This window comes from Accipiter gentilis, chromosome 20 (assembly GCF_929443795.1).
Source record: "Accipiter gentilis chromosome 20, bAccGen1.1, whole genome shotgun sequence".
Lineage (NCBI taxonomy): Eukaryota > Metazoa > Chordata > Aves > Accipitriformes > Accipitridae > Astur > Astur gentilis.
In genome coordinates this window covers 18,102,004-18,390,361 of record NC_064899.1, presented here as the reverse complement: position 1 = coordinate 18,390,361, position 288,358 = coordinate 18,102,004, and the positions used below count along the sequence as shown (strand labels likewise).

Genomic DNA, 288,358 nt, shown 5'->3' with positions numbered 1-288,358 from the left:
AATCAGGACAAAAGAGTTGCACATCCTAATTAGCCTGGCTGATTTTTACTCGGTCTGGAGAGCCTTAAAACCTGAAAAGACATTGAATATCAACAGTGTGGCACTTTATCCAACAGGGGAATATTTGTTTTCATAGGTGAGCTACCCAGTACCAGCAGTGCTGACCTGTCTGGCCACAGGGTGAATTGAGCTGGAAGAAACTACTCTACTTTCCCAAGAACAAGCACAGGTTATCTTTTCTTTAACCTTCCAGTTTGTTTCCCCTACTTGTTTGTTTGTGTTGTTTAACCTCCACCCATTTGAGGTGTGTTTCTGGTTCAATGCCCCTCTAAAGGCCAGAGGAATTAGCACTGTTGAAAGAAATCCAGTACTGAATTGCCCTTGTGTTGTCCGGACTTTGTTATGGCTTCAGTTCATTAAAACCAAGAGACGGACAGCTGGAAGAGAGAGACCAGCTAGAGGGGGGCACTCGGCACTGGACTGTGGTAAGTCTTCTTTAGGGGCCAGACCTGTTTTCTTTTGAAAAGACCACGATGAAAAAGTCACAGCTGTGAAATGGCAGGCTGAGTAGGAAATGGCATATTCCAGGCAAGCTGGAGAAAGAGTGATAGATGCTCCATGCCCTACTTTTCCTAAGTGTCTCATCTCCGGTTCCCATCGGTGCTGCAACTCAATCCGCAGATGGGTACGTTGCATCCCTGCCTCACTTCTCCAGTTCTCTGAGCTCTGTTGATTTATTCTTCCACACACGTCCCAGTCCTCTGATGTTGCTGAAAAGTGACCTCAGCAGGTCCCATTGCTGGTGTGTTGGGCTGCCAGTTCTGGGCATCCCTGAGGGCCTGTGGGCAAGAGCGTTTCTCAAGGCGGAATCCAGCTGTCATGCAGTCGCTGCCTCTATCCCAAACAGATGGACAAGGCATAGGATGAAGACTGCAGCAGGGGAGAGACGGTACCCTCCCAAAGACTGCGAGAGAGAGATACAGCCAGCTGAGAAAAAAGGGGAGGCAAGACTGAACCCTTAGTTTGTCTCATTTTCTCAGAAAACTGAGATCTTCAGAAAGCTGAATTTTGCATAGCTGTTCCAAATCAAACTTCCCAGGTCTCTCTGGTCTACTTAGGCAAAATTATCAAGGCGACCTAAAATAGGAGTAGTGTCCTTGAGGCATGGTAGCAATAGAGTGACTTTTTCCTATCAGTTCTCTAAAAGCCTGCTGTTGCTACACGCGTAACTGCAACGAGGGAGAGATGATCATTGCAACAGACTGGCCTATTTTTAACAACAAATCAGGGCTGAAACTTTTCTCCCTTCTCTATTCTCAACTGTTATTCCTCTTTGCTTTCCCTCTGCCCACAGTTAACCACTTCATTGCTGAAAAAGCAGGAAATAGTAGCAAAAGAATATAGAGGAAACAAATGGCAGAGGGGAAGCTACTGAAAGAAAAAGGCTTGTTTCTTCCATTTCATCAAAAAATCCAAAAAAGTTTTGAAAACCAAACTTCGGTGCATCTTTTTTAGTTCCCAAAGAATCCAGTGCCTAATAAAAACTATTTTGTTTGAAAATCATGCACCAACTCTGTCAAATAAACCACCGAAAATAAGTTCTGTACCTTGTAAATCTGTGGGTATCTGCTAAACAACATACATTATGAATAACTCAATGTGACTGAATACTCCTGTATTTGGAGGGAAACATACATCAAAATTCTTTTGAAGTTATTTCTGTTTAGTGTGTCAGAGTTTACTAAGCTGTTTCCTAGGCTCTTTGTCAAAGAACAGCAGAAACCATATAAAATATAATTTAAAAATAGCTACTTATTAGGAAGAACAGATGGTGCATTCACATACCACAAAATTGCAAAATTTTAGCAACCTTGAATATCAGGTTCTTGAGTTGTAACTCATTTGCACTGGAAACTTAGTTAGCAAGTCAGAAAAAACACATTCAGAATACTGCAGAGCTATAAAAGAAGCAAGTGCTGACAAATTAAATAAAATGCGTCTATTTTTATGTCAAGTCCTGATAACAGTACATTTTTTCATTTTCAAATATAAAGAGAAAAAGAATTCAGATCTTCCCAGACTTGGCCAAGGCACCTGATTCACAGTGGAAAATATTTTTATGCCTTATGTCAGCATTACTTTCTTCCATGTTAAGGGCTGTGGTACTTTCTCTTCTGATAGCATCCATTTCTCACCAGTTCTCTCTTTCCTGTAATAGCATCGCGTGCTGGAGATACAATACGGAAGCATTTCAGTTCACTCAGCTTAGCACATCAGTTCTCATCTGTGCCTAAATGCAAAATTATGTAATGAAATGTATCTTTTGTGACTCATCGCAGTGAAACCCTGGAGGAAGAATGTGAGCTTGAAACCAAATTTCTCCCCAAAGTTAGTCTGAATCAGACTTTTTAACTGAAATACTACCGGGAAAATGGTTATGTATATGTAAGGTGTCACTGCAAGCATTTAAGGGCCAAGGCTGAAGACTCAAGTCTCCCTGACAATTTAACTGACTATCCCTGTCACTACTTAATATATGGCACTGAATGGCAAACTCTTATGAATGTGTTAGCAAAATCAAGTTCTTGGAAGATAGATCAATAAACCGGGAATTACTGGCATTACTCGGACAAGTATGGAAGCGTTGGTTTCAGCAGCTGGAAAAGAGTGACATAAATTCTTAGCAATTGTGCACTTGACTGGGAGCTATAAATGGTGGGGCTCAGTCTATCTAGCTCTCCCCATGACTTTGCACCCCCGTTCAATGAATTTCTGAAACCCCTATGAAAAGTCATCTTTGATACTTTTTGGCACAGGCCAAAGTCAATGTGACTTGAAGAGTACACCAGGAGCAGGGCTTGCTTAAGACACTGCAGACTTTGCACCTCCGGCTTTCAGCTAATTTTTTATTGTCTGCCACAGGGTTAGGACCAGGCATTACTCTGAACCTCAAAAGAAATCTGCTTCCTGCAAGATTTCCAGACTGATATATTTTCTGGGTAATGTGATGCTTTAGTCCCATTATTTACAGCCAGCATGTATCTCTAATACCTTGGACTTCTAATAATACCTCTGGTATCCTAGTGTGTAACTCCCATGCCACCCCGTCTACCTTTCTCTTCTGGTCTTTCCTATAGTCGTAAACATTTTGGAAATTGGGTTGGTTGGACAGGAATACTGACCGTGTTTTTTAACCCTCTAACCACCGTCTGTTGCTTTTAGTGTTAATGCCACCACCACTAACCTGGGAGGTACTAGAAGACGATGCCTGACTGGAAAACTCACTTCTAGCAAGTGCCATCCTTACTGTTATTCTTCATTCAAGTCTACGGGCATTGCCTCAACATTTTCAACAACAGCCACCAACGAGTAACACAGTTCCCTGTACCTCAGCAGAGCTCTTTGTGTCATTGCAATGCTGCAAAACACAAACACGAGTTCCTGTGAACTTGAGAGCAGCATCTCTGCCAGGTAAACTGCTCATTAAGCAAAGAGGAGATAAGCTAAGCTTGCTCCATCTTTGCAGCTGTATGCAGGTCTCTGGATTAGGCAACGAGTCAACAAAAGTTTATGTGCCCTTGTTCATAAGAGTGCAAGAGAGAGACTATTGTCCTCTCCCTTGTTTTCATCTGCAGTGAAAGATCAAGATCAGCTTAGAAGTTATCTGTATCTTGATCATCTCACCCAGTGAAGCAAAAAACATTTCAGCTTATCGAAAGTAATAGTAGACACACATCTCACACGTGATTGGCTGTGAATAATAGAGACCTGAGGAGAACAATTTTTTGCCATTACAATAGTTTTTTGCAGCAACTCGCAGTACTCTCTTCTGTCAAACATTAATGAGAAATCGATTCAAATTAAGGTGGCCCCATCTCACAACATTGCTCTTTATCTTCAGCACAGAAAGTCACTTCATCAGGTTTCACTGACTACCTACCTGGCTCGAAGCTAGCATAACTGTTTACTGATGTCACCTAAATATTTCAGGGCAGAACGTGGTGGGCCTGGGCCTACTCGGTCCTCATGTTTGATAACACTCTGGAAACTTCAGCTGACCCATCCTGCCTTTGACTTTCTCAACAGCCAAATTCACATTGAGAAATAGGGCTCAAACTGGCTCTGTCAAGGAATGCCAGTGCTGTCTAAATGATCTAAATGACTTTCTGGTTGTAGTCACATATGGCATGCATTCACAAGGTTTCTTCAAACTGGGAATGAGTACTGTGAGAACTGATCTTCAGTGAGATCCTGGCATGTACTCCCATGCTGTTGAGAGCAACAACTTCAGTGCTGCTTCTACACCCTTTCTAACCACACTGAAATTACCACTTCCCCCAAATTTTACTTTTTAGCTGCGTCCTTTAATTATTTTACCCTTCCCTTTTTTTCAGGACAGAAGATTTCCCTATGAAAGATTGTCCTGGAAATGTATGATATAAATAATATTTCCTGGGTGTGACAGGCTCTCCAAATAGCTGACTAAGCCAGAAAACAACATGAAGAAAAAAATTTTTTTTCTCAGTGTGATAATCAAAACTAGTCATCTCTTCCTCTTGAGTCAGCCCAGCTATGTGAGGGTGGTAGGCCAGGCTGCAGGAGCTAGCCTCATTCAACATTTCACGGGAATCAAATTCTCTTCAGCCTAGCTTCTCTCTTGCTTCTTCCCTCTGTTCTGTTGCCTCGTCCTGATGTCCTAGAGTTAATTCACAGTAATTAAGCCTGTCCTAGAAACCCAGCTTAAGAAGATGAGTTTCTCCTGCCAAGAGCTTCCTTTCTGCTATTTTCTTCACCACACCTTCAGTTTATTGCATAGCTGTTATACAGTGCATCTTGCTCTTCCTTACCCCTTGGAATGTATTGGAAGATTATTATTTATCTATGGGAAAAAAATTGATAAATAGCTGGCCTGCTCTTCTTCCGTGGGAAATTCATATTTCCCATATGAAAACTAGATACTGAACAGAGTGGGCCCCAAAACATTTCCATCTGTTTGATACAGTTTCATCCCTCAAAGGCTACTTGACGAAGGTAAGGTGGATGTGGTCCTAACTTCATCCCTGTGACTGCCATCCCTCCATAGGCTCCTTCACAAGGTCAAGGGAGAAAGCCAGATGCCTCCAGAGGAAAACTCCGCTCAGTTCAGGTGCATCAGTCAGCTATGTAAATTAGGTAGGATTGAACTAGGCAGTTTTTTCCCCACTGTTCCTCCACATTACCAGTAGATCTTTCCTGCACGTTTACCCCACTGTCCTATTTCTGTCCTCACCATATCAACCTGTCCTCCTGGCCCATACCCACCGCTTTTATCATATACACATGGCATGATGTCTTGGGAGCAATCTCATTTCCTTGGAGAAGATCCCCTAGATTCTCTGCACTTAACCATTTCTCTTAAAATTAGGCTGACTGTACCTCTCCTTTGCTCTACCCTCATTGCTTGCTTAGTGGATGCTAACTAATCTGAAAATGTGTCTGCTTCTAAACCCTTTACTCAGTTGGGAAGCATACTGGTACTTCAGGATGAATAGCATCCTGAGAATAAATTGCTCGGTATTGAATTGCCACGAAATCAATACCAGGCTGAGGCCTTTGGGCTGATCACCCTTGCTCTGCTCATCTTGGTGCATTCCTGTTGCCTTCATGTTTTGGAAGGCAGCTCCTCGTTGGGAGTTTCATAGGACCCTTAGGGTCAGAAAGTATCTTGCAATAAGAGGCTGTACAGACTGAGTCTCTTTGGTCTCATTTTGCTCTTGCATTATTCCTACCTCTGCCTCGCTGCCTCTTTAAGATGTAGCTCCCTAGAATGCACAATGATTAAGGCTGTCCTCCAGACCTAGTTTCAGAAACCATATTTTTGAGGTAGATTCCTCTTTTCCTCTGTGGCTGTCAACTTACACAAGCTTCCTGTCAGTTTACTACACAAACTGATGATGCAAAGTCATCCCCAACCCCTTTTTCACTTTACAAAAAGTTTCAGTTCTCCCTCCAGTGGAAGACTGCATGTTGCATCTAACTTCATTCAGCGTTAATTAAGGAACTTTTTCATGCTTATTTCCAGCCCTAAGGCCTTCTTGTGGCCTGAAGAAAAATCTCCCTATGGATCACGTGTGCACTACCCAGGCTGAAGGTCTGGAGAACTTCCAAGGTTGGTAAGACAGTGAAGAACTAGGCTGGACAAGAGCAAGGTCTCACTGTATAAGCAATGTGCATGTGCCTTTTCCTTCACTCAGTTCGTAACAGGTAGTTACAGTTAATAACATCTCGTTCATTTCTTTCTGTAACAGATGCTGTGATTCAGTCCAAGTGTTCCTCAGTCTGGAGGACACCAGAGGGGAATTTCACTCTTGGGGAGCAGCACCTCTTTTGCTTGTGGTGAGGACAAGCCTTGGTGGCCAGACCCCAGACAGCTTTGGAGTAACCACATTGAACCGCTTACAAAACCTCACATTTGCGTACAAGCTTTCAGGGGAAAACAGAAAGTGAAGCATCAGTCAGCACCTCCTATTGTTCCAGCCTCATGCATGCACTTGGGTTGTGGTGTTTCATTTTTCTAGCGAGGGCTCTCTCATCAGAATAATCAGGCACGGGAAAAGAGATTGTACTGAAAGGCAGGAGTGTGTGCAAATAAGGTTTCCAGATACAAGGCAGACTCAGGGCTTCTAGGCTGTGTTTTCAAAAATTGGTGAGTGGCAAAGACGCTGGGTCCAAGCCTGAAAACTTTGTTCCCAAGAGTAAGCCAGGCCCTGTTGGAGTGCTCCCATTTTGCTATCACAACTGCAAAATGAGCAAACGCCAGCAAGAACAGGCCAAGGACTTTCCTTCAAATCCAAGCGCAATTATTGCACTATTCTGCTAAGTTGTCCTTCGCTTCCAATGGCCCAAGGAAAATGGGGTCCCAGATGACCCCGGTGGTGGTGCTGACGCTCCCTGCGAGCTGGGCTGCTGGAAGCCAAGTGCTCGTAATCCTGGGCACTGACAGTAAGCACCATCCTTTCTGTCTCCTGTTCAAAAAGGACAGGCATTGCTGTGAAGGGGCCCATCAATTTAGAATTCAGCTAGATTTTCCTTCCAGTGGAAACAAAGCATTGCCCCTCTCTCTGCACGGCCACTGCTGGTGATGGCCATTGTCCCTCTGACACCTGCAGGTCTCGGAGGAGCCCCCTGCTCAGGGAAGGCATGTTGGGTGGCAGGACCATTTCTGCAGCTTAAGCAAGCTTCTATCGTCAATGCTATGCTGACTTGTGAGAGCTGAGGACACAGTTCTCCTAGGTCTCCTCTTCATTTAAGTATCCTTCTATACTTAGGTATAATTTTTGCACAGCAAAAAAGAGAAAATGGAAGCCGTCAAGTGACTGTGTAGGAGAAACATGACTTCTGCAGTATCCTGACCGCTCTGAAAAGGGGTCTGTTGTAAAAGAGCTAGCAACCTGCTCAAAGAGCCCGAGGATGAGGTTTGATCAGGTTCTTCATCATCTGGCGGTCACGATATGCTCTTGCAATACAGGCCTAGGACCAAATTCTGCACGTGAGATCCCACCCCCAGGGACTCTAATTGGCCAAATATTGACTTGTTCCTTCAGATCAGTGAAGCCAGATTAGCACTCAACAAAACCAGAAAGTACAGTCATTGCTGGGTAGGGTGAACTCTGGCCACTTAAAGCCATATGCAGACGAGGCCATAGCAGAATTCTGTACCCCAGCTCTTGGTGCTCTGCTGTGCTGTAACCAGATGGCCGCAGGGGAAGGAGACGTGTGCCAGCAGACCGCCAGGAGCTCTGCTGCTGGGAGAGGCAGCACACCCCTGGGAACAGACCGGCTGGGCTCCCTCGTAGAGTCTGGACACTGGGAGCCATAAATGAGATTTCTGTTCCACTGCCACCCTGCAGATGCTGCCATTCCCCATGATGCTGCTTATCATCCAAAATTTTCCTACCTTGCCTTCCTGCCCTTGTTTTTGACAATTTTCTCTTCCCGGAGACACCATCCCAAGTGGCTGAGAGTAAGATCTGGAGACCGTCCTGCTTCCTACTCAATGTTCATCTGGACTGGTCTGCTTATCAGATGCTCTCTCTCTTCCCCTACCAAGCCACAGTCCTGCAGCAATGCCTGACTTTTTCTGGGCAGGGTGCTGGAAAGAGACGGAAATGAGCATTTGCAGACACTTTGAACTGTCTCCTGAATAAATGGGAGAAAACTAAAGGATGCCCAGACCACAGGGATTATTGATTTTATAACTATTTCAACAGCTCCATCAGTGGTGGCATGTAAAAGGAGCTCATCATTTATAAATTGACTCTTCCAGGGATCAAAGGCTTGTCAGGGCAACAATTAGTTCTGGTAATTTATCAGCTGTTTGAGCTTGTCAGGTGGAGAGAGAAGGGCAGTTCTGCATCAGCTCCCCTGCAAAGTTGTTACTGTAGCCAGAGCCAGGTAGGATGTGCAGGTCAGTCATTTGCTAAATATTTCATGTCGTCCGATGTTTTGTCAGTCTTTCCGATACCCGATCCAATTTGGTTAGGCTGTCAGGTGAAAAGGAGGCATCTCTTAGCACACTAAAGTCACCCAAGCCAGAGGTTCTTTGTCTCCTTAACAATGCGCCTGTCAAATCCCTGCTGAGCAGCTAAACAAATTGGAATGCAGCAAAAAGAAGGAAAAAAACCCCAACCAAAACCTGTGGTCTGTTTTTAATTAGCCTGTAAACCATTCAGAGCTCTCCAACTGTGCTGTCCAGAGACGGAAAACTGAGGGCAAATATACTCTTTCCTTGTAGACCTCATAGTAAAAAAATCCATGTAAACAACATGAGCTTATTTGGACAGACTAGAAGACTGGGCAAAAGCAACTGTTCTGTATCACAGTGCCTGGGCAGGGTGCTATGAACAGCAGCACCCTTTGCAAAGCATCCTTTGCAAGGGCACCTACGGAATTTGGCTATTCTGACCAGAGCTCTGCTAGATTAAAACTGGGATAAAAAAGACAGACATTGAGGCAGAGAGCCCCTTGAGTCTGGAGTTTTCTGACAGTGGGAGGTGGATCCAAAATGTGTTGTACAACATCAGAAAGACCTTTGTTACATTATATTACATTACATTACATTACATGTGCGCACATTTCCATGCTTAAACGTACATATGCAGAGTTGGTAAAAGCTTCAAGTTTTCCACGATGTACCCTGTTGCACACACACTTTGCAGTACCTGATAATGTAGTTATACAATCACATACTTTTTTAGCAGAATGGTATCTTTCATATTTTCTATGTGGCTGGACTCAATTCTGCACTTTCCTATGCTGAAAACTTCATTTTGCAACTTTTTTCCAAACCTTCTTTCCATGTATAAATACAGGTTTAATTAACTTGTAGTGTAGACCACCAGCAAATTTCCAATGGAAGTGCAAACTGTTCCAGGAATTTCATGTATGCAGATTGTTGTAACACACATATGAACTTGCATCCCTTAATCATGTTTCATGACTCTTCATATGTTCATGGATGACAGGCTGAAAAAATAGCTATGATCACAGCTTCATACAGAAGCAGCTCACAAAAGCTGTGTTTGGTCACAGGGACAGCACAGAAATGCTTGAGAGAAGAAAAATAAAGAGATGGGGTAGGAAAGGCTGTAGTTTTCTTAGAAAGTTGACCCCTGTGCATGTACAGACATTTATAGAAATGTTTGCAGAGAAAAATGATTACTCAGCAGAAAGTGGTTAGTTCAAAGGATAAATTTTTACTATAGAATAATATCCAGGCAACTTTCTGACTTGCCTAAAGGGTCAACACCGGAACCAGCAATCCATAATCCATTGCCAATTCAGGGCAAAGGACGGCACTCACAGGCACTTCGGTTTTCAGCCAGGTGAAAGACGTCCTTGTGCTTATGATGAAGGACACTCAGGGTGAGGTAAAATTAAATTAACCACCTTAATGCACATTGTTTGGAAGCCACTGGAAAGCACATCGCTGCAAAACATCCAGCTGGATGAGTACCAAGAATGATGTAATGATTTAGCTGAGACCCAGGAGGAAAAGCAGGAGGCCAAGTCCTCAGGAAAAGCTGTAAGATTTTAGAAAGATAGGGGAGTAAAATTTCAGGAAAAATTATGAAAAGTTTCTTCTTATGAATAAGTGGAAGAAACGTGGACCTCTGTAGAGGTATGTGTGGATTTCACAGTTGTATGCTATTGCTGCATGACTGATCTACCGCAAAACCTCTGGGCTGGTGAAATCAGTGGTGTTCCTCTGATTCCTGAATGATGCCAGTTTAGTCCGTCCATAGGGAAGCTGGGATGAGTGGACAGCCCTCCCGACTGAGATGATTTCTCACAAAAATCTGCGATAAGATACTGTCAAAACCTGTGGGGTCACTTTGAGACGATACGTATCAAAAAAGCAGCTGCCATTGCACGGCAGCCTGCATGGCATTACCCAGGGCGAACGCGCAGCCACGTGGGAAGGGTGGTTTACTTTTCCAGGGGACTGAGCAGGGCTGCTGGTGTGACTTGTGACTTGCAGCCACCCTCTCTCCGGTCCCCTGAGGAGCATCATGCAGGGTAGCCCAGCAACGATCACTCATTTCAGCAGCATGGGTTCTTTGATCCCTGCTTGCCTTGCCGGATAATGAAGTCAGCTACCTGAGAGATGTGCTGGGCAGTCCACGTGTGAGGAAAGAGATGTCTCCCCGAGGTTAAACGACACTACAGTCATGAGGGAAGAACCCAGAGGGCACTCTCAAGGCACCTCTCCTGCAGATAATATCATGGTTCTTGTTTTGTGCTCACTTATGCTACTCGAGGGATGCTCACCGAAGAAGCATCTCACTTATGAGAAAGTGCAGGAGAAGTCCTTACTTCCTTAAGGAGGGATTTTGGTCCTGCAAAGCATCTAGCACCTTGGATCCTTCCAAGCTCCCAGGCAGTCTGTGCACATTCACATGATTGCTGTTTTGTGAGCAGCTGATGGCCACAGAGTTTAACTCTTTGCAGGGCTGAGCCTTGTCGTTGGTTAAATCACTTGTAAGAGGTCTTGGCTACTTGGAAATCCTTCCACAGGCAAATACACAACTTAAAGGCCTGCACATTTCTGATAAGAATACAGCAGGCACCATTTGCTCAGTTTTTCTGTCCACTTTCGTTTGCTGTTTAGTTTGTGAATATCACTGCTTTATATTCCTTTTAGAAATAAGAGAAGACAAAAATAAGAAGCAAAAGAAAAACAGATCTCTTGCAACAATAGGACTGAAATGAAGACAAAAAAGATGACAAGAGGAGAAGCTCTGGTCCGTCAAAACATTCAATGCATGGGGCTACCTTTGCACAAGAAGTCCTTAGGGCATTGGCTAATTTTTCATGACTGACACTTCACCAAGTGCTTGGCTGAATTTTGTCTGTGAAAGGAGATGGAGAAAGCACAGGAAAATGTACATCCAACATACATGACCAAAATACAGTGCTGCTTTCTTCTTGCCAGACTAGAGGTTGGATTTGTTTCTAGTGACTGGCACATACATACATTTTTCCTTTAGCTAGAAAAAAGTTAGGTTTAGGGTTGGTTTGGGTTTTTTTCAGTTTCCTTGGGGGGGAAAAAACACAACAACAGTGTAGGCTTGAGTTACAGTTGGTGAACTCAAATCATTTCTGCAGCCCCCAAAATAGTTGGAGAGGTCAATGAAACCACAAACTCCATGGGGCTCATCCATTTCTGAATGCAGCTTTCCTAAGCCAGAGGCAAACCGCCCCATTGCTTACCAAAGTGATATTTATCTAATTTGTTACTAGCAAATGCTTGCGGGGAGAAAAAAAAACGACAAAAAACCTCCAAACCCAGACCAAGAGCAGCAAGAGCCACGGGAGCCCTGTGCTAGCATCTGCAAACCAGTGTTCATTTGCCCCCATCATGGTCATATCAGAAAGAACGAAGCCTTTCTGGGTCAAATTCTGCTCTCGTTTTCACTGGCATAAACGATGTCTCTAAAGCTGAGGGAATTGTTGGCTGACCGACTGACCTGGTGGACTTCAGGCAGAATTCAGGTCTCCTTGACCTGATCAGAGCAGAGGAACTTGTCCCAGGCACACCGCTAAGACATACCAACTGATTGTTTAACCATATTGAGAAATAGCAAAATAGGTTTCCCTATCATTTTTCACCTAGCTCAGATTTGATCAGAGATATAAAATAAAGAAAGACACGAACACCCATTCTGGCTAAGTTTCCAAAATGTCGTTTGCACGATGTTTACCTCAGGAAAAACGATCCTGCCGCTATCTTCGTACTTTATCTGCGGCTCTCTCTGTTCGCATACTTACACTCAAGCTTCATACTTACATCGCAGCTTCCAAGCATTCTCCTCTAATTAATCAAAAACGCCATCCTTTTGTTTCCTAGGTCACAAAGGAAGAACAGTAAATTAAATAAAGTTATCGGCTGAGCATGGAAGCTGGATTTCTACCCAAGGAACCTAATAATAGCACCATGATGCAGGCGAAGTCAAAATTGATATGGTTTTATATACACAGAGGCAAACAGTTGAGTGTGAAGAAAGTAAACATTAGATAGCATTCAAACAGCGGTTTATCCAGCTCACTCTGTGTTTGTAAATACAGAAGTGTGTTGTGGTGGCTAAATTTGTCCTAATGTAAGGAAACATGAACAAAGAGGCTGGTATTTGGTAACTTCTATAGGCAACATTAGGACATCCTGCATGAATTATTTCGGGGCAGTTCATGATAACGTGGTACAGATTAGAGTTGCCATTTCTGGAAAAATTAGGTCAGAATTATGTAGATAAGATGGAAAGAATTTCAGTAGCATTGTAGTATTTTCCTGACCTGAAGCCTGAATCACAGGTCGAAGCTTTGTTTTATTGTATACCTCGTTTTGGTATATAGTCAAAACAGTCTTTATCCAGTGAAAATAAAAATAAACCAGCTGAGCAAGAAAGAATTACACACAGCATTGAATAAAAATAAGTACAGCAAGATTGATTTTGGAGAGAAATAGTTGTCTCTTCCTGTGAAACTTTTTGCAATTTCAGAAATGGCCATGCCAAAGCCAGGAAAAATCAGAGAAGGGAGATAAAGCTTGGTAACAGCTTGGGAATGGAGCCTGTCATTGCTCTTGATCTGAGGTGGAATTTCACCCATACGTCAGGTGTATTTTGGGACCATTAGAGTATGGCCATGCTGGAAAGTGGTGGACCCTCTTCTCTATAAGCTTGCCTTCATCCTTCTCAAATTTCATCCTGGATTAGAAGAACCTCTCACTTAAAAAGGAGACAGATCATGGCCATGAAAGGTTTACTTTTTAAGAGAAGTGAGATTAGTTCTTTTTAGAAGGATGAGAACCCTGACTCTGCAGCCTTGCCTCTGCAGTCAGCACAATGTTTCCATTGGCTTCAGGTAGAAAATTTTTCGCTCAGGTCGTTTATTATAAGTAAGAATGTACTTTTACACTGCTCTGTGTTCAGTGCCATAAATACCAGCACATACCATGCCTCTCATTTTTCACCGGGGGTTCTGGCCTGAGTTATTGAATCTCCTTCTGCCACGGAGCTCACTTTGAGAAGGAGCAAACATCTGGGACAGACCCTGGTACTTGTATGTGAGCCAGCCCCAAGGTAAAATTCTTCATATTCCCTTTCGCTTATTCAGCGAGACAACCAGACTGTTAAATTCTGGTTTTCGGTCTAGCTCATTAATACAAACCAGGGTAAGCTGCAGTCCATGCTCCTATGCCAGAAGGCAAATAGCACGGGGGCAGGGGCAGGGGCGCATCCCCTTCTGCCCCCGCCGCACGCCAGCTGGCCCCCGGAGCGGGCTGGGCAGCACGGAGCGGCTTCTGCGGCTTTTCCCAAAGCCTGCAAGCCCCCGGCATCAGGGCATCTCACCCTCCTTGGGCTCTTTGCATCGCCGCTCGGGCTCGGTGCTGTGCGGGGCTCTTACTCCACCTCGCACGGCGCCGGGGACCGTGCCTTTCCCAAAAGGCTGGTGGGTGCCCATGGCTACACAAAGCTGCAGCGTGGGCAAGCAGCGGGGTCAGCGTGGGGGGCAAGGAAAGGAGGATGAAAGCCAGCTTTCGAGTCCAGGCATGAGCAGAGTAAACCCTAGGAACAGGTTTATTTTTAGGATGGTCTCTCAAGAATCCCTTAAGCAGCTGGCCAGGAATTTGGGCTACTAAAGCCCACCCACAGCACCATTTAGCCTGGCCACCTACGAAATCCAGATAGCCAGCCTTAATAACAGCACAGGGGCTGCTCCTCCGCTCCCAGAATCGCTCCTCTGCTCCCACTCTCTCCTGGGAGAGGAAAACGGGAGCAACCGGGACCGGGACACCGATGGGCAGCCCCTTCCCTAGCAGGGGCACCCCACAGCACCCGCTCGCCTGCTGCTTCGGCTGGGTGAGAGGCAGCACCGCGACTACTTGCTTTGTTTATTTTCCTTGCCAAAGGCAACCACCAGTATGGGAAGAAATGGAAAACCAGGGAGCATTAGCGAGGTCTCTTCACACCTGACAGAGGTCACCGATCCATGCGCATCCCGAGCAGTTAGCACGGGGATGCAGAGATCAAAGAGCCGCTCCGGGGGCCGCATCCTGCCCTGCAGAGGTGCGGGGGCCCCTGGTTCCTTCCTGCTGCCTGGGCCAGGCTCTCGTGTCAGACCCCGGGCTGCCAGCACTGCCATCTCTCCACTGAATTAACTGCCCAAAAATGTAGCAGAACAGCGTGAAGGAAACTTGATATGGGCTTTATTCAGCCTTTTTGTGTTTGGGTGTGAAAAATGCTGCAAACAAATGAATATTGACAAGAAATCCAGCACAATTTCAGAAATTTTTCATGGTGACTGCTGTCAGTAAGTGTTTGTAATGCAATACACTTTGTATTGTATTTGTTTGTAAAAGTTTGTTTTTTAAAAACACCAAAACAGTCAGTTTTATCTGTGGACTAACGCTTGTGCTTTTTTTTTTTTCCTATAGGATCAGAGATTATTAAATGCATTCATTTGCTTTAAGCATCTTTCCAGCTATAACCACTCCGGGCCAATGTTTGGAGACATGCAAAGTTTGACGATTGCTCTAGCTCCTTCCCGGCTCCATTGACGTCTCCATCTTTAACTTGCACGGGCTGGGTGAGACTTTTAGGATAGCATGATAAGTAACATAACACGGCCTAGTCCAGTACAGCCCACAAAGCATCTAGTGTGTGCATTTTCTCCTCTAGTTCATCTATATCCAACCCTTTATTAGCCATATTTTAACGGTACAGTAAATCCAATATTAGAATTTGTACCGTTGGATGAAGAAGACATCAGCCGTGTGAGAATGCTGCTGCAGGATAAATTCATTTGGCCAATTCAAATTTCACTGTGAAGTTTTGACAAGCAAGCTTGAAGCTAGAACGACCATTAGCCGTTGTCTCACATCTGGCACAAACTTTCTGTGTTGTAATCTGGCTAGCCTGACAGAAAGGCAATAGTGTGCACGCACTTCATCTAGGTCAGCTTTGTACGTGGGGCAATCTACCTCCATGATCATGGAGCCACAACCTACAGAAAAGCAGGGCATATGAAAAACAGGGCAATACAGTAATTAAAAATATTTATTTCTGAAGATATTTACCTTGATAGGCATAAAGCATTTCCCAATTTCATACAGAAATACATAAAACATGCATAGACCAATATGGCCTACTTCAATGTGTATTCAACATGGTAAATATAATGAAGAACTTGTGTGAATATAAATACAGAACACAAAAAAAAAAAGCACATAAGATTCAACTGTCAGCAAATTCAACAATGTGAACAAATTCACTGCTATAAATGTTCACCCAATATTAGCCTTTTGACATAATTCAAAACAACCCTTTGTCTCAATGCATTTCCACCAAACAAGGCACTGAATAAATCTCACAACAGCCTCTGGTACATCCCCACTTCAGTGCATTTTTGGTGGCATGTAAGACACAACAATCTCTATTATTAGAACTTCAGTTAGCCAAATATCCTTGTTATGGGACACCTAGTAGTGTCGTCTAACTTTTATTTTATGTTGAAGAGTCCTTTGGTATCCAAAACCCAAAGGACTTTGACTATGCAAACAACCACAGTGTCTAACCCACATTCAGATAACTCTGGTTGTAAAAGTAAACTAGACTTCTGAAAAAAGGCAAAGGGTTGCAGCTGATTAGCAAAGGCAATAACAAGGTGTAAAAATACTCTAGCAGGAGTGCAACAAACAGTATGCGAGGTAGACATGTATATATGCAGTAAGTTCTGATTAAAGTAGCACTGTGGCTTTCATTTTTGCATTTTAATCAAAAGGTCGAGTTTTTTGCTTTGAAGTTTGTCCCCTCAGATCTTGCTTTCTGTCCTTCCTAAGCACATCTGTGAGGTCTTTCTTGCAAGATGCTTTTGATGCAGGCCCTGAAAGCTGCCCAACTGATGGGTAACATTCCAGAAGCAATATTCAAACATTTCTTCAGAAGGATGGCTTTTCATGTATGTTACTGCAGATTCCCCTTCACCCCCTCTACCCATCCACCTGAATTCCAAAATGATGAAATCCTTTGCTTTTATACCTCCAAATACAGGACTTCCTTAGTGTTTTGCTCTGCTGCGCAAACACTTGGACAGAGAGGCCCTTCGCCATCGTGGAATGTTAGAAGTCAAGAGAGTTTTGGTGATGCTTTTTCAGCAAGTGTGATGGAGAAAGATTCAGGTGATCTTCCCACTAGGATGCTTTCAGGCTTTCCCAGATGCTTTGCCTTTTGTTCGCCCTGTTGTGTTTCAGCTTCCACCCTTTCTGGAGCTCAGCCTTCAGCTTTGCGATACTGAAGGAGGCTTTGATACTGTTACCAATGGCTTCCAGCCTGCAAAAATAAGAAAAATACATTTATTGTAACAATAATGAAGATGCCTCTCCAGAGTACAGACATTCAGTTTTTGATTAAATAAGCCTCAGTCTAGATTTCTACCATGGGATCCTCTGTAACTGCTTATTGCTATACCTCTGTCAGAATTACACTGACTTAAGCCACTTGAAATACTGGATTCAGGATTTAAATGCAAACATTAAAATAAGTTAAAATACTCATTCAAATATAGATGCCCGAGAGTTCCTTAAATGGCACATATCCAGTCAAGAGCTCTTCAGTGTTATTCTTTTTGGCTGTTTTGTTTCTTCCAGGTAAACCTGATTCTGATTCCAATGAATGGGTGCATTTTTCAAGTAAGTGAGTAAGCAAGCCCCATTTTCAAAAATGATATAAGACTTCCAGGGCCTAAGTCTTATTCAAAATCATCAGGCTGCCTGCTCCCTTAAATCCTGTTCTGCTTTTGAAAGTAGCACTAGAGTGTCTTCTTTTGTATGGGCAAACTTCTGTATGCCATACTTTTACACAGGCATATGGCTGAACCGTGGACGCCGGGGCTGATGTAGCTGTACTAACACTCAGCTTCAAAGCTGACTTCACCTCTGTGGGGTCCGTAGCTGCATCAAGTCCAATGCACGTGTCTCTGAACCGGACTGTGGAGTGATATTGCCGCCTACTGCCACTCAACTTATTATGCATGGACCTCAAAGGGCAGTCCTGAAACTTACTCCTAATCTCAAATATTAAACTGGGCTCAAATATTAATTTAGTCTTCATTTCCCTTTTTCTCAACCTTTTTGCAGTCATTTCCATCACTAACATCCTGTACTCATTTTACACGGGTTTATTGGACAATGTAAAAGATAAGGCAGGTAGAAATCCACCTCCTGCATTCTAAAAAGCCAGCCACACCAGCCAAGAGAAACGATACATTCAAAATCTGGATAGATCTTTTTTTTTTTTTTTCCCCTCCAGTAAAATGGAGTAAAGTATCTACGAAAAAGCATTCTGATTCAATAGCATATTACAGTAGTTGGGACGTATTTTTAAGTAGTTAAAATAGTGCATGAACATGCTAAAATGACAGGCTCTATTTATTTCTGTCAGTATTTCATGATTTCACACTCTTCAGAAGTTTGGTGTATCATCAGGCTTACAACTAGGCCTGCTTCCCCTACGCAAATGGAGGATGCTAGGCAGGGCTCAGCACCCATGTCTTCAGAAGCTAAAACCCCACTGAACTAAGAAAAGCCCTCAAGACATCCTCACTGATTCCTCTGTAACCCTCCAGCTGAAATCACCAGCTAAGCCCACGCTGGTCCGAAGGCAGGTGAACTGTGCTCTCTATTGCTACTCCGGGGAACTACAACAGGATGAGAAGAAACTCACCGCTTCATTTTCTTGCTGTCAACACGTGGTCGGTTCATGCATTTGGGTCCAATGCAACTGCCAGCTTTGTTGCGGTGACGCGAGGTTTTCTCCACTGTGGACTGAGCCCTGTGAAAAGTGAAAAGGCGCTGCTGTTAAAAATAAAAGCAAGCGTGCAGTCCACAAGGTGAGGCATCTCATCAACAACCACTTCTCTAGGCATGTAATAAGCGATTTTTCTGGGCCAAACCATGGTATGTATCACAGCGGCATGAGCACTCAGGTAGGAGGTAAGGCTTTGGGGAGACTATTCGCTCAGCAAGTGCCAAAATGAGCGAGTCTACCACAATGCATCCCTTTTACACGCACTGCCTTTTAAAGAGTAGCAACAATAGACGCACCAGAGATCTTTTCCTGTCTGGCAGAAGTTCAGACATTTCTTGTCCTTCTGGTTGGCACATCGGCATCTGCTGCTAGGTTCAGCGAGCATCTCTGGCACCGTGTCCTTCAGCGATCTTCTGGATCGAGAAGGACCTCCAAGACCATACGGGACAGTCTTCCTATGATCAAAGAGACCACATGAAAGTCATTCAAATAATTCTGTGGCTTCAGAACAGTGGGGTATTTTGGGGAACCTTGTCAATGGGATTGGGAATGCCTCACTGGTCATCATTTCCATGCAAATGCTTCTGATGATCCTGAAGCATATTCATTAGCATGGCTACTGACAAGGCTAATGGCCTTTTAATTGTGATTTCATAAGGCTGCTGTGCCTCCCTGAGCGATAGAAAGCAATAAAACCTCATCTCTTTGAACTTTGGTAACTGCCAACACTGAAAGAAGCAATAAAAGCGAGGAACAGATCCTCTGCGCTCAGGGGAATCACGAGAGTCAGTGTTTGCAGCATTAGGTGAGGCTCTGGCTCACTGCTTTTTGGTGAGGAAAGCGTAGAAACGGACACCGTACGTAACGCTATTAACGCGTGGGATGAGTTAATTTGGAGCAGAGAGCAGCAAGAGGCGGCGAGGAGCCACCCCGTGTCAAAGTAAGCCTTCCAGCCTCCTAACTTGTCAGAAAGGAAAACGGTCAAATTCAGGCGGGCAAAATCATCCTGTTGGCATTTTGTCGGCTTCTGATTCATAGCGAAAAGCATCCCGCAGCCTTTGCTGAGCAGCACCCAAAGGAAACGCTCCTGCCCAGATTTTAGGAACGCAGGTGCGTTAGGGCTGTTGGGAGCTACCTGCTCCATCTAGGTGGTCAAATCCCGCTTGCTTTCCCCCAGTGAACGGTCTCGCTGCTAAACTCGGCAGAAAAGCGGGAGAGGAGGGGGAAAAGCGCCCCGAGAGACCGTGCGAATGCCTTTTCCTTCCCATTCCTGCAAGGGGGTTTGCGGTTCTTAGTTTTCCCCTTCTCCCTCCCTTTTCCCAACCCCGAGCGGACCCAGCGCGCGGCAACTGCCCCCCCCCCCCGGCTCCCACCCCTCCCGGTCCATCATTCACTCACTCGGGGGTGTTGATCCAGATGATGTCGAGGTGGCAGAAGTAGACGCACTCCTCGTCCAGCAGCGAGGAGCAGGAGCAGCGCCGGGCGCGGCGGTGCCCGCCGGCGGCGGCGGCGGCGGCGGGGGGGGGCGGCGCGGCGTCCGCCTCGGCTCCGGGGGCTGCGGGAAGGAGCGGGAAGGAGCTCAGCACCCGCGGAAACCACGCACCCAGCACCTCCCGCCCAGCATCCCTCGGCCTCCCCGGCGGCGCGGTACGGGACCCCGGTGCGAGCCGGCAGCACCCACCCCCCCCCACACCACCCCCCGGCTGGGGACCGGCACCTACCTGCCGGCAGCAGCCCCGGGCAGAGCACGAAGAGCAGCGAGACGATCATCTGGGAATAATCCATAGCGGGCGGCGGAGAGCGGACGGGAAAAGTGGGGGGGGGAAAGGGGAAAAAAAAAAAAAAAATCTAATAAAAGAGGAAAAAGGGGGGAAAGTGTCTCCCAGCGCGGGGATGGAGAGCCGTGTCCCGTCCCCGTCGGGGCGCGGCGAGGGGGCAGGCAGCGGCTCGGTGCGCCCCGGCGCGTCTGGCTGGCGCGGCGGTCCCCGGCGCCCTTTTATAGCGAACCCCCATGGAGCGGGTAAACAGCCCCGGCGCTATTTTATCCCGAGACAATGTTATTCTGCTATTAGTCACCGCGCGGCAACGTGCGGGCCGAGATAAGGCCGGGCTGGAAAGGAAATCGCCTGCGAACTTCAGAGCGGCGGGCGGCCGGGGGAAGGGGGGGGAAAGGGGGACCCGGGGGGGGGCGACGACCCGGGGGCGGGGCGGGGAGGGGGGCGCGCCGCGGGCCGCGCCGAGGGCGGGCCGCCAGGGGGCGCCCTGCCGCGCCGCGCCTCGCACCTGAGGGGCGGGCCGGCCGCCTCAGCCGCCTGGCGGGGAGAGGCCGGGCAGCATCGCCCTCGCCGTTAACAACAGTAATTATTGCGATTATCGCCAGCGTCGCCGTTGTTGTTGTTGTTGTTACAACAGCGAGGTGGGCCGCGCCGGGCGGGATGCCGGGGGTTGCCGGCTGGGGCCGTACGGGCAGAGCCGGGGCGGGGGGGGGGGGGGGGGGTGAGGGAGGGGTGGCTGCGGCCTGCTCCCCGCAGGCCCTGCCGGAGCGGGGGGCTGTGGGGTCTCGGGCGGTTTGGGGTTGGCAGCAGCGGTGAGACTTTGGGGTATAACCCCTCCGTTTTCTGCCCTGGCGAGGCAGGGCGACGTGCCACTGCGGTTTTTCGGGTCCGGGCCGCGCGTGTAAAGGCGGGGATGTGAGGTGAGGAGGAGGAGAGGCCCGTGCCTTGGCTTTGGCTCCTACCGCTAACTCTGGCGAGGTCAGGGCGAGGGGTTTTTCCGGCATTTGCTGCCTTGTGTCGAGGGGCAGGAGCTGTCAGCGTGGAAGCTGGACACTCGAGAACTGTTCGCAGTATGTCATCGCAAATACGTACATGCATGAAATCCACTGAGCTCTTGACTGAGAAGGCCAGCGTCTGAATATAATAAACTCGAGTGAACTCAAATGCCTGTGATCTGATGTGGAGCCGTCGTGCTGCAAAGCGTGCCAATTTCACCTATGATAAATAGATAAGACTCTCTTGGTATTTGTGGTATTTCCGTGCACTGTGCTGTAATAATAGAAATGACCTTGGATATCACAAAGACCAAGGCTGTTAACTGCAAGTTGCATTGTGATCTCCCAGGTGAATGGCCATTTTTTTAAAGTATCAAATTAGACTGTGCTGCTGTATCGTAGCGGACAGACCGTCCACGACTGTGCTGAGTCAGACTAAAGGTCCATTTAGCTGGTATCCATTCTCCCACAATGGCTGTTAGGGGATGGTATGAGGAAGAGTACAAGAAAGGAATGCAAGTGGAGACTAATCCTTTCCTCCATATAACCTCCCTGCTTATAACAGGATGAAGTGTAGGGGCTTTCCGAGCAATAGTGAGCATTTAGACCATTACACTGAATAAACACCAGTGGCCCCATCCTGAGATGATCATACCTTTTCCTCAAAGGTTCTTTAAAAAACCTGCCCTATAAAACATCTGCAAGTGGAGAAAGCTGGGTTATACAATGGGGTTTTTTCACACCTTTTCAGCCTGGGAGTCTATTTTGCAGAACAGGGATTGTATCTTTTTGTCTATTATGTCTTCTTGTGTATGTAGGGCAGCGCTTACCAGAATACCAATGTATCTGTACCTGTGTGTGTGAATTATTGCAGTTATGATAAGAATCTACCAGCAGAGGTCACCTAGCTACATATAAAAAGTAACCGTAGCCCACTGGAGTAATAAACTTTATCAGTATCCAAAAGTTGGGAAAGAAATTAGATTTTTTTTTTTTTTTTTTGGCTTCTTGGTGTCTTAAAAAAAGAAAAAGAAAAAAACACAAAGCAATTGTGTGGGTTGAAAGATGGCTATCGTTCTGTATAGAATACAAATATGCATAGCCTTTCCATCCAGGCTGGTCACTTAAAGGCCATATTTCATGCTAGCACTTACTTAAAAGAGGGGTTTTTTTCTGAGATTCCTTTTTCTAAGATGTGCACTTGAAGCCAAAATGACTCACATTGGTGTAAGATATTTTCAGTTTTGTCAAAATGCCTTGTTAGAAAGTATTTTGTTAGCTGGCAAAAATGGCACGCATGTTTCCTTTGAGTAACAAAGCACAAACATATCGCAGGGACCTCTGAAGGTGCTTTTTTTTTTTTTTTCTGAAAAAACAAAAACATCTTCAGCAATTTTTGGTAAGAATTCATAAATATTATTGTTGTCAGAGATCCATATCCTCTGATTCAGCGATTTCTGATAGCTCTGCTTTCAGATCTTGAGGCTAACCAGAATCAAGCTATTCCTGTTGCTCATTCGAGTAATGCAAAAACAAATTTATATTCGGTTGTCAGTGGCCCGAGTGGCTCATTTCAGGCCGCGGGGATTGCCAGGCCAGGAGGAGGGTTTCCCCAGGAAGGAGTAACCCCCTGACCTTTCCTTGGACACTGGGAGGTACGGGGCAGGTCTGTGCCACGCAGAATCACCCCTTGAGAGTTTTGCCAAAGAAGGAAGGTTCGCTCACTCTATAGCTGTTTATAGTAGGAGTCTGTAACAGTATGGGTCACAGTAGGGGTCTTATAAAATAAGCAGAAGAGGACTAAACTTTGGCTGGCAGTCAGTGTTTGCAGAATGGAAATACAAAGTCACGCGCGATCGTACAAAGTCATGTACTCAACAAGTCGTTGCAGTGCACGCCAAGTCAGCTTGCCTCAAGGGCCGGGAAGTGTGTGCCCTATTTGCACTGCTACCTGTTTGGGCAAGGGTGGAAGCAGGAGTTGAACCTGACTGCTCCTGCAGCAGGTTTTTTTCCCTTTCTAGCTGGAGTACCTTGGCCAGCCACAGCTGAGACACTGTGTTATGGGGTGAAAACTTAGCTGGCCAGCCAGGCTCTGGTTTTGATGTTCCAGCTGGAAAAGGCCATGGCACTGACTGAGTTTTCTAAAGGACATTTTGTATAGTGTCAGAAATGTGAAATGCCTGCTTATCAGCAAAACAATAAAAGGAGATTGTAAAACTGTGCCTTTCTGTCTAGGGAACAAGGGGAGCAACATGCTGTTTTCTGCAGATTTGAAATACAGTTCTCAATTAAGTGAAAGTTGCATAACTTGTCCCTTTACTTCACTCGCTGCCCTTCTTGCACCTTACTTTCCTCTGAGGCGCCGTCCAGTCCCCCTGCACCCCTTCTTACACAAGAGGGCGGGGGACATTCCCCCTCCTCCTTTACATAACATGCAAATTAAAGAGCTAACTAATTTAGGCTTCTTGGAAATTACCTTATTCTCATCTGTCACTACCCAGCCTACAATGGATTTAATTCCCCTTACAGATATGAGGGTCCTTGGGCAGAAGCATAGTTTCTCGGAAACCAACTTTCTGCATTTCTCCCCATCTCCAGTTAATGATCTTTAACAAAGGACATAGGCGCCTGCCTCACACTACACTTGTGGACCTCTCAAAGCGCTGTGGAGAGGAGGAAGGTCAGCCGCTAATCCAGCAACCTCAGCCCCTCATCCAGCAACCTCAGCCCCTCCTCTTTGTAGCACACGGCTGGATCCTCTCCCCATACCACCAATGGTCATTTTCCTTCCAAAATTTACTCCACATACAAAACCCTATTTAAACTAGGGAGGAAGGTAGCAGCTATATGGTGCTTGGCACAGAAGAGCCATCATCAGATGAGAAAAAAAAGCTCTTCCAGACCATGCACGTCCTGCACCAGGTGGCAGTGACTAGATACCATTTGAAACACAGAAATCAAACCCAGCTTAGAGCTCAAATAGAGGAGAAAATCAACTTTACTGAGCAAAGTTCACAGTTTCTCCCAGGGCTAAAATTGTTATTACCAGCAACACAAAAAGGATGGTTTGCAAAGATTCGGGTTTCAGAGGTACTGTTGTGAAACCTTCCTCCTACTTATACTTTCCACAACAAAGAACTGGAAGCATCAGGGAAATGCTTTGCTGGAAGCCAAGCCAATTTTTAAACGAGGGGAAACATCAGGTGGGAAAAGGCTTAAATAGTCTGGGAATAAAGAATCCACGTAACTTTTAGGTGAGAGTTAACAGGAACTTTCCCCCTACTTCTACTGCCCATCTCGTCCTGGATGTCGTGGGAGAAGGAGCGTCCACTCCCCATTGAGGCAAGCCACAGGGGTGCTGGAGAGGCGCTTGGCCGTCCCCCGTCCCAGCAAGCTGTAGGAGCTCCTCCTGTTTCCATATTTTACTCTGTGTTTGCTCCTGTGCAGGAGCAGCCAGCAGAATATCAGGAGCGAGGCAAAAGGTTAAGCTCTGTGAGCGTAACACGGGGGAGGCGACCAGAGCCCTCTCTCCCAGGCCTTGCGTGGGTGACAGGGTTGACCTGCACTGCCGAGGGAGTGTCCTGCGTGGTGCCAGGATGGCACCCTCACCCACGGGCTCGGGTGGGTTGTTATTTCTGCTGTGGTAACTCAGGAACCTGCACACAGAAGCCCCGAAGGATTTCAATCCCTAGCCCTTTGGCGTTATGAGCAATTTCTATTGCGGTGCTTAACTTGGATTTCATTTTTTAATAGACCTGAGGTTTTCTCATGTCACTGACAGTATTAGTAGAAGTTATAAGGCAAAGACCTCACTTCTGGCCCAGAAAATCACAAATTGTTGAAGCCTAGGGAAATACTCTCGAGAAGGAGGTCTATGTCTTATCCCTGTGCTCGTGCAGACGTGCCCACCATCAGCCACGTCAAACACAAAATGCTGGGCTGGATAGTCTGATCCCATGGGACTGTGATATATTCTCATAGCTATGCTTGGACTCCAAGTTTGTTTTGGGGGAAAAAAAAAGTATTTCTGCAGGGTCTTCAGCTCCATTCCATCAGTCGAGTTCAAAGTACAAGCAGTATGAATTAACATCTTCTAGAAGTGTGAAAAGATGGTAAAAGGTTACATGTGTCAATAATCAGCCTCTTAAGAATGGGTTACGCAAATAGGAGTTTAACTATAATAAAGATTATCATCAATAAATACAAGAGATTAGTGCAAAGACTGCAACAGAAGGGTTTAGCGAAGAAAAGGAAAATACAGAAGAGAAAGTGTCACTTGTAGAAAACCAGATCTGATACAACCTCATCTATGAATACAGCAGCATATGACAGAACACTTATTTGCAAATAACAGTTAGTGGAAAATGTGCTTTATCAGGTTTGTTTACTTGCTTCTTGGCAAGTCTGGCTTGTGAGGAAGTCAAGCCCAACACATCCAATTAGAAAATCTCCCTATCCGAATCACTAAGAGCAGTGCACAGCGCTCTGATCATCTTGCTCCTATCAACAGTGCATTTCAGAATTTCATGTTCTTTAATAAATGCCACTTTCCCATAGTCTTGGCAAAGAATCAGTGATGCCATCCCGGTGTCCAGAGTTGGGAATTGAAGCAAGGAGGCCAGTACTCATCCAGTCCAACAGTAGCTACTCTGCTATGGTTTCTGTATTAGACATGCATCTTAGCTCACCTGGTGTCTGAATTGCCCTCTAGACTATGGAAAGGGCTCTAAGGTGCTGACTGTCCTAAATTTAGGCCTCTTAATGTCTAGAGTTAGCTGGGGATGAATCCAAGCCGGTGACTTGCCCAGGGTCCCATGAGAAATTGCTGGGGGCAGGGAGAAATGAGCTGAGTTCCTCAAACCTGCGTTCCTGTATCCTGCCCGCTACATTATCAGCCCTCTCCAGTACACAGAGGTTTGCTTATCAAAACTGACTTTTCAGCTGTTTCAATTTGTCCATCTCTTGGACTTTATGTTGCTTTACTCAGAAAAGGTACTTGCGAGATCTTCATTTCATGCAGCTTGCTCCGAGACACTTCTTTGAATTAATGAATTTAATTGACTTTTCATGCCTAGTTTTTTCACCTATCATGTGGCTTGCTCCACCTTTGAATGAGACTGTCTCTGAAGACTCAAATTAGTAGATTTCTGAGAGCTAGCTGGCTCTACCCTTTCCTGAGTGCATAAAAGCCTTGCTGAACTGAAGGTAATTAGCAAACACATTGTTCCAAGAATGGTGTTGAACTTTCTTTACAGCACAGCCCTTTTGCTACCACATGTAGCCCCCCTGAGACTGTTTTGCCACCCGAGGTTAGATGAGCAGGCTTGCCAGTTCCACTGTTTTCTTTGTGAGAGAAACAAGTATGTGCTAGGAAACAGCAGGGGTTTAGGTGTGGCCTGAGCCATAGGTATGGGTTTGTTTTCCTTTGGTCACTTGTTCCCGATACTTGCTTTGCTCCCAAATCCATTAGCACTACGCTTCCATGCATTGTTGCCTGGAAGGTGGATAGGAAAGTAGCCTCATACAAACCAGTGTTCCGAGCATTAAAGATCTAATCGTTGTCCATTTGGGCAGATGCTTGTGTCTTTCTTTTTTTGACCAGGGTGTACTTTACCTGTAAAAGAAATGCTGACCCTCTCTCTCCAGCTGCAGTTCCTAGTCTTTATCTGCCCATGTTTCTCCCAGAAGGCGGCAGCTTTGTGAGGAAACATTGCATTAAACACACTCCAGCTGTTTCTTGCACCAGTCTCAGCTTGAACAAGTTAAACCAAAAGCTGTCAGAGGAGAGAAGCTGTAGATAAACTACAATAAACAAAAAAGAAAATTCAGAAGCTCTCCTTATTTTTAAAGGGACAATAAGAGGGACACCCTCTTATTTTTCAAGGGACATATATGTGTCAAAACATCTACTCTGTGTCTGAGGTAAAATATGGACCACACAGATCCAGGGGTTGTTATGGGGATTACTCACTGGTGACACTGACAAGAAGGAGATTTTGTTATTTGTCAGGGCCAGGAAAACGGGAACAGCAGCTTAAGGATTGCTGATGCCCCAGCACTGAGCTAAGATCACCTTACATCTGCCACCCCCTGCCTTCAGTTGCAAGAACGAGCCTGGGGTCAAGCGTGCATGCAGACTGCAGCATGGGCACTGCCACCAGCACACAACGAAGAAAATTTCCCATGCCTGGGAAATGTGCGCGGGTCAGAAACCACTGGAAGGGAGGGGGCTATGTATGACTCTAGGTTCCTGTGAGCAGCTAAAACACCAAGATGCCTAACAGGGCTATATGTCGATATTTGCCATATATGACATAGAGCATACAGGAATGAGGTCAGTTTTTCTGGCTGCTTTCACTAAATACCCTTGAGGCATGTCTGTATTAGGAATTTTTCACCGTTTCACCCGTTTCCATTTTGTCTACTCAGCAGAATCTGAGTTCCACTGGGAACCTCTCTGCAGCCAGACCTTTCTGGCAAGACAGAAGTTCTTGCTATTCCAAGCAGATTTACTTGCTATGGCAAAAAAAAGGCAATGCAAATTCCTCCGTTTCCTATATGTATTCAGCATTATAGTTGTAGGCATTCAGTTGAAGTGGTGGAAGCCACAGTAGGAGAGGTATCATGTGGGACATTTGCTCTGATGGTCTGGTATAGCACAGTGCAGAGCAAATGCAGGGCTGTGCTTTGACAAATATAGTACATGGATGATGAAGACTTTTCCCACCGTTACTACCAGTACTATACATGCAGAAAACCACTCATTGTCCTTTGATTAATCCTGTTCAGATTAGCTAACTCTGAGTTGTAGTTACCCTGTTGCCATTAGTGTAACTGTATGTGAGCAGCTATTGCCTTAAGAATTGCTTCCTAGTGTCATTTCCCCCCAACATTTATCATGTCTTCACAATTTTTAATGACATCTTCTTCTTATTTAAAGACAAACATATTCCACCTTTCCTAACAGGATTATGCTGTAAAACTGTAGTATTGGTTTCAATTTCAACAGACACTGCCAGGAACAGCTGTTTCTTACACTGGGTTTAGGATGAGTCTTGTGAAAATAGGAACTGTATATATCACACAGTAGAGTTGAAGCTATCAATCAGCTGACACAGCAGACCAGCTTTCCTCAAATACTTGCAGATATATTTCTTTTTTCCGGTGAGAAGACTCTTTCTGAAAAGCAAAGCTAGTTTCACACCAGCTGAAACTGAGCAGAAGTGGTTTAATTTTGGTTCAGGAGGGCGGAATAGTAAGGAGGGTCCAAACCTGACTGAAACAAAGTTTAGCACTGTGTTTTCAGTACATTTCAGCAGTGAGTTATCCATATAGTTTTGTTCCTAGTTTTTAAAATGCCTTTAAAATCACACTTTTCTCTAGAACAATGAAACGTAATTAAGAGAAAGTCCAGGCCAAACACAAGGAACAGCAAGGGCATGATTCAAAGGCCTCATTTCTCGAGAGCTCTTCTCCTGAAACCAAATTTTTTAACCTTTCTCCAGCCACCAGTGACCAGAACTGTATCTTTTCCCAGAAGAGCTGGCAGTAAATTTGAAAATGTTTTATTTTGCATAATGGGAAAAAGAAACAAAACGCTTTGCTTCCTTTGTGGATATTTGCTCTTTGAATGGGGCCATATGACACAGCTTAAAGCTTTGTTTATTTGCAGCTTTCTTGCTTCCCTGGCGAAATGAAAGTCACAAGCAACAGGGCAATGTGTCCCTCTCAAAACCAGGTTTCACAGGAAACTGGTTCAGGATCAGGCAAACCAGAAATCCCCACTTCCTTTTTCAAGAGAAATTACACTATCTGTTAATTAGCAGATGCCTGTTTCATTTTCTTCCACCGCCCCTGTTATAAGAAAAGGAGGAGGCAGGGCATCTAAGGGCACCTACCTTTTGCTGCAGTTACTATTCACGGTTTTTCCATCCTGTCACTTCTCTCCCCATAAATACCAGTTGTGATACTTGAATGAAAATATCATCTTGTTTTCCTTGCAGCTTGTTCAGGATTGTGTAAGATACTCCTTACAATGAGCAGGTGGGATTTCCAACACTGGCAGGAAAGAGAGATTTTTACTGGAAACAATCATCTTCAGCTAAGAGCTCACTTGCTATTCATGTGCCACCGTAGGCACATGTGCTGTATGGAAAATACACCAGTGGAAACTCAGCTGGAGTAAACCAGCTGACTTCTCAGACCTTGCAAATGGCACTGCGCTACGAGAAATTCTGGGAAATAAGCAACCGGGGCCAGCATTGCCCATCTCCAAAGCTGCTGCTGGGAGGGCAGTCAAGCCATTGCCATGAAGGGTCGCAGTGCAAGGCCTCCCCAAAAGAGGCCAGCGGTGCAAGGCGTTCAGCAGAGCCCTTGGAGCCGGTGCTCCGTCTCCCTGTCCTCCTCCTTGAAGAACAGTTACGGTAAACTGCTGCTTTGAGATAGGGAACCTGCCGTGCATTTCCCTGTAGCAAAGTACACTGTAGCTAAAGAAGGTGCTGATTAGTTGCATGCAATCTAAATTGCTGTTCTGTAAAAGTAAAAAGCCCCTTTATTTTTTTTTCTTTTTCTTTGGTCTTATCACCAAGGGCATGGTTTTCTCAAAGGTTATTTGACAGCCCGGAGTCTTGAAGCAGACGTGTTGGCCCACTGCATGAGAAATCGAGTTAAGCAATGAAGCAACTACAAAGTGCTGCATCCTCTATGCAATGTAACATTGACATTTAACTTAGTCCCAGAGCACCACAAACCATGAGAGAGGCATGAAAGATGAAAATCTCGGGGTCAAGACTAAAACAGGGCACGAGGAAGAAATATGCATTTGGGGGGGGCCACACAAGAGAGACAGTTCCAACAGAAGATCCATGCAGCTGCTGAGATGCAAGGTCTCTGCTGCTAGGCTCATTTGAACACATAACCTGTGTCAGGGGTGTTAACTGCATGACCAGTTCCACTGACTTTGAGAATATCTTGAAGCACCTGCTCGAGTGTTTGCAGAATGACGGTCAGATGTGTTTCCTTTTGTGGGGTGCCAGTACATGGCAGAGTGCAGGTGATTGAAGTATTTCAAACATCTCTAGAGGTATTGCCTCCTTGTGAATAGTAAGAAAGGAAATTCATGTTTCTGGGCTCACAGGTGCATACAGTCACCCTGCTGTGGTCACCGTCACCTACCACTTGTGGAGTGTGCCCCTGGCATATGAAATCCAAAGCTTAGGAGTTTCATTGAGCAGAGGACATTTCCCTTTTTTAGAAGGTTTGATCTTAGTCTAAGGGGCTTCAGGGAATATATTCTCCCCCCATTCAGCTCTGTCAGAGGTGTGGTTCTCTCACCACAAGGATTTAGTGATGCTTTCCACATGTCTGAGGATATTAGAAATATTACACAGGCTGCTATTCTGGATCTTTTGCTGACATTTCTTTGAAAGTTTCTTCCAGGACAGGGAGACCAAGTGTAGGGAGATACCAGCTTGGAGGCACAGATAGATCCAGGGCTAGTCTTCAGTTGTGATACAGTTACTGTTATGGCGAGCTACTTCATTATAATAACAGACTTAAGTGATGCAATAAACTTCATGACGCCTACCTTATGGCATCAAACAAACAAAACCAACTCTGCCTTCATAGACCTGGCAATTATTTTTTAAGATCTGACTTGGGAGATGTCAGCAACAGGTTTATAGTGGAAAAAGAGGGTGCAAAAAGGAAAAGGACAACCTGGAAAGAAGAAAATGAGAGGGTGGTAGAAAGTAAAGGCATATGGATCTGTTTCCTGAATAAACTTGTTCCCCAGGTTCTGGAGAGTGGATCTGAATGCAAGGAGAGGAGCCCAAGTGGTTCAGCTGAGGGAATCAATACCTCAACTCCTCATCAAGGTCCCAAAGGAAATGACTTTGGAGGAGAAGAGAGAAATAGCCCTTTCCATTCTGGCCTGGAGAGGCTGCTCAACTACTTAAGACTAAAAACCTGTGATATTGTGGATGATGACAACAAGCAATTGCAAAAAACCTCTATTATTTGTTTAATAGCTAAAAAGTGAGGCTGGGGCTTTCACACACACACACACACACAAAAAGCTTAAGACGAGTTACTTAGTAAGCTGAGCACATCTTGCCTGAATTATGGAGATACCATAATTAAAGCATCCCACTGGACTCTTTTTGCTGTTGGCTGATTTTCCCTTCCCAGACCATCTGACCACAGCTTGCTCTCTCGGAGGGCTTCCAGGTTTGCATTTATTTTTCAAACGAACCAACTCGTTCTGATAAAATAAGGAAGAGGAAAATAGGAATGCTGAAGCTTTTGGTTTCTGACACGCGTCGCACTACACTGTCACGGTCACCGAAAAGAGCTGGAGCCCGGCCGTGCTCGCCTCCTCCAGCCTTACTACAGCTCGCAAGCCTCTAGGTGGTGCTTCGCTCTTAAGTTTAATGCCAGGAGCTGGGTGGGGAGCAGCAGCCTCAGGCTGGGTTTTGCCCAGCAAGGGATGCCAGCAGGCACAGCACCCACCGTCCCCTTCCCGGGGTGGCAGAGGGAGCAAAGCAGGCAGTCCTGCGGAGCTCTGGTCACCGAAGTATTGCTAGAAAAGTGTATTTGCTTTAGGCAAAGGAGCCACAGCTGGAACCAGAGGGATCCCCCACAGCAGCAGACACCTCTGCAGTTCATCCAGACCCTGCATAGTGACTTCATCCAGAGCTGACTGAGACACCTTCATTTAAAGCCGCCCTGAGTCAGCCCCCCGATCCCAAAGAAAACCATCAGTTTCTTTGCTTTGAGGCTGCTGAAAAGCCCTGTCATCTAGAGAGCTGGTATCTATAAGGAGATGTAGCTGAGTTTATACCCTTCAGACTGATGCGTTAGAAGAGAAAAATGAAATGGGCAGGCTCGTGGGTCATCAGTGGGAGTGGGTGCCTATTTCTTTCCTGCTCTGCAGCATATTTTGCTAACCTGGGCTGCGTGAAAAGTCTCTGTGTGAGGCAGGAGCAACTCTTGGAAACACCTGTGGAGCAAAGGATGCCCGTAGATGGTATAAAGCTGTTCCCTATCTTCGACTGTGAGGAAGGGCAGTATTAGGGATTGGAATTGGAAAGATACACTGCGTTTGTTAGGTGTGGAGAAAGTGGTTCTTGGTATTTCTCGTTATATCTTTGAGGGAGGGACATCCACCAGGGAGGTTCACAGCCTTGGGATGAGCACAGCACAACTCTTCATCGTGTGTCCTCCTTTTCCACTATGGAACTAGGAAGCAGAACACACCTTCTGTTTTGAAGCAAACTATTTGGTACGCATAGCCATGCAAAGTCCAAATCAGCCCTGACACGGCTGAGACACCCCAACTCCCACCTATTCACGGTACATTCATGTATGTCCTCCTCATGCTGAATAACACAGCTCCCTGACTCCTACTTGGGAAAACAGGAGCTGTTTTGGAAGGCTCGCTATTTTCTTTCCCGCTATACCCTCCTCTTGAGAGGAATGACAGTGCCCTGTATTTGGTATGGGGAGGAAGAATTTGCCCTTGGGCTTCCTCCTTGCCCCTACAGGTTTCCATGTACTTATATTTAAGGAGGGAGCAAACCTGGGACAAAGGAGGAGGTGGTGTCAAAGCTGGAGGCACAGACATCTGAGGAGGGTCATCAGGCGAGTTCATCCCTGAAGCAGGACGTGCCCAGCGGGAGGAGGGGGAACATCTCTGACATGCAGTGCTCTCCTAAACAGGCTAAAGGATTAGCCCTTGGATTTGTTTTTCAGATGATCCCATGCTAACAGCTTTGGGTGGATTTGGGCTGACTTCTCCACATCGGGCCCTTTGACCCTTTAATCCTTCTGAAATAACCTATTTCCCCCCCCAACTCCCAATCCCACCAGATAGCCTTTTGTTGGTTTTCTACTCGGACATGTTTTGAGAGCTTGCAGCAGCTTTTCTGGTGGGCTGGGTTATTAGCTGGCAGCTCTGGCTCCTTCATCCCAGTGGGCTGTACCTGGGGCTGTGCTTATTTCAGGGTGCTGCTCGATGAGAGTGTGAAACTTGCAATTTGAAAGTTTTTCATAGATAAATCAAAACTTAGGCTTTTATGATAAACAATAAGGAATATCACTGACTTCTTTTCCCTTATTTTAACTTCTTCATCCCTCACCACAGCTGGCAGACCCACAGGGTTATGCAGTTCTAAAAGAGGAAGAAAAGAAACCTGGAAAAAAAGAAAATTACAGCTGGTAAGTGAGGCCAGATATAGCTGTGGTGTGGATGGGACAGGGAGGAAAAGCAGCAAGCTGGAGAGGGCCCTGGGGAGGAGATGGCTGTGGAGGTGATCACATAACTGAGACAAAATATCTTAAGGACCTGCAGTGTGAGGGAGATGCAGAACCTCCTAAAACCACTGCAAGTATGGTCGCTAAAAGCTGCGTGAGGATGCCTTTTATAGGCCCTGATTCAGCTCACACAATTTTGAGGCTCTGAAGGAAGCGACCCAACTAATGGCACATCCATGGAGAGGTTCAGTCAGTTTTAGCCAGAGCATGAGCACATGCTGTGATTTTTTCCCAAAGATGGGTAACACGGTCTGTCTCCAGCCAGCTCCCGCTGTCTCCTTGGCTTCCTCTGCCATCAGTGGCTGAAATAAGAGGATTGTAAGTGGCCCTTTAAAAGCATTTCATACTGGTGCAGGAGAGGAATAATTAGTCCATACTTATTCTTCTGGGCTTAGGTCTTTACGCAGACAGATCGATACGCTTCCTTCTGCAGTTCATCTTCAAACTCGTGTGTGGAGGAAATGCAGGGACTACTCAGAAAATTGTGTGGTGCCTTGCTTAAATTCATGCAAGGCTTATAGTTATCCAAGGTCCTTGGGAATTAACGTTGCCTTTAAAGTTAAGATATATACTCAAGTTTTTCTCTCAAGAAAGACGGCTTAAGCATATTGGAATTGAAAAAGTCCTTTTCCCCCATCACTCTTGATTGCTGTATACAAAACCGAGTGACTTCATGGTAGGCTGACTACTAGATGGCAAAATATACGGAGGTGTTTCCTTGGCTCTAGACAAGAAAAGGGTGGCACTCTGGCAGCATTTTGGGTACTGTCAGCTTTCTCCCATTCTCCTCTAGAGAAAGTTTGTTGGAGAGGCAACGTGCAGAAAGAAAGTTGGAAAGCTAAGGACAGCAGCTGCACAGCTCAGTGTGTGATGGTGCAAGAGCTGACCACGGAGGAGGAGGAAGGCAATGCCCGATCCAACCCTAACCAGGGACATCCACCCAAGGGAACAGAGAGGAGCAGAATTATCTCAGTAGCTCATCCCACATCCCTGCACAAGGACACCACTGCTGAACTTGAAAAGGCATGGATGTTTCCCTACACAGCCCAGAAAATTTGTCCACTTTCCTTCTACAAATAAAACTCTGCTAGGGTCACAGTTTCTGAACAGATTATGCTCTCACACAGTCGTTTTCTATGTGAGCAAAGGCAGTAGCCAGTTCTCACACTCCTTTGCTTATCTGTGAAGGAAAATGGCACAGATCTGTGGCAATTATACTGCAGACCTGCTGTAAGACCAAGGTTTTAGGCTTAATCACATGTGATACACAGGGAAATAAATTCCATCTGAATGTACAATGTAAAGGAAACAGCCTTTTCACATCTGTCATGCTGTCCAGTGACTTTTCTAATTGAAAAACAAAAGAAAGTACAACATGGAAAAATCTTCACAAAAAGGGCCTAGGACAGGATGCTTTTTGCTCTTTCCAGGCAGTAGGGGAAATAGCCTGATTAATTCTTAAGGCTGATGTGTATGAAAAAAGCCATCTACAGTCTCTGCACAAAATACAGTTAAATTATGCATGGTAAATATAATCCTGAGCACTGTTTGTATTTAAAAAAAAAACACAAAAAACACCGAAATTTTGGCAAGTCTTTGAAGCTTGTATATTGAAGTCAAAGCCCAAGAAGGGCTGAGCTGCCATGGGGGTCCTCAGTGGGATCCTGGAGAGTTTGCATCAACCAGCAGTCAGGAAACCAAAAAGGCACATGAGATTTTGGGTCGTCTCCTGCCCCAAAGGGTTGTCTCACCTTGTTCACCCTCTCCCAAGGTCCAGGTGCTACACGGCATCCCCTTCAAATCCCTTGTGAATCCTGTTCTGGCCTGGATTTTTTGTTATGGGAAGGGTGTCCTGCTGCCACACTCCCTTTCCACATACAGGGACAGCTGTGCTGGGTCAGACCAAAAGCCTCCAACATCAGCCCAAGGCAGATTCCTAGGAAAGAGTCTAAGAACAGGGAAAGTAATAGCTTGAGACACCCCCATGAGTCTGTGACTCCAAGGCTTCCTGAGCCAGAGGTGGTGCTTTTGAATATGGCCCTCCATGGAACCCTATTCCACTGAGTTATCTAGTTTTCTGAAAACAGGGGAGCTTTAGTGTTGACAACATCTCATGGCCAATTTCTATTGCTTACTTATATTTGGTGCGAAGAAAATATATCCTTTAGTTCATTTCAAATCTGCTACTTGGTCATTGCTTTATGATCCTTAGTTCCTGTCATGGAGGACCCTTATGTATCTTCTTCCTGAGACGCAGAGCTTTATAGACTCCTGCCATACTGGGACTGGTTTTCCTTTCTCCTGTGCTGGTGTTAGTCAGAAGTAACACGGTGAAGTCTACAGAAGCTGTACAGGAAGCACAGAAGAGAATATGGCTATGCAGTTTCTTAATGCAAGCTCTGGCGCAGTCCTGCAATTTGGCCCTAAATCTAACACAACAGATTTCCTTATGTTACATCTAAAGTTATTTGGTGCTGTTAGTAACAGAGCAATAAACCAGTGATCTCTTCTCTCCAGAGGGAAAGGAAAACAGGGACCTGAATGCTAAATTCAGTTTTCAACTTCATCAGGATATTGTTTCTGCTTTGGATGTTTTCTGAGCTTCAGTTTTAGAAGTGTTCAAATTTATATCCCAAATGTCCATGCTCACCCAGAAATTCAATGAATTCAGGGGAAACAACTGGTCTCTGAACAGCTGTTAGTTTGGTTTTGAGTGCTTCAGAGGATCTTATTAAAATAATAAATTTCCATAGGAACTGCTACTGCAGCACTTTTATTTTTTAAATTTTTTTTCAAGAGGGAAGTTATGCAAGGCCTGCTGGATGATATCAGCACATCTGGACAGCTCGGAGACTGGGGAGTTTTGAGGAAAGAGCAGACAAACAGAAAACAAACTCGGGGTTTTCTCAGCTTGGGGCAGGTAGTGGGATCCCGGAGAGAGAACTACAAACTCCGCCAGCCCCAGGAGGGCCCTCCCTGGCTCTCTGGTTCCAAAAGGTCACTGAATTTGGCAGCCATCACAGATAGCAAATAGCTGCTGATTGCCGCAGTGGGAAGTGCAAGGCCAAGCAAATTTGTTCGTGAGTCCAGCACTAAATGCTTACTCCATAGCTACGGTTTGTATTTATGCTCTCGGGGATCTGTGGAGGGAGGGGTTTTTCCCCCTCTTGCCTAAGTAACAAGTATTGCACAACAGGCAGGTGCTGGATGCCGTGGAGCAACTTCTGCTCACTCCTGCCGATAGGAAAGCCGTGGGATGCAGCGTGCAGGCAGAGCGGAGCCTGCTGCGGCTGTTGCACCTCACAGCTACCACTTTGCAATTGCATCCTTTCGGTGCCTCCAGATGCAAGCCGGGGCAGCAGCTCTGGCCGCCTGGTAAAAGCAGATCTGCTCATTCAAGCAAAGGTTCCTGAAAGAGCTGCAGAGGGAAAAAAACTGAATTGCTTTGGTTTAAGCTTCTGCACACATCTTCATGATATAACTGTTTTTCAATAGAGCCGCCTCTTAAAAACATAATTAGAGGTCAAATATTAATGGGCAATCCATGTCTTCAAATGTAATTAAAAGCACCGATACAAAACTGCTTCTGTCCAGAAAGTTCCCGTGCTTGGTTAAACTTTGAGGGGCTGGCCATTACTCTCAGCCATAGAGTTGCTTAAATCATGTTGATTCATAATCCTCTGCAAGAGAAAAATCAATGCTGGAGTGCTTTGCTTGTGTAACAACTTACATTAGTAAGCCTGGAGTGCCTCTTCAATGAGATAATACCGAGCAGTTAAAATATGTAGAGAGAGCCTCCTGAATTCATTATGAATCGATTTTCATCCTTTTAATATTCTTGCTTACAAAGAAATTCCTGTATAACACACTGGCCTTTTTCTCTGCCAGTTCACCTCCCTCTCGGTCTTTGGGCTGGTCCCTTGGTGCTCTCCCAGTGCAAGCTGGTGGAGGGAATTACAGCAGGAACAGCCAGTTGATCAGCTCTACATAAACTGAGTTGTATAAACTCAACATTAAGGTATCCACAGTTAGAGAGAAGAAGAAAGCAGAAGGAAATGGCTAATATCCCTTACAACGATGAAAAGAAGAACTTGTTACCAGTACTAGCAGTGTGACGACAATTTGCCCCTTCTTTCTCTGGTAGCTTTTGCTGGCCTGGCCTGAGCAAACGGGAGCTGGTTTCTCCTCTACCTGTGGACATGCCTGTTACATTTCTTCCATGGTTTTTCTAGACAGCTTTCTGGGGATAAACTGATTTGGCAGGATTTAGTAAAACAAACAATTTCACTCACTACCTTACGAGAGATAAGGAGTTTAAGGGTGAATGAGGGTGAGTCATGGTGTCTCTTTAAAGGGTTAACTGCATAACTTGGGCCATGTCTGTGTGTGCTAGGTCTGCTCAGTCTGTACTATCATCTCTGGAAAAGACTTTTAGCAGAGACACAATTATTTTTTTGCCGGTATAACTTATCTCAGCAGAATAACCTGTACCTGTAGGCTGTAGCCCATGCTCTACGGCTATGTCTACCCCAGGTAATTTTTCTAGTGTAGCTGCATCGGTCAACAGCCATGTCTCCTTGCAAACTGTCCTTCACAACTCCATCAGGAAAAATATATAATATAGTCCTGATCTCCTGTTCTGCGTTTCATAGGCCATTGTAACTGTACTCTGCCTCAGTCTGATTTCCTACTAACTAGTGCTTAGGAAGCTTATTCTGCTCAATTTTTTTGACAAATCAAGTGTGTGCTGAAAATTAGTACCTGATGTATGCATGGCTTGCGTGTATACTATAGTACTGGGTCTTAGTTTGCTTATTTATAGATGGTTAAATACAAAAATAGACTAAAGCATTTGTTAGCAACAAAATATGTTTTGGATGGGACTGATAAGCATCTTTTCATGTGTTACTTTAATACCAGCAAATATCTAGGGATTGCATAAACCAAGGTTTCCAGTGGAAAATGTTTCAACAACAGATGACGAATCCTGCTAAAACAGTTTTTATGCTTAAAATCGTAGTTAAAATTATTTTAGGCAAAGCTGCTAATATACTGGCAAAGCCACTATCCTTCTCCGAGACTGCCAGATGTTTTACTGTTACTTGAACTGCAATGTAGTGTGAAGACTGTATCTGTTATTTTGATGTTATTTGTTGCATTTTCTTCTATTGTCCCATCTCCCTCTTTACGTCCAGCCATATCCTCCCTCTCCTTGACCTGGGCTATCAGCTTGTAGCTTTACATTCAGACCATGGCTGGACAGAAACACTCCCTGTTCTGAGTGGTCTTGCTGAGAGTTCTACCAAAGAAGTGAACCACCGCAGAGGCATGCATCCATCAATGTGCTTTAATAAGCAATGGTGTTCGTTAGATAAAGTTTCCAGCTGGAGGGGGAGGAATGCTGCTTTTCCCACCAGAAAATGCCTGCTCACCCCAGGAGCTAAGTTGTGTCTAAAGCCCATTTCTGCTGACATTTTCTAACAAACATACCAGCGCTCTCCCAGGACACAGGCGGAGGAAGCGTCTCGAGGCTTGGGTCTCTCCTACACTCACAAGCAATTCTTGGAAAAGCCCCAAAACCTTGGAAATTATACATGTGCTCCTCAAAACATGAGGTTTGATCCAGCATCAGTTACTTGCACAGGAAACTGTTCTTCTCTGCAGTTACCAGTAAGTGAAAGTTGTTACTCATGCAGACCTCTCCTTTCCTCAGTTTAATGCAGCAGAAGCGATGACAACTTATGCAAGCAGTCTTCCTGGTACATGGGATTTTTTCTAAATAAGATATAGAGATGCATCATTTTGGGCCTCTGTTCTTTGGAAACTGCTCATGTACTCCATTCTTAATGAGCAGGCTAGGGAGTTTTTCCCCACCTCTATCTTAATATAAAGAAAGTGTTTAAGACAGCTTTTTCCTTTTCAGTGATCCATAAAGCAGCGTATTTGCAAATTCATGCCCACGTCAGATTATTTTTATCATTACAATTGGTCTCCCCGTGGAATTTGTTAACATGTTGCTGGCTATTTTCATCCTTCACATGAAAATGAATCTACTGGGTATCACAGAGCTCAGTTATTATGAGTTTTTTTTGATGAAAGACTTAAATTGCATCTGAGAAATACGAATTACAGGGCCTAATGTCCCCCCAGAGATTTTAATTTAATACACAAAAGGAGCCGCTCACTCCCTACTGAGGTCATTACATGAAAATATTTTTTCTAGCAAACAGAGTAATTGGGACCACTGGAGCTTGTTTCCCCCACCCCCCTCAAGTTTTTCTTGATGGGTCAATTTTGGCTGCCTTTGAAGGTTTATAAGTTTTGTGAGTGAACACGCCTAAGATAAATTTTGTTGTTGTTTCTATACAGAACAAAGAACTCGTGAGAGCCCCTGTTGACGCCACAGGCGTTGCTTGGGGTAGCAGCCTCTCCTTTCACCATTACAACATGGCACTGGAGGAAACCACTGAAGTCCAGGTGCCCATAAACCCAAGTACCCAACCCTTGGTGCCAGACTCCCCTGCCTGCACCACAAAACCCCTTCAGAAGGCAAAAAACCCCTCAGAAAATGTAGTGGGTTAGTGAGAAAGAGGGTGCTGTCCCAGGAGGTTGCCCGAGTCATAGGTGCCTGAAGGGGTTCATGGCCAAGGTACTTGGCTGCCGTTGGACAAAATCAGGGAGCCGATCCCACCCATCTGCTTTTCCCTGGTGACTGCTCTGCGGAGATCTGAACTTTAGGGCTGGGCAGTCTAAGGCAGATCCAGCAAAGTCCCCATATACTCATTTAACTCCAGGATAAACAAACATGTGCTGAGGTCACCCCCAAGTTATGGCAGCGCGGAGTCAGAGGGATGTCAGCAGGTCAGGCCGTGGGGTCAGGGAAGATGATCCCACCGCAGTCCCCGCTACAGTCCCATTAACCTCAGCAACGCAGCTCCTATGCATGGTTAAAATTTAAACACTTGCATAAGTGGTTTGCTGAACCGGTGCCAGAAAGATCAGTGTTTTGCAGGACTGAGCCCATTAATTCTTGCTCTCTGAGAAGTAGGAGGGGGGGGGAACAGGCAAGCCAGAAAACTAAGCAGCTTCGGACTGTTTGATCCAATGAGAAGGGCAAATTCCAAAGTTGAGGAACCCTCACGTGCTTTGTAAAAAAAAAGACAAAGGGAGTTCAGGGTTTCCATGCCACAACCATGCTTGAGGCTGTGGTAACCATAACTTTGCATAGAGATGCAGGATATTTTTGCACAGCAGAGCGGGCCAAGACATTATTCATCATGCTGGTTTGTAGGCACAGATTATGTGTATCATGTGTGAAATTCAGCCTCTTATTTCTAACTTGGGAAAAACTTTCCAAATACTCATTTTTTTCTCAGTCTCCTGTTGAAGAACAAAGCACTCAGGAGAACAGGCATGTTCGTTCCCCGAACGAACTAAACTTCTTTAACAGAAACAGATGATAACAAGTATACTAAAAACAAGAATAAAAATATGCCTCAAACAAAAGCAATATACTTCCAAAACAAGGCTCTCAGCCGCACAGGTTTCCCCCAGTGGGGAGAGGCTGGGAGAACAAACAGACGACACTTGTTAGTCACGTCACTTAACTGCACGCCTGGAAAGCACTCGGATCTGATGGTGATAGTGATGACACCTAAGACCCTATGCAGAACATAAATGCTGTGCTGCAATAAAGACTTTCACAATGGCATAGATGGAACCATTATTTTCCCCCAGGGTTTTAGGCACTGAATTCTTTCAGGAGCCATTTAATTATTTTGTTTTATTTCTGCTCAATCTGTATAGGAAGGCTTAGTAAAAGGACTGTTCATTTTGACAAGGCTCCTCAGGGAAACCTCGAGACAAAATAGCAGTAATTTCTTCCCCATATAACTCACCAAGAAAAATAGCTGAGGAAATAAAGGGGTAATAACAGAAAGGGGAAGATTATCTTTTAAAAGCAATTGCTTGATACCAATACACAGTGAATGTATTTAATGTCATAAACATAGGTTTACTTAGGGAAGACATGAGGAAATGTCAGGAGCAAAGAGACTGTTATAGCTAAAATGAAATCAAGACTGGCAAGTGTAAGAGGAGAGGGGAGGGAGGGGGAAGAGAATCCCATTAAGGATGGTCTCACGGTCCTGACGAAGACTTAATATTTGGATCCCAGCCGTATGTTTCTTGCAGACGTTGGGCTGCCAAAGCACTTGCTAATCCGGGGGCCTGACTGGCTTTCTTCCTCCTTAGAGGGAGACAGTTGAGGCAGAGACCTGTATATATAAATACACGTATGACTCTGGTGTGACCTTGCTTACGGAGAGGAGACAGGTTATAAAGTCCTGCTTCCCTGCACACGAGGGCTTTATTGCCTTCGCTCTGAAATGTCCAGGCTTGCTGACCCCCAAGCTCTTGAGCCAAGCGGTCCCCATTTCTTCCCATCCTCTGGCCAAACTCCCGGCTCTGCTGACACCTCCCTTCTTCCAGGCACAAGGATGCCGGGACTTCAGGCCTCTGCCTGCCACCGGTGGTCCCCTCCTCACAGGGCTGTCCCCGTGCCCCAGCTGAGAGCTTCGCCTTGCTGCCTGGGGGAACTCAGCCAGGGCTCCTGCCAAACCTGGGAGATACAACCTTCCACTAGTGAAGAGGAAACCCCATCCAGCAGTTATCAGTATTTTTTCTCACAATAGATCTTCCTTTACATCTCCAGCATCAAGGTATAATCTATGTTTTTAAACTGGTTAAGAAACCATAGTGCCCACGATTGCAGAACAGGGCTCAACAATATTTTCTTGTCTATACTTATTCTGAGCCTTCTGGGCCCTGAAACTTCAAAGACTGACTCATGTTGCTGAATTTTAGACTTAACAGCAACGAATTGTCCCTTTGACTTGGTATACACCTGATTTTATGGTTTGTGATTGACTTGGTGACGGTTCCCCCAGTCTCTCAGTGGCACTACTTGTAGAGTGTCAAGTACATAAATCACGGCAGGTTTCAGGCTTGGACTTTAGGATAGAAACTCTGCGCTAGAAAACGTGTTGAAAATACTCAGCTGAGTCCAGCTCTCAGCTGAGAATACTGGTGACAGATTGAGTGCCTTGAGAGCAGTAATGGCTCAGTGTCCAACACATGCCTTCAGGTGATACGTCCTTCCACCACTGCCAGGCAACCAGCCAGAGACTGGGATCTTAAAAGTAAACTCCAGTCCCATAAATTCAATATGCTCATAAATTTTACAGCCACGGGGATCATTAGGACTCTACTCTCTCTTTTGTTTAATACAGGCCAAAGAGTCTCATTCAACAAATTCTGCATCAAGTTCAGAAGTTCTGATTGAGCCATGGAGAAAGTTATCCAAGTACTGACATAAGACTGAAAGGAATGGGGAACATCCCATATTAAACTGTTCTCATATTGGCTGTGTATCCTCATTTGCCTTCTATCTTTGTAACAAAGCACATGTCTCACTTAAGCTTCCAGCTTTTGCTCTTTGCTTCTTCTTTGTTCTTTGCCAGATTGAAGAGCCCTTTCCTCCCTTGCGCCCTGCGCTCCACACCAATCCTTCATTTGGGCTCTTCCTTTAAAAGCTTGGTTTTCCAAAGTACCAACAGCTATACTTCTCTGTAGTCTTCCTTGAGCAGGCTACTGTTTTGTTACCGAAACCTGATTTATTTTCTATTTCTTACTATTTTGTTTTACTTGTAAGAAGCCTGGAGGGCTGAAAAAGAGCCTTTTGAAGGAGAGACAGCAGCCATTTAGACTGTATGGGAATTTTTGTGATGGTTGTTCCTACAGATAAGCCTAGCACAGCAGATACGCATGTAGACGCTTAGCTTGACCACTGATCTTCAGCTGAGGCGCTGGTGCTCAGCCCCACCTGCACTGGTTGCAGCTGTGCTCCTGCCTGGCCATGGACGATTCCGACCCTGACCCCAACCCCTGGGCTCATGTCTTGGTTTGGACTTGGAGCTGTCTGGCTGCTGTGGACTTGTCCAGTGATCTGGACCCGAGCTGCCCTCCTGGGCCTGCCCTGTTCTGCATGCTTGGGGCTGTGGCACTGCACCTCTTGCCCAACCTTGAAGCCCCGGCCCCACTGGCCCTGATGCCACTCTTGCCTTGTTGTTCCACGACACAGTTGAAAGGAAAATCTTTAGAGCAGGAGGCATCTGGTTTTACGTAGAGCATATGTGTGGAGCAACAAAGAGAAAGTGTAAGTGCGTGCATTATGGGCACAGTGCTGAGACACTGCCACTGCTAAAGAAACAAAGTAAAAACAAAAAAAGCACTTAACTCTTTAAATAGACACTCTGATCCCTAATTCTTCAACATGAAATAAATGTTTCTTTGCTTTGTTTATACTAATCCCAATCCTCCATGCAGAATGGTACATGTGCTCTGTTATTCACTGTCTAAAGAGACAAAAAAAATGTTCAGTGCTGTTGGCCATGAAAAACGAGGATTTGAACACGAAGGCAGCATTTTTCTCTGGCATCTTCTTTCATCTTTATGGAGAATTGTATTTTAGAGGGTGACAGGATACATAAACCTTGATTAAAAATGCCTTTTAGTCAACATTTACGGTCCAAAGAGGAAGAGAAAGAAGGTGGCAATGAAACTGTTAAAGCAATAGATGCCACATTTCTCTTGGGTTGCTTATGGCTCATCCTGTGTGTTCTTGACATTCTGACAGATCTGTTCAAAAGAGTAGAGGCACCCCAAAAAATCAAGGCCAGGGTTTTGTTATTACAATTGCTGCCTTTGAAGAATTAAAATACAGAGGTGGAATTACTCAGAGGAAATGCTGATCCCGGAGTCATACTGTGCTGACTGGACTACGGGAGCTGTGTTTGAGCATTCAGGCCTGAGGTCATCCCTATTTGATATTAATTCTCTGCATAGGATGGTTCTCTCTAATATTTTACAAGGTAGAACTCTTTGGGAAGGAGAAAGAGAAAGCAATTATGAGAGGCATATACCATATAGAAAGGAACAGAAGAAAAGCCTGGGGCATGATTGCCTTTACAACAGGCAGCTGCAGGATCCTACACATAGGCAATAGCAGTATGAAACTCCCCTCCCTGTGGTGCAGCAGATGTGGCCAGCAAAGACTTTGAGGAAGACTCAGCAACCTGGTAGGTATCAAACAGCCCTGGAGATGTTCTTTTACAATTGTTCTGACCATCTTCCTCAGGCTTATGCTGGATCAAGTATGCACAAATTTCTGCTGGACAGAAGAGGTACAAGCACAAGGAAAGAGAGAAACCAGGCAAAGCTTGCCTTTCCCTGTTGTACAAACACTGCACGAGAGAGACCTATTTCAGAAGGATAGGAAAAGGGATAGTATTAGGAAATGGGAACAAGGAGGTAGGAAATAGCACTCTATTAGCAGGAGCAGTGCTCCATGAGCTCTGGCTGAGCAGACAAAAGGCAGCAGAGAGTCTTCAACTAACTAAATTCAAATCAGGCAACCTCCAGCTCCCAAAACAGCTGCAATCCTGGACCTGTCTCTCATCAGTTTGCCCCAAATCTTCCCCCAGGCATGGACAACTTAGCTCTCCATGAACCCAAACTGAACTGGATTGATAGCTGCACTTCTAGAGCTCCAATCACTAGAACAAGAATTAGAGATCTGACTTGATGTTAATAAATAGATCTTAAACGTGAAGCTAAGCATAAAGCAAGCAGCTGAAGTCAGGCTGAGCGCAAGGACTCTTGCTACATGTGGTGGCAAAAATCTGCTCATCTGTGTAAGCCTCTGTCCTGCTCGTTCCTCTGAGAGAGCACTGTGCTAATGAAAGTTTACTCCGTCCAGAGCAGGCTGCTTTCCTGCTCCCCTCTCTCCCTCCCATACTCTGCCTCTCTGCTTAATAGCTCATCTCACAACCGACAGAGTTCCTGGCCTCTGAGCCCAGTTTATATCCAATTTCCAGTCTGTCAGTGTTGTCACACTGATGGGCATCTGCTCCAGGCTTCTTGCCTTTCCCAGGCCCCCACCCCACCAAACACTGGGGCAGTTCCTCACCACACTGTTCACACCTCCTACAAGTAACTGCAAACTCCTCTCGGAGACCAGGTGACAAGCGTGTCCTCCTCCCCTCCCCGTTATCCTCCCCCTCCCCTTGCTTCTTTCCTGACATAACTAACTCCACATGGTGCTTCTCGAACTGGAATTCTGGTCTCTTTGGGGTCTGAGATTATCCCTAAAATGACTGGAGGAGAGGAAGCCTGTACAGACTCCTTTTCGCTTGCATAAACCGAAAGGACAGCCTTCTCCTCTTCCTCCTGCTGATTTTTAAAATAGAGCTATCACTTTTCCATATCGTCATCCTGCCCGACTTAATGAGCCATTCTCTTCAAATACTTCACATTAACATGTTTAGATATTTGTTTGCCTGGCTGGGTTCTTTAATAAGTGTGCCTTTGGTTCAGGTGCTCCCAGCAGACCACTGCTCTGCCAGGCTGCAGGAAGCCCTCCATTCATTGCAGCTGCGGCCCCAAATTACGCTCTGCGACTGATTGCTTTTGGGGCAATTGCTCAACTGTAATAAGCAGGAACTTAGATAAATTGGACGTTTTTCTACAGAACCCATTAACACCGTGCCTCGGAGAGGCTGGAATCGGTTTCATTCTTAGCAGTTTTGTTTCTGCAGTATTAGCTGAAGATCATCCCAGCAGGAGGATTATTTAAGTGTAGCGGCTAGACGAAGATATCCTGCTAACCTAGGATGTGGCTAGGAAGGCTGATGTTAGAGATGCAGGGGGCACTGACAGGTTTGGGGGATAGCCCTAAAAGAAGGGGTGGACGGTAAGCTGATTTTATACAGTTTTCATTTTAAACAAGGGCTCCTGGCAAGGCAACCCCATCCTTGCCAGAAAAGGGATGTCCGAGCTGGCTTATAGACTCTTTGATGAAGTCTTTTTCCAATGTCGGGCTCATTTCTGTGACTGCTGCTAGAAGATCTGCACCTGCAGGGCTTTTCTTCTCTCTTTCGCCCCTGTGCTGGGTAAACTTGAGTTTCAACTGAGGTAGCAGCCGCAAGTACGCTGGCAGTGCAAGTAAGCCTATCATCTACTGTACCTACGTTGCTGAAAGCTTCCTGTGAAATTGGATTAGCACTTAAATGTTGTGTGACGAAGCTTCATGTTCCAGGTTTTGTAAATGCTCTCAAAGAAAAAAAATCACTTGTCAAACTCTTTCTGTATCGATTGGGGACAATTATAATATCACCAGATTAATTACAGTGTTTCTACAATGCTCTCCTCTGATTCTACTATTAAAACGCAGCAGAAATCAGAGTCTGTTTTGACCTTTATTCAGAGCCTCCTGTTAAAGTGACTTTCACAACAGAACCCAATTTGTCACATTTTATTTGTACTTTAATTTTATTATTAACAGATTAATGAAGCTGGTAATGGGTTTCCCGATGCTCCCTTTGGAAACGTGAACTATGTCCCTTCCTTACATCAATCTGCTGTCAGCCCACGAAGTGCCTTTGCAAAATGCTATTAACTGTTACCAGAAGCAATTAGTCAAAATAGCAAGTCAGCTTCAAAAGGAAAGACTCCAGATTCCCTCAGTGCGTTAGGAAAAGCGCATTAGTAGGATTTAGTCTTGCCAGCAGACACAAGCTTTAGGCCCTGCAGTAGGTGTCTGAGTTAATGACACGTAGAAATGCAAATGTATCAGACTTTAATTTGCTTGAAGGAGCAATGCCAGGTTAAAAAAAAAAAAAAGAAAAAAAAAAAAGAAAAATCACTTTCTGGTGTCATTAACAGCAATCCCCATTGTGCCAGAAATACCCACGCTCTATTGTAAGACATTCTCCATGCTCCAGCCTTAAAAATCCGTGAGTGAAATCCTGGCCCTCCTGAAGGCAGTAGGAGACTGCTCGTGACAACACTGAGGCCAGGCTTTGTCTTAATTTTCTGGCCCAAACAATTATTTTAAAATTATTCTCCCTCACCCTCCAAAGCATCAAAGTCCAACCCCTTCCCAGGAAGACAGCTCCCTTTTTTATGCCCGTGCCAGAAACTCACAAGATAATTTCTAGAGGGACACGCGCGAACCTAGCTCGAGCATAATTTCCCCCATTTGGCACCATCATTACGCAGACAGCTTTATTGGCCGGTCAGCACTCCAGCGTGGGGCTAACAAAATTACATTATCATACACATACAATACACAAAATGTGCTCAATAAATGGTCCCTAATAGGATGAAGTAGGAGTTTAAACCCTTTCAAGGCACTAGCTAGCACCTAGTTAAAAAGCCAGCAGTCCTCAGCCCCCTCACCGCTGCCCTGGATGAATTGACAGGGAGGAATCTGGGGGAGGTGAAGCATCAGGTATAATATCCTACATGCCCAAGTGAAGTTTCAAGCATATGCTCTGGCATGCCTACCTGGCACCTACAGGCTGCTTTCCAGATTGGACAGACCAACAATTGCCCCCTCCTCGTTCGCTCAAATGTTGGAAGATGATGTTATCAGTCGTTTTTTCCAGTGCATTGCTAATTACATGTGTATTGCATACATGGGTCCAATTAAAGGGGGAAGGTCACGAAAACAACAGAAATACCACAGATTATGAAAACGCGAAAGATTAGCCATTTGTCCTCAGGACTGGACAATGGGGTTTCTGTGTCTGTGCAGAAGGCGAATCTTTTTCATGTTTTTTGGCCCTCGTTTCTTCAAACCCAGTCCTACCTCCCTTGAACAGTTGTGGTGAAGCTGCGGCGAGGGGCAAACTTTGGGCTCACTTCACATGCCTCACAACCATGCTGCATGCTGATACTCCCACATCAGGGTTTTCTTGGAGGCAGAGAAAACTCAGCATCAGACCTTGCTGACATTTTTCCTCAAAGAAAACATAAATATCTGAACCCCACCCAGGGACTTGGACAAACTATAGTCTGGATAAAAAACCACCCTTAATTCTGCCAAAACCTCATTGATTAAGAATATGCAGACCTAATGATTTTGCTCAGTATTTGCAGAGCATATTCCTGCTGGATATCCTTTCCTCCATTGCCTTCAAGCCAGTGTTCACAGTGCATAAGGTTAAAAGTGTTTCTTTTCCCTTCCAAGTGCAGAAGGCTAATAGAAGGGTTGGAAGTCTAGGACTAAAAGCCTGATACAGTCCACTCTAAGAAGTAAGAGCAGCACATTTTATCTTCTTTTTATATGAGCTTAATGTCAGAAAAAGGACAGTCCTTTGGTCCTTCATTCAGCTATTTCCATTGACTGAAGGAGCCACTTCTTGAAAAAACACAATATATTGTTCAAACACTCCTATAAAAATGGTCTAACTATCCAAACACATTGCCCATTGTCTTAGATCAAACACGACTCTTATTCTTAAACATAAGGATTAAAAGGCACCCATTAAAAGGAGAGTTTAAAATTCTATTTTTTAAAAAAGTTCAGAATCTTAAAAGACTAATTATTTGTGCAATCTTCAAGATCAAAGACTGCTGAAATAAAGACTTTTACTGCTTTATCAGATAAAACCTGTGTTCAAAGATTGCAAGGGGAGAAGAGACTATTAAGATAATCTAGTTTGACCTCATGACCTTAGGTTTTGACATTTCACCGGTGCAGAATCTTTTCAGTTGTTCATATAGCTAAATGGAAAAATGAATAAAACCATCAAGAACACAACAGACTGCATAAACTTGAAAAAACCCCCACGTGTTTTCATGTTCCTTTAATTTGTGTGTTTGTAGGCGAGGCTCAAGACTTAAGTGGGTAGTACCAAGTCCTCCGCTGATGCAGTTGGTGCAGCTCTTGCTAAAAAAGCTTAGGGATGTCATTTTCCATCAGATGAGGATCTAGTCTGAAGTTTCCAACTGCAAAGGAGAACTAAGTACAAAAGTGCAAATACTTAGAAAGGCTAACTTGTAGAAGACTCTGGGTAAACTAAACTTCCAAAGTCTCTCTCCTCTTTTCTTCTTTTTGTCTTTCTACTGTTTCTTTTATAACAAGTGCTTAGGATTGTGTTCACCATGCCAATTTTCAGCAGACAGGAGGGAGAAGCTGGGATGCATTTCTTTGTGTGTGTCTTTTCTAATCTGTTTGAGCTGTCTGATGTCTTCATATCTAATACATTCTGGATCTTTGAACTGAGTTGGAGGATGTCTCAAGGAGGAACAATGATTCACAGGAAAACAGGATATCCACAGGGGAGCCAGTTACCCAGTCCAGCAGAATTAATCAGCATTAGGTGTGTGAGCTCTTGCTCTGAAACACTGTAAATAAGAAAGAGTCACAGATGATTACAGGTATGGGAATAAACAAAGAAAGAGAGAAACACAATTAAACCCTTAAGCATCCAGATGAAAACATGACTTCTGTTTTGCAGAGAGGCACGGTTTCAACGTTTGCTTCTGTTCTGGCTCCCAGACTGTTTTTGCAAACCAGGGACACACCTAACACTGGCTAACAGGTCTGAAATACAGGACGCTGCCTTCCTGTGCCCGAACAACCCAACAGCCTGGCTGCAGCGCAGCGCTCTCCCTGCCTTGCTCTGTCTTGCAGCCTGGTTCCTTTCTCTCCTGCAGCTGGCCTAGGCTAGAGCATGGGAGCTTGGTGCAGCCTCCTGGGAAAAAGGCATAACTAACGAAGGTGCCCACTTACCGGGGAGCCGAGGGGCATCACCTCCCTTGCTACGTAGTCCCTGGCCGATGAGGAGAGAGCTGGTGGAGCACTAGTCGAGAGGATGGTGACTACATCCTTCCTTGTACCCCTCGGGCTGAGTGGCAGAAGGTGCCACCGCTGCAGTATTGGTGGGCGAGTGTATAAGAAGTGGACATCACGATCTCCTTTTCCTCGCGCCCACGTTTTCAGCGTGAAGCCCTTGTGATTGCATTGTATAAAGGATACGATCCCCCTGCACGCAGCGCGCCTGTGGCACGGAGAGCCTCGCAGAAGCAAACTACCTTGTTGCTAGATCCTGTGGAGGAGAGCTGGGTGCCAGAAGGGCAGCAGCTCAGGCTGGGGAGTTTTTGAGTATTAGCAGGAACAGATCTGTAGCAATTTTCTGTTCAAACAGGGTGTTCTGACTTCATGTCAAAATCCCCTCCGATTTGTCAAAAATTTCTGTCAAAAGGTGCCTTTTAATCCTTCATTTTGACTTGATATGCCTTGTTCATAAGGGATGGGAAGGGGGGACTCTCAAGATAGTGGCTTTCCACTTAAGCCGCTTCAGGCCTGGGTAGGTCCTGTTGACGGTGCCCAGCTCCTTTTTCAAACCCTGCACCTGGCCAAGGCCTGGCACTGAGCAAAATCCCTGCTGGTGCGCGGTGGCCCTGTGCTCCTGGGACACGGGTGGATGTTGGCGGTGATGCTCCCTCCGTGCTGGTCCCTCACTGCACGTGCACGTCCAGTGATCGCTCCTGCCTCGTGCAAGCGTCCTGAGGAAAGCCCCTCATGGAAGCAGGGCCGCTGCTGCAATGGGGAACGACTCTTAACGGTCAATGACTTTATTAAGAGAGCTGCTGAATTTGAGATGCAATGGTCACCTATGTCAAAAATATTTTGTTTCTCAGGAGGAGGAATCCAACCGTAAGGTATTTGGGTGCCAACACCAAAGCACCTTAGACCTGAAGGACCTGCAAATGGAACTTCTGAAGCCCAAAGGGATGTTGTAACCACCTTAACTTAACAAAAAGAGGAAATGCTAGGGGTATTTGATTTTACAAACAGCCTCCAGTTGGCCTGTTTCCAGCACAAATGCCTCATGCATGGTAATGGACTTCAAATACACTAAACAGTGTAGCCACAAAACCAAACAGGCCTTAACATTTGACCTTATTGGGGAAAACAAGCCTACTATTACCAAAGAAAACTAAGCATGCCTAGCTAATTGACTCATCTTAGGACAAGTTTTGTTTCCATGACTGAACCGTAGGAATGTAAAGCCTTGCCATCTTTCGGCCAGCATGGTTTCCTTAGATCTCACATGGAGTATCTGAAAATCACCAGCCACCTCCTAACATTTTGAGTAGGCTGGCCAGTATAGAGAGGAGAAGTGGAGGGGCAAACATAATGCTAGCAACACCTTTGCCATAAGGTGGTGTTTGTTGTTTTTTTTTTTTTTTGATTCACCATTTCTGGAACAAAACACGAACATCAATTAATTACATGCTGTTACATCCTTGTTGCTCTTTGCTCATCCACCCACAGACATTCCACATGAAATTACCTAATAATCAATCTGAAGTATTTTAAAGTAGCTTGTTTTTATCCTAAGCCAGCAATAGATTTAGCAATCCAGTGTCTAGACCTAAGACAGTGGTCTCACCCTCAAAGACATAAGCCATAAATGGTTTCTGTGTGGTCTAAGTCTCTGGTATTTTATGTATCATTAAAAATGGCCACCTGTAGGTGCTGAGAGCCCTTACAAGCAAAGGAAAATTCCTCAAGACATGGAAAGACAATTCTAGCCACGTTTTTTTTTTTTAAGACATAATTTAACTTTCACAACTGGAGTCACCTAAGATGGATGACACCTATTGTTCATATTATAAATATGCAAGCAAGGTAAGGATTCCCTGCTATGAGATGTAACTGGTCTCGGAGGATCTTTCAAAAGCAACAGCAGTGGCCTGGCAGATAAATCAGCTGAAGGCTATCTTGAACAAGAACTCTTACTTGTAGATTGTCTGGTTTCCCTGGCTTTTGGCAAGTCACTCATGCTAAAACTGAGCATTTTTTATTCTGTTTTGATGAAACCATCCCCATGTTAAACACACGTTTGAAAGGCAGTTTACAGGTTTAAGCTAAAGTGTTTATAAAACCTTAGTGAGGATTATCTTGCAAAAAATGAGGACTTCTGGAATAAGCTGTATAGTGACAAATTCATTTTATATTCTGTTTAACATACATGTCAGTAAACTCAAGGCGAGATAAATCTGTTAATTAAGAAGCCATACAGAATGTTTAGCTAAGTGTAAAGCATGGTGTGTCTGTTTTATGATGTATCTTTGGTTTTGGGGTGGGCCAGACTGTGTTCAGCCTAAGTATGTTGTCTGAGATGAAACGCATGTGATGTGCATTTGAATTTGCTTGTATGCAAAACACTGCTGTCAGACTTTCTGGCAGGGGACTGGCTGATGTGGACCAACTGTGGGCTGCTCTAGCCTCAAGGCATAATTTACAGCAACCTGAAGCTACAGCAAGTTACTTGAGAAGTGAAAGGAGCAAAAGTGGGACCAGCAGCAGTAATCAATGCAGGGCAGGGCATCCCCGAACCTAGTAAGTTTGTTTTATTTCGGCTATGGCCTGGAAGTTGGGAGTTGCGTCTGGGGATGTAACGCTACAGATCAAGAGATGTGAGGCTAGTTTGAGCAAAAGTGGCTGTCTCTGGTTTAGGCCTTGTCCCAAGAAGTGACAGGTAGGTCAGCTATAGCTTATTAAAGCCCAAATGGGGAACGAAGACACATTTAATAGAGTCCACATTCCCAAACTAATATTGTTATATGGACAGCAGGGGAACATGCCACCTTCAAAATCAGGTACACACATCACCAGCAAGCATCACGTATTTCAATGAGAAATCAATTGAAGTCCGAGTTGAAAGAACTACAGGCTACGGGTTGATTCTTTTTATAGTGAGGGCTTTTAGCAGATAACGGGGAAGCCTCTGCATGGTTCTCGCCGAAGTTGGCCATGCCATGTCCTTACTGTAGCTGTATTTGTACCCAGCCTTTAGCTAGCACCTGCTTGCACCCTCTTGCTGAGAACAGGTTTTGTGAAGATGCCAGACTGTGCCCGGGTGCCCTGAGAAGCAACACTTGCCCTGGCCTTTTAATGTTTAAACAGCTGTGCTGGATTTGCCAGAGGGTGTCTGACAGAGCCGTTAAAAATTGATCCCTGAGTAAACAGCACCGGTGCTATTTACTCCAATTCAGCTGTGATAATTTACACCATCTGAAGAGCAGTGTAATCCTGCACTGGCAAATCTCTGAGATACTTGCTACTGACTAACAGAAGGATCCTTGTGGCAAGGGGGGGTGCAATTTCCCCCTCACTAATGACTCTGGACAAGAGAATAAAGATACCACACAATTTAAAATAGAAGGAATTAATTCAGAAAGAAAACATAATGCACCAACACAGTGGTCACAGGCTTGTGCCAATGCCGGACACCCATGTATGCTGACATATGGTATAGATGTTGGTTACGCTCATGATTCAAATGAAACTGCTAGACACTAACAGAGGAGAGGTATGGAGTTTAACCTTCTCTCAGGTCTGGTCACACTCCTACTTTGTTAGTTTTTTTCCTGTTGCACAAGTTGTAGACGCACCTCAAGGAATATCCACTTGGAAACATGCTAGAGAGAAGGGAAACAGTATAATGTTCAGGACCACAAATGTCTCTCTTCTAGAAAAGTGTGATTTCCTCCCAGCTCCATTTGAACAAGGTTAGCTGTATCTCCAACTACCCGCTCATCTTTTCATTATTAGTGGAGATGCTGCTTCAAATATGGCTCATCTGCTTTGCCTGGCTAAGTGTGATGATTGCTCAGTATCTATCGGTACCCATTCTCTTGGTTCTTTCTCTCTATTGTCCTGCTATTAACTTACCAAATGACACACGTCTTAACATTCCTCTTTATGACATATCTGTTGCCTTGTCATTCTTATTCTTCAAGATACTGCTTCTGTGTCTTGACCTTGATGTCTTCAAAACACCTAGAATAGAAAAGAGACACATGTAGATCGCCTGATTCATCAGGTTGAATTTTCTGTTAAATTAGTGACTTCCTGGAATTAATCCTTAGAACATGAGCACACCAGAAATTGCTAGTCAAGTAAAACATTTAAGATGTGTATACACTAAATCTCTGGAGTTTCTAAATGGGTTAGTAAAATCAGGACTTCAGGGCATGTAGAACAGCAATTTCTTACCTACTGCTTCCTTATAAAACTCAGCGAAATGGCAATGCTTGTGATGGCAATTCAGAATTTTGGAGATAGTTTTACATTGCTGTAAACCTATTTGATCCAGTCATCTTTTTTTTTGTCATGCTGCAGACAAATATGCTCAAATTAGTTAGCATAGTTCAAGTTTACTAGGAAGTGTAAGTGTCCATTTTAAAGAAGCTAAAATTGATGCAAAGTTTCTTGAGTTCATTAACTACAAACCTTCACCTGATTCTACTCGCAAAAGTTTCAGGCTCTCAAAGCATAAGTAATGAAGCAACGTTTGTGGTTTTTTTTAAACTTTGGCTGGTTCAGATAATTTCACGTTTGGTATACATGATAATGGTGTAAGACACATTGACATCACTACATGTTTATAAAAAGAACATACAAACACACAGTGACATTTTACACAGTGGTTGCACATAAGACACTCACAAATTTGACGTCTGATGCTGTGTGGTGCCGAGTACTCTTAACTCTCATTAAGTTCAATGTGAGTTGAGAGTGCTTCGTGGTTCAGGTGGTTGGGCCCTCAGTGAGGCTCTGCGCAGTAAGGAATTATACCAACGTTCATATCTGAGCTGAGAGTAATTTCTCCTTTCTAGTACGTGCATTTCTAATTGCTGGATTAGTACAATTGGCTGATAATCACAGTAATAGAAATGATTTGCTGGTACTGAAGTGCTCTTTCTTAAAGTTAATAAAGCTCACTCAACATCGCCTACAGTTTTACAACACACTGTAATGGAATAATGTAATGAGTACAATGTGAGTATAGTACAAAAGCCGATGTTAAAGTTAAAAATGGATCTAGAATAGTGCTGTTCTTGAATACGAGCAGTACAAGGTATGAATTACTTCTTTAAACTGGGTACAGGAGTTAATCTGTGAACAACGCAGCCCAGCTTACATTCAGGTTCACTCCTGATTTTTTTCCCAAGATTTGGTTCCCACCCTTTTCTTCCAGTTGTTTTGGATGTGCTTATCCTTGTCATTTCCATAAAGGTGATCATGCTTTTAATTTACATCTTCCAGATTTCTACTGGAATTTGGTTGTTAAAATGGCTTTATAAACTTCTGTAAGAATGTGATATAAGGACACAGCAGAAAACCAACTCTATTTAAAAATTACAGCATGAATCCCAGGCCAATTTGAAACTTTCAGGAATGTTTAGGCCTGTAACATGTGAGACTTGCCTCCTGCAGAAGTTGAACACCTTAAAAATGTATTGGTGACTTTAAATTGTTTTCACCATCTGCAAACAGAATTTTATTAAACTTCATTATTCTGGGATCCATACATGTCTTGTATGCCCATTAACGACGAGTTTGTTGATGTAACGGCACATTAATTGTACGTGTAAGACCTCTAGTCCCTTGTTTTTCCCTGCATCAATAAGACAAAACCATATTTAGGGAGAAATTGGCTTTGTCTACCTGTAAACGAAGACGACCTGAAATGCAGTCTCCTAAGAAGTTGATGTTAATTGGCAATGCCAAATCCTCATTACAGTAGTGGCATTTTCACCAACTGTATGGCGGATTTTGCAATTAAGAACACACAAAGAATTATTCTTTTCTTGTGTAACATTTTAATGTCAATAAAAAGTGGTTTTATAGTTCCAGATTACAAATAAAAAAATATTTCATCTTGACCCTTTTGCTATTTTCCCTCAGGGAAGTCTTCAAATTTTAGTTAGGAAGTGTTAAAAACACGAGGTGGATGGATGCTCCCTCTACAAAAAGCTGAAGGACTCCCTCCCCATTTTGCCATCCTGGATGTTTTGAAATGGAAGGTTTTGCTCCAAGTAAGCCCGAAGGGTGTACTCTCTCTCTCGTGGCAGGTGAAACCACGGGGGCATACACCACCACCGAATCCTTTCGAGCTGAACGCAGCTGGAAGGGTACTAAAAGGGGCGAGCCAAGCGCCTCTCCAACTACCGGGCTGCATCAAGAAGGCACAACATAAGCAATGGTAAAGTCAGTAAACAAAATTTTACTGTAATATATCATAACACAGATACTGTATTTCTCTTTTAAGTGTAAAGCTACCGTCTTACACAAGAAAGATGGACAGACCCTTTTCCAAGACTAATATGGATACAATAAATATGGAGTTTTACATACTAGATCTGTACACAGAAACTTTGTCCCACAGCCATAAAAATTTACATTTAACAGTGCAACATATAATTTAATCCTTTATTTATCTGACATAGGATGTTTACTTACTAAACACAAGCAACTACCTGGTTTTAATATACATATTTTATATATATATATTTTATATATATATATTCAACAATCTGTACAGGTTTCTAAACATAAAACTCCAAAAAGGCACAATCGTCTATACAACATGTACAAAAATGGCTGGAGCTGACAAGAAACAACAATTATTGGTCAAGAGTTCATGATTGCACGAAGATTAGTAATGGGTTTGTGTCAGAAAAATGTGCTTTAAGGAAAGGGAGGTTTGCAAAGAAACCTGTAAGTGTTATAAAAAAAGCCCCCCCCAAAAATAAAAACACAATGAAAACCAAAACCTAGGTTGCTATTACAAGTCTATCCTCATCGTCACTGCTGCCATCGCTAAACTGCACCGTGTTTTGCCGCCGGGGCAAGGCGGCTGGCCTGTGTACCTGTCTGTCCGGGGAGACAGTTCGGTGGACCGGGGACTTGGTTAACGCGTCGGGATTCGCCTTGGAGCGGGGCTCCGCCGGGGCGGCCCTCTTCGCCTGGAGGGAAGGGACGTCGCGCTTTGGCTTGGCGGGGTTCGTGAGGTCAGTCTTTTCGGGGTCCGCTTTCCCCGGACCGTCGGGTCGCTCGTAGTCGGTCAGCGGGGCGGGCTCGGGATGGCTCTTCCCGCCGTACCGCTGGCCGCCGGCCGCCGCCTGAGGAGAAGCGGCCCCGCCGGCCTGGCCGACCTCGGCCGCGGGGAAGCCAACGGGAGCCGGCTCCGGCTGGGACTCGCAGGCCTTGCCGCCCGAGGCAGGTGCCTCGGAGGCTCCTTGCCCCTCGGCGCCGGCGGGGCTGACGGAGGGGATGAGGGTGGGCAGGGCGATGTTCAGGATCTGCAGGCCGGGAAGGTGGGCCTGCGGGCTGGGGTTGCCCTGCGGGGCCGCGCCGGCGGTCAAAACCTGGAGGCCCACGGCGTTCAGGGTAATTCCCGAAGGGCGCATCTGCGGGGCGATGTTCGTGTTTGCCAGGCCCAAGATGTTCACCGTCTCCACGCCCAGCGGCGGCAGAGGCTGCAGGCTGGGCGTGCCGAGACCCTGGATGCCCGGCACGCTCACCTGGCCGATGGGAATGCACGGCACGACGCTGTTCACCTCGGCGACTCCCACGGGATTCGCGGCGGTGCCGGCGGCCGCGCCGCCCGCATCGCCCAGGGCGCTGGTAGTTCTGTGAATCACGCCGACGGCAGGGATGGTGAGCTGCACCGGCCCCGCCTGGATGGGGACGAAGGCGGAGTAGGCGGCCAGGCCGGCGGGGACCACCTGAATCCCCCCGACCGGCACCGTGCCGTAGGGCGCCTTGGCTTGCCGCTGCGAGTGCAGGGGGAGGTGGCTGAAGAGGTGAGTCTGGGGAGCCCTCAGCTCGGCGGCGTGCTGCGGGCACCCGGCCGGCTTCTCCTCTGGGATTTCGGCATAGGGCGACGGTGCCGTGGTCGGCATGCTGCTGTCCACCAGCGAGGAGGGAGAGCTGACGGAGGGCGTGCTCTGGGAGAGAACAACACAGGCGTGTTAATGCGGCGGCCACCGCTACCCTCGAGTGAAACGAAAACGCGAGGTAGCTGGGAGCGCTTCCCACACTCCCTTTTAAGAAAAAACAACAACAAACTGGTTCACAGTATATACTGCCCAGCTTGAACAATGAACTAATTTCCTTCCTTTCTTTTTCCAGCTCCTTCCTCGCCCACTAATTGAATTTTCCTCTCCTAATTACCCCGGCTAATTTCTCTTGAACGCTAGGACTTGAAAACATTGCTGAATATCCTTTGTCTGTGTTTTTTAAGGAGTGAGAAGGCTTTGGAGAACTGTTTTCTGTGGAAATCACCTCAGGCGAGAAGGTTAAATGAGCACAACCTGGCTTTTTTGATGCACCGGGTTCCTCTAGTGGAGCCGTTACAGCCTCTGGCAGGCAGAGGCAGCATCACGGCATGTTTGTCTGTAGGCACTTATAACGCAGAAGATGGGCGATAAGCAACGACAAGAAATGGATGACAACTACAGCGCCCACAGAAGAGGAGGTGACAGGCAGATACTGGAGTGAGACATAGAACCCACATCCCACTGTTGCCTCAGCTCACCATGATTTGGTGCCTAAACCTGGACCGATAATTGTATTTATATGCTCCCTTTTCTTGTCATATAGCCTGTGCTACTAAGCAAGGCTGACAACTCCTTTCCTAAAAACTCCTAAAACGAGAAGTCTTAAACTGCAATTGCAATCTCGCAGTATCTTTTAGTTTGAGGCATATTCATAACATATAAAGAGTGGTGCAACCTTATTTAGTTTATATAGTCCTAAACAGTAATTCTGTGGTTTTGACCAAGCTTAAGAAATCTCTACAGTAGACACAAAACTGAAACACGAACAGAAATGCTTTTGAAAACTGCTGGTAGGAAATGTATTGGTTAAAGGACAATATGATTTACTGACTACGCAGTGCCGACCAGTCTAAATGGGAAGAAGGGTGTGAGAAGGAAGCCAACATCTTTCTCAGAATTAAGTCCTGTCTGACACCTCTCAAGAAATCCTGATAAACTGGTATGGATGCTTTCAAAGGAATATACAACAGCTTTCCTGAGCTGTCTCGACCCCTTCTCTTGATTGCAAGAAGTGGGATCCAAACCATTCACAATAGGAACAAACTGTAGATTAACCATCAGACACACAGCTGCCACTTCTTTTGATCTGGGAAAGGAGGAGGTAGTCTGGAAAGAATTACTGCCTTGTATTACTTACGTGCCTTTTTTAAAAAAAATATATATTAATGTAGACAATCATTAGAGCTATATTAACGAGGACCTTTCAACATTTTTAATTGTGTGAATATTTTCTTGAGGCTTCATTGTTCTGTGTGATGAGGGAGTAAACTCAGTCAAATGTCTTTCTGGTATCTACTGGCAACAACTGAAACCTCAAATCCAAATATTAAGATCCTACCCCTTTTGTGGCAGGTATATACAGTGATCAGAGACCACTACATTTTATTCTATGTCATACTACAAAATCACTCCAATTTACATTTGCCACATGGACTCACAGTTCTCACAAGCAGGAATGAACCTGTGTCAAACAAGGAAATGCAGCAATAATTTTTACTGTTTCTCCTTGCCAATGGTTCACTATCTTAAATTTTGTTAAAAATCAACCCAGCAGTACAGATTTCCAAAGAAAAAACAAGCCGGTAAGTACTGAAACTAGAATGAAATTTTTACTTACTGTTTAAGATTTTGAAAATTTCCAGCTGCTTTTTTTTTTGTATAACTGCATGCACATACTATTTGTAAAAATTGCATTAATCACAGAGAAGGCAGTAATTACTCCTTTATTTAAACTACATTTTGCATCACAGTTTTCGGAGCATTATTCTGGAAAGCTCTAATGCCTTCACGGTCTGCAGTAAGAATTCAAAACTTTCAAGAGATATCCTTATGGTCAATCACGTCTGTGACTTGTACCGTCCCCATTACAGTCCATTAAAATATTGCTGAATTGTAAAAGGCTTAACACCTGCCAGTTCCCCTCTGTGATTTCCTCAGCAATTTTAAAGACAACAGTCGCCAAAATTACTGAACGCTCCTGCAGCCTCGCACACAGACTGACCTCATCTTTTTGCACACTGCTCTGAAGAGCCATGTGTTTAGAAGAGGCATGGGCAAAACTGATCCTTTTCTGATCAAAATGTTCTTTCAGCTTGGAGGAAAAATGAGAGCACTGGGAACTCAGGTCTCTGTTCTGCGCTTGTCTCTCCTTTTGTTATTGTGCAAGGGCAATCTCCTAGTTTCACTGGAACATCTGGTCTTCTTTCTAATTCTATTATTAAGCATATTTGGAGGAGAGATAAGCAATTGCACAATTTTTTTACAGTGATAAGGCAAAAACCTTTGGGACTAGATTAACTTCCCTTGGGAATTACCAATGATTCTATCGTCATATTTCAGAGAGAAATGACTTCTGAATTCTACCACTTTCCTCTGAAAACTTCATAACCACCACCATATGTTCATTTTACATTTCTGTTATATCCCTTCTTATTTGAAATACAATCTACTAGCTCCAAACTTCAGCTGAAACAACCATGTTACAATTAATCCTTTCAGGGAGAATACAATAAAAACTAAGAATTTGAAAAGCAGTGTTCCTACAACATTGTTGTTTCTAGAGTCCTACACGTTTGCGCTAGGATTATTTTCAACTCTCTTAAAGATGCATCAGCCAACAACTCAAAGAATGAAGGAAAGGGCTAACATTTTGAACTCTGAAAAATTTCCAGAAAGATCTTTAAAAGGAGGATTTAAAGTCCCACTCTCTCCCCCAGAGTCAGATAACTCCTACCTTTGTAAGAGCTGCAGTTGATATTAAGGGGTGGCCCAAGGCTGCTTCTGCATCGGGGTAATCCACAGACATCTGGCGACCTGGAGATGTAGGAGGGACGTCCGCCGGTGCCGCACTAGCACTGCGAGGACCCGCTCCTCTCTCCTGGGCTTTATCCTCATGTGCTTCCTGATGGGTGAATTCTGCTGGTGACCTGGAGGTCCTGCTAACTGACTGCACTGCGCTAAGGACAGTCATCTTCGTCAGCAGTGCTTTTGGCAGACCGTCCATAGAGTCCGTGTGAACCCCAGCAAAACAGTCTGGAAGTCTGATGTCTTCATCAGTGCTGGTGGCATCCTGCAGGCTGTGTCGAGAGGGGTGATGCTGGGGGCTGGCCGTCACCGAGGGGGTCGTGGATAGGACTGACTCAGCCTGGCTGTCTTCATCATCATCTTCATTGTCATTTTCATCTTCATCTGCACCATCAGACTCCTCCACATCATATCCTGTCCGGTCATAGCCAAATCTTTGCTTCTCACCTGCAAAAGTGGGAATTAGAAGGTAAGCCAATGAAGGTCCTGGACTGATTGGAAAGGAGGTGGGAGGGAGTAATTAGAAACACACAAAAAATCACATGGCGCGTGCGTTTTTCAGTCACATCCCACTGCATCAAAGCAACAGGAAAGAATTTAATTTTTGTTTTTATTTCCGGTGTACGTATTTAATTATATAGCTACATAATCTTTCATCTTCTGCTTCCGTGTTGTTTTTAACCTTCTGGGTTTGGCTGTTTTCTTTTAAGCCATTTATAACCATTTGCTCAAAGTCACCCTTCACTCTTTCGCTTGGGGAGATGTGAGCAGATTCCCGGTTCATTAAGTTCCCAGTGACGACATACGAAGCTGGTCTGCCAACCTTAGCGGTGGGATATTCTCTAGCTGGTTCTGACTCATAAGTGGGTGTCCTTGTACCTAATATGAATCACTGCTGCAAAGGTTTTTGAAGGATGCAAACAGAAAGACTGGAGGCTGTTAGTCAGGAATCTGTCTCGTTAACAGGCAAAAGAGACCAAAATTAGACCTTACCAGATTTCTTCACTTTGCTAATGTTTTGAAAGGTGTATTAACAAATCACCCATGATGTCCTAGGAGGCAAGAAAGCCCTAATCCTTTCAAAACTTACCTATGCTGCTCACATTAAGAAGCCCTCCTGACTTCAACTCATAAAGCCAAACTGCTGTCTAGTGGTAAACTTCTCTACAAAATACAGCTCTACTGCAGCTTTTCACCTTCTTTTATATCGTAACTTGGAAAGAAAGAATCATCTTTCGTAAAGAGACAGAAAATCCCATCTGCTGTATCTGATTCCAAGCCAGACTGTCTGGGATCATATTTTATAAAAGACAAAATGCTTTGAATGCACTAATATTTTATATTCGATTAAAGGTCTGTCTGCTGAGCTGTCCAAAAAAAATATCAGCATAAAAATCATTTGGCTCTGCAAAAGCAATGATGGCTGGTTAGTTAAAATCTCAGAGATCCTGCTCTAGAAAGCTACAAAGCAACTGACCATCAAAATGAACGATTCTGAAGAAAATCAGACCCTTAAAAGAATTTGAATGTACTACCAATACTTGAGGCTGCTACGTTACTAAAACCAAAATAAGCACCTTGAACTCCAGGTAAAATAAATGAGTTTAATTGAGCTACCTCTCAATAAGTTACCCACCATTATAAGCCTTTATGGTTTCAAATGAGCAATGCAATTAGGAATGAGACTAATAGCTGCTTTGAAAAAATCCCTCTATAATGACTTTGCCCCTCTTTGCCTACACAGTAATTTGTACATTAAATAAATATGGAAACTATAGATTTTCTACATTTACTACAGCAGGCATGAAACTGAAATGTTATTAAAAATAGCCCAAATCCTCCAGGTCATTGGAATGATGCTAACAAAAATATTTTTTCGAATTTTAAATAGTCTTCACTTATAATTCTCATCTACAGACAAAGCTGTTCAAAAAAGAAAATATATTTTAGTGGAAAAATTAAATCAGTAAGGTCCATTCCAAAAATATGGCAAGTCGGATTGTTAAAAATATTATTAACAAAACCACATGGAGTTATTCAACATTTATTTTCCTCTAGACTTCTGCCATTTCTCTTCTTCACACAAACAGTATTTCTTCATCATTAATTTGCAAAGCAAACACATCTAAAATGTTAGAACCTCTACATATGTTTGATTTCTGAATGAAAATAACTTCCCCCAATGCCTCTGTAACAGATCTTGAAGACTTCTCCATGTTTTACATCTAAAGGGTGACCCATGTGTTTCCTGCAACTCTTTAAATAATGCATGGGGCATTGCAAAGTCTCGGGTTTCAGTCTGTACTCCCTCTTAATTTTGGTCTATTTACCAACACGACATAACTATTCTCTGGGAAACCCTACTGTTTCTTTTCTTTTTTTCTCCCTCTCTCCACACGAATCTCATTTTCTATGAAAGCTGATGTCAATCACGAATGACTGTCTCCACTGGCAAGAGAAACTACCTGAAGTGATTAGACTGACTTGTCACATTTGTAAAGCAAGGAAAACATATGCTCAAACAATGCCCTGATTTATAATAAGAAACTATCTTTTTTCAAATCAACATTGAAAAACACTACAGGATTTACTAGCAAATGCTGCTTACGTAGAAATTTTCTGTGTACATCTCACCTTTCCAGAATAAAACCGTGGAAAGGGAAAGGGGACCCATGTGTGGGACATAGATTCCTTACATGCAGAACTCGGTGGGATATCATTTCCCTCTATTGTGTCCCTGTTTACCTCCACCCATTGGCCAGCTTCTATTTAAGTGTGGTTACCTGGAGCCAGAGCCTGCAGTGTGGGCGAGGTGACGGCGATGAATGTGGTTCCCTTACTCCCACACCGCTTCACAACATCAGATGAAAAAAAACCCCACTCCTGACTTGCTTGCTCTGGCAATGCACAAAGGAATGCTCTGCTCTGGCTTTCATACCCACGTGTATGTTTGCTGAAACAAGAGGTGCCCAAGCTTTTGTAATTAGTGATAGTGAATCCCGTTAAGCATTGCTGTAAATCAGTGGAGTTGCGAGAGGACCCGATACTGGAGTTTTAAGCGGTGGAAGACCCAGGCAGGTTATGGGTCTTCTCTGAATGAGGCATGGAGCTGAGGCTGTGACCGCTCCTTGTGGGGAAAGGCTCTTTTCCAAGCACTGTCTTGTTAACCAAGTAGTATTGGCCCCCATCCATTTTAGTAATGGTACGCTGCCTACTAAAGTTCCCTTGCAGTTTTAATTGGGGAAAAATTAATTCTTCGCTTCCTATCTTAAACTATGCACAATTATAACCATATGCTTATGTAGCTGATATATATAACTAGAACTGACTCAATTTCCAAAGGGAACAAAATGACTTCTGTGTTTCACTTTGTATAAGGTTGTCAAGCAATGTGGGATATTCTAGAATGAAGGATGTGTCATAAATTTAAAGGCCACTAGTATATGGGGAAATGGCTTTTGGCATGAAAGTTCACAGTTGTTTTTTTTAAAAAAAGAAAACAGGAAGAAAGTTTCACACTATTAAGTGAAGTCTTTATGAAAGCTACTTCTCTTTCAAATTTGTAACTCTCACCATTTTAACAGAAAGACTGTTCAAGACTGCCTCAATTTTTTATAACAAGTGTTTCTGGAAGACTAGGGAATGTCTCTCAACCTCTGTCAACTGCTGCAATCTTTTCTTTTAAACCCTTAGCAAGACTATTCTTCTTTCTCAGCTTCACAGAAGAGAGGAACTTTTGGCTACAGACATGAAGTCTGCAAAAATTAGGAACAGCTGGAAATAAAGGTATAATAGAAACGTGGACACAACTACTGATTGGGGATTTTGCTCACATGGCAGATATATTTAATAAAATTCAGTTTTTAATCCTAGGTATTGAAGTAAGTGTACACAAATCATGGGCAAAAATCATCTTAGTCCTTCATTTATTTTGTTGTCGGTCCTCATTTAGTTAATCAGCTCTGTATTGTGTTTGTGGTGTTGATGAGCTTGTTGGCTAAGGCTCTGTTATACTGACATTTTGCCTCAAAGTGGGGAAAGAAAAAGCTTCAAGTTCTTCAGCACAATAGCATTAGCTGGACTTATCAGCATCCTAATATGTCCATTAGTGAAGCGCCTGGGGCTGATAAGTCCATGAACTGCTTTTTCCAGTTGTGATGCTATGGATTAGGTAACTGAAATATGTCTCTCTATGTACTTTAAAGTTCTTCATTTTAAAAGTTTCTCCTAGAAGAATCCTTACTGTATATGGTTTTAACAATGGCCATATAATTATCTTCATACTGCAAAGTACTAAAAGAAAGGTTCTTCAGAATCTCAACTTAACAGCTTTTAATTTTAACTGCGATATTATCATCAATTAGTCCATCACATGACCTGACTTATCAGGCCCTGCTACAGACTTAGCAATTTCTGCACCAAATCTAATGATAAAGTTCAATGGCTTATAACTTAGTCATATTTGGTTACAACTTAATCACATTTAGGCAGATTTTCACATAAAGAGCAAAATGTTAATTTTCTTTCTTTCACTGTCAGAAAGACGAGAAGGAACTGAAAATATAAGTCCAGACTGCTGAAGTTTTACACATTCCCGAGCAAATGGACAGTTATGTAGATAACTATAGGATTGCTATTAGCTCTACTTAACAGATTGAAGACATAGCTTACTAAGTATCTGCTGGTCTGTTCACTATCTATTCCCATCTAAATTTAAATTTACTAAATTCATTGGCTTTTAGCACCTGAGCAATACAAAGCAGTGTCTGTCACCTCAAATTGCGTTAAGTATCTTCAGTTATGGATTAATATCTACAGAAAAACATTTAAAAATAAAGCATCTGTTCCATTTCATATATTCCTGATCAAACTCAAGAAAAAATATATACTATGGCAATAAAGGCAGAAATCGTTTTTAGTATGTCATCATATTATCATAAATTTGAAAGTAAGGTCTGTATGTCATCAATGCACGCTCCTATTTTTCTAAACAATTACAAGCTTAGACTTGCCTTTCACCCATTGCATTAGTCTTGTAACAGACTGTTCCACAACCATGCAAACAAATTATAAAAAAGGTAAAACAAAGTACTGTGGAATAGCACTAGCATCTGTAGCCAAACTTGCTGTCTTCCTGTCTCCCTAAGTCTGTTCATAGGCTTTACTTGACTGATTTCAGTCTTGCTTCAGCTACTGTCCACTGCTCATCACCATCAACCAGGACCCACAGTGACATCTACTGGGTTAAATTCAGACTGGTAATAGCCAGTGCTCCTCAGAAATGTGTCAAAACCCACCCCCCAACCCCCAAACTCTCCCAAAAGCCCAACCCAACCAAACTGTGGGCTTTTGACTTTCACTCCTAAGAGTATGGAAAGTAACAAAGTAAAACTAACCAAAAAAATAAGAGTAACCTCTGTTTAAAGAGGTTATTTACATTTAAGCCTTCCTGAGTAACCTGTATATTGTAAATCAACCCTAGCACTAGGTAGTCTATTCCTAAGCTATAGGTGTAGGGCTCCACCATGCTTAATGTACATCTAGTTGAAGACTAGATACTGATATTAAAAAAAAAAAAAAAAAAGTAAAAAAAAAATCTTTCTTGTAAGCTATACAGAACCAGCCTTCCATTCTATTTGCAAAAGGAGGATATTATTGCAGGATTTTAATTTATTTTCACTCCTTAAATGTAGGTGCAGTGAAAACACAGACTGAGTCATGATTAAGCTAATGAAGAGCCATGGAAACTCACTTAAGATCTACTATAAGTAATATATAGCTAATTAACTTAGAGCCATTGTATCTTTAGAAGGGTTTATTTAATACTGCAGAAAATGAAAGTGGTTTTTTTAAATATATATATATATGTGTGTGTATATATATATAAAAATACATATCTGAAACTTACAATTAGGTATTTTCACTGGTAAAGTAATGAATATTTTGGAATAAAATTTCTCCATAGAGACAATTTAAATATGTTCTGCCCATCTACTGATTTCATTATTAAATAACTATCTTGTGCAAGTTTACTCAGACATACCGTACCACTCATACATTAGCTTACATATGAAATATTACAGCTTTAAAGTTCATAACTGTTTTAATTTGAAGACAAATTATTGTTGTTTTTAAGACTGCACAGCAGTCTTAAAAATCTTGGGTCAACATGGCCAAAGAGGATATCCCCAGTTGCAGTCTGTCACACTAAACAGTTCACCTCGTCTGACAATTTAATTCAGATATTAACATTCCTTACATTTTAACCCTGTATTTTGGTGATAAGAGCATTCCGAAGAGCAGAAGATGAAAGATAAATGGATGAGGGAATGGTTTTGAATACAAAAAGCCAGGCCAGGAAGTATTTACTAATACCCAAATGATGACAAGTCCAAATACAAAGAATGCTATGTTAAAAGCTCTGATCACATATAGTTTCAGAGAGCTAAAGTGCATCTCTTTCTTTTTTTCCCTAGACATTACAGCACAACAAAATTTCTGCTTCTCAGATTACTGGAAAAACAGGCTCTGTGTGTGTGCGCGCGCATGCGTGCCTGCGTTCAGGATTGAGCACAGTTTGCATTCCTTATTCAATTTGCATGCACTATTAATCTGTACTGCTATCAGGTGAAAGCTGATTTCTTATATGAATCTAAAAAATATTACATATTCAAATAATCGTGATTGCCTATGCCTTAAAAAAACTACATAAAAATAGAACCAGCAAATGCCTTAGTAAATAAAAGGTTGGTAGCTTTGTTGAATTTCTGGCTAATTCTCTAATTCAAAGTGTGGTGGAAGACATACAGCTTAGTTATTCTAAGCAAAGGCGCAGACGTTTTTATTGCCATAAGAATAATCAGTATTCCAAATGTTCGGATGACAAATTAGTTAGAGACAGACAGACAGACATTCTACGGGTCAGGAAAGAGGCCAACCTCACATGGCCTACAGTAAGAAGAAGTTTTTTTTCTGAGGTCATAATTATTTCTTATCAGATTCTCTGCACCTTCCTCTAACAGCCTCTCACATTGCCTTCCGAGTGAGGAAAGAGATGGGACTGGGCAGACCACTGTCTGAGAGAGATCATTTTTAACAACCACGCAACTCCTGAAGTAAAAAATATATGCGCTTAGAGACGTTGTTTTTTAAAGCACCAAAACGCTATGTGACACAAACCAGCCAGCAGCACACGTCAGAGGGAGGAGGGGTGAAAGGGCCAAAGATGTGATGCCACAAGTGCGGCTCAACACCCAAGGCCCATCACGTTTTCCTCTGTGAGTGATATACTGCTGGCAGGGCTGTCCCTAGAGCCCAGACCTGGCGCGAGCGGTGCTGGCCCCAAATGCGAGCACTGCTGCACTGCCCCGGGGGAAAGGGCAGCGAAGAGGTGGTTGAAGTCACTTTGGTAACCCAGACTGCCTAGACACCTCAAAAAAAAAAAAAAAAAATTCAATCACATTCAAACATAGCCAAAAAAATCAGCATGTACAGGATTTAGGAGAGGGCATGTATGCAAATACTTCACACTTTTTTTTCCCTTGCTGACTCTTTGCCTTAAAAATGGGCCAACAAGCAAGTTTCTGAATTATCATGAGAAATACCTTCAAGTGTGGCCAGGTGAGCTGAGAGATGAAATCACACTTTTAAAGTGTACAGTTGCTCACTGAATTTACATGGATAATTGAAAATGCCCTGTATTATGCAGCAACTGCAGAGGCTAGACTGGTTTGGCTGCAGCAAACGCATGGTTATCACGGGCTTAATTACTCTGCTTCTTGGATGGGACTTTTGTGCTGAGCTTTGTGATGCACAGCTGGTTTTGCTATGGGTACCTGAGCCAGATCTTTTAGAAAAGGTAGGGATTTTATCACTGAGTTGTTTTTTGGTTTGGGGTTCTTAGTTAAAGAAAGAAGTGCTACTTTCTCTATTCTGAAAAATAAAATAAAAAACCACCAAAACATTGCGGTCTCAAAATTTCTGGAAGAATTTCATAGATTATGTAGCAAATCCTCTTGAATGTTTGTCTTGCTTTTTTCCCAAAATAGAGTATTTATTTTATTAAGTAATTACTGTGCTGAAACAAAGAATGTATTTGAGGGAATATATAATATATTTATACTATGTTTACAGACACCTGTACGAGGTATGTTAAGAAGAGAGTCTCTCTCTCTCTCAACTGAACAGTCTTAGAGCCAAAGAAAAACAATCTTTCAACAAATGTCTGAAATGGCTTACTTCTACCAGCTGTTACTGATAATTCTGCTAACATTTGAAACATTTCCCATTATAACCATAAATGCAGTTTTTAATGTATGCAATTGGGAATATCGATTTATCAATCAATAAAATGTCTTCAGTTCCTATTAAGTGGAAATACCTGTTCAGCTGTAGTTTATAGAACTAAATAAAATGCCAAAAGCTACAGAACACTGCTTAAAAAAAGTTGCGACGATTTTTCTGTCATGTAGAGGCTGAAAATGTTAACAAAAACTGTTCCTCTGTGAGAAAAGGACAGTAATTTGTACTGCCGCTTATCTTCTGTTATTTATTTGGTACCTCAAATTGCAAAGGGGGACATGCTTTTAGCTTACCAAAAAGGAATATATCGAAGAATGCCAAAAAAGGGAAAATGCAGGTTTCTTTGTACCTAGCGCACTACTGAATCATACCAGCTGAGTCATATTCCCAGCATTATTTAGAATTAGATTCAAGCTGATTCGCTTATTCTGCTAGCGGTTGTCATATGGGAGCAAGTGCATTCATCTTTCTTGCCCTTTACTGTTTAAATAAAGATCCCCACTGCTTTCTTTTCTCAAAATTTCATCCACGATCTAATAAACTATTCCACTGAAAGAAGAAAAATACAACAAGGCAAGGCAACACGATTCATGTCCCTGCTGAGAAATGGGAGGAAGGAGAAAACGCTACCACTGCACTGGACATGCTGAGATCCGAAACTGTCCTAATGCACAATCCTGTTCTCCATCTCACTGCATCTGGTGCAGCTACATCTTTCTTATCATGCTGAGCAAAACCCACATGAACCAGTCTGGCCCTCTTTCACTGTCCACGATCTCAGCTCCTCTTCAGGCGAGCCATCGCAGGATGTGGGAAGTGCAGAATTCCAATTATTAGCAAATACATTCATTTTTTATAACACTCTCATCACTAATGAAGAAGTAGAACAGGTCAAGATGAATGAAATTCAGAATTTCTAAATGATCTCTACCTGCTGATTTATGTCCAATTATTTGTGAAGGAGGACAGAACTCTACACTGGAAGATGTTTAGCCTCCTTGCAAAGCACTCAGCAACATATTTGTGATTCGGGTGACATGTTAGTGATGTAGTTTTTATGAAATGAGCATCTCAAAACTTTGACAATATAATGCACAAATATTTTCAAAGAAACACTACATCTGACTATCTTTTTTTCTAGGCAAACAGCTGTTTTTCTGGTATTTTCAGTCCTGTCATATTTATCTGTGAAACTGATAAATTTATCTTTAGCATATGCTTGTCATTTCTTCTGGTGAAAGTTTTTCCAGTATTTCTTGCTCCCTTGGACTAGCTTCTAAGATTTTTATCTATCTTTTCCCTGTACAAGAATTTAAAAGCTTTGGAAAAGAAAGGGTAAGAAACTGGGATGACAAAATAAATACAAAAATGCACTAAAGAAATAAGATTTTAGTTTCTTACCAAATTCTTCTTCTCCATCCTGGTCATCTATTAAGCCTACTGAGACTCCCAAATCCATGCATTTCTTGCTATGTGCCTTTGACTTCATATGTTTTGTTAAATTTCCTTTAAAAAAAAAAAAAAAGAGAGAGAAAAATTAACTGCTCTGTGACTGTACAAACGTATACAAATATACGCTCAAAATGTCTGTATCTTATTCAGCTACATTTATAACCACCTGTATAATTTGATTTCACACTTGACAGAACCTTGCCCCTCAATGCAAGCTGTCAAGGGCTGTAGCAGATTCACCATCCTGAATACTACTAGCTCTCTGGCTACATTTCATAAAGTTCTCTATTGAGATAAAATAGGATGGAAACCCTAGATGATGATGTATTTTGCATTGGTGTAAAAGATCCCTCATTTGTTTGTGGCAAAGTATAAAAAAGGCTGATTCAGCCTTCAAAGTCATGTTGACACAAAACTATCACGTGAAACTAAAGTTCATATCTTGCAGCTCTTTTAGTATTTGATGGATTCTATTTTTAGTGTAATAGTTTGCACTGCTGACCAAAACAAACAGATTAATTTTATTCAAAATCAGAACATGAACATATTTGATCTGAATCTCAAAAGAGAACGCATAACTGCTGAGAAGCCCCACAGGCTGCTCTCCCCTTCTCCTTTGAAAAGAAAATACAGTGAATATCATCAAGAAGAGGTTAAGAGTAGATCAGAGATCTGTAAATGATGACAGTTGTGCAAAGTATGTTATTATAAGTAACTGCTCACTTTATACTTACACTTCCTATTGTCTCTCAAAAAACTGTTTCTTTCAGGTATTTCAGTAGGAGAAATTACAGTGGGTGAAATGAATCTTCTATGTTTATGGAGTGCTTTACTCCTACTTTGAAATGAAGGTAGTAATTCACCCCAAATTCTGAAATAATTGTTATGAAGCTGTATGACTATATTGTCTCACAAATAGCAAATTTCCCAGCTTTCCACCCTGCATGAAGTTACTGGCTACACTGTCCTGTCATGAAGGGTGGTTTACCAAACACCCAACTGTGTGACTGACTCTGCCAGCAGCAATGGCAACAGCCGGGCATAGCAACTGCAGAAGAGGAGCAAATACAAGTGTCTGCTGTAACTGAAACCAGGGAGAATTCCAGATGGGCAGAACTTGGTTACTTGAACTTGGCCAGCGTGCCTACTCTGCAAAACACATAATCGGAATTTTTTGGGTTCACACTGGCATTTCATCTTAAAGGCAACGTGATGACCCAGTGTGTCAGGATGCAGAGAGAGGTTTTGACAAATCTAAAGACTATCCATCCCACTTTCTCAGCACTGGGTTATTTCTTGGAAGTTTTCCACCCAACTGCTGAGTAGTCTCAAACCCACTAAAAATACAAATGTTTCTGAGGTTACAGCTGGGGGGGGATTATTGCTAAATGATGTTCAAAGCCAAGAAAAATTTTACCGCTTAGAATTTTTTCAGTGAAAGTATTTTGGCTGTGAACTTCTCTTGTCTCTTTCACTTATTTTGAGTCCTGGATCTATCACTGTTTAATATACAGCCTGCTTAAACTAGCACGCATTTAAACATCTGATGTAAGTAGGCTTCAAAAAGTAGGGGTCCATCTTTGGGTCTTTGAAAGTCAAGTGCAAAGTGAACCTTGTCCTTCAAGGGTATAAAAAACATTTTAATATAGTAATTTAATACAGGCCAATTTCTTTCCTAGAGCAATTAGTTGAGTGCCAATAGGAGTATGATATATGTCAATGTCATACCTCCTAAAGGTCACCACTAGAACTTAAAATTCTGTGTTCCCATCCCCATCTAGTATGAGCAGCTAACCAGCTCACTTGTCTTCACCTGTCATCATACTCCCATATGATTTCCCTCTTCCACTCTAATTTCTCACCCACTGTGACATGCCATACAGCTCATTCATATAAAGATGCGATTATCTGAATAAACATAAAGAAGAAAAAGGAAAAGAAGGAAATCAGAAACTGCAAATATTTGAAGCATTAGACAATAAAACTTTATAGAGGCAACTTCTTCAGCTTATGAACAGCCAAGTGTGAGAAGAAAAGAATTATACTTTAAAGTAGAAAGAAAAAAGGGTAAAAATGTACACAGAAAAGTACCCCTACCTTTAGTTTTGAAGGAAAAGTTGCAGTAATTGCAGTGGTAAGGACGGACATCTGTATGTGTGCGAATATGCTTCTTCAGCATGCTGGGTTTCTTGCAACGTATTCCACATTCTTCACAGATATACTTCCCTCTCCCTCTCCCTCGAACATACACATAGTCTTCATTTGACTTGTACCTAGTAACAGTGGCATAACAGTAAGGCAATCAGTTGTAATGGGAAAATTATTCTAGTTAGAAACCCTAATCTACCAGAATTTTAAAAATAATATAACAGATGAAAATGACTGACTGACAAAACCAATCATGCTCTTTTTCTGCTCAACTTCTGCATTTATTTGTTAAACTCCTATCTAGATTTTTCACTAGGTAATCATGGACTTGTTTAGGAATAACGGCATATCTTTTTTAATAAAGGTACCGTTTGACACTAAGCATTTAAAGATTTCAAATTTCCTCTTTGCAACACAGGAACATACTTTTTTAAAGTGTCAGTTCTTGGAAGCAGGTTTGGGCACCATGAGGAAGCTCTGAAAGAGCATCTTTGAGGCTCTGCGTTGGATGCAGAAAAGGAACAACATTAGTTACGACAATGTGAAAGTCTTTAAAAATCCCTATCAATGTGCTCTGGACTCAGCCTGCTGGGACTGTCTCTAGGTGGAAAAAGTCAAATCAGATTCAGTTACACCCTTCATATCTCTGCTCAAGGATGCCAAAGGTTGCACTTAGCTTTTTTTGACCTGCTCCCTGCAATGTTTGGATCTGAGCAGAGACACGTAGCAATGTTTTACCTGGGCAGCTGGTAACGGCTTAACTGCTGGCCTAGACTGGATTCAAACTGGGAACTAGTAAATGGAAAGCCCTAGAGCCCACCACCAATTACGAGAATAATAAAATAATGCCCCATTTGTGCACAAAATTTTTGGAAGTGTCATTGGCACTTTTCTGCTAAAAAAATCTGTATTATAAGGATGTTGTACATGGCACGACGCTGTGGCTACAGCAACTGTTATTCATATCAGGCAACCGATTTAAAGTATTACAGTGCATGGATGACGGCTCTCAGTAAATATTTCCATGGCACTTCTCAAATCAGGAGTTCTCCAGCCTGCGTACGCCACAGCGAACTGCCAGACAGAGCCTGTACTGCAGTCTGCTGCTTAGCCCCTGGACTATATCCTCTCCGGCTACAGTTATACAACCTCATTGCAGAATAGGTATTACTTATCATGTAAGAAAAATATAGGAAAAAGAATTTACATCTATGGCTGTATCTAGCTGCCTTTACTGCTGATTAATGTTTGTCCTTTGGAAAAAAAAAAAAGTACTGCACTGCCTACTGTTCTTTATTTCATTACCCCCCTTGTAACTCTCATGGCTCCATGCTTCTGATGACTTTCCATTTTTCTTGGAAACATAAACCAACATCCACAGACCACAGTATGGGAACCGTTATTTAAAATAAATCAAACAGGAAGCAACATCTCTGCAAAGTCTAGAATCAAGGAAAAAATATCTTCCCAACGATATCTAATATATGAAGTTACGACACTTGCCCTCCATCAAATATTTTAACTCTTCTTGGTTCAGTTTTGATAAAGGAATTTTCTTTATCGTGCTCAGTGCTTGATTCAGAGTTTTCCTTATTGCTGAATTCAGTTGCAGCCATTTTTTTTCTATTTAATGCTCGCTGAAAGAAAATGAGATATGCATATCATTAAAATTAGTATCTTTCATATGCCATTCAAACCTGTAAGTTACGATGAATAAAAGCATCAGAAAAGCCACAATTATAGTAACTGATTTTTAAAAAATGTTAAGATACACGAAACAACAAAAATCTTTGCTAAACTTCTTCTCTATTATGCATTGACTATTTGTGGACTGGTAAATCTACATGGAGATTATGGCACTGTAGGAAACCAGGAATGTTTTGAATCTGCAGTAGGAGATGCCTCTTTCTTCTTCTGGGAAGGTGAAGGTGATGTTTTTTAGCTCACAGATAGCCTTCTACAGAGAAAAGATGTTTACAATCAAACCCGACTGCTTCCTGAACGGCTACAGCTTCGTTCCTCTGCCCTTGCCGCGGCAACCAGACCACACAGACGGGGCTCTGCAGCTGCATCACACGCTGTCCCCCCACAACGTGGCAAAAAGGGGGAAACTTCAGCACGCAACCGGTTATCCGTGCTTTCTCCCCACTGCTCAGGTCCTGACTGGTTTCAGTAGCACATCCCCAGCTCCAGCTGCCTGGTGTCTAGCACAGCAGGGCAGAAGGACTCCCCCGACTGACTGCCCTCCCTCCATCCCACAGCTGCGGGTCCCGGGTCTCGCCCCCCGAGCCACGACCTGGCACTGCCTCACGGCTGGTCGGGGCTGCTTTCCAGCGACACAGCAAAGAGGAGAAGGGTGGGAAGGAGGGGGTGTACCGAGGGAAGATACTAACAGGTAACATTCCTGATTGCTAGGATTTTTCAAAAAAATATACCTGTTTTGGTGTGGAAATTGACCGTTCCCCATTTGGCGAGGTTATTAACAGAGGCTCCGGAACACTTCCAAAGCAGGACTCCACACTTAATTCCCACTGCCAGACCAAATTACAATAAAAAGTGTACCAGTTGTCTAGCAGAACAAAAATACATTTCTCCATTTCCCCTGATTATTAATTAAGGAACTTTTTTTTCTTTTTTTTCTTCTTCTTCTTAAAGGAGGATGAGTACCCCTAACATTTGCCAATTAAAATCTACTCCTTCCAAGTCTAGGATATTTATAAAATGTGCAACAATGAAGGAATGATCCAACTAGCCAGCAATTATTACTGCTGTATTTATAAACTGTTCTACCCACGTAGCTGGCACACTTACCACATTTGCTCATATTGATAAGTGAATAAAATGATGAGAGGGAAAAAAAAAAAGTCTGGCCTTATGTTTTCTACTCATTATAAAATTTAATGCTGTAAGCTTGCGAATTCTTGGCAAGAGGAGTAACTTCACCGGCTGACTTAAAATGACTGATGAATTACACTGGTCTACATATATTGAAGGGTGACATAATTCTGGCAGCTGGTCCCTGCCCATAGACCTCCATGCAGTCTCAGCCACCACCTTGACTTCCCACCTGATGCGGAATGTGGCTGATGAGCAATCAATACGGATCAGAGGAAAAGCATCTTCCTATTCAATTCCAAGTCCTATGAATCCACACAGGCGGCAAGTACTACTCCAATCTGCATGCCTTCATGCAGCCCTCTGATTGATTTGGGCTGGATTTTCAAATATCTGAGCAGTTCCACCAAAGCACACAAGACAACTCTGCCTGTGTGTAGGAAGAAAGAAATTTCACCCTGCATGTTTTAACAGCATTTATACAAGGCAAAAGGAGATGTTCTGGATGAGAAATATCAGCAATGGAACCTACCCTAGTTATTGCAACTCAGCCATGTTGTAGTTCCTATACACTACCTGGCACGCAAATTGCTTTTGTTTCCAGTACAAACAAAGAGTAACAAGGTGACATTTGTAATTTAACAAGAAAAGAGTAGTGGAAAATATAGAACAGATACAATAAACCCAATACCACATAAATACTCCTAGCAGCTGGAATAACGCAATCTTTAAGTGCCTGATCTTTCAATCCTAACTACTAAGTGTTTTTTCCAGATTTAATTTTCAAGAATAAAAAGACAAAGGAAAAAGAAAGATTCCAGAAGTATTTGGCCCACGTTGTTACGCGAACTACGGTGAAACAGCATTACAATAAGTTGTATACCCACAAAAGCACCCAGAGTGCAAAAACTAACACAGGCCAAATACCTCTGGATTCTCCCCCCGCCCCGCCCCCCTTTTTTAACACACTTGTTTATGTACAGACATAAAATAGCCTAACATAGGTGTTCAAATTACTATTTACCTCCCACTGATGTACTTTAATTTACTGGCTATATGCTGTTGTAGCAGTTGTTTCAGTGTCTTAAACGTGCAAAATGCTGCTATCACAGAGATGCTCTAACAGAAACACTGAGTTTCTGTCACAGAAATGCTCACTGACAACAAAAAACCCAGTCTTTTTAATTTTCATGAAAAATTCCAAATTGATGCTGAAAAGGACTTGGGTCCTCTGTATATTTTAAAGAGCAGCCAGTCTCTAAGGAACACGGGTTTCTTGCACAGAAATCCTTTAATGTACCTCACCTATAAACCTCTCAACCCTCACACGTACTAGTGGAAAGGGTAGAAGAACGGCAGTGCTGTAAAATGTTCCTCTCCATGATTACTTATGCCTTCCGTTTCTAACACAGTCTTCTCCCTCTTCTCCCATAGAGACAAGGACCATGATTCATTTCTACTTTACTCGTTTTGCTCCAATTTAACTCCACTGTCTTCAATTACTGGTATAAAACTGGAAAAAACCTGCTCTTAGGGCTGCCCAGAGACCACAGTTCAATAGATACTTCTGGTACTTTACAACATCCCTTGGAAAAAAAACATGCTTGCAGCCTGAATCATGAAAGTTATAAATTTCAGATTAGAATATTCATTAAACATTTTTCCCATTGGCACATAGCCACTTGAGGAAAATGTTTTTAATATCTTTAAACTTTTACTAGTTTACACATAAAAATCTTCTGCATTTAACTACTTTCCAGTGGTGAGCTGGACTGTTGTGGCACATCATCCAAGAAAGGAAAGCTTTCCAGTTAGGAGAAACTTTCCATTATTCTTCAGCCTATTCTTGCCTGAAAATCTTCACCCTGGAATACTGCACACATTACTGATTCACTTTAGAGAGGGGAGCCAAGATCAATGCGGGGGCTTGAGAAAGGGCTCCTGATACACCACCGATGACTTCAGGTGAGGAAAACCGGTGAAAAATAATAATAACTAGAACAATATAAAATAAAAACAGCAGGGAGATAAAATAAGCCCTTTCCATGCAGGTGAACCTCCTGTTACATTTTAACGTGCTGTACTCATTCCAGGAGCTTCTTTCACAATAACATTTTATGGTTTGTTCTCTGAATCACTGGAACGTGGCAACTTCACCTATTGCCTCTGAGCAGTGAATTGTGAAGAGCAAACAAAGTCCCAGGGTTCCTTATTGTTTGCATTTTGTTCACATGTCTCTTCATTTCCCATGGCATCTATTGTTGAAAGAATTGCCTTTTCTGTGACAGTGATTAGTAGCGGTTATGCAGCAGCATGAGATCTCTGTAAACACAACTTAGTTCTGGGGGCAAACCCAGGAACAGTTCAGCAAGTCGCTTTATCTCAGTGAGAAGATCAGCAGTTAAAGCCCCACGAGCAGAATATGCCAAATGACTCTGGAAAGGGCTACGACTGTGAGCGAGGAGGTGAGGCATAACAGTGCCGCATTTTTATTATTATTTATAAATTGCTTTATAGTAGCACTTAAAGCTCTCTGTCAGGTCAGGGTTAAAATGTGCAAACCACTTGAGCAAACGTAACCCCCAGAGACTTGCAACCTAAACTGTGGTTCCCGAAAGGAACTCAGGACCCCGCCAAGCTTTTAAGCAGGAAATCAGTCACTTTTTTTTTTTTTGAGAATTATTTGCTAATCTGTTTGTTGGCTTTGTTTTTTTTTTTAATGTAACATTAATTTCCAAAAGGACCCCCAACATTTTCCACCCTCAGGCTCAACCAGAAAAAAAGGTAGAATTACAGGGCCTGAACTGAATGAGAAACTGAATTTAGTTTTTGCTTTCTTTAAACATGGCTTCTGCGAGGAAGCTTCCAAGTTGGCATCAGCTATTCCATTACCAGGTCTAACTGGAGACTGGTAATACAGCAGTATATTGTAACAGCATCATCATCATCCTGGAAAGCAGCTGAAATCCTGCTGCCTGAGTCATAAGAAGGGAAAGCAGACAAACTTTGGAGGTGTTAGGTCACAATACCTATCAGGTCTTTGAAATGTTTAATTTCTGCCATCCTATACCTTGCTCATACAATCTGAGATGCCAGTTAAACTCTAATTGGTGCTTTCTCACTGCACTTTCTTCCTTCATAATGGTTCTGAGTAAACCCTGTAAATCAGCCACAAGCAGAGCTTAAGAACTCTTCATTTTCACCATGCTCCTGTGCTTCATTCAAAACGTCAGCAAGAAAGACTGAAGAAAGATTAAAAACTGTGGTTCTTTTGTGGCAGAAGCACTGTAAATGTACCTGACAGCTGCCTATTACAGCATTTAAGTACTCCTAGAGGGTTTAAAAAGGTGCTGTCAAAATATTTTTCAAAGTATTATTATCCATTATTTATATTCTAAACAGAATTTGTTTATACACAAAATTTGTTCGAGAGGCATGCAGTAGCTTTGTTATCAGAGAATTTCTTCTGATACACTGTTCTTTAAAAATAAAACAATGGCATAACTGATGTGAGACTTGCCTTAGAAAGAATTGCTCAACTATGTACAATGAGAAAAGCTAAATCTTCAAATCCTTTCTTCTTTTTTTTTTTTTTTTAATTTAGCACCATGTAAGAACAACACCTCATGAAGTGTAAAAGGGGGCAGGCTGAAAATGGTAATACTAGTTTAAATGGAGGTAGCACACTAATATGGAACCAACAATTCAATTCCGTTACAGCACTGACACAAACTCAGCAGCCTGTATGTATTTTCTGCGTGAAACTTTACAGATAAAGTTTTGACCTCCAGTATAAATGTTAGCAAAGTCTCCCACTGATTTCAGGAGGACCAGGTTTAACTCTAATGCTCTTTTGGCCTGAGGGGTTTCAGCATATCTTCTTGGCTCCCCCTGTCATTCTGAAACTATTTCTTCCTCTTACAGAGAGTTTCTCATCTTATTGCTCTTTTCCCTACTGAGGACTTTGTATCTTAGCAAAACATTTAGCAAACACAGAAACATCCCAGGGTGACCTCTGACAGCAACAGTCTCTGTCACTCAACATCCACAGAAAGACGTGTATTTTCCCAAGGCTGTCGTATGCCTCCTCTAGAACAACTGCTGGCCCTGCAGACCCCGATTCCCAGCCTGATGCCAAGAAAGTTTTGCTGATGGCAGACTGCAGGATTAGGGCAAGTTATGACTGCTTTTAATTCCCCCAGTAAAAGGTTTCTATGTCCTAGACAGCTGAAGGACTCTGCAGAAAGCGAGGTCCGTGGCTAACGCCCCGTTTTTGACAGCTCCGAGGAGAAGTCTGGCATCAAACACACGGCGTACGCAGGAAAGAGGAAAGAAAGGCGTGAAACCGTGCTGTACGCCGAGGCTGTCTTCAGAAAGCTTTACAGTTTCACAAGATGGCACGATAAAAACTAGTACTGGATGCATTAAATAGACGCAGCCACCTCTTGCCATACTATAGGGCAGAGACGCACCTTTACCCATTCACAGAGGCAGCTCAATTACTAAGGAATGCCAAATCCAGTGCAAACCAGCACAGCTTTGGTCCTGTCCATAACAAAACTGTCCAGTAAGTAAAATCCTGATCACACATGTGCAACCCCAAGGCTGTTAAGGAATTAACAAGTGACTACTTTGCTCTGCCACATGCGACTCCAGAATGACGTAGTATTTTACGTGCGTCACAAACATTGCCCAGAGTATATTTCATTGCACAAGATTTAACGTCATCTTTGGAGCCGTATCGATCCAAGAAGTTGTCAGTGGTTTTATGGCAGCCATAATTTTGTTTTAAACTTTGCTATTTTTGTCATTATTTCACACCACCGATTAACCTAGGTGGGAGAAAAGGAACTGGTACACTGCTCCTCTCACAGTTAGACGATCAGTGATGGTGAAAAATATTTTCATGGCGTATCCATGGACACCTGTTCAGGCTGAGCACTCTTTTATAACAGAAAATACCAGCTGATTTTTAAGGCAAAATATGCAATTATGATCTTAAATTAACCTGTTTTAAGCTAAAAGTGTTTAACAAATATTTATCTCAGAACGATTTTTGCTCTACCCTTTGCATTTAAAAAATAGCCAAACACATTCCTGACACAATAAACACTTCATATACAGATTTAAATCCAGGAACTAATTTCCATGAAAAGCGATAAATCCTTATGAACAGGTTTCTTAATGGAATTACTTAAGATCTTTTTAGCAGTTTGATCCAGCATAACTAAAATAAATAAGCACTTCTATTATACATGTCAGGCATATTACATTCTCTAAAATATAAACAAGCATGATTTCCAAAGCAAATCCTCTGTAAATGATCAGTATACATCAAGCATAGCTTAAGTACCTTGGTTAAGCTGTTCTTCCACTTGCTTGAATAGACCAATACATCAGATCTGGGATGGCTAGTTCTTGCTTGAGTGTACAGCGGTTTTTCAACTTTTTGTTTTGAATTGAGGAGGGAGAGAGCTACCTTTGTTGACAAACCAAGTGGATTGGGATTGTTGGGACTAATGGTCCAGGTAGAATAGGCCGAGATTTTCTGATCATTTTGCAGCAGATGCAATGGTTTTCTCTTCAGGAGATAACACCAGGTAAAATTTGTTGTGGTCTTGAGGCTTGGAAATGACAACCGCTGCACTTCTCCGGCATTCATCGCAGCCAATGTAGTTACAGACTTTGCTTGGCCCTGGCTATTGACGTGCTTGCTCTCATTACTGTTACTTGGGGACCTTCTTTCTTGACTGCTACTTACAGCCTTAAGAAGGGAACTCTGATTATTCACTGGAGACAATTCAGACGGTTTTCTAACTACAAACACTGGCGATGCTGAAGACTTACGGCCTTCAGATTCTGGTGACTCCTTCAGGGTTTCTGAACCCCCAGTGTCAGATGAATGATGGTCAGGCAACAGCAGGTCTGAAGTACTGGCTTTGCTGCTTTTTTCATGCAGTGCAACACCATCAGGATCTAAGAGGTGATTTTCAAGAGGCTCGGTGGTGCAAACCTGTCTTACCAAAACTGGTTTCTTTTGCTTACTAGTAGGGTCATTAGATCTAACATTCAGTGAATGCAATGGTCTAGCATCTGTCATGCAGGCAGCTCCACTCTCATCTTTAACACGTTTTTGCTGTTTTTCCATGGCAATATCTAAACTGTTGGCTGGGGAAAGCATTCGTTTACTTGAAGCTGTAGCTTCTGGTTGAGGGAAGAGTCCGCTAACTGGCACTTTCTGAATAATATTCAAAGAGCTTGACAAAGGTGAATTTCTGTTTCCACTTTCTGGTTGTGAATTTTCAAATTCAAAGGAATTTGGCGAAGTCCTCTGATGATCTTTGTGAGGTTTTGGCAGCTGAGTTTTGCCTTCAAGCGTTGGCACTGTCACAACATTTGTTTTGCAAACAGATTGATTTACCTGATCCTGAGTCACTAAAATGTGAGGAAGGGGTGTAACAGTTGCAAAGCCATAGGATGGCATACTGCTGTGAATACGGACAGGAACCACAAAAGGAGGAATATGATGTATTTGACTGCTGCAGTTATTAGGGACAATTTGCTTTAGAGGAGGCACAGAGTATGGATTAGACATGTCAGACAGTTTAGCCTGCAATTCAAAGGAGGATGCATTCTGGTCTACCCCAACTTGACTTGGAACAGTCTGAGTTGATAAAGTATTTTTTACCATTTTAGAAGAGTATGGCTGACCTATATGTAATGTTTTAACTTGAAGCTGATACTTGGGAGCAAAACAATCCTTTTTTTCATCGGGATGACAAGAAAGCGCGTATGTGCTCACTTGTTCCCCTTGGGCTGATGTTTTAGTAGATGTCTGGGAAGGCTGATGAGTTGAGGATGGCTGTCCTTGATTATTCAACACGTGATCTAGAGGCTGCTGAACCGAAGACAGGCTAACAGGATTACAGTTTTGAATTGCTGAGTGAGGCCTGGAGTGAGTCTGTGAATACTGGGTACTTGAAGGAAACTCCACTGAAGATTTGCCAGAGGTCTGCAGCCTGTGCAATGGCAGTGTGGGCACATCTGTAGCATGAGCTGTCTGAAACGAAGAAGTCGATTTAACTTGAGGCTGATGATTTTCTGGAGTAATATTTAAAGATATTTGTCTTACAAATGGCCCCCTCCTCCTTTCTAGCAGAGGCACATGTCCAGTAGCTCCGTTTGCAGATGACACTTTTGGAGCAGCTATCTCTATGAGTGGGGCAGGTTTTGATGGAGACATGCTTCCACAGTCGAACGACTTACTCCTGTAGTCCACAACCTCCATTGACGGCTGGGTGCAGCTGATTTGCTCCGAGGCAGCACGTCTCATTTCCCGGTAATGAGGTCCAGGCACAGCCAGTGCGTGTGAGCCAGTGGGAATCATGAGGAATTCAGATGACTTACTAACAGGCTCCACTTTGGAAGGGTTCTCAGCCTTCAAAGTTTCATCTTTATCGAGTGAAGCTGAAAAACTGGAGGCATGAGACAAGCTACTCTCCCGACTTAGGCTTCTGGAAAGCGTGGAGTCAACGCTTGATTCGGCAGATGAATGCTCCATTTCAGCCAAGCGAATTCTTTTCTTCTTTGGTGGGAGCTTTTCTGTTGGCAATTTTGACAGTGTTTCACTGCGCTGTGGCCAATTAAACCTTTCTGTCTTTTCCTGATCGCTGCACTGGTTTTCTTGGTCCCTGTCTGGTTCTTCTGTGACCAGTATTTCAGGAACCTGGATGTTATGCTGGCGAACAAGTCTTAATGGCTGAAGCGGGGCACCTCTCTCGTTAGAAACTATTTGGCTTCCCTGAACTTCCCCTCTAGGTGCTTCAGACGACAGGGGTTGATGATGCTGGGGAGTTTTCAGATGAGAGTGTCTATCCTCTTGGATTACAATTGTATTCAAAGAGCAATGCTTTGCAACCTTGTTGGGCTCTTGAGAAGAAACTGGTGATACTCTTTCAAATGACTCTGATTTCTCAAAGGAGCTATTTCTGCTCAGTGAATTGGTGTGCTGTATTACTGAAATGCCAGTCCCTTGTCTTTTTAACTCCACCTTTTCTTGCGCAGCTGAACTTGCCTGCTTTTCAATGAGCGGAGCTGTCTTTGGATCGGTAGTCTGATCTGTGCCTCGAGCCACAAGCTGAATTTGGGAACTTTGAAGTACAAGGTTGCTCGGCTGTTGTGATCCTACTACTGCTGTCGCGCTGTGTTTTGAAAGACTGGAAGAATTTGCTGGCTTGCTTTGGCCTTCTGTGTTCTTTGATGGTATGCTCGTATCATTTTGCTGTGGGTCATCATCATCGCCAACACTTTTCATTTTCCTTCTCTTCCTTATCTGGGGTGTCTGCTCCCAGACACCAGTTGAAGTAGTGACTCTGTAGTGTAGAATTTGAGGCTGTGTACTGTTGGGAACAGTCTTATGCTCAGGCTCTCGGATTGCTGCTTTAGTTTTAGGTCCATGCAACTCTGAACAATAGAACTTCTTGTGGTTTTCATAATTTTCCAGTTTTCTATATCTGTTTCTGCAGGTTTCACACTCAAACATTGTTCCTCGCACCTGAGAGGACTTCTTTGTTTTCTCTAAATTTGATCCCTGTGCCAGGGACTTGCTCCTTTGCAATAAAGATTCATTTGATAAATTACACCCCAGATAACTTTCTTCTACAGATCGCACTGGTCCAAGCGCTTGACTTTCACCAGTAGAAGAATCTTCTATTGCTGCCTGTCTAACAAGGGTCCGAGGATGTCCGCCTTGGTTCAGTGGAGTAGCAGGTCCCGATACAAAAACATCATCATATAAAGAGCCGATTTTATCATCAAATGACTGACTTCCTCGAAGGGGATGAGAGGGAGGTATTACATTTGGAGGTACTGCTGAGTAACTGGTAGTAGGCATGGAATTACTTCGTGTTATAGGCAAGCAGTCAAGGGACGGTACGGAAAGAAGAAAAACTTGCTTTGATTTCTCAGTGGGTGTGAAAGGAGATTTTGGTATATCAGAGCTTGAGCTAGTTCTTCTTCCCATGGGCTTTAAATCAAACTGGAAAGAATCCTTAAATATGTAGGATTTTGGTGAATCTATGCTTCCTCTTCTCGAAAGAGATGTTCTTCTTGGTTTTACGCTATCTAACTGTTTGTCATCCACAACAGCTTCATTATCAGAAATTAACTTTGAGATGCGCTCCTCAAGAGTTTTTGTTGCCATGGGAGGTCGCATTTGGCCAGAGAGAACCAGATTTTTTTCGGCACAAACAGTCTGTACCACTGATGCTACCACACCACTTGATCGTGGCACACAGGGCAGGTTTTTGTTTGGATCCTTCTCAGAGCTCAACAATCCTCTTACGAAAGGAGCTGGTGGGCTCATTGTTTGATCGGCACTTTCAGAACGAGAGAAATAACCAGAATCAGTACTACCTAAACTTCTAGGGCTCAAAAGACATTTTCCTTGCTGATCTTGGGAACCCTCCGTTGCCTGTTGTCTCTGGAGCTGGGCATGCACCGCTCCTACTGCAGATCCCAGCTGTTCCTCTAATAGGCCCATTTCTGCTTTCTGATGTTGCTTTATGTCACTCTCCTTGAATGAGGCTGTATGTGTTAAATTTGACTGAAGAGTTGTCACTTTAAAATCTCCTTTTCTCTGTGCTGCAGCAAGCTCCGGTGCTGGTTCTGTTACTTTTGGGCTATCGGCCCTTAATGGAGAAACATTTACAGGATGAACTACTACTTTTGGTAAAGCTGCCCTTACTTGAGGTTCGGTATCATGTAATGAAGAGTCACCTGGTATACAGTCTGGGTTGCTCAATGGAATAGGGCTTCCTTTCCGCAATGTTTCTGCACTCGAAATGACTTTCACTATTTGTGCAGGCTCCAGTTCTTGATCATCTTGTCTTTCATCAGCAGTGCCTTCATCTTCACTTTCACCGCTTTCTTCCACATCTGAATGAATGCTAAGTGCTTTGTCCGAGTCATGAGATAAGAAGAGGCCACCCGAATCTGGTTGTAGGACAAGTCCAAGTTTGATAGCATGTGCATGAGATTTTTTGTGCTTGTACAGATTGCTTTTGGTTTTAAATGAAAACCCACATGTCACACAAGGATATGGTCGCTCTCCAGTATGGGATCGGATGTGCTTCTGGAGAACACTGGGCTTGGCACAGGCCCGATTGCAATACTCACAAACATATTTCCCTAGCTTTTTAGGCTTCTGGTCTTTCAAGAGGTTACATATTTGTTCTACACCATGGTTTACAACTGATGCTATCTGGGCTGAATTGTACATGGGACCTATAGACAAGTGTGTTGAACTCGATGTGCTAATTGACAAAGGTGAAGATGAACTGGCTACTAACTGGTTTTGAGGAAAAACCTGAGTTACAGTGGAAGATGAGGTGTGAACGACAGACGAAGTTACTGCTATGCTGTATATCTGCTGGAGCTTGGGGTTTTCTTGACTCTGCTGTTGCACCAGCGATCTAGTGAAACTTGGACACATAACAACCTGGTGATTTTGTTGACTGGTTTTAGTAATAAGGTCTTGTGAATGAGAAACTGATTGGCCTTGTGCTTGTCCAGTCTTGGCTGCTGCTGCTACATGCACATTGTTTAACGTACACGGGTAATAGTGAGGTCCAGCTGCAAACTCATGCTGTGGCAAAGCAGACTGATTTTGGACGCTCATTGTGTTGGATGTGAGACTAGAAGAGGTGCTTACAGTTTTATTTGGTCTCAGTTTCTCTATCTGCATCCCGTAAGGGGGGCACTCTTGTGCTAAGGTGTTCAGTTCAGGCTCCATAGCTTTTAATAAGACATCGAATGCAGTACGTGTACATGGGGATGATGTACTGCAGTCAACAAAATTAATACATTCATTACTGTCAGTCTTTGTTTTACTTGATGAGGAGTTTGAGAGAGACTTCTTCTCTGGTGAGTTCAGTTGGTTTGCATCAGTATCCTCTGCTGCCTGTTTACCCAAATCTAAGGACTGATGTGTCAGCGAAAGCTTTGTCTGCATTGATGTCTCAGATTTGGTTGTTTCAACACTTATCTCGCTACTAAGCGCTCCCCCGTTTTGTTTGGTACATTGATTTCCATTTTGCACGGGTAGGTGATCCTGTGCATGTTCGGAGGCATCTGGAAGAGCTTTTAGTGGTGAAGGGTCTACATTTTGCTTAACCTTGGCTTCGGCAGGGCTTCTCAAAGGCGATTTTGGTATTTTTTTTAGGTGGTTTTCAGTCACAATCTTTTTTCTTTTCACACCCTTAATTGTATCTTGGGTTCCTCTAGTACCAGCATCGGTGATTTCTGTTAAAAGACAAAGAGAATTAAAAAAAAATAAAAACTGGATAATGCAGTATATTTTTATTTATACCATTTTCTCATCTCTAAGTTTCAACAGCAAGCCCTGGGGCAACAGGACTGTCCATCTCTCCAGCCTCCAGTATTTTTTTTAACAGTAAACGTATCTTAGCAAAGATCTTTTTGCTTTCATCTATAAAGAGCAATGCTTTCTAACTTATGCTGTAAGACATTACAAAAGTAATTCACTATAGGAAAAGCTTCAAAGGAAATGTAAGAAAAGAAAGGCTACTGAAAGAATATTTTATCATTTATAGCAACTCCTTTTCAGATAAAGCAGAAAGAAACCTCTCTTTTGCACTTGTTTAAAAATTCAAATCATTATAGCAGGAAAATGAAGAACCAAGACACAAATCCGTTTTCATGTCATGTTTGTCACTTTTTCTATCTATATGTTACAGTAGTCAAGGAATGAAGACAACTTCCTCATGGTTATATTTGTAAGTAGATTTATCATGGAAACGGCACAACCACCCACACCATCTGTCAAATACTGTATTTCAGAGCTCCAATTACTGAACTTCAGTAGCATTTCAGATGAGCATCTACTGTGGATGAATAAAATCAGTCACACTTAAATGATTTTCTATTTGTGCATCATGAAACAAAATAAACTAAATTTGAATTATTTCATTACTAGCTATATTTGTTGCTGATTTTAAGCAGGTATGCATGTGGAGTTTCAGGGGTATACTGAAAAGCAAATGAATTGGAGTATTATTCAGCAGAATAATTCTGTAGCAAGTACTTACATTTGTACAGAGTCCAATTTCCTCTATAACAAAAAATACATATAGACTGAATTTCAGTGTTGATACTTACAAGCTTATTTTTTTATAGATACCTGATGTTACACACCTCTGTTTACCTCAACAGTGTGATATTTAATCTGTTAGTTATTTCATATTTTTTTTACTTCCTCCCTAACATACACTCAGTCATAGCCACTGCCTCAGCTAGCACCCATGGTCGTGCAGAGGAAGCCAAATATTAAGTGGATGTAAATCCATTTTCTTAAGCTTTTACAACTCATTCATTAGGCTGCTAGCCAAACCTATATTTGTCTGATTGGCAATATTCAAAGCAAAGGAAGAATCTGATGTGACTAGAGGGCTGATGTCTCTGAAAAGGTTCAGCTGCATACACATTTTGGGAAGCAGTACCGAATAACTCCATGTAGCATGTTTAACCTGCACAGGGTTACCCAGGAGCAGAGGTTTATGTGCACTTCTAGGTAAATAACAACCTTAAGACAACGTATAGAGGGACAAAATTCTCACAGTCAACTTCACAAGGAGGTAAGAGGAGAAAGATCAGACCTCCCAGTACCCATCAACCCTACAGCCCCCTCTGAGTGGCACAAAGACTATCCTGTTGCAGAAACACCGGCTGGCTTCTGTACTGCGGTGGGAGGAAAGCCAACGCATACAGTGCATCTGCAAGAGATACTGGAGCCGATGAATACAGGGTGAAATTCCTGCTCCATGTAAAGGAAACCCAGGTAATGCCAAAAGCTTGTCTGGCAGGAGAGAATGCAAAGTGACCCGTGTGGAAAGAAAGGCAAGAAGATGTTACGTTTTCTCCGTGCCAGAGCATAACCCAACTGGGACACGTGCTAACGCTAGATACTTGGAAGTTCAAAATCTCATTTGCAACTCGATGCCAACTTAATGTACACATATATTCATTTAGGGTGAATGGATATGGAGGAGATTTCCCTGGAGACGGGAAGATTAAAGACTACACAGCACACCTAAATGTGGAAATGTGCAAATGTGGAAGTTCTGCAGAACCTGACCTATTCCTCTCTCAGCCCTACTAGAGGAAGTTTAACTGTGAGGAGTAAGATTCTGTTCTGTCACATTCAGCAGTCCCAGGAAAGAGATGCCTGAATCCCTTGCCAGAACTACTGGCTCCAAATCCTAGTTATGGGGACTTCGTGCTCGTCTTATGCATCCGGAAAGAAATTTCTGCAGTAATCGTTCACTTAACCTTTAAACAAACTTTGCATTTATTGCTTTATCACCAAAACCTATTCTTTATTAGACTGGATTTAACATATTCAAAGCTGAGCAGTCTTCCATCACAATGTTTTGTACTTTCCATTGCTTCACAATTAAACGAGTGGCTTACACTAATAAGTTTTCATCAGTGGTATTAATGGTGACTTCTTTAAAATTCATAGTCTACTGCAACTGTTTTTTCTTCAATAACACCAAAAACAATTTTACACAAATCAAAGAGAAAATAACAAGGCAATTACATAAAAGGGTGCTTTTAGCCATGGTTTGGTGATCTCTCTGAAGCATGGCCACGTTAATTGAGCGTAAGTAATTTGGTTCCTTTTATGCACACACTGCAGCTTTTATCCCGTCACAATCACGCCTCCACACCGATCATACTGCTGGTGTTTGTACCGGAGCGCTACGGGAAGAGCTGGGCAGATTACACATAGCTAGGAAGGTATGAGCGCCAGGAATTGCGAACACGCACGCAGACAAACATACAAAAAAAAAAAAGACTAAGGTGTTCTATACTGCAGTAATTGAACGATCAAATGATGTGCTGCTTCCTGATGCCTCAGAATATTAAATAACTACTATTCCTGGGTTTCAACCATACAGTGCAGAGGAACAAGCATACTCAACCTGCATCATGCTAGCAAACTGGAAACCAACACAGCTGAAAGATGTAATGCAGCTTACAAAAGCCTAAACACATATCTCTAATCTACCAATCAAGCAATTAAAAATATGAATTAATTATGAATACAAGATCAGAATTTTTCCATAACCTATTTACTGCTTTACTTTTTAAAAATGTTGTTCAACACACGCCAAACCATAAAAATTGTTCAGGAAATTGAAAAGGAAAGAAAAAAGAATAAACAAAGGCAAGTTACGTATTGCATTACATAGAGGAATAGTCATTTTCTTTAGTCTTCACAACCACTAATTTTGCTGCTTCTACACCAATAAAATTCCAGTCTACAGAAATCATGAGAACTAGTTTCTTATTTGTATTTCTGACTCATCTTTTGTGATTCCAGAGATGGAGTCATGGGTTTGCTTCAGTGTACCCACCTATAAAATCTTGTAAAATGTACATTCTTGAAAACGGTTTTACAAGGCTTAACAGCTGAAGTCCTCTGCTCCACTTTACTCCTGGATAATTTAGAAATCCTTATTATTAATGGAAATATTCACCTCATGTTTGCTAACAATCGGATCTCTAGCATATTTGGGGAAAAAAGGAATCCCTGACAACTTCATTTCACTTATTTTTAGCTTTTTGTTCCTTTTGTATAAGTCTTCTTGTTGAAGATACTCCATCACATGTTTGTTAATCTACAACTACATGCTTACACAAAGATAAACTGCATCAGTATTTCCAGAGGCAACAACAAAACTGGCAGCAAGCGTCAGTCCCAGAATGCGAAACAGACTTTCAGAGCTACAAACTTTTAGGATCGTGATAACTTGCCAGGGCCGTGTACTCACAGCAACAAGCTGACGCTGAACGAAGAGAACTTCAAAGCGTCCTCACGGGGCGGGGGGGAGCTGACCTGCGTTTCTTTCTCTCCCTGCCACTCCACGTGCTCTGCTTACCTCCGCTGCAACCACAAAGCCCTTCTCATCGTTCAGTGGTAACTCCCCTTTGTCTCAGGTGGTGAAGTGGTGGTGTTGAGAAGTGCTGTCACCTCCATCAGATGTCTAAAAAGTATCTTCTTCATAAGCTGTAGTACACCAAATAGGATTAAGTTACCCAGCCCGAGAGAAGAGGTAACAGTGCCGTTGTGCTCTGTGCCTCACTTTTCACATCCCAGGGACACCGGAGGATCTCTTTCGCGCTTTGCCTGGTTGGCTATGTTCTGCTTTGCTATCAAGATTCTCTGTTTAATTCTTTTGCTTTGGTATGAACTCTGCACTCAAAACATGACAAGAAAAACTGATGTTTCTAAACATGGCTTTGTTCACATGTAATCTCTCTGCTGCACTTTGCTCTGTGCACAGGAAATTGAGCAAAAGAACGCAAGTGTGATGGTGTAGATAGCAATCTGGCAGAGTAACTCAGGCAGCAAATAAAGGAAAGGTGTAAGTGATCTGATTTTTCTTCCAAAGCGTTTACTGGTGAATTAGACAGTGTCTTGACAAAATGATCTCAATGGTCTTGTTTAAGTAACTTCCAGAACTGCCTGTCTCAAAGCCTACACGTTATTATAACACCCACACTTTCTCTCCCTTCTAATAGAGCTACATGCTTGCACTTAAAAAAAGAAGAAGCGAATAAGAAGGAACCAAAGCAAGGCAGCAAGCTCCCTTCTGCCTTCATGCTACCCTGTGCAACACAGAGCAAGCAACCACTACCTGCCCCTACAGTCCAATGACCAGCACAATTTTCATCTCATGAACTCACTTCGTGTTGCAGAATTTTAAAAATCATTGTAGGCTTCCATACAGAGACCAGATTTTCAAATCTAAGTGCCTAAACTCTAGCTCCTAAATCTGTACTCCAGCTCTGAGGGCACTGCAAATAAGATCAAGCCTCTTCCGAAAGTGTTCAAATACTAACTGATGTCTTAAACTTACAGCTAAAAGATTACTCTGACATGTAACAATGGTAGCGATCCAAAGATGGAAGAGTTTTCAAAAAGAGAGAGAGACCATTACTAAAGATCTTATTCTGATTAAAGGTAAGCTTCCTGGTGTCTTTAGATATTCAAAATACTCTTATTCTTGACATCTGATACTTATTTTATTTTGATTTCACTGAAACTATCAAAAGCACTCATGAATCACCCCACTGGGTCTGTTGCCATGAATAAGAACATTATTATGAGATAAAGAAATAAGTCTTGCTGGCAAATGCAAGGCCACCAGAACTTACATTAAACACAGCAGGGCATAACTAAACTTTCATTTTTTATTAAATTACCCCTTTAGCTTCATACTACCTCCTACACGTTAAGTACAGCCATAAGTATTTTTCTTAAAATTACAGTTTTTCCAAAATCTTGGTTACATAAACCACACATACAACTATGGAAATGTTCACAGTCAAGAGAAAGTTTTATCAAGATTAACCCCAAGCGCTGTGCTTAATTTTAAGCACAAATAGAGAAGATTTTAAAGTCAAACACCAACAATTTTAATAGTCTTATTTCAGATGCCTAACTTCAGCCTTCTTGAGACAGTCACAGGGTGGTCACTCCCCATTTCAGAGGTCAGGGAGCAAGTCAAAGAACCTGGGGCACTCCAAGTCAGCAGCAATATTTGAAAACCTCTGTCAGTAGGCTTAATCTATGCTTAAGAGCTTTTATTGCTGAGGATGCCAGTTCAAACATATACAGAGCGGACCCTTAAAAACCACTTGCACTGTACGTAAAGCACAATTTGACATTAATTACTTAAAAAGAGGGAGGGAGCTTTGACATTCAAAGGCTAAACCAGTCTGGTAGGGATTGAATCAAGTGTTCATCTGTGGCAACGTTTGTCCTTATGTTCATATCAGCAAATACTGGACCATTCCATAAAGCGTGGATGAAGAAAGTATGGTTTCATGATTTCATACTGCCAGTAAACACATGACTATTTTTCTTAGTGTTTTTAACAGACAACACTAAGCTCTGGGTTGATATGTGACCCATCAAAGGTATTGTATTGGCTGTCAGCAAGAGAGAGGTTCCCCAATCCTCTTTTAAGGGTCATTTCACACCAGGTTTTCATACTGGAATGACTATTTTATTAGCATACTTTCTCATCATTAACCGAAAGAGCAAAAATCCTACTAACACAAGCTCCAGGAAAGGTGCAGCTATGTTAATATGTGGTACTAGCACTCATTTGAGTAGTGTCATTAGCCTAAATGACAGCATACATTTTTGTAAAGTCAAATTAAATTTTAATGCTCCCTACCATCACACCCTGGTAAGCCTGTAAAATCAGTGTATCTCAAGTTCATGTATTAAAGGTAATTGTAGAGCAAATGCATGTTGATATATACACCAAGGAATCATACCAGTACCTCTACCACTAAGTAAGTTTCCAAAATTAAAAAATTAGTATTTTATAACAACACAAGCTAATCCAGGTGGGAAGGGACCTCAGCAAGTCTCTAGTCCAACCTCCTGCTTGAATAAGGGCAAGCTATGGGATCAGACCAGGGTCCTTAGGGCTTTGTCCAGCTGGGTTTTGGGAACCTCCAAGGAGAGTCTAGACAGCCTCTGTGAGCAACATCTTCCATGGCGTGACTGCCCTCAGGGGAACAAGCCAGTCCGTGCCTCCTCCTCTTTCAGCTTATTCCCGTTGCCTCTCATCCACCCTCCTGCCATCCTCCATTGTGAAGAGCCTGACTCCACCCTCATGATACCCCCCAAACCACCTCTTCTCCAGGCTGAACGAGCCCCGGTCCCTCAGCCTCTCCGCGCAGGACAAGTGCTCCAGCCCTGATGGCCGTGCTCTCCCAATGCTGAACTCACTCCGGGTTTTTGATGTTCCTCCTGTACCGCGGGGCCCGAAACTGGACACAGCAGGTAGACATGCCGAGTAGGGGAGGACAACCCCGTCCCTTGATCTCCCGGTTGTGCTCTCATACCTACAGCCCAGGACATGTCGCCCCGCCGCTGCCAGGCGTGCTGCTGGCTCCTGCCCAGCTGGCTGCCCCCCACACCCCCAGGGCCTTGCTGCAGAGCTGCTGCTCCCCGGTCCGTCCGTCCGTCCGTCAGTCCCCAGCCTGTCTCCCTGCAGGGGCTCCTCCTGCCAGGGCGCTGCATTTATACCTGTTGAAACCAGACTTATGACTCCACTGGTTGTCCACCCGCCCACATCTTAACACCCTAACTTGGATACAAGAACACAGTGGCCGAGTGTGTCAAAAGCCTTCTTAAAGTCAAGGTAAAAAAATGACATCCACTGCTCTCCCCTTGTCCCCAAATGTAGTCACTTTATAATAGAAGCCGTTTTATCATAGTCACTTTATCACAGTTTTCATCTGTTTCCATTGTTATGAGATTGGAATACATAAAGCTGCAGGTCTGCAAAGTACTTTTGCACATGTTTATACCCAGCAGACTATTTGCATGCTTCTATAAGTCTTCATCTTATTAAATCATCTGGATCAGAATACAGACCAATAATACACTCCCTGGCTACCTGGGCAATGGCATCCCCCAGGAATCCTGCTTTTCTGTTTTTCTTGTTGCTTAATTCCTTTTCCCATTTGCAACTTCCACCACCAAACAAATCACATTAGTAAATTCTGTGCACACTTCATCTCACCAATGACAAAGCTAACAGGCACCTCAGCAAAAACAATGCAGTCTAAAATCATTCAGTTTGCTCCACAGGATGCTTTAGCATCACCACAGATATGGCTGGCACTGCTTTATATCTAAATTTGATTATATGCAATTTATAGGTTTTCAGCTAAATACATTCCAAGAAATACCCATATTGCTGGCTCCCAAAAGTGAGCAATCATTAAGAACAGGCAAAAATTTAATAACGTTTGGTAGAAATGGTGAAGTTTAAACTATACAATCTACTTTTTCCACTAACTATATTAGCAGGAGTGGATTACCACTTTGAAGGTAACACTGGGGAAAGGAAGAAGTATTTCTTGCCTTTGAGTAACATTTTCCTGAAAAAATAGGCCTGCCTATAGCCTGAGAGAGACAAGAGCTGGTGTGGGAGTGAGCAAGAGGCTCCTCAGACCCCACGTCTCAGCATCTCTCCTACCAGTGTTTGAGTTGCAAAGATGCACTGAAGCTGAAGGGGCAGAATAACTTCCTGGACTCACCAAAGCTAGGGTAAAGAGATACAGAAACGATTGATTCGTTAGTTCGAAACAGAAAAGGTTCTTCCCAAGAATCAAGAATACATACAACCTAGTAAGGGAAATACAGCAAATGATAGGTTTAAAGGTGCAGCCACAAAGGCGTACTCTGGGCTATTCCTCACGCAGTAGATGAAATACCGTGGCACCATTAGCGAGGGCAGAGCGGATTAGCTTTATAAATTGTGCAATAACATCTTAGCATAACATGTGATGGGTTGACCCTGGCTGAACACCAGGTGCCCACCAAAGCCATTCTATCACTCCCCCATCCTCAGCTGGATAGGGGAGAGAAAATATAACAAAAGGCTCGCGGGTCGAGATAAGGACAGGAGAGATCATTCACTATTACCGTCACGGGCAAAACAGACTCAATTTGCAAAACATACTCAATTTATTACAAATCAACCAGAGCAAGGTAATGAGAAGTAAAACGAAATCTCAGAACACCTTCCCACCACCCCTCCGTTCTTCCCGGGCACAACTACCCTCCCGGATTTCACCACCAAGCCCCCCCAGCGGCACAGGGGGACAGGGATGGGGTTTATGGTCATCACACGTTATTTTCTGCCGCTTCACCTCCTCAGGACGAGGGCTGATCACACTCTTCCCCTGCTCCAGCGTGGGGTCCCACCCACGGGAGACAGTCCTCCACGAACTCCTCCAACGTGGGCCATTCCCACGGGCTGCAGTTCTTCACGAACTGCTCCAGCATGGGTCCATTCCACGGTGTGCAGTCCTTCAGGAGCACACTGCTCCAGCGCGGGTCCCCCACGGGGTCACAAGTCCTGCCAGAAAGCCTGCTCCGTGGGCTCCTCTCTCCACAGATCCGCAGGTCCTGCCAGGAACCTGCTCCAGCGCGGGGTTCCCACGGGGTCACAGCCTCCTTCGGGAACCCACCTGCTCCGGCGTGGGGTCCTCCACGGGCTACAGGTGGAGATCTGCTCCACCGTGGACCTCCCTGGACTGCAGGGGGACAGCCTGCCTCACCAGGGTCTTCACCACGGGCTGCAGGGGAATCTTCGCTCCGGCGCCTGGAGCATCTCCTCCCCCTCCTTCTTCACTGACCTTGGTGTCCGCAGGCTTGTTTCTCTTACATGTTCTCACTCCTCACTCCGACGGCAGTTTCTCTCCGTCCCAACTTTTTCCTTCTTAAAAATGTTATCACAGAGGCGTTACCACTATCACTGATTGGCTCGGCCTTGGCCGGCGGCGGGTCCGTCTCAGAGCCGGCTAATATGGGCTCGCTCTCTCTTGAACACAGGGGAAGCTTCCAGCAGTTTCTTACAGAAGCCACCCCTGTAACCCCCCCCCGCTACCAAAACCTTGCCAAACAAAACCAATACATTCCACCCCTCGCCTCTGTGCATCACATTTTTAAGAACTATCATTAAAATCCACATTCATCACACAAAGTCTTCACTCACATCACAAAAATAATTCCCCACACCAAAATCAAAATAATATCATCACAAAACTGACAAAAGTGGACAATTTACACACACAATCCACCCCTCATCCCTTCACCACAATTACAACAATAAAGATTCCCCACTCATCAAGCAGCTCTTAACTCTCTAGCTGCGTTCAGTCCATGTTTTGCCCGTTACCTCTCTCAGTTACTATCCTTATCTCAAATTCCTCACATTGCCCGCATTCTCCACCAAAAAGACTGTGATGGGTTGACCCTGGCTGAACAACCAGGTGCCCACCAAAGCCATTCTATCACTCCCCCATCCTCAGCTGGATAGGGGAGAGAAAATATAACAAAAGGCTCGCGGGTCGAGATAAGGACAGGAGAGATCATTCACTATTACCGTCACGGGCAAAACAGACTCAATTTGCAAAACATACTCAATTTATTACAAATCAACCAGAGCAAGGTAATGAGAAGTAAAACGAAATCTCAGAACACCTTCCCACCACCCCTCCGTTCTTCCCGGGCACAACTACCCTCCCGGATTTCACCACCAAGCCCCCCCAGCGGCACAGGGGGACAGGGATGGGGTTTATGGTCATCACACGTTATTTTCTGCCGCTTCACCTCCTCAGGACGAGGGCTGATCACACTCTTCCCCTGCTCCAGCGTGGGGTCCCACCCACGGGAGACAGTCCTCCACGAACTCCTCCAACGTGGGCCATTCCCACGGGCTGCAGTTCTTCACGAACTGCTCCAGCATGGGTCCATTCCACGGTGTGCAGTCCTTCAGGAGCACACTGCTCCAGCGCGGGTCCCCCACGGGGTCACAAGTCCTGCCAGAAAGCCTGCTCCGTGGGCTCCTCTCTCCACAGATCCGCAGGTCCTGCCAGGAACCTGCTCCAGCGCGGGGTTCCCACGGGGTCACAGCCTCCTTCGGGAACCCACCTGCTCCGGCGTGGGGTCCTCCACGGGCTACAGGTGGAGATCTGCTCCACCGTGGACCTCCCTGGACTGCAGGGGGACAGCCTGCCTCACCAGGGTCTTCACCACGGGCTGCAGGGGAATCTTCGCTCCGGCGCCTGGAGCATCTCCTCCCCCTCCTTCTTCACTGACCTTGGTGTCCGCAGGCTTGTTTCTCTTACATGTTCTCACTCCTCACTCCGACGGCAGTTTCTCTCCGTCCCAACTTTTTCCTTCTTAAAAATGTTATCACAGAGGCGTTACCACTATCACTGATTGGCTCGGCCTTGGCCGGCGGCGGGTCCGTCTCAGAGCCGGCTAATATGGGCTCGCTCTCTCTTGAACACAGGGGAAGCTTCCAGCAGTTTCTTACAGAAGCCACCCCTGTAACCCCCCCCCGCTACCAAAACCTTGCCAAACAAAACCAATACAGTGCAGCCACAAAGGCGTACTCTGGGCTATTCCTCACGCAGTAGATGAAATACCGTGGCACCATTAGCGAGGGCAGAGCGGATTAGCTTTATAAATTGTGCAATAACATCTTAGCATAACATAAGCGAGACACCTTTGCCCTGAGGCACACACCTTGGAAGCTCCCCTGTGATACACTTTCATCCCAGACGTGAAAGCCTGCCAAATCTTGTTTGGCCTTGGGACAGGTAAAGAGTAAATGACAAGTTGCAGTCTGGGGCTGTCTCTCTGACAGCATCTTTTCACGTCATGGCTACTCACATCAAGATAATCTCGATGGCGAGACTTCTGATGGGGTGTAAGGACATAACTACCCTATGCTAATGAGACCAAGAAAGATCTTCGTGAGAGTTTGGTCTCATTTTGTGCATTTAGCTTGCTGGCTTGAGTGAAGAAACTAACAACCGGCAGATTTTTAGCTGCAAAAACAGCGTGCCTGATGAGGAAGACCTTGAAGATCAAACAGCAATAAACATCTGACCACTGAGGTAACACTAGAGCCTCAGCTGAGAAATGCCAACATCCATATGTGAACAGGAATCAAATGCAACATTTCAGCACATCTGAAAATCTCTGACCAAAGTGAAATGGATATTTTTTTCCCAAAGAAGAGTTAATTTCCTGCCCAGCATGAAACATACAGAATGAAACATGACATTTGATCCTGATTGAGATTTCCCACTACTATGTGTATAAGAAACCAGCAGAGACTGAACCACTGTAAAGTTCCACAGGACTTGAGCATTTCATTGAAACACAGAAGAAAGGCAACACAAGAATGGCAAATGCCAACCACGCAACCTACGGTTAATGCCTAACTACTCACACAAAATATCAATATATGAACATTCAGCAAAAGTGTATAGTACAGTTTTTTAAACACACTCAAAAAAAAAAATATTTACTATATTATGTTGCTCTATAGAACATAGAACATATAGAACATCTACTGGCTCTGCATTACAGCCATTGAACAACACTACCTTTCTAATCTATGCAGAAGCCGTAATACTAAACCAATTAAACTAATCATTGTTTAAGTGCTGTTAAGATAAAGCACGTTGACTATGAGCAGGTGCAGAGACTTTATGACAGCTAACATCAACAGCCATCCCAGTCCAAGTTCTTCTTCCTCACTGGGCACTCCAAAGATATGAAAAAAGGACAGGATGCCTCCCCAAAGACAAATTAATGAGCTCCCCATCGAAGCCTAATCTGAAAACCAGTTCCACCCAGTTATCCATGTAAGAATGAAACTGTTTAAACATAACCAGTTAAAGAAGGTATATTGCCAGAAATTAACTAAAATACCTCAGGGACATCTGGAAATCTTCACTGAACATCAGGCAATGTTTGAAGAGTTTTACATTAAACTACCTGTTTGCAATTTAAGGATTATCGTTTTTACTGGAAAATTAGGATTTGGCTAGTAAATCATTAGAACAACTTCTACCCCTAACACACAGAAGAAGAAAGGCCATTAAAACAGAATTATAGAATGGCTCACGAAACAGCAACCAGTTTAAGGGTTATCAGCAACAAGCAACTGCTATCTGGTCAGATAAGATACTGAATATAAAATCCCTAAACACGAGTCTGAGGGGAAAAACCCAGAAATTAAAGGAACAAGTTGTTAACTAAACTCTCTTTACATATAATAATGTTCAAACAGAACAAGCTCCTTAGTCATATTCTCTGCATTTCTTTAATTTAATCTTCCATTTGAAAAGCAGGGATCAAATGGAGCAATTTCCATACTGCCTGTATGGAACTGAAGAGAAACGAAGAGCAGCAAAGAGCTTAGACCTAACAACTGTACTATTTAAAAATAGAGAAAGGAATAGGAGCTCTGGCAAAGTGAGTAGGAAAAGCCTTACAAAGCAGGTCTGTCTTTTAGGACTAAATGGTGCTGTGAACATGACTAAAGCTGGAGAAGTTGATTTGATGGAAATCTAGACACCGGGAATGTCCTAACCATGCAAGTTCGGTCTGGTGTGCTAGAGGTGGGAAGGATGATCTCCCTCCCCCAGGTTTCTTCAGCATCAGTGGGAGACCCCACTGAGCTACTCTCAGCTCTTTTCCCATCCTCGGCTGCCCTTTTCCACAGTTGTCCACAGTCTCTTTTTAATCCTTCTCACACAAACACACATGCACCTTTTTAGGAGATTCCTGTGCAAGACTCCATCCAGGCCAGCCTATAGCATATAACTACCAGAGAGTGGTACACTGTATCTAAGCCACCATCCATTTATATGTTATATTTTCCCTTTAGAAGGCGGCCAAAGGAAATTAACGACTCCCTGAGCTAAAAGAGTATCTGGAAAGTATGAAAAAAAATACTCATTACTCATATGCAAGGCAGACTTACAAGGAAGCTAACAAGTGAAAAAATCTTGTGTTTCTACAACTGGCTTGCTCCCAGCTCACATCAGCTAAAATTAGCAACCTATTGCATTTACTACACGCGCGTAGGTATGCCTCCTGAATTAGCTAGTTTGTTAGCTCAGCAGCCTCCCAGCACAAAAACGAGCTTGTTCTGGCCTCAGATTTTAGGAACTTGCATGAAATCCTTCTGTGCACTAAAGCAGGGTCAAGCTCAAAATGTTATTGAGTCTGAAAACACAGCCACTGATTTAACAATGCACTGTATCATGATTTGGTATAGCCACTTTCCATTTACTACCAGGAAAATGCTTCTTCAACAATTGTTTCACAAAGTTAATTTGCATGATGTCCCTTTGAAAACGATACTTGCAGGTTGGAATCTCTTTGCTGGACTGTCACTCAAAAAAATTTGCTATACTTGTCAGGAAAAGTCAAAATACTATTACTTTAACATCCCATTAATGCTTTAACCAAGTTCTCATAATAGCTCCAAAGGATGAAATGTTCAATTTAAAACTGTAAATCTGTTTGTCTGCCTGTCAAAACAATACCAGCTCTTGCTGTGTCTAGCACCAGGAGTGGATTTACCAAGCAGATTTCAGCTGCTAGTAGTCTAAACTAAATGTACTAACCAAAGAAAATTAAAATAGAAATAACAGTTACAGACATTGACTCACAACCCAGAAGGTTTACAGGAGGCAGAAAACTTCCCTGGGTTAAGCCCATATTCTAACGTCATTTCTCAGAGCAAAGAGCATGAAAACATCTCCACTTTTATCAGTTTTCCCCCACTAGTAAAACGAGGACATTAAGATGTACTTAACTATTGAAGACGAAAGCAATGAAAAATGACGTCAAATGATTGGTATCAGAGACTATTCCCACTCCCTCGGAAATCAGGAGAGTTTTCTCACTGTCCTTCATCGGCACAAAACGCTGCACTGACTGTGCCTGAAGACAGAAAGGATCTTTCAAGTTGTCATTGTTGTTATTAGCAGCATGAAATGTTCCCTCAATGTGAAAACACCAGAGATTTTAAGAATAGATAGGACTTTATGAAAATGTGAGATCTTGTGTGACATGAGCTACAGACACGAATAGTTCCTGCATTAAGCCAATCACGGCTGTCTGAGCTGCTCTAAATATTTTAGGAAAATAGTTCAGTCTTGATTTAAAGCCTTATAGTTTGACGTACACAGAACAATTTAAATAAATTGCCTCTCAGACACATGTATTGACATATTTAATGTAGCTACAATCATTTTATGAAATCAGACATCAGGAAAACGCACAACTGAATTGCATGAAATACCATTGCTAGCTTGTACTTTTGAACATTTGGAAAGTGAAAGGCAGGTAGCTCTGGTGTGTGTCAACAGAAAAATAAAAAGGCAAGCTAATCCTCTCGCTAACGTTAAGTAGCAAACAGGACACTACTGTAACTTGCAACTTTTGAAGATTATATGCTTCCATTTAGAGTCACTGTATTTCTAGCCCATATGGTTGCTGAAGATAAGGTCGGAAAGATGAAAAGAATCAAATGAAACTTTGGATCTTGGTTACATGTCTTGGTTAAAAAGTAAGGCACAGTTTCCTACAAATACAAAATGGAAAGAAAATGTTTTGGACTAATGACAGTACATGGGTACCACAGCAGCAAAGAATCCAGAAAGCTCACATGCTTGCAAACCTACAGGAAAAATTCAGGGAAACAGCTGTGGAGGATGAGGTCACTCTAAGCTGGTGAATCAAAATGCTTAAATTGTTTAGCATCACATATCCAGAGTTTTGTTTGATCTCTCCCCTTCTTGTTCAATTTCCTATTTCCCTTGCATGAAAGAACACAGTTTAGACCCCAGCTGACGACCCAGGGAGCAGGGTGCACCCCCAGCACGCAGCGCTCCCGCCTGCTTCTTGGCAGGGAACGCCGCCGCGGCAGAGGTGGGATGGGGACTGCCTGCCAGGATGGGGAGAGGGAAGGGACCTGGCCGCTCCTTTGGGGCCAGATGGTGGGCTGATGAGAGTCGCCTGTAAGCTGGGACGTGGCAACATAAGAAGGGCGTCAGTCTTTAAGGTAAGACGGATGCAATGTTTTCTTTACCTACGGAGAATGCTGGTATATTTATAATAATGCATTTAAAACTCCCTCTACAATTTTGTCAATAACATGCATTCATTTAACAAGAGGGATGATAAGGTAGGGAGGGTTTGGAAGGACTCCGAAGATACAAAATATATCTACCACGAATCTGCAGCAGAACCTATGTTTCTGAAATAAAGTCTCATGTTTCCATTTATAATGACAAACTTCCTCACCCAAATCTCAGTGCTGTTCAACTTACTAGAAAAATAATATTCTGGTTAAAAAAAACAGCAGATGGGCAAACAAGGTAAAGGGCATTTAATTTCAGTTGCCTCTCCTCCATGCCAACACACTACTCTGAAGGGACTGCAAGTGTGGGAGGGGAACATATGTGCATGTGGATTGTGCATCTCGGAGAATATTTGCTACCGGAACCTAATTTCTCTTTTCTTTACTCTTTCTTTCCATGATCACTCAAATGTACATTCACATGATGGGTGGTTCCACACAGCTATATGTGGACCTAAGCAAGTGAAAGGAGAGTCTTACAGTCCTGCATGCAAAGAGTGACCATAGAGCCACTCCACCAAATGCTGTGTCAACCTTAAGGATTCAGAGACAGATCAGAACCCACTGAAAGCGCAGATGGAGGCCCTGGGTAGCCCCATGACAGAGGCTGGAAATAAAGGTATTTTTCAACAGCACCCCAGAAGTTGCTTGGACCTTGTTGGAGTCCAAACCAGGGCTTTGAATGGTTCTGTCTTGGTGGTTTCTCAGTAAATACTGACAGCCTGCTGCCATTTAAGCAACCACTGATTGAGTCAGACAGAACTCTTGGACCTGCCAACAACGTTTCTGCATCTCAGGATGCAAATGAAGAGGGCACTACTAGTATCGAAGCATGCGACTCTGGAAAGAGAACTGATCTGGGTGAAATTCTGATACTGTCTTAGAGACAAACTTGTGGTACCTCTGGAAGAGAACTCTATCGTCAAGATAGATCTGTCACAACGCTTGGACTTCTGAAGAAGTGAGAGCAACTTAGAAATCCATCTTCATAGACCAAGAAGTGAACAGCTATGCTGAGGATCTGAAACTGAGGACGCAGGAGAACACACAGCTTTGTCTTCAAATTCCACATGCAGCATCTCCAGCTGCAAGCAAGAATCTGAAAAAGCCCTTTAAGGAATGTTAAAATGATGGAGTGAGAAAGTATAGTAACTTGGTTGATAGGCAAATGACAGACTCATCAACAGGTGCTAAACAGACCATACCAGTTTAAGGACAGACCTGATCCCTTCAACTCAAGTGAGTACTCCGAAATGAGTACTCTGTCAGAATTGGTAAACCGGAGGGGACCAACATAATGCACTGATGTGAAACTTAACTGACAGCTTATTCCTTTCTGCTATTTATGACACCGTCTTTTCTGGGGGTAAGATCAGGAATGCTGTAACGAGAACATGGATCCTCCTGGACCTTGAAGGAAATGTGGTGTTCAAGAGGTAAACCTTCCCATGCTTTGTCTGAGTAAAGTCAGCTGCAGTTGTTGAGGCAGCGGGTAATACAAAGCCTCTGATACCTAATAAGATAGGTTGAAAACAGGCTTCTCCTTGAAGCTAGACAGAGATACCTGCCCGTCCTGGGAAGAGATCAGGAGGGGAGACTGGCAGGTGCCTGCATGCCATTAGAGGGACTGGAAGTCTGAGTTCAGGACGGATTTGTTAGATTGCATACAGCTTGCAGTAACAATCAGTAAACTTGTTTAAAATTTTACTTATTGAAGAAAAAGGTACAAACAGTCTACCCATCTCCCCCTCTCCTGCATGTGGAGGTTTTGGCTGGGATAGAGATAATTTTCTTCATAGTAGCTAGTACGAGGCTGTGTTTTGGATTTGTGCTGGAAATAGCATTGATAATACAGAGATGTTTTTGTTACTGCTGAGCAGTGCTTACACAGACTCGGGGCCTTTTCTGCTTCTCAACCCACCCCACCAGCGAGGAGGCTGGGGGGGCACAAGAAGTTGGGATGGGACACAGCTGACCCCAACTGACCCAAGGGGTATCCCAGACCATAGAACGTCATGCTCAGTATATAAAGCTGGGGGGAGAAGAAGGAAGGGGGGATGTTCGGAGTGATGGTGTTTGTCTTCCCAAGTCACCATTACATGCGATGGAGCCCTGCTGTCCTGGAGGTGGGCTCAACACCTGCCTGCCCATGGGAAGTGGTGAAGGAATTCCTTGTTTTGCTTTGCTTGAGTGCATGGCTTTTGCTTTACCTATTAAGCTGTATCTCAACCCATGCGTTCCTTACTTTTAGCCTTCTGATTCTCTCCCCCATCCCTCCGCGGGAGGGTGTGTGAGCGGCTGTATGGTGCTTAGTTGCCGACTGGGGTTAAACCACGACTCTGCAGAAAGTCAAAAACTTGATCAGACAAGAACAGGAGCTTATTCAGAGGAATTAATTCACACCTGACAAACAACCATGACAGTCTGGAAGTCTAAACTACAATGTGGCTGAGGAACACCTGCGTGTCCCCAGACCATCCCAGACCACCGTATACTCTGAGGACACGGCAATTGCCATTGAAGTAGAACAAGGAAATCCATCTTCCATCTGAAATAGCCATTTGTCATTGATCCTTTTGGCTGCGACATGGCAAGAAGCAGTTATCTGAAACAATGTGTTTTAGTCCAGAGCAGTACTCCTAACAGCCAGAGAGACCCCAGGATCGGTGTGCAATGCAGAGTACACATCAGGCTATGAGATGGCTCTTTTGTGGATCTGCCATCCGTTTTATGGCAAATCTTGGTGTTGCTGGAGTTTGTCACCAACTTTAGTTCCCTGAACAGTTTCAGAAGCAGAGGTAGAGATTTAGGTGGCAGTCTTAGCATCGCTGGTGCCAAGTATGGAGATAACCAAGTTAGTTCCACTAGTCCTAAAGAATGCAATGACGGTGTTGGTGGAGCTGATGCACCTAGGGCCCAGACTGCCGTGACGGGCAGAGAACTGCTGCAACAGATAAAGAAGAAAACAAATGCTTACAGCGCTTCATATTGGCCTTCAGTGGCTGAACTGGTTCTGGGGATGACCAAATCAGAAGCCGCTGTGGTAATCACAAGGATCTGAGAGGACTTGACTTTACCAGTCTGGAAGGGAGAAGACAGAGAGACTTTCTTGGGATGGCTTTCTTAGGAGGATGGCCAGCGGTAGATCAAAGATAAAGCAGTTGGATTTGGCTGACTGGTTTCCAGCCCACGATACCCACTGGGTCCCACATCAGAGAAAGCTTTCACTGCCTTCTCAAGCAGAAATTTTCTGTAGTCCAAGCTCACCATCCCTTCCAGGTTTTAAAGAACATCACGTGGAGCACTCGCTGGGAGCGAGACCTTCTCTGTCACACTAACGTAACCCTGTACATGTGTCAGAGGATGAAATTCAACCCACAAAGTAAGGGCACACTCAGGGTGTAAAACAGCCTTGGGAGATATCATCAAAGCTGAAGAGAAGCACAGCTTCTACTGAAAATACTTAGCAGCAATTGGGCAGTTGAGAGAAAGTGAAGTGACACAAGAATTATCCACCTCACATGCTCACTGAGTGGGAAGGTGAGCATGGCCCCTAACTAACATGCTTCTGGTCTCGAGTGGAAGGCCATTTGAATATCCATAATCTGAATGTGTTTGTGGACTGTCACTCAAAAAAAAAAAAAAGTAGGTCTTCCAGTTGCAACTTTATACTAAATAACCAAAGTCCTCAGACTTGAAAACTATGTATGTTCATTTACTGTCTCCTCTGTGTTTAAGAGGCTCCTATTCCAATTTGCACTTAATTGGATTACTACCGCTAATGGCAAAATGAAGTGTTAAATACATCTTTTTGTAGTCAATTAAATTTAACTTAAATCCCACACAAGTATAAAGTTACGACTGATCAGTGCAGAATGCTAGTCAGCAGAAACCCAGCATGATTAAACTTATGAAAAATACCGCCCTGCAAATATGCTGTGCCACTGACAGCTCTGCTACTGACAGAGCAGTAGTTAACTTATGATAAATTCCACAAAATTACATTCCCTATTCATTTCAGATAGGAAATAAACAAATCTAAAGTGATCTAGATGAACTGAAAGACAAAATAAATTAACAAAGAGGAAAAATATATAACCATACTTCATGTGAATCTGTATACTCTGGACTGTGATTTAAAAGAACTTATGTGAACATGTGCACATTTTTGTTTATTTTTTTAGAACAAAACATGGATTTTCTTTTTTTCAATGGCCTTCAGACTCTAAAGCTTCAAATAAATCATTCTGTTTACTTCATTATTACCAAGAAATCTATCTGTTCAGACTTTTAAAAAACTAAAAAAATGGCAGAGGACATTTTTCATCTGAAAAGAGTAACCTTATTACCTCAGTTATCTCTATATCAATTTTCTATGTAAAAATTTCTTTTTCAACTGCCAGCCGTATGCATTTAGGTTAGAAGCCAAAAATTAAGGAATGATCTCTTTGTTTCTGAGATGCTGAAAGCTGGGTGCTACCACCATGTAAATCTTTGCAACCCTATCCTTTTCAGAGTACATCATTAAGTGTACACTAGAGAATTTCTCCTCCTTTGTGCAAAGATGTTACTGGGTCACATGTGAGAACAAATGCCTGAAAGCAGAGGTTAGCTCGTCTTTAGCTTGAACATGTCCATCACAAAAAATAATGCAGACCAATATTATTTCTGCAAGACCAACAGCAACATGAGCAGCCAGATATACTTAAAATGCCAAGTTCTTTATGTTTGGATGACAATACCACTTATCTACAATCCACTAAACAAAAATACATCAAAACTATTTAGCAGGAGGTCTAGTTTGTTGAAAAGTCTCTGTAAATGTTTAAAGGACTGCTATTACCATCTAGCCACTTTTTTTTTTTTTTTTTTCTTCCACCTTTTACAAATACATAGAGCAACATCACAGTCCTGGTGCCCACATGAGACAGTTTGTATTAAAACTTCCCTTGAAAAACTAAACCAGTCATGAGATTGGAGAAAAGAAAGCTGAGCAAGATATGGACAAGATTTATAAAATCACGAAGGCAGTGGATACGGTGACTGTAGAACTATTTAACAAATCAGAATGCTTGAACTGGGGGACACCCCCTGAAAATTGAAGAAAAATTGGAAATTGAGAAAAAAATATAAAATAATACACTTTTTAATGTGATTGGTAGTGAACTTCTGCAGTTTGCTGCCAGAGAATGTTGGATGCAGACAGCATTTAATCAAAAGGATTCATGGATAACAGCTCCATAAATGTCTAGATACTAAAGGGACAAGGCAGACATCCCTAATCCAATGTGTGGACAGCATGAGGGGAACGGACTATAGAAAGTGGCCAGGCTTATGTTCTGTCCTTAAACAGTACGTGCTATGGCCTCCATTGGAAGCCAAATGCTGGGCCAGAAGGACCCTGCTGAGATCCGCTTGGGTATTTCTTCTGTTCTCTAATCTTCAAAAAGTTTTGAAGTTCATTGTTTCAAAAGATAATAAACTTTCATTCCAGGACAGAGCATCAACAATTTACAACACTGTTCACAGATGTGTCACAGGCCAGAAGGACAGTTCACTACCATGAAAGGTGAATGCCTACCCAGAACAACACAAAGCACTGACACAGGGTACCGTTAGAGGAAAATATCTCCCACCAAATCCAGCAGCCCAAGAGAAGTGAGGCTGCTGCTGCTCCATGCCCCCAGGTCCAACCAGTAGGAAAATGTTTTCCCTACAGGGACATGCACACAAAGCACCTGTATACACCATATATATACATATATATGGCCAGACATACAATTCCCACAGACACTCTGAGCATTCATACCAACCCTAACTACCTCATCCTGCTCCCTCGTCCGGCTGAGCAGGACAGAGTTCCATTAATGGGAATATATCTATGTGTCCAAGTTGGACCCCATCAGCAGCTGGGCTCAGAAACTCAGTCTGCCCAGTGGTTACCCCTGGATCCCAGTCTCCCCAGTTGCTGCCACCTGGACATACAAGCTCTTGAGGCTGCTGCCCCACTCCAGCTGCTGGTACAGACCATCGCACATGCCGGCAGAGCTGTCCAGGACTCCCCTGTTCCCAATAGGCACCCCCCTGTGCTCTCACCCCTACAGAGACGCAGCTGCTCTCATACCCAGAGGTGGCCCGTAAAGACCTCCAAACCCATCCTGGACCCCAGACCACTTTACCTACTCACTGGCTCCTCTGGCATGATCTTTGCTAGCAATCACACCCACACTCACTCCAGCTGCTGCACCACAGACACACTCACGGAGTAAAGAGCCCCTCACTGGAGAACAGCTGAACGTGGAGTTCAGTAAGGAGACAGGACAGCCCCTGCTAGCATGCAAACAGACCCTTTTTTCCAGTTATCCCTCTGCTCTGTTCCTTCCCATATCGCCTAAACCCCTCACTTTGTCGACCTTCGGTACATCTCCTAGACATTCCATACTCAGTCCTGTGCAATCCCGAAAAGCTTTTCCCCTGCATCCCCCACGATGTCCCACAGCCCCAGCTAGGAATGCCGTTAGTCCAAAAAGTGACCACGAGCTGCTCCCCATCGCTCATGGTGATGGGTTTCACACCTGGACACTGGAGCTGAGGCTCTGCGGGGACAGCCCTGGGAGGGGACCGGGACAGGGTCTCCCTTCCTCCAAGTCCTTAATTTGGGTTTCTGCCAGCCCCCGTGCTCCTCTGGGCTTGTGGAGATGGACCTTTTGCAGCTCTCCCGTGACGGGCACAGCAGTAGCCCAGCAAAGTGTTGTTTTGGGCTCCCCTCCGCAGTGCCTCTCTGGGCATCTCGGCGGGCGTGCAGGTGAACTCCGTCACACAGCCAAACAGGTACCACCGCAGCCAGCCAGCCTTGAAATGCAACGACGTTCCACCAGCTTTCTAAGCTCTAACACACAGATTTAATCTGTCACAGGTCATCTGCTTCTTAAAATAACTTGCAATGATCAATCCCCCTTCAGCATCTGGTAGAAATCATCACGTATTGCTTGCCATAAACCAAATATGGTTATTAATGATTAGGTAAATCATACCACGATCCAACGGTTAGCACAGGCTGCAGTCAATAACTTGTGCACATCCCTAATGTTACAGCTTCAGCAGTCTCATCAAGGTCAAGGCAGCTACTCAAGCAGTTAAAACAAAGCCTTTGTGTCTCAGCAAAATTGGGGTGTTACAGACACAGCCCCTGATCTGCAGACAGACACGCCTGGGGCCTCATCCGGCACCCAGCCCAGGGCAGTCTTTTCACTGATGCAGGAAGGCTTTGGTTCAGCCTCAAGAATCGCAATGCTTTTTTTTCTATTTCATTTTCTGGGTTTGTTTATTACCTCTCTGTTGGTCTTCTGTTCCATTAAGTTGTTTTTGTGCTTCTTCAATTTTGTCTGCAAGAAAGAGAAGTCATTATTAAAATACATATATAAACCCCCAAGATTTTAGAAAGTAATTTACTGAAATCTGTCTTGAACTATCTGTTTATATTTAGGAGTGATACCATTCACACATAAATATGTGGTACATTATGACTAATACAGCCATATAAAATTTTATCATGTTTTACCAGCAAGGCTATTGACATGTTAAATTACACGGAACTGAGAAAGAAAAGCACTGGCATTGGATCTGCAGTCAATGGCTAATCCCGCTGTAGTTTCATACCACCTATAATAATTTATGCAGTCAGGGGACTCTTCGGAATAGATATTATGGTGCATTACAGAGTATTTTAATACGTTTTTGAAAAATGCTGCAAGAACAAGACAATGCAGCACTAAACACAGCGCTAGAAACAGCAAACAGGATTTGCTACGTGAAGCGATGGAGCCAATACTGTCACACGGGAGTAGCGGGGGGTGAGCGGTCGCCCCACACTTATTCCTCTGTGAAACTACCCAAAATTCCCACACGCGCAGCAGGAGCAAAAAGCAGCCTCGAATCTTTACTCTCGCCTCGTTCTCACAGATCTCCTGCTGCCCCCAAACACATCGGTGTCGGGAAGGGAACGGCGTTTCTGCCGCTGCTGCGCCGGAGATCCCCCGGGAAGGGGGATCTCGTTCTGCACGCGTGTGCGTTTGCATGTGCAGAACAAGAAGCAAGAAAAGGGGCAGCTGGAATGAATAAAAACTTGAGACCGAGTTCTTTTTGGTAGCGAACAGTCCTCTGAGTGGCTTCAGGGTAAGAGGTTGTGTTGGTAGGAAGCAGTGGCACTGGGAGAGGCTGAGCTCCACATCAAACTATGGCCTGAACGACCAAGATCTGAGCTTGGAACATAGCTTTCAGATATAATTGGTTATTTTTCAAAAATACCTGTGAAAGCTTTTCTTGTTTTTTTTCTTTCTTTTTTTTTTCTTTCTTTTTATTCTCTCTTTTTTTTTTTTTTTTTCCCCCTTGGGAGGGGCAGTTTTTATAAAATTAAATTGAAAGACTAGAACATAACTGCATTCATCCTAAACCTCTCCGACTTTACTGGTACAACTCAAGAAATACCAGACTTCATGGCTGCCATACATAGAAGGAGGACAGTTCTGCAAAGTCCTCACCTCTTTCTTCACGGAAGTGGAGGCTGTTACTTGGTCTGACTTCTACTCATCGTACCTATACAACACCAGGTTTCTAGAAAATGGTCCTTTCTTGAACAGACTTTTAAATCAGTGGGTTTAAATGACTTCTCTAATATTTATGAGCTGAGCCACTCAAGCAGGTTGGAACCATTTGTTCACAGATGAAGTCTGAAATTGTTTTCCCATTATTTTCTCAATAAAACCAAAAAATTATAAAACTGAAACAAACCCTCCTCGCAGGTTTTAAGACCAAGTTTTGTTCAGCTCACTCCAGTTCTGCATTTCTGCCTTTCAGAACTAGTACCGGGTTTCCTTTCTCACTAAAGCTCAATAATTTTCTCCTGTACGTTGTCCCAGAGAATGCGCCAAACCGTCTCACAAGGATGCTAACCAGGCAGACTCCCAGAGCCAGAGCAAATGAAGCTTCTAATGAGGAAGACTACCACCGCAGTTTAAAAGCCAAACTTCTTCCTTCTTCCTCTGAGGTTAGCGAGACATACGTACATAATTAAAGGGAAGTTTTATACACAGTTTCTTTTGTACTGACTTACTGGCTGCTGAAGACAAACACAAGCAACTCAAAAAGAGAACAACCCTTCGCCAGCTCTTTACCAAGACTTGATATTAACATCTTCCTGGATTTCAGCTACTGCTGAAATACTATATGTATCTATACATTTTTTTATAGAAAGGGCTGTAAATAACAATTTCCAGCAAAAACAAGAGGAAACTTAAAGCATCTTTTATATACACATGCCACAAATGCTATTAGAGAAAAATTTATCCAGCATTCTTATAGTGTTTTCCCACAGACTATTGCTTTACAGAAAGGTGATGGAATAAGCAACTTCCAAAGCTGCATGACAGCTGAAGAAATACATGAACACACAGCAAAAAATAAATGTCAACAAATTAACCCTGTAAATGAAGCTGTAAGATTTACCAAAAAGCAACAAGCAATCAAAACCATAGATAAGACTATCACACTCATTTTCTCTCTGTTTAGAGATGTATCGAATGCACAAGATATGGTGTTTATCTCGAGAGGATGTAAAAGATTCGTCAACAAAATTTATTCTTAAGTACACAGACAACTGCCGTTTCATTATTAAAAGAATTATCTGCACATTTCACATAAATGCTACAAGAAATGTATGCATTTAAATTCACGATGATCCTATTTTATAGAGAAAAATTACTTAAGTATTTTGGAGGCATGCCACATTAGATTGACAGAAAAATTAAATGCTTTGATTTCCTTACGTGAATTCTGTCTCCCTCATTTAAAAAAAAAAAAAAAAAAAAAAAAAAAGAAAAAAAAAAAAAAAAGAAAGAGTTCCTATCAGAAATTCCCAACCACTTCTTTGTCAGACTGTAATCCCAAACAATGAACCACAGATAACAGAAATAATAACTAGGTAAACATGTGCTTGGTACGCAGCCAGAAAGTCTCCTACACTTCCTGCACCTCCTTATATGTTTTCTCCAATGAGTTATATTTGTTGTGTACATGTCTTCATACCTATGGAGGTATCTCTGGGCCAAACAGTTTCGAGCATCATGAACACTGAAAAAATATCAGTGTTGGTTCTGGAAACCGAGAGCACTGATTGTGACTGTAAATGAGGCATGGATATTAACATGGGTCTACTTGCTAAACGTTTCATTGAGGACTACACCCTTGTAATGAGCCACATCCCACAGCTACCTGCTCTTGTGATTACACTGAAGCATGTTTAACACCATCATACAAAATCTGTGGCAGCTGCTTCCCAGTGTGCTGCACTTTACAATTACAGATTCTATATGGGCGACTGCCTTACGAACCGCTGCGTTTCAGGTGGGAAGAGCGGGCTGCGGACCACCCACCCCTTGACACCGAAACGCAGCCTCCCTGGTTCTTCGGACAACTGGCACGGATGCTGACAATGACTTGTTAAGTAACATCAAATTTATATTATTATCCAGTCATTTCCTTCTCCTTTGTCTCATTACATTAGCCGTATGTGAAACATTTTAAGGCAAATTATTTCACGTAATGTACCATATTCTTTCACAATAATATTATAGACTCTCTAACGGCACATACCTCTGAAAACTCTTCGTAAGCAAAAATATGTTACACAAAAATCAGCTGCAAAACCTAGGAGGAACTGAAAACTGCGAAGTCCACTATTAACTGCAAATAGTATTATCTGATCCAATACTCACTTGATATACTATCATTTCAGATTTAAACCTGTGATACTGAAGATACTGTCTATTCTGAAAATTTTACAAGGGTAACATTTCTTTATCACTGGACTACTACTTACCTTTACTAGGGTAAGAGAAGATAATTTAACTAATGGAAATTTCTAACACATGGCAGGCACAGCACCCCCTATTCCCCATACAATGACACAATAGCACCTATCTTGGATGACTGGATTATTGTAAGACCTATCCCAATGTCCCCAACCTTCAGCAGACAGCCTTCTGGAGTAGCACACATCTAGAAGCACACGGTGACGGTGACAGACACACTCTCGTTTAAGACAGGACACTTCTCATTAAGTCCTTACTAGAGGGGGAAAAGTGGAGCAGCAATGAAAGAAGAAATCATCCTATATGCCGCTGTATAGGGAGGACACTCTACGAGACAGCAGTGTCACAAGCCACGGAGGCAGCACTTGGTTATCCCAGGCAGGTGCATACCACAAAAAAGCAAAGCACAGGTAACATCATATAATAGATGATATATTATAAATATATAGTTTTAGATATATATACGTATACGTGTGCTTGTGTGTAAAATAAAATGAAACAACACAGGTGCAATGGCTTTTCTCACTCTTGTATTAAAGCTTTTCGCATTATTGTCCAATACCGCTCTCCCAGCAGGTTATCTGCTGCATGGAAATATCATCAAATTCCTTGGGGTTTTAAATATATAATGTAACTGCGCTTTTTAAGAACGCGAGGAAGGAGATTGGCATGCAGTAATATATGCTTCTTGTTTTACACGCCTCCTGCTGTGATAGATCATTAAATGGATACCAACAGTCTGAGTTTGATACGGTGGTGCTGTGGTGGGTTTTTAAACGAAAAAATAAGGCAGATTTTTCAAAAGCTTTACATTCTCTATTTTTGATCTTCACTGAGAGATATAACCTCACAGATTTTAATTACACCACAAATAAAATGCAGTTTATAAAGATCTTTAGGTGGTTTTTTTTTTAAAGGTACCAGCATATCAACATATACAAACCTGAACATGTTTACCTGTGTTAGAAATGCATGAGGATTTTTCAAGAAAAGCTTTAAAGGCCTTATTTGTATGGTCAGTTAAGGAATCAAAATAAAGGTTTGGGAATTTCAGCAAGGAAAGCAGAAATACTGAACAGTATGAGGTTTGCAAAATATGAAACCAGTAACTTCTGACAGCAATTTAAGCTGGAGCAAAAGAAATCTTCCATTTGTGGGTTTTGTTTTGGTTTTTTCATCTCTTTTTTGCTCACGACAGTCCCCATGCCAGTGTAATGAGATGACTTCGTCCTGCTGAACAAGGCACCCCGTACAGCAACAACACACAGAGGAATGAAGAAGCAGTCACTGAGGAGCACTGCTTTTAAGCCACCAGGAAAGCTTACATGGCAGCGGTGCCCGAGAAAGGTTCATTAGCTTATGCAAACCACCCAAACACAAATATTTTTCGTTGTACATAATTGCATGTGCCTGTATCACTGTAAAAAGGGATTTTTTTGGCTTCTTGTTGAGGATGCAAAACTTCTGCTCTAAAAAATTAAAAAGAGCTTTTTTTTTAAAAAAAATCTCATGTACTCTATTTATCAGTGGAGAATTAGCAGATTTACACCATGTTGGATGCTAAGAACAGGCTACTTAACCAAAACTTTAAAAAATACAAGCTCCTATCTTTCCTCAAAGGCTAGGGCTGTATGTCCAAATATTTAACCAAAAGAGCTGGAAGGAAAATGTTAGCATTTTTTTCCCTTCAGTTAAAGACAAGAACAATTCTCAGGCCTTATGCCTGAGTCATGCTAAAAATACCTCCTGCAAAACAGCTTCAGATCGCAACAGCTTTTCTTCTTGCTTTCTCAAAATCACACTCTCTCTTACCTTACTGCATCAGAAGACATTTGAAAAGTAATTTTAAAAATCGCTTTGCATGCTTTCTTCAGTGGACACAAAGAAAGGTACCACTTTAATTATTTTTTCTTTCACTGATCATCTAGATCACTAGCAGAGAAGAGAACTGCAATGACAAAATACTCTTCAGCTGAAGTGCATTAATGCAATCAGTCTATCCATTGGGCAGTATTACTGAAAACAGAACTGTAGGTGGGTTTTCTTTTTGGGGGGGATATGCACAGCTTGAAAAAAACACTGATGAAAGGTCAAACCAGTGCATTTACCATTGCTACTTAAATTCAGAGAGCAAGTAAAAAGAGACTGATTTCCTCGTGTGGAAATCTCCACCTTCTGACTGTCGAAACCCACTAAGCTACTGTGCCAGTAACAAAGTGCTTTGCATTTCACTGGATGAGAACTGTGCCTGAAAACACTTATTATTACATAAATTAATAAACAAACAAACAAAGAAATAAATAAAAATACCACCTGGGTAGTGCAGAGTGGCACAGTGGATGAAGAAGGGCTCAGATTTGACATGGAGGGACCCGAGCCCACCCCCGGGTCCCACTCGAGCCATTTCACACCTCCCACGGTGGAAAGCCTCGCGCTTCGAGCACCCATGCCCGCGCGGCGCCGGCGCCGGTGGGAAGGGCAGGAGCGCGTCACCGATGATGATGCACACCGCAGGGAGCCGACGCAGGCTCCCGGGTGGCGGGTTCCCTGGGCATCAGAAGCAGCGTTTAACCCCAGGGCACCCCGCCTGGGGCAGGGGGTACCCGCCAGGGACTGGGGAGGATGGAGAAGCACCCACGCCCCAGCATGAGGAGGCTGCAACGCTAGGAGGAGGGAAGGCTCTTTACAACTTGCTAAAACAAGAGCGCCGCAGTCCTAATGCGTTTTGGTTAACTGAGGCGAATCCCAAGATTTCCTTTAACCCACTAATTAAAAAAAAAAAAAAAAAGGCAAGAGTCTTGTCTGTACACGGAGCCCATTAGTTTAATTGAGAATGTGGCGCAGCTGGAAGGGCAGTCAGGGGGGATGCTGCCTCTTGCCCGTCCCTCGCAGGCTTCCAAAGCTGAACCCCAAGCACCAGAGATGAGGGAGAGGGTCCCAACCGCAGCCACGGCTAGCAGCGGGAAGGAGGGACGGCAGCACCGTCCCTGGGTGCCCAAGGAGGGGACCCCGCGCAGCCAGGAGGTGCAAGGGCTGGTGGACCCGGGCACCCGAGGACGCCTCGGATGTCCTGGAGTTCCCACCGCTGTCTTGCCCCCGCAGGATGAACGCCCACAAAGCTGGCGAACAGCAGCAAAAAGACATTTCACGAAACCCATAGGACAAGGTGCTCTTCTCGCTCAAATTTAAATCTACTTTTAATTAGAAACCACTCTTCTGTCCCCGTATATTTCCCTTTTTAATTCAATGAGGAACACCCAAGATAAAAAGGAAGAGATCAGATGAGGAAACACAGTCCCTACATCTTCTCTCTCATTTTACAGTGTGGGAACTTGACACTTTTTGGTTTTGCAGTTGCTCCTTTCCAGTTTGGGGCTTAGAGAATCACAGCACCACGGCTTAGTGGGTTGCCAAACGTTGAGCCTGATAACTTGATAGCGCAGATGTCCCCAGCCTACCAAAAATGCAACATAACCAGATTAAATCTCAGTTTCTCAGATTCTGCTGGGCTTGAAGATTGCTTGCACAGCTGTAAGAGAGGCGGGGGGAAAAAGACCTCTTAAAAATTACGTGAATTCAAAACTCTTAGCAACTAGTAGGATGATGCAGGAACACCTGTCATTTTTAAAACTATCAACTTCTTTTTTAAACATCTTAAATGAGGTTTAAAACATCTTAAAATGTTCTACTAGTCATCATAACCTTGACTAATGACCTGTTTGATCAGTTTTTCAGGAAAATTTTAGGCATTTTCTTTTTAATGTCAACTTTGAATGCTCATCACACTCCCTGCCATATATAATTATTTGCATTTAAAAATGAAGAACCCATGACAGATACTTTACATAACCCCGTTGAAAATAGAAGATAAAAATCCTCCTCTGATTATTCTACATTTTAAGAAAAAAAAAAAAGCTTGCATATTTGAAAATACGACCTGTAATGTGCAGATTAAATTAGTATCAGCAATAAACAGCTATACTGTATGTACAATAAAACAGTCAATGGAGAGGTTGTGTATAAATTAAATATATAATAGCTTTATCCTTGCCATCACACATATTACTTAAGCATGGCAAGGGCTCCTGATGAGGTTGACAAGGTGTATGCGCATAAATTACATAAGCGCTTTGCATATGAACCCAAACTCAGTCCCTGTGTCATCAATTTATGACTGGGGAGCTTTCAACTTTTTTTTTTGTTTACATGATTTGAATTTTTTATTATGAGGCTTTTAAACTCATTAAAAACTGAGCACAGGAGGTGGGGAGGAAGAGGATTTTTGGACGGCTGTCACCTTTCAGAAGGATATAGCAAACAGCAAGGCACCTGTGGGGACAGGCACAGCAGCTGCCAAGCACAAAAATTCCCAAGTGCAGGTGAAGTACCTCCAGAAATGTCCCCCGCTTGGCACCTTTTCACCCTGCGTAAGCCACCGTGCAAGGGTGGCACTTTCCACGGCTAGTCCCTTTTCCACCTGCCCCACAACGGGAGGAGGTCCTAGATCCTAAGTGTACTTCTGAGAGCTGCCAGCTGTGTCACCAAAGATAATTCATTTACACGTTGTCTCCCTCCTGTACCAAAGCACAAACACAGGTACTGATTGCAATTCCATTTGCATAGCTCCTAATCAGCCACCTAGCACAATAATTACACCATTGCTATGCTGATGGCTAGAGCATTGTTCTGCCCCGACTGCCAAATTCTAGCTGTGTACCTAGGACAGGGTGATTATTATCACTAAAATCTGCTTAATAATTATTTAACAGCCTCTAGGGCATTTGCTCTTCCAGGCTTAATTTCAGCTTTCTGAGTTTTTTTCTATATCTAACCCAATATCAGGGTTAAAAGTTAAAACAAAATATTAAAGCCACGAGACGCTCTAGGTTCACCACCTTCTCCAAGCTGCTGCTTTGAGCACCTTCCTACCTTCTGCACTGAGACAGGTTCCCTCCCCTGTAAGTCTACTGGCCTTTGATCTGATGTCCCAGAACTGGAAGAAATGTTTGGTTTTCATGTTTGTTTTTTTTTTTTTTTTTAAAGCCTAACACAGAAATTAAATAAACGCCAGTGAAATACCTGCAAGCATTTCTAAAAAAAACCAAACAACTTTTCCACCCACCAGAAACATATGTAAAAATAACACCACGTGGGGCCCAAAAGATTTAATTTCTCTATTTTCTCAAATAGAGCTCCTATACCAAAGCAGCAGTCAAGCCAGCCACTCCCCTGCCAAACAGGGGAAAAGCTTCCCATCCATCTTTCTGGTACTCCAAACCCACTCATCCTCACCTGCAAGGCTGCTGAGGGAGGGCTTGCCCAACACAGAAAGGCACAAAACTGGTTCCACAGGTAGAACGACATCAAGAGCTGGTGTTTCATCACCTGAGACAACAGCGGAGAGGCTTTCTGCAAGTTCTCGGAGGGGTCAAACTGCTCTATAATTTCTTCTATTTGTGGAGTTCCTCACGCGCTACTGAGTTTACAAGGCAGAAATCATGTAAGTAGACACCTTCAGCACTCAGGAAGCTATAGCACCAACAACCCTGTTTAAACACAGACTGCTTAAGCTTAGCATATACCTTAAAAATTATCACTTTTCTGAGATCCTAAAATCTGGATAGAAATCGTTTAAATGATTAGACCTTTAGTAGGACTTTAGATACTGAAGTTCTTATAATTACCTGATATTAATATGGACCATAAATAGTACAGGCTAAGAAAAAACCCTGTTTTTTTGATGACACTGACAAAAAACGAAGCAAAGCAGAAACCTACAAGAGTCAACCAAAAGTCCAGCCCAACGTCTTGCTCCAGCAGCAGCCAAGAGCCAAGAGCAGAAGTCAAGGGAAAAGCAGAAGAGGACACACAGTAAGTCCCGGACTTTAAAACCGCACAGCACTGAAGCAAGCCCCAGGAGCTGCAGTTGAACCTCATGCGTATCACAGACTATTCCTACATGAGCTTCTCCAGGAGTGCTTTGAATCCGTATGAGATTTTCAGATCTCTCTTCTTCAAACTGCAGGGCCTCATCTATTTAGTCGTTTGTAAAAACAAAAGCTGTTCAATAGACTTAGGACCTCTCCAGCTTTTGCAGCACTGTTTTGTCCTCTCTAGAGTTGGAAGTGAAGAAGGGAAAGAGAATTAGGAGGAAGATGTCAGAATTGATCCCACTATTCAAGATGAAGGCACAGCACAGACGCTACTGTGACAGAAATGTTTTTCTCTACTACTGCCATAAACATTCCTAATGTTTTATTTGCTTTTTGACAGCTAGTGAGTATACAGTTGACTTCTCCACACAAATATATGACCCCCAGATCTCATGCCCAAGTGTTAACAAGCAACTCAATCTAAATGAAAAGCTAGAGTATTTTTCCTGTGGACATCACTTTGCATTTATCCGCACTGAATTTCATTTGTCATTTTATAATATGGTTGCACAGCAACCTAATGGCATTTTGAAATCCTTTGCATCTTCATTTGCATCTTCATCTTCACCTCTGTGGATAACTCCATCAAATCAGCAACACTGCCACTTCACTATAGATGCTCTTTCCTGGATCACTCAAAAGAATGGAATCAACAGAGGCACATTTTTATTAACTGTAAAACGGCAGGCAGTGTTTTTCTGTTAAGGAGCAGGTATCGACTGCAAAATGTGTAAATACCAGCCGCTCAATAAATTTACACACAAGAGATTTTTCTTCTAGGGTGTGTCAGGGGATTTCACTCGATACTCTGTCTTTCTTCTTTAAAACGCTGTCCTGATTTCCAACCTGTCTTTAAAACCCAGCTTCCGCGACGAACACCACTGTCCCTTCACCACGTAGCTCAAAGAATGAACGTGCCTCTAGGTCATCACGTCCAACCACCCTGCTCACTCTTTCCTCACCGGCTCCTGCCAGCGCTGGAGCATCTTCAAGTATCATCCCTGTAACTGGACTGACTCTAACACACAGCTTAAGACTTCTTCCAGACCAATGGTAAATAGTCGGTAAATCCACTTTGAACAGAGCTGCAACATCGCCCTCACCTTCAAATTCAAAATCATCCTTTAGTATAATTAAACATTAAATGCAAAGTTAAAACTTTTCATTAATTTAACTAAGGTCCCTCATTTTTTGCTTGCTTGTTTTTCCAAGAACTTAATAGGTCTTAATGTTGCAAGTCAAAGTGTGTGAATACAGTCCAAAATGTGAACATTCATAACAGCATCAGTGGGTGTTAGTGCTAAAAAACCAAAATCCTAAAAATCCACAATTAACTTGTTATGCTAAACCTTGCTTTGTGGACTTTGCACATTTATTTTTCCATAGTAATCTTCTATTTTTGCCCTGATTTTTTAATATGCTGAATGAGATGTTACCAGCTGCAGCTTTAAAGTGAAAAACAACAGAAATTGGACTGAGAGAAAGAAAACTGCCTTTGAAAAACCAGTCAATACAAGTTGATGTAGGACTAGGTGTACCTGAAACACAAAACTTAAGCGAAGGCACAAAGATATGATATTTTCTTGTTAGCAACATGCTCCAGCCATGAACTAGGGCTTAGCCACTCTTAAGAGGCTTACAAACAAAATAGCCCTAGGCAGTTCATGTTCTTTTCCCAGGGCAAACACAAATTGGGGGTGGAAAATATACGTAATAAGCCAATGCCTCACTTCAGTGATTTATTTTACTTTTCTCCTCTGCCTGCTCCCATCCTCCTTCAAGACCTGAGACAAAAACTACGTCTAGAGCATCCCACCGAGCACTCGGGTGTTCTCCAGTCCGCGTGCCATTCCCATCAAAGACGGCAGCAGCAAGGATAAACGACCTCTCCAGAAACTGCGCACACCCTACAGAGGTTCAGGCTGACCCTAAACAAAGCAAGGAAGTTGCGGGATGATTACCCTAAATCATCCAAACTTGCCAGACACTTCCCAAGGTACGACTTTGGGAGGGAGAGGGCCACTCAGCAGGCATGCCGAGAAGAAATCAGGCACATAAGGGAGATGCTCTGTACCAAAAGGAAATAAAAATGGATCGTATATTCACCAATACATTCCTAGCAAATTGGGATGAGCTGAAACTAGAAACAATGCTGCAGCTTGCTTTCTTTACTACTTTTAAAGAACTGTTAGAAAGGAGCTACTCAGCCACTAACTATTAATTGAAGTAGAAATTGCAAGCTGACCTTGCAGAGCATCCCACAGCACACAGCAACAGGTCCTACACCATAACCCTCCAGCACTGTAAAAACCTCCTTGTCCCAACTATTTCGGTTGCTTATTCAGGGGCTGAATGGCAGATAAGCCTTGTAAGACAGGGCTGTACAAAATGACTGGTTTGGTGTTTTGTTTGTTTTTTTTTTTTCAGGTAGAGGAGACAGAGGGGAGGAAAACATCCTGGGGACCAGAAGCAGCCCGCATCCTGCCACCTAGCAACCTCTGTTTCTTCAGGAAAAACAATGGACTTGAAGCCTTCGGTCACAGGAGGCGAAGGAACAAATGTCCACATTATTATGAAGGGACTGTTTTCTGGTCACAGCCACACACCAGCCTGCTAAGGCTGTGCTCAGCTTTAAGCACCTACCTGGTTACCCTGCAAACCGCACGAGCCATTTTCAAGCTCCCCTGCTCCTCTTCCCCAAGTCCCATAAAATGAAGGATTTCCGCTTGGAGCAGGGCCATGCTGGTCCCAAGGCACTTGTTAAAACCTGTCTCCGGAGCAGCCAGCTCGCGTCTTGTCTCTCTCCTCCTCCGCTCCTGCTGGCCCCGGGGGACACAGCGGCGGCTGCTGGCTCCCCACTCCTGGTCCCACCTGCGGGCACCCTGCCCAGCCCAGCTCACCAGTAAAGGACAGCACTGCCCTGTCCCCAACAGCTGCAAAAAGCCAAAATTGCTCAGATCACACCTATCTGGTCGAAGGGAGCAGAGACGAACAACCCAGCATGATTTATAAGCACTGTTGACAAACAAAGATGTGTTGCAATAGGGCCCCAGAAGGTCTTTTGTGGGGCTGGATTTATAGAGAACTGGAATGAAACCGTGAAATCTTTCACGACTCCTCCAAAGTAGAGTCCTGACTAAAATCTGTTTCCTTCTCTTTCTTTGTGGGGGTGTGGGTTGTTGTTAAAGCATTTGCTGTGTGCCCTGGATGGTAATCAGCATCAAATCTGAAGAAAAAAGTTGAAATGCCCTCTCTCCCCTCCGCCTCCAAGATATATAATAAATTTCTCCCCGAGAAATAAAAGAAAGTAGGCTGAAGTATCTTACTGGCACTCCTTTTTTGATTCTCTCTAAGAGATCCTTAGACAACAAATAAGACCTTGGAAAAAAAAACCCTGGAATGTTGACACTGCAAATTTAGTTCATTAATTTTTATACAAAAACCTAGTTATTACAAGAAGCTCAGAAGGTTTTATTTACTAAGTAAGACGAGGAAACAGATATGGTAGCATACAGATAGTTAAGTGCATTCTTAATATGCTAAATAGTGTTTTGAAAAATGAAGCAAACATTATATAGATCCACTCACATTCACCTCATCCCACAAGTAGTACAGTTCCTATTGCCACAGAACGGCAAATTACTAGGATTTCTTTAAAAAAATAAAGTAAAATCTAACCCAAAACCAAAACCTGGCCCTTTTCCCCGCTTTTTCCAGGTTTACTGGTGAAATTTTCTTTCTCTACTTTCAAGCTGAGGAAGATGATTAACTCGCTGCTTCTCATACACCTACAAAATGATGGCACTCTGCAATCTGAACATCACCCGGGTGTTTTTTCCTTTTTTATTTAGAATTCATGCTCAATTTTGCGTCGTCTGATTGAAGATGAGGGGGCGGTGAGGAACGTGTGGGAGAAAGCCACAGCAAGCTGCCGCACACACCATCCCATCCTGCATTTGGAAGTGAACAATTCAGCCTGGAGCTCACTCGCTTCAATAGCGATGTGCCGAAGTGAGCATCCAGGGACTTCAAGACCTCAAACAGAATTTATTTTTTGGGGGGGCTTTAACAAAAAGATTTTACACAAATCGATCCCATGCCACAACAGAGTAGAAAGACTTGCATCCAACTTTATTAACTCATTTACAGTAAGATTTTGGTCTTGGTTTGTTTTGTTGGAACAATGACTTCTAGAAAATACGGTGAGTGGGAGAAGAAATTATTAGAATGTGCTACTTGACTAAAACAATGAAAATGCAAACCCAGTATAATGTCCTGGAACTGCTTTTTTTTGTTGTTTTTAACACGCCTGTTTGGAAATTTTCTTGGTAGCACTAAAATTAATGACTGAAGAATCAGCCCCAAATTTCCAGAACTATTAAGATTTTAAATGGCATTTGCCCCATATATACCCTAATCTGTTTATTTCCGTTTTAAATATCTTACCTATTTACAGAAGTATTTTTCTGAATTTTTTTCCAACAGCTCAGCTAAAATAAATTTCTGCTCAAAGTTTCCACATTTCCAGCCAGAGAAAGGGTAACCAAGACAAAAATTGTGCATGGTTAATAGGAAGAAAAATAACATCGGAAACTTTGCACGCACAAAGAAGGGAAGAAGGGGAGAACGAGGCCAACTGGACCACCTCTCTGGCTCTTTAATTTCTCTCCTCTGAGGGGGTTCACACTGGCTAGCAGACCACAAAGTCTCCCTGACTCTCCTAGGCACCTGGAGTTGTGTTGAAGGAAAAGGCTCCGCCGACTTCTCCCTAAAGCTTATGAGAGCCTTACTAAATACCAGCAATGTTTCCCCCAAACCGAATATACACCGAAGGGGCGTTATATGAGGAAAGTGAAAAGGTGTTGGCAGAGAGGAGAACCCAGTCCACGGCTGCCAACCTGATACCTTCTCCTGACGGCATCCTGTGCTGGAAGGGAGAGCTGCATCACTTTTCACCGACGCGCACAGCCGAGCCCGGCCCGCCGTGATGTCCCAGGGCACCTGCCTGTGGAGTGGGAAGGCAGCCGGTGCTCCATCCCACGGTGGGCACCTTCTGCCTCCGCAGTTTGGGCACTCCTTCCTTGGACTTTCTCGACAAATCGTTAGTGATCACCCGCCAGGAACAAGTGCTGCTTCCCTAATGCTCATTCTTTTCCAAATACTTGTTCTTCTCCCTAATGCTCACATCTTCTCCAAATTCACCCTGTTCGTGGTTATAAATCATCACGCAAAACTGCTGGAATGACTAGATTTTTCCAGTGCAGAAAAGCCAGGAGCAAGGCTGGGCTCGGTGTTTCTCCACCTCTCTCGCGTTTCCTCTCTTGCCAACCCCTCCTATGCCACGATTCACGTCAGCAAGACCTTCCTGCTCCCCTCCACTGTTCACCAGATTCACCCGGTGCTATTATTTAAGGCTGTGAGTGGTAGGACAAGGTGGGCATCCACCAACTAAATGCACATACCTGCACACACCTGGTATTCCCTGCATGAAATGCAGCAGGTCAAAGGCTTCTGATGCCTCCAGCTTGGGGAAGACCACAGGCTGTGCACAGAGCTCAGACAGCATTTCTCTGTCTTTCTTCGTGGTTCTCAGAAATAGAAGCAAATATTTTGCTCCACATTGAAAGGTGTGAGGGAGAAGGAAAGGAGACAGGAGAACAAAAGCAGGGAAAAAGGTAGTATGTGGGGGAAAAAAATAAAATTATTAAGTAAAATACAAAGCCAATAAACAGTGTCTACACTGTAGAAATTATGCACTTATCGTGGTTTAACCCCAGCCGGCAACTAAGCATCACGCAGCTGCTTGCTCACTTCCCCCCCACCCAGTAGGATGGGGGAGAGAGATGAAAAAAAGTAAAACTCATTGGTTGAGATAAAGACAGTTTAACAGGACAGAAAGGAAGAAAACAATAATAATGATGATGATGATAATAATAATAAAAATGACAATAATAATAAAAGAATGGGAATATCCAAAACAAGTGATGCACAATGCAATTGCTCACCACTCACCAACCAATGCCCTGTTAGTTCCCGAGCAGCGATCCCCCCAGGCCAACTCCCCCCAGTTTATATACTGGGCACAATGTCACATGGACTGGAATACCCCTCTGGCCAGTTTGGGTCAGCTGCCCTGGCTGTGTCCTCTCCCAAATTCTTATGCCCCTCCAGCCTCCTTGCTGGCTGGGCATGAGAAGCCAAAAAATCCTTGACTTGGTATAAATACTACTTAGAAACAACTGAAAACATCAATGTGTTATCAGCATTATTCTCATACTAAATCCAAGACATAACACTATACCAGCTGCTAGAAAGAAAATTAAATCTATTCCAGCCGAAACCAGGACAGCACAGAAATTATTTTCTCCTTTTTCTTTCTCCTTCCTGAGAAGCTGATAGATCAGTTCAGACTTTGAGGACTCTACTCAAAGAGCAGAGAAATCACAGCAAGTAGGAAAATACTAAACACATCATTTCCCATTCCTTTTCCCTTGTAAATAAACATTGGGCAATATTTTACTGGTGACTAAACTTAATTAAAATATATACTCATACAGCAGATGACCTGATGCTTTCCTGTCTTTGGCAGTCTTTCTGTCCAGCTTCTCATTTTCTGTAGTTACAATTCATAATTACAAACCAAATAACCCCAGGTTAATCCTGAGGCAGGATTAACCAATTTCTTACAGGTAGTCAGGTATTTGGCTTTTGGCTTCATAATTGAGAATAAATTTTAAGCATATAATACTTTAAAAAAAATCAAAACCAAACAAAACCCCAAAGCCACTTCACCCCACAAGCCAACAACACCCCCCATTCATGTTAAGCTTATGGTTTGGGTATTTAAGCACCTTAGCTCTCATTTGTTTTATCCCGTTTAGTAATTACTTCCAACTGTATTAAACTGCGACAGTTTTAAGAACTTCCAGAAATTAAGTTTTATTCAAATTGAATACTCAACACGTATTCACTAACAACTCAAGCCAGGATTCAGTAACAGAATCTGACCTTAATTACCAATTATCAACTGGATAAAATTTACACATCCACACTCCTAGTAGATAGTTTTGAAGATTTTGGTGGCTGCAATTTCATAACCTCACATGCTATAGTAAACAAAAGATTTGGAAATCGTTACTCCAAATTTAGCACAAAAGCAGAGACAAACCCAATGGTGCTCATTAAAAAACCCTTGTAAAATTGGGATTGAAACATGGAAAAACAGATAATGTTTTAAAATTATTACCAAGATATAGTTCTGAGCACGCAAATAGTTTAAGGTCCTGGCTTAATTCACAGTTTAACTATAGTCTATCATATGACACCTTGGGAGTCACCTCCTCACAGGACAGCTGGAGCAATGCAACCCAACCGGCACATTAGCAGCCTAAATTGCGGACAATGGAAAAGTGTTTTTACCTGGAAGGCTGTGTTACAACAAGCATGCTAAGGCAAAAAGCCACGATCAAAGCACTGAAATAAAGAAAGAAAGAAATAGGTCGAAGCCCTGTATCTGTTTAAACTATGCGTACGTTAATTTATGACCTGTTGGTGCACGGCACTGAGGAACTGATCTCTGTGTCTCGATGATTCTCTGAAAATAACCACATAGTCCACAAGGTTCATTCCTGGGCACTTTGCCAATGTATTTTTTTAAGTCTTTGTGGGAGGGGGCAGTATTTGCAGCTAAAATGTTGGGTTGCTTCAGGAAAAATATACACAATAATAATACAACTAATTCAGAAACTGAAAAAGTTCAAAGGGCAAAATAAATACTTAGGAGCCTCTAGAAGATTCCATATGCAAAGAGCCTAAAAGATTACAGCAGCTTAGTTTACAGAGAGGTGGAAAATATTTGACATAATGCAGGTATATAAAATAATAAATGTTGTAGGGAAGGTCAAGTTGAGCACTACTGGAAAAAAAGACCAAACTGAAACCTCATTAATATCAACATGTAGTTCTTAGGACCTGAACTCCTCACCAGTTCCATTTTACCAGTGTATCTCGGCTCTCATTTCCTCCTTGCTTTCAGGCAGATATTTAAAATATATGTGTTTGAGATTTAGCTTTCCACTGCAAATGAATTCATTGATCAATTCTGTTTGAAAACATTCCAGTGAAACCCTTTTAAACACAATGGGATATTAGCTCTTGGGCTTTTGTCGTGAAATACTGAAGCTGTGTACTGGGGAAACCCAACACACTATTAAGAACACACCCTTGTAAGGGCAAACAGATAACGTTCTCGATGGAGATCAAATGTGATTTTCAGAACACCACCCAGCTACTAACTGCACTGCATGAAAGGTTAAAAAAAACCCAGAAACCAAAACACCATGGCCCACAGCTGGTCATTGCAAAATTGCCCACTGAACCGCTTGTTACTCTCCCTCCAAAACACTTTTCAGGGGCCACTTCGAGACAGGGTACTGAGGAATCATTCTGGGTTTGTTTTAAAGAAATGAGAAAAGAGTTCAAAAGAATTCTGGTTGCTTTAGAAACTGACGTACTTTGTTTTGGTTGAGATGAAATACCATTACATGCATGCAATACCCTTTAAACTTGCCACTCTTCCAACAATAACTAAAGCTATTCTAAGAAACTACCACCCAAAAAGAGATCAACACAGATTTACAGTAAGTTTGCCGTTGTAAAGTTGGAGTATACTCACGATATTACCAAAAATGCTCAGCTGAGCCTAGTTCGGAGTGACCTGACTGTAACCACCAAAACACGACAGTAACTCGCTGCCCACCAACACCAGCAAAAACACAGCAATCAAAATAGCAATATGGGCTTTTCTATTTTCACCAGCGACTTGAAGCTAGCCCTATTTACAGCAAATGCAATACGCAACCCAAATCATTAAGATGACACTTCTAACACAAGAACATTAAAACACTGCTAACATTTAATGAAGAAGCTAAAACCGTGTGGTTTTATCACACATTTTAGCTTTACTGTTGCATTTCACTCAAATTGCAACCTTTTAGACTGCTGAACTCGGATTCTCTTGTTTGCCGATACAGACACTTCGGTTCTAGTCACAAGCATACCTGACCACTGACCCTTTAATATTTCTTTTAAGCAACACAGACTTTTAAACTTGTAAGCTGTTTGCTTGGAAGTTGGCACCACTCCATCTAAAACCATCTTAATTACTAGAGTTCAAGCACAGAAAAGGGTTTTTGTTTTGCCATCTTTTAGCTTCTACAAACCCGCTCCCAAGCCCATCAATGCTGAGCCATCTCCTGCGCTCTCCCTGCTACCTGCCCCAAATCCCGACAGCCGCCGATGGCTCACAAGAATGCAAACCTCCTGTTTTGACATCTGTCCCTGCCCAAACAAACCTCAAAGGACCACTTTGAACCAACCCAACAATGACTTTTAAAGCAATATATTGGAATATACTGATGTTCCAGTAATAGCCACTTATATACAGTATATGACGCTACATCTGACAAATATATGTGACCTGGCTTGTAACTCTCTCGATGTGAGTCTATCTTAACATTTTGGAGATTGCTCTGACTCAAACTAAAATTAAAAACATTGATAGGCAAAACGAAGCTCAAGAGTTTGCAAACTAAACTGCCATCTCTCTCTCTCTACATATGCGTATGAATGTACACATTTTTAAGGATGCATAATTAACTGTAAGAAAATAGTTCTCAGAAACCAGAAAGCTAAAGTATTTATATCAAAAGCTGAATCTTTCTCACTCTATCTGCACAAATAAACCCACTGAAGTTGCCAGCTTTGTCAAAGTGAGCAAGATTAGCTTCTAAACATAAATCAATTTAATCAGTCAGAAACCTACAAGAAGTACTAAAGTCACTTTCAAATTCCTTACAGATTTTTACAAATTGAAAGTCATTGACTTGGGGGGGGGGGGAAGCTAGTATTTCTAATGCAAGACAACATTGCTTTCACATGCAACATAGTTTCCATTAGGGCCATTTAAAATTGGAATAAAAGTATGGTATTTCTAGATAGCATTGCAAGGGTGGTTTGGGGAAGGTTGGGGGTGGTGGTGAAAGGGGGTACCAATGTTACAACTGCAATATTGTTTAAAATTCCAGGTATCCATACTGGTCACACAGCTTTGGGTTGTTTTGGTTTGGGTTTTTCCTTTTGTTTTGTTTCCAAAATTTTGCTATGCATTTATATAACCATAAAAGCCAGTAAAGTGACTTGATTTGCAAGAGGCACTACAATCAGACAGATCTAAGATAAAAATAAAACTCATTATCTATAAGGTTGCTCTCAAAAGTCAACTAAGACATTGGCATCATAAGAATTTAATTCATCAGTATATTTTTGACAAGCACCGTGTTTTTCTCTGAAAGGTCATTTTTCTAAATTAAGCAAAGTATTAAATATCTTCACGGTTCTGCTGCACATCCCAAACTTAACTCATGAATTGTTTTCACAGTAAAATCAAATTACATTTGAAATAAATATATGAAATAAAGTTTCACAGGCATTTAAATTTGACATTTGTACTGTAAGCAATATAAGCAAACAGTAAGGCCGGTTCTTATGTTTCATAAACTATGTTAACTGAAAATGTGCATGCTTAGTAAATGCAGTATAGCCTAGTTTTGCCCAGAAAGCGTCCCTCTTTCAAAACTCCCCTAAACGCATGCTGGTGAGCATGAAAGGTAGATCTGGACATCATTGGCCGCTGTTTAGGATTTGCGTGGGTCTTTCTTACTGAACTGGGAAGCCCAGACCGATGTCCTACACGCCGTGCCCTGCTGTGTGCCGCCTCCACGTCCCCCCGCATCTCCACTCTCTCTCATCAAACAGTGCTGGGATGGATGGAAGCCACCAGAGCAGCTGCCCACAACTTCGCTCCCGACTCCCGTCCTGCCTCCAGAAGGAGCTTACCTGGACTCTTTCAACCGGCGGTGCCGAAGCCTTGTGATGAACAATGGAAAACACCCACCACTCCCCTTCCACGGAAAGGAAAAGGAAACTTCTACCCACGACACCGACAAGAAAAAGCAGCTCCACGGGATATAACTGGGACTCCTCTGGTGCCAAACAGGCATGCCAAAGACAACTTCTCTTGGTGTATAAATACAAAGCGCAAAGGATAAAGCTTCTCCCCTTTTGCACCTACTGGCGTTCTTCTGTGATGAGTGGATTTTCTGCAGCGCCCGTCTTCCTGGCAGGCTAGGGTTACAGGAGTGTCTTCACTTATGTAACTTCATTTCTTGAGTACACAATTACCCAACACACCCAAGGCACTCCAAGGCTTTTTTTTTTTTTTTTAATTAAAGAAAAATTAGTTTCTTTCCAGTTGGAATATTTTATCTTTTTTTTTTTTTTTTTCAAACTTAGGTCTGTAAGTGAAGCCACAGAAGCACTCCAAATGTGGTGCACAGAAACTGTCCATATCCCAATAAAGTAGACACTAATTTTTTGGCAGCACATCTCTCTCTCTCTATGTATGGGAACGTAGGCTGAGCTCCAGACTTGCAAGAGACCTTGACATTCACAAGAACCTCCTCCATTTTCACCTGTGCACCTTCTTCCTCCTACAGCAGGTCATCAAGTATCTGTTGAACATTCCTCCCAAAGCCATACAAGACAGCTACCTACGCCAGCAATCCCCACCAACAGAAACAAATGCCCTTTCTGTCATTTCACAGCACATAATATTTGACTGTATTCTTCCTAAAGGAAACACTTTAACTCATTTTACAAGAGAAAGACAATGGCAAAGAGGAGGATACAAACAATTAAAGGAGTGTTTGCCCATGAAAAGGCACTGGGACATTGTGTGGGCAGATACCCGCAATCAAGGCACACTCAGCTGCAGTAAGATGTAGAAAATAGAGCTCTGCATTTGAATAGCCATCAGCGAAGTCAAATACAGATCTGTCAGGCAGCACATGCACAGACCACAAGAGCCTTATTACAGTTTCCTTAAAATACCATCTCCCTCCTGAAGAGGTCTTCAGCTAAAGGCCATTCGAAAACCACGGAAACCTTCCCTTTGGGCACACGTTCAGGAAAAGGCAGAGTACGAACATGCTGCGAAGGTACCCGTCACGTCCATCATCGGTAGATCTGTGCCAGGCAGAGTGTGACGGAGATCTTTGATCACTTCTAAGTAGAAATGGGCCTTTTTAACTGGCAGCCTGAGTAGTTAAGAGCACGGAGGAATGCCAGTGACCCCGATGCTGACGTAGGATTATAATCACACAGGTCTGAAGGCAACAGGGGAAATCCCTGGTGTTCGTATCACAGCCTGCTAGTGAAGGATCAGGACCCTATTCACTGCGCAGTGTGCTACAAAAGAGGCGGGGGAAAAGCTAGTCCCCTTCTCCCAAGAAGTTTAACTTAAATATATACCATTAATAAATACTGATTCTATTTCACAAGCATTACAGATTCCTGAAATCCGTAACTCTGCTCAAGGTCCTGAACATCCTGACAAAGTCATTGTGGCTGTTCAGGTGTTGTTCATTCTTTCACCCAAACCACTATTTTTAATCATTTTATCCAAAGCAAAGTGGTGGAACTTCACAACCGCACCATGTTTGAAGGTACTGTAAAACTTTCTCGCTTCATCACGACGTTACACCTCGTTACAGCCGACGGGTCTGGTACAATACAGTGTCACGTTAGGAGAAAGGAAGATGCAATATGTCAGGGAGCTGCAGCCCGCTCCCGGCCACACTCCCTCACCCACCCGGGGCTTTGCGAGGGTGGGTAAGGCAAGATCTGGAGGTGGCCCCCTGAGCTGGCAGCAATAGCCCGGGAGCTGCACGTCACGGAAACGCTTCTCCAGACCTCCAAGGTACTGAGGGAGCAGGGAAACCACCAAGCTGAAGGCACGGTGACAAATATTTGTCCTTGTCGTTATTTCGAGTGGAAGAAAAAGGTTAAGTTGTCTGAGGGAAGTTAAACGTTTTAATAGGAACAAGAACAAATATGAAGTTGTCAGGATGTAAAAATGCAGCCTCCATAAAACGGTTCATGTTTTGATCTATGCAGCCAAGAAAGACACATTACAAATGACCATGCTACACTCTGCTTGACTGCTATTGACATAAGATCTATGGGAGAGAAAACAAAAAGTAAATAACCAATCAGACTGTTGTTACACTGTTGATTGCTGAAGATGTGCAGTGGGAAATGACACCTCCCATCTCATACAAGACTTGGGCAAAGCAAACCAAAATTTTATTTGTAGTACTTCATTTCCAGGTCAGATTCGAGATGGCTGGCCATGTTAATTTACAAATTTTTGCTTTATAAATACATCACTTCTAATTTATATGTAAGTAGTAAGACTTGAAACCAAACAGGGCAACAGTGAAGCTTCCTTAAGGCATAATGCCAGAGAAAACCTGAAGGCTGCAGTAAACCGCACTAGTAAACACATTTTGGGAATACCTTGTACAGGCCACCAAGAATCTCTGTGCTGTAATATCAAAGGGGCTTTAAGCATTATACTGCAAATCCTGTGTAACAAGAAGTGGATGAAGCATATTAAATCATATACTGTCCTTTAAAATTCCCCATATAAAAACTAGGCTTTAAGAAATCAGGTTGACATTATATGTTAGTACTGGAGAGTAAAATGCATTATATGGCGCATTATCCTCACAATTACCCCCCAAAAAAAGTAATGCATATCCATAAAATCAGAGCAAAATAAACTGAAGCACGTCATGGTTGGGAAATGCACTGTTAAGGTGTAAGGAGCCTTATTAACACCAGAGTCAATACTGGGACTCTCCATTAAGATATTCCGATGTTTTGAAACCCTAAATTGAATTTTATTTAATGACCTACTGGCCATTTCTCTCATTCTAATATTACCAAAGGGCACAGCTAGAGTTGTTTGGCTGTAGTAATTGATTAATTTTCTATAGCTTAAAATGGCCGATATTGGGCGGACACCTAGCTTCCCCAGGAAAATTATAGGCTCCCATGCTGATGCCAAGAGGATGCTGCCAGAGGGAATCTGCCCAAAAAAAAAAAAAAAAAAAAAAATCTCTAAGAAAATTCATTACCAAAATCTAAGGTGTTTGTGGAAAGGATGAGTTTTTTAGCAAGTTTTACATTACAAAATATTTTCTAGAATGGTCAGTTTCATCTTTTCTAAAAAAAAAAAAAAAAAAAAAAATATCCAAAAAACATTTTATCCAAAGCTATGTTTCTAAATATTTATTAAGTTACACTAAGAAAAGCCATGCAGACTTTGAAAAGTCAAATTCAAAACAAAGTATTTAAAAATTCATAACAATGAAACTCTGATTTAACACATTTTCATTTCAGAAAAATTACAGAAATGTGACTAGTTTTGAGTTTTCTGACACTTTAGGGTTTGTTGCTTTTTCACATTAAATACAAGTTACAAAGGAAAACAAAGGCACACTTCTAAAAATAATGTCAACAATGACCTACGAATCTAATTTCAGTGAGCTTTAATTGTAGATATGTGAATAGAGTACAAATCTACTCTGAAGATCATCTGATATACCCACGAGGAATGGCTTGGCACACACTTATTAAGTGTGGATTTAACATCTATAATTCACTCAAATCTATGAACGAATTTACTATCGTTCAGAGGACTTATTCTGAAAATACTTCTGTTCTAGGTAATTTCAATAGGGATAAGTTTTGCTTTTTGCACAAACAACATTGTATCCATTGTAAACTAAAATCTTATCTCAAAATACTGGTCTTTTTCTTTATTATATATACACCTGTCCCTTACACTGGTGGGCAAGCACACACAGAAGAATATCTCTCTGTTGCATGGAATAAATTAGATGAAGCTGAAATGCCTTCCCCAACCCCATGCTCCAAACTCGGGTGAGCGTTTGAACCCCCAACAGTACGGTACTGACAGAGGGCATCGGCTAAAGACCCCAACCTCTGAATTTAAACATCTCCAGAGCAGTGGAAAGCCTAAATATGAAAAAATTGTTAACCCAGAAAACCCTATACTTTTTCACCAAAATTCAGACCATGCTCAGGCTGACTATACAGCTCCCAAAGATTTTAAAGAGAACCAGAATTTCATCTTACAATTTCATTAGGAAACCAAAACTTCCTGGCACAACCCCACAGCGCCCACCTATACCTGTGAGAAATCCCTCGTTACGCCTTCCATGCACCCTGTGGCAAGCGGCTCTGCAAACCGGCCCAATCTCACACAAAGGTTTGCTTCTTCATCGCTGCTCCCGAATCCCAGGGCGCAGATGAAAGTGCCTTGGAAAGTGTCCAGGCACAGAACAATCAAAAAAAGCAGGCAGCAAGATGCCTACCAGCGGCACAAAATTCCCTCTTCTATGGCAAGCGGGAAAAGGGAAGGGGACGCTTGTTTTTGACCACATGGCTCGGTGATGGGAACGCAGAAGAGAATGTGTGGGATGATGCTGAAGAGGTGAGGGTGAAATGCCACAGGGAGTTACTTCGGGGTGGGGGGAAAGTCGGGTCTCAGGGTCAAGGAACTTGTCGTGGGATATGCGAGTTCGGCACTGGCACCCACCACTGCCTTCCTGCGTGCCTTAGCTCCAGTCCACAACACAACGCTTCCATGCTCCAAGGATTTATGGAAAAGGTAATTTATATTCCTAAGCAACATAGCTGCTGCATACATGAAGTCTTACAGAGATATTTAGATAGTTTATTGTCAACTACTTACATAGAGCATACTTTTGAATTAACCCCTTAGATGCCCTCCTGAGCATGTCTTCTCATTTACCGGTGCCTTTTCTAATGGCACACAAAAATTTAAAGGGAGCTTAATTTGTTGCTATTTCATCACATACTACTACTGCATCCAAGGTGGTGGCACGAACTCCTCCTGCCCTTACACATTCGGACAGGTTATACTGAATAGTTTGACCAACGATTTCAAAAGCAGCTAACGAGTCAAAGCGTCCAACCATAGTTCTCTTAAACCAGCCTGGTTTTCAGCAAGGGACTTTCTGACAATCAGACCCTATTAAATTGTCCCAGACTGGGCCCAGACACAATGCGAGCTGCCTAAAACCCTTCTGCAAAAACACATCTGACTTCTGTATGCATCTCCTAAATACAGTGTAAACTAATTATTGTAAGGACAATGCAAAATTAGGATAATTAGAAAGTAGCCTCTTCTTCCAACTTGTAGCAATTAATTCCAAAGTCAAAAATCTTCACAATATAGTTGACAATTTTCAAAGGCATTATGATGTTCATGACAGGTTTTAACTAATTTTCCTGCAGAAGCTGATGGTAAAATTGCCAATTAAAACAACGTTCATCTAACTCAACTTCCAAGTGCCCCCGACAGTCACACTCATAACTCCTCGGTGAGGTAACAACCCGTTTCAATCCTCTGGAAAATGATCTTTAAAGATAAAACTTATTATTAAGTAATAAAAACCTGCTATTTATCTTGCAATGACAATAAAGACCTATAATAAAGCACTGATGTTCAAACCAGGATAAAATCTTGCTGTGCTCAGCATGAACTGGTTTGTGACCATATACTTTATAACATACAAAACTCAAACAGTAAAGACCGAAACAGTACGGCACACCCGTACAATGTCTCAAACGGACACTTAGACCACATGAAAAAAACCCCATGCATTATTTTAAAGCCAGCTCAGCCTCTCACCTGACATCTCCCCTCTGCTGGGCTAGCAGAATTATCTTCATTAAGATCCAAAGGCCTTATCCCTGCTTTTCCATCTCCCTGTACCACCCACTTTCTAGATGAAAGACAACTTGCAAAGGTTTAGGATCGCTTTTGGTAAAATATGCTACACGAATTTACACTGTCAGATTTAATATCATAAAAAGATTTCCAAATATGTTAATGGGAAGATTTGTGCTTGGGTTTTCTTCTGGAGTCTCCCTCTAAACAAATGCCACGGTTGAGTTATAGGCACCTTCTCAATGTCTTTTCACAATACAAGCCAGGACTGGATGAAACAATATTAATAGCTGATCCTCCCGTATGTACTGTGCCCTGTCATCTATCATCTCCAGGGCCATCGGCACTGCTGGGATTTATAATTGGATCATGGTACATAACAGTCAAATGAGCAAAAATTCTTCCTAATTTACAATGTCATTAATTCCATTATAATTATATTGACTGTAGTAAAGGTCTGCCGTTTTTAAATGGTGCACAAAAACTTAATTCCCTGTGACAAGCATTCGTATATCGAAATATAGATACAGAGATAAACTGACACTAGTTCCATGTCAGGGAAGAGAAAATATCTGAAAGGCATATATACACAGCATCGAGTAAGACCACTCATAAATCCAGCAAGCTTCAGAAAGGCTCCAGAAGTGAAGCAGATGACAGGGCATGTCCCACTCCCTTCAAAGAGAAAGCATTTACTGAAACCCTGTGCTGTCAAAGGTAGCTGCCAAAACAGCAGCAATTAATGCTTTCAGCTGCATATGCCCAGCCTATCCAAAATAATTTTAAGGTCAAGCTTCATCCATCTCCATTTGTTTTTAATTTTGCCGAGGTAACTGCGATTAACTTATCAAGTTTCAGGCTGAACTGCTTTGGGGTCAGGGGAGACGGGAGGGACAGAAAGGTTAATGCAAAGCCATGTGTTTGCCTTACAAGCCTAAATAAGTAACCACTGGTGATGCAGAACAATACTGCATTTTAAAATAAACAAGAGTCAAATCCCTACAGCTGAAACAACCAAAATGTAAGTGACTTTATCTCTTGTAAAGTAGTTGTCAATATTAACAAACATCAGACATATGCAAAAGACAGCTGAAATACACACAACCCCCCCCCTCGCTGTACTTACAGAAATGCAGCAGAAGCAGTATTTCCAGTTCCCAAAAAGAACGGCTGTAAGCTAGTCTGGGGGCAACCGAGGATGTCTAAACGCAAGCAAAGTTCTCCCATCCGAAGGGTTCGAGTTCTCCGAGCCAACAGCAGCTGCTCACATCCAAAGACGACAGCGCCAGTTTCGCCGGCCCCTTCAACAGGTACCAGGCCTGCTTCGCTAAACAAACCCTCCAACAACAAAAGCACCTAAGCAAAATCCTGACGGGAAGTGTCAAAGCCAGAAGCCACCAGAAATGGCTGCAGGCATACCCACCACCCTGCAGTGACAGGCCAGCATCCCTTATTCCCGGCCAGGGCACTCCAAAACTCCTTCCTGGCTCCCTCCTGCGCCGCCCGGAGCGAGCCGAACCATTGCATAACCCTGCTGCAATAAATCCCATCTTCTGGCTCCCTGTGCCGCCCCTGTGCTTGCACACTTTGGTACAGCTGTATTATTAAGCTTTACGTGTTGCCTGCTCCGACTTCTGCATTTTTAGAACATCTGCGCGCACACATGCAGGTAGCAGGTATGCTTTGCTAACTAAAGTGACGACGCTCGTCTCAAACGTCTTCATACAATAAATACTCAGCTTCTGGAAAACTGGTTTGGTTGTGCTTTTGCACAGTACAGCTTGCAGATAAAGATCTTGTGGCAGCTGTAAAACCCAACACTAAAGCTACACTAGAGCCCAAGGTTAGGCTTTGCCTATTTATACAAAAGCGTCCTTACTTCAATGCTTTAAAGTTCTTGTAGTCCATTTCTGCCTTGTTCATGCAAATCATATTTGCAAAAACTAAATGTCTTTATTCATGTAGACCAAACAGAGCCTTTTTCCCAGTAATAGCCTGGAAGCTAATAACTATTTTAGAGCAATTCCAGTACAACAAAATGCTGTTATTGGCTATTTATCTAACAGTGAATTAACCCCCACTGATACCTTTCAGGAATTCATAACCATAGTGCACAAAATGTACTTTGCGAGAGCTTGTTAATATGGTAAGTGGAAAAGCCGTCTCGATTCAGAAGACTGTCTTTCAAAGCAAACATGCCTAACCTGCAGTTTCAGTCATGGAAGAAATTACTCAATTAATTGCAGACAACAAAAACAACAGGGTTATAACTAATATACAGTAAATGCTCTGTGGGTGTAATGCAAGCTCATTTCCCAGTAGCGTACTCTCTTACATCCTAACACACTTCTTGCACCACTTCTGTAAAACAGTTTAAAAATGTTAAATTTACTTTGTTCCCCCCCACACACACACACACATTTGTTTTCTGGTAATGAATACTATTATTAACCCAGGTGGGGTTTGTTCTCTTAAGAAACGTGTTTACAATACAGTATTTTGCAGCACGATATTTTTCATGCTTTTTTCTAGACCGTATATTGTTGTTTCCAAACTTAAAACCAAACATCAGAATTTATAAAGTTTTTTGCCTGCACTAGTGATACCCTTGCAGCAACAAAAGACGAGACCACAGTGACAGGACTCAAACTCTCACCTGCTTCAAGGAATTCAAGTGGGCAAAGAGTAGCAAACGAAGCTCAAAAGCACAAAAAGACCCCACCAGAAGCAACTGCGTCCCATTCTGACGCTAAGCAAGAGGTGGAGTAAAACACTGATAGTTAAAGATAACGGAAAGAAAACTTACCAAAGCAGGCGCTGCTGTCGTCTTCCGTCATTCCTTCCATTCATGTTAAAGACATCTGTCAGAGACTTGATCTAGGCTAGATACCAGCACAGGGCTAACATTTAGACTCGTTGCTCGCTTACTACTTACAGATTTTCAGGCTATGTTTACACGCACAGCTGGCGATTAAAACGGTAACAACTAACTGCGTTAACAAAATAAGCAGCCGAAAATTAAAAGACTCCTCTTCTAGCACACGACAGCCAGTTCTCGGCAGACGCTGGAAATATTCATTAACGCGTATGCCTCCCCTTCTCCACCGAAGCCACCCCAACACCTCCAACCCACCTCCCCTGAAGTCTTGCGGTATTTTTCCCGGCGTACAAAACCATCTCACCCCCTTACCCCGAGAGCCACCCACACACACACACAACCCGCATAGCTTTATTTTATTTAAAACGATGCCCGCAACAGTTCGGGGCTGCTGGCTGCCTCACGTTACCCCCTCCCCGGCGGGTGTCGTGTCCCCGTCCCCCCCAAGGGCCACCTGAAGGACCCCGCCACCTCCGAGGCGCAGCGGAGTGCCGGCTTCAGACGTAATCTCCCTTCCCGGCTTACGGATCCCGGGAATCCTCCCCCGCCATCTCGCCATGGCAACGGCGGCGACGGCGGCCGCCTCTTACGCAAGAGCAGCGCGCCGGGCCCGGCCAAAAGGACGGTGCCCCCCCATCCCACCGCAACCCCCCCTCACCCCCAGCTCTGCCTGGAGAAGCCCTTTGGTTCGGGTTTTTGGGGTTGGTCTGGGGATGTTTTGGGTTGTTTCTTCTCCTTTTTTTAAAAAAAATTTATTTTTCTATTTTTTTTTATTTTCCACAGCGCAGATTCATCCCACTCCAACCCCATCTACCCACCGCAGATAAACCGACTTCAGCAAAGCCCTTCGGCCACACGCCATTCCCATCCCTGCTTCCCCCTTAACAGGCGCAGCAGAACATCGTTGTGCGTTTCGCTCCTTCAAATTAATAACCCCGGGAAGGCAAAGGACCGGCAGGTGAAAGGCGAGGCGTGGGGACCCCGATGGCGCAGTCGGATCCGGGCAGGCCCCCCCCAGCCCATGTGGAGCACCGCCGAGGGTCAGCCGAGGCCGACCAGATTGCGGCAAGAGCGCCGCGGAAAGCACGCCAGACGGAGGTGGGAAAACCTATGCGCCCAGGTGCCTGCCGAGAGATGAAAGAAAAGTTTGCATCTGGTGCTAGGATTTATGAGAAAGGTAAACGAAGCCATCGCGTAAGACCTGCCAAGATGCTTGGGTCTTCCTTCAGGAAAACACTTAAGCGTCTGCTTAAACCCATTACTATTCAGGGCAGCCCATAAGCGATTGCTGAAGGTTAAGCGTAACGTTCTTACACGGGAGCCCTTAAGTACTGTGCTGATTAAGGGTTTGTGGTTTTTTTTTTCCTTCTGAATCTGAGCCACTGTGAACCAACAAAATGATTGCCCTCATTATATTTTCATATCGCCTCCGTCTTCTTTCAAATTAAACCAGAGTATGCAAACAGAAAATAAATCTTATTTTACATTAAGAGGATAAAACCCAACTTTACACTGTCGCGGGGTTATTTTTGTTCTTTAAGGTCAACAGGCTGCACAACACCATGCATCCCTATGAATAAGCACCTTTCATGCGGAAGAAAGCGAGCACATGGGAAAGTGATTGCTCTGCTACTCCTAAACCCTGGAATTCCCTTGATGTGCTGTTACGAGCCAGAAAGGATCACACAGAGCAATGCATACATACATATCCTTTCTCCGCTGATCTCTTTTGAAGCAAACCTTAAAAAGCTGTAGATGGTGAACATATTTCAGCTATTAAAGGTTGTGGATAAGACAGCTATTTATCAGTTCAAGTAAGGTCACTGTTACATCCACAGGCAGAGGGCTTTGCCTATTGCACAAATGACACTGCCTGCCCTTAGTGCCCCGAGAAACTTTTGACAAGCTAAGCATACATAACAAGCCACAAACCTTACATATAAATGCTACAGTTCATTAATGCTCAACAGGGAGGTATCACGTCTGCAACTGCTTCAGTTTCTGTTTCACAGCATACCACCTCTCCTCAGAGCTCTCCGCTGGAGATTTCTTACAAAGATATTGTATCTCCTGTTGGAGGAAGAAACCTCGCTAACTCCCGAATCGGCGGTTGCGGCTCTTTCCAAAAACTTTGCTGTTATTTAGCAATATTCTGCCCCGCATACTAAACTATTGGTTCATTTACTTTCTTTACACACAAAGAAAAACACACCTTCGAAAATGGTCTGTGCTAGTTTCAGACTTTTACTGGAGCTAAAATCAGGGTCTTGGTTGAATTCTATTAACACACGGTTTTGAAGGAAAACATTTTTACGTAACTCTTCGTTTGCCATTTCCCTTTTTGGGAGACAGCCTTGGTGGGAGAGGCAGTCAAATCTATTGCAGGTCTTGAGACAGATGGCAAAGTACCAGGGCAGAAGGTTATGTTAAGGCCAAGGTGTTTCCTATTCTTATTAGTCGTATCCAAATGCTATGGGCAGACAAGAACATCTTTACTATATTCACGTCCAAGAAACTTTAAGTCCTCACTTGCAGTAATTTGCCCTGCTAAATCCTGAGCTAAAAGCATCATCATCTTGCTGGAAACTTTGTTATAAATGGGTAAGGACAAAGAAATAAAGAAGAATCTCAGATACCTGTCCCTAAACGACCAATTCACCTTTCAGGAAATAAAGGTCTCACCGTGCTCCTATACCTTGGCACAGGAGCTGGACAAAAGTTTGAAACCCCAATGCCACAACTGTCCTGATGTGCCCCACTCAGCTCGTCAAAGAGGAAAGCAAGCCCAAGATGTACGTTAATGATATTCTTTCATATTAAAAAAGAAAAAAAAAATCATTCATAAAAGCAATTAGGAGAAGGCCACGATCATGCTGCAAAAAAATGAAAGTGCATTCAGCTGTCCATGGACAGTAAAATTACCCATGAACTTTATAAAGCACCTCCTGGGGTGAATGCTATAAGAATTCTGTTTAAAGACAAGAACTATTCTGCAAAAACAGGGAGAAATTAGATGTTCCAAGTCTTTCCCACTGTTCTCACAGCTTAAATACCTATGGGCACTAAATCAACACAAATAACATGAAGAAATGGATAAGTAAAGAACTACAATGATCACCACTGCACAAAAACACTTGAAACCAAAGTAAAAGAAGTATCAGTACAAAAGATCCTAACTCTAGATTTGTAAAACAAACCTAGAAGAAAATGTCTCCTTACGTGAGATCATAGCAGGGCCCAAAAGGCTTCAAGACACAGCGTACGTGAACTGCTCTGTCCTGCGAAGGCTCAAAATTGGATGCTCAAGTCAACTACCAGTGAGTTTGCCTGCAGAAGCGGGACCTTCAAGAGACTGTTTGTACTGCTACCGGATTCACAGCAATGACCCGGCAGCATGTGATTACCGCACGAGCTTCTCTCTCCTCCCCCAAAAAGGGGCACAAAATGAAGGATGCTAACTGTTTGCAGTCATTCGTGACTGGAGATCACAGCACCTGTATATCCCTACACTTCCTTCTTGGAAGAGTATTTTAACAGTCTATTAAAAAATTAACTAGTAATGAAACAAAAATAGATAACGAACTGACAATCTCCATTTTCTGAAGTTGAAATCCCAATCTATTCCACTGGAGTCAAAGTCCAAGTGACGAAATAAACCTTGAACTGTGTCCTGGTGTTGCTCTACTGATCACTTTTGGAAACGAGAGCACCTCGTCCCAGACACTGCAATTCAGCAACCTCATCTGTATACGTGTCCTGATGCCAGATGTCAAAAAGAGGGAGCAGAAAGGTTCAGCCAGCCAGCATCCAAACGAGAGCGTTCCCCCAATCGATGTCCCTGACTGGAATCGCACTTGTAATCGTAAGGGACGCCCGTGCAGTTACTGTCATACCACCGTGACCCAGCTCCAGGCAGGCAGCTGCCCTCCCAAGATAGTGATCTCCCAAAAGTGGGTCTCACAAACAGCAACCAGCCATCGAGACGCAAAGTCGGGGGAGAGAATAAAAAAAAGGAGGTATTTACCGCCAACACATTCAGCTGAACTCAGCCTGCATCATCCTGTTAGCTCTCACAGTGGTCTCCAGGAGCGAGTGAGCAGGAGAGATGTGACAGAAGAGCTCCAAACTCTCTCACAAGAGACAGCACTGCAGATACAGGAAAAGAGAACTACTTAACTAAGCACTTTTTCCACTTTTATCTAAGGTAATTCCAAATATCATGGGGAGAAGAGTTCACTATGCTATCTAGCATTCATCCTAAGTCAGATTGCAAGACATGTTAGAAAAAAATAGCACTTCTTTGGAACCGCTTTAAATGCGATTGAATAAAAATTCCTACCTGGGTTTGAAATATTCTTAAATAGTCTTTCCAATGGTTTTGTCCTGTTACACTATGATTTAAACCAGGTATAATGTAATTTTGAATTATATTCAAACAAGGTACCTCAACCAATTTGAACTATATTTAGACCACAGTATTTTTACTGCTAAAGAAACCTAACAGAGGAACAACATGCTTGGAACATCTGTCGCAGTGATTGAAAGAAGTCTACAACAGGAATAGCAAACACTTATTTTCTCTTCCGAGATGCTGTCAATCTGTTGAAGCAAAGTATCAGTGAAGTAGATTGTTTCTAAGAGGTACCTCACTCTGGCCTGTCTTCTCCAAAACAAAGATGATTAAAATATCCCCTTGTTGCATAACCTTGTCTGCTTGCTTATTATTATCTGCTATCTCTGTATCGGGGGAAAAAACTCTTTGTCAAAGCTAGTAAGCATGTTACAGTGTTATATTTAAAAAAAAAATAAAAATCATTTGCCTAAGTCTAAAAACCTCTACCTAATTAAATTCAAAATTTTAACATGTGTCAATTATTATTTATATTTAAATAATCAAGCGTATGACTCAACACAATTCCTAAGATACAGACCCCTAAGCAAGGCTGTCCGTCACACAGTGTATTCTGCAGAGACGATCAGAGCCACAAGTATTTATGACACAACTTTCCAGTTACTTCACGGAAGACGACAACGAATAGCTGCTCACCCTACGCTAATGCTGGTTCTCCAGAATGGGTTTCTATGCTGCTTGCTCCTTAGGTGGTCCAAACCAAGGTTCTTTCCTACAACAAGGGTCCTGCCTGCCCAGGAAGGACGGAGTCTCTGGGGCTGTGTTTGGGCTCCCTCTGAGCAGAAAGTTAAAGGACACAGATAAGCCAGAAAGGAACTGCATGGCTCAAAGGATTCATTACAATTTCTTGGTGTATCACTGTCGCGGGTCCAACTGCGGTCAACCAGCAAACAGTACCTCTTCTCACTGTCACCAGGCTGAGGCTTCCTGGTGACTGGAAGCCTGCTCTCCTGGACTACGATCTGCCAGAGCCCTTCAGTCAGGCACGTAACAGGGGACCACGAGTGGCCTCTTACTCCACATCACCCATCTGACTGACAGCATCGGCACACAGCTGAGGCAGGCGCAGCCCTCTTCAGCTCTGATGGAACAAGCCTTGAGGCTCAGCTGGGAGACGATAATCCTGTGGGCTGCCAACATGAGAGGACGCCTTTAATAACCAACAACGGGACTGCATGACACGAGATGAGGCAACGCGGCCCGCGAAGGGCCAGAGGCGGCTGCGGTTGCACGGCCTGGGTGGTTTCCTTGTGCTCGGGGCTGCGCTGGGTTCAGGAGAGGTGACCATCACCATTACTGATGTCCTCGGACCACCCCGGGGAAGAGCTGCCCACCGGGCCACAGCACCGCTACGGAGCTGCCGGCTACGGCACCGGGGTTTTCAGCCACAGCTGGTTTTCTATCCAAAAAAACCAAGATGTGAAATGGTTTAGGAAATGTGGTGATAGAAATTAAGGCGGGGACTTCAAAAAAGCAGCCAAGCAGTTTGACCAGTGGATACAGATGCAAAAGCTTTCTGAGAAACTTCAGTATCAAAGAGCTAAGACAGAACCACGTATCAGCTCTCGAGAAGGACCAAAGTTACTGGGAGAAGGGAGTGAAATGCCAAAGCCTTGAAGTTCTCTGCTGATTATTTGCAGGGAGCACGGGGGAATCAAACAAGGACAGGGATACTTACATATTCAACTAAATAGTTTAAAATCCTATTTCCTTTTCATATGTAAATATTCATGTTAACATACATTGTGCTAAAAAGTTTCATAAGACATTTATGTATAAAATACAGACTTAAAAGCAGAATTTATCCCTCTGCATAAAGTTTTTGTGTAGATACAGGGCTCTCTACTTCAAAAGGGACCACTGCACAAAGGAATCATTAACTTCCAACTTCTGCATCAAAAGTATTTAGTGTACCAATCCAAAAAAGTTCACAATTCAGCCACGATCGGGAGCTCGCATTGGGTTCTTTTGCAAATAATTTGGGAAAAGATGGTGGCTGTGTAACTCACCAGGGCGACCCCAACACCTGCCTTACCGCACCCTGCTCCACCCGTGGCTCAAACCCTACCCTACCTTTATTAAAACCAATGGACACAGATCCTGTCTTCCTGAGAGCAAAGACTTGATTTCCCCTCGCATCCACTGATCCTTTCAGAGGGGTCTCCTTCGAGCTCTTTGGGGGCACGTCAGCTCTTTGCTCCTGCTCTTTTACCCTTCCTTAAATTTCAACAGAGGGACTTCAGCAAAAGCTATCTACTTTAATCTGCTTGTGGAGAGACCTGGATCTACTTTTTCCAGAGTGATAAAAAGGTAGGACAGAATTTTCTCTGAAGGTAGCAGACAGGCAGAGCTCCTTTTTGACTAATCATTTTAATGCTGCTGTGGTTTTGTTGTAGTACTAATTATGCAGTAGGGCGCCCACAGCTTTGTATAAGCATCTTTTTGAATTATTTAAAACAAAATAAAAGGGAAACAGCAGTTACTCAGCATTTCTGCAAACTGTGCAACTCAAATTTTAGCACCGATCACAGAACGTGCTAAACAACAAATAACGTAGTCACTGATGTGCAGGCCTTGAAAGACGAAGCACAGGTCAGTTCTACAGCTGACTGTCCCTTCGAAGCACTGCACATGCTCAAGGATAGAAGCATTGTAGGGTTTCTAAGTGTACTACTTTGTGGATTCAGTTGGTTAGTTTCTTAAAAAAACCCCAACCAACCAACCAGCCCCAAACCCCTAACCCAGACCACAGCGTAAGTGAAAAAAATATGTTAAATTGAACAATATATTCCTATTCAATTTTCGAAGTTTTCGTTTGAAATAGCCCAAAGTGAGAAGACCACAGAAGAAATAAAGCTCCCAGATTCCTATGATTTCAAGCCAGTCCTTGGCCAAATCAGTAATAGTTGGGTCAGAAATTACAAACTAATACAGCCAGTATCTGACGACATGGTTTTCCAGCGACCATGGAGCGCTCTTCCCTCCCTCTCCCGAATCCATCCCAGCTCCCGCTCCTCGCACAGCTCTGTCAAACCGTCCCCTTTCGCGCCGACGATGGAAGCAGCGTGGGTAGCAGGTTTTAAGAGAGTTCCCTTAAGGCTAACAAGGAAACGTTGAAACAAACCAGGGTGCAGTCATAGCTGTGTGACTCTCCAAAAGAAAGCATTTAGAAACAGATTCATAAACAAGGGGATTGCGGCTGTCAGTAGGGGCTTAAGGCCCATAATCAGGATCAAACGCAATGCGAACCACGGCATTCACCGCAGTAGTTACTACACTTCTGTCCTTTTTCCAGCAACTTCTGCTGACTCAGGAGTACAAATTGCTGACACCCCTCCTGGGAGTGCTCACGCACACAGCACACTCCTTTACACGCACACAAAATCAACAACGTGAACATGGGAAGGAGTTTGAAACAACAATTATCTGTCAAAGAACTTAAAAAAAAAAACGTTCCGTGCTTTAACCATCTCTCTTTTTTTCAGATACTCACATTAAGCGCTACGCTGAATAAAAGCAGCTGAACAAACAATCTTGGGATTACTGGAAAAAATACAGTGGTGAAATATTGCAGGATTTTAGCCCACTACAAAGACCCACAGTTTTTTGTCCAATCTGGAAGACAAATTGTTTCAATGAGTGAGGATTTCCCCTCTTTTCAGAAAGGAACAACTCTCACTGTGCATTTGTGGCACATCCTAAACAACCAAAAGCATTACAGGAGTTGTTCTGCATAGGTACCCACCTGGACACTGCAGAAGTAAACCTGCCATTTGGAACGTGCAATAAAAAGACCATGAAAAAGTTTAAAGTACCACTTCTTGAAACTTACAAAATTACTATTGTTACAAGAAAATACATAGAAACAGAACCAACTGAATTTATCTAATGCTTCATACAAAAATCACTTGAACTGAAATTTTCTGCACAAAGAATATGTAAAGGTCACACAGAAAAGCAACCTGGGCTGCAAAGTGACAGATTTCAGCATGCACCAATGCAAGCAAGCAAATATTAGCATTAATAATAACACCTATTCATAACACTGTCTTGCATATGTAAGAAAAAACAGATTTCTTTGGCTATCTCCTAGCCTCAATCAGGTTATAACCTTGACACCCAAACTGAACTTCAGCACTTTCATTGCCAAAATCCCTCTGGCATCAGATTTAGTAACTGTGGAAAAAATTTTCCAAGTTTTGTCCTTTTTTTTTTTTTCCCAGTGAAATATTTTTACAGTTCTTTAGTCAAGTAGTTTTCCTCTATGTCATTGTTATCCCTTCTTCTATTTCATTATCCCATGCTAGCCTCACAACCAGTTTTCCATTTTTCATCGGCCACCCAACTTGCGCTCTCCCAGCTAAGCAGGAGTTCTGTGGAAGAGAGGTTACAGCGCACAATAAGCTAGATACGCATCAACAATATCACACTCTTGCAAAAAAGCAAATGTTGTGCTGGAACAGACAGACAGCGACGGAGGTCTGTGAGGAAAGCTTTCTGCTGTACTCACCGTTACTGGGATGTCAGCAGGAGCATTTTGGTCAAGTTTCACTGCTGTGCTCAGTGAAACATGTGGACTAGTTGGAAGATACTCAAGAGAAGAGTAGAAAAAGGATGAATTATGTATCTAGTGTAAACAAAAGGAAACTGAAGGGAGACAAAGTAACAGTCTTCAATTGTTCAGAAGGATTATGCAAAGAGGAAAGGAACTTATTTTCAAATTACAAGAAGAAGGACTTTACCAAGACAGTGAGAAAACCTTTCTGACACAGAAAAGCACTTGAATAGAATATGTATGATATATGTATGTCTACATATACATCATATATACATATGTGATATATATATTGTATCTTTTTAGTAGGATGAGAACATATATCTGTATATGAAGATGCTAGCTGCTGTCAGAAATGACCAAGACTTTGCCAACCCTGTCTTATGGCAAGTGGGTTAGATCATTTCTTGGGGACCCGGTTTAGCCCTGTGATTCTGCATGCCGGCAAACCACCTCACCCTTTTTCCAGCACCAAGTGCCCACTGAGGCCTATGAGAGAAGCAGCCCCTTTATTTTAAAATACAGAAAGAAGAGAGGCTTTAGTCTTGCTATCCCTGGTAATCCTGGGCAAAGGTCAGGTAGAGCCTGCCCGTCGACAGCAAGTCTAAGGCAGAATGAGAAAAGATGACAGAGCTGTGTGGAGTACTGCAAGTCCCCTGAACTGCACAAAAAAACCCCCAAAGTCCATGCAGTCAGCTACAAAGAAAATAAAAGCAGGGGTTTGCAGTTATATGCTAAGATGTCTACAAACAGGAAAAGGCAAAAATCTGCTGGAACACTACCTTTCACTTCTATATGCTGTACCAGCACGATGCATAGTATTTGAGGACATCAGCTTCCCTGCACCCTGCTTCTAAATAAAGTACATGGCTTTTCCCTCTCCTATGTGCATTTTGTCTACACAGATTACTAATAGCTTGGGGTAAAATCTATTTTACTTATTTACACTGTCCCTTAAAAAACAGGGATCTCTCTCAGTTGATTATAAGCACTGACCCATCAGCTGTCCAAACAAACAAGTTGCATCTCCCACCTCACTGTGATTTACCTACAGCTTAAAAGTTCAGGTTCAATCTAAAGATGTGATTTTTTTCCGTCTGTTCTCCCACAACTTTCTTTTGAGTTTCTGGGGTGTGTGTGTGTGTGTGTGTGTTCTGTCCTTTTCCCCTTTCTTGTTCCCCCCTCTCCTTCCAACCTTTTCTGTTCTCCACTAGCTGCTCTTCTCCACTGCTGCCCCTAATTTCTCTACACCACACCTCGGGGTAGAAGGCAGTGGAAGAAAAGCAATGGCAGAAGCACTTTGAGCTCCAGTAAAACAGGGATGCTCCTGGTGCCCTCCTCCTCCAAACATTTAAAAGCAAAGGTCTCCAACCTTCACTGATTCATCAGCAATAACAATACAGACTAATAGAGAAACACTGAAGGCAACATCAGGTTTTGCTCTCATATCAAGGTTGATTAAATCAAGAAATATTTCACGTACAGAGGGTGGAAGACAGAAGAAAGCCTGAAGGACTGACTGAAGATGCAGAGAGGTACACAATTTGGGTGAGTCTCATGGGTAACACAGAAGTACCCATGGAAATGTTAGTTACAGTCACCCTATAGCAAGGATGTGAAAAATTACCCTGATTTTTATCCCAATCACTTCAGTCCTCAAGCTGGAATAAAAAAAAGGGGTAAATGAAAACATTTAACAAAACTCTTTAAAAACAAAGGCATTGCAATGATGTCTTAAAAACGAGGGCACAGAAATTACTGTGCCTCTACGGGACAAAGCACAGGTCAGAGAACAGCAGAGGTGGCTTTAAAAGTGTTTTGCGTTCTCCTGTCTCTGGACTGCTGTTGGGGACCTGGCCTGACCCCGACCCCTGCAGCCTGCCCGGTGTATGCCGAGTGCGGCATGTGAACCGCTGTGTCCGGAGGGCTGGACCCCCGACACGCTCATCCCCACGTCCAGCGCACGGCTTGCGAGAGGGGTCCAGGGCTGAAGCACGTTCTCCAAGCCAGGGAGATGTCAATGATCGCGTTAAAACCGTTCTAGATTTTTTTGTGTGTGTGAAAATTGGCAGGACTGCAGTCCTGGTGAAGATCTTGGCCACCATGCATACACGTTCCTTTGGCTTTTCCTTTACCAGCAACACAGAAAGCGGCAGTGTTTTAAGAACTGAAGTGCCCAGAGAAAACCATTCAGGCAGAGCAGAACGCCTCAGTAATTACATTACTAACACGCGCTTCCCTTAGCAAAGCTCTGTCCACAGCACATGCGTCACTTCAGTTTCAGCAACTTGTTTTGGAGTTGCCTCCCACGCAAAGCAACTGTTGAGTTTAACTACAGCAGCTTTCGACAAACAATTTATCAGAACCATTACTGGGCAGACAGTTTTTCTGTTGTAAAGCCAGGACCAAGGGTGCTTAACCGAAAAGTTTCTTTCCCTTTGTTGTTCCATGCAGGTGCATTAGGATTATTCTAATACTGGGCCCTGTTTGATGGGAAGTTGCTATGTGTATATATACCCCACACACGCACATACGCTCCAAACTCCAAGAAAAATAAACAGAGAGTTAAGCTGTGGTCATACTTTTATTCACACTGATCACAGCAATCCTCCTTTCCTCTGAAGTAGCCGAAACCTTATGCAAGCGCATGGCAGATATGGCCTCTGGCTTTGTGAGACAGACTTGACAGGGTAACGGCAGCTGGACTGAGCGAGGTTCATATGGGCTAGCCACTGGGGATGTCATGTTGCACTCATTTGGAAAGTACCTAGCAGCCATGCCTCAACTCATTTTGAAATGAGAAAGGCCAGTTCTTCCTGGTTTGAGTAAAGGTTATCAGAAAACCACAGAAAGTTCCCACAGCAGTTCACTAACAAATAGTCTTAGGGGAATAAAATATATATATATATATATGTATTTAGGTATGCATGCGTGTACAAAGCTGTTTTCTTAAACACAAAATAGAGAACTTCATGGGCTAAACTCTGGCAGAAGGGTAGACATTCTGCAAGAGCTGCTTTACCAAAACCAGGCGGCTAATATGGAAGTTACCTCCTGTTTCCTAAATAAAAAGTGCACTAGTAGCAACAAACTAGTGAGAAACTAACAACCAAACTTAAGGAAAAAACCAAAACAAATGTGCAGTTCAGATCAAAAGAACTGCTGCCCACCTAACAATTTCCACTGAACTTACCAGAACTAAGTGTACTTATATAGACATCTAAAAGTTAATTTGAAAAAACAGATTTTAAATTCTGTTTTTGAAGATGCGAGCCATTGTGCTTGGTTACACAACATGCTATAACTGAGTTTCTTCTTCTGCTTCGAGCATTAGGCAGTTATAAAAGGTGTTAGTAAGCCTTTGATTACATCATAAACCTTGGCAGTGTTTGATAATTTCTTAAGGGATTTGATAGAGGAAGCAAAAGGCTACAGAAATCTCAGTTTTTCTTCTTAGGTTCCTAACCTTCACAGCAGTGCAATTATGTGGAAGAAGCCAATGTGAAGCACAAGATGAAAGAAGGGAAGTAAATACATTTCAAGTTCCTTTTTAATTTTAAAAAATCTAATAGTTTAAGCCAACTTCAGGAAGCTCTGGCTCAAGACTGAGCACCTGAGGTTAAGAACACTACTGAGCATTAGTGTTTTGTAATCAAACCTCTAATTCTGTGCTGTGTTCAAGCTAGCAGTTACTGGCTGAATTAGCTCCCAAATTCAGTGCTACCTGAGTTGGGCAGCAAGGGCTCCATGCACCCATGGCAATCTGCTGTTGAAGACCAGGGTAAAATTTGCTCTATCCCAGCACGCTCCTTCCCAACCGGGGTCTGCTCCCCACCCGTCCCCGAGAACATCCATCAGCTGGGGGTGACCCACTAGTTGTAAGGTAGGGTTTTTCTCCAAACGCTGCAGTCCTTCACCGAGCTGCTCGAGCATCACGCCCCGTCGCTTGTGCGCAATGCACATCGTAGAGGGCTTGACAATTTTGCACGGCCTCTTTTGCTTTACCTCCTTAGGATGTAACTATGAAGGATGAAACTACTGCTCGTGTAACAACAGTAACTAGCTGTTCCTGCCATATAGCCGTGTCCTGCCCTACCAGGGAAAACATAAATATGTACCAAAGAACCAAGTTCTGTCCCCAGAGTTCCAGTAACTTAAATCCAACAGGAAGAGAAGTGTGCCCAAGAAAAACTCAGAAGGGGATTTTTCCTTCAGCTTTTCTCATATATGAAGTAAATGCATGTATAGCAATATTCCTGGTTTAGTAGCTCTGCTATTTGTTTTCCATTAGGCATTATGAAACTTACTTTAGCAAATATGTTTTGTGGGTTGTAATCCATAGCTTGTTAACCACTATATTCATTTAGGGACTACACATATGCTTTTTTCAAATATAGACATAAGGGGAAGTAAAAATCATGCCAGAGAGCATTGGTTAGTTCCCAGCAAAGACGGCATCTAGAATTTGGCAGTCTTCAGACATGAGAAGAGTACAAACACAGTCAGGCTCAAAATTTTAGAGTCATTTGCGTGGGCCATTTCTTTTGTCTTGGTGATCCCCACTTCTACAGTCATTTATAGCTTAAACCAGCCTGATTTTTTAATACAAAATACACATCATAGTTTCCTCTAGCTATAGCATTATTGTACTAGAAATGGATGTCTGCAAAACACCTTCCCACAATTCTGAGTGCTTTCAGAAACTTATTTTTGCTGGACATGTGATAAAAATACCGTTGTAATTCACTACATGGCTACCAAACCTTTTGCAGAAGGGCACTATGGTTGGTAAACAGAAAATAATAAATAAGTTACCATTGGCATTCCAAGGAAGTAGAGAGGGAAAAGTGGTTGCACCAAATCACCAGAACACACCAAGACCTGGTCTCCACTGCCCAACAGAAAGCAGGGCAGAGATCCCCGAGGTCATGGTGAAATGATTTACATTACCTTCACACATCAGAGCAGCACAGAGGTCTCGGATCCTCCTAAAACCCACACCTGGCAAAGCCTTCTGCACTTCACGAACCCTGGCTCCCTGCTCGGTCAGGTATTGGCTTCCCAGCTCCAGCACAATCCTGGCTGTCGGCAGGGGAACCTCTGCTCCCAGCACTGGCGTCCTTGGGCAACAGCTGCCCGCGGCTGAGCAAGGAATCTGTACCTCACATTCATGTACAGCAAATAATAAACTCTACAAAGCTATTATGCTAGTGATGAGGCTTCCTACTTGGGAAAAACACACCCACTCCAAGCTAGCTGACTGGTTTTCTCTTTGGTTTTGTTACAGCCAAGATGAAACAATCGCAGCTGAAGCCTATGGCTTTTTTTTTTAAACAAAAAAGTACCGTTGGTTCTGTAAAAAAAAAAAAAAAACACAACAAAAAAAAACCCCACCACCAAACAAAACCACCACCAAACCCAAACCAAAAAAAAAAAGCCACCCCACCAAAAAAAACCCAAGCCCCTGCCATCAGCAGCAGTATCTATCTAAATGTAGGTAACAAGAGGAAGCTCACATCGAACATCCCCTCCGGTGGGCTGCTTCTTCCCCCCACCCTGATACCAAAGTCCAGCCCATCCTCGGAGCTGCCCGGTTCCCCTCCTCACCAGCCCTGCAAGCTCCCCGACCAAAAATACAGAGTTACACACAAGCTGAAGAGCATCGTGGGGCTGGGGAGCTAAGCGCTGGACCAAGGCCAGCAGCACAACCTCCCCTCCACCATGACTTCTCCTACGCTGCTTTTTCTCCCAAAACCGCTCCACCTCCCGCCGTGCAGAAGGGATGGCTGTCGCTCGGTGGCCAGCCACGCGCTGTCCTCTCTTTTTTGCTCAGGGAATGGCCCCATGCCCACTTTGGTTTGTTTTTCAGTCCAGGTGGTAAGAGACAACAACGCTTAAAGACAAGGCTGGATGCTGGGATGTAATGCTGTTGAGGGTACAGGATTAGCAGCCGTCACCAAACATAACTTTATTCTGTGCTGATGCACCTCCTTCTTAATACCTGAATTGTGGGAGGGCTCTAAGCAATGAACTCTAAATTGTAACAGGGCTTCTGCACGCACAATTGGGCCCTAAGTACTTAATACCGTGCAATCGCAACAGGTACCTGTAGAAAGAACATATTCTCACCACCATTTAAGAAGAAAAAGATATTTATATTGACACTACGGAAGACCTCTTTGGGGGGAAAAAGAAAAGCCTTCAAATAGGTTCAGTGTTTTAAAAGCAAAGTCATGAGTTTATTCTGCAGACTGTGATTGCATTGTGAAAGGGAAATAAAACCATTCAGCGTGCTTCCTCGAGGTTTAAGAAAGTAATTAAATACTGTACAGTTTACATAATTTAATCTGTCAGCTTCTGGAAAATAATTAGACACATAGGGGGACATATTCAAAATTTTGATCTACTCTACCTGAAATCTATTCAAAGGAAATATTAACTGATATATACGCTGCTGAATCCCTCTGGCAATACTTGCTGATTATCCCAGCAGTTTTCCCTCCTATTGCTGTATGAAAGAAACAGCCAACTAATTCATTAACCAGGAGGTGTTGATTACATACATATTGTTATCAAAAGCACAAACTACACTTTTTTTCCTTTCTCTCAGTTACAGTAATTTTAAGTGCTTGCAAAACAAGCAGACTGAAAATATTCAGCTTGAAATCCGATACTTAAATTTAATACTTGGGCAATGCCTCCTTAGGAACCCAAATAAGACACACAAATTTCGTACACTCGAAGCCTAGCTATGCACAGCTAGTAGCTATTATTGATTAAGCATTCTATTTTAAAAATGGGCAAAGCTGAACAGACACAGAGCACTTTTTTGTCTACAGAGCTGGAACATTCCCTGAATTTTACTTGTATACATCCTTTAAATTCAAATTAGTTTCCAAATGTAAAAAAAAATCCCCATTTTCTTTTTTGCAGGGCCTAACTACAGAAGACTTGGTTATACGCATAAGGAATGAATGCTACCTTCTAATAAACTGATCCAACTGGGTATTTTTGATTTTACAGCCAATTGAAAGAAGCCCCCAAAACCATGAAAAATGACCTAGTATTTTTATCAGCACTTCCCACCCATATATATTTATGAATACCAAAATCTGTAGTTACAATAGACTCTCAAATTGTTTTCAATAATTCACCACTGTGATGGCCAGAGGCCCCCAAGAGTGACTAACTGTAGAACAGTCTAGTAGTCGAAGACCATTTAGAAATATCACCCCCCAAGGCCAAGTTTGTCATCAATTTAATATGTCAGGTTTGGTCTCTAAGTAAAACTAACAGTGCATGTTAATGTCGTACATAATCGCAATAAAGCCTTACAGCTCTAGAAGACAAAGCGCTACATGATTCAATAAAAATCTTCTAGTACATGATGTAACTGAATTATTAAGAGGTAAAACATGAGAATCTTAAGGATCCTCCTCATCAGCCAGAGCTGTTCCCAGATAAGCTTAAAGAATATGATACAAGTAGCATCTTGGTTGCCACATAACTAAAGACAAGAAAACAGAAAAAGGAGCCTAAAAAAAAAAAAAAAAAAAAAAAAACAAATAAACCCCAAACCCAACAGAACCATGATCTGAAATTTTCTTCCCTTAATTCTAGGAAAGGCTCCCCCTTAGAAAGGGAACATTGTAAAGGCGAAGAGCACCTATGCAGAGCTGGTTCCTCAGATTTCTGTAGCTATAAAACACCTTGGACAAAATCCTAGAGAAACAGGTTGAACAGAATATAAGACAACAGTCTCTGAGTCTGTACTTTGTTGTTACACTTTACATTTTTTTGTTTGTGCTAACTCAGTAATCAAGAACTTAACCTACCACCTGGCTGAAATAAAACTAGTTTTTGCTTGAAGTTTCTCCAGCATCTTTAGTAGCTTCGCAAGGTCACACTGAGGACTAGTGGTATCAAATGCCAAGAAAAAGCAAGCAGGCAATATCCAGTGCCTCCCTGGCAGAGGGCATGACTCTGGGAAATACCTGCTTTCACTTATTTTTTATTTTTTTTTAAAGTCCTCCAAAACAAAATGCAGAGACCCATCACTTTAACTGAAAAGGGTTTTGTACAGCATTTTACTTCTTTGTCAGATGACATTCAGGGTGGCAAGGCAGCATTTTCAGTATTGCCAACTTCTGATGTATTTCAGCTGTTCTTTTTCCTTCTTTCCATCTTAAGAAAAACATTCTACTTAATCATATTTTGCATACTCTTGGGCAGAATGTTAACTACAAAAGGCGGGTGGATTTACCTTCAGGAAACACAACATCTAATGGCAGTAACTTTTCAGGGCTCAATGACAAAAATCTTATCTGCTTTATAGTTCCTATGGCCCCACATCACCGTTACACCACGAAGTTGCTAACTCCTGTAGTATTCTCAGAAAAAGCTTTCTCTTACCAGTCCAGTCTGTGCCTAACTCACAAAAGACATGCAGTGGCATTAGGTTCATAAAGGGTAAAACTGAATATTTTGGTGCAACTAGGACATCTACTGCAGTCACTCAATACTGCTTCTAGCACTTGTGGTATGATGTTGCTAAGGGAATAACACTTCAGTTCAGCTAGCTTTTGAAGACCTACCCCAGCAACTGACTGCAATAAGGTATCTTTCTCCCCTTCCCAGTATCTAGTACAACAGATGGATATCCATGCCCAATATTATTCTGTGCAATGTCCTGAGTTATACCACAAATGGCTTATGTAACACGGCTAAAACAAACTACTCCGCAGCAATGAATGGGGACTCTGTTGTTGAAGTCTTTGCCAACTGCATGCATCATTCTTGGTTCTGCTAACGCTGAGTAGGGACAAAGGCTATATTCTGTCCTCTATGGCAGCACAGCACAGTGATGATGCTGTAAATTAAAGAAAGCACAACACGCTGACAACAGACTCATTACTGCTTTCTTACTTGCAGTTCCAATACATAAATGTAGCATAGTGTTCCTCACATTGTGCTGAAAGTAAGGGGAAATAGGGATAAATATGGGAGAGCCTTTCCATAGCTCAAGAGCATAGATCCCACTTCCTCCGACTGGATCCAATTTTGTTGGGTGGTTTTTGCATCAACCTTCTATCCTCGTTCTTACCTTTTCTTCTACATATTTTCAGAGCTGCTGTTCAGGCATATCAATAATTTAAAAAATAATCTTCTCCAGAACAGCATAATCTATACTCCTGTGAGAATCTGTTCCACAGCCTCTGGTAATGCCATATCTCTCTCCACTATCTTTATTTCAGGCAAATACAAAAAATCAAGTTTGGGGAAAGATCTAAGAAAGTCTCATTTATAACTCGATATAGACATTTCCCATACAGGTAAGTAAATTATACAGTGTCGATGCCTCCATAACCCATTGTTCTGCCCCTGTTCCCTGCCTGCCTCTCCTTTTCCCCACATTTATAGGACCTGGGCTGTCTAGCTGCTAGGTGTGACCTCAATATCATCATGATATTGAAGGTAACCTAAGTGGAGACTTCAGAAAGCACACATCTAATAATAAAGCTCTTTGCAGAAAACTGGGAATTCCAGAGAATATTACAAGCCTAGAAGGCTAGGTATGCATACAGAAATAACATAAACCAGACTTGATTCTGACGTCCCAGGAGAAAACACTTCTGTATCAATACTATGCTTGCCTTAGGAACAAATAAATGCCTATCAACTTCCTTATTACCTTTAGAAAAATACATAATGCTAGTATGCACAAACATCTGACTATTTTCAGTAAGTTTTATCAGGATTAAACAGAACAGTATTAACTACCACAATGATCAAAGGCTAAAGGGTACCTCACCATCCCAAGCATTGCCACCTGTGCCTCTGGCTTAACAGCCCCACTCATCCCCAGCCTAGATGAGCCATTGGTTAAAAAAACAACCCCCAAAAAACCCAGAAGTGTCTCATGAATGGCAACCTGACATTTCATGAAGATGATTACATTAAGAGTTCCCATAATGTTTAGAAATTAGATTTGAAATAGGAGAAAGAGTGAATGTAATTCTACTGCCAGGAATAAAAAAAAACCCCAAGAGTTGTCAGGTTAACAGGACCCCAAAATAAATCCCTCTCTGTAAATTTGGGATATATTGTCATGCAAGCAGAAATACAAATTAGACCAGTCGCTAGCAGGAAAAAAAATTTCCTTTTTCTGTGTTTCCAAAAGAAGCAGAAAATTTGGTGCAAAGGGCACCTTTTTCTTGGAAGTGGATTTCTACAGAAGTTGAGGTGAGCAAAAAGTCGCTATGTGAAGAAACATGCAGCCCATCCCAGTCTACGACAATCATCTAAATACTCCACCAAAAAATAGCTGGAAATAAGCTGAGAAAGAGCTCAAGCATTATTTACAGCTTAGACTATAAACACACAGGGGGAAAAATACAGCTACTCATGGGCACAAGTTGGGCTACAACTGCTGCTGGTGTAAGTAGTGCCTGACGCCAGCTTTAAACCAGATTTGTCAGAGTGGAAATATCAGACCTGAGTGGGCTCTGGGCCACAGTTACTGACTTGAGTGCAAACGGGCAGTGCTGATGGGTCTGCGAGGGTCGCTCAGTCACTTGCAGGGGTGGTCTCAACTGCGTCAAAAATCGAGATTAAAAACTCCGCAGCTCCACAAGGGCTACAGAGCTCTCCCACGCTGCTTCCAATTATATATTGTACATGAAACTATTCTGATATAAATAAAGATACTGGTGAAACCAGTCCAGTGACAGCATCACTCTAATCAATTTCTTTGCCAAACAAATGAATAAATGGTCCAGGTGAGTGAAAAGACCTGCCTCTAGCACCCTAAGCAACCAGAAAACTTGGAACTGGTGGACGTGGCTGTGACGAACACGTTCCCTATGCCACTCACCTGCTTCTGCAGGGATTTAATTTGGAGAGAGCATAGTTTGACATTAAATTCCACAATCATTGGACCAGGATTTTTCCCAAGAAAAGTAGAGTATGGCAGCAGCAGGAAGAAGAAAAATTAAGGTTTTTATGCTGCATAAACATACCTGTGCAGCTACTGTATATAAGCACTGAGAAATATCTGAACTCATAAGCTTACCAACTTCCACGCTGAACTTCATATTTCAAATTAGCAGCCACTCAAGAATTTCTGTTGTGTTGAAACATTCCTAAAATGAAGCACTTCAGGTTCCCTTATACATGATTTTCTACTATTTTAGAAGGACTGTTGCCTGCCCTGTAAAGTTCCTCTACTGCCTTTGGCTTTTCCCTTTTGAATTTCCCTTTTATTCACTGAAAATGTTTTGAAGGTTTTTTTTTTAAAATATTTATTTACTGAAACACTCTGTTGGAAAAGGACAACACTGATACAAAATTACTTCTTTAAATCAAGGCACACATTTCAATAGCATGTAATTCAAATGCAAAGCCTGACAACTTTTGTTTACATGCCTTAACTTGCTCATTTGCATTCTGCAAAATATTTTGAAGTCATTAACTGGAAGTTACTGTATCCTCTATGATACACAAAAGAAACCTTCATCCTGCAGCCACAGTCATTTTGTATCATTAATCTGCTGCTTGATTCAAGCACATCTGGATTTCTGGTAAGAGCGTATGACCAATAATAAAAACTATATATAAACTAGCTCAGCTTGGACTCCTGCATTCATTTGGGAAACTGTCAGCAGAAGCTCTCTCCTTGGTTGTAGCTGTATTACTCAACATGCAGTGCGCAGGAATTGTTTGTGGAAACATTTGGTATTTTTAGGCCTGGCCTCTCAATGGGAATTCCACACTGAAAAAAAGGTATCACTTATACACTCAAACCCCTCATTGTGTCCCCTGCTATGAATTTACATACAGGGGGTAGAGGGTGAATGGCTCAGCTATAAGCTGGAATTTACAAATGTGTTTAAGCACCTGCTAAAAATAACTAGGAATTATACTCTTGACATGAGTACATGCTTCTCTTTTTCTGCAAAGTAAAAGCCTCAGCTCAATACAGGACAGGAGTACACACAAAATGAATCAATATTGATTGAAAAGCCACAAATCCGCTTTTCTAATTTCCAGTTCTTGTCTTAGATGCACAAATATGTTCTTTTAATCTAGTTTTTAAGGTAAGATGCTCTGTACGTAATTTTTCTTGATAAAAAATTTTAAAAAGCAAGTAAAATAACCACCGAGGAAAAAACATTTACATGGGCGTCAAGCATGAATGGAAAGGGATAATCAGAAAGAAGCAATGACAACTCAGCTGGAATATTTACCCCCCTCTTCCCCTCAGCTGCATGCGCCAACATCAGTGTCAGATATAGGCAGGTACAGACAAAGTTTTCCTTGGGGAATATATTCATCCACTTAACTGCCAACTAATACTTTTTTTGTGCCTGTATGGAGGATTTTGTACACACCAAGCTTGGGAGCACTGCTGTATTTCCTCACCACCACAGGACAGTTACTAGGAAGGGGATGAAGCAACCACTGTAACTTGGAAGAGCATTACTGTAGCAATTCCTGAGCTCCAGTTTCTGAAGAGAGAAAACGGGTGGGGCGATTGGATTCATCTCCGGAAAAAATCTCAGCTTTTTTTCCAACAGACTTTTTACTTAGATGTCTGCATTGTTATTACAACGGTTATTTAGTATAGCTTCTAAGAGCACCAAAGTAAGCAAAGCAACATGTGTATCAGGCAGAGCTTTACCAGGGGAGCAAAGGAATAACGTGCCGGGAGAGCGACAGCCCCTTTTTCTACCCGACAGCAGGCTCCCGGAGGGTCTGCACACACCTGGTCACCGACACGACACAAAAAGCTACGTACAGCGTGGTTCCACGCACCCAGGCTGCGGCGTCATTAGCCTTCTACAGCTTCAAAATGCTAAGTAAGCATATATGCAGTTCCCACATTGGGATTTACATATGAAGCAGAAGGAACAAACCAGGCATTTTAAAATTTGTTTACCAAACACATTTTTCTCACGCGGGCACACATAAAGGATAAAACCCAAGTCGACTTCCACCACGCAGCATCACGCCAAGTTCCTCAGCGCTCCTGGGCACAGAGATGGCAACAGTGATGGAGAATAACTTTTCCAACCTTGAGACAGCCAGAAGTCTATTCCCTTTATCTTGCCATGAGGCTCCAACCCCCATGATTCGTGTTTTGTGGTTCCTAGGCTAGTGCAGTTCCCCAGGCATGAAGTCAGCTGCTTCACGGAGGTTGCAGCCAGATCAGAAATCCACAGCCTGTACATTACCGGGGCCAGGCTCTCCCGAACCTGCTAGGCTAGTGCTTCAGAAATTAAAGAGTACAAGCCCTAGTCCACTGTGCTGGCTCACCGTACACGTGGACCTGCATGTTCAGAGGCACATCTGCCATATTCACTGCAACCACCCCGCTGAACTGAAGACACTCAAGAGTAGTTGCCGGGACATGGAGGAGGACTTGGCCACTACCAAAGGGAATTAATTCTCAGCGGTGAGACATCCAGCTGTTAATTACTTCTCAGGATGAACAAAAGTCTACCTGTATCTTCAGGCGCTTCGTTTCAATAATTCATTCACCACAGAGAGCTTCCCTCAGATGAAGCTCGTAAGAGGCAAGAGCAGGCTGGGCAGCTCCTGGAACTGGTGAGGCTGCTCGGAGCCGAGTCCCTGGACCGCTAATACACTACATCTCGTTAACCTGCACCCTGCAGCGCTAGGCACAAATACTTCACAGCGGGAGGGGGGGAGAGTCTTGTCAAGAGAGCCACACGGCTCAACAATTTCAGGAAAGGGTTCTGCTGGAAAACACCGGGTCAGTGGTGACCACTGCTACCTGGGGCAGCCAGGGAAGACCTGGTCTCATCCCCCAGCAGGACCCTAAACGACTGTTCCAGGGCCTGATCCAGCAAGGGCTTTGGGGGCAATAGTTTTAGTGGAGAGTAGGTGCCTACGCACCTTGGTTAAGCTGTCTCTTAATTCTCCTGCACCTCTCCTTCTTGACTTTGTGGTGGTTGTAAGAGCAACACCTTATTTTGAAAGGTCTGTTGAAAGAAGTGCAACAAAAAATAGGGAAGACCCAATGACAGTTGGTGAAAAAATGTTACTATTGAATTGTTTTGATTTTGGATGACTTCAAGGACGATACAGAAAAATGACAGGATGAATGCCTAAGTCAGTTCCAGCTATTTTCCTCATTTCTATTCCAGCAGGGAGAGAAGAAAACTGGCTGCATGAATAGTGCTCCGACCCCAGTGCAATAGGAAAAACACAGAGCACTGAGTAGTTTGGGTACTACCTAAACAGAAAAACTGACAATTGTGAATCGCTTGGGTTTGGTACTGCTTATGTCCAACAGTTTTAAAAACACTTGAGGCAGGAGGCGGGGGGGGGGGGAGAAAAAGAAAATGCAAAACAAAATGAGCCAGCAAGATCAGTTATAGACTTGCTTGCTATGAAAGAAGGGTGATTGTTGTATTTGTTGCTTGCCTATGTTTACTTTCTATCCCTTCATGGTTCTCAAAACCTCTGCCGGTTCAAGAACAACAACAGAAGCCCTTCTGTGTAAACAGAACTCTTTGCTCTACAAGCCCAGGTAGAAGACTAATACCAACCCTTGCAGAGGATATCAAAACTAATGCAACAAAAATATACCAGATGGAGGTGGGAAAAGGTTTGTGTCATCAGAGGGCACAGAAAGACAAGCCGGTTTCCTTTGGAAGAGAGAGAGTCAAATTATCATGCACAGGAATTCCCTTTCTGACGCATGAGCGCAGTACATCGTCTCTCCTTTTGGACAGTCATGTTAAGTGGAAGAGGAACCCATGGCTTTTCAAAAGCATCCCATCTCCCTGATGTTATCTCCATGTGAATATTCCTCTTCAAAGCTCAATTGTTCTACCTAAAAATTCTTCGAGGAACTGTTCGATCCTCATGCAAGATGTCGATCTTTAAAGAGGAATCATTTAGAAGGCAAAGGGTGAGAAGCAAACAATGTAAAAACAGAGAGTCACGGGAAAGCAAAGGAGGCAGGAAGGGAGGGAAAGGATTTGGTTTTGCCTCTCTACAGAGAAATTGTTTTGATACAGTATCCCCGTTGCATGAATTTTCCATATGCCTGTGTCAGATCCACTACTTTAAGCCACAGAGCTGTCAGATGCTCATTTTTTATGGTGTGCTTACGTGGCAGGCCAACCTTTCTGTTGAATCAGTCAGTTTTTCACAAAGCCAGGATCTGCAACCCAGAAAGATGTACATGCTCTTTTGGCCAAAAGTCTCAACTTTGCAGCAGGAGTGAGTCGGCAAAGCAAACCACTATATTCTGGTACCTAACAACTGTTATCAGAATCAGTGCTTTTACATGAAAAAAATAAAACATTATGAACAACATAAGAAATAGCAACTATTCTGCACACATACATGAAGCAAATATCACAATGGAAAAGCAGTTTTAAGAAGTTCTTAAAATAATCCAGAAAAATCTCACAAACTTTTGTACATGCTCAACTTTCTTTGTCTTTAACAAAATGAGGAGCAGGAGACATTTATTTCATGAACAAAAGCCTTAATACTTCAGTTAAAAGTTAATTTAAGTCTGTTGCAGACTAAGTAAAATTTGCAAAAAAACCCAAAGAAAATAAAAACAACGCCCCCACTACTTTTTCCGTTACCCATATCCAATTTTAAAAAAACATAATCCCACATCTAAGTGAAAATATCAGTCACGTAGGTATCACTTTATAAGGCTGAGGGAGGTGGGCACATCTGCACGTTTTTTACCTCACATCCCCAGCCTTCAGCATCCGAAAGATTATCTCCATTCTCCATGCCTCAAATTTTGCTAAAGTAAAATTGCATATTTAAATGCCGCATACATGCTAATCAGGATGTAAACATTTAAATAACAGAATGCAGATCCGTTAATCAAAACTGATTACCAGCTTTCTCTCCATTTACTGGGGGTTCTTCTGTAAAACATCATCTTAGTTACTGTTGCCAAAACTGTGTTTTTAAAGCCTCTTGGAGAAAAAGCTGATTAGTTACAAACATTGGCTCAAGAGACATGTTTTATGTCAGTGTTTACTAGAAACGTGAGATTGAAATTAACTTGCAGGTAACCAGTACATAATTGTGCATCTACATTAACCCTTTCTCTTAGCTTAAAAAAAGGCTTTGTCTCCTCTGCCCTTTTTCCTTACATCAGTAGATTTTAAAGAATTTCAAATTTCTGAAGGCCCTTGCAGAAATATGTGATTTACCAGAAAGTTTCAGCTCTGGAAACACTGACCAGTGTTTTCAGGCCATTATTTTCCACCACTAAGACATTAACATTCAGATTCCTCCCTGTTTCTAAGTATTTTTGAATAGCTTTTTATAATTAATACATCCAACTACAGAAGGCCACTATCGGTGATCTAGGACTGTTGCTGGCCATGCTGTGCACATTGCGATTTCCCAGCCAAATTGAAAATCAGAAATTCACAAGCTGCATTTATAAGCTTTTAATACCTGACTGCAGGTGACATACTATGGTCCACAAGAAAATATCTCAACGGGTTCAATCTATCTTTTAGCCTCGATGCCACAAACAGACATAGGAAAGGAGGCTGCGGGGCACACCAGCCTGCCCATCACACTCTCTCTGCTGACATTCCCTTTGACAGTCCAAGACAGTAAACAGGAGAGACCTACTGTGCAAATCTGGTCAGCATTTTACTAAAGCATGGAGGTTGAACATTCAAAAGAAAAGCTGCTAGATTTGTGAATCTCCTACAGAATGTGGAAATCAAGAACTTTTACCCCCCTGAAAAAAAAACGAAAAAAAAAAAACCCAAGAAAAAAAGTACAAAAATTACTGTAAAAGTTGGGAAAAGATTTCAGTATTAATCCTAAATCTGTTTATACAGACCTATGAGAAATGCAACAACGCGCACCCTTGCTCTTTCATCTTGGAGACACTGTTTGTGGAAATACTGCTTCAAATAATGGGGTCAGTTTTCAGATATACTGAAAATCCATTACTTGGTATTACTTCCTGAGCATGTTACAGACAGATATCACATTCTTCAAACCTCTGAACCTTGAGTCTTAACACATGATGCTTCTCTATAGCCAATTTCTTGTTCTGCTTTCTCAAAGCACTGTAAAGATGTTGTTCCTGAAAAACATATGCTGTTAACTGTATTTTTTAAGGCCTCATCATGTAAACTCCAGGTTGCTTCAGTAGAAATGTCTTAATATCTACAACTTTGTTCAGGAAGCAAACCGAAGCATGTAAGACGTTAGCAATATCAAAGGTTTGTGAGGTTTAAGAACAGGGGGAAAAATCAGGAAGGAATAAGATGATATTATGAAATTGCCCGTTTCCTAGATGCCCACTAGACTGTTGGTTATATTTGCATTAGTAGGCAGAACAGTAGAGAAGCAATATCCATAGATAGTGAGAACTGGGAGTCACTCTGGAGAAAAAGAATGAGAGAACAAAAAAAGCAGAGGAAGAAAAAAATTAGAGAAACACTACTTGCAAAAAAAAAAAAAAAAAAAAAAAAGGAACATGCTATTCATTTATTTTTGAAAAGGCATGACAGAAGGCAGCCATAAGATACTGGAAAAACATTAATAATTAAAACCTGTTTTGTGCCGAGGCCATATCCCGCCTGGATGCCTGTGAAAACTTCCCACAAGCTCTGGGACATGCCCCGATCTGCCTGTGGTGCCCGCTCACTCTAGGATATGGCATCCCTCCGGCAAAGGCCCCAAGCAGGAGATCCCAACCTGCTCCATCACGGAATTTCAGAGTTTGCCCTGACAGTACTCTTGCATATACAAATGACACACCAAGACAACCGAAAGCTTCAGAAAACCATAAACTGTTAAGACTGCAGGGCTTCTGAGCAAGCCTAACGACTAGCCTAATTTACGAGTGTATGAGAGGGAAAATTGACCGTTTCAACAGGGAAACAGATCTGCATTTAAGCAGCCAAACAACAAAAACTGGCTTTCTTTCTACCACTGCAGCAAGGGATTTAATGTACCTGAACAGGGATGGCAGCCAGCTCCTTCAGCAACCCTAGTAGCAAACCTTCCTGAAGAGGTACACAAGACAAACTGCCTTTCACAAGTCTGTCAAAAGCAAAATCGTCCTGTACCAGAACAGCAATTCCTCTGGTATCTCCAAAAGTTACATCACTGTTGCAAGTTACAGTCTAGAATTCTAAGAAAAAAATGGAAAAAGCACATAAAGAAAACACTATTTTGAAACATGCTAACAGACACATATACCTGGCCATAACATACGTAGTGTTCTAAAATAAATATAAGATTTTATTGGCATAATAATACACTTTGTTTAAAAGAAAGAACAAACACCAGGGGAAAACACAATTAAAAATTCCATAAATGGTTATCATGAAAAAGGGTACTATCCCACATCCCTAACAAATGCATGCAAATACCCAAGACAAATTCAGCAAGTCTGCTGTGTATGCTACATGAAGATTTATTTGAAAATTATTAAATCTTCCCTGCAATAAAGTTTAATATTTTCACAGTTCCTAATCTGCCTCTTAGCCACAAAAGCACTGCCCTTACACTGAAGAAGGCAATTCTCTTTTAAGATTCAAGGCATTAAACTATTACAACCTACATACTTAGCTCTCTGCCTCTTGACAACTGAGAATTACAGGAACATTTTGGTAGATTAGGTATTTTGCTAATAAAAATTAGAGAGTGAAATATTTTAAACACAATTAATACATACATCATTGTGTTTTCTTCATAGATCTGGGACAGAAATACCTCCTTCTGTAAGAAATCCTGAAGCAAGGATAAAGGTAAAATCTGTACATCTACTGCGTAAAGAGACATGCACTCCTCTTCAAAAAGCACAGCGGCTAGAGATTTCCTTCTAGGTAACAGAATAGCAAAACCACCACAGAAATTATATTTTAAGTGCCATTTCTAAACACTTCTTTTTCCTGGCTCCGTATTGTGTCTGCATTGCAACCTTGTAAGACCAAGCATGCAGTCTCCCACCTGACTTAACGGAGCTCAGTAGTTAAAAACAATGCTGTTCAACATTAACTTAACCCTACTTCCCAGCCCCTGAAATTAGGCCAAAAATCAGAGGAAATCATGCGGCGTGCTCTGGATATTCCATGACTACCACCGCTGGCAGGGCGTAAGCCACATATTTCATAGGTAACTAGGAACACACACACAGTTGTTTTGTAGCGACGCTACACCACAGGCTCCTGCTGAACTGCTGCTTTTCTTCCCCACAGCTCCTTCCAAACCTTGCACGAGTTCAGCCCTGGCATTTATGAAGGGGACTTGGTGGGAACTCATCTTTTAAACACATGGGAATTCAGGGGGAAAAAAGTTCACGGGGTATTTAACATATGAACATGCACTCTCTACTCGCTGCTTCTGCTGGTAATCAGAGATGTCAAATCCAGTTTACCGCATTAACCAGATTCAGTTATATGAGCATCAACAAACTCTTAAGTCAAAGATGAAATTTTCAAGTACACAGACTTTTTCAACTTTGCCGAAACAAAAATCCTCCTTCCGCTTTTCACAACCTGTGGATCGTTACAAAGACATTTCTCCTTCAGTCTGCCACCAAAGGTCACAAGGGAATTGCTAAGTCAGCATATTCTCCAAGCAGCCTCATTCTGAGAGACACTTCAAGGGCATTTAAAAAGCTTTTGTATAAAAACAAACAGCACTGCCTCGCCTAATGAACTCGAGCTTCCCCACTTCCCCAAAAATGCGTCACCGAAGGCTCCAAACACATCTGCCGTGGGGCTGTATGTGTGTGTCTCTCCTCCTTCTTAATGTAAATATTCTGAGTTACGATACATTTAAACAAGTGGAGGGAAAGACTGTACATCGCCCAGCTCATCTAATTTGGAAATTTAAAGTGCACATCGCCCAGCTCATCTAATTTGGAAATTTAAAGTCCAGTTTATTCATCTGTTTTAACATAGCAAGGAAAATCTTACTTTTCCAACTACAAGCCTGAGTTTCTCTCTCCATAATCTCATAAGCCATTACTGACCTAAAACGCTTACTACAGAAGCCCAACATACCAAAGAATGAATAAGTCTAGGAAATATATACTGGTATAACTAGCTCTTTGAAAATGTGTAGCTCTAGGAAGTCTCCTCTACGTTTTCCAGCATAAATATTTACAGCAGTTGCAACTGGAAAACAAATTGTCTAACTGTAAGAAGAAACTCAAAATACATGCCATGAAACAGAGTAATTTCAGGATTAAAAACCAAAACAAAACAACATAACCCCCAAAACAGAGTCTTTTTCTAAGCTTCCCAAGTACATCAAGGCGGGCCACAGGGTAACTGTTTTGGTGATAACGACTGACTGTGGTTAGAAAAAAAAAGTTTTTACTTCTTCAGCAATTTTGCAAAGTGTTGGGTCAAACAAACACTACCCCCTAACACGCAGACAACTGCGTGTTATTACTGAGCTCCCTGAGCAAGGTCCTGCATGCCTGTCCACCCTGCCAAGGACCGGGAACTCTTCCCACAGCCCAAGAATCCTCGCCTGGAGCAGCAGGTAAGTATTTATCACACAAACCCTTTCAAGCACCGTAAGACAGGCACAATGCAAGTTTGAAGGAAAACAGTACTATGCTGCAAATTTCTTTGGCACCTTTTTTTATTAAACAGAATTCACTGCAACAAGATATTTTTTAATGGTAACAATGCTCTTGGAAAGTTTATTGGGCTAGATATAAGACTGTGCAGTAACACAGCCCACAACTGCAAAGTCTAGTGGACTGATGCCTTCAAAAATTGAAAATACTGACAGGGGCATCAACATAGAAACTTGCATAGCTTTAAAGCAGTAAATAGTCAATTAAGAAAAATGTGAGACGTTAAGCCTTCGCCTTTCTCCTAACAGCCGTTAAGATGCAGAGGACCATAAACCTAGAGTAAGCTCTCTTAATCAAGGTTCTCCAGCCTATCCAGGATTTTGGTATTTACATGTTAACTTCTAATGGTTACATATTAGAAGTGGCTGTTGGGTTTTTTGTTTGTTTGGTTTTTTCAAGTAAGTTCACACACACAGACACACACCCCCAGTAAAACAGTTAACCTTACATAACTTACATATACACTCACAGCAACCCAAAATCTATTCTGAGATGCAAGGATTTAAACAAACAAACAAAAAGTCATATTCTTCTAAATGCTCAGAAGAAAGCTGGACTCTTACAAAATGTAATTGTTCCTGGGCTCAGAAGACTGGACTCAGTTTCATCCCAGAGCCAACTGCCTGCTGTAATAGAAATGTCTGAAAGGGCAACTGCTGAAATCTTACTTTTTGTTTCTCTTTTCACAGCTATAATTTTTTTCATGACCTTCCTAATACACTGGAGTTCATGCTTCAGCAAATGCCAAATTCTGTAGCATTTCTTACTCCACTGTCAATTAGCAATAAAGAAGATACAAGATGTAAAGGTGAGGCAGAATTACAATTCTGCACTGTTTCCAATTCACTGTATTCTAAAAGAAATCTAACTGGCTTATACATAGCTTTCAAGCCCCAGTTCATTGCTGCTTTTTTAATTTCTGTATGAATTCCATCTTTTATAACCTTACCCTTCACGAATTTCTTCCAGCTTGAGCCCGATTCTAACTGCAATTATAATGATTTTATATTCCATAAAAAATACGTGTTGTTTTCTACTATCAAGAGAACAGAACTAAGCTCTTTCCTCCATTCTTTCTCTTTCATCAACATTCTTGTAGGTATTTCTTTGCAATCCTGTTAGCTGGAATACCATTCTTTTATCCCTCTTCTTCATGTTATTTTAACTCCCTCTGAAAGCACCTATTTTTGCAACTGTCTGTATCCAGCAGACTCTCTTTGCATTATCCCCATTTTCTTTTCCTAATATTTAGCGTGCATATGCAGAAATCTATAAATACATATTCAAAGCTGACAGTGCCAGCTACAATCAAGTTTGGTTTTCTGGACCTCTTTTTAATTGCTTAAACCTCAGCCAAATTTCGTTCAGTCTGAATGAAAGTTCTATGCCAAATTTTAGAGGGAGTGTTTTATTTTATTTTTAATTAAGGTGTCAGCTGAGACCAGTTCAGTCTCCTGCTGGTTTACCAGGACACTAAAATTCTTTAAGTCATCCATGAAGTAACCTCCATCTCTCCCCAGTTTTGAAATTTGTCAATAGAAGGGAGGTTCTGGCAGGAAGAGCAAAGAAACCAGAAATAAGAAAGACACCTTTTGTCATCCTTATGAAAATCTATACCCATCTTTGGACAACTAAAGCAGCTCAAAAAGCCTGCTGCATTTACACACGGCCAACAGAGATTTCCAACACAGTTTCGCAAAGAGTTCAAGCAAGAGGCTCGAGACAACCCTGCCTCTGCGCTGTCCCTCCCCGCCTGCCACCGGCCCCTGCTCCAGCAGCCGTGGGGTGCACAGCACCGGGGAACCAGCCCCCCAGCACGAAAATTACCCCCCAGCCTGCGGTGCTAGCATAACTCCGTCTGGATGCCACTACTTCTTCCTCCTCCTGCGGCAGTGGCTTAAACCAGTCTCAAAACCAACTGGGAACCGATGACATTAAAGATGTTCCTCTCTAGAGACTCCTCCTGCAGCGAGTATTCCCTCCTGGCTGCAGGGGCTTTCTCAGCAACAGCTCCCAACTCCGCAGCGTGACGATGAATGCTAACCGGTGGGAGCGATGCCCTTCCCCGCTCGCCAGCGCCTGGTCCACGCCGGCTGTGCCATCAAGGCTGCTCGGCGCATGCAGGGAAAGGTCCCGACACGTCGATGACTCATACGAGAAGCGTTTGTGGTTCAATACAGTGGAATTTCTTGGTTTTTTAGTTTGGTATTTTAAAAGCTAGGAAGTAACCTTTAAGAATACCTTTTAAATGTTAAGATTGTGAAGCGAAGCAGCAAGAAGCTGGAGAATGCCAAAAGCAAGGGTGTTTACGCAAACTAAGCCAGTGCGCAAAACGGGCTGTGCTCACTGCTTGGCTCTGTTTACTACCAGCTTCTTCATCATCTTTTCCGTTACTTAGCCTCCGAGCGTCTGCTTCGCAACACTAACAACTGGATCTTCTGAGCCCTTAGCAGCCGATGCGGTACTGGTATCTCCAATGTACAGGCAGAAAACAGAGGCATAGAGAGATTAAAAGTTTTGCCAAAAGTGTTGGCTAATCTTGGATCTTCAACTTAAGTCACCTAGACCTTGATTTTTTAAAAAAAATGTTTTTAAAGGTACTTAGCACTTTCGCAGTGTTTTGCATCCAAACTGTAGCCATAGTGGACTTACTGCAGCTGCAAGAACTCGGAATTTGTGCCTGGGTATCTCAGCTCAGGCAAAATGCAACACACGCAGTTAGTGGCTGGCTGCAAAGGTTTGGTGTAACAGAATCAGTCTCACGCAAGAAACTCAGTGGTAGAGGCAGGAATTAAACACAGTTGTCTCAAGGCAATACTGAACAGTGTTATCCACGCTACTATTCTTTCCCCTCTTTCAATCCACTCTCAACAGGCTTTTGTCCATCACTTGTGGCCACTGACATAAGTGCCAACCATCCTGTGCAGCGAACAGGACTCGACCGTGTTGAAAACACATGATCAAATTTAGGGACACGAAACAAGATGACAGGAACAGGACAGGTGATGGGAAAGGGTGGCAAATTACACCCTTTAAATCCAGCCTTTCTTACACCGCAGAGTATTTTAGACAGTTTTTCACATGTAAATATAGACATTATTCACATTACAATGAAATTTAAGGACTGCGGTCAAGATGATCTCTAATGTGCAACCGTTGTACTACACACACTGTAAGAAACAGCCTAGAGGTCTTACACTCTAAATGAGTAAAACAAGAACAACAGAAAAAGAGAAACATCATCATTCTACATCCCAGATGAGAAATACGAGGCACAGAGAGAGTACTTCTGTGGTCTACAAGAGATCTGGTTTACTCATTGCATTACAAGTTGATCTGCTAGTCCTCCAGCGGATGATACACCAACAGAGCCATACATTCTCTCTACGTTCATGAGGGAGGTCTGGGGTTTAAATTTGGTTTGTAGACTAAATTATACAAAACTATCAGATATACAGAAACAAGAACTGCTGCCAAATCAAGGGATATTTCTATAACAAAGTCACTGAGTCAAATCTCCGACTTCTTCTTCCACCTGTGTCACACATGCTCCAGAAATTTAAGCAAGACACATACGCAGCATCTTTACAGATGTCCACAGGTACACCACACAGCACAGACCACCAGAGTTTCTGATGTACCAATACTGCATCAACAACCCCTCAGAAATACCCTGAAGTGGAGCATTATTTTTGTCTCAGAAACAACACCAAGAACTAAAGTCAACTGTTGTGCTTGCACATTTCTTTTGAACCAAGCAAGCACAAGTTACAGAAGTGAGCCTTGAGAAATCTCAGCGGTTTTAAGTCATTTGATGCAAATCATGAACTGAAGCACAGCACACCAATCGATTCTCAAGTTTTATAGACTACACGACCAAACACTAATAAGAAATATCAACCTGTCAGCTTTCAGTGTAGACGGGCCTATTTCAGGACTGAAAACACATTACAATTTTAAACCAATTCAAAGAGCCTTTGCTAAATCACACTTAAGACATGGTAGATGCCTAGCTCTTCTCAGCATCGTAAGGCCCAGAATGTATCCAGCTTTCCAGCAAATTTAAGCACGCTTTTCAGATTACTGCAAAGCTATCAAGCTATTGAGCAAAGCTATTCATATTATACTTGCATTTCCTTATCAAATGCAAAGTGTTAAAAGATTTGGAGACAGCTGTTAAACTTCATGGGCCTGTCCGCCATTTGTTTCAAATAGAAATATTTGATTGAGAAGTGAAAAACAGAAACAGCAACAATTTGTCTTAAAAATAACAGAAAGCTTATCCAGAAAGAGAATAAGTTCAAAATATTTTTGTTACAGTTTTGTATTGGTGAATCAGAGCACTGTGCTAAACATTGTACACATAATAAATACGTTTTCATTTTAAACTCTACAACTGGGTACTTCTAAGTAAACAAAAACAGGAGTTGTTTTTCCTTCTATATCCTCACAACCATCTGACAACAAACCAAGCCCACTCAGCCCTGCTAAAAGCACGATTCTCTAATGTAACTGTACTTCTGGGAATACATTACAGCTTCTATGAAATGTTTTGTTACACCTGTTTATCAACTGGCCATGCAAATATAGGGTGTAACTGCATACAAAGCAGTCTTTTTCTTAGTTTTAGTGAGTTAAAACTTCATGCAACAAATAAAGTAAATTAAGAAAAGATGACCTCTGGATGTCTGAATAAGACAGATATTTTCCTCTTTTGCAGCACTCTTACTTTCTAGAGAGGGAGTGATTATGCTTTTGATTAGCAACACAATACGCATCTTTAAGAGACTAAGACAACATCAGGAACACCTGCTTATAAACTCAGTTCCAGTCACACAGCTGACCAGGTAACCAATGCCAGGCTTTTCCTAGGCATACCTTTGCCCTTCCACCTTTGAAACTACTAAGCCTTTTCCAGAACTTGCATGCATCTGATCCAATATCCTTTTGAGATCTGCAAAACTGTAATTTCTCTCAAATTTTAACCACTCGCCCCTACTGCTGGGATGACCACGACTGTTCAGTTAGCCAGGAGACTGACACTGTGCACAACTCCTCTTACCAAAGCAGTCCACTGGTGACGGTAACATTTTTCACCTAAGGATGTGTTTGCAGTGAGGAGGAGGGAAGGCTGATGTGACAAAACAACATCATGAAATGAAAACAGCACAGCAGATGCCTTATTGGTACCCTTCAGATACAACATGCTCATTCAGCCACAGCTGGGCATTAAAACCATGTCACTAACACATAGTCATGAAAACCAATGGCCAACTAATCTAATTTTATTTTTTTTTATTTGCAAAATAATGCTTCCCATATCCTGCCTTCTTGATACAGGTGGGTTTTTTCCCTGCTGTAAAATCAGGTTAGCATAGCACTATATTGACTCATCTATAAACAAACAGCGAAACCCAAGAAGGGGGAGAGGACCTCAGCACACAAAAACACCCCATGAAAAATAAATTTGATCTTCACTGATCCCGATACTCCAGGGCCACTGCTAATCTGCCAAAGGCTGTTAGCTCTCTCAGAAGTATACAAAATGAGTAAAATCAAGCCATGTCACAAAAAGAAGAGCCTTAGGGTTTCCTGCCAAAATCTTAAATTTAGCTCTCTATATTAAACAATGCTACTTCATTTTCCCCAGACAATAAGGTGGCTTACAGTAAACACAGGCAATATTAAAACCTTCAAACTTACTCCTATGCTGTAGCAAACCTCAAATTAATGGGGGTGTGTGTTTATGGTGGGTTTCTTTCTGTGTGTTTTTTGGGGAGGGGAAGGAGAGAGGGACTGTGTTGGGGTTTTTTTAGGGGAAAATACTTCAGGTTCTTGGACTTGGCTGTTCACTCTCCAGGCTGACTTGGACTGGAAGTGCAACCCAAGTAACTCATCTGATGCACAACAGGATAGAGAATGTCAAGGGTTGTTCAACAGCGATCTCTCAAAGAAGTTAAACATTGATGGGCACTGGACAAATCTAGTTAAAGCCGTTGGCAATTTGATTGCTATGGGGCAACGAGAGGAGTTGGGACAAGGGAGGGAGAAGCCAGGTAAGGCCATGGAGTGTTCTTTGTACATAGTACAAAAGGTGACAATCAGGTTTAAACAACTTAAAAATACCTTTTACCCTAAAAATACAGATTACTTAATCTTACATATTTGTCTCCCAAAAGTTATAAAACATAAGAGTTCGCCAAGTTCCACCTTCGACCACAGACATTTATTCTTTCTGCAGATTCAGTTATCATTGGTACTAATTATCATGGATTAAACCACAGTGCTAAAACCCACATTTTTTAAAGTTTTAATGGTTAAGTCTGCCAACTTAAGATGGGTCTAACTTTGCATACATAAAAATAAGCTGTCAGAAAACAGACCTGTGAAATCTTTCAGTCTCCTCAAGTTCCAGCAAAACCTGAGGGTTTAAGCAAATATTTTCTGCAATATTCTCAGAGACTGATAAAATGACTAAAGAAACTGAAATCCAGTTTTCCTCATTATCTAGACTAAAAATGGAAATAGGGCATAACTAATGAGAAGTAAACTGATTTTTCAAATCACTTCACCTCTAATAACCCATGATAGTAGCAATATATGCTCACAATGTGTTGAAGTTTGTAGCACCTGTGTAGTTTTAGCAATCATTTAACCATTCCAACATCACTTCAAATTACAGGCTCACTGTATACCTCTATTTCCCTTCTCCACATTTAACCCATCTTAATTCATTCAAGAACTCCATTAGTTGTGGAAAAATAGGAACTGATGAAAACTGCTATTACAGCGGGTGATAATAGCTAAATGACTGGGGAAATTACGCAAGGAAAAACAAGAGCAATTAATTTCTTACACAATTAAGAGTTTAATTAGATTATTTATTCTAAATGCATTTATTTAAGTGAATAGGAAGCTTTAAAATAGACTTAACTCCTATTAAGTTTCAAGCAATACAAGAGTAGGTATCAGAGTACTAAAATTAGATCACTCTCCTATTTGATCAGAAAATGTAAGCTCAGCTATGTCAGCAACCTGGTAAGCAGCACCATTAAAAATCAGGCTCTAATTTATTGCTTCACGTTCAGTAAGAAGGGGAAACGGCATCACCTAAATGTGAAATTCCCGATCTGTGATGGAGGTTTATGCATCACACCGAACAATGCTACTCAGCACTTCCTGAATAAAGACCCTGCAAAAACGTCTTCTCCAGCAGAGATTGTTAGTGGTAGTAGTGGTAATAGTCCACGAACACCAGGTCTTGGATACAGCTGTATGCGCTAGCACTTGAGAGCCTCTCAACTGCAAGCTAACTGAAACACATGTGGATGTTTGTTGCGTTTTGGCATAAAAAGTTAAAACCGGAATCAAATGCTGTTCCTGCCCCTAAAACTTTATGTTGATGTTTGTGGTTTTGTAATCGCTTTTATTCTCTGAAGGGATGCTTCCATACTGCAACTGTAAAATTCACATTAAAAAAGCTGATGACAGCTACACGTGGGGGTGCAGGTGGAAGTGTGTTCTCCCGAAAGCCGAGTATGAGGGAAGGGATGGGAGTGGATCTCCCTCAACATATACATCTGCTCATCAACCGACCTGTGTTTTTCCCCTCATTTAATTCCTCCAGGGCCACTTCTACCAAGACAGTAACAAATAACCATGGGATCAGATTCCTGACATTCATCTGCCAGTCCTGGGCTCAGTTAAGCGCACTGGGATTTTGTTCAAGGAAATGCCTGGGCACATAAGCTCGCCAGTTCACGGAGCAGATCGCTTGACTGCTTGCTCCTTTCCATAGCCAACAAGCTACCATTTAGCTGCACGAAGGTGGGACAGCAAGGAGACCAAGGTCAAACCTAGCAATGCGTGAGGTAGCGTGGGTGACAGATGATAAACAGCGAGAAGACATGCACGGGAGGAGAGTTTGATCCCCTCAAAAGCAAGCCAAACTGATTACTATTAAGAAAAACAACTACCGCCTGTCAGATCTCATGCTGCTTCTGCATTACACGCATTTCCCACCTCCCTGTATATTTCAACTGTAAATTCCCTGGTAAGGAAACTACATCTTCCTTTGCATTTTCAAAGTTCATGCTAGTTACTGCTGTAAGCTGGAGGATATCAAGAATGCTGTCAAGCACACAGACTGCAGGCATAAGAACAGATTCCACTTATTTCTCTCAAAATTAGAGCTGTCTCACAGACAACTCCTAAAACTTGCTTGCAAACTATTTTTGGATCAAAATAGACTTCTTAAATGCATATTCCTTTAACCTCGTAATTGGAACTGCAACCGAGTTTTCCACAGCTTTTCTTTGTCAGCTCAGAGCTACATACCCCTCAGATTTCTGGGATGTATCTGCTTTGTCCGAGGCATTTTCCTCTGATCTCATACACCACTGTGTCCTCTCAGAAACGGGAAGTACAGCAAGCAGAGAGATGGCAGCTCCATAAACTTGTCGAAGGGGTCAGTTAATCCGAATGCTAAAAAAAGAGAAAGAAAAGTTATGAGACATACGCATTAATAAGGAAAACAAAGGTATCTATCTGCTACCTTTGATCCTCAAACAGCTACGGAAATCAGCGATGAGCAAGAAATATTTCTGTACCTATCCTTTTACGGACTGAAATATTCCAGCACCTTAAGAAAACTACATGAGGGTGAAACTCCTTTTAGAATTACTCAGGAAGCATGAGAAAACTAAGACATTTTTCCACATTTGTCAGCTGTTTTCTAGCCAGAAAACGTCTTCCAGCAACTCGTGTCCTATGCAAATAAATCCAGAAGACTAAACAAAATTTGACATCAGGCTTTAAGATACAGATCTTCATCTCAGGGTGGGGGGAGAGCAGAGTGGAGGGCAAACGCACACTGCATCAGCAATAATCCACCCTATTTGTGACATCAGCTACCTCCGGGTTCCTTACATGGAGCGTGCACGTCTAGAAGAACTCCCCATGGGATATTTCTGCCGAAAAATCAGCATACAGCAGAGAATCACAGTGGCTCTTGACCCACCTGCAAGCTGTTGCACAGCAAGTTTTTGCCCTGGCGTGGTCCTACGTGGCTGCAGCAGCCCCTGCACTTGCAGGAGGCTGCAGCCAGCAAAGCCCGGGTACGGATAAACCCCATGGACCAGGGAATTCTTTTAATAGCCTAACACACCGATTCGCTGCTAAGTTGGCACAAACTTACATTTGCATCCCCAAACCTACATCCTCCTCAGAATTAACAAAACTTTCTTTTCAAATATTTTTATGATTTGCTTCCAGTTTAAGGAGCATTTTGTTTAGTTTCTGAAATCCTACGGGATGCGAAATCTCCCACAGAACTATTGCAAACCACTTACGCACAAGAACTTAAAACAGAAAATGACGGGTGTAGTTCCACTCTTCCAGCTAAACAAAATAAAAAATTAACCACTTTTCTTTTTTTTTTTTTTTAATAGTAATACTACCTCATGTTTAGTAAACTAGGAATAAAATTTAAAAATTTATATAAACCTCAGAATGGCCCCTAATACGGACAAGTTGATTAAGGATAGCTACTCCAAGGAGGAAGTATGTAGAATTTTTAGTATTTGTTGTACGTATTAATTTAGGGGGTTTGTTTTTAAGACAACCATGTTTTTGTAAAAATGGAATTCACACCCACTTAAAATAGACTACTTGCAACCACCCCTTCAGTCTACAGACTGTTGAGGAATATAATCATTAATTTTTAATGTTTCTTTTGTCTGTTACTGCATAAAAGGACCCAAACAGGAAAAGAAACTGACTGCAACTAACACAAAAGGAGGCTGGAAAATGTTATTCTGACTAATGGTTCTTCACTAGGGTATTACTGCACGGTATAGGAAAAACAAGGAAAAATCCAAAACACAGCACACAGCCTGTCAAGTTGTTCACTCCTACTACTTTATCCACAAGGATAACAGAAAGATTCAGAAACGAAATAAAGCCTTACGCTAACAGGTCCGTTTTCCTGGTCTCGGACCCAAACCGGAGATGCAGAGAAGTGGCTGGATTGCTTGAAGCAACAAGCACCCCCTGAAGCCCAGTTCCCCTTCACTCTGGGTGTGCTGGGCTGGGGTTTTTAAAGGTTATAATAAACGCCGTCACTTCTTTATGCAAGTTATGTGGAGCAAGAGTTTGAAATCCCCCGGCTATCCGTAAATCACAGGCACCTCCCGAAGCTCCCCTGCAGCACAAATGACATCTTATTTACGCCTTAAAACCACCGATTTCCCCCGCTCACCGGCAGGACTCGTCCTTTCGGGGGAAGAGATGGCCGTGCGAAAGCCACGGCAGAGAAACACCGCGCAGGACCCACGCGAAAAGTCATTCCCTCCTTAATTTGAACAAAAAGGGAGAGGGAGAAGCGGGCCTTCGCCAACGCAGCGGTCACATCCACCGCCACCACCCCCACCCCCCCCAAAAAAAAAGATTGCAGATCAGGGAGCGGGGCTGGGAAGCAGCAGCCAGCCCCGGGGCCCGGAGAGCCGTCGGTATGTGCGGGCAGGGTGGCAAAGGGAAGGGAGAGAGGGGAGGAAAAGGGAAAAAAAAAAAAAAAGGAAAAAAAAAAAACCATGAATGAATAAAGAGGGAGGAGCCTGGGAAAACCCCTCTGCAACGCCGCACCGAACAAAGCGCTGCACACATGCCGGGGGGGGTGGGGGGGGGGGGTGGCGGCTGCAGCCCGGCACCCAGCGGGGCCGGGGGGGCGGGAGGAGCCGGGCCGGGGCTCCGCGGACCGCCCCCCCCCTCCCCGACCCTCAGCTGTAAATCGGGGGGGTGCGCACAGACAAACCCGCCCGCGGCCGGGGGGTGCAGCCGGGGCGCGGAGTCCCCGCGCGGCCCGGAGTGGGGGGGACGCGGAATGGGGGGGGGGGGGGGGGGGGGGGAGCGGGGCCTGCGGTCCTCCCTGCCCGTCCGTGTCCCCCCCCGCCGCCGGCGGAGGAGGAGGAGGAGGAGGAGAAGGAGGACACATTGTGTTGTGGCTGCCGCAGCTCCGCGCAGAGGGGGGCGCCGGCCGCGGCGGGGGGGGCGGCGGGGAGCGCCCGTCCCGCCCCGCACACCCCCCCCCCCCCAAATCCCTCCACACTCCCCCCGGCGCCTCCCGAGCCCCCCCACACCCCTCCCCCTCCCACCCCCCCTCCCCACCACCCCGCGGGACCCGCTGCAAACCTGGCGGAGGAGCCGGCGCGGCGGCGGCTGATGGCGGCGGCGGGGAACGCGGCGACCCCTGCGCGGCGGCGGCGGCGGCGGCGAGGGGGGGGGGGAGAGGGAGATCGGGGAGTGTGGCGGGGGGGGGGGGGGGGGGGGGGGGCCGGGAGGCTCCTTCACTTGACAACCTCAAACACAAACATGACCCAGCGCCGCCGCGCACACACACACCCGCGCACACACACCCGGAGCCCGCCACCCACCCCTCCTCCTCCATGCACCGTCCCCCCGGGCCGGCCAAGGCGCCGCCCCCCGGCACGGCCCCCCCCCCCCCCACACACACACCCCCCTCCGCAGCCCCCCGCCCCCCCACCCCCCCCACCCCGCGGCAGACCCCTCCTCCGGGCTCACCCCCCCACCCCTCCTCCTCCATGTCCCACACGGGAGCCGACCGACCCCGGAACTTCCCCCCCCCCCCCCCACCTCGGCTGAGGGGCGATGGAGGGGGGGGGCGCGCACACACACACACACACAATGGGGGGGGGGGAGCCTCCCCTGACAGGCGGGGAGGGGCGGGGCGGGGGAGCCGCGTCTCTCCCTGAGGGGAGCCCGCCCCGCCCCTCCCCCCCCCTCGGCGCCCCGGTCACTGGCGGGGGGAGGGGCGCGAAGCGGGAGGGGGGGGGAGGATGAAGGGGGGGGCGGGGGGTGTTTTACCGTCTCTTACTTTCTATTGCAGGAAGCGGGGCCGGAGCAGTGACGTCACCGGGTCTCCCGGCCCCGCCCCCTTTCCCCGGCCGGGGCGGGCGGGCGGGCGGAGGGCTGAGGGGAGGGGAGGGGGGGGGGAAGGCGGGGGTGGGGGAGGGGTCGAGGGAGGGGTCACCGAGGGGGTTTCCTCGCCGCCCGGTGGGGGAGGGACGGGCGGCGCAGCGCGAGGCACAACAGACGCGCCGCGGGCCGGCTTCCCCGCCGCTGCCGCCTCACGGGCGGGACCCCGCGGCACCGGCCGGCGTCCGTGTGTTCCCCGCCCCCCCCCCCCCCCCCCCAGCCCGGGACCGTGAGGCGCCTCGGGGGGGCGATAGGGGAGCCCCTCGCCGCCCCCTCGGGGGTCTCCTCAGGGGGTCCTGCGCGGCGGCCGCGCCCGGGCCCGGCGCGAAGCGGCGCCTTCCCCGAGGGCAAAAGTTACCGCCGCCGCCGTTCCCCCCGCCCTTCTCCCCGGGGCGCTGCGCCGGTGCGCGTCGCGCTCCCCCCTGCCGCGGCCCGGCCCCCGGGGCACCGGCACGGCCGGACACACAGACACAGACACACACACACACACACGTAGAGAGCCGGGGCTGACGCGGAGATCCCGGAGGTTCCTCCCCGCCCGCCCGGCCGGGCTTCCCCGCGCCCCCGCCGCCCGCCCGGCCCGCCGCGCCCCGGCGCCGCCGGGGAAAACTCACCGCCTCGCCGCGCATCCTGGCGGCGGCTAACTTTTCATCCCGGGCGGCAGCGAGCCCCCCTCCGCCGCTGGAAGTGGGCGGGGGAGGAAATACGAGGAGGAGGCGCGTCGTGCTCTCCGCCGCGGCGCCCCTTTTTTGGCCCGGGCCGCGGGTTTTGCCGGTGGGGGCTGTGCCGCGGCGATCGGTTTCCTGCATCAGCTGTGTGTGTGTGTGTGTGTGTGTGCGCACAGCCTGCGTGGGCGTGTGCTCCGTGCGGGGTCACCCTGCCCGGTGAAGGGTTTCCCCCCCCCCCCCAGGGTAGGGAGGCACGGCCGCCGCCACCGGGAAACGGCGTGACCCCCCCACCCCCACCCCCCCCAAGAAGGCCAGGGGAGGGGGCCCGGGCTGGGAGGGGGGCTTTTGTGTTTTAATTTTTTTTTTTTTTTTTAATCCAAACTCCCCGACCGAGAGGTGTTGGCAGCTTTTCCATCGGGTTCTGCGTTTGGAGCCAGCACGTGATGTCTTTAGCAAATGAACCCAATTAAATATTTCTTGCATCGCCTCACCGGTCTACCTCCTCCCGTGCCTGCGCTCCCCTGGCACCCCTCGTGCTCGGCTGTAAGCGCTTCGGCCACGCTACGTCCTTCCCTTGTTAAGTTTAGCATCCAGACCAGACCCTGCCGTAAGAGAACACGACCACCATTATTTCCCGAGCCTTCGAGTTTTTCAGGGGGCCTTCCTCCAAACCACATCGAATCACGCAGGGTCTGCGGAACAGAGACGAGTACTTTTATCTCTCCCTTTCACAGGGGAGAAACCGAGGCAGGAAGATGCAGAGCAGCTCATTGCAGAGCCACGTAGAGACACGAGACCGCTTCTGTCTGAGCTTTTGGCCACAGGCACCATCTCTGGGCTATTTTTCCTCTTGAGTTCACCTAAATTATACCTTGAAAACATTTATGGCTTACAATGGTGGCAGGTTCCCTGCTGTGGGTAACCTGTCCTGCCTCTTGCCCGGAAGCGACAGAAATATTCACTACACAGAAGGCGAAAGTTAAATGTACAACCTGCCTTCCCACTGCCTGGCCGGTTAGGGTGAGAAAGGGGATTCTCCACAGAATTAGAGATTTAAGGAAAAATCAGACCCTCAAGGACTGACTATCTTCAGGAGAAATATTGTATTCTACAGCTCCAGTTAGACAAGAAAGGGGTGATTCTTTTGTTAGAGACTGTGCTTGTCTTCCCCCTCTGGCTTTTAGACTTGGGCTCTGACTTGCTAAAAAACCCAGAATTTCCATTAGCCTGAACACATCAATAGGAACATGATCCTGCAGGTACCGTAAGCTTAAACTAGCGTACCAAGCCCGACCGGTCACAAACCTGAGATCGAGTGACCTCTAAAATTAGGTCTGGACCGCTACTTGTTCTGTTCAGCTGCCCCTGAAAGTCTGTCCTGCTGGCCTTTGCAATACACGTCGTCGGGCGACTTCTTCTGCTACTCATTGTCTGAAAGCTTCAGGTTGTTGTCACCAGGGTCATCAGGGAGGAAGCATCAGATGCTGGCCCTTCCTCACAAGGTGCCTGAGAAAAAAGGACCCACCACAGCTGCTGCTGGCGTCAAAGGAAGTCCTAGGTCACCCATCTCTTTGCGAGCACCTGAATAAGTTCAAAATAGGTGCTCCAATGTGCAAGTCAAAATGAAAGATGACAGCGAACTCCCTGGACACAGCAGGAAAACATTCTTCTACTAAAAGGAGTCAAGCCGCATCCCACCCGGCGGTGTGAAAATCCAGCCCTCTCACCACGTGGATGTCCACAGGAATAGAACAGGTGCCCTTCCTCTGCAATCAAGCACAAGTGCCTTTACAAGAATGACTCAAGGAGGTGTCAAAGAGGAGACAGGTCCCCAGGGAGGCATGGGGCATGTCAGAAGGTGCCAGCTGATCCACCCTCGAACATAAAACCAGTCAACTCAAAGTCAGTTTGGGTCGGATGACAAAACGCAGAACTGAAAGCCCGGCCCCATGAGGTTATTCCCACAGCCATCTGAAAAAGCGGCCGAAGAGGCAGCTGTGAGCTGGCGACGCTCCTCAACCCGCTTACCTCGAGTGAGCAGGAACCAGGGGCCAAAGAGCCATCGCTGGCCCAGCTCAGTGTCACCCCAGCAGGCTCCTCCCGCCCCAGGCGGGTAGAAAATACAGTCCCGAGGGCTTGGAAAAGGCAGCGTAGCAGGCTGTTTATCCCGGACAGACCACTTCATCTTTCCCTGTCTGTTCTTCCATCAGTAAAAAGGAAGCGCGTACCCACTCGGTAGAGTACTTTGGGAAAAGTAGTGTGGATGATTGCTAGTAGGAGGCACATAGTAATCTTCTCAAACCTGCAAATGAGGGAAATTCTTTAAAAGTTTTCAGCGAGATCTAAAATGCCACATCAATATGCACATTGAAAAAAAAAAAAATCCTTCCTGGCAGAATTTAGATACTTTTAAAATTTCACCTAAAAGGAGCCCTGCAGGGTACAGATTCCCTTTAAATGACTGTGTGTATATCTGAAGGGGAAGATTATTAAGGCTTTTTTCTTTCTAAAATTCCACTGCATTTTCAGGAGGACACCTATTTTTAAACATCTAGATTTACGCTCAAAACCCCTACGCTCAGAAACTGGTATTCTGTAATGGCTCACAGGTATTTTATGTATAAATATATACACATACACACATTAGGCTCTCAAGAAACCAGGATACATTAGGTACTTTTAAATAATTCATTGTTAAGCACCCCATGATAAATCTCTAGTTGAACAATGTGTGATTTTGCTAGAATTCTTGGTATATGTTGAATGTGAAGCACTGTGGTAAATTTAACTATGCTAAGCATCAAACGTGAAAATTTTATAGTGTACATTACATACTGACACGCAACTGAGAATCTATTATTAAGGCTTCAGGGAATTTTTGAGGGAACTTCTGAAGTTCTGAAACGAAAAACAAGACTGAGCGATATTTCTCTATAGAAGTTGAGATTTTCTCAGAGAAGGGAAATTCCATGAGCAGTCTGTATTGAATTAACATAAAGGTTTCGACAAAAAGAACTGCTGTCTATTAGCTTGTGCTCCGAGGCTCCTCATTCAGCGCTATTCAGATGGAAGTCAGAGGATCTTGGCTTACCTGGTACAAGCTGGTGCTCAGAGCATTTCCAGGGCTTGCCACTCCTGCAGCGGGTCCCGAGAGATAGGGCAGCAACCGCTGCTGCGAGGGGAGGTCGTTTTTCCCCCTTTTCTCCAGCAGTAGCTGTCACCCCAGATACTCACAACTCTCCCTTGTCAGCAGCGGCCAGGCGCTTTCCTGAAGGCAGGCAAAGACCTCAGCAGGGACCCGGCCGTGCACCACTCCCTGCTGCTCTGAGCAAGGACCTGGTCCTCTTTGGGACATTTTACATGGCAATATCCTGTATCTCCTCCCCTCGCAGCATGTCCTAAAGGGGGCTTGCTTTTACATTGTCCCCTAAGTTGAATCGGTTCCTTCCCATTTGGAGAAACTGGCGTTATATAACAGAAACGTGTTCCATCGAAGAATTTTGGCCCAGCCTTACTTTTTGCTTACATATATATATTGTAGGTCTGCACGGTGGTCACCGGTGTGGACCCCTGCAGCCAAGTGAAGGTGCAAATCGGTCCAGCTTCAGGTTAGTGAAGTGATATAGGGCACAATTCACTGACAGAGCTTCACCTTTTTTTTTTTTCCCAGGTATTACTAACCTGGCATTTCAATGAAGTTCATGATCACTGATGCCATATCTAGTTATTTACACCGTGTTCATCTTAATGATATCAGAGCGTCCCAGACAAGAATAGCCGTGTTTAAGATGCTATGCTAAAAGCTGTTTGAAGACTATTTGTCCTTCTCCTTCCTTGGAAGAGCCCCAATGGCTGTGGTGCTCCCCAGGGGTAATCACAGGAGAGCTTTCCCAGCAACAGCTCCTCCAGGCAGGGGAGGCGATCCTCACCCTACCTAAACCACCACCACAGCCTGACATCAGCCTGCTTTCCTCCCAGCACACGAAGCCTCGCGTGTCTGGTCACGGGACAAGAGATCGGACGAGAGACTGGCCACAGAGCGGAGCACCGGCTGAGGAGAATCCCTTCTACCAGCATCCCTCCGAGGTCTCCTTCCCCACGGCAAGCTCTGGCCAGGCTAGTGCCGTGCCCACTCCACGTGCAGCATCCTCCCTGCAGAGACACACGAGGAGGCCAAGACCGAGAGACTCATCCTCAGCAGTTTGCAGGCTGGCCGCACTCCCTGCCTGGTCAAGCCTTCCATGATGACATGCCAAAGTCTGAGGAGAGGAGAAAAAAAAAAAAAGAAAAAAAAAAAAAAAGAAAGAAATTAAAACCAGACTGGTTAAACCAGTGCTGCCTTTTTCTCCAAAGGCAGCCCCAGCAGCTGGCATACGCTGTGCCCATGCTGCTGCTGACCTGCGCTGAGCGGGACGAGGAGCAGGCTGGACCACCGCCTTGTGCTCAGCACACCACACATCTAGCAGGGCTTTGTGGGATGTGACATTAAGCCCCTCTGGGAGGGAGACAATTGCCACATGGAATCACAAGATCTGGGATAGAGGATTTGGGAGAAGGCGAAGGCTCATCCGCAGTGCGGGATATGATCCTGCTGGGGTTATATGAAAGGGCTGAGCCAGCTCAGACTCCTTTCCTCTTCCCCGAGATGGAGCTCACCCAAGGCCCTGAGCACAGTCTTGTGTCCAAACACGAGGCAAGTTTGAGCTTGGGCCGGTGCTCTGAAGTTAGCGTAGATGTAGCCATGAAAAGCAAGTCCCAGAGCTTTTGGCTTTCCACTGAAAACTGCTTCTGTCCTTTCAGAAAGAACCGTTTCTCCATAGGTCAGCAGGCTCTGTACTTTTACAGCCCTTTTATTCCCTTGTACCCATGTATTTTTACGCCTAACCGAGACAGACAGGTTTCTTGCCATCTCTGAACTTTCTCATAAAGTTGCTCGTATTTTCCACTGCATCTCCCCTTCACCTCGGCTCACCAGTTCACTCAGATCTTTTTTTTCTCAGTAGCTCTAGGTTCTGAACTGTTCATTTAAATACAGTGTGGTTTGCCAGCATTTTTTGCTAGGCGTTTTATTTTATCTGTTAAAGAAACACACATACACGTAACACAAGTGCACCTTGCCAAGATACTTTCGGTGGTATGCTTTTTCTTTAGATTCGACCATAAACATTTTAACATATCTGAATGATTAAAAAGCATTTCATCCCATGCCTTCTTCCCCAACTATTTTTGCCACTCAATGCCACTCTAGTATTATGTTTGCCACAGACATGTATGGGAGAAGTCTTTTAAATATCACATTCTGAGCACATTAAGTTAGCTTAGCGGCTCAAACGTTGCAGTGTTAAAAGGAAATAAGCAAAACATCATTATTTTCTCTGGAAATGTTTTCCCTTGCCTCCTTCCCAGTACAGATGTGAATATAAGAAATCCACAAAGAGGAAAACAATCCCCATCCTATTGAAAAATTTCAAACAAGTTAAAGTTTCTTTGATTACTGGGATGTTTACTTTGCCAGGCATATTGCAGATCATTAGGCACAGATCAACAACAAAGCTTCAGGTTCCTTTAGCCTTGTTCCCCTGACTAAGATGCGGCATTCAAATAATATACGGAGCATTTGCAGTGGTGCATCGCAAGCCAGACTTAGAGCACCTTTTCTAAGTGTCATGGCCACAGCTGGTGCCTTTCTGTTAATAATCCTGCTATGTAATTTCCCTGTTTGTCGGGTCTCCTGAAAAATCATTTTCTCTAGCTGTGGCCAGTGATTTTGTTAAATCTGTTTTAAACTAAGGCTAGCAAATGTCAGGCTCCAATGCTGAGGAGTGTAGAAAATTTTCAACGCACACTTTAGCAAATGAATGCAAGTTGAAAACACAGCACTTGCAGTCTTGCAGCTGTCCCAAAATTTCACAAGGCCGACACTGTAAAAGCCACGGATCTCATTTTCCAAAATCCTATCACAGCAGCATGACTGCATCCTATACCCATTTTCACACATCGATAAACAATTACCCACGTAGCATGCAAGACAGAGGAAAACTAGGCATAGGAGAGCAACAGTGATATAAATAAGTTCAATGCTGGCTTCTCACTGCAGTAGGAGAGAAATACTTTGGGTATGTTTTTTCACAGATTGGCTGAAGGCTGCTAGGCAGCCCGGAGAGCTGACATCCAGCCCTGTTTCCCACCTGGCCAGGCTGTTGCTCCAGACTGGCTTGGCAGCCTCTGCTCAGGCTTCTTCAGGTCCGGCTGCACGTTGCACCCCTTCCAGAAAGTTGTGCCATGGGCTCGTCGCATCCCTGTTGAAGCCCCTTTTCACCAAGAAGGGATAAGACATTTCACAACAACTATATCTTCTATTTAAACACCGTAATGTCTTGAGAGGTGACATCAAAACGTGCTCTAGGGTGCAACAGCAGGCCTCCAAGCTGTTTGTCTGTTGGTACAACAGAAAGAGCACACTTTATTTCCTTCAGAGGCAAATCATTCCCCAGCCCTGTCTTTACAGCAAGTGTTAAGGCCTTTTCTACATCACAGAAATATGACATATATCTCATTTTGATCAAGCCGTGGAACAGCCATACTGGTGAATTAAATGTGCATACATTTGCGGAGAGGAGAATCTGACACTGATGCACAATTAAGCTTGCAGATAAGCTCAAGGCAACACAAGGAAAAGCAAAAGACATCGGATCCTCCACTGGCTTAAATTGGCATAGTTCCCTTGAGATACGTAAATTATATTATTGCCATAGAAATTCTACAAGAGGAGTGGCTGGCCAGCCCATAAAACCCCAAGTGTGGCACGCACTCATTTCTTTAAAATACCGAGCTTGTCAGGGGGTGACAAAAGCCCCGGTCAATACTTGACCACAAGAAATCCAGCACAGAGGGCAGGCCTGCCGAGATAAAGAGACCCAGCCACATGAGGCAGGTGCTGGGCGCAGATGGGAGAGGAGCTTGCAAAGAACAGCTCAGCTCCCCAAAGGCTTTGGGCACCAGCACGCAGAGAGAGGGAAGAGTACGTAGCACAGCTGTGAATCCCTCTCTAGAGAGGTATTTCCCTTGTGGAGTAATTTTCCCTGTGCCTATCTTCAGGAAAGAATTTGCAGGTCTGTTAAGTCCCACTAGTGCACTCTCAGAAAGCCAGAGCATATGCTTAAGGGCTTCTTGTATCAAGTTTTACAGGCATCGTTTGAGCACGCGAGTTATCCCCTTGGCTTAGTGGGACCGCTCATGCCTGGAGTCCCTCATGATCTTACTGTAACCTCTGCAGTAAACTTCAAATCGAAAAAGAAAGTGAATGTTACCGAATCAAAAAAGTTCATAGAGAATTGGAACATAACCGAACCTCTCCTCCCCCATCTAAGGCGTCATTTTGTGTACCTGATCCTGTGAACAGCTTGCACAACGAGGCACCGAGATCAATGGGGCTCACAAACCACAGGCTGTGCTTTTTCTTGAGTCAGAGGCATTGTCTGCAAAAATTCAGACCAGTTCTGCAATACTCCACCATGCATGATCTTATTATCAAGACTGTAGTGCCCTTCTGGTGTAATGCTTTAGAGATCCTTCTCTGGTAAAAAACACAACTGTGCCTTACTTTTGTTGTCTCTTAAATAGAAATACACAAAGCTGTAAAAAGCCTTCTAATTATGTTTAAAAACCAATCACATTAAAACCAAAGCTGATGCCAAGAACATTTTAATCACACAAACCAAGAGATGCAGAAACAATTCACTCCACTGCTATGGACTGTGGAGTGAAGTAAGCATAATAATTTCAGTCTGGTTTATGGAGGCCAAACTCATGGTACCCACCTTTGCATCTCCCCGTTTTCCTGCAAGCTGCTTACAAGCACTTTTTTTTTTTTTTTTTTAAATACCCTTTCCACTTACACACACTTTTTAATTACTCCTTCATTCCCTACTCCCATTCCCAGGGCCCATCTTGCTGTGGTGTGTTTTGTCTCTTTATCCAGTTGTTCTCCACACTGCTGCTGTCCCAAATTCAAAGCACCCTTTCCCTACCCAGGCTGCACGAGGAGACATTGTGTGTTCCGCCTTATTTTCCCCAATCTGGATGCAGCTTTTGAGAAATTGCAGGTTAGGAGAGGAAGGACTGAAGCTTCCTTCACTCACTTTTCTATCATCCTACCCCTTGGCTGACCATTTGGTGTACACCTTTTAAGCAGTTCCCAGCGGGAGCACAGAGAGGCCATGGAGGTGCAAACGGCTGCTCCTTATTTTCAGATTTGGGACCCATTGCCCATTCCTGTTACTACGGAGACCTCGATACCGTGGAGTTGACTGGATGCAGTGACAAAAAGGGATCGAAAGCTGATTCTGGAAGTCTACTGCAGAAAGACCATCAACTGCAGAGTCCCAGTCCTCTTGACCTACAAAATGCAAGCACATCGATCTGACTGATAAGAAACAGAAAGTACAACCAAAGCACCAAGCTCTGGAAACACTCACATGAACCACATCAGCGCACATCTCTTACCTAGACAAGCAATGCTTTGCAGGCTCAAGCCAGTGAGGTGAAACATCGAGTAGAGGATTATCTTTACTTGTGGGCAAAGTTCTCTAGCCAAATCTGAACCACAGATCTTCACATCTGAAAATAAAACTGTTATCTAGATTTTCTCCTGTGTTGGAGGTATTACAGCAATGCTGCCAGAGCCTTCTGTTGCTACTTTCCTGCCTCCAGAGGAAGAGGAGCTACTTAGAGACAGCTCCTTCTTCATTAGGCAAAAAGGTGACTTCAGTTAGAGCGGACAGGAGTCACCATCTTCTGTCATTTTGGTAGCGATGGCCACAGCAGCTCACCTCTACACATTCACATGCCTATTTGAAGAGAGTGTCAGAGAGCGGCAAGAGCAGGCCTTTTCTCCAAGGGATGGCAAGCCAGGAGCTGAGGTGATCCCCCAGTCTACCCCACAGCCCCAGAGATGGTGGCCAGGTCCAACCAAGAGCCCAGACCATAAGGCAAAAGCACTGTCCAAGGCAGGTCCAAGATCAAGCCAGAAAGTCAGTTCACAGGTCAGGTCCAGTGATGTCCAGGTAGGGCCATAGCAGCAAGAGAGAGCCAGGTTCAGGCTGTGAAACCAGTCCACACGTGGAGCTCCAGAGCCAGCCATAGCCATAGCCATAGCCATAGCCATAGCCATAGCCATAGCCATAGCCATAGCCATAGCCATAGCCATAGCCATAGCCATAGCCATAGCCATAGCCATAGCCATAGCCATAGCCAGGCTAAGCTGGAGACCAAACAGCTCAGGCAGGGGCTGGTGGTCTCCAGCTGAACTTAAAAGGGTTTCTGGGCCCTTTTAAGGTGGGTGGAGGTCCCAGGTGAGGCTGGTCAAGTCCATTAAGGACTGTTAGTGTTCTCAGGGCCCTGATGGACAGAAGGAGCAAAAGAAATTGCAAAACATACTTGTGTATATATAACATGTACATGTACGTGTCTGTATACATAATATGTATTTGTCACCATGTTAATATTCTGTTTCTTAACCCCAGCTCTCTTCGTTTCCAAGCATCTGGCTTATGATTTTAGATCCTCTAAGGCTTGGAATAGACCTTAACTCTAAAAATGTATCTCATGCCACACAGCAAGCAAAAGATTAAAAAGTTAAAGAAAGCCACAGCTGCAATAAAGGGATTGCAAGTACTTTTAAACAAAAACTCCAAGCTGCAAATAATATGGCCTGCATTCAAATTTATATCCAGGCTACTTTAAAATCTGTTCAAGGGCTTTTTAGTTTGCCTGGCTACAAATCATTATAAATCTGGAAAGAATTCTTCTGCACTTCCTACATCCTTCCTACATCCTCTCTTTTTATTTGCATTGCTGCTCTCTACTCCCACTACTACCTGTTATGTTCACTTTTTAGACTGTTTTCCCCAAACCAATTGTCCCTTTGATCTTTCCATTCCACAAGGGTAACTTTTCCAAGCTGCTCTCTATCATTTGTGGTCTTCAGTGGCACCTGTAGTCCTTCCCAAGTTAAAAAATCAACTGAAAAATTAATTCACGTGCTGTTTGCTTTCTCTCTGCTCTCACTAGCGAGCATCTGACACCAGGTTGGACTCCACACTGAATCCTGAAACAGCCTGAATTTTGAAAAATTTCCATTCCCAGGACTCGCCCTTGCCATTGGTCGGGTTGTTACAAGCAGTGTACATGCAGACATGTATGCACACACACGCAGGATCAGGCTTGCAACTGTTGGGTTTCCTGAGAGAAGGTTATATTCTAATTATCCTGCAGTAGGATGTTTCAGGACTGCTGAAAAAAAGTATATTAAATATAAAACAATTATTCTTATGAGTAACTTCCTTTACCTCATGTCCCAGCTTAATTTGGTTTTCTCTGTATTTACAGTCTGTTTTTATGCCATAATTATTCCCGGCCAAATCGTCTGAAACAATTTTTAAAACATTTAATTTTGCAAATGTTCCCATACAAATGCAAATCCTTTAATGGAGTTCAGATATTACATTTATTCTTCCCTCTTTGTTGCAAATTTGTGTAATTAGATTTTAATTTAGTTTATAATGGTGGAATTTTGTAATATTTAAAATCCCATCCATGCACTAGCATCACCTCCAATGGTCCAGATTGAAGCCAGATGGATTTCAAGGCTGTGGATAAATGTCTTCTAGTCGCTCTACTTTTTTAGCTGTGATTAAGTGAGTGCATTACTGTCCCACGTGGAGTTTACAGCTCCTCCTTTGCCAGCAGAAGGGGTTGCGTGGACACTCCCTAAGCTGATCCACTGCATGGGGGCTACTTCAGACTGCCTTCTTTAGCGGTTTGAGTTAACTGTGTAAAGAAGCAAACGGTGTATATATATAAACATATTTCCACCTGCTGGCAGATTGGTGGGAATGGTGACCTGGGGCACAGGAACAATAACCAATACGTTGGGGCAGCAATGTCTTGAACCAGCAGAGAGAGTCGCAAAGTAAACACGTGCTTAAGACTTGACTCAACTAAAACCCAGGAAGAAAGAATGCTGCAAATCTGTGTTAAGCTTTGCAAAGATAGGTGGGGGTGACAAAGAGGAGTGGTGCGTGGTGCTGCATGTGAGCGTTGTGGGACACCGCGAGCGATGGCGCAGGGCAGTTCCCTCTGGGTTGTTCTGGAAAACGCAGGTGTGGAGCCAGTCTCCAGCAAACCCTCCCAGACTGCACAGATGACTCAGCAGAACTTCAAAACCATCTGTACGGAAGAGTTATTCAAGGGTAACTCATGACCACTGGCAGGCAGGCGTAAGCCAAGGAGAGGACAAGGGCAGTTTTGTTTTCTGAAACAGTTTCAGAGAAAATGAATTGGATTCACACTGAACGCCGGCCACCGTGAGTGGCCATCATGCTCTGATCTGTAGAGAATGGAGGCTGCATAGCACGTCTTAATGGAGGAAGTCTGACGTATTTTAGAAACTGCAGAGCAGCCCATAGCTCTTACACCAACAGTTTCACGTAGGAAGAAGGTCTGGGCAGGGACTGCAGCTAAGCGCATCCAGGAGCACTCTCACACGCTGGAGAGATGCAGCGAGCGCTCCTCTTCACACTGCATGAGCGTAGTCGTATCAGCAGAGAAGCCTCACATCTGAGAAACCAAAGCCGAGGAGAGTGGAAAAAGAAAACCAAGCTTGATGGAAAGAGCACCGTACATGCACGTTTGTGTCCAGGCAGCTTCTTGCACCCTTTTCCATCTCCGTAGTTATGGAGGGGCTGCCAGGATCCAGCCTTCAAAAAAGGCGTCTGTTTCTGAAGTGAAAACCAGCATTTAGTTGCTAACAGCACACAGTAACTCTACACATCAGTGCAGAGCAGGAAATGAAAAACGCCTTTTCTAACTATGTTATAATGGCAATTTTAGGTAGATGGAACATTAGCAGCGGATGCCAAGCTGGAAGCTGGCCACCCCGTTGGCTTTTCAGCAGCAGCTTTGGTCTTTGGAAGCTTTTCACAGCCTGACAATGCTTCAGAAGAGTCTACTTTTGTCTGTGATTACAAAAATCAATCGCACCACTTATACATAGCATGAATAGTTACCATGTGGATAACCCCTTCAACCAACTGACATTGATTCCAGGTTATCACATCCAGCATGCCATGCAAAGCTTTCTCCAGCTTTATGGTACTGTTTATCAGGAGACCATTTCCATTTTTAAACTCAGTTTTCCTCTTTCAAAGAAGAATACATTATTTTCCTCCCAACAGGCAAAATTAGTTCCCTCAGTGAAGGTTTAGGTGCTGGTAAAGTGTCCCAGGCCCTCTTGGTCTTGTAAGCCATTTCAAGACCTGCACACAGCACCCGCATCACTGTAGTGTTGCATCTCTTGTTGTCTTTTAAACTTCCATGGAATGGATCTTGAGCTGTAACTACCATTCAATCCTTCTTTCAATGCAGAAAAAGCCATACCAGTTGATGGAAATTACAGTTCTGCCAATGTTAAACCTCCTTTCAGTTAGTAAATCCTTCTCAACCAAAACAGAAGCATTTTATACGTGAATATCTCTCAAGAAACACCACAGCAGAGGGGCAGGTTTCCCAGCTCAGCCCAAGTATCTGCACTGCAGCCTTCTGAAATAACAGAGATGACCCAAAATGTCCTGAAAGCCATCTGGCTTCACTCTGGGAGAGTTGCCTAACTCGCTATCATGAAGTTAGCAGAGCACCTTATATATCCTTATATCTTCTCTGAGGATGGCATAAGGATTAAGACTAGGACATACCCACTGCCAGTCAATGCTTGGTTGCCGCGCTCAGCCTATTTGCTTCTCCTTTCAAACTGTTCTTGGGACCACCAGCAGTTGGCACAAATCAAAGAAGTTTTCAGACTCCAACCGAAGTTAGGAAACATTCTGTCCACCACTGGCCTAAGATTCAGAGTATGAGCATGGCTTAAAAAAACACATTCCCCCCCCCAGTTTATGCCCTGTATCTGCTGCAGAGACTTGGGACCCACTACTTAGCAACTCAATGGTGAATCAGACATGTTACACAATGATTTGATTAAAGGAAGCATTCCTCTTCAACTGAGACACAGTTATGTCATGGATCTGCACAGAAAGCTTTCCAAACCATCATTCATCCAACAGTCCAGAGCAGCTGTTAATGTTTAAGGAGCACCAGAAGTTAGTAAGTGTCTCTAAAATACCTATGGGATTTAAATGTTCCCTGTGAGGTCCACTTGATAGACTCATCATGATTTTGGCTGTGCCATAGGACTGATTCATCTGCCCCTTGAGTATTTTCTGGTGCGCGGCAAAGAAAAGGTGGCAAAAAATACAGGTTTTCTGTGGAAAGTCATACATATGCACGATACGCATATTTTATGTAGCGTGTATTTCCGTGTGCACTTATACACACAAAAGTGGTCAGAAAACACTATTCAGGCTGTAAAGTTAGGAAACACCACAAGAAAGGTTACCCATGCAGCATTAGTTTAGTCCTGTACAGAGAGCGTTGGAGACCGACGTCGTGGTCCTTAGCTCCGGGTGAAGGCCACCCCACGCGCTGTGCGTTGCTGAGGGTGGGACTCCAGCGGAGCAGGGTCGGACGTGTTTTGATCACAGCTCTTCCCAAGAGTCTACGGCCCTGGCCCTACCACCAGCTACTCATCACCCCTTCTCTGCCAGGGATAGAATCACACTTTCTGATCTGCCAGCACAGCTCCATCTGTAGTCATTTCCTAACTCAAATTCTGTCAAATGATCTGGGTTTTGGGGGGAGGAGGGGAGGGTATATGCTTTTAAAGGGCAGGCAGAACAGTGCCCCCGCTAAGCCAGACCATTTTTGCAAAACTGAGGAACAGTGAGATGTGCTATTCTGCCAGCAGATCTGAGAGGTCAGCAACCCATGAGACAGGATCCGTTGTAGCCAGAACATTGTGTCTGATTGCACCATTAATGAGCTCCTGTTCAATATTTCTTTTTCACCATATTGCTCGAGGCATGGCACCAAAGCCTTAGTAATGGTGCCATTCAAACCCTGTGGTGGAGACAGAATTACTAATATCTGTAACACCCACCACTGTAGTATCACAAACGCCCATTTGTTCATTAATTTTAAATGCCCAGTTTGATTTTTTTCAGAAGCTTTAGCATTATACAGCACTTTACTTGATCGGGGAACAACTTACGTTGACTTTTGTTGCAAACATAAGCATCAGCACCTGAAATCTGGAATATAGAATAGAAGAAACGCACTTTCTTAAATAAGCTGTCAAACTGTCAGAACTTGATTATCATCATATAGGAACTGGAGCAGAACCAAGGATAGATTTTTATTTTCCAGGGCATGATACAGCTCTGACAATCTCTAGTCTCTTTCCTCAGTCCTTTGTCTCAGGCACATTTGCGAATTTCTACATCGAACAAAGCAGGGGACCCTGTAAACCCTGGATCCATCCCAGAGCAGATCCATCCTGCACCTTCAGCAAAGGAGAGTCCTGAGGAAAAAAGTATGGGTAACGATGCAGTTAAAGGTATAAGTCTCATGGCTGAGAGGATTTTGTAACCTTAATTCTAGCATTGCCCAGTGACTAAGGAATTAAGCTTTTTAAATGTTAATAAAGGAAAAAACCAAAATTACGTGACTGTTATTTCCTAAGTTTACAAAAGCACGTTGAAAGTCCAGAAACGTGCTTCTGTTGTCTCTCAGTTCCCCAGCACACAGGAACCCACATAATGGTCTTGAAGACATCTGCCACATGAGCTAAAGGACAACTTCCACCACTGTTTGACCATTGCCCTGTATATCTGACAGGATCTCTCTCTCTGTGTCCATGTTTGTGTACATGTGTGTATTATGCCATACACACACACACGCTTTGTCAGTAGGTTTCAGTGCTATTTGCTGATGCTGGAAAAGATGAACCAAAGAAACACGTCCTACAAGAGGGACATGCTCTTCTGCTTTTCCTTCCCAAGCATGATTGACTCTGTCCCACCCCTCTACCATGCTCCTGTTTTGATTCTTCTCTGTCAGTGCCCTCCTCAGCCCTATCCGTTTCTCCTTGCCAGTTGAATCCTTTCCTTCCTCCCTCCTTTGGGCTGTCAATCCCCATCTCAGGCTCCTTCCCCAACTGTACTTTCCATTCGCTGAGTCTCTTCCTCCTCGCAGTCCCTCTCCTTCACCAGCATCCCCTTACTGTACAGTCTCTCTGCCCCAGATGAATTCTCTGCCTTCTCCCTCCTTGCCTAGACAGTCCCAGCTCTACCCCAAAGCTCTCCTCCTAAAAAGTCTCTCAGCCTACCGGGCTTCCTCTGTACATGCTTCATCCAGCTCCAGTCTTCTGCTTTGTCTCATCCTAACTCCTTTCCCCTGTCTCACTGCCAGACTGATTTTCCAATCGGTCTCACACTGGTGAAGCAGTTTTGACTCCTCTCTCCCAGTTCCCATTCTCGTCCTCCTTTTCCATTAGCCTCCATCTGCTCATCAAGCTTGTCATCTTCCTCTTAGCTTCATCTGCCTCAGTCATCCCTTAAAACCTGGCTTCCAGTCTCCTCTTCCACAACTTCTCCTCCCTCCAAACTGCTTGACTGTTAGCTTGTGGATGGCTTACCAATCATGGAAAGAAGGGGGCTTTGAAGATTTTGGTAATTAGCTCTGACAAAAAAAGCCTGCAGCAGGAACTACAGAAGCAGTCCGGTTTTGTCCCTTTCACCTCAGGCTTGAGTGGGAGCTGTTGTTGGCTCTGTCCATACAGACATCTTAACCTGATCTCAGACACCTTAAGCACCTCAGCATGTCAGCTGCACAAATAAAATTCTCTTGCTTGCTTACAACTTGAGATACAGAGTTTGAGATCTGGTCCTCAGGGAATGGCAGGCCAGACCATGGGGTCAGCAACCTGGCACTTATACCGCTCTAAAAATAGCCAGGACTATCTTTATCCTTCTAATACATTACTATAAAAGCTGTATTGAGTATCAGTTATCTGCCTGTACTTATCTTAGACATAGAAGAATCTGCTCCAAAGGATGTACAATCTAATTAGACCAAAAAAACCCCAACAAACCAACCCCCCAAAACCCCAAACACGAATGGAAGTGCTATTGCCCTAGCATAAGTTACTGCTAGTGGACATAGTGAATGCTAATAGCTTGCTCTGCAAGGTCATTTACACAATGCTCGGAAACCCCCCTGAGGTTCCCTCCTGAGCAAAAGCTGAGAACCTAGAAGAACGCAATAATGAGCTCCCACCTGAACCAAAGAGCTCCCACACACTGGTTTAATTTGTGAGGGAAAAAATGCCACACGGCTCCTCTGCATTCACCTTGCCTTTCACCACTGCAGTTGAGCTAGGGGAGCAATCCAGGCAACAGAAGACATCCCTTCCCAACCAGCGAGGTATGTCCACGTCGAAGGTGAGGCTCTGCAGAGCGCAGGGGCCAAGCGAATAAGCTCTGCTGGGGTCTGTGGTCCTGTTCTTGGAGCTGGCAGTAAGAAAAAAAGCAGCTGGAGCACAGGGGGCTGGGACACAGGAGAGGAAGCAGCAGGAAAGGCTCTGACTGGTGGAAAGCTGAAATGGGAACCTGTGGGCAAAGGTCGAAGTTATCTGCTGGGCACAAAGGCCGTGAGGAAAACTGCTAAGAGGCTGGCTCCAGAGCTGTTGGTAACCACTGGCCTAGAGACACTGGCAGCTTGCAGCAATTAATGTATTCCATTACCTCATGTTATGCTTCAGATGCAGATTAATAGCATTCATTCAAAGAAAGAATGACATCATCTGCATAAAATCCTTTCCAGTGTCATACAGTATTCTCTGGCTTTCTGATTATTGCTGGTCTACTGGGTTAGTGATAGTGTTTCAAATTTTGTTTTGTTTTCCAATTTAAAAGTTTAAGTCCTTTGGTCCTCCATTCAAGCCTGTTTTGCAAGAATTCTCTTAATGGAGAAAGGGACTCTGCATCCAAATCTTTCTGTCATCTCCACCTGCTCCTCATGTCTCCTCGCTGTGTTACTTGCATGCATCTATACGGTTCTCCTCAAACCTGCTTTAGCAAAGCCTCCATTGTGGCTAATTGGGGTGATGATTAGCTGTGGTAGTAAGGTAAGCTTAAGCAGTTGCTGCTGAGGCGGTGTAGCTTGGGCACAGAGCCTTGACCATCTGCTGTTATGTCTTGTAGGTCTCTCTTTTTCGCTAGAGGCCATGATTTCATTATCTCCTATAGCTTAATGTCTTAAGCAACAACATGCCCTTCTCATTCCTACAGCAAACCTGCAGAGGTCTTGTGTGTCTTCCACCTTCCTCCTAGCAAGGGTCATCAGGGGGCAGGTTGCATGCTTGCGGGACCTTTTTTTGAGGGGGAAAAAAGTCACCAGACTCCTACACACCGTTCCGTGTAGGCGGCACAATCTAGCCCTGCATTTTTTTTGATGCCATGGCCTTATTAAACATAAATAATCTCCAAAGATAATAGGGCAGAGGAAATAAGATAGAGAACACTCCTTTGGATAGAAAAAGTCTCTCAAATACTCATGAACAACCCGATATCAAAGTACCACTTGTATTTTGGAGGAGTATGGTCTTTTCTCAGCTTTTTCACAAAGCTTCCATTAAATACCAGTTGGGTTCACATGCATGTTACAGGAGGAGAATATACCCAAGAGTATATATAAAAAGTGAATGAGTGAAACAAATTCTAAAGATTTTATTGCTTTATTTGTCTTTTCATTTTTCAATCCGTTTCTAATCTGAAACATGCAATTAAGAACATGTTGTGCTAGCTGAAACAATAGGCAGGGTTTACATATAGCTGTCAATTATCACAGAAGGTGCTGGGAAACATTCTGTAAAGCTCTGTCTACACTATGCAAAAAGGAAATCACAGCTGCAGCTAAGCAAGCAACATAATAATAATTACGCTGAAATCATCTGCTTCAATTTTCAAATGAATTCACCATGAGCAGGCTTAGGCTTAAATAGTGTTCCTTTTCTGGCAGCTTTCTATCAGTTCAATAGCACAGGCTCTTGCAGAAAGGATACTTGTAGGACCTTAGAGCTGGGAAGATTTTCTGGGTGTCTGATTTTTGTTCCCTGCTGTGGCTGGCAGACATACTGTATCTGAACCTGAATAAATGATAAAGCTCTGTCTTTAAAAAGAAGGGGGTAGACAACTCTTTCTATTATTTCCCCTAAAAAGATACTGTCCATTTAGAAACACCTCATTTCCAGCTTGAGCTTTTCTTACCTAACATTGTCCTTTAGCATCAATGATCTTTCCACTGTTTACCCAGTATTTATACGCCACTCCTATAACCGCTTGCAGCCTGGGTTTTGACAAGGTAAACAAGCAAAACTCTTCTGGTCTCCTCCCATAGAAAGTTTCTAGATGGTCAAACAAACAAACAAACAAAAAGCAGACCTGTACCCAGACCAACATACGGAGGTTTCCATCAAATGTCTGCAATCATTCAAAAAACCATATAAATTCTTAGTATTCTTCTGTGTTGTTGCAAGAAAACAGATTGGCCCAAAGCTGCAGGGGGAGGGAGAAGACTGTACTTCCTGAGCACCTGGCTAAACACCAACACAACCCAGTGCATGTTAGGCCTATTTTTCAGAAATGCTAAGCACCATCAACCCTCATTGACTTCAGGTGGAGCTGAAGATGCTCAGACAAGGCCCTTTAAAGCATGATTTGGCTCTTGAGGTAGCTGTAGAGTGTGTCTACATTCACATAGTATTCTCGCGGGGCACCTCATGTCCACAGGCACCTTTAAAATTGAGAATGGTGGCAACAATTCTCATCCTTAGAAACCTTTTCCCCTATTCCAGTCACTTCAACTTGGCATGCTCATTCTCCGAGTGAATCACAAGTACAGCACTTAATGGTTCTCTGCGGTCAGAAACTGTCTGAAATAAGTATTTTCTGCCCATTGGAGAATGTTGACTCATCTACACCGAATCCTCTGAAGAGACCCTGATTACAGAAAATGTCCAGTTGTTGATTGCTATGTGACCTCTTGCTTTCAGAGACCTTTCCTGGGCTACTGCTTAGGTGATGGATGGATGGATGGATGGATGAAGTGTGCATATATGTGAGAGGTGACAGCCTACCTTAGGTAAGGGACTAGACGGGTCACTGACATTTTCAATAGGTTTAGACAGTGCAATAGATGTGCTAAAGAAAATAGTGCCAAGTGACATAAACTTGACTGTCTGGTGCTAATGCTGGAAGAAAGAAGGGGTCAGGGCTCACAAAAAGGACAGGAAAACTGTTGTGGTCCATGTTGCAGGATCGGGTCCAGAGACAAGAGGCTCTGTGTTCCTGAGAGCGCAGCCCCAGAAAGCACTCAAGAATGTCCAGTATGATGAGAAAACTGAGGCGTGATATGGCACATAGACATATTATTGTTTTGCCTCGATCTGTATTTATCTTGTGCTGCCTAAAATAAATAGTGTCAAGGGGGTGGTAAGGGGGGGAACGGGGATGTGGTTGGAAACCTCATGCAAAGGCTGCAGCATGCACTTCAGCGATCATGTGTCCCTGAGGAGGCAATCTGCCAGAATACCCACAGAACTGGTGCTCTGGGAAAGGGTTTGATTAAGCCATCAGGGAATCTCTGAGACCTGACACCAGTCTCAGGATCTGCATCGGTGACAGCAAACCATTACATGGAGGTCAAGTTCAGCCTTGACAAAGATTTGAGCTGGCCCCAAAGACAAATCAGCTCCAATGTTTTTGCACATACACTTGGCACTCAACTCCAAAACCCCTACAGAGCTGGATACCAAGGTCTCCGTTCTCAGAAGGGGATGCTCAGAGAGGGTCTGCACTTCGGGAATGCATCTAGAAATCCAAATCCATGAAGCAAACAGATGCAGCAGACTGGACCAGCTCACATACAGAGGAGGGAGAGCAGAGCTGGGGCCACAGCACCAACCTCTCCAGAGATCACCGTGCAGACCGCTGGGGAACGATGAACAGAATCACCAGCTCGCAGCCTTGCAGCTCCCCAGGAAAGCGGGAGACCCTGTGGTTTTCAGGGGCACTGGTCCCAGTCCTGCCAGCCACATGGGAAGCCCTGGGATGAGAGCCTGAGGGTTTCCAGCACCGTCCCTTCTCTAGCAGCCTGCCAGAAATGCAGTGACCCCAAGGGTTTTCCCTTTCATGGAAAATGTTGAAATTTAGGTTTCATTCCAATTTGGAATGAAACCAGATTTTGCAATATCAAAATCCTCCACAAAATGAAATGACTTTTCACGGCACAGCTTTACTGATTGATGCAGACTGCATGTAACTGAGAAGAGCCTCCTAAACGGGTGTTTCAATCAGAATTTCCTGGTCTGTCACTTCCAAGAACACAATTAACTGCAAAACTGACGTCTGCAGTTTTGCAGGAAGGCAGCGAGAAAACGAATCGGGCACAGCATCAGCAAAACATCATACGGCGCGGTGGGCGCTGCTGCTGATCCGACACTTTCTCTGGAGAGGTCACACTCGCACGCTGCACCTTCCCTTTTCGTGCGCCTGGTCTAGCTAAACTGCAGCGACGGTCTCTTCCCCGCTGCTCTTGAACACATGCACACGTACCTGGTTCTCCCGGCTCTGAGGTTTTCACGCTGCAGCCAGTAATGCTATAATAATTTCGGTTAGCGTGTGCTGCCGCCGAGCTCGGAGCAGTCGATCGCTTCGCGCTTTGTTTGCAGAAGTTTGCAGCGTGTCCCCTTGCGCTAATCAGCAGGCGGGCAGGCAAGGTGAGTGCAAGGCAGCTGGCAGGCTGCTCATTTGTTTTAATAATCGTATTTTCACCAGGAAAAGTATCTGATTTAAGGTGGAGAGGAAATACAAACTGAGGACGGAGGAATTCTGTAGATGAAGGAATTTTGCATCAAATGGTTTTGCACAATAATTACTTCTGTTTATCACCATTAAACACACACACACGGCTTCAGTTTTTACAGCGGTTGCCCAACTTACCTACTGCATATGGATGATAAGATACTCGACTCTGAGGAAGGTTCAATTGATTCTACTTTGCCGTTAGTCTGGTAAATTCATTTGATAGTCTGGTCTGACCGACACTGTTGTTAATATCTGCAGGAACAGGAGAATGCTGCAGAGTAATATTTCTGTAACAGAAAAGCTCTAAGACATGATTGAGACAATACAACTTTTCCTGTGTTGTACAAGATGATTACTTTAAACTAACTTCCCTTTAAGTACCAACAGCCAGAGGCACAAGGAGAGGTTAAAAATATTTATTTTCACTTTTTATTTTACTGGAAGAAGATTAAAAGAAAATAAGCAGAAACTTTAAATGATGTCTTTGAAAAAATATAGCTTACAAAACAAAGAAACAGGTTTGTATGGCTTTTTTCGTATATTCTCCTCTGGAAGAAATCCTGAGTTTAACTACATATACATGTTGTCCTGCTGCTAGCTTGCTATGATTTTCCATATTTGTTCATGTTACTAATTCATTTACCTCCGGCAGTGACAACGAAGTGGACAACATTCTCCCAAAAGAAGAGCAGAAACGGGTCCCCCTTGAAGGAATTCCCCATCTAAGGGAACTGGAGCACAACCTGTTCCTCTGAGCTGCACAAGCATGGGGAGTGCAGATTTCCCACAGGTTTCATTTAAATAACTCACTACAATTTAGATTCTTTTAAGATTATTCTTGAGATACCAAGTGGCAAATTGTTCCAGATTGTTTTAAATTTGTCAATCTGCAGGTGTTTATTAGTACAGCAGGCCCCCTTCTCCATCCCCCCCAAATGCTACTTTTCCAGATGCAGTTTTACGGCGAGAGCCCCAGCCTGGCAGCCCATCCTTAAATTGAGCACTTGCATTAGCCATAGACCTCTCTACTGTGTCACCCTACTCACAATCAGTAGGGCCAAGGCAAGTAAAAATATGCTTCCAGCAAAGTTTTCTGCAGTCAGAAACGGGGAAATCTGTATTGAATAATGTAAGCAAGAAAATATGTTCACTACTTAAAAATCAATATTCTCTGGGAACTTCACCTTGTCCTTATGGTATCCAATTACTTCTGAACTTTCATTCACAGTGACATGTGCGTGTTGGAGGGAGGAAAGCTAATGGGAACTGTTTGTCTTTCTTTATCTCCCAGAAATATCAGGTTTTAAGAGTCATATTTGTTACAAGCATACTCCTTCCTTTGGGAAATGTTATATATTTAATCCACTTAATATCTCACTACTGAGACAGGTACTGTTTAGAACAATACATATCTTTTCAGTAGAATCTGGGATCTCAGTCAACACCTAAATAACCTATAAAAACATTCAGGAGAGGGTTTCTCTTTGGCCAAGGTTGTAAAGCACGCAAAACCCAAGTGCCTGGCTGTAGCACGCTCCTCTTCTACCCTACCAGCATACAGAGCCATAAAAAAAAAGCAGCAGTAATTAACACAGTGAGCTCATTTTAAAAACATCTGAAAAGTTTCTAGGAATAATTCCATTGACCTGCTCTTTCATACCAGACATCTTTTGTTCCCTTCCTCTTCAGGCTGCAAGCTGTCCATGAGTACTTACATGTGAGTAGTAGTTTACACTGGAACAGTAACATTTCTCTGGGGACTTCTAGGTGCCCGCACAGGCAGTGAAGGTCTGTGATTTATCCAAAGAGGAGTGTTTCCAGGACAGACCGATTAGCTCCTTCACTGAGGAACAGGAAACATAGCTAGTCTTTCTTTTTTCTTTTCTCTTTTATTCTCTTTTCTCTTTTATTATTTATTTTAATTTAACTTTACACTGAGTGCCAAGCGAAATAAACACCTCCCATGGAGTTTTAAGGAATGAGAGAGTAAATTCTGGAACCTTAAAAAATAGGTAAATAAGATGATACTTCTCTCAGGTGTGCTGGTGAGAATGCTGGAGTAACCCAGGTGAAATTATTGAACTACTTCCACACAAAGGAGTAAGTGTGAATTAGGTCCCACAGTGCTGGGAAGGATCAAAGAAGAGGAATGCACAGGCAGGAGTAAGGAGGATGGTGTACAGACCTCATGCACAGCAGCATAAGAATAAAACACAGACAAAAGGAATCGGCCACCCTCTCACACGGGGCTGCTGCAATACTGGAGAGCAGGCCCTCTTTATATCATTACTTGGATGAAATGCTCGGCATTGCCTTATGGGGTGTGCATGCCTGCAAAGTTCAAATATTTTATGTGGGACTTATCTGGCCTGGAGGGAAATTCCTGGTGCCCCTATATTTAACTTGTATCACAGCAGGCCAATAAAATTCCCCATGGTTTTAACTCTCTCAGTAACGACTACCCAAAATTAACCGGCAGCCTTTTTTAAAAAAAAACCAAAAAAAACCCAGTCTAGAGCTATCCGGAGGAATTTTACTAGATTAAATACTATTTACCCTGTGCTAAAGCAGGATGCCTCTAGAGAGTAGCCTGGCCTATGGCTGGGAAGGGGGTGTGAAGGGCAGCCGGACCCCCATGACTGACCTCCCCCTCCGAGAAGGGAAGGGCAGCTGCCGTGTTGACGGCGCTCTGGGAAACGCTCCTGGCTACGTCGCTTTCGGCAAAGCGGGGAAGCTGCTCGTGCCTGGCTTTTGTTTTTATTGCAGCACCCCTGGACGCCCTAACCCCTCCAAGAGCAAGAGGCTTCGCACCCACACGCGAGCCGAGAAGCAGCAGGGCGAGGGGCAGGGGTGTGCAGCGGGAAGGTGCCCACCAACACTCGCTCACTCTTCTTCTCCTTCCTTCGGAGACAAGTGACGTGCTCACCGATTCCTTTGGCGATAGTGGAGCAGCTGTAGGCGACAGCACAGCAGAGCATGTTTTGCGTTCCCAACTTGTGCTGTGCTGCTCCCCAGCTACACCGATGTCACCGAATTACCAAAACTGTTGAGGTGGGCAAGGACTGCTGGAGATCAGCCAGTCCAACCTCCCTGCTCAAAGTAGGGGCAGCTGCGGCCAGTTTTTGAGAGCCATGTTCAGGTGGGTTTTGAATGTCTCCAAGGATGCTGCTCCCAAAGACTCATGGCGATGGGTTTCACGCCTGGACTCTGTTAGGACAGCCCTGGGAGGGGCCCAGGCAAGATGATTGTTCCTCAGGAGTCCTCAACTTGGGTTCCCATCTGCCATCATGTCCCCGTGCTCCTCTGGACTTGTGCAGATGGGCCTTTGATGGGCTGATGGCCCTGGGTTTAGCCCGGCAGGATATTATTGAGGCTTTCCCACTGCTGTTGTGTCCCTGAGCTCCTTTGTGGGTGTGCAGATGAGCTTTATCACATAACCTAACACACTGAGGGAGTAATTTCATTGTAGAAGGCTATCAGGTTGGCAGAGCACAGTTTCCCCTTCCTAAGTCCATGCTGACTACTCCCACTTGCCTTCTTGTTCTTCATATGTTTGGAAATTATTTCCAGGAAGATTTTTTCCATCACCTTCCCAAGGGTCTAAGTGAGGCTGACTGGCCTGTAGCTCCCCAGATCCTCCTTCCTGAAGACAGGGAGTGCCATTTATTTTCTTCCAGTCCTGAGGAACCTCTCCCAAGTGCCATGACCTTTCAAAGATTATCAAGAGTGGCTTCACAGTTATATCAGCCAGCTCCCTCAGTGCTCCTGAGTGCATCCCATCAGGTCCCATGGAGTTGAATGTGTCCAGTTTGCTTAAGTGCTTCCTAACCCAGTCCTCCTCCACTGATGGCAACTCTTCCTTGCTCTGGACTTTCCCTCTGGTCTCAGGGGCCTGGGATTCCTCAAGTCCAGTCTTACGGTAAAAAACAGGGGGAAGAAGGCATTGAGAACTTTGACCTTTTCCACATCCTTTGTCACCAGGTCTCCTGCCCCATTCAGCACCAAGCCCGTATTTTCCCTAGTCTTCCTTTTCCTATTAATGTACCTGGAGAAGCTCTTCTTGTTGCCTTTCATGTCCCTCACCAGGTTCAACTTCAGATGGGCTTTGACTTTTCTTACCCCATCCCTGCACTCTCAGATAGCGTCTCTATATTCCTCCTGGGTCATCTGCACTTACTTCCACCTCTTGCATGCTTCCTTTTTGCATTTTAATTTTGCCAGGAGCTCCTTGTTCATCCCCGCAGGTCTCCCTGCTGCCTTTGCTTGATTTCCTGCTCATTGAGATGGACCATTCTGGAGCTGGGAGGAGGTTATCCTTGAAAAATCCACCAGCTCTCCTGGACTCCTCTTCAGGGACACTTCCCGTGGGATTCTTCGAAGCAAATCCCTGAAGAGACCAAAGCCTGCTCTCCTGAAGTCCAGGGTTGTAATCTTGCTTTTAGCCTTGTTCCCTCCGCTCAGGATCCTCAACTCCACCATATCAAATGCTAAAGAGCAGACAGGCACCTTGTTCCCAGCTTGGGCTCTGGCACAAGACACGTATGAAAAGTCAATTCTTTGTGTGCTTGAATGAGGCAAAAAAATGAGTCTAAAAATAATAATAATAAAAATGATAGATCTTCCTTTGGAAATGTTGGCTGAAACATTTGTTTTTGTCTCTTTTTTATTCCCAAATGGCTTCTATGAGAATATTTCTTAGTGCTTTTACATAACTTTTTATATTGTGTTAAATCACTGATCAGATTTCTTTGAAGGGAATCCTTGCGGGGCTTTTGCAATGCTAGGAAAAGAAGAAAAAAGGAAAGCATATTCTCTTCTTTCTTTCCAATTGGAAAAAGCCAACCCAAATCAACAGGGAAATGGTTTAATTTCAGACTCCTAGAGTGACATTAGAAACACTGGCAAGAAGAAAAAACATTTTAAAAGGTACAACTGATACTTCACTTTCATTTCTGAATGTTTTGCATTGTTTTCCCTGTCTACTAAAATGGTGTCAACATTATTTTTTTTTTAAAGGTGCAGATTTAAAATATTCAGCTCAATCAGATCCACAGTCTTTGTTTGCAAAGAAGAAAAGGCTCCTGTTCCTGAGAGACGACGTGGCATGGTGGCTCCAGATTGCCACCACTGCTCTACTTTGCCATGGTTGAACCAGGGAATTTTTTATTTATTTTGATAAGTGCTAAGAATAAGGTGCAGGGAATTCTGCTCATTGCTCAGGGCTTTTAAACTATATATATCTAATTGCAAGTTAGTCAAACTAGACTTCACATAAAAGTAATAAAAAAAAAATAATCTGCTATTAGATGAAGAATGTCTCATAAATACTGCCACAAAAGTCTGTAAAAGTATGCAAAGCTGTGAGTGTGGTTAAAAGTTTACAGAAGTTTCTGGAAAATTTGACAATTTTTGCAATCTGTAAATACAAAAACATTGGTTGAAAGAGCCTTTCATCTGTTATGGTAAAACCTGCAAGTGATTTTCCTTTCTGTCTTGTAGCCTTTGGGATAAAATGTAGAAACATCAGAGAATACTATTGTCCTTTCCAGGAGCACGGGAATGGCGGACACCACTTTAAATCGCCAATTTGTGTGTGGTGCTCGTTTTGGTAACTCCTGGAAAACCATCTCTGTCTGCTCTGGCCCCCTGACTGTACGCTGTCCATTTTTATTCCCTGCTTTCCCAGATGCCTGTGCAAACTATCTTCATTCTGGGGCCAGAATGAAAATATTTTCAGGAATACTTAGTACGCAACATCTTTACTAAAATAAATGGCAGCATTTTCAAAAAATCTCAACAGCTTCTCTATGGGGGAACTACTGAGTAACAAACTTTCTTCCCCCTGTTGACCCAGTTTGGCATCTTTGCTTAAATATCCCACACAGCCGAGTACGGGTCCCTAATAAACACTTCTGACTAGCTTTCTAGTTGGAACCATTAACAAATTTTTTAGTTCTGCAATAAAAATAAATATAATCCAAATCAGGTTGCAAATTTTTTTTTTTTTTTTTTTATATCTAAAATAACGCTAAAGTTCAGAGAAAAGCTGGTGTTATTCACAGTATAAGTCACTGAAGCTGTACATTTCAGCACAGATAAATGAAATATCTGCTGCATTAAACAGAGATAGCAAAACACAAAGAAGTCTGCTTACAAGTCCAGGGAGATTTTCTTGCGTAAAGGCAGAGCTACTAAAGTTTTAACAGGATTAAGAATTGCAAAAATATGCAATTACAACCAAGTATTGCATAAAATACAATTAAAAAATTTTCCACCTTTTAAAATACTGGTGCCTGTTAAAACACAGGCACATTCATGTGGCTTTCAAATGCATCCCAGTAGAGTGTAAACTGAAAAACCATTGCATTTCATTGCACAATAGTCAGAAGCAAAAACGATGTTGCGTTGTAAGCATTCATTAAATGTAGAAATATTCACTGAGGATGTAAATGTTGACTAGACTCTCAGTGAAGTGTATCATTTATATTCAAAACTAAGATTCATAATAAATACCCAGCTTCAAATCTCCTTGGACAGTGTTTCTCAATAGATTTCTAAAAACGCACATTTATGGAGTAAACAGAATATTTAATGGTTGCTAGCAGTATATCAGTTTTGTTGTGCTTATGGCAGCTCTGGTCATCAAATATTAACGCTGATGGTTCTTACGCAATGCTGACAGCTTTCTAACTTGTGAAATAAATAATGGGCGAGTGGGAATTGACGAGATAAGTAGACTGCTTTATCTGAGAAGGGTGACCAAGCTTTTCCATGGCAGCAGGAAGATTAAAAGTTGCATTCTCAGAGCAAAAGGGAAAATCTGAAGGTGTATTTCTTCAGATTACAAACCAGACACATCTCTTGATCTGGCCATATGTTTTCTTATTCTTCTCACTCTAACTGTCCCTTACAGCCCGTGGAATTTATTTGCTGGTGTCGGGGTCAGGTAGTGCAAAAGTGACTCATAAGTTTCTGCTACCAGATGAGCTGGGCTGAGATACGGGATCACTTCGGGCAGGGTGGAGGGAGGTTGATAACATATACATAAACCGGTCCCATATTTCTTACTTAGGCAGTTTGCCCCTACTCCAGTTAGGGCAAATAAAGGATTTTACCTCTTGAAGGAACACGGGGGACAGTGCATGAGGAGTTTTGGTTGGTTGGTTTGGTTTTTTAATGGACTACACTCCTCGGTGCTAGTACACCTTTAGTACATTGTCTGATTGCTACTACTAAACAGTATACTTCAGTTTGATAATTTGGTATAACTGCATTGGAAAAAAGCTGCAGGTTAACCACTTAGGCTGTACTATAAACCAAGATCAGATCATAGGACATTTCCAGTACGGATGTTCTTCACTCTCTTAACAAGCCTTTATTTTATATGAAAGCCATTATTGTGCAGTAGTTACACATCCTTCATATTATCTGATCTCAGCATCTGGCTTTCAGCCCTCCAATTCCTGGAATATTTCTATACATGTCAAGGTAAGAAAATGTACCTCCACAACAATCTAGAGAAATACTGTCTGCTCAGCACATTGTAAGATCAACGCCAGTGACTTAGTTGCCAGTTATGGTTTTCTAGGATTAAACCACTCCAATTACCTTTAATTCTTTCAGTATGAACTTCCTCATCTGTGAGACAAAGCTTGAAATAATTTTGGATCTCATGGATTTAACTTGTTAGTTGTTTTAAGTGATAAATGACAGAATCTCCACAAAAATAGTTCAGAACATCCATGTACAGTGTGATACGAGTTTAAGCAAAACTATATATACAACTCAAAAGTCCAGTTTTCAACCACAAGATAAAAATGTTTCAGAACATACGCTGATTCCAATGCTCTTTCCAATAAAAGCAAGAAGCAAACTCATACCGGAATCAAATGGAATTATATCCACACTCCAAAGAACAACTTGCCTCAAACACAGAGAGCAATGCAAGGGACCCTGGGTAAGTCCAACTTTTTATCACAGACCTTGAAAGATAACAATGTTAGCAAAAGGATGAAAGCCCTAAACCTTGCTGCTGGTCTCAGATTTATCATAAAGTGTGAACGACTTTGAGCCTAACCTTGGAAATTTGACTCGGGCAGTGCTATAGACCAGACTGAGCAATAAAAGTAAAGGGTACAATCTGAATCTCTACTTTTTGTCACATGGTACTTTCTTTGCAGCATAAACTAGCATTCAGCGAGAACATGCAGTCTTAACAGTTTCCACCGAAATTCCTTTGCTGGAAGTTGTATTGCCATGATACGAGTAGCGTCACAGGACACACGAGAAATTCTGTAGTGGACAACTAAGGGATGCCTTCCTGCTACAGGAATTTCTTTAAAATGCTCCAGCAGTCAGATGTTCCCTCGCATCTTGAAGAAGGAGAATCTATACTCTTGCCAAAACTCAGCTGTTCTCTTCTTCTCTCCCTTAAATCTACATGCTGCATCTTTTTAGAGAAGGGGTAGCTAAAATTCAACGTTATGTCCCAGGTGAAGGCATATCCATCACTCACGTTGTCCTAAAATCTCTTTAATATTTAAAATTGTTCACTTACTACAGAACACTGTTACAAACATGTAAGACATGGGGAAAACAAAAACTGCAGTCATCTACTACTCTCTCTTCTCTTCCAAGTACAGATTTGCTTAAAAAAAAATTATCTCCTGTTCACCTTTTGAAGTACTCTAGGTTCTCTTCAGCTCCTTTTCACCAAATGCCAAACCCAGGGGAAGCCACCAGCACAATTTTACTGTCTGTGAATGCCACCCTAACTCTGTTCTGATTTTTTGCAGCCTTTCTGCAAATATTCTTTTGGTACAGTTCCATACTCCTTTTTTGCTTTCTCCTCCCCATACCAGTTGAGGTTGGCAAGGGTAGATCAGCAAAGGTTTAAACACAGAGAAACAAAGAAAGACAATTTGAAAAGCTGTCGTGGTTTAACCCCAGCCAGCAACTAAGCACCACGCAGCTGCTCACCAGCCCCCCCTCCCCCCCGCCCAGTGGGATCGGGGAGAGAATCGGGAAAAGAAGTAAAACTTGTGGTTTGAGATAAGAACAGTTTAATAGAACAGAAAGGAAGAAACTAACAATTATAATAATAACAATAATAAAACTACAATAATAATAATAAAAGAATTGCAATGTACAAACCAAGTGTACAATGTACAATGCAATTGCTCACCACTCACCAATGATGCCCAGTTAGTTCCCAAGCAGCGATTCCCCCCCCAGGCCAACTCCCCCCAGTTTATATACTGGGCGTGACATCACACGGTATGGAATATCCCTTTGGCCAGTTTGGATCAGCTGTCCTGGCTGTGTCCTGTGCCAACTTCTTGTGCCCCTCCAGCCTTCTTGCTGGCTGGGCATGAGAAGCTGAAAAATCCTCAACTCTAGTCTAAACACTACTTAACAACAACTGAAAATATCAGTGAGTTATCAACATTCTTCTCATACTGAATCCAAGACATAGCACTCTACCAGCTACTAGAAAGAAGATTAACTCTATCCCAGCCAAAGCCAGAACAAAAGCCTAGCTTCTAGACCCTAATCCAGGACAAAAACCTAACTTCTAGACCCTGACAGTGATAGCTGTTTTGCAAAGGTCTTCTCAAAGACCAAATCCATCCGTTCTCTCCACTTCTTGTTCTCCACCATTTTACCTATATACCTTCTACTCCCAGTTGTGATTTCCCTGTTGAATACCTCTTACAATACCATCTCATTAAAATTGTTGTCAAATTATCTGATAACCGTATCTTCCAATTGTTCTGTGATCTGTTGTGGTTTAACTTACAAAGTTCACAAATAAGACTTTGTGGTTTGCAGTTGTCTTACTCCCCAGAAGAGACTTTCAAACGTCAGGGACATTTAATACCTTCTAGCACCCCAATATAAAGCCTGTTTGGATGACAGATGAATGTTCTTACTGCTAACTCAGCCCTTTTGTCATTTTTATATTTCACCAGGCTTAAGAGTTCTAGAGATTTTCTACTCTCCAGTTTGTCCAGTTCTTTCAACACCTTTTGCTCTGCATAGTTTTGAATAGTACCTCTAGCAATCATCATCATCAAAAAAAAAAAAAAAAAAAAAAAAATCACTCTTGTGTAGGTGCCTTGTCAATGGCTCAGTGACATCCATGTTTCTGAAGCGATCCTTTTAACTATCCATAATCCAACTCTTTTCCAAGTTCTGTCCTCCTGATACACGTCAAGGATTTCTTGCTATCGTTTTTCAGTTTTGTGCTTCTTCCCACCCCTCCCAGATATCTGTACCATTTGCTCTTTGCATTTTAGCTCTTCTAATTTGCTTCTTGTGTATCTCCCACTGTATTTTAATTTCTCTTTATTGGCTTAATACAGTAGAATTTTAATTTTCCAGTTGTTTGGATGAAATAACCTCCTGGCCCTTGACTACTAGATGTCCTAGGGTCCATGCTCCCTTTTTCATTCAGTGATATTCCTGTTTTCTAAGGTTCTATTCTCGGTGGGGTTTATTTTCGTTTGGGGGTGGGGTTGGGGTGGGGTGTCCCCCTCTGTAGGATCTAAAAAAATTTAAAATTTCTTTGCTTTTTATCCCATTTTTTTAGTCATCCTTCTAAATACTATGTTACTCGGCTAAGGCAGGATACATTTCGCTGCCCAAAGCTGTAGAACACAATTAGTTTATGGGCCAGCAGTTCTGCTGAAGCCAGACTTACACTGTGCTCATGCAATACCAAATATTTGCATAGACTGTGACTACACTTTTTATTCTTTAAGACATCCAAGAATTCTCCACCAGCGCCTGGCTTCCACAGAGTAGACCAAGTCCATCTGCTGAACTGTGCACCATTTGCCCTCACCTATTTGCAAAACCTACAGCTTCCAAACTAGCTTTTACAATGGGAATTGGTACTGGAAGCAAATTGGTTCCTGGTGGGACAACAGCTGGCCAACACACACGAACCTTTCTCCAGCGAGGTTTCTGCTTTCTCCTTCAGGTGGTTTAGGGGTTTTATATAACAACTCGTACGTGAGATTACTTGACTAGCAGTAAAATGTGACACTGAGTTCTTCAGTGCAATTGGGAAATCCAGCTTCCCTTGCATCTAATTCACAGGTCTGTAATTAGGGTTGTGAAAGCGAGCAAAGGCAGGGAGCTAGCTTCCCACATCAGGCTCCACTTTTTACACCTGTGCTTAGCCTAAATGTATGGAAAATTCCTTTGCGTTATCCCACACAGTATTTTTATTTCTTTTCCTAGAAAGACTGAGCAAATTTGCACAATATATTCAGTTGGTTTATCAGGGTCTACCGGAAATTCTGCAAAACCATATTAAATCAGGAAAGGAATGTTATAACAGGGACAGGCAAATAAATCTGATATAAGGTAATGCAAATCCATTAGCCGCTTTTGCAGTAACAAGGTTGATTCTTTTCTCACCTAAATCGGCATCAACCAACTTATTCAGCCAAAATTAATAGAATCACACAGCCATCCAAGTGGTGCTAGCAAGAGGGAGGTTGGTACCAGCGTGTATTTAAAAGACCAGTGTTCCTCTTGTCTCTCACAATGGAAGGAATCTGGAGAACCTTACTTGAGCCGAGCCAGCAGACCAAAACTCGAGAGGAGAAGCAGAGAAGCTGTCCCATTAGCATCCTGGGGGCGAAGAAGAAGGAAAGGGTGTTTGCGTGGCCTCTAAGGCAATGCCCACCACCTTCTCTTCCTCACACAGATAGTGCCTTGCGTGAGGAGTCCCCCATGAAGGTGCAGGGCCGGTACAATAGGTATGAATAGCAATATAAAAATTACAGCAGCCTTTGGTACACATTTCTGTGAAGAGCCATAGAAAGTCCTAGCAATCAGTGTTAAGGTGGGTACTGATAATTTGCTGGCTCAGACCCTTAGAACAAGCAGCTGGCAACCTTGAAGACCTGCAGGAAGCAAGCACAGCCAAACTAAAATAGCTGGAATACACAGTGATGTGCTGTAATGCTTCCCAATAAACAATCCCATTTGGCTAAGAGGAAAATGAATACAAATAAACCAGCTGAAGCACAATAATATAAATTATTTCCAAGATGCTGAGGAGAATCTAAAAACATTTTACTGGGAGAGGAGAGAGAGACTGAACATGTGGAAGGAGGGACTGCATTACATACAGTGGCTTTCTTCTCCCGATGGTGAATTATATCCACCCCATCCACCCCATCCTTTCCCTTTCTTCCTCTCTAAATGCATTAGGACAACGATGCTTCAACACAAGGAAATAAACCTTTAATTAATAGTCTATGAAAGAATTAGCTTATCCATAGCACGCTCACTGTCAATACAATTTTTCAGCATGATCGTTCCCTCTTTATCTGTTTTCTACCTCTATGTTCCTGTCCTCACTCTTCTTCATTTCTCACTTTTGTGACTCAACTCATTTTTAAATGTGACATGAAATAAATACTAATTCAATATGTCTGAGTGGCAATTACGCCACTTGCTAGGTGAAGCATATATAAGCTATTGTGGCCGCCAAATGTCTTCTCTGGATGAAGGCACCACAGCCGTATCTCAGCTGCATTGCCAATTTTTGATCTTTCTCCCCACCCCCATGGTATACTGTTACATTTTTTCTCCTTTCTCCTGTTTTATGTCCTGGCTGAATATCACTTCTAAAAAGTTTCTCTAGAAGGTAATTATCAGAAAGCCAGTTCCATACACACCAGTTTCCAGCCAAGGAATACAAGATGGAGAACAACCATTATATCACACATGGCCTGTGTTTCCAAATAACTTTTAATAGATTAAGAAAACAGAAGGTATATTTTAGGTTTTCACTTACAACAGCTCTTTTTAGTGGAAATAGATAAAAATTGAGAGAACAAATTATTGCAACTATTGAGGTAAACTGTGCGTAGCCACTGAAGTTACAAGCGGGTTTTCTCATTTCTATGGATTGACTCTGCAAAGTGCTGAGCATAAGGCCTCCGAAATCCAAAAGCAAGTTATGCAGATGCTCAAACGTGAGCCTACGGCTGGTCCCACGGAGGTCAGTGAGTGAAATCGTCAGAGAGGGGCTGGGGGGGCAACCTGGGTCCTCCAGCTCCTCCTCAGGTTTGGACAGAGGGAGACCAGACCCCACCAGAACCACGCGGCAGCAGCCGGTTCCCCCCTCTGCTCCACAAATGGGGAGCAGCCCCTTTTCCTGATAACAGCAGGGAAGGTGGCCGCTTCTCCCACCCTTCCCACCAAACCGTCTCCCTGGAACAAGTGATGAGCTGCCATCCCAGGGAAACGAGCGAGACATCTGCCTGTAGAAACATCATCTTGAATTGTGAATTAATCAAATCTCAGAAGTTGAGCTTAGGTGTTACAGGCTTCTCTGGGGAGCTCAAATTTACCTGAAAGAATTCAAGGAGTTTTAAACAAAATTATAGCTACAATTTAGCAAAGGAAATGTGTATAGTTACATTTCTTATCGCTGGAGTGCTGTAAAATTGAAGTGAATTTTCAATCTGATTAATTCATTCAGAATGATTCCTGTTGAGTAATTATCTTCAATAAAGATCTGTCAATACAGTTTCAAGCTATTGTCATTTTATATCAAATATAAATTAGACAGTATAATGAATTCAGGTACACCTAAACTCAATGTCAGATGAAATTCTTGTATGATAATCAAGTTAAATAATTGCTCTAAGATGATAAAAAACAAAAGAACTTAATACAATAGCAGTAAAACTCCTTTTTCTTTCTGGATTAAGATAGCATGGATGATTTTGCAAAATCGTCTGGGATGTACACCCTGGGTAAGTTCAATCTAATAAAGCTTTCAGGATTGCTTGCTGGAAAGAAAGAGCCATTATTTTGGCTAGCGTAAAATAGCATAGCTTTAAAATAGATAAAATCATGTCTATTTAAACCAGATGAAGATTTGGCATAGAAACATTGATTTAAGCACTAGTTTGCCAATATATTTAGATACAGCCTGTGTGGCCAGAAATGCTGACATGGCGTACTACCCGAGGGGTTAATTTAACAAAATTAATAATTTCTGAGACATGGAGAGAACCATTTAAATATGTTTTAGTTAGGGCATCACCAGCTGATGCATGGCCTGATACATCTGAGCAAGAAAGTTTCAGTTCAGCAGCTTCTATGACTAGACCTGGTATTAGGAGAACAGGACTGGAGCTGAGATTAGGTCACAGCTCTCATGCATCTGAACAGGCAACTGAGTATTTTTTCCCCGAGAAGAAGATTTTTCTGTCCTACACAATAGTTTACAGGGAATTAACACAAAGCAGGAACAAAAATAGATCTGTAACTTCAGCCCCGCTGAGCAAATATAGGATTGCCTTACACCAGAACAAAGCAGATTTCCACAGAAGCTGCAAAGACTCAGCACTTCTGGAGATCAACCTCTTGCGTGTGGCTGCGGGGGCTTGACTCTAGAGCAGGTTTGTACATTTAGGCTTGGCTGACCCACTCGAGTTCAGAGAGTGAATTCAAGCAGGGATGAGAGCCCTGGTCCTGTGCTCCGTCTTTCCCCATGATGCACACCGGCCTCCACAGCATCCTCCGAGGCCAGCGGCGGCACAGCGGTCGGGTTGTTATTTTAACAATCTTTTTAGTGCTAAAAGTAGTGAATGTTTTTAAGGAGATAGATTTGGTGCTTTTAAGTCCATGCATTGTTATTGTGCTGTCTTTATTCTTACTTTCTCTAACTCTTTGAATGCTTCTCCGAGCCAGACTGCCCCAAGAATATTTTTAAAATTTGCCTTAATCTGTAGTAGCTAGATTGCCCCTGCATAGCGACAACTCCTCAGCAACTTTTGTTTCTTAATGGAAAATTAAGCTAAAAGCTATTGCTTTTATACATGTATAGTTAATAAACAGAGAAAACCCAAAGATAGGTGGAGGAAAGGGGGCACATTTAAAGGCTTTTTCTTTACAAGCACAGCAGCAAATTGAAGCATGGATCATCCAAAGCAGCAAAGCCAGCAGCCTCAAGCAGTGCCACACCAGAGATCAGAAACCAGCATTCAGCTCTCATAATACAGAATAGAAGTTACAAAGAGAGTCCCCTCCTCGTGCTAAGTAAGAGGGAGTGGTGACAATGGAGTCCTGAAAGAAAAACGGCTGTTAAAATGGCTTTTTTTTTAAAGTTACTGATAATGGTTCTGTTTTAAAACCTCCATGAAATGTGGTCTTCTCCAGTGACAGTATAGCTGACGCACATAAACTAAGAAAGTGTATAGGACAGGAGGAGTGTCTGCCTAGTAAAGAAAGCTCACCTCTCCAAATGGATCTATTAACAAAGCATTTTTAACAGAAATTTGAGTAGTCAAATCAATCCTAAATGGGAGATGGGCGCTGGAGGATGCTGAGAGCTCTCAACCTCCACTTACCTCTTTGGGGACATCCAGGGCCTTGCTGATTAGACCTCTGCTCAGACTGCATTTGGGGATCGTTGAGGTGGATGCCAACAAAACTCTTAAGAAACATGCAAGAGTTTGTGTGAGTCTGCATGGACACATGCCATTAAATTAGCTCCTTAATGCTTTGCACCTGACATTAAGATTTAATTATGCTGTAACTTGCAATTCTCTCTCTTCCTGGCTGCTTTAAATTCTTGCTTTCTGGTTGCTGTAAATCCCTGCTTTGCCTTACAGTTCTCCTTGGCTTCAGTCGCTCTATTATTAGCGATAGACTTACTCGTGCAGTAAATCAGCTCAGACAGAAGGACTGCAGTGTTATTCTTATGCCTACCCTTTGCCTGACCAGGGACCAGCAGAAGTCACATATGTCGAAGTACCCTGTAAAGCTGTTTACCGGCAACTCAAAGTAAGGTATCTCCTGTAGTACGCTATTTACTCGTGCTTGTGCTATGATAAAATGTGTCCCAACAGAGACAAAAGGAATTGTATTTTGAGATATTGTGACATTATCCATTGCAAGACGCTGGAACAAATAGTGATTAAACCCTATTTTCTTGCCTGCATTACTACATGCATTTGATATTTTAGAGTAGGATATTTAGAATTGCTATTTTGCTGCTGCTTTTACTTGCATTACTCATTACATTTTTTCCTGTACCCAGACAGAGCAATCCTGGGAGATTCTTTTCTCTGAAACAGTTATGTGACCATTTATGTGTATAAATACACAGATTTATTTATGTTTTTGTAGACTGCAATAAAAGGCAGCACTTCTGTAACCATAGGAGACTGAAACAATGAAATTCCATTAACTTTTTGCTGGGCACAAAGGAGATTACACTCCATGTTACCTTTAATCTGTTTTTATGAAACAGAAATTTGCAGTTGTATCGGCATTCAATAGTTCAAAGGTAGGAAGACAAAAAGCTCCTGAAATCAATTTCCTTGATGTAAATTTTGGAGCTGGTTGAACAGCATGGAAAAAAAAAAAAAAAAGCTAAATAAATTATGTAACAAAACCAAAAGTATTTGCTGAATAATGTGTGATCTGGTCAGGACGCTTTTACTTTTTGGGAAAGCAGAAGTGATCTAGTGAAAGAAATTCCTTCCATATAATAAACAGAACTAGAACAATGTGAGGTAAACTGGGCACAATTAGGACCTGTTCCTTTCTCGGAATTTTGGTTGAAATCAGTACCATGACCTGGGAGCCGTATGGACATTTATAAAAGCACATGCTATAGAGGTTAGACTCACAAATGAGCATGTCACCACACCGGCACTGTGGTGCCTCATGATCACCTCTCAAAAAAAAAAAAAAAAAAAAAAATCTCATTTCAGCAGACGCCATCTTCTCTCCCACTCCTTCCCATCCCTCAAACATTGCACAGAGAGGAGAAGTGTTGTTTCGGGGGCTTAGAGCATTTGGCCACCTGCACTATCCTTGGGGACCCGAGTGACCATCCCCAAGAAGCCACAGCCACCAGCTTAGAGGTGACGGTGTGACCACTAGGGTCTCTCTGCCTTCCCCTCTGAAGCCTGAATACTGGGACATTAACTGGAATATTGACTATAAGCCCATTTTTCTCCAGGAACAGCAAATACACTTGCAGAGTTATCTCTAGGCCAGCAAATAACTATCCCGTGCAGCATGATCACTGCTCTGGCAGCTTGGGAGGCAGAATACATTCCCTTTCTGTTTATAATCCACCTCTATTCCTCCTGCCAAGCTGGAGAGTGGGGAAGGCATGTGAGCAGACCGGACTTGGGCTGTTTTCTGAATGCAGCTGGGTTACTTAAGAGCTACGCAGCCCTCCTTGGGCAGAGCTGGTGGCAGTGGCAGGCAGGCAGCCAGCCCTCAGGCCAGAAATCACAGTCCAGCACTGCAGTGCTCCGCAGCCCATAGGGTGCTGCCCTGACCCAAGAATCACTTATCTAGAAAGCAGAGAGCAGAAGGCAAATTTTATCGCCATTTGCAACAGCTTCTCTGGAAAGAAACTGCCTTGGAGGTGACAACGAGGCTGTCTTCCAAAGCTTGGCCAAAACTAGCATGTTCAGAAGATGAACCTATGAGACTATTACAGCACCGTCTGGCAATCCCCGAGCAATGATCTCACCTGTCTTGCGTCAGGAAAGCAAATATCTATGGTCTTCAGCCTCAGGGTCAGGCACATGGGTTGCACTGAACGAGGCTGGAGGACTGTGATCGATAACTGGCAAACACTCCCCATCCCCTTCAGGACCCTTCACAACATTTAAAGACACGAGGGGCACAGAAGCCACTGGATGCCTATCCGAAATCCCCCAGCACCAGCTTCTGCCCCCAAAGTTACCAGCCGCTATCTCGCTTTCCCGCAACCTGTGCTTGAACCTGGCAGAGAAGCTGAGAGCTTTAAATGGCAGCTGGTTTTCTCCCCCAAACCTTTCCCGGTGGGGTGTCCTGCTGGCTCAGAGGCACCTTGCGGGGAACCTCCCGTGCGATGGCAGAGAAGCAGAGACCCCCAGCCAGGACTGAGCTACAATAAGCATGCTGATTTTTAACCAGAAAGCAACTTCCTTTGGTGAACTCCTCTTTCCTGCCCCTGCAACTTCATTTTACTTCTAACTTCCGTAGCCAGCTCGGTTCTGTCAGGCTTTACAAGTCCTTGACTCGTATTTGTCTGAAGAGCGGACACAGCCACTGGATCCCTGCAGAAGGAAATAAAATATCCCACAGCAGCAATGGTGTGTTTTGGGGAAAGCCAGCTCGCCGAGAAGACAGCTGACCAGGTAAGAGCTCGCACAGGCGCGCAGACCTGCTAACAGGTTTTAAAAATAAGACAAACGCGACGAGGAGCCTCCGCGCCACGTTCCTCAGATGATCTCACGCCTGCCAGCATCTTCTGCCGGTTTCAGCGGCGTAACCGCAGAGCTTTCCTTTCCTCTCCCGCCACGCCGTGTCCGTGGAAAAACAGCTGCCACCTTACAACGCAGCCCCAGAGCTCAGCACCCTGCAGGGCTGTGGGCCACGGCGTAAGCGGGCGACAGCCCCCTGTGACAGAGCGCGGTGCTGAAGCGGGGCAGGATGGCTCGAGAGCCGCGGCGGTGCGTGTGTTTGTACAGATGTGCCCGCGCCGGGCACGTTCCTCCACCATTTGCTGCTGGAGGAGCACAACAGGTTGGAGTCAGCCTCTCCGACTTCTCACGTTGATACGCGTGTTAAGTTCATTATCGTATTTGCAGTGCTTTTCAGGATAACCAAGATGTGAACGTTTGAGCTGTGTCAACAGTGTATGCTGTTAGACCTCCAAGGAAATTAAGGCTCTAAAATGACTGCAAACGGAAAGCCTTTTTTTTGCCTTTTAATTAGTAATCCAACCAACCATTTAATAGAGAGCAAAATAATCACAGAGAGGTGAAGGCAAGGTATGTAAACTAGATTTCTGCTTGACTGGACATGCTTTCTTAGGGTGCAATTGGTAACACTCATATGCATTAATAAACCAGCAGCTACCTGAAACAGATGAGAAAAGCTGGGGCAAAATGGAGTTGTTGGCTTTTTCAAAGATGTTTCTAACACTCCTACTTGCTTCTAGTTGTTCCTCAAAGGCCAGCTGTGATCCCACTAAGAAGCAAGGATTTCTACATTAGTTTGAGAGGATTAAGAATACGTTTTCTGGTGGATATTTCCACTCCTATTACTGAGGTTCGAGATCTTCATTAAAAGCCATTAGATCTTGAGGAACCATTAGACTGTTTCTCGCTAGATGAGGTCTGTGCCAGTAGGGCTTCTTACCAACACTTATTTACAAAAAATAAGTAAACTTTTACAAAAAAACCCCAAAACTTTAACATCTGCAGATCTTTCCAAGGAATATTCCACATCATATTTTAGTTCATACGTATCACCCTAAAGTCCTCCCCACTTTAAGAAAGAGGCCTTTCAAATCCACAGACCCATATCTAGAAATCTGCACTCTTCCTTTGCACCTAGTTTTTTTGTTCCCTTTTTTTTTTTTTTTTTTAAGCTAACCCAGCAGGAGGTATTCTTGCTGAATATTGTACCTAATGCTGAGGTCTAATCTGCATCAGCTCCTCTGCATTGCATTGGGGGGGGGGGGGTTTGGGGAAAAAAAAAAAAAAAAAAAAGCAGGCACCGTCTGCTTTAACTTTAGCCATTCTACAGCCTCTGGCAGACATGCTTCCCTTCAGCTTCCCTTCTTCCCAGCCCTCAGGAGCAGGGAGACTCCTCTATATGCTGTCAAAGATGACATGTAGGAGGGTGAGATTCAGAGACAGTTGGCAGAAAATTAGCGCTCAGGCTAGTCTGGCGAAACACACATTTTAAAGCAACCAAGAGAAAAGGAGGAGGACGAAGTACACCGCTTTATACCATGGCCTGCATTGGGGCAGAGATCCGTAACAAACCCAACGCACCAGGATCTTTCCAGCTCACAAAAAGAGAAAGCAAAGCTTCTCCCTTCCAAATTCATCATGAACTCCAGGAAGGGAAGATTATAAATGCTGGACATACACTGGAAATAAAAACATAGATCTGCCGCAGAGAGCGCGCTATTCAAACAGAGCATTAGTCACAGCCCTACGCTCTTTAATAGCCCCACCGCTGCTATTTATAACACCGCAAGCGTCCTTGGAGCTACAAAAAGTCCAAACACCACCGGGACGAGTATTTTCCCACCCGTGAGAACAGAGAACCTGTTTGTGCGAGGGTGGTGACTCAGCAGCGGCCGGCGCTCCTCCATCCTCTGTTTGCAGAGCAATGGTGGGAGAGAGACCTTGTGTGTGCGAAGCTGCGATTTCGCAAAGTCAAACGTGTCGTACGCAGGCTTGCAGAGTGGTTTTAGGCTGAGCAGCAGAAAGTAATCCAGGTTTTTCAGGGGATTTTCAATTTTAAAAAAATAAATTATCGTGGGAGAGCTTAGGAATAGAAACATGTCCTGCAAACTATTTCTGTTGTTTGATGCTCAGTCATCTACTGTCTGTATTTGTGATGGGAGCTTTTAGAGGTCTGCCCCTTTCTCTAAGAGGAATTCTGGCTCCCTTCGCCCTGAGGTCACATGTCCTTGAATTTTCCCAAACAAAATAATATCCTGTGGCTTTGCCAAGAATTTTGTTTGGCCATTTTGAATTTACCATTTCACTTGCTCTAGTCTAGGGTTTTATATGCAAACTCTGACGCAAGCCTCAACCTTTTAGTTGCAGCAGTAACACCCTCCATGCTGGAGGTATTTAATAAGCAAACATCCTTCTCTGGTGGGGTGGATGCATTACGATGTATGAAGTTTAGCCCTTCTATGAGTCTTCTAATTCTCTTCCTCTCAGATCACAGAGTTATATCTCTAAACTCTACTTTCTTTCTAACATGTCTAGAAGATATCTAATGCTTGAGAGAGAATGAGAAGGTTTATCTGGCTGAGCTCTGCAACTGCTGTCTTTCGGAAAGTTTCAACTGTTGCAGAAAATAGAGTTAATGGTGTTGTACAACTATGACTATGTGACTATTCTTTTTTTGGTTTGTTTCTTTTTTTTTTTTTTTCCTTCTGGAACCCAAAGTCAGGATTTTGTTTTGTATGGGGAGATTTTGTTTTAAACAGGGATTGCTTCTAAGGGAAAATGAAGCTCCTGCTCCAAACTTAATGTCAAATGAAAAATAGGATTTTGCAAATCTTTACTCCTTCAGAGCACCTTGATGGAGGAGAACCTCATCACCACATTTCAGAATACATAGATATACCTGTCTGCCAGGGACAGTTATTTAGGAAACTAGTCACCAACTGTAGAAACCACAGCCTCCAGCTCATGCCCCTTGGGGCCAAATCCAGTAAAGAGAAAAAGGCAAACATCACATTTCCCTGCCAGAAAAGCTCCCGGCCACCCAGAAGGCTAATGAGCCGAGGAAGGAGCAAGCAGTTTTTTCTGCACCTCCTCCCAAGCCTATTCAGACACCCGTCAGGCCTCTACAGGCGACTAACAGACTCTATGGGGGCTGTTATTCTGCATTTTAGAATAAAGTTAGGAGGCCTCGCAACAGTGCCTGTGGTGGCAGGCCCTACTGAAACCCATAATAAGAGGCAACGCTCATCCTGAGGAACACCAGAGCCTAAATAGAGACAGAAAAAGAGAAGCCCAGCTCAGCGAGGAACATGCCCAGGATGACTCAGCCCAGCAGCCAAAGAGCAGCCTGATCAGACATGGATGGGGTAGGGGCAAGGTAAAGTGAAGCTATGTTTTCTGCAGCTTGCTTTGGCATAGGCTCTTCCTCCTGTGCTTTATATGGGCATTTACCTGCTTTTCTGGTCTTGACCCAAGCCTAGTCTAAAGCTTACCATCCTCAACACAGAGGGCAGCAGCCCTCACCCTGGCAGAAAGGGGCACACCACCAGGCAGACCCGCTTCAAATTCCCACTCCAAATCGGGCAGGCAGGGGATTTTAATGTGGGCCTTCCCCAGCGATGCCTGAACCGCAGGGCTGCAGGCTGTTCTGCCAGCTATTCCGCCTCAAAGTTCAGCATTTCCAGTTGGAGCTGTTCCACTCTGTGCAAATAATTAAGCATGAACAAATCTGGTTTGGTTGCTCTCATGAAGCTTAAGGCAGAATAGGACTAGAAAAGGTTTTTAACGAAGATAGTCACGACCCACATCATGTCATGCCATAAGAAGTTGCAAATTTCCTCCACACTGAAAGAAGGAACTAAAGTGGAAAGCCCAAACCCTGGGCAACCCGTCTCAGTCCAACCACAGAGTGAAACAGAAACAAACGTGATGAAGGGAGGAAACTACGCAGCCAGCGTAACATCACATCAGCGGAGCTGGCCTGGAAACCTCATAAGCCGGGTCTGTGGATGGGAGAAGACTGAATGAGGCAATGAAGAAAGAGAGAAAATATCTGCTCGCTCTGCTTGACCTCAGCTCAGCGGGGTCTCCGAAAAATTCCTTGCATGCTCTGAATGTGCACATCTATTGGCATCCATTACCTCACTTGGGGAAAACTCTCTTAGATGTTTGAGATCTGAGCAAGTTTCTCAGGGATGCAGAGCAAATCAAACAATACAGGGATGACGCTGGCAAGGGGAAATGTAGACATTTGAAAGCTACTCCCTCACACACCCCAATTTAACATAATCTGGCTCCTTGCAGATCTGTGTCTTGTGGTTGATTTCAAGCTCCCGGGGAAGCTTTTCCTGTGGTTGGGACATTCATAAAGCCTCTCTCTCATGTGGGTGTTCCAGCAGTTAACACCATATGCGATCATGTTGCAGACGTTGCCTGAACTAGGGCACACATCTTGTCTTTTTATTTTATGGGGGCTCTAATTTTCATGACTGATGGAATTTAATAATGCCTCAGACTTTTTCTCTTCTGAAAAGCATGCTTGAAAATGACCAAAGGAGTCAAACATTGAGAGGTCCAAGCCAGGCAGCCAACATGATTGCATAAGACTTGCTTCCTTAAGAAAACCATGCTAGCAAACAATAAAATTCAAGAAGCTTTTCTGTTCTCTTAATTCTTTAATTCTAGCAAACTAGTTTGCCAGTAGGACTGGAAAACTTTTCTTTCACAGAAGTCACACAGCCTGTATTGGCAAGGTCCTAGTGATTCGAGGCCTCTGCCTCAATTTACAGGTGCCCTGCCTTCTATACAGGTGTGAAAATCAAGTCTTTGTTTTGCAAAACCTTTCCTCTTTTGCCTGCTTTTCTGATGAAAATAAGTCGTGAAAATTCTGTTGACCATTTTCACAGCTGGGTTGAAAACCAGATACAAATCTGTGCAAAACTAAGCAGCCTTCTCTTCAAAGTACTCACTTCTCAAGAAAAAAAAAATTAAAAGCAAGAAAAACATTGGTTGGCCATGTTCTTCAACCTATTTCGCTGGGGTGGGCAAAACCACCTCGCTTACAGACTGACACTGTTGTGAAAGAGACGATGACAAAGCAAGGGAGAGGGCCAGGTTCCATACCCACCCTATCACACCCAGAGAAGGTGGACCTGCTTCTTCCGAAGAACCTCAGGCGAACGTGAGCTGCCACAGAAACACCTGGGAGACTGGGACTACATTGACTTTTCAGAGGACCAGCGCTACAGGGCTGGACAGCCTAGCTGGCATCTCCCCATCGCCTACAGCCTCATCACCGCTGGGAGCCGTCCCTCTGAGCGAGGCGAGATGCACACGCGTTGCTGGCACGAGGGACGCGGCTGAGGGTCCGGCACAGCCCAAGCTGGCAGCTAATGCCAGGCTCCCTCTCTGGGGACTGGGAGCACAGACATTTGGGAGGAGGAGGAAGAGGAGGAGGAGGAAGGTGGTGTCAGTGACGTGTCTCACACCATGTGTAGCAGCAACCGCAGCAGCTGAGAAAGCTCTCGTGCCAGGAAGCTGGATTGCGGATAACTGTGAGAGGTTTCTCCTGTGTACTATGGGTCTATAAAACTGCACGTGGGTGGGTTATCTGCCTTGGAGGATGCCTTTTCCCTTGACCGAACCTGGGCCAATAGCCCATCATTTCCACCAGTACCCAGCTTTGCATTAAGCAGCAACATGTGGCTTGAAAAGTGCCTCTGTCATCCTATATGTAAATAACAGACACAGTGCAAGCTGCATCATGTTTAACTGAAAGACAATCATAGCTTCTGTAGATTTATTGTTGACTGTGTACACACCAACATGAAAATATATTTTTAAAAGCCTGAATGCAGTACATGTTTTTTCGGTCTGTGTTCTTAAATTGATAAAATACATCTGCTCTGAAGAGCTATTACAGCTTATCACAGAAACTTGGACCTAATTTACTGCCAGTAAAAAGCTTTCTTAAAGCCTCTCTTTCTTTTTCATATGCTGCACCATAAAACATAATTCACATTAAGAATACATTTAAACACTGCTGAAAAGACAACTTGTCCTGAATAAAAGGCAACATTCAGGGTGATATCTAGTATAAAACATAGCCAAGATTGGAAATACAAACTTTAATAATTTGGAGTGCTTTGAGTCTTGCCTGGTGAGCCTCATATAGTCAAAGTGGCCTAGAGACTGCTGAAAACCATGGCTCCTTAAATCAGTTCCCTTTTTGAGTCCTCAAAACCACCCACCAGATGTTTAAGAAACCCAGACCCATTGCTTCCCCCCCCACCACCAACAGTCTCCTCACCCTCCTTTGTGGTTTTAGGAGCATACCCACCAGAGACAGGCAAAACTTGTTGCTCCTCAAAAGCTTTAAAATAAAATAAAATAAAATCAGAGTGGGGTGCAAGGACCAAATATACAGTAGCTGACTGTGGCCATAAGCTGAGGATGGGTGCACTGATGGATGATCTGAGCCCTCCTCTGCAGCAGGGTCGAGCAGATACCACTGTGCCTTGAGGGAAGGTTAAGGGGAAGAGGTTAGGGAAGAAACCTGAAGGGTCAGTAGGGTCTGCACAAAGCAGTCCTGCTTGCCCCCCAGACCAGTCTTACCTGGCCCTGTGAGAGGTCCCTACCCACCAGAGGATGCTGCCACAACCCATCTCTGATCCGCGGTGCTCACCCAAGCTCCTCCTCATCCTTCCCAGACTTCTAGAGCTTCCTCGCACATTCCCCACTCCAGCCCTTGGCTCTTTTGTTTTCCTTCCCCCTCTTGATAGTGGGGTCAACACAGAGCAGGTGCTGGGGGAAGGTGGTGTAAAAATACCCCTGGCATTCCCGAGCAGCACATGCTTCCCTAAGCAAACTGTGTCCAGGCAGCCAGCTGTGGAGCTGTGCTTCCTAGGGAGCGACCCCTTTCGCTCCTGCACCAAGGACATCCTCCAGGACCCCGACCTTTCTGCAATGGCTCTGCCGGATTTGGCCAGGGAGGGCTGCGGTTGCCTCCTACAGCTGGTGTTTGGTCACTTGTCCAGGTCTTCTCCTCGGGTCCTCTCCCAGCGCTCACACCATGAATGTTAAGGCAACCCCTGGCACCATGGGGTAGTGACTCCCTTCTGCCAAAGAGAGAGGCTGCGAGAGAATAATACAATGGCCAGTCTCTATCCCGTGGAGTCGGGGACAGATCCAGCCTTCCTGACTGTCTCAGGGTCTTCCAGGCAGCTGGCAGCTTTTTGCAGCCCCGTCTTAGACACTGGTCCCCGCTTCCATACAGAAATGAACCGCTTGCCCCAGGAAACAGGCAGTGCTGAGGTGCTGCCCTTGCACCACTTTGTACGTTTTGGGGACCAGATCCTTTTTTCTCACAAACACTCCCCTACCGAAGGCCCAGCGGGTGGTGGGGCAGGGTGACCTACGTGCACGCGGCTACTGGGACCGCGAGTGCTCTGCCACCACCGCCTCAGCCATCAGGCGAGGCCAGGCAGAGTCACCCCCTCACTCCAAAAACCTACTTTCAGAGCACCCAACAGCCTCCCTCCCACCTCCCTGCTCAGCAAACCAACCACCCTGCTACGGCCGCTCTAAGACCTGGTAGGGCAGGAGCATCGGGCTTGACCACACTTTTATATTTGCTTCCACTTCGGTATAGCCCCATTAAGTGATGCCTAACAGCTGCTGTTCAAACACACATGGCTTTAACTCGCTGAAAACACCCTGCCGCTCTAGCACCCCTGCTCAGTGTCACTGGCAGATGCACTTTTGCACATCTGCTATTCTGCTAATGCCAGTGCATTTCCGAGCATCACCAGCAAAGCAGGGTTGCACACGAGCAGGCAGGCTGCAGGAGGCAAATGAGCGTTTTGGGTTAGAGGTGCAACGCCATAGATTAGCAGAAAGAAGGAAAAGAACAAACACGTAGGTAGCTCTGCTCCCCCCAAAGGATCAAATTCACCGGCAGGTTTCGAAGTTCCAAAATGGTAAGTGCCTTTGCATTATTGCTTGAACAACTCGGCCAGATTCTCTTCCTCCCTCTGAGCAGAACTCAGACTTCCCTGGAGACTTCTCTGCAGCCATGGGCAAATCCTACTTCTTTGGCAATGCTGAGCTTTACTGGGATCTCCCAACATGCACCAGGTGTCCATGTAAAAACATCACCAAAACCGACCCAAAGAATTCAGTGCCAGGCACATCTATGTTAAATATTTTGGAAATGCCACTGTCGAGCATGCTCCTCAAGACACTGACTCCAGCTGTTTGCCTGCCATTAGAAAAGGGCCTGCTCAGCCCAACATCCACAAATCAAGTGTTTTGCAGTAACAGCAGCATTGTTCACTGAAAAAAAAAGTAATCAGATTTCATTGCTTCTTCATGTGTTACAGTTGCTTAAATGAAAGACTTCGCTTCAAATATTCTTGCAGTTGTTTTCCGTCTTTCTTCTGTTATGCTTCCAAATAACAGGCATTCATTTGGGAAACGCAAGAAGAAGGAAGATCTTAAAAACTATTGATCTGCCAGGTGGAAAACTCTACATTTCATTTCCAGGGAAATGAAACAGCAACAGAGCTGCTTTTTTTTTTTTTTTTCCCAGTTTGGGAAACAACACATCATCCTTTCAGTAAAATACTGAAATCAACATAAAATTGTTTTGTAACAAGAACAATCACAAAGACGATTTGATCTTTGAATTTCGTTTTCAAACCTGCACATCTATTGTATGCCATGCTTATATGTATAGTCAGTTGTGAATACAGTTTTGGGTCTTCTTCACATTGCTGATTATAACCAGAGAAGGCAAAACTGCTGACATTCATCCCTGTGGAAAAAGCATCTCCAAAATGACTGCTCGTGTGCCATGGAAGATGCCAGATTACAGTACCTCCCCTTCCATTAGTAACTCCACAACATTCTTCCCCGTTGCCACATCTCATACTTCCCCAGCAAGAAAGCAAAGATGCCACCAAACGCTCTGCTATCCTTAAGTGACAGATTAAAAACTGCTTTTAAATTTTTTTGGGTTGTTTTTTTGAGGAGGAAGTGGGCCACGTATAGGGTTGCAGAAGAATTTGGGATGTTGCAGTTCTAGACTTCTGCAAAAATGCCTCTTTGCAGAACTGTGAGAACCAAGAACACTCTGCTTTTAGAGGGGTTTCAACTTTTCATCCCCACTTCAGATATTTTCTCCAACTAGTTGTCAGCTTATATGTCACTCCTCTCCAAAATAAAGTGCCTGCCCCTGCCCCACACTGTCTTTGGCAAAGCTTACTTTAATGTCTCCTGGGCCTTCAGCAATTTGTTCAGCAGCAAACGCAGATGAAGCTGATACCAGCAAGTACCTATTAATTAATTAATAATTACCTACCTCAGCCATTGCTCTCACCAGATGCAAGGGGGCTGACATCACATCTTTCTCTAACTTAATGAACACTGTGTGCATTTGCAAGGGTCAAAGAAACCCTAGAAAGACAGTACCTGATGTTGAAAAAGCTTTTAAAAAAAAAAAAAAAAAAAAGAGTAAAAATCCTGTTCTTCCTGTAGCTGCTCCAGAGTGGGTGAAATTGTAGAGAAAGGACAGCTTTTAAAGGCACGGAGTGGATTCTGGCATCTTTTCTCCTTTTGTGTTCCAAGCTTTGGGTTGGAAAAGGCTCCACTGAGGGTGGGGGGTTTTTGTTAGTTTAGTTGTACTGCTAGACATGTATTTAATCTTTTTCCCCGATATTCCTGTTACGAGAAGTCGCAGCCAGAGTTAGGAAGACATTTATCAATAGAGAAAGCACACACACAATTACTACAGCATGGTCTAGAACAAAGGGAGTTCACTTTTCATTACCCTGAGGAGTTGAAAAGGCTCTGCCATTCTTCTCTTATTATTCTCGCTCTTGCCAATATTAAGCTATTGGAAACTGGCACCCACCGTTTCCTAACAAAGACACGGACTCCTTGCAAGCTGTCAGTGAAAACACTGGAGGTGGACCACATCAGCGTGGTTGAGGTGGGAAGGGACCTGTGGAGATATCTGGTCAACCCCCCCCTGCTCAAGCAGGGTCACCCAGAGGTGGTTGCCCAGGACCATGTCTGGAAGACTTTTGAGTATCTCTAAAGATGGCAATTATGCACTTAAGAGCATTTATTTTCCTCCTGTAAATGCATGAAGTGCCTTATTTTACCCAAACCATCCTTCCACAAGAAATAAATCCCATAGATGATGGATAGGTCCCAGTGTAAGGGAAGATCAAGCAAGCCTGCAGATACTGCATGGTCAGGGTGGGCATTAATTTCTCCCATGACACCAATCAATCCTTTCACTGCTTATGTAAGAAAAAAAAAAATCCCACTTTCTCTTTCCTCTGCCCTTCACCTTTCTGCTGCTTTACACGCCCACACGTTGCCTGTGGCAATAGCCTTCAAAGGAGATTACCGAGACAGAGGGATCCTTTTTCCAAGACGCCCAAGAACTGCAGAGCCAACTTTCTAAATCACCTTACCCCATCGCGAGGGGCAGTAGGGGTGACAAACCCAGAAATTTGACATGGGTCAGATGGGTGGTTTTGTGGACAAAGGGGCAACTAAGCAAGTTTCAGTTCAGCTAGCTTGCTGCTGTTCCCTGGGGAAATACAACTCTTATGTATGAATTAAGCAGCAGTTAAACATGGAGTTATCTGACCAGATCTCTCACCAGTCTTCAATATTTGGGGATTCCTTCAGCCACTGACACGTGCATTATGCATTTCTGATTTTTGCCAACATACACTAGTGCAGTTCTGCTTATTCTTGTTATCAGGGTGACTACCCTGTGGCTTGGTTTTTGGGGGGTGGTGTGGTATTTGTTATTTGGGTTTGTGTGGTGGTTTTTTTGTTGGTGGTGGGGTTTTTTTTTGTTTTTTTTTTTTTTTTTTTTAAATTGACGCTTGCTAACTTTTGGACTTTGCTGACTTGTGATGGTAACAAGCTTTGCAGACAATTGTCCCTTATGTAGGAAACCATCTTATGCACAACAATGTATTTTTTGGAATCTAGCACAGATTCCCCAGAACTTTCTCATTTTCCTGTTAGGTGCAGTAATATCCCTGCCCCAGCACCAGTTGAAATAATTAGGAGCCATCTCTCTGGGCTTCAACAGGCTGAGAATGAAGCCTCCAATTTGCTGTGTGAGACTTTCTGTAAAAGCATGCCACAACGAGCTGCCCTGTGGTGTGAGCAAGTCTTATTCAAGAAAGTAGCTGGGGCAGCAGGAGACTGAAATTGCAAATTTCTCTTGCAGGACTGAAGCCTCCTGCTCTTACCTCTAGCAGGGAGATCTAGTACTGGGGCACTGCAGTGCCTCCACTTTTTAAACAATTTTGTCTTGTATTATAGGTTTGTTCATCCCAATTGTTACCATACTTAATTCTTCATTAGAAAGATGGTGTGACTTTAACAGCAAAAATAAATGGGCTAATAATAAACCAACTTGCCCAGGTTGGCAATTGAAAGTCCTATTAATAAAATAAAATAAATTAAAAAAAGGCAAAAAGAAAAGCATGATCCATTTGGCTTGTGTCATCTTATACTTTTTTTTTTTTTTAAAATCTCAGGTTGGATAATCAAGTTGATTTCATTTTATTTACAGTTAAGTTTCACTGGTAGATTCAATTGCAAAGGCTGAAGCAGGGAGGGGACAAAGCCCTGTATGAAAACCAGCTGTTGACATCGGAATTTTTTTTATTTTTTTTTTTTTTTTTAAAGAGAGACATTTTCTGCATTTCTTTGCCTATCATTGCCTAATTTGTGGCAAATCACAAACACATTCCTATGGATGCAGATGATGACAGTGTCAGAAGACTCTCATTGTTCTGGAGTTCACAGGAAGTTGATGGCAGTGGGAAGACCCGGGGTCCCCCTGCTAAGAGATTTCTAGCATTTTTAGGATCTGTCCTTAACAGAAATCTAGGGTGAAATTTAATTTGGCAAAACTACTTCAAATTAATGTTCTGGCAAAGATATCGTATATGTTATCATTCCCACCATATACATTTGATTGCTATGTCAGGTTGTTTTCAGGCTTTTTTCACAAACACAAATTGTGCCGAAATACAAAATTCTCAATTAACTGTGCAGTCTATCATGTAAGCAATCCAAGTCCAAAACACATCATTACTCTCGTGCTTATCCCTATAAAAGGCATTAGAAAGTCTGAATTCACATGTTTCAAATTAGCTTATCCCCTAGATGGGCTTGGGCTGTGATCTGTTGGTATCGCATACAAAATATCCCTCCTACGTGATGCCACCCAGCCAGGGAGCACGAGCAAAGACGACGACAGCCATGCACGCGTGGTAAACAAGGGAATCGCAGTAAGGGGCAGGTGCAGAATTTGCCTGCTTCTACTGGGAACAAACACTTATCTACAAGCAAATCTCAGGGGTGCTAAAATGCTTCGCTCAAAGGAAAGGCCAGGACCTCCCAGGGAAGGGCACCAGTCAGCCAGATTCCATAAAAACACAGCTTGTCCCATTTGCACAATGCAGTGAGAGCACCTCAGCCACGCTTTAAAAAAAAAAATTAAAAAATGCACCTTTTAACCCGACCCACCTGCGCCCTGGGTGCAGCACCGTACTGTTTGCATCTTTTTCCTGAGGACTTATATAGTGCTTTCATATTCACACTTGCTCCGTCATTCACCGCTTAATTGACTTGGTTTCACATGCTGATGAGGTCCTGCATTTTACTGGCTCTTAGACTCACTCTGATTTCTCTAATCAGGCCATTGCTTCTCTCTGATTCAGCAAGCCGGTTTCTAATTCCTAGTTCCACCTGATTAACCAACAGTGTTACACAGTTAACGCCGTTTGTTTTGTTCCTGTAGGTCTGAGATGCCAATGACATTTTGGCTAGCCCTGCCTACCTCACTGGGCTGGAGTCAGCAGAATGCAAGAAGGAGATGCAAGACACAAGCAGACCAAATAGGCTGTAGCTATGCAGCTCCTCGGGACAACCTTTGCAACATAGCAGCAGATACCAGCTTCTGACGCCGTAGCTTCGAAGGCAGATGTCTCCCCCATAAACATTACCCAGTAAGAACTCAGTCATACGTCAACGGATACTCCGAAAAATTAAAAATTGTGGATCTTGGAACCAAACTCAGAAGTGAAGAAGCTATTCACAGGAAATTATATTGTGTATTCCTTCACACCCCTCTCTTCCTTGCAGATTGTCCACCAGCATATCCCAACTTTTAGATGTGTGTGTTGTTTGACATAATTCATCAAATAACTTAATCTACATGACAAAAGTTATGCAGATAACTTGTGAGCAGACTCCACAAGCATTTAATATTCAAAATTCAAGCTGTGGTGATTAGTCTTGATTGAACACACAAATCAGCCAGTGTCTTGCTGTAGTTGAATGATTAACTCAAATTTTTTTGGGGAAAAAAACCCCCCATTTATGTTTATGATGAACTCAGAATCTGCTTTTTCGGAACTACTCTGAAATTTGCTTGGGTCCGTCCCCCCACACACACTTTTTTTTTTTTAATTCCACAGCACTCTCACCAGTAAATCCATTTGCAGAAAGTAAACTGAAAAGCTAGATGTATTGCAGGAGATTCTTGTAGAAATTTGGAATTTACTTTTACAAGAGTTTCCTGCAACACTTGCTCTGACCCCTGATTTTTCAGACAAATAATGAATTCATGCTGATGAACAGTGGACAATTTGCTGACACCAAGTCAAAAGTGCTTTAGAATTACTTTCTTCCTCCTGCTCTGTCTTTCTTGCCTAGGATCAGATCAATGGATGTGAAAGACCATAGACTGGGTGTCTTCCACTTAACTATTTTCAGAGGAACACCTTGAAAGTTTCCCTTCTCCTTCTTAAGATGAAAAGTCCTTTTGAAGTCCATTGTCACTTCAGCACCAGTAATGAGATCAAAATGAAGGCTTTCTTACTTCCCCCCCTCAGTGTACACCTGGAAGAATATCAGAGGCTGTCTGAATATCTGCCACGTTTCCTCTGGTGGCAGATGTTCTCTTCATCCTCGGACACTGCTGTCCTTTACTACACTTATAAGCCCAGAGCCAAGGAAGAACGCTCTAGAACAAAAAATTCAATTCCTAGAATGTAAACATCAGTACAAATATCCTACTACTAGCCTCATTTGTAATCAACTGTATTATATTGTTACAGCAAAATACACAAATCACCTACACGTGGGAGATGACTGAAGTCTCCAGTAAAGGAAAACCACCATGGGAAGAGCACAAGTTCCCTTGGAAAACAGCCCTCCAGCAAAATCACAGAAGCATAAAGTCATACCAAGACATCAACTTTCACTGACATTTTGTTTTGGAAATAACAACAAAAAGTAAATGTTGTCAATACCAAAAAGGAATCTGATAGTAGTATTTACAATTTCAGTGTGCTAAAATTAAGTTGTTTAACTTCATTTCAAAACCACCTTTGCTTCAGTTTTCAGTCAGTCAGGTACAATTGGTCAATAGGTACAATCCCTACCTATACACTCAGGAAAAAGAGTGGGATGGAAATGCTTTAGTTACTCTGAAGCATGCTGGGAGGAGGACTTGGGGTCATTTTTATTATTGTAATTATTTCGGTCAAGAATAGTGCAATTTGGGGATGTTATTTTGAATCAGCATGAAATCACACCTGGAAAAAAAAAAATCAGAAGTGATGGTGAAAGAGCAGCTCTATCCTGTACCCAGCGCCTGGTGTGACAGCAAGGGGTGAGTTGTTCAGATGCCACACACGTTCGAGCTCTTCTCCGGGCACAGAAGGTCCAAGGATCTTTTGAGTTTTGCAACTTCTGCCCAAGGGGGAAGGAGATGCTCAACCTCCTACTGCCAGCAACAGAGCGACCTCAGGGCAGGGACTTCTACAATAGAAACCTCAAGAAGGCAGAAAGGGTAGCAGGAAAGTTGGTGGGTATGTGGGAGACAAAAGGGCAAACAGGGCAGCTGCTTCTGGGGATAGGGCAAAGGTGTTTTACCGAGGTTTCTGCAGGAGGGAATTCCCCAGCAGCTATTTATTGCCATTTCTGACGAAGGAAAAAAAAAAAAAAAAAAAAAGGACTTGGGGAAATTCGGCACACGGGTAAATGGCACTGAGAAATACCCAACTCTCCATCTCCCATTTTGGCTTCAGATGAGGAAGCTAACCGAAGCCTGCTTCTGCTCTTCAAAGCAGCTGCATCGCACATACACTTTACATGCATCTTTTCTTGTGCTCGGGAGGAGGACAGGGTGAGGGGAGCGATTCCATTTACAGATACAGAAAGCCTAGATTTGTTTCCCAAGAAGAGCAAGGCAAGGTCAGACAAGGTGCAAGCTGGCAGAGCTGTGCCGGTTTATGCTGCAGGTTATTTTTGGCAGCTCTGAGGGGGAATCCCAGTTTCAAAGCGAGCCTTGTCCTACAAACAGGAGCTATCTTATGACGAGGAGCCCGTTTCACACGCACTTGTAGGGAAGAGAGATGCCTCCAAAACCCAGGGAGGTGGGAGGAGAAGGGAGGGGGGGGTGTCTGCTTCACCTTGGGGCTTCCTGCAGGCACACGGGCTGTGGTCTACCACAGAGGACAGCTGCCTGGGAGCCGCTGGGGACAGGGTACAACACGTGAAGCAACCACCACTCCAGCCTTCTCCCAGCCCCACGGAAACACCCCAACACACCCCAGCCATTGGAGCCCTCCCTTACCTAGAAATGCACGGCCACGACGAGGACCGACCACCCACCCAGCACAAGCGGGCACGGATGGGGCCCTGCGCTGCCTTAAAGGATGGTGCTCAGCAGCGTTTTTAGGTTGCCAAATCCCAAACCAGCAACTTTCCACCTCCGTCAGAGGGAAGGGACTATGCTGTGGCCAGGGATGAGGACGGGGGGGGCTCTCTCCCACACCAAAGCCGGACCCTTTCTCCCAGGACAGGATCATTTCATACGGTGAGCGACCAGATGGCAAAGCTCAAATGTTGTGCTAGCCTGTTTCAGAAAAAAAAAACCAACCCACCAACCCAGGACAAAACTGGCAGAGCAGAGGGAGCGTACCACATGAACACATGCACCCACTCACCAAAACACAGCTGGCTGGCGTTATTTTTAGACCCACTTTGACAGGGTCCCTTTAAATTTCACTAGCTTTTGTCAGTTTGTATCACAGAGCTAACATTGTTTAAACAGAGCACATTATTTTTGGCCGGTGAATCACAGGACTCGCTCAACAGCCTTTTCATGCAAACCATCGAGAGGCCTCTTGTTTTCTCTGCACCAGATTATTGCAAAAAAGCCCCCCTTAATCACCAGGTACAGTGATTGGCTTCAAAGATTTGCAAATTAGGAGTAAGCTATCAAATAGCTTCCTAGGGGCTGTAAGCCACACAAATCTCATTGCCGTTAACAAGGGCTTATGCCTCTAAATAGTATCTTTTCTATACACTCACATACATATATATATATATATATACACACACACACACACAGAGCGTGTAGCGCCTTTCAGCTGACGGCACGCCTGGCTGGTTTACCCCTGTAGAGGAGCCATGTGGGATTTCCCCAGCATAGCATCCTCACTAAACCGGCAGGCAAGCGGGGAGGTCTCCCCGGGACCCCTCACCGGGACCATCCTCTGGGAACCGGCGCCCTGGGAGCAGCGGCGGTAATTGCTCGGCTGTGGTTTTAAGGGAGATGCTGGCAGAGGAGCTGTGGGAGTGTTACGAGGGAGGGCGAAGCACCAGGGGACTTCTAAGTGTTGCAGGAGGAAAGGAGAAAAAAAAAAAAAAAAAAAAACCCAAGAAAAAAAAAAAAAGGGAAGGCAGTTTGTTTTTCAGCTGTATTCCCAAAGACCTCTCTAAATACGTATGCCTCGCGCCTAACCGCTGTCAGCGGTGACGGGGATCTTCCCGGCTGGAGGAGGAACATCCCCAGCCCCGAGCTCAGCGCCTACGTAGGAGCGTGGTTCCCCGGCCAGGCTGGGCTGTGGGCAGCCCTCCTCCTGCCCTGGAGCATCACCAGCACCCTGACTCACAAGGCTGCCGGGGCTCGGCGCCTCGGCCAGCAGACCGCAGCCCACGAAACGCTAGGGGAAAGCAAAACAAAAACAAGCCACATGCTCCCCTCTGCTCCATCGCGGAGTTCGCTGTCTCGAGGATGGATTTACGAGCGGATTTGCAGCTGTTGCACAAGACCGTCGACCTTCAGAGGCATCGGCCCCTTCACAGCGACGAGGACGAAGGAAAAGTAAAGCCTGGAGGAGGGCACAGCTCTGGGAAACCCAGCTCTCCCGCTGAACCGTCCCAGTTGTTACTGGCTTTCCTCAGCTCGTGCACATTCAAACCCACTATTTTAGAACGGCAGGAATATCCAAATCATGACATATGTGTGAAAATGAAAGGAATGCAAATGTTTGGGTTTTTTTTACTTGGATCTGGAGAGTCTCTTCTGCTCTAAATAAAAAATAGAGAAGGAAAAGAAAAAAAAAACAAAACCACATAGCTTGCGTTTCCCAGGTTGAAACAAAATAATGTGTTTGCTTTTGTGCTGGGGATTTCCAGGCTCTTCCTTCCTCCATGAGGGCCAGCCCCTCGGCACTGCCGGTCGCCCCAGCACAGCTGGAGCCTGTGGCAGGGCCGGGGCAAAGGGCAGGGCACGAGTGGGCTGTCTCCAAAATAAGACTCGGCTGCGGCCACATTTCCTCCTCACCACCCTTTTTGTGACAAGTCAGGAGCCTTGCCCAATCCTGTCTAGCCTGATTTTTCTTAGCCAAGGCAAGCTGTACTGCAGTTTGTCTGAAAGGGATAAAGAGAAGGCAGTGGGTAGGGCTGCAACAGAGCCTGAAAAACCAAGGAGGTTGGGAGGAACAAGAAGCGGGATTGAAACAGCAACAATCATTCCCAGAATAAAAATGGTAAATCCCGAGAAATGATGGCTTGGAGAGACTCCAGGCAGATGCAACACTCAAAACTTCATATTTCTGTATTAAAAAAAACCCAAAACACCACCAACAACAACAACAAAAAAACCAGAAAAGAAAAACAGAAGGAGAAGCCCTGCCTAGCCCTCTCCATTTTAAAGACCACTTTCCCAACGTGGGAGCAGCAGTCATTGCCTTCGCTGGCTGCACAGCCCCATGGAGCGGGCACTTAACACCATGTCCCACATCCAGGCCCGGATCCTCTCCTCCTGCATTTCAGTCAACCCCATCATTTGAGCATCCCAAATTCAACCATCCCAGAAGAGCCCGAGAGGTGTGGCAGCACCTCGGCAATACCTGGGCTGGGACGCTCAGGACAGGGTGGCATCACCCCGCAGCACGGCTGGGACATGGGGAGCCAGAGGTTGCAGGTGGGCCGCCGGCCCCACCGCACACAGGTCACATCACCTTGCCTTTCCTCACTCTCCCCACCACAAATGGTGAGCAAAATAAACGCATTCAAGCCTCAGAGGAAAGTCTGTAACAAGTACTTGACAAGGGCTCGAAGCTGCAGCAAGAAGAGGTGCACGGACACGAGGTCAAATGGTCGTTTCTTTCCCCCAGGCAAACATTTCCATTTTGTTCACCCTCCGATGACACTTTCTCACTTTGTGAGGCAATCTTGGCCCACTCCAGCATCTTCTTTGCAAGACATATCATCATCTGGGACTTGTGGATAAAACTTATCCACTTAAAAAATACATATTACATACAATTACCGGTGTTGCTTAATAGGGAATGTATTCTCTCCAAAATAAACATATTGGGCCAGTGAACTCCAAGTGACTTTCAAACAAGGCTTACCAAGACAGAAGCAAAACAAATGTGAAAAACCATGCCTACTTTCTGCCCCCCCTGAAATAAAATGTGTTTGTCACCAGTGGAAGATTCCACCAGAAGTAGAGGAGATATAGGATTACATGGAGAGAACAAAGCCTCCTTCATTAGGGAGGGAATTTATTTCTATTAAGAAGGAGGAAGAGTCTGATTACTATTAGCTGCTATTTCACCTCAACAGTTGAGCAACAACAAGAAGGGAAATTAGTTAGTTTTGTGATGGAGGACACACAGACCTTAGCAGGTCCCAGGGAGTAGTAACAGGAGAGATTCCCATGGGGTCCCTGAGACAAAACCGCAGCGAGTGAGGGATAAGGAATTATCACCCTAATATAGAGCAAATGTCCACAGAGGAAACTGCTAGGATCACCTCATTTTTGGGGAAGGTCAGGAGGTGACAGGTCAGTTCAGTGACTTGCATGGTAATCCTTTACACCGTATGTCATCCCTAAGGAGCCCAGATCCCTTCCTTCCAGTGTTTCACTTGAATTTAAAGTTGCTGGGCTATGCCTCTATTCCTTCACAGGAGATAGCCAGCATTGGAAACTTCTCCCTCCTACCCCAAAAAACTAACTGGGCAGAAGATGAACAAGGTAAGAGGAAGGAGAAGGTCTGCTAACGATCTCCCACAATTTTTGACAAAATAGCCAGACACCCAGCTGCAGAGGACATGCTGTGCACCAGTGGAGAAGGGATGTGTTAAATCAGTCTCCTTCTACTGGTTTCCTTGAAGCACACCTTTTCTGCAAGAATTGTGTAACACCCAAAAGCTGAACTACCAGAGAAAGGGCAAGACTTTGCATCACTTCCATTTAACCAGCATAAAGCACCTGTAGTTGTAAAGAGCTGCCAAACCCAACAGTTACCCCCTTCAGATAAAACTGTTTGCTGACCACATGTGCACATGGTTAGATGAACTCTGGCCACTGAAACATTGAAAGTGGGAAAAGAAGAAGAGATATTTGGGGGCTACGGGGTGGGGAACAAAACCCAGAACACAAGAAGTCTCCTTTTTAAGTAGCTCTGAGGCTGCCGAGTGATCTCAACACCAACCCAGGGGGCTGTGCAGTCCTGTTCCACCTCCTGCAGACTTGGGGCAGCCCCAAGGGTTTCCTCTAACAGGCGGCAGCAATGGGGCACATGGTGCTGGAGGTGAACTGGAGCTCTCAGCCCGAGTCCAGCCCCAGCCTAGCATCTCTTGGGAATGGTCCTCTCCAGGTCACAGCTGTGATGCGGCCCAAAGCATCCCCAGGGAAGGGGATGAAATGGGCAGAAATGACTGTGCTTGGCTGGGTGCAGAGCCCACGGTAGCCCAGGTAGGGGGGGAAAAAGAAACAGGGTGAGGGCCAGGTGACACAGACTGATTTTCATGAGGCTAGTGTATTGCCCCTGGAGAAGGATGCAACTTTCTACAAACAAGAGCACGTTCGATCAATGCATCTCCTCAACTAGAAGAAGCTTCTGGCCTCAGCAGGGACTTTCAGCTGGTTCTATACGAGTCTGCTGTGGGCAGCAGAAACTCGACCAGGGCAGCTGCAACCCCAGTTCTTGTGCATTGCTTCTCTGCACATTCTGCTTGCCCTCATCTTAGTTTAAACCAGTTGCTGAAGTCACCTAGGGCCCTGGGTTTGGGGATGAAGCTGATAAGACAATAATGAAAATGACAAAGCATACACCTAAGAGCTACCAGTTACAGCTACAGCTACTGAACGGCACACTGGAAATATACTGGATTTACTCCTCAAGTTTTCAATTCACCCTGCTTTAGGTAGAGGCTTAATCACAGAATAAGCAATCTACAAGTTAAGTGTGACTTCTGACTGAAGAGTGGTTAACGCACACCATGGTCTCATACATAAGTCCAATCCAGAGACTGCCCCTTCCATCAGGGCACTGTTCCGACAGAAACAAAGCAACCCATGTAAGGCCATTCAGCATGTTGTCACAATCATTTTACATATATAGATATAAATCTATAAATGCACACATACATATATAAATAAATACAGGGAATCCAGAAGGCAGAATCTTCCTCCCTGTGTCACCAAGCTGTTTTTTTATTCTAAAGCAACAGCCTTAGCAGTAGATCCTCCTCGAAGGAATCAATACCCAAAGGTAACAAGGCCACTCCAAACTGCTGCTCCTGACATAGCTATCTATTTGCACAGGTGATCTTCTACATTTGAAAAGCAAAACAGTTCAAAAGAATTATATTCCTGCTTCCTGGAGACTGTTTGCTGTTTCCTCTTTCCATTCCTTCAGGCCACTTTCCCCCTTGCCCTCCTACATTCTTCCTGTAGTTCTCATGATATTTTTCATTTCTTCACCTTTTTTGCCTGCCAAACTTCTCTCCGTGGCCTAAATGCAAAGCTAACCACTGAGGCTCATTCAAAAGGAAGGTGCACTCAGTGAGACCAATTACACCCAACAGAGGGTTTTTCCTCTACTGCGGAAATACACTTCAAATACATTTTTTAAGAGTCCATACGTATCCCACAGAATTATGTGGCTAGCTTCAGATTTGCAACGGCAATCCTCAAACCCATCATTTAAAGATGCCCAGACCACTGCACTACTGAGACAGTTCAAAGAGCTCGCTGAAACGTATATTCTACATGTTTCCACATGCTGTTTCTGGCATTATTTCATATTTTGGCTATATATCTAGAACAAAAGACCAAAGAGTAAACAAGATATCCCATCTGCTGTTAACTGTATGTATTCAAAATCCCTGTACGTTGAAGTGCAAGGCTCCAGTTGCAGACCTAAAGAAGGGCTTTTGTTCTCAGAGCTTGTCTGCTTCTCCCCACTGCATGAGGCTTGCTGATGAAATCTGTTACCTTTTCTCTCCCATAAGCTGGAGTCAGTATTGGAGTGGCTTCTGCCAGTCCAGCATAGCCATGAATTCTGTGGAGTCACTGGGGAGCCACAAAAACTAGTTTTGTAGAAGAAACAGACTTGGGATTTTAAATGTCATGCAGCTAAGATATTGGGGTGGTTTTTTTAATTAACTGATTACTCCCCACAGATATTTTCAATAATCTATAGCAAAGCCCCTGCGTGCCCTGACTTTTCTGTTGTTGCAAACAAGCTCCTATCTCATGAAGGTGCAAGTCAGATCTGCTCAATATTTTCCACATTAATTTCACTCTGCTCAAAAAAGATCTCCTCTGCAACAGGCTTCCAGCAAAGCAATGCAAAGCTGCACTAGCAAATCCCTCTGCCAGCTTCGGGTCCTAAACCTGCAAGCTGTCCTGGGCAGGAGCCCTTCTGGTCCTTTGCAGGACCTCTCCTAATTGACTTTTGCTGGGCTCACGGAAACCATCTTTTGCACGATCCAGCCCTTGCTACTCCACAGGTCGTGGTCTGTGTTTTGTGTGTGCACACACACCATCACGCTGCATTTTCTGGCTCCGCTGGAAGGAGACTCAGGCGTGCGGCAGGAGGGAAGTTCAACAGCAAACCTCATCTGGGCAGCTAGGGGAGCAGGGCTGTGGGGTGCACCGCAGCTTCTACCTCCCACGCAGTACAGATGCAGCCCAGGTGGCTTACAGAGTCTTTGTTACTGCACTGGTGGAGAAGCTTGAAGGAATGCAGCTTTGGACAGTCTGGAAGTCATTATCCCATGGCGCTGAGTTTGGAGTAGCTATTCTGCCTTGAACAAGGATCTCTGAAAATGTACACAACCTAACTTTTATGCCTTAATAAGAGAAATACAGCTTTACTTGAAAATAGCTGCCAGGGTATATAGATTGCTCTTTGAGAGGAATATGCATTTGCTAAACTAGAAGAACTGCCGTGGAAAGCAAAGATGCTCTGCTCAAGGTTGTTACTAAATGTCTGCAAAGAACCACACAGGCCCGACTTCATTCAGCACAGACTTTTGCTGTGCTGTACAGTCAGCAATATTCACACGTGATACTTGGCCTTCCTGAACTGCATGCTTTACAGCTCAATTTAAAAAAAAAAAAAAAAAAAAAAAAAAGGGGCAAAAAAGGCAGTTCAAAGCATCCTCAGCATGTGTTGCAGTCACGTGCCACATCCTAGCTACAGCTAGGGGGATTGAACTAGACATTTTCAGCAGACAGTAGTTTGATCCAATCACTGGTATTCTCAGCAAAGCCTTTCTTCTAGCGTAGCATCAGCTTGCTTCAGCTCCAACACCAGGCAGGCTAGCGGATTACAAAACTTCCAACCTTTTATATGAAAAGAGTATACTTCTCTGTTTCCCAGTCACATGCAAAGTAAAACTTCTTTTCCCTCTAAATATCCTAAAATAACGTTAGCTTTTGAGCTTGGAAATTTACATCCCAACAGAGAGGAGAGCAAGACTGACAGAGAAAAGGGTGAGAAAGCAAAATAAGTGAAACTGGGAATGGTCATCCTTTTAATGTGGCAGTCTCTGTCCCTCCCATTCTGGTGTGAACTTTAGGTCCCTTCCTTTAACTACATTTGCTATTTGGCTATTCCTTAGTTTTCATGCATTACTACAGACAGCCTGGATTCTCCTCCGTTTTGCTCCTGGTTTCATCACGAAGCATGCATAAAATACTCTCCAGCATCACCTTTCATTGCAACCATGGTAGGCTGAACAAGGATGGTTTATTGACAGTGACTACACATCTAATTAGAAGAGCAGCGGCATCTGGATTCACACTTATTGCATCACCCCATCGGCGGACAGAAGGAAAGAAACACAGGCTGTGCTTATGTACATCTGTGCAAGTGACAGCTTCTGCCACCGAAGTCAGTGGAATAACACCAAGCTAAACCCAAGGGCACCCGCAAGCTCCGGGCTCTTAGTACCAGCGCAGGATCACCTACTTTTTCCCCTGTGCTTTCCGCATACGTGCTGGGCTGAACTCCAGGGATTAATTTACCACCCACTGCGCAGTTTTGCAGAGGAGGAAGGGATCAAACGCTGGTTCAACAGCACGAAGCCGTCGCTAATGACGCAGAGGCCGATATTTCCTCTTGGCAACCCAAGGTGCAGAGAGAGACGGTGCTGGCACCTCATTAGGTGCCACCAGCACCCCTCTCCGTGCCAGAGGGGCATTGCTGGAAGGCAGCGCTACGCAGCCCCGGATACATCTGGCTGCAAGGAAAGCTTCATGCTTTGCATCCCAGCAAGACTCCAGCTCAACTTACAGGAGGCTGGTGCTGATGGTACCCAGGAAAAGGCTCATCCAGGTCTGAGGTCCTTTCCATTTTTTTTCCCACTCTTGCCCTTTTTCCCCCCCCTGTATTTTCCTACCTTGGTCACCAGCACTGAAAGGAGCCATCAGAAGTCAGACTCCCCCTCGCAGCCACCTGCAGCGGCACCACTCAGCATCGGTGTACGTTATTGTGGACAACACCATTACTGTGTGAAAAATTTGGGAAGAAACAGGACTCTCTGAACTCCTAACTGTTTTTTATCTTTTCACCGACTTCCATCTAATGTATTGGGACCAACACCCCTGCGCAGCTCCTCTAGAAGCTCAGGTTTCCTTCTTCAGAGTACGGGCGATGATACCCTCCCTTTTTAAAGGGTCTTGAAACATCCAAGTAGAAAGCAGCACTGCAGATAGCAGCTGAGCGTTACAATTAAACAACAGCAGAAAGCTTCTGATGAAAACAAGCAGGCAGCGCTGACCGGCAACGCTGCAGATGAACTCAAGCTTGCTGCCAAACACAAACAGTTGTTTAGCTGTGTGAACAGTAAACAGTAGAATTAGCTGATAACCAGCATCTTGAATTTGGCAAGGGCAGGTTTCTTTTCCACCCCCACTTTTCGGAAGCAAGAACACAAGAGAACTCCAAGCCTTCGAGATGGGCAGCTAACAGCAAACACTGCCTCCCCCCCACCAGCTGATCCCAGAAGCATAAAGGTATACAAACCACCTATGTTTTCACTAAGCAGCTAAAGCACATGACTGAGAAAGTTCAGAGCCCTCAAATGCATTTAGCATTAATAAAACACACCATGTTTTCAGAGGGCAGTGAGAAGGAAGAGGTCAGCACAAGAGTTTTGTAGCAGATGGCCTTATTCCAAACTCAAATTCCCCACAAATACATCTGATTATCTGACCAATAACCAAATGAAGTATTGCAAAAGGTGGAGGCACTTTTCCTCACCACTGAAAATAGCTGTAAGGAAAGGAAACGTGCCAATGTGTGTCATGTAATGGAACAAACAGTGGCAGAAGGAAAGTTAAGGTGGATTTTGTCAAGAAGGATGAAAAGGATGTTGAGGTTTGGGTTTTTGGGGGGTTTACCCCCCACCCTCCTTTCCTTTCACCCAAGTTCATTTTTACATAGGATAACTTTTGAGGGATAACTTTTTGTTATAGGAGACAGCCTGTCTTGCAAGCAGCTCCGGCAAAATGCTCTGCGAGAAGCCACCACTAAATCAACCCAGTCCACGAGATCGCAACCTGCTACGTCAAGTAAAGAGACCCTGGCTGCAGATGCAAAGGTAAACCACAGCTGCTGCAGGAACAGCATCTCACTCCCTCACAGAGGGCAAGCTGAAGCTGTGCCCCGAGGACAGCCTGCAAACAGAGAGAGCAGGGCTGGGGAGCAAACAGAAAGTTCTCTTAATGCCCCGTCCATCACCCATAGCACTGCTACAGCACACGCAGACTGCGGATAGGTGCTGTATGTCAGAACTGGGTACTACCTAGCACAGCTGTTTGGGTAATACATGCTTTACCACAGTACCTTGGGGAGGTAGGAAAAGGAAAAGCCTCCCAGTCGGTGCAAATTAAGAACTACAGTGAGCAGGTACACACGTGAGAGCTAAGAGGAAGCTGGGGGAAGCAGACTGACCCCCTCAAAAAGATGTTGGTGTTGGGAAACATCTTTATGTGGGGGTCAGTCCTGGTGATCAGGCTAAGAAGAAATGGAGGGGAGGCAGTAGGCCACTTCAGCTTGAGGAAGCAGGGCGTGATGTACACGGGGTCTTGCTCTGAACATGACCCTTTCTGATCCTATCTTCAAGAAAGGGGCAATAAAATTCAGACATGGAGAAGGGGCTGAGTGATAGGGAGCAATTTGCCAGCTCTTCACAGTAGCAGGAGTACTCACACACTGCTGCTGAAGAACTGTAGCTGAGACACTGAGATACCATTGGTATCCCACACAGCTCCTGCTGCAGGATTTGCTTTTTTGTTTGAGGAGGAGATGAAAAGCGGCATTCACTTGGTAAACTGGACACTTGCCTGCTGACAGTGCCCCATTAGAGCCTGATTGCCCAGTCGATGCCTCACCCCCAGGGCTGTGCATGCTGCACTCAGTCTGAACAGCCTTCCCAGTAGCCCCAGTTCCAGTAAGGAACCACCAGCAGCTGACTGCTTCTTACACAAGTAGGGTCCAGAGCCACGAGCTGGGTCAGACTCTACTGATATGTGAAGACTGTAGCAATGGTGCGACTCCTCTTAGGTAGGAAACCCACTTGTTGTCCCCATTGCTAGACAGGTAGTCTGACCAAACCACTGGTTCAAGCTTCGTTATGTTGTTGCCATCGTGTTGTTAACATCACTAAAACATTGCGATCTTTGCTTTACCCTTGCCTTTAACGACTGAAAAATTTACTTTGTCCTTCAGTGTCTCGTAGTGAGCAGGAACTGGAGATTGGTTTGGTGTACAACAGCTATTATGGCCCTCAGGGAGAGAAGATCCTTGTACTTGCTGCTCTGGCCAACTTGCAAGATCCCCAGAATCTAGCAGGGTTTGGGAGGCCCTTGGGGTTGTGGCATGTTTTATAACCTGTTGAGTCATCTGTCAAGGTGATACCAGTGGTAGGGAGCCAACCAGCACCTCTTCAACATCTCTTGCAGAATTACATCCTTTCGACTTCAGGAGAACGATGATTAATTTGCATTTCAACAGAGGCTTTCAACGCGACCTTGGATGCACCATTTCACTGCTTTGGGTTGCATTTCACCACTCATACAGTGGGGATAAGCAGTTCCTTCCTCTGCCCAGTATTTGTTGCAATCTAAGTACCAAAGGTTGTGACAACAGATTTAGATACTACACTAATACAGGCTACAGATAGGCCTTCATTATCTAATACCCATTTGTAACAATATCTGCTCTTTAAGGTAGATTTGCACATAAACTACACCATTTCAGCAAGCACTGACTGGTGGGGTCAGCATTGGATGATTTTCTATTGTCTCGTATATGGACTAGTTATTTGTGATTATAGAGAGACCAAAGAAAGTCAAGAGTAACACACAATAGATCTGCTAATCTTCTGAACAGCAAGTGGAAAAAAGCCACAAGTGATGACTTCTTATAATCATGAAAGAAGAGTGACTTCCCTGATTTTCCTGCTCTGCCACCTGCAATTCTTACCCCATCAGACCAGCAAGGTGCTCTCTATGTCATAATTCTTTATGAAACTCTTCTGTCAAAGAGCTATTGTGTCCTGCCCTAGAAGTTGCTGAGTTTCAGTAGCAGATGAAGAAACCCCACACAAATCATAACATTTTGTTATGCAGTATGTTAACAAACACACATCTATTTGCAAGAACTGTTGGTACATTTTTGGCCCCCTCTAGAAAGGGCAAAGAAAAAAAAATAATTAACTTGCCCACCACAATTATCAGGCAGGAAGGAATCTAATGAGAACCAGTCACACCTTGTGTATCCAAGATCTAAAAAAACCACCCTGGCATTTCTTCCCTAGTACACTGTGGTTTAAGCACTTGTTTCACTCTGAACTTCAGGTTGTTTGTGCACAATCTTTCTAAATGGACAAAGATTAATTTTGCATCTCTGACAGAAAGTGGAAAAGGTGAAATTGAGAAGCAATGTTATATATCTCTTCAAAAAGTATATAAGTTTTTGGAAGATGTTGAGAATCAATGAAAAACATACCTTTTATTTCTAAGCAAAATTCACCTTGCCAAGAGAGAAGACACTATTAGGGTTTGGTGATAAGGCAAACAATTCCTAGTTTCCACTACAGGTTGGAGATAACGAGACAGGCAAGCATTTTTCCAATCAAATGCTTTTTTAATTTCAACATACCTACTTTTAGAACCCAAGTTGTTAGCTGAAAAGGTTTTGTTTTGATTAGTGTCATCATTTTCATTCATTTAAAAGAGTCAGAAATGTCAAATCATTGTTACACAGGAAGTTTTGTTTCTGGATCAAAGTGACATTTCATTTAGCAATCTGAACAAACATATAGTTTAAAAGCCAATAGAACTCAATGGGAAGGAGAAACTCTGAAATCTGAGCAAGTACTTCCAACTACTGAATCCAGTTTCTGCTTGTACACCAGTCATCATTCTGGGACTGAAAAAATCCCTCTGAATTTTGGCATTTTGGAACAACTTTTTAAAAACAATTCAGAACAAACATATTAAGATAAGATAAATCACTTCCTGTCTTCTCCTTAAAAATATATATTTTTTTTAAAAAAACCTCACACGAGATAAAAAGAGGAGAGGCTCATGCAGGAGGATACGTACGCTATCTCTCAACTCTCTAACTTTCCTGCTTGCCATACACAGCAAGGACATATTGCAGCATTGCCTGTTCTCAGATTTTTAGTGAAGTATCTCAGGATATTTTTATCGATCTTCATTAGCTGTCACCATCACTGCTGTGTCACTGGGCAAGGCCCTCAGCTTTTATTAGCAGTTAAAACATTTCTACACTTGTTGCTCACACAGCTGCGAAGAAGAGTTGGAAAACTCAGACCCCTAGGAGCTACTAAAGCCCAAGACAAATAAAACCAGAGAGAATTAAATCTTGTGAATTACAGTAACCACATGATTTGGGGGAGTTTGCCTCAGGATTTGAGGATGCCTGGAGCAGACTATGCCAGGCTCGCAATTTTGTCAATTATGTTTCATTTCATACATCAGGACCGTCACAGAACGAATCATTATTACAGACATCCCCGAGGACATAGAGCTCAGGCAGCCTCGCACTACATGCTAAAAAGCTTTCTTGGCTAATGCTTATCAGAAAATACTTCTTCCGCACAGACCTCTGCATTACCTGCAACTAAACCAGAACGTAGCAGAGATGGAGTCTGTTAACTGCGGACACGCTCCCATAGCGCACCGAGGATGTTGTACAAGAACAGCCCCAGGCCCTGCTTTCAAGGAATGCCGCCCTTAATGCAAGCCAGCTTACAATAGCAGTAAATTAAAGATAAATAAATTATGAAATCCGCGCATGAGATAATAGAACTGCATTGAGAATAGAAACAAGTGTCAGGAAACTAGAAGAAAAACATACTTACCCAGCTCCTCATATTTTCTTCACCCTATGAAATCCCTCTGACAGACACAAGTCCCAGTTGCGCATCAGCCCCTCGTTCTTAGATCGTGCCTAGGAAAGAGAGCCAGGCACAAAGACCCAGTTTTGCTTTTGAGGCCCCCAAACCTTTCCTAGGGCTTTGCTTGGCTTTGAATCCTTTCCTCCCACCTGGCCATAACTGCTGTCACCTGCCAGTAATTTCCTGCGCTGCTCTCGCTTGTTCTGCCACCACTGGATGCTGCCCTGACAGAGAGGAAACTTTGCCAGTGCAAAAATATTGAAGAATACTTGAAAGGCGCCTAACTGGTCTCTAAACGAATTGCCAGCCCATGAGGAAGCAGGAATATTTGTTTCTACCAGCTGCCTCATTAGCAAGAGGCTGAGGTAGTAACTAAACACTGTATGGTAATGACGGACTTACGGGGGAGCGCGCGATAGCCTGGAAATACCATGCCCATCAGTGGAGACACACAGTGACATTACAAACAGACATGTCGGTCTAAGATATTACCGGTTTACACTGTTCGCTGTCATCTCTGTACCTGAACCATACTAATAATATGAGCGAGTCAAGCCCATTTCGGTGCAAAAAGTCAGGCAAGCTGGCGTAACTCACTCCTCTAGAAGAGGGCATGAGCGGAGGACATTTTGTGTATACAACGTGATTTACGGCTCCAGTTACTCGTTACTATTCTTCAGCTGACCCATGTTAATGGACTAAGTGGGAGCTCCCAGTTTGCTTCAGTACAAAGTCAGCTGCCGCTGCTCAAACCAGACGAGCCCCTGAAGCAGACTTGGGAGGGTTGGCAGAGTGCGTGAATGTGGCTCAGTGCCAGGGGAGAAGCAGATGTGAGCTGGGGTGTGATACCAAGCAGACGGAAAATGGTATTTCCCTAAACCATCCCACTAGATCTGTAGCAGCACATCTGCCCGTGCTTCCATGTGCTCCTTCTTTCTTCCTCCTCTCCACCCCCTGCAAAAACTTTGGGGCTGAATTTCCTGTTCCACTGAACCTTGAGTAGATGTTCATATCCATGGAGAGGTGTAAGATATGAGCTTTCCAGTGTATTTGCTCACTGCAGTGAAATAAGAAAGATTCCATGAACTGTGGGGTATTAGCCTTCAGATCCTATCTGCTTCTCATCCTTTCTTTGCCATTTTCCTACATCTGAACTTCATCCCTTATCTAAGCTGAAGGATAAGTATCTTGCTTCTTGTATATGGGAAAACAAAGCAGATGGTCTCAGTCTGTTGGACAGGTGTCCACATCAGAAAACTGTCACCGTACTTGACACCTTCCCAGCCATACTGGCCAAGATCCTCCAGAAAAGAAAAAACATACTTTGTCATTTTCCATACATTTACATTCATTTGCATGCATTCGGGCACCTACTGAGCAGAAGCACATGCCTTCGCATTTTTAAAGTTGCTCTACAGCAAAACCTCAGAAAGGCTGGTGTGAAGATAACTTGTTAAGTGCTGACTGCTTGGTGCCTTTGATACGCAAATCACTAATAAAAAGGGCCCTTCCATGGCATGGTCCTATTCTGTTCCTGCCTTTTGTCACAGGGATGAGTCTTAACAAGGAGGAGCAGAGGAAGAACAGCTCATGACAGCACTGCCTCTCCACAGAAAGTTTGTAAAGGCAACTGAAAACTATTTTTTTGCTGGATTTCCTAGGAAAAGACTGGTGACATTGTCAGAGTCCAAAAAACATATTCCCATCTCTTTTTTTTTTTTTTTTTCTTTTTCTGGCAAGGGGTTTTCTCCTGCAAACTCAAACAACCACAAAAGTATCTACATCTTTATTTTTCCTAAGTGAGGCAGAAATATTTCATTGGGATTGTGATGGCTGGAATGCCTGGGGAATCTGGATGCGGGTAATCTCAGTTAGGGGAGAAGTCAATGAAACACAGGAGGATATTGAAGTGCCTTAGTGCAAGGGCTGTTTCCCAACATGCATCCACATTGCTGCCTGAGTTCATAGGAAATCATCCCACATGGAGCCTTATGTCTGGTACCAGGGGGGAAAAAAAATGCAAGAGAAAAACCAAAACAAACCAAAACACAGCAGATTGCTCAATGCTGCCTGTAGGCCAGTTAGAGGGGAAAAAAAAAAAGAGATCCTTTAATGCAGTCTGCTTGGCCCAAGCCCAGCCCTGCCCCCGAGGACAGCCTCCGCAGGGGCGAGAAGAGCATCCCCCTCTCCCCGTCCTGCGTGGGCAAGGTCCAGGCATGGGCCGGGGCATGGTACCTGCTCCCCAGCAAGGCCCCCCTGAAACGCTCAGGTGGCAATTACTGCTGACAGCACTGCGATTACGGAGACTCTGGCCCAAATAGCAAATGCCGTGTGTTTTTTCCAGGGCTAATTAGGGAGGGAAAAATGAGCGTTTCCATGAGAACTTTTTTGATCACTTCATTTTAGGGTCGTTGCGTGAGCATCGGTTCTTTTCTTGACCCCAGCCCCGACGGTGCGATAATGTCGCGCCAGGGAAGAGGGGCTGTCTGAAAGTGGATGGCAGCACGTAAAGAAGCAGGTAGGCGAGACGCCCTGCTCAGTGCTTAGGGTTTGTCACCCAAGGCCTTTGCCCTGGGTCTCCATCCCTGCCAGAGCTTCAAAGCGACTCAGGGTTTGGCCGACCTGCCGTGCACGGTGGTGACGGATCCCAGCTGCGTGGAGCGGCATAAAGGCGGCGGAGCCTTTTCCCACAAAAAAATGTCAACGCTCGCACTGATTTTCAACCCCAAGGACCTTTGCCTACGAATCCTCTCAGCTTCCTTGCCACCTCCATAGCCTATCAACAAATCAACTCTTTTTTTCCTTTCACAGACCGTTATGTTTCCCACTTCTTCCTTTGGCACAAGGGAAAAACAGTCACGGAGGCTTCCCAGGCTGAGCTGGAGAAATGGCTGCACCCACCGCTATGAGTGAGGAAAATGCCACTTGTTTTCACTTGCTACCCGAAGCGTGACAGCCCGTTACACAAAATCAGCAGCAAAGCTCCCCCCACTTTTGCAAAAAAAAAAAACCCCAAAACTTATGTAACTCTGCAACTAATCCGCTAATCTTGAGCAAAGCATTTAAATCTGGGGAATAAGCCTATTCTTCTCGGCCCCCTCCCCCCCCAGCCTATCTGTACAGTGAAAAGGGTAACAAATAGAAGCAAAGTTCGCAGCCTTGTGATTATTTCTTTTGACGAGAGCAAAGCGGCAACGACGTGTCCCGAGTCTGCTCCGAAGTACACCCTCCTGCCCTGCCATTTCCCATGCACAGCGACCGAGGACCTTAAGAGAAAAGCTGCTTTTGTCCCGATTATCACTTGCTCTTAGCTAAAGCATGGAAATCTCTACTCTCGCAACGTACCATTGCCTTGCTTTTGTCTGGTATTTTTTTGTTGCCTATTCAATCACACACGTAAGAACAGAAGAGCGGCCATCTGAAGTGTTTCTTTACGGTGGGCAGTGGAAATATTTGACAGTCCTCAATCTGGTAAGCAAATCATGTTGTACAGTGATACCAATTTGTCTATTTGTTTGTCTGCCATCTGTGCCTCAAGACATATGCAGCTGGTATATTTGCTGCTGTTAAACTGCTTCCTTTAACGGTTTATACCCCAAAGGAAACTAAGTAGGGATCCATGCTTGTGCTGTGAAACGTATTCACAGGTTTTATGCAGAAAGAATATTGGCTGGTCGGCTGCTTGGCTTTCAGAAAGTCCTCTGAAGCTAGCTGCCTCCTTGTAAAAGAGACAAGCTATCAGTGAGGAGAAGGACAGAAAGGTAGCATACGTCCAGCCAGGACATGTGCAAGTCTGATGCATGTTACCTAACCCTTAATTCAGTACACATTATAATGCTGCTTGAAGGTTTACTTCAGTTTTTTAATAGGCTTTTCTGTCCTGTAAATTACAGAAAAAGGTAAAGCAAAGCATAGCACGGTGCTAATTTAGCCATTCAGCGTACTTGCTTAGTTTGACAATCAGCTGAGAGCACGAGGGAAAGAAATTCCAGCCTGCAGAGAGAGGTGATTGTGGCATTAGTGCCTGTGTTTTAACAGCGCTCTCAGCTGCTTGCTGCATTTCCTAACAGTACACAGAAAAACATAGACCGTGATGTGTTCTGCTTCGCCTAATATGCTAACATTTCACAAGGCAGAAATCAAAATGAAAGCACGTGAGATACCCTGGGGGAGAAGGTTTGTTCGCAGCCCAAGCGGTTCCTCACTGACTGGTGGCAGCGGGGTGGAAAGACCAGGTGTGTGGAGAGGGTTCCTACAAGGGACAAAGTTCAGGGGCACTTGCTAATCCGAAGGATGACCGCCGGGACCTCCGTAGCCTTTCGTCCGTTCTGTGTGACCATCAAGAGTTAAATATCAGTGGGAGGTCTGGCCCGGGGTGTGTTCGTCTCTACTTTGACTCTTTAGAAGGAGACACCCCATGGTGGAGTTCCATGGAAATTTAAAGGCTCCCCAGTTCCAAGTGGGGCCTTTGGAGACCCCCAAGAGGCTGGGAAATTTAGGTCCCTTCCAACCTCAACCATTTGGTGACTCTGTGAAATATTTGCAACTAGGAGGCAGTGAATGGCACGTGAGGTGGCTACAACAGCCTGGGCTTCAGGGAGCCACGGTGCCCTTCTGAGTGGCCAAGCTGGCTGTGGAAGGATGAGGGCACATGGATCGCTGCAGTCAGGATGGCACATGTATGGTTTGTTGCTATGTTGTCTTTGTATCAGTACATCTAGGCTTTTTGTGATGGTTTAAAAATTAATTTTTCTGAAATGCCAGCGATCAAATGGTCAGGATTCACAACCTTACGGATATTCAGTTTGTCCTGCTGGGGCATATGTCAGTAGACTAAAACACCACCAGCCAAGTCCAAGGCAAGAGAGTGTGTGCCCAGCGCCTCTCCTTTGTTTTTTGGGGAAGCTGGCCCCATTAAAGTATCAGTCATACTTTCAGGCAAAGCAGCATCTCCACCCCCATCCCCTGGCACCGTTATAATGAGATCTATCACGCAGTATATGACACAACTCTAAAGCATGACATCAAGAGGAGAAAGCAAGTAACCCATCTCCCAGTATTTTGGCATGCAGAAATACTCATTGAAATTATCATTCATCTTCCCTTAGTGACCAGCAGTGGATGATCAGGGAAAGGCTGCACAAGACAAGAGCATGTGTAAGTGTAAAATGAACTTTTTGTGACTCTACCCTCACGCTGGCATACCGATGTGCCCAGTCAGGAGAGAAATCCAGAGGTAGCTAATACCCATTCAAAGCCTTCCCTTCATCTATCTAAAGGAAAAACATACCTGTTCATACTTTTGGTACCTTCCCTATCCTGTGGCAATGAGTGCCACGAGGCAAGTGTGCCTTGTGTGAAAGAGCAGTTCATTTTGTTGATGTAAACCGGCTTCCTGACAACTGAATTCGGTGCCTCTTTAGTTCTGTGTTATAATTTAATTGTCCGCCCCTGTTCACTTTTTCTTTGCCACTCACTAGAGACCTCCACCAGATTTTCCCCTCAGTTATTCTTTTCTTCAAGCTGGAAGTCTGAGCCTTTTTCATCTCTCTTCACAAAGGGCTGCTGCTTTCATTAAAGCATCCTTGTCACCCTTTGCAGTAGTTTTTCTAGTTTCAGAAAGGGGTGAGCAGGGCAGGCTGCAGTGGTTGAGCTATGAGCACAGCATGGATTTATACAGTGGCCTAAAGGTGTTTCCTCTTCTGTTGTTTATTTCTTAACAATTCTTAACTCTCTATTTGTCTTTTTTGATTACTGGTGAGCAAGCAGCTGGCAATTTGAGAGCGCTATCCACAGTGATTTCTTTCCTGGATGGCGATAGTTAATTTAGAACCCACTGTTGAAAAATATATAATTGAAGTTGCTTTTTTTTCTGAAATGCATTATATTGCATTTACCAACACTGATTTTCACCTGCTATTTGATCTCTCAGGCACTCAGCATCCTGATATTCTCTGGCAATTTTGCAGTCAGGCTTCGTTTTGACAGAGAGGGAAAAAAAAAAAAAAAAAAGATTTACAAAGCTTTACCACCTTGGTGTTTGCTCCCTTCCCCAGCTCATTTACGGATCTGCTGAACAGCTCAGGTCTCATTAAATCTCCGTGAACAGGAGCCCTTGCTCCACTTCTCCAGTCCTTTGTCTCCCATATTTTAACCACTTATTAATCCAATCCCGACGCTAAAACAGTGCTGTCAGCCAACAGGGACATGGTTTGGGCTGAAGATGTTGCCTAGGTCTCACACAGAAAATGTGGCAATGGGGCAGCATGTGCAAAATCACTCCTTCATGGCCAGTAGTCCTTCTTCTACAGAGACGTTGGTTTTTTTCAAGAAAGGATTGCCAAAAAGGGAGAGGGGCACGGGGAGAGAAATGCCCTCCTCCCCCCTTCTCCCGCTGATTTGGACAGCGTTTGTTGGTATCTCCAGGTGGCAAAATTTTCCTGAGCCGCTGGATAAGAGAGGAAGAGGGTGAGAAGACAACATGGTCCAGGGGACCGTGGAGCTCCCTGTGGGGCTCCCCAGGCCCTAGAAGAGTCGTCCCATGGTTTGGCATTAAACCACTCCCTGCTGAGGGACATCAAGGAACGAGAGGCGGCTGTCGGCCACAGACGTCCATCAGGTGCACACCCGACGCGTTACGTTTCTGTGCCTTTGGACGTAGTCCCAGGAGACACCTCGGGATGCCGGGAGGTACGGTCCTGGGGAAGAAGATCAGGCCAAAGCTTCTCGCTGGGCTGTGCTGGTTCGGTGGAGCCGCCGTGCTGGGCAGGGCTGGTCCGTACCTGGGAGGCTTCCCCAGAGCCAGGCACGCAGAGCGCTTGCCCAGCTCTTCTGCCTGTCTCCTGCCAGACTGTGATTGCCTGGCTTCTGGCACCAGCTGACTGAATCACTTGGAAATTTTCCCCAAAAAATTCCTCTTGGCTCTTTGGAATTGCATTTGAAAACTTCCTTCTGTGGAAAGCTGCTGTGGCCGGCTTGCTCTCATCCAAAATGGAAATACTGGGAAATGTGACATTTTCCGGGGATGGAAATGCAGCTTGACTCCTAGCTCTGCTGGAGGGATGCTGGAAGAATTTTTTTCTAGATATGACCCTCTTTTATCACCTCATTCAATTCCTCGCTAGTCATGCAGCTCTCCCAAGAGAGCTACAGCTCTGACGTTACTTCAGATTCATTTATCTAGTTAATGATCATAGCAATCAAGATTCAGAAAGGAAATATTTTTGTAGGGGAAAAAAAAAGAGATAAGTGGGTTTTGTACCAGAGGAGTTCATTGACCGATTATTGAACAAGCAGAAATGACAGATAAAAACAGTTTTGTATCCATTTGTCCATGACACAAAACAGTACAAGCTGAATCATTCATTGCCTGAAATATCCAAGCTCGTAAAAATCTGCTCACTGCTGTAAATCTATTAGTAAATCATTGCATAATGAGCACACTGCACCTTTAAAAACTATTAATTGCATTCCTGCCCTATTTTATTCCTTATGCCTTTGTCTCTCATAATTGAAATACTTTTCAATTCTCTTGAAAGCTGTTTTTTATTTATTTCAAAATAGACCCAGTATTTAGTATACATATTTTCAGGTCTCTATCATGTGAATGGATATGTGTCTACACTAGAAGTTGACTGTTATGTCTAATAGCCTATTTGAAATATTGGATTTATGCCCCCCTTAAGGGCAGAGCTTGGAGCCCGATTTATTTGTACTAGTTGGAGATTTCAATATACACATATGGCTAGATCTTATACACGAAAGTAAATCATGTCAGGTTAGTTAAACAGAAACACCCCTTTGATCACTGCAGCAGATAAAAATTAATGTTTGTCTTTGTCACTATGACTCTCAGCTTGGAAAATCGATCTGGCCAAATTTAGCATTTCTACAGCACCTAGTGCCATGGAGCTTTGTGGGTCTAGAGAGGAAAGCGGCATCTCTCCAACAGGGATAATCATATCCATATTCTCTTCTTTGGGTTAATTGTTAGCTTTCTGAATGCTTCCAGTCTTCCTTCTGTTTGTGTGGGAATACTTTAGGGGATCCTCTTTATTTACAGCCAGCAGATTTATATTCCATGAGTGGCTGCAATGGATTTGTGAGCGCCAGCACTGCTGTTTGGGAAACTCACAGGACATCTGGAATAATTTGATGTTTTCATGGATTTTTTTTTTTTTTTTAATGTCAACATTTTCCCATAGTGAAGGCTGTGAGATTTGGATGCACCTTTCTTACAGGAATAAAGCCTGGAAGAGCACGGGTTTGGAGCTCTGACTCCAGTCTACCGGTAGCACACCCTGCCAGACTGAGCATTACTAGGGATGGTTCTAGCTAGGTTCAGTTTTCTGGCTTGAAAATTACTTGTATATTCTTCCAGTGCTCCTGGAAATACCGGGTGATCACAAACTGACTGAAATGCCTTTGAACCCACAGTGACGGACAAGGGTAGAGCTATGAGCAGGGCAAAAACAAGCTCCTGAGACTGATTGAGTTCAAACTTCTTCAGGAGTTGTTCTTCTCCATATTCAGCCAGAGAAATGGGTCAGGTTACACACTCAGATAAGCATTTTCCATACAGAAGATAACATTGTCCTCCCCTGCATATGACAGAATATTTACCAGGCTGAGAATGTGGCTGTTTTAGGACTGTTTCTTTTCAGAAATGTTTATTTTAGTTAATTTTGAAAGTGGGGGGGAGAAGTAGCCAATCCCTGTCCCATGATTAATGTAAGGCTGACCATGAACAAGATAATAATAGCCCCATCCTCTGGGAACCAGGCCTCTCCCTAATTGCTTTATTGGCAATTAGTCACCATGTGTCACCAGACTGTCACCATCCTCATGTTCATTTTTCATGCTTTTTACAGAAAGTTAGTGTTGGCTCTACAGGGTGTAACAAGAGCTTCTGTTTATTACCAGGTTTTTCTTAGTTCTTCAAGGACTTGGTTTTGGTGTCCTGGTGAGGCCGGGGACTGGGGCAGACGTTTGGGTTGAACGTGTGCTTGGGTCGAAGTACGCTGCGCCCCAGTACGGATTTTTCTGAACTAGACCGGTGACTCGGAGGGCTGAATCCCTACTGACTGAAATTGCGCCTGCAGTTACAGAGGCTAATTGTGATAATGGGGAGAGAGAGAGAGAGAAAACCACATTTGAAAGAGCTGGTTTGGGTGCCTCAGAATTGAACTAAACCAGATGTGGGTTCTGACGAAGCTGCTTGGGTTGTTTTTATGTCAAAAGGTGGCTGTTCACCCCATGCTCTTGAGAGGAAACTCGGGGCTTTGCAGCTGGACCGGGTGGTGCAGGACCTCCGATACCTCGTCCTGGGTGTCCCTGGGCCAGGCACCCAGCCCGTGCCAGCACCCCCCACCTCCACCGCGGTGGGTCTGCGCGGGGAGGGGGGACACCCCACCAGTGGCACCCGGCTGCAGTCTGCGGCGGCTACCATCTGGACTGCAGAAAGGAGAGGGAAGGAGGGATGTATCTTTTCCCTTTGCTGGGAAGCCACAGAATGGATGGGGATGCTTGCGGATAACTGCAAGGATACTTCGGCCACGCAAACTACGCTCGTTTTGCTCCCCAGGACGAGCCAGTCTCTGCAAACTAAAGCTTGCAGAAACCTGTGTTTGACAACGGGCATGGTGAAATCATAGTCCCCTCTTTCCCTCAGATATTTTGATGATAAAGGAATTTCTGATGGAAAAGCATTGCACTAATTCTGTCCCCTCCCAAGCACCACCCTTCTCGGCTCCTTCAGAAACCGATGAAGTAACTGGCCACAACTTCAGACACTTTGTTCTAAATAAATATCCAGTTCGGAGTAAGATCATGGCAAAAGAGATCTCATCCTGAAAGCTGTAACGCAGCCTCTTTCCATTTAAGCATCGCTAGCTGGTCCAGCGTTTGCAGTACGCTGCATTTCCCGTATTGCATCACTCTGGGACAACCTAGCCTTAAAAAGAAGAGGCCGCACCGTGAGTTAACAGAACTGAACTAGACTCAGTGCTGAATGCAAGGTAACGGGAGAAATATTTTTCTGCAAGGCTTTGCCTTTGTGCATCTGACAAATCTCGTTTAACAAGATCCCTTGTGCAGTGTTAGGAGAGAAAATGAAGTAATCAGAAAAGCAATCTTGGTTTAAACCACAATATTGTGGCAATTTCATACACAGTTTGCAGAATTCTGTTTTGTCACTGTGCACTTACCTAGTTCTTTACCAAATCCTCCCAGCGCCCTCCCCAGACAACCCCATCCTCATTACTTGTAAACGATTTAAGGAAAGAAAAAAAAACCAACCCAAAACAACACACACAAAGAGCTCCAAAATTCGATGGTTATAAATAGTTTAACTTACTTTTAGTTACTGAAGTCTGGATTTCTGCTTCTAAGCACTTGAAATCCTTTCCTGAATCCCTCTGAGTTCAGCAAAAGAGGTTCTGGTTTTGACAATTTCCACACCTAATTCTCACATTAGAGCATTTTGAGCTACTGGACACTGAGATCAACTGCACTGTGAGTCCCTGGAAAGAAGGCCCTGTGTTGGCTAAATGGTGGGAGAAGCTATCTAGCAATTGCTTTACAGGAAACGTTTCCTGGCATATTTTGTTCTCTCCTGTTCCTACACAGATAAATTGAACATAACAATTAACATAGGAAGTGTGAAGGAGCTGGCTTTCAACATGTCCTGCCACCTCTCCCATCTGAATCACATCACACATCTCTGTTTAGTCTATTAAATGAGATACTGTTAAAGTTACCTCCCGAACAACTTTATTTAATCAGTTTCCGTTAGTAAAAAAGATTTAGCCAACAGCTATTTCCCTCACGCAGGCTTGCATCTCAGGAACAAAACAGCTCCCTGAAGAGCAAGAACAGAGTTCATTGAGGAACGTGCTAATGAAAGCTGGATGAGTTTCCCTCATTAGGTGTAATTACTTTAGGTTTTGCAGGCTGTCTTCTATGGGGTGTCCTTCCTGGCTGATGTGTTGAGACTAATTAAGAAACTGCGATGTGCTAAGTGCATAATTTCCAGCAGAGACCTTCTTTTCAGTGTCCTGGCTTTCCCAGTGTCCACAGTAAGTAACCTCTGTATGTAAAAATAATGTTTGCATAAATGATTAGAGGTGTATAGCAGCATAACATACACATGTATAAAATAGATAAGAACTGTAGGCTCTCTTTTACCATTTGAAAAGGGATTTGGAGCGTTTAGAAGAAGAAACAGTGCTGAGCTTGTCATGGTTGAATGCAAAGCCTCTTGCACAAACTTTAGGGTTGCTGTCCCCGAGTGAATACAGGTTGACCCCAAAGGGTGAATGACGTGTAACCTCTTCGTTAACCTCATAGTCCAAATAGCTGTGGGTTTATCAATTCAGGGCATTTCTCTAAAGGGCAGCACAGGCCAGGAGGACACGAGAGGGTACCTAAGAGGCAGCAGAATCTCCCATCTCCTTCTCCGACTCCAGTGTGGCTTTAAATAAGTGCTGGAGAGAAACAGATTCACAGGAAAATAATTGTAGTCACAGCCTCTGTCAGATTCACCACGGATCACCTACTCCCTCACAGACGATGCTGTTTATTGAAAGGCTGTTTATCCAGTCGGTCCTGTGGGTTGGACAGGAACCGGTGGGTTGTATGTGTAGGTACTGCTCTGCGTGAGTGAAGCCTGCAGCCACCTCTGAATCTCAAAGGGCTGAGAAGTGCTGCTTAAATCCGGTCCACAACGAGCTCAGCCAGCTAGCTCACTAAAAAAGCCCTGCCAGGGATGGAGACAGAGAGACTGGCTAATTTATCTTCCCTGCACAGCAGTATTCACGATGCTGCTGTCATATTCCCCCCAGGGATCCTCACCATGCCCGCAGGACAGAGGCACAGGGTAGTCTTATTCTTCCAGCATCTCACGTCCCTGATTTCCAACCCCAAGCACAAAGTGTGCTCAAATACAAAGCCAGACCAAAAAAGTGCAAATCAGCTTCCAGGTATCAGTAACTGATACCAGGGTTCATCTCCTGCAGTTAAGTTCTCCCACTGTAAATCCTTCTCTGTTGGGAAAAAGATGGGTGCCCACAGTGTGGCTTGCACCTGCAGTTTAGGAATTAGCCTTATGAATTGCGAAGATAAGGGTAAGTTTTATGTGAGCTGTCTTACCAAGATCTGTTTTTACTTTGTTACTGAGCAGAACAAATGCTGTGGCTTGACAGTCAGTCCCTCGAGGAGAACTTCTGGACCATCAAAAGATCCCATCTGCGAAGGAGGCGGCGGGGGGGGGGGGGGGGGGGGGAGTTTAAAGCTAGTATTCCACAGAAAATGTCAGTGTTGGTAGTTTATAAAGGAGGTTTTTCTCGCAGTATCAACACAGAGCACTGCGCTTCAGAGTAAATTCCTTTCTTTATGTTGTAACATGTGAGATATGCGAGTTTATCTGGCACTATCACCACATTTCATGTAGGAGATGTTTTGCCTTCTTAGAAATGAAAGCACTAGCCAAATCCCATCAGTTATGTTTATCTTTCATTTTGTAATTTCTTTCATTTTGTTTTTTGGTTCCAGTTTGTGTCTATATCCTTTTGGACACTGTATACCTACAATCGAGAGCTGGTTTACCCCAAAAGCCTTGATGGAATCATCCCACTCTGGTTAAATCACGCTATGGTGAGTAAGAAACACCCCTGCCTCTCACAGAGAAGAGAGACTTTGCAATGCATGTCCCACCGTTGCATTGTGTCGCTTTCCAGAAGAGTTTCACGGCTTCTTCTTTCTCACCCCCTCCTTCCTACTTATCTGAATCTGATGTTGAGCTGTACGCAGCAAACAGATGCATGTGCTTGAAGTCACCTCAAGAAGCCTTTTAGCACACAAGCAATGTCAGTGAATCGGTGCTTGTCAAACCTCTGAAGTCAATGAAGTGATGTGTAGTCATAAGGAAAAAAAAAAATCTCTTCTCGCTTATTGTAGCTCAAAAAGAAATTGTTTCTGCAAACAGAAGCCTATGAAATACAAAATGGCTGGGAGAATAACAAAGCAGTTCTTAATTTTTAAAAAAGGTAAAAGAACCAAAGAACATCTGATGGCTCTACAGCTAACAAGCTAATGTGTGCACAGCTTTGAATAGCTGAATTGCAATGATTGTTTACAGATTTTCTATAAATACTTTCCAGATTTCTCCTTCATTTGCTCTGGCTGTTTTTATGATGTGTTGAATAATCACATATTTCTCATCAGTCAAGTGTAAGGAGGCTGACAGTAACATGGAAACCGTGGGTGGATTGTAAGGTCAGGGAGGCCTCGTGGGGCTAATGGGAAGGGGGAGAGAAGGGAGAGGTTCAGCGCTAGACTGAATCAGAGAAGCCAAAAAGTATGAAATAATTGCACAGAAGACTCATTTCTCTCCAGACTTCATTTCTTAAGTACAAGGCTTTGCAACCCACTGCGGCAGTTCCCGATGCGTGTTGAAGGTAAACGCGGGAGGCTTCGGGCTTTCTGGCTGAGGACACTTGCTAAAGGTTTTGAGCAGCCGCTTGATTTAGGCAGGCGTATTCAGATACGTGTGCCTGGAATCCAAACACACATAGGCACGTCCGCATTACTGATATCCGAGTGATAAAACTGCAGCCATCGTGCACTTTTAACCTTATCACCTGCTTTCTGCCCACCAATTCGTCTCCACTGGGACCTTTGTGTGGCTGGCCAAACCTCTGCACAGAAGCGTACGGGCACCACTCCTTGTCAAACCCATCATCCACCAAAAAGAAAGATTCCTCGTGTCCTCAGCATCACGCTGGTTTCAGGTCTGGGATTTGCTATGGGTGACTGGTTGAAGCTTAAAATCTTTGCGGTGGTGGAGGTGCTGGGGACAGGGAGGGCACAGGGTGGAGCTGAGAGGAGATGGGCTTTGCTGCTTGTTTTAATCCCGGCGCACAGCTGAGAATTTGCCCTTTCCATTTCCACATTTGTTTATGACATGGGAAGGTCGACATGTGCTAGAACGTACATTTTTATTTCATGTGCAAGAACTCTTTGCAGGAATCCCTCAAACGTATTCGTTATAACTTCTTCCTTACCCTACCTACATCTACATTTCATAACAGAGTCATTTTGACAACAACAAAAAGCTTTTCCATTTCAGAAATGTCAAAAACAGGTGTTAAAAAAGGAAAACAATTCTTCCTCAAAATTATTTTGACGAGAGAGAAGCTTCACATAAAGCAAACCTCTACCACAACCTAGTATTTTATTCTAAAGCTCTTCATACACTGCAGACATCTTGTGCTTGACAGTTCCTGGGTGGGAAATTTTCCTTCCAGTCACTATTGAGCATAAAACATCTGCCACCAGCGTAGACCGATCCCTGCTATTGAAAATCCCCACATTTTGGGACACCTTCCAACAGGTGCCTTCAGGCTTAGCTGAGGCATTTCTTTCTTTCAACCCAAAATATCCGCTGGGAACACTGGGAAGATCCAGGCAGCTACCAACACTTTAAGGGACAATCTCCAAGTTCTGATTGCCAAGCTTTTTCTCTGGGTTCATTTCCTTGCACATTGCTATACTTTATGGTGGCTCTGAGATTACAGACTTTTCATGGCAGATTGAGGCAGCATCTAGCTGGCTTTGGTGGGAAAAGACATCGGTGTATCAGTAGTAGACGTCAGTGCCATATCGTTCGCAGTGGGAGTATATTTTTTTTTATCTCGGTCTATTTTAACATTGTAAATAGGGAAAGCATATGTTGTTATGTAACTGAAGAGTGAACCTAAAAAATAATCATGCAAAAACACTTCAGGAATACCAAGCTCCTTGCGTTCGCAGTGATGCTGCAGCACCTTCCTTGCAAAAATGAACTAGCCATTTATTTTTCTCACATTTACTGCTCTTACAGTGGGAAAGTGTCGTTGCCCACCTGGTAGCCCAGAGTCGTACAGAGAGCATTACATTTTAGGCATGTTTTTGCACTCCGAGCAGGAACATTTTCTGTTTCGCAGAAAGGATGGCTAATGCAGAAAGGAATCTTGCTAATATTTGAAGGAGGCCAAATACTCCAGACTCCCTCGGTTTCTGTCTTTGCCTTTCTACTGAGTTTAACCCAAGAGTTATGCCTTGGTTTCCTCTTCTGTTTGCCTGGGATAATTATGTTCCACCGTCTTTATACAAAGCTTTGAGCTGCATGGGTGAACACTCCCCCCTCCCATCCCCCCCCTTATGTCTTAAGCACAATTATTTTATTTGAACAAGATTTTCAAAGTGGAATATGGCTAAGACAAAAGATACACTGGCCAATTCGTCAAGTGAAATTGTTTATTTCTTTCCCAGCCATCTCTTTTCAAGCAACACCTGGATACTCTCCAGAAGGCGACTAACTGCAGGAGACAGCTTGGATTAAATCATATGCATGTATTATTCAACTTAATGGCAGCGTAGGGGAACACTACATTTTGAAGGGGCTGACAGAACTGAATGCTAAACAAAGAGGGGCAATGGTGGGTCAGAAGAGATCACTCAATAACATTTTAGTCTGTAACAAAAAGAAAAGATACACATCAACATTGACCAGATGTGTTCACAAAAGTGGTAATGGTACAATTGCCTTTTTGTAAAGGAGGTTTGTATTTTCAGTCTGTAAGGCACAGTTCTTGTTAAAGACAAATTTTCTTTAATAAGCACAGTTTTCTTTATTTTCAGGCTGCAGCTAAGTTTAGTTTAGCTGTCTCTTTTCCTCATTTATTCTGTACCCATGTTACCCTCTCATCTTGACAAAAATCAGCATTTTAGTGTCCTGGGAACTTTACTTCCACATAGTCATGAACTGTGCATGCTCTGAAGACCTTGTAAGCTAAATAACTAAGAATAAAAAATGAGTGATGGTAAATGGAGGCACAGAAGAAAAATGACTTACCTAGGAGACTTTTAGCAAAGATGACAACAGACCCTACGTGGCCTGAGCCTCTCAAGCTCCTTTGCTCTTTGCCCTAGTGTAGCTAAGCAGTATCTGAATGTAAGAAGAAAATACAAGGGAGTTGAAAGAACAACCTGGGTGCATACAAGTAATTTTCCTTCACTGAAGCAAGCCATCGATGCCCTGACAGTAAGAATACCCGCAAGACTTGCCATGTCCTCTCTCATCTTGGAGCTTCTTGGTATCTACAAGCTGCTCGTGCTCTGCCCACCTAGCTAAACCATTACCTTCCCTAGCATGGACACAACTACATCAACAGAAATGTTATTTTGGATCGGTGTGATTTAGTTCCACCTGGAAAAGAAAGTAAGTTACATGAATACAAATTACTCTTACTCCTATGTGAGGGCATCTGTGTGAAGGATTATATCTTCCTACAGCTTTTTTAGGAAGCTGCTGCAACCCTAACCAGCCAAGGGAGTGCAAAATCAGTGCGTGGAAGAGAACCCGCTTGTCCAGGCTACTCTTACGGGACTCCTGCTCCAGGTTTGTGCACGAGAGCCACCTCGGGTTCATCTTTGACCATCTTAAACGATTCTCCTTGCAATTGGTATTTAATGCTTAATAATTCTTGCATATTTACACAAGAGAGAAACATTTCCATTTGTTTGCATTTCACAGTATCTCAATTTTAAGCTGTCTGGCAACTATGGACATTCATAGGCTTCCAATTACATTCAGCTTTTGGCAAAGAAGAAGAATGTGTGTGTGAGGGATATGGCACATGAAATTAATCACCCCGCACATTTAAGAGCAAAGATGCTTAGCTTTTCCCAGCACTACATATATATTTTTTTGAAGTTTCCATTTTTGTTGACATAAGCCCATTTCCTCAGGGAGAAAGTATGTGTTTCACAGACAAATGTTATGGCAGGGAATCCTCCCTGGCTGCTGCTACCCCGGCGTGCACAGGTGCCGTCTCTGTAACCCACCCTGCGAAGGCACAGCTGGAGACAAATATTCCACAGCGAAGGATGTGTCACTTCAGTCTCATGTCAGCTTCCAGCTGCAGTGCAACATCAGTTTCTTAGACTACGTATCTAATGTCAGGGAGAAATGCAATTAAAATTCTGGCACTGACATGGAGACAAAACATTTGCTAGTAAGCAATAGGATAGTCAGCCAGGGCCTTATTTCCAAAAATGCATGTGCGCACGCAGGAAACGTTATCTCTGAAGCTCTTTTACCTTTGATCGTACAATTGGTCTGACGTTTCATCCATTTTTCACAGTAATGCTCCCAAACTACCTACACATCTCGGAAAAAGCAGGGGGGGAAAATGTTGCTTTTCAGATGAGCATGAACGGACCTGGAAAGGGCAGAAACGGATAGTAGCTGACAGTTCAGAGGGGAGTGCTGCTGGAGTTAAATTGAGCAATAGCTTCCTGACTAATTTGTCACCACACCTGCTCAGTAACAGGACTCCTTGTCCCTCCTGCTCTTTCCATAAAATAAAACTGTTGTTCCCTGAAAATGTACTGATGGCTGAGAATATAAAAGACAGGTAGCAACTCTAAGAGAGAATTATTTCTTTAACTCGATATGGCAATGTACCAGTTAAAGAAATAAAATGAACAGTAACGCTTAAGCCCCTCCCACTCCAAAAAACTAAGAGGAGGTTAAGAGAGGAAGCAAAATGCGTACAGACAGATTACAAAAGAAAATTTTAAAGGAGGCATTTGAATGAAAGCAGTATCATAGCAAAATAAATCAAAAGAGGGAATTTGTTCCAAAATGAAGCCAAGAAAGGAGAAAGCATACAGAGATTCAGAAAATTATGGGGAGTATAAAACTAAATAGAGGTTATAGTGACAGGAAGCCATTTAGTTTTACTATGCTCAGATAACACAGGCTGTAATTGTTTATGAAAGCATCCAACCCAAGGAAATTTCCATAGACGAGAGGACGTTTCCCAACCAAGACCTGAATAACTGAGTAAACACCTCAAGGCTCAACCAATGAACGCTGGCTTCATGAGCCTCGTAAGACAGCACCAAAGTGGGTTTTTACTTTTTTCTTTGCAGCAACATACCAACGGAGAAGGTACAAGCATGAGTATCGGCCACGAATGGTTGTCAGCACACAAGCTCTGCGGGGAGTGTGTCTGAAAGGAGAAACACGGGCAGTTTTTCAAAAGCACTTGATGGTGTCCAACTGTGCCCAGTGGAGTTTAGTTTGGCCAGTGGTAACTGTTTGTGAAAAATCCCCCGCTAAAGTCTCACATGTTAATGAAAAGCAGACACGGAGGGTATGTAAATGCAGACGAATTAGAAACAAACAGCTATGGTCAACCGAGGCATCATTTCCTTCGCTCCAGAGTCAAACGGGGTCAAACCGAGTCAAACTGCGACACACGCGTTAGGCGTACGAGTGATCTCAGCAGCTCTGGGGAGATTATTCATGGGCTTAAAACTCAGCCTAGGCTGGAGCCTGCAGCTGAACACAAACTCTACCCAACCCTGTCTTCTCAGCCCCAGGAAACTGGCTTTTACTTACATTCTCAATAGCAAAACGAGGATATAACATTGAATAAATACACAAATTGCTCAAATTTTGGGAAGAAAAAATTCCATATGGTCTTACCAAACAGTGGAAACAATACTCAGACAGGACTATTTATCTCAGATTAAACTCATGAACCTGAAACGTATCCTGGGAAACATACAACATAGGGTAGGAAACAAAAAATAAAGAAGCAGCAGAATGTTATAATTTCATTCTTCTTTGCAGGAGATGAGTTAACATGCCAATATTTCAGATAAAGTTCCGCATATGTTTAAGAAACTTTCTTCCCCCTGTGTTCATATGCCAGAATTTATGAGCAACAAAAAGAAATTTGCAATTTTATAACTAGTTCAGATTCACCTGAGTTTGTCAGGAAAAAAGCAAAGAAACCAAACCCAAGTTAAAAATCATAATAAGTGCCAAAAAAAGCCACAGAGGATTTTTAAAGCAAATGCTTGGAATCAGAATTCAGATTATAAGTGTGATTAGTTGACAAAATGTCTCTGATAATTTTGAAAGTCCCGTACCTTTTATCTTTCCACTGTACAAATACTTTTTTTAAAAAAGCATTTTAAAATACTTCTGTCCTTACATTATTTGTATGCTGAAAGCTTTCTTCGACAAACAGAGGTTATTAGACAAGTAAATGTATTAATATTTCAAAGAACATAAAAATAAGTACTAACAGGATTCTTGCCAAGAGAAGAAAAAAGCTCTTTGATTCAGTTTGGTTCATTGATAGCCTGATCAGTACACACAGCTATTGTTTTAGCATGTTTTCCTTACCTTGGAGTGAAATAGGTTTTTCCTCCCTCTGTGATAATTATTTTTGACAGTTTCACTGTTTATATGTGAAACTGAGAAACTGTTAATTGAAATAAAAAATGAGTCACTGTTTCCAGCAATTTTTGCCAATGTTTTGATCTGTGTCAATCTGAGCTTAATTATTAAGTTTTCTTTAAAGCAAGAGGCAAAACTGTATATTTTAATTTGGCCCTGTACAAATACTCTTCAGACATACATCCATTTAAGGATACAAAGTGCAGCTAAATAGGGTTGAAAGCATATTTAATGACCATGCACTAGAGACCTATGGTAAAAATCACTCGAATGAGAAAATACATCTTTTTTATTGAGAAGGATACGAGGAGTCTTTAAAGCCTTTCAGCAGATATGATTAACCATGATATATGGTCTATCACTAATGATGCTGCCAAAGTCAACGTCTATCGGCTATGAGAGGGAAATCATTTGGAAAGCCAACTGCGTGTCACAGGCAAAGGGCAGGCTTTGCACCCGTAAGCCAACCCCGCGTTCCTGTATAAATACACATCCACTCTCGCAAACATGCTCAGTTATTGGGTAGAAATTCCACCGTGATTTTATTGTTACTGGACAAACAGGGCTCAGCAGAAATACGTGAAGTCACCAGCAGACTCTGGGGTAGCAGAAGTGCAAGGGAAGATTTTCCCACACGTGCATTGGGCCTGAGGTGTATGTGTACATGAGAAGGAAGCAGGGGAGGAAAAAGAAAAAAAAGGATCTTTATATCCACACAGGAAAAAATGCTAAACCAAAAGATTTTCATCCTGGGGATGCACGAAATAGCTGAGAACTGTTGTAGAAATCTGTCTCAAGAAGGTATTTGCATGGCAAGTTTAAATGGCCCTACAAAAAGCATGTCTAGTTAATATATACAGTGATTCTCTCTAACTAGGAATAAGCTAATAATCTATTAATAAATAAAATTGAATTAGTAAATGGCAAAATATTTTTTAAAAGATACAATTATTTGTACAGAAGACACAGCACACACTTTAGAAAGTCACGTGCCAGTGTCATCATTGGACTTGGGAAGAAAGCAGCTTTCCTATGCCACAACAAATTTCTTCCTTTTTTTTCTTGCTTTTGTCAAATCAAGACAGATCCAAGGTAGATCCAAGTCCTTTAACAAACTGTTCACAAAACCAGAGGCAGACAGCCCCACTCCTGAACACTTTCGCAGCTCTTGGAGGTGGAAACACTCTTCCATGCGGTGGGAAGCTCAGCTTCAAGCCCCTGTGAATCAGGCAGAGCAGAAATTTGAACCTACCCCTTCCACTAAGCTCTTGGCTATTTCCAAAAGCAGCCAAATTTTCCAGCTTTGCCAGTGACTTTTAAACTTCTTTTGATTTATGGCCCCCCTGAGTATTTTCTCCAACTCCTCCATAAGTGGAGGAGCCCGCCAAAAAACAACTAGCTAAGCAAGTCAGCATTTTCTAAATCACCTTTTCTAAATCCCAACTGTCTTTCACAACCACTGCCAGTTTGCTACTCATCAGATGGTACTCATCTGCAGTACCAATGCGTGCGTTAGAGCAGCGGGCTCTCCCTCGACACCCCCAGCTCGCTGCTCCCTGTGACCGTACCGTGCTGTCCGCCGTTGTCAGTCTGCTGCTGCAGGGTGCCTCCAGCCGTCATCCAGCGCCGTGCCACTCGGTCCCGTAAGGAAAAAGAGAAACCGTAAATGAAGTGCAAAGCTCTGCTTTTCTCTCCTCTTCCCCCTTTCCTGCCGGATTCAGGTAGGGTAAGGTAGCGGAAAGATGTATGAACTGAGAAAAAGAAGAAGTTGGCTAAGCGAGTGGAGATGTTGGTGGTCTTAGCCATGATCGCTTGCTCCTGTCAGAAGAGGAGACCCCCCCTGTTTCTCCACGCTTTCATCTCTGCTTATGGACATGTGCACTTGCACCAGCTCTGGATTCTGCATGGCCCCTGGTAGCTGGTTCAGAGGAAAACTGAGGCCGAGTCAGAGATGCCCAGAGGGTGCTTGGCAGAATCACGCTCAACTTCTAGTCTAGCTTCTCCTGGAAAGGGCTTGCCCAGCTCCCATAGCTGGTTGTTTCCCTGCTTGCCCTTGCTACGTATTTCCCAGTATAAAGCTACGTCTCTCTTGAGGAAAACTAAGCCAATTGCCCTTGGTCATACCCACAATGGACACGGAGAACTTGCCCATCGCAGTCATCACTGTATCAACCTTCCCAGGCCTTTGAAACCTCTCTCATTTTCCTTTTGTCTCTAGCCGCAATAACACATTCAGTCCCGATTTCTACGCCTGTCTTTGGACTGCTTTCCTGTTCATACTTTCTGGCTGTTTGTGCTGTCCTTTTCTGGACATGCTCCAAATTATCTGCACCTTTCAAAATGGGGTGCCCTAAATCAGAGACAGAGTGCCAGCCAAAACCTCATCAATTCAAGCGGAGCAGCATACTTACTTCCCAGGTCTTTCTTACACACAATATTCCTGTTAATACCATCCCAGAATGCCACACGCCTTTTCTATTAAAGCAGCATCATACTGCTGACTTGTACTTATTTAACATTTACTCTGAGAACAAAAAGCCCCAAACGAAGGAAATAAGTATGTAAAATAACCCCCACCTAAAAACTGTTCACTTCGACAAAGGGTTATTTCACCAGGTCACTCCCACCAGATCCCTCTTAGGACAGCAGTAATACAGCTGGAACAACCAGCTTATAGTTGTTAAAAGTGTTTAAATTAATTAAAAGACTAGCAAGGACATTTCATGTGTCCCAAGGGAATTTTGTAGCCCACTGGATGTCAGATGAAAACCAGGACTTACATCCACTTCCCATAATGGACAAATCCACGGCAAAAGGCTAAAGCCTAAAACTGAGGACCAAGTGCAAGTTTTCCATCATTGCTGTCTTGCATGGGCATTTTGGTTTATTCAAAGACAAACTATGGACCACCCATGGAAAATAAAATTTTTTTTAATCATTCTAAAAGCAGCTTAACACACAGATTTCTGACTAAGAGACTGTTACAGAGATGATATATGAAAACTGCGTGCACTGAAGACATTTTTCTGGTTAAATGAATCCAGGAATCACTTGTACTGATATAACGAGACCTCTGCTATCAACCAAGCAGGTTGTAGAGCTGAAGAATATCTTTGTGAAACAGAACAGAGGAAAATCTCAGTGCCAATGAGTGAGAGGAACTGGAACATCAAACAAATCTTTTTTCTCTTTTCTCTGAAAAATGATAACTGAGGTGGGAGGGTTATTTTGGTAGTAGGACAGCCAGGTATGAATAGCAGCTCCTGGGGGTGTGCTGCGGGGCCTGAGGGAGGACATGCAAGTTGTCACTTGGCAGCGGCAGGCAGAAATGGCTGTCTGCCTCTTAAACAAATAGGTAAAGAACATTTTCATGCATGCTGTCTGTAGCTCCATGTGCATTTAAAGAATTTCATGTGTATTTGTGGCAACTTGTACTATAAATATACAGCAATAAAACTTTGACACCATACTACCATATCAAATACTCAGCACAGCTTCTGACAAATATATACATTGAAGGTACTAGAACCACTTACTTGGGACAAGAGGAAACTTCATATCATATACCCAGCAGGTTGTGCCTTTAGGGAAAAAAACCAAAAAATAATTAATTTGGTGTTCTTTTCTGTTTAAAAGTCTATCTATCTTTTTCTGCTGCCCTCCCTCACTTCCTCCCCCCATCTACCTGTGAAACTATTTGCTTAATAGGAATTTAACCAACTAGCCAGCTATAGTTGTTGCTGTAGTTTTCTCCCACTGCACCTCATTGACTGTTTTTGCCGTGTTGTCCCCCAGCGTTGTTTAGGCCTTCTGCCCTAGGTATTGCAACTTAAAACTATTGTTTGCTTGCACAGAGAATATTACAAAACTTCTAGTGGGGAAATTTCACCCCAACAAATTATTTTCTGAAGTTGCCAGAAATCGGCCAACAAGTTGAGGCGTTAGCATCCCAAGAGCCCCGCATTGTCTGTTTCACATCCGAGCCCAGAAGGACTTCTGCTGTGCTCCCAACCTCCTCCCAGTGAGGAGCATCCCTCTTGGAGGCAGATCCCACCACAAAACAGTCAGTGCCACCAGGCTGCCTGCCCTGTGCCGAAAATCCTCCGTGCTCAGACAGTTATCGTCATAAAAGGCCTTGAAACTGAAGCTGCTTAATACAATTCAAACTCTTTGACAAAAAAAAGAGAGAAGAAAAAAAAAGCTTCTTCAGCAAGGTAACTCTTTACTAACTCTTGGGTAAGCTTGTTTGAAGTTCCTTGATCATCTTGAATCACAGCTAACTTAAGTCCTCTGTATGGTTACCACCACATTTTTCAGTTTACGAAGAGAAGCATAACACATTGCAATTGCACTGGAGTAAATAATAAATGACAATATATAAAATACAATAATGACTTGAAGAGAACATGAAGGCAATTCAGCAATTGCTTAATGAGTTCAAGGAGGAGACTTTTGACATCCTCATGCGCACATAACAATAGACTTCCATGTCTTTTGTACTCTAATGGGAATTACCAAAAAATTTATTGCATTATAAAATGTAAAAGGAAACCTCACCTATTATAAAATAGTGCAGATCATTCTATGGGCAGACCTCATTACAGTACTTTTAACAGCATACTAACAAGAAAATTTCCTTGCTCATTACTGCAGGGGTAGTTCTTCACTATAAAAAAAAAATGAAGTATGTACATTTGTATACAATTGCATTCAGTATTGTTAAATAATCCTTTGCTCACGGGCAGGCTCTTGAGCTTTGCAATCAGCAATGACCAAAGGCGAGGCACTGCGACCGGTCAGTGACGGACTTTCTTTTCTCCGCAGCACACAGCTGTATTGCCATTTGCTGTCCTGGAAATTCTTGCCACGCCGCACCGTTACCCAGCAAAGAAGAAGGGATTGATCCTATTAGGATTTGTCGCTTTTCTGTATATCAGTTGGTAAGAATTATGTACTTTAAAACATTTTCTTCAAGTGACCTACTTTGTAAAACAAGGCCAAATGCTGTACTTAAATCTAAGTTCCCTCCCAGGCACACAGGAGACAGCAGTCTGTTCTGTGGAGAAGTCATTTAAACTTCAGCTGAGACCCACGGAAACTATTTCCCGACGTATGCAGAGCAGGTTTCTTCAAACACAATACAGGTCCTGAGACCATACATAGTATCTCCTGCTCTTCTAAGGCCTCTTACAGAAAAGCAACTAAATTGCCATAAGCTCTGGGGTACTTTGAGTTACTTCTGCTGGGTTGGAGTTTTTATTTCTGCCAGTACCATCAAATTTACCTCCGCTCACTGTCTTGCCCACTGCAAAACCACCAAATCTCAAAGGTCTGGGGGTCGCAGGAGCGGAAGAGGAGTAAAACTCAGTTTGGTATTTGGCAGGGACACATGGCTGGGTTTAGAAACTCGAGATAGAAAATGATACTCAGAGCCAGGTGCAAACTGGCGGGTAGCAAGGAGGCATCTGCCCCACTACCACCTCCCACTCCACCGGTGGACACCACCTACATTGCCAGCAATGTACCACAGTTGATCTCCAACCTGTTGGAGGGTGATCCTGAGAGAATAAACTATATCTAACCAGCTTCCCCCTTTTCCCCCCCAGCCCATAGCCATCCACCCACCTCCTCTGTGTCTGTCACGCACCCCTCGGAGCTGGGTTTGCATCCCCTCCTGCTCGTTGCATCCCGGCTACAGTGCCGGGATCTGGAGGCACTGCCTGCTCAACCTGACTGTGGGCAGCTGCCGACACTTCACACCGCTCTCTGAAGACGCCTTATGCTGAGAATCAGCTCAGGAACGGGTCCTTGTAGTTTTGGGGTACGCTGCAATATCACTTTCCAGAGCTCAGGAAACACCCGGGCCCTGGGGTGGAGGATAAGGAACAACTGGTCAGCAGGGAGGTGACTTGTCCTTGTGCAAAGATTTCTGAGAAATCACTGGGACTATGAGGGAGCCCGTCCTTCCCAATCCTACCCACCAGTTCTCGCTCTCAGCTAGAGGCTACCTTCAGGCCACAGAATGAAAATCTGGAATAGAAAATAAACTGCACAGATGAAATGCTCTTGTGACTTGAAACCCATCGGAGCGGCTGTGGAAGCGATGGACTTCACGGCTGCGTTACGTAACCAAGTTAGGAGACATTTATCCTAATCCAGCCCAGAGCCTAATAGGATTACGACCACGGCTTCCTAAATTCCTTTTCTATGTTCTGATACACCCAGTTGCTTAACAGCAGCTTTGTTTTGCTTGTCTTCTGACAGCATTTGTTTTTTACTGTCTTTGAGACCAGACGGCTCTCCAGGCAACGGCTGCAGTCATGTGTGCCATGCTTTCCCCTACAGCCCCTATCAGCTGAGCAATTCCACCCCACAGGAGACACAGCTCATGCCAGAACCTGAGGATGAGGATCAACACAAGCATCAACACATTTGTGCCATCCCAGTATCTTCTCTGAATTGATGTTGCGTGGTGCAGCCAGGGTCCTGAGTGGAAGGCGGTCCCTTAGAGCAATTGTCCCCTGTGTCCCAGGGTCCCAATAACTGGATAAAAGATACTAGGACTCCAATACTGTTCCTTTCTGTCCTCCCGAGGCAGCAAGGAACCTCCTGTCTGCTTTCTTTTTGCCTCCTTGTCTTGGTTCCCTGCAACCACAGACAACAGCTTTCAACTAACAGAACATTTTTTTAGCCTCTGCACTGAAATCTTAACACGTGTACACATTTTACTGTTGGTGCTGCAAGCCGTTTGGGCACCTTATGTTTCACAAGCAACAGAGTCCTTCCTAAAAGCCTCTCCTTGAATTGGCACTGTCATTGCTGCGCTTCCCCTTCCCCAGTGTCGATGGGCTGAGAACAGACTGGTGCCTGCAAGGCAGTGGAGAAACCGAGCAGCCGGTGACGCCTTGCACCAGGTACCTGCCTCTGAGTGGGGCTTCTCTACGGCTTTGAATACCCGTAGTGTGCAAAAAGGAAAGGTGGCTTTCAGCTGTGAGACACCAGGGCTAAGAGAACTGTTAGGCATATTAGTTAATTCTTGCAAGGATGGTTCTTGCATCTCCTGGTTGCATTAAGTAATGCCTTACTCCTGGAGTCATCACATTGAAAACCGTGAAGAATACATAAATTTTAGAACTTGCATTTTAGATCTTAAAAAGGAAGTAACAATAGATTGCCTTTTCCCATTTCAGTGGTAATAGATCAGTAAAAATAAATCTTAATCTTCACAATTTTGCACATGTCTTCGGAGAAAAGTTCAAACTACCTTTGCAAGGGAATATAAGTCATTATAGATTGCACTTTGTATACAAAACTAAAATTCAAAAAACCCCAAACCAAATTAAATCTAGAGACTGATGGCTTTCTTGTAATATGACCATATTCTACCTCTGTTAGGAATCAAAATATTTTGCCTTCACTGTATGCTTCTTTTCAGTTCACAGCCTTTTAATTTTGAATTAACCACAGTCTCCGAGAGCTCATATGTGGCCAATATGTTCTTTTCTCCTTTCTGGATCTTCCCATTTAATAATTCCCTAGTGATACTTTCTTTTCCCTTCACTGAATGCAGTGGTCGCATAACACTAATGGACAGGTAACAAGAGGACAGGCTAAATCCCCCAGTTGTGTGCAGCTGTACTACGACAGCACATCACCTCTCCCTGGTATCTATATGCTGTCCTCTATCCTATAGCAGTTTGGCAACTTTGGTTATACCCAGGACTGTTATCTCATTCTAACCCCCCCCATAATTTAGGGCATTATCTGCTTCTGACTCACTCACTGAAATCTAAGGTAAAATCTTGGTAAAAAGTTGAAATTTGGTAAAGTGAAATCTTCAGAATAATAAGCCTCTGAATCCTGCATGTATATTTAGCAGGTGATTACCCATGAGAAATAAGCAATATGTATTTGCAAGTTGTGGGGTGCACTTTATGAAATCCCTAGCAAAAAAAAACCACCCCAAAACTAAAAGCAAAACCTGTCAACCATTTGGTGACCAAAACGAGTAAGTTCAGGAATCTGGAGGTATGCCCCAAGGTAAAAAACCTGGCAACACACAGCTCCCACCAAGTCAGGATGCTGAAAGTGCTTTAGTGGTCCTGCACAGCCATTTGTTTAGGTTTGAAAATACGCATTGGAGTGCTTCATATGGGGCACACCAGCTGGCCAAATTGCATCAAGATAATCTAGTTCCTCATTATATAAAATAAAGGCGGTTGTCACTCTCTGTTTTACTGTTTGAGACACATTAAGAAAACAGCAGCCCTGTGCAGTGAAGAACACATGCTGACATTTGCATGGGCTCCAGTTAGCACCAGTATTTCTGCTGAGCGTCTCTGTGGCCTTCTGTACAGGCTTTTTTTTTTTTTTTTCTAAATTACTTAGATATTTCACAGCCCTGTTCGTTTGATGAAAGAACCTTAAATCATGACAATGAGTCTCTACACTTAACATTTCCGTGCTCAGCCCAGGCAGCTCCGCTACCAACCCCCTCCATTTCTCCACTCTACCCCTTAGGTGGGGATTAGTGAATCTCTCTTTACAGGCGAGGTAAAAACCCACCTATTTTTTTATGCCTTACCTCTTCCGTCTCTAACTAGAGAAAGGAGAAATCACCTTTTCAGACTTTTTTTTTTTTTTTTTTTTTCTCTTGGCACTCTCCCATTCCTCAGTTTCACGGCACAGTTTCAGGCTGGTGGGGCAGCCTGCTTGTCACTTCTCTTTGAGGAGTGATGCTCAGTGTAAGGTGGCAGGCTGGGTGCCATCAGAGAGAGTGGGGCTGCATTCCCATGTTAGCACTGGTGGAAAATATGGCATACATAGATGTCTTTTTTTTAATCAAGAATTAAACCTTTTAGGACTCTTTGGACCCAAACGTTCTTTTTAGGGAAGTGCTGCCCATCGTTATAATGGCACATCCTCATAACAATCACTGGAGATCTACACTGTTTTTCACATTGTTTACATATTCAATACAAATAAATATAATTTGATCCATAAAAATGTATTTTTTTCCTATATTTAACATAAAAAGACCATTTTTATATTCTTAAGTCCAGGCATTTACTACCAGCCACTCTTAGGAGCCATAAACAATGAAAATATTATCAGTGAACTGAGAGCCACTACAAGATTTTTTTGAGAAAAGAAAAAGGCAGAAAGAGAGGGCCTAAGTAGAAGAAAAGAAGCCCTATAAAGCAGGCATGTTCATCCTCTTCCTTTTCCTTCTTTCCCTTTTCCAAACTGTGCTTTGCAGATGGTTCTGGCACAAAGGAGCAAAGCAGCTACATCTGCTTCCTACCTACCTGCTCTTCGTCTCCTCCTCCTCTTAGACCAAGAGAAATGTGCTGGAGAATTCCCCTTGCCCTCTCGCCTCCTGAAAAATTCTTTCCTCTCCCCAAAACAGTGGTCAACAGTGGCAGGATAGAGACAGTGAGAAACAACACTTTGTCTCCACAGTCCCTCGAGATCTGGATGGGGGCTGAAAAGCTGTTGTAACTAAAAAGCAGACATATATGTGAGATCTTATTTGAATAAGTTTCACTTAGAATAGCCAAGTGCACATCCCTATTTCTGAGCATTTTGCTATTTTACTGTTATTTCACTGCCGTTAATAGCCAATGCCACCAGGGTGACAGCAGAACATTGTGTGCATTTCAACCTGCGCTGAAACCCATCTAATTTAGCAGTGGTTCAAGTGTGCTTCACAGCAAATAGCCCAAATGCCGAAGAGATCTGTCAACAGCTGAGCTAATTTTCTCTGTATCAAGATTATTTTGGTAACTTGGCCCTTCAGGAGTTAGAAATCATGAAGTGGTTCTTCTGACTGAATGATCCTAACCAAAGGTCATTTCTCTCCTTGCCTAGGGTCCTGTGGATTTATTCTGTAACGGGAGAGTGGGTATATCCTCTCTTTGCTTTGTTCAGCCCGGCTGGGCTAGCAGCCTTTTTCGCCGGTAGCCTTGCCATCGTCGTCTCTTTCTACAACTTCGGGGAGTTCCTCAACCGTATGATATGGGGTCAGTCCAAGTTTTGGTTTTCACTTCTATCCATATGAAAAAAAAAAAATTTATCTAAAATTAAGTCCTGTGATTGCCTAGGCAGGTGAGGAGAGGAAGGGAGCCCTTGTACACTGGGGGGGTGGCATCTGGATGTCTGATAGAGATTTCCAGGTCCTAACCAGTTACTAACAAACAGAGAACAAATCAGAGCAAGAATCCCAACCCTACCAGATAAAAGGCTGGGCCAGGTTTCTTTAATCTGGCTCGAGAAGCACTTCTTACTAGCATAATCACTGGATTTTGAATTCTTTCTCTAACAAGGGTCCAGAGAAGACAAATCTCGCTGGCTAAAACTCTTTGCACCTGCATCACGTGGTGTTTGTCAGACTAGGGAATGGCACTGTCTACTGACAATTTATAGGAAGGCATTAGTGTATCCAAGTGAAAGCAATTGCAGCAGATCCGTGAGTAAAACAACACTTCAGAAAGTTTTACAAACTGTTGAGAACATCTCCCGTCTGCTTTGGTAGTGATATAATCAGTAGTGATTTAAAGAAAATGAAAGGCAGCTTCCTTGGATGAATGGGCAGTTAGAAAAAAAAAAAAAGTAGTTTAGGAGGACACGTTCAACAGGTGGAAGAAAGAAAGAACTGAGGAAGCAGCTTTGGTGTTTTGTCATGGGATATTATTATTGTTATTATTGTTGTTGTTATTAGTAGTAGTAGTATTAGTATTTTCCCTTCCGGTTTCCTCTCTTCTTTTCATTCAAGATAAAGTTTTTGAGGATGAAAATGTTTCTGTCAGGAAAACGTGTGTATTTTATTTAGGACAAATGTGTGAGCATTTGCAATTTCCTAAACTAGCTTTCTGATGAAAGAAAAAACACTGCAAAAACACCTCTGAAAATAAATAAGACAACCTCCCTCTGTTCTCAGGGAACGTTTGATGCCTGATCCATTTTGTGAAGTCTCACATGCCTGTCAAGCCAAAGTAGAGTGTCTGTAGCTAGTCTCTCACCATCCGTACTCGGCTACCTAAAAGCAGCAGATTGACTTTCAAATGTGCTGAATAACCAACCTCACTGCTCGATACCTTTGCAAATAAGATGCTTGCTCTACATGTCCATGTTTGGAAATTTTGGCTGAATTCTATTCTTGCATAAACATGATACAAGATGAGGATTGCTGGTAAATGAAAACAGATCTGCAGCCTTTCTGCACTAGCTCTGGTTTAAGAGGCTTCACATAAACATTAACTATTACTAATCAAAGACCATATCATTGCTACAAGACAGTATAGGTCTTTATATGAAATCTGATATCTGACACATCTAGATATCAGATTTTTTCATCACTGAGTACGTGTTAGTAATTTCAGGCCTAAAGTATGCCTAATGCGTAAGTTGGAGATAATCAGAATTAAAATAATTTGATTTCCAAGGTGTTAATTGATCTGACAAAAGGTTGTGCCAAGCAGAGATCAAATTAACTGCAAAAATTGGATCCATTTTGAACAGTTGACTAAATATACTCTCTTAAGAGATGTTAGAGATTTCTAAAGAAACTGGGCAAGCAGTCAACTTTCTTTTCTGTGCACACAGAAAGGCTGAAAAGCACCCCCATGAATGTAGCATGAATGTAACCTCAGAAGATAATATATAAACCCGGCATACATGATATCCTCCGTTGATATCTGGTGTGATACTTGGCATTTTTCAGAGGAGCCACAAAATCACGGCCTTAACAATTACATGGTGTTTTCATCCACGTGCAGCACGCTCCCCCTGAGTCACGGTTCCCCATGTTTGTGCAAACTCTTGCTGCTTCGCGGACATCCTCAGCTCTTCACCCCCAGGCCTGGCAGCATTGCCTGGATTTGCTGTATGCTGATAAAAGAAGCTGCACCCCAAAAGCTGGCAACTCTGCGGTATCTGAGGCTGCAGTTCGATAATACGGGGGCTTTGCAATACGTTCTCAATAAGCTCCTGCCCACCGCCCCTCACTCCTCCCTACTCCACCCCACACGCCTGTTTCTTGCAAGCAGGGGCTGTTTTCAACTCGGATCATTTTCCCAATCCGTTTCCCAGCTGCGTCCACCCAAGAGAAGGGTAAGACTTCCTTAAGCTGGTATTGATAACAAGGTCCCAATAAGCATTGAAACACAGCCAGAGAGAAGCTATTCCAAATTACGGCGTGCCAGAGTCTTAATATGTTCCTGACTGAGACAAATCTTTGGCTCAGCACTCAGCCAGAGGAAAGAGAGCTGCAAACTGAATGAAGACGCGATTCCAACATACCTTTCTTCTCACAGCAAAAATGGCTCCACGTACTTTTTTTCATCCTACCCTTTCCTGTCTCACTTTCCCACTAACGATAAGGTCGATGATGCAGTTAAAATAACCCTGCAGGAAAAAAAACCAAAACGAAACACGCAAAAAAACCCCAACCAAACAAAAAACCAACACATGTGAAGCAAAACAATCTGTGGTGGTAAAGGACAGACCTCTTCATCTCTCCAAACCCTCCACCCTGCCCACCTCCTCCCTCCCCCAAAAGAAAGGGTACATGGAAGGGCACTTCTGCCCTCTCTTTTGCTTTCTGCTCAGTGCCCCAAAAGCACAGTTTGAATTACAGAGTAACGCAATTGTCCACCGGGTTCCTATAAGCACATCTGGAAACCCCTTCTCCAACAACACCTGCAGCCACCAAGCAATTAGACCCGGCGCTGGAGGCATCTGCGGAGGCAGAGCCCCCTGCCTGGGCTGCTGTCACCAGGCTTTGCCCCAAAGGGACAGGCTCCGGGGCAGCTGCTGCTGCTTCTTTCTTTCCCCCCTGAAGGAAGAAAGCCTGCCGAGTTTGCGCCCGGATAAGTTGTGTTTATTCGAAGGTGCAAGAAGTGATTAACAAATCGCTCCACATGAGTGGCAAGCCTGGTTTCCTTCTGGACTTACATCCCGTGGCAGACCGTAGGCTGCAAATGAAGCTTGTCTCACAGCGTCCCATGCTTCATATGGGCTCTCTTCCATGTTCCTTTATAGCTTCAGGCCACTATCGCTTTTCCTAAAACCAGCTACATAAATATTTACTCTTTTTCACCCTTAAAACTACATTCAGTTCCAACTTATTCCAAAGTCTATGGAAGGCAGCTTTCAGCTTCAAGCAAGTAATTTTTAAAGCTACATCCTGTGCTTGACCAAAAAGATGCAGTATCATTTCTGAGAGCTGGAAAATCCAGGCTGTCGAATAATATAACCTTGTTTTTCCTTTTCGGAACAACCAAAAGATGCCAGACCCTATATTTGTTTTATTATTTATAGACAAACTGTTTCATACAGTACTGGAGGTTTTAAAAATGTATTATCTCTCATGTGCCTCTTCCTCCCCTTGCACAGTTGGATTGGTGGTAACTAAGGCAACCCAGCTGCACAGCCTGAGAGGCAGAGAAAATAGTACCAGTAATGACTTTTTTTTGTTTTAAATCCCAGAGTTTCTAGAGTACTAGACAATGTTGAGCAATACAGAAACTCCAAAGAGGGTAACTAGAAACAATGGGCTGATTCTTTTACTGCCATAAATTTACCTCGGCCACGAATTTGGCTGCAGGGTCTGAGTACCAAAGATGAACCGTGCAATAGCTTCTCCCGTTCCTGATGGGTAGAAAACATCATGCAGGCAACTGATCTCATGTCACTTTGACCAGTCAAACTAGAACCCTCAAAAATAAAGCAAAGGAGTTTTCCCTCGGGTTTTGCTCCTGGTGAGACAACCAGATCCTTGGGAGAAATTTGGATCAAAGTTCTCCACATCAGAGAGCAACATTTCAGGTGAGGTGTCTTCTCTGGCACCAGCATTTGAAGATGGAGCAGATTCATTTGTCTTCCATCTAACACACCTGAAAAAAAAATGCAAACCAACATTAATCACCTGCTTCATTTCAATACTTTGAAATGCAGGTGGATAGGAGCTACAGGTAGCAACAGCTACCCACTCCACCAGTGATTTAAATGCCTGCTGAGAGACATTGGGCAAACCACTTGTGAGACTTTACAGCCCCAAGGCCTCTCTCTGCCAACATCCAGAGAAATGCTCATCCCCAGGTGGTGGAACTGGCCTTTGGGAGAGAAACGAGGCAGAAAAGGAGGCTGGCTGTCCAAGTGGGCAGCAGCTCCAACAGACTCATGCCTGGATGCTCACTGCCCTCCAGAAGGGAAAGCTTTGGTCAGCAGGTGGCTGAGGAACACTGCAGGGGCAAAGCCAGGATTAAAGATACTCTAAAGCAAGGGATAAAGCAGTACAACAAGAATAAGAGCCATTGCTCTCAAGAAAAAGAGGAAACTTATGTTGCAGTAACTTCCTCGTGCCCAGCGCACGGATGAATGTGCTCCTCCGGATCTTCTACGAGCTCTTGAGTATCTTGTGAAGACATTGCTGAAATGTATTCATCTAAGTCTGGGCTAAAGTTAGATGGCAATCTTCTCTTTAATGTTTTTTTCCTCTTCTTTTTGGAGTACTTTTGCATTAAATGCATTTTCCAGAAAAATAAAACAAGTTTTAGGAACTGGGTTTTTTCCCTGGGTTTTGTTTTTATATTTATGTGTTTGTGAAACCAAGCTCCCTTAATACCCTGTAGTCAGCTATTGGTAAACGCCAGCCTATGTGACTACACATGAATCCGTGCATTACAAAGCAATATTATAATATGATTGAATTCTTGATGCTCTCATTCTCCTGAGCAGCTATGGAGACTGCAGAAGCCAGAGTAGCAAATGAAGGGCTGCAAAGAGTATCTGTGTGGGGTACAAAGTCATTCTACTGTTGCACTGGTACAGGCTTATGAACAGCAGTTTTTGTATGAATGTTAAAATGCTTATGATCTGCAGATAATTATGGATCCAGACACAGGTTCCACCCATCGTTATTACAGCCCTCTTACTTCTTTACTACCTTAGGGAGGGATTTTTGAACTGAGCCTCCTGTCTACAAGATATCTTCATTTGTTCTATCACGCCTTTAAGAACAAAGAATAAGAGTCCAGGGTATATCTGTTTCCTTCAGTGAACAAATAATGTTTCTATCTACAATTTCACTGTATTGCCAGTGACAAATGGAACTCGAATTTAAGAGGATTTACAGGCCAGAGTTTGCAAACTAAATAGGAATATTTACTTTTGTCTCGTCCATTCATCCTAGTTGTGCCACAAACCTGTGATGGCATATTTATATCCTTCATATTTGTCACTCCCCCAAGCTGCAGTTTACCCCTCGGGTAGAGGAGTCTAGCTATTTAAAGGAAACCTGCACCATCTGTCACGCGCTCTACTCTTGCTGACAAGTTTATCTGATGATCCACTGGAGGCAGACTGGATCGGAAGCTCTGGCAACCCAGGGCTTACAATTTCATCACTGGAGGCCAGACATCAACAGGTGCTTGCTAATATGCTGTCCCTGGCCTAATAGGCTAGGTGGTTTTTTGGTGGAGTTTTTTCTCCGTCATCTTTAAAATTTCTATTTGGTCAGTACAAAATACTTACAGGATCATTTGGGAAGAAAGAAATGCCAGGATTTTGTTCCGTATCAGGCCAATTGCCAAATGCTATGCAGGCGGGAGATAAATAAAATACAGCAATTAATGTTTCCGTGCCTCTGAGGTCTATGGACAAGGAAAGCACCTTTAAAAGAGGGTTCCCTGTGAATAAAGGATCATCAACAGGGAAGAAGAGATGCCGAGACAGTGCTTTAGGTAAGGGCACCCAAATATATTTGGTTATTGCCACACCTGGTGCCCCACAGTAGCACATCTGGTCTCTAGCTGGTGCTTCAGAAAGCCATGGGTCTTTGGCAGGTCCTCTGCCATCCTGGCCAGACACGTGAGGATGCTCCAGATACCTTAGCTGCAGGATTAATCGTCTGTTGCCTTTTCAGGCGAGCTTTATTTTTACAGCTTTTCACATGTTCTTGCACCAAGCTAGGCTTGTTTGGTGGCAGATACTTTTTCCCCCACCAGCAAAGCACCACTATTTTCAACCGATGTGGCCCGTGCTAGATTTCAAATTATTCCTGAGTAGTCGAGTAATCCCTTGCTTGCTAGGGACATCCCATTCGACTTCTGCAGCACTTCAGCATTAGCAGCTGGTCCAAGCCATTCACTCACGGCCCACTCCCACTCCCAGAGGGGTTCAGCTCCCCAGGGATGGTGGGAGGCTGGGGCCAGGTTCACATCCTCCTCCCAACAGTGTGCTTGGTCTGTGGGAGGACTTCTCTATTGTGACCTTTTTTTTTTTTTTTTCCCCAATAATTTCTTTTCCTCTGCCTCCAAACAGGAGATTCAATAGCAATACTGGACTACAGGCGGAAAGGCAAGTGAATCCTCCTCTTCAAGCCAAACAATGTCTCCATGAATGCTGAAGCCATGAAGTAGAGGAAAATAAATGCAGCTGTGATAAATCCTTTCTCCAATGCATTGCAGCTTCTGCTGAAGCCATTTAGTCATCAGACATATGGAAAACCGGTGGAAAATATGAAATATTTGCCTCTTACATGATAACTCCGCAACTGCTATGAATAAGAAAATTGTGTTCATCTGTTTACACAGATTTCTCATCTCTTGCACAATGTATGTGGGGATGTGTCCATGGTTAAAACTCATCACTGGTAAACGAACTCCCTCATAAGCTTGGCACCACTCTGTAAAAGACCTGTGAATGCAAGCCAGCTCTTGTTTGGATTGTCCTTCATCAAGTCTGGAAAAAATTAAGATGAGGGATAAATTTAACAGTGCTGTGACTTCCAAGCTAGCTAGATAACAAATTGGGCTAACAAGGACTGTAATTAGGAATGTCTGCTCAGAAAGTTCACCATGAAGCCAAGTTCTTCTAACAAGAAACTTTCTGGAATATTAATATGCATAATATCCCCCCCCCTCCATTTTAACAGGAAATCTGAATGCAACGTTTTCTTCCTTTTTCTTGGTTTCAGTTAATCTTGCAGCAAAAGTAACCTAATTATACTGACTGTATGATTGCTTTGACAGAAAGCATGTTAATTTAAAGCACTGTTTAACATAACGCTGCCTGCCATATAATTACACTCCATTCACATGTTTACTAATCTTGCTCAATATACTTGATTTCTGTTATTAGCCTCAACATTTTGTTAACATCTAAAACACTGGAGATCTGCTTTGCAAACTCCAATAAACAGGCAAAACTGACAGTAGCGTGTTTCTTAATGGTCAATGTGGAAAAGAAAGATCTCTGTTATTAACCTTGCATTTAAATGAGGATTTGAAACCAGTTGCAGTACGTAGATGTCTAACTCCATCTTTGTTGCCAAAACCCCTAGCTTAGAGCTACTGTGCACACAGTTCACCGGGGTGTTATTTTCATCTTTTGAATGCTGCTGGAGCTTAGTAAAAACGAAACACATTGTAAGCTGCCTGTGAGCAATAAAAAAATAATGTGTATACATAAGATTGCTCTTCTCACATGTTAAGCACCTGATAAAATTCCAGTCTGAAGTTAACATACTAGGGCTAGACTGTAAACTAAGTTAACTCAATGAAAGACGTGCATGCATTCAATGATTTCCAGCTTATCTAGATAACTCACTCCAGCTAACTTTGCAAGGGGAATGTAAGCAATTACACATACACCCCCCTCACTCCTCTTCTGTCGCAGCTAAAGGAGAACATGGAAAGAATTCAGCTGAAAGATGCTGGTCAAAAGAAATCTTTCAGAGAGACAGACAGACAGAGGAAAAACCATGAAGGGAATTAGGGAAGAGGAGAAAGTTCAGGAGACTCCCTGTACAAGTTTGGTGGGTATTTTCCTCTCTCTCTTTTTCAAAAAATTATTTCGTACTGACAGTCCAGTGCAGTTTAAATGTCAGAAAGCTAAAACAAAGCCTGGGCCCTGACATGGAAGAATAGTTCTTTCCATGTCCAGAGGAGCTGAGTGGCAGATCTCGTCCTCAGCTCCTGCTCGTGCCGGGATTACCTTCAGGATCTGGCACGGTGACTGTGCTGCTGGACTACAGGGGTGTGAGGAGAATCGGGGTGGTGGTGGTGGTGTCGTTTTTAACTTTGAAAAGGGCTCAGCAGAGGCACTGCTCTGCTACGTCCTGCATGGAGAGGCTGGATCCCAGTCATGCCCTTTGGGAAAGCAATCAGGAATGCCTGTCCCCCAAACACAACTGCAGGCATCTTGGGTTTGCTTTGCTCCTTTCTCTGATGCACATGAAGCCCTGTAAGAAAGGCGGCATGCATTGCTGTTCACAAACCGACATTTTCCCTGTAATTTCAAAAAGGCTTTACTGAGGCACTCTGAGCAAGGATCTGGCCTTCACATTTACGCTAGATTTCTCTTTCCAGTCTGTTTCTCTCTCTCATTTTATTTTGAGTAAGTATGCAAAGTCAGTCAGAACTGTTTATTTATAGCTGTAGATTTTCATGGCTGTATAAATTAGATGTTATTACTGAATGAGATGCCCGCCCACTCACCCAGTGCAGCTGTACAGGAATCCTTTCATGCTGCTCGACAGTACGCAGTCTCAATCGGGAGGAAAACGACATGCTCCCAGTCAGACGAAGGGACCGCTGCTTAAACCCTCAGGCGAAAAAACAGCAATTAATTTTTTCCACAGTGCAATGTGCAGTATGATAACCGCAATTACCTAATACTATTTAGACCTGCCACTTTTGTTTGGCAAGGAGAGAAAATGAAGGTTTAAATTCACCAGAGCAAAAAAAATCCCGAACTAGAACCTAACCCTGCACTTTCTCTTTACGAGATTAAGCGATTTTTCTTTGGAGGGAGTTTAGGGGACGGGGACAGTCAGGGGAAGTAAAAGTAAAATTGGTCGTTATTTGAGATAGGGCACCATCAGAAAATAAGGACACACACACAGAGCTATTTCCAGCAGAAACAGCTGGAAAGCAATATCCACCACTATGAGGAGCTTTCATCTTAGCTCACACCTTTGTAACAGTTTACTCCCACAAAAAGCATAGGCAAGTGCTAATTTATTCCCTCCCCAATTTCCCACACAAATTTCTTGGTTTGGGTCTCTGCCAGGGCTTCAGGGTCACAATCTGACCTCAATAACGTAACTTAGGATTGTTCCAAGCCTTCAGTGGAACTACTGAAGATTTACTTTGATGGATATGGGGCCAGGATCTGGCATGCAGAAAATCTGCATTTACGTTCTACCAAAGTGTCTAAAATAGTTGCCCAGAGAGGCTGAAATTCAATTTGAGACCTTGTATTCACTTGGCAGAGAGCATAATTAAATATTTTGTGCCACAAAATTAACCAGAGAGTCTCAGGGGTATTGGTAAGAGGAGGTTTAGGATCAACTATGAGAGCTAAACTAAGACCCATTTCCCAGGCAAGTTATTCAGTTAATATTGGAAAAAATAATTGCATTCATGTATGGGTTCATATTAATTTTTGTTAGTATTTAACCTTACTGATTATCTGGTTACCTTGGAGGAAGAGGTTGTTGGCTGTGTAGATTCATATGAATAACCCCAATAACAAGTTCTGCTCTTGAACTAAAGCTACTGCTTACAGCTAAGAACTGTTTGTGATTGAATTAACCATTTAGAAAAAACAGCAGGTAAAACCCAAATACAATTACAAGAGGCCAGGCCTCGTAACAAGTGGTCAAAAGCTCCAGAGTGAAATTTTTGCCTTTTTAAAGTCTCCAGAGGCCCTACCCAGCAAGGAGTTAAATGTTTCTGAAAAGCAAACCAAATACCTAAGGTGTTTGACGTCAATACACTTTAGTTTAAATTCCAGACATTGGTGTTTAAAAACATGGGTTTGAGTAAAACCTCTAGGACACGGCCCAGTAATAGTTCTGAGTTATAAAATCTTGTAATAACACTTGGTGTTTCAAATGTCACCTTCTATCAAATGCTCTCAAAACATTTAAGGAAGCCTTCAAGTTTCTTTCACCTTGAGACAGTAATTTCCCGCT

General features: G+C 43.7%; 3 protein-coding genes and 1 long non-coding RNA gene across 7 annotated transcripts; 1 reads left to right on the top strand and 3 right to left on the bottom strand.

The window, feature by feature from the left end:
- Window positions 1–15,637: 15,637 nt before the first annotated feature.
- On the bottom strand, window positions 15,638–20,339 carry EDN1 (endothelin 1). The gene is made up of 5 exons (XM_049824036.1): window positions 20,066–20,339; window positions 19,743–19,899; window positions 18,641–18,799; window positions 18,261–18,368; window positions 15,638–16,868 (listed from the first exon to the last, which is right to left on the bottom strand). Exons 1-5 carry the CDS (start codon window positions 20,127–20,129, stop codon window positions 16,730–16,732), a joined length of 627 nt encoding a protein of 208 aa, XP_049679993.1. The 5' UTR covers window positions 20,130–20,339; the 3' UTR covers window positions 15,638–16,729.
- Window positions 20,340–55,975: 35,636 nt separating this feature from the next.
- HIVEP1 (HIVEP zinc finger 1) lies at window positions 55,976–181,022 on the bottom strand. 3 transcript variants are annotated; one of them, XM_049823995.1, is made up of 10 exons: window positions 180,884–181,022; window positions 176,616–176,762; window positions 109,643–109,696; window positions 81,089–87,036; window positions 75,336–75,431; window positions 74,404–74,537; window positions 72,850–73,025; window positions 70,702–70,806; window positions 60,929–61,446; window positions 55,976–58,083 (listed from the first exon to the last, which is right to left on the bottom strand). In XM_049823995.1, the coding sequence occupies exons 2-10, from the start codon at window positions 176,653–176,655 to the stop codon at window positions 56,908–56,910; spliced, it is 8,247 nt and encodes a 2,748-aa protein (XP_049679952.1). In that variant the 5' UTR covers window positions 176,656–176,762; window positions 180,884–181,022; the 3' UTR covers window positions 55,976–56,907. The 3 variants fall into 3 exon arrangements, with proteins under 3 accessions (XP_049679952.1, XP_049679954.1, XP_049679953.1); XM_049823997.1 differs by lacking the exons at window positions 75,336–75,431; window positions 180,884–181,022 and adding exons at window positions 178,246–178,479; window positions 179,466–179,539; XM_049823996.1 differs by lacking the exon at window positions 180,884–181,022 and adding an exon at window positions 179,466–179,520.
- Window positions 181,023–252,196: 71,174 nt separating this feature from the next.
- Window positions 252,197–285,587, top strand: ADTRP (androgen dependent TFPI regulating protein). Of its 2 annotated transcripts, XM_049824034.1 has the most exons (6): window positions 252,197–252,551; window positions 260,021–260,155; window positions 261,630–261,731; window positions 273,202–273,317; window positions 278,248–278,399; window positions 284,701–285,587. In XM_049824034.1, the coding sequence occupies exons 1-6, from the start codon at window positions 252,399–252,401 to the stop codon at window positions 284,742–284,744; spliced, it is 702 nt and encodes a 233-aa protein (XP_049679991.1). In that variant the 5' UTR covers window positions 252,197–252,398; the 3' UTR covers window positions 284,745–285,587. The 2 variants fall into 2 exon arrangements, with proteins under 2 accessions (XP_049679991.1, XP_049679992.1); XM_049824035.1 differs by lacking the exon at window positions 260,021–260,155.
- On the bottom strand, window positions 280,684–287,161 carry LOC126048719 (uncharacterized). The gene is made up of 3 exons (XR_007508956.1): window positions 286,878–287,161; window positions 281,961–282,272; window positions 280,684–280,782 (listed from the first exon to the last, which is right to left on the bottom strand). It is a non-coding gene; the product is annotated as an uncharacterized LOC126048719 (long non-coding RNA).
- Between the last annotated feature and the right edge of the window lie 1,197 nt (window positions 287,162–288,358).

Coding starts and splice junctions, on each gene's coding strand:
- EDN1 (XM_049824036.1), bottom strand. CDS start 20,129: ATGGATTATTCCCAGATGATCGTCTCGCTGCTCTTCGTGCTCTGCCCG. Junction 19,900..20,065: donor CCCGGGGCTGCTGCCGGCAG/GTAGGTGCCGGT, acceptor TCCTTCCCGCAG/CCCCCGGAGCCGAGGCGGAC. Junction 16,869..18,260: donor GACAGCAAGAAAATGAAGCG/GTGAGTTTCTTC, acceptor TTATTTTTGCAG/GCTGGAAGCCATTGGTAACA.
- HIVEP1 (XM_049823995.1), bottom strand. CDS start 176,655: ATGCCTCGGACAAAGCAGATACATCCCAGAAATCTGAGGG. Junction 109,697..176,615: donor ACATCCCAGAAATCTGAGGG/GTATGTAGCTCT, acceptor TCTTTCTTGCAG/ACAAAATTGAAGAAGCACAA. Junction 70,807..72,849: donor CTTTTCCTTCAAAACTAAAG/GTAGGGGTACTT, acceptor TTTTTTTTAAAG/GAAATTTAACAAAACATATG.
- ADTRP (XM_049824034.1), top strand. CDS start 252,399: ATGGAAATCTCTACTCTCGCAACGTACCATTGCCTTGCTTTTGTCTGG. Junction 252,552..260,020: donor ATTTGACAGTCCTCAATCTG/GTAAGCAAATCA, acceptor TAATTACTTTAG/GTTTTGCAGGCTGTCTTCTA. Junction 260,156..261,629: donor TGGCTTTCCCAGTGTCCACA/GTAAGTAACCTC, acceptor TTTTGGTTCCAG/TTTGTGTCTATATCCTTTTG.